Source organism: Ranitomeya imitator, chromosome 7 (genome assembly GCF_032444005.1).
Source record: "Ranitomeya imitator isolate aRanImi1 chromosome 7, aRanImi1.pri, whole genome shotgun sequence".
Taxonomy (NCBI): domain Eukaryota; kingdom Metazoa; phylum Chordata; class Amphibia; order Anura; family Dendrobatidae; genus Ranitomeya; species Ranitomeya imitator.
Genome location: NC_091288.1, coordinates 35,411,788 through 35,700,145, shown reverse-complemented (window position 1 = coordinate 35,700,145; position 288,358 = coordinate 35,411,788). Strand labels below are relative to the sequence as shown.

The 288,358-nt window shown below is 42.7% G+C and overlaps 1 protein-coding gene across 1 annotated transcript; it reads left to right on the top strand.

The window, feature by feature from the left end:
* Positions 1–96,508: 96,508 nt before the first annotated feature.
* FIGN (fidgetin, microtubule severing factor) lies at positions 96,509–281,921 on the top strand. Its single transcript, XM_069733058.1, has 3 exons — positions 96,509–97,118; positions 97,768–97,941; positions 278,805–281,921. Exons 2-3 carry the CDS (start codon positions 97,917–97,919, stop codon positions 281,030–281,032), a joined length of 2,253 nt encoding a protein of 750 aa, XP_069589159.1. The 5' UTR covers positions 96,509–97,118; positions 97,768–97,916; the 3' UTR covers positions 281,033–281,921.
* The last annotated feature ends 6,437 nt before the right edge of the window (positions 281,922–288,358 follow it).

Sequence of the window (288,358 nt, the reverse complement as noted above, 5' to 3'; positions counted from 1 at the left end):
GGAATCTCCAGTGCCTGCGGTCTGTTGGATCAGCCACTCTGGGCAAGAATCACTCCTCTCCATCTCTGAATGACAGTATCTGCTTCCTGTGACAACATCCGTTTTGCCAAATTGGCTTACCTGGAATCTGATTCCGCAGTTAATCTCATTCAACAGGCCGGTGTGTAGCGGTATAAAATCCTGGTCCATTTCTACAGGATCCATTGGTGGTTTCATCAGTGGATGGAAAACCTCTTTCTGAGACCATCTTTTTCGTTACCAAGCCAGCTCGTGCATCACCCCTACTCTGGAATTCTCTGCCACAACATATCAGACTCTTGTCTACCATCGAAACCTTCAAAAAGAACCTGAAGACCCACCTCTTCCGACAAGCCTACAACCTGCAGTAACCACCAATCGAACAAACCGCTGCACAACCAGCTCTACCCTCACCTACTGTATCCTCGCCCATCCATTGTAGATTGTGAGCCCTTGCGGGCAGGGTCCTCTCTCCTACTGTACCAGTCATGACTTGTATTGTTTAAGATTATTGTACTTGTTTTTATGATGTATACCCCTCCTCACATGTAAAGCGCCATGGAATAAATGGCGCTATAATAATAATAAATAATAATAGGTGCAAACAAGGAGCAGCTACCTGCATATACAATACACAAAAAAGTTGCACTCTATCATGTTAAAGCATGTCAATGTGAAATATATGAAATATGAAGAGCAATAAGGCTATTGAATACTAGGAAAAAATGAGACGCTTTGCACATAATTTGGCCAAATCATGCCTGCCCATCAACCAACATCAAGGTGGTCTGGTGATGTTTTCTGATCCTGTACACATGTAACATTCCATAAATTGTAAGATCACATGATACATGTCTATGTTAATAAAGTGTTGTGTTGTCTGACAAGTTACGGATTATTTTGCTTCTATTTATGTTAGGAGCAATTTATAGGGTTGTCCAAGTTTGTGATGCCAGTTTGCAGTTACTCTTTGTTACTGAAGACTTCTGAATTCTCACAGCGCACACTGCACGCTGTCAGTATTCTGTGGTGCCAGTGGTAAGAGTGAGAGGTCACGAAACCACAAATATGTGATTTACATATATGCAGCCACATGCTGACTAGACATGCGTGGCCTCATTCAATGAATATGAATTGAGCGAGGCCGGACATATCTAGTTGGAATGTGGCCAGGAGTTTGCAAATCGTATACTGCGCTCAAGTGACCGTCCACTCTTGTCACCATCGACATGCCAATCCTACCAGTATGTAATATACTCACTGCCAGGATTCAGCGCTGTATGCTATTTCCAGCAGTTATCACATGTCCACTTGGCTCATATGTGATTTTACTACTTACGGTCATGTGACATCGATCTTTTCTTCTTGCTTCTTTCTGTTTTTCACTGAACATTGAGAGAAATACGAAGAGCAGCTCATCAGCGCGTGACTGTAAGTAAGCAAATCCCATATGAATGAGCAGTCACATTACAACTACTCAAACCACATGAGGAAAGTGGGGATGGCCAAAATGATTTTTTGCCCTGAGTGCTGCAAAACCTAGATACACCTCTGTACTTGTCCATCACAACTGGATGTCAATTTGCTGTCCATGTTATTCTGTATACCTCCTAAAAATTCCAACTATATAAGCTAAAAAAAAATGTCCTCTTTATTCAGAACAAAACTAAACTATGCAATGTGATCACAAAGTAAAAAATCTCGAAAAAGTGACTTAAGTAGAGCGAAAGGCAGTTAATTCTGATGTACGACCTATTTCAGGTAAAGTCACTGCGGATGTTTTGAATATTTCTGCATCTCATTACCTCTTGTCATCTGTATTTCATCTACTCAAACATTCAATAAGTTCTTTACTTTTTATACAATTTTTCATTAGCACAGTTGTTTATGGGGACTTCACATTCAGACAACTGGGGCAGATCACCAGGGCATTTCTTTCAAAGAGAAACAATAAGTATTATATGTTTAATATGCTCACGACAGCGTTGAGCTTCAGATCACACCTATTTTGCCTTGATAGATGAGCTCCAGAGAATTTTTTTTAAATGCCCCAAGAAAACTACAGTTTGACCTAATCTTAATGAAGGACAGTTTTGCCCGTGGTATAATTTCATTTCTATGGAGATTTCTCCAAACCAGAATGCCCATCTGTCATCTTCATGGAGATAGTATCGTTTTGCAATAGATGTTGATAAATTTCCCACTCTTCAAGGATGGTGACTTGGTAAGTTGATGGGGATTTGTAAATCATGAGCCAAAAGAGCAAAACTGGTGATGCCTGAAAAAAGGGATTTTAAAGTAAACATAAAAATATTATTAAAAAGAATCTGTTACTATAAAAATGTCCATGAACGTAGCTGACACAGAATCCAAAAATATAATTATTATTTCTTCACAGTAAGCCAGCAAACAGTCCAAACTCTGCAATTTAATACATCTTTGGACACCTAAGCTCTCAGAAATAGCATAGTGGACTCATGCACAACATTAATAGAGATGAGAGAACCATTTAAGGTTTGGTTCGGCTATTTCTCAATGTTCGCTGAACAGTCGCCAAACATAACCGAACACCATTGGATTCAATTGGAGGTAAACCAAATGCATAGACAACACCTTTAGGGGGTCCAAAAGCTGTCAAAACAGCTAAAGCTAGAGGCAGACATCAATAAAAGTGGCATCAATAGACCCAGCAATTGCGCTATAAATAAAAAATTTTAAAATTTACATTGGTTCTCCTGTATTTTTGATAACCAGCCATGCTAAACTGACAGCTGTGGGCTGCAACCTTTAGTTATCAGCTTTAGCAAGGCTGGTTATCAAGAGTAGAGGGGTCCCCACTAGTGTTGAGCATCGGGTATCGGCCGATATTTGCGGTATCGGAATTCCGATACTGAATTCCGATACTTCCCGCGTATCGGATACCGGAATCGGAAGTTCCCAGAATTCAAATTGAACGCAGCAGCCAATGAGGAATGAATGAAAGTGTGGGCACATCCTGTTTAGCATGGTGGGCATGTAAGTACTGGCAAGGCTGGGATTGGCTGCTGAAATGATGTCACTCTGCACTATAAAAAAGCGCTGCCGCCATTTTGCGCTCACTCTGCTGTGATTTCAGTTAGGGACAGGACGCTGTGTTCTAACTGAGGGCCAGTTGAGCTTGCTAATTGCTTTATTTTCCTTTCCAAAGGCTAATTTAGCAAAACGCTGTGTGTTCTTCACTGTTCACCTTGCTCTTGCCTTGCAGCGCTGTTTTAACAGCGTTCTGCAAGGTCTCTGTGTGTGTGTGTGTGTGCAGCTTACTCTGTAGTCTGTGTGCAGCCATATACCCGGTTGTATTCAGCTCAGGGGGGGTTCACACTGCCTCACACAGTTGTTCTTTTTTGCTCTTAGTGCAGCCTGCTGCACATTTTTTCTCAAATTTCCTATTAGTGTTTTTCCACCAGTCTCCAGCTCTATTGTGGAAAAACACTACATAGGATAACCTAGAGGGGGGTTTTTGGGCCTTGCAGCGCCGTTTACGGCTGTCTGCACGGTCTCCGTGTGAGCCCAGCTCGCCCTGTAGTCTGTGTGCAGCCATAGCCGGTTGGATTCAGCTCAGGGTTCGTTACTGGCTCATACCTTGAGAAAAATTTTCCTTTTTTTCAAATAGTGCAGCCTGTTTAAAATTTGAAAAAAAAAATTCCTATTAGTGTCTTTCCACTCGTATCCAGCTAAATAGTGGAAAAACACTATATAGGATAACCTAGAGGAGGGTTTTTTGGCCTTGCAGCGCCGTTTACGGCTGTCTGCACGGTCTCCGTGTGAGCCCAGCTCGCCCTGTAGTCTGTGTGCAGCTATAGCCGGTTGGATTCAGCTCAGGGTTCGTTACTGGCTCATACCTTGCGAAAAATTTTCCTTTTTTTTCAAATAGTGCAGCCTGTTTAAAATTTGACAAAAAAAAATCCTATAAGTGTCTTTCCACTCGTATCCAGCTAAATAGTGGAAAAACACTATATAGGATAACCTAGAGGAGGGTTTTTTGGCCTTGCAGCGCCGTTTACGGCTGTCTGCACGGTCTCCGTGTGAGCCCAGCTCGCCCTGTAGTCTGTGTGCAGCCATAGCCGGTTGGATTCAGCTCAGGGTTCGTTACTGGCTCATACCTTGAGAAAAATTTTCCTTTTTTTGAAATAGTGCAGCCTGTTTAAAATTTGAAAAAAAAAAAATTCCTATTAGTGTCTTTCCACCAGTCTCCAGCTCAATTGTGGAAAAACACTACATAGGATAACCTAGAGGGTTTTTTTGGGGCCTTGCAGCGCCGTTTACGGCTGTCTGCACGGTCTCTGTGTGAGCGCAGCTCGCCCTGTAGTCTGTGTGCAGCCATAGCCGGTTGGATTCAGCTCAGGGTGCGTTACTGCCTCATACCTTGAAAAACAATTTCCTTTTTTTCAAATAGTGCAGCCAGTTTAAAATTTGAAAAAAAAAATTCCTATTAGTGTCTTTCCACTTGTATCCAGCTAAATAGTGGAAAAACACTATATAGGATAACCTAGAGGAGGGTTTTTTGGCCTTGCAGCGCCGTTTACGGCTGTCTGCACGGTCTCCGTGTGATTTAAACTAGCTCTGTAGCCCGATCTGCACCAAAAAAAAAGTTAAGTTCACCAAACACAACTTAACACTTGTGTAGGCCACATTTGAAAAATAATAAAGTTTAGTCCACAATTTACAACATTAGTGTTTCTTACACCTGTTAGGAGGAGCATTACAGGAATAAGCACACTAAGGCCTTAGTACTTTTCTGCTTATCTTTATCTGTCAACCAAGATGAAGAGGGCAGGGAGTAAGGCACGTGGGCGTGGGCGCGGAGCAGGGAGAGGAGCAGGGAGAGGACGTGGTGATTCTGTGCCTGCTGCGGGCGCCGGTGACTCGTCGTCACTCAGTTTCAGCAGGGAACAGTCCTTCATGCGCAGCTTTGTCGGAGAGCGCCGTGCACCGCTGCTGCGTGAAGACCAAATTGAAGCCGTTGTCGGGTGGATGGCAGCTAACGCCTCGGCATCGACTTCAGTTAGTGCCACATCCTCTCAGGCACAGAGCACTGGAGAGCAGCCATCTGTCTCTTCACCACCTGCCAAATTGGCCAGGCAGTCAGAGAGCCCAGGACAGGAGCCGTCTCTACTTCTGTTCTCTGAATCTCTTGGCTTGGAAACAGGGGGCCAGCCAAGCAGCATTGGAGAAATGGAAGAAGAGGCAGTGTGCAGTGATGCCCAACAGCTTTTTCTCTCTGACTCTGAAGAGGCAGGTGGGCCAGTGCCTCCGGTGACCACAGCGCAGTACGCATCTGATGATGAAACTCAGGTGCCGCTTTCTGATGCGTACTGTGCTGCCGAGACTACCCAGGAGGAGCAGTTGGTGGCAGAGGGTAGTGGAGATGATGAGGTCCTTGACCCATCGTGGCGTGAGCAACAGGAAGGTGGTGGGAGCAGCTCTGAGGAAGAGCTTCCCGTTACGGGCCAAAGAGGGAGAGGGAGGGGGAAGACTGCGGAGCCTGTAGCCTCCACTTTGGCACCCGTTAGGAGCCTGTCTCTTTCCAAAGCCAAAAAGGGCGCTCCCAAGACTTGCAGTGCCTGGTCCTTTTTTGACACAGTTGCAGATGACATTTGTTTTGTCAAATGCAAGCTGTGTCATCATAAAGTAAAAAGAGGGAAAAATGTCAGCAACCTCAATACCACAAATATGTGGAAACATGTGCGGACCAGGCACGCGGTGGAGTTACAGAAACACACTGAAGATGTAGGCCAACCAACAGCGGCAGCTACCACCTCTTCAGCTCGTGTTGCCTCTTCCTCCAGCTCACGCACAGCTGGTTTGGCTTCCTCCCAGAGACCTTGTGTAATTCCACCCACAGCACCACCTTCCCAGTCATCCTCACACTCCCAGTCTACTCTACAGCCATCGGTAGTACAGGCATGGGAGAAAAGGCGGGCATTCTCGGCCAACCACCCCCGAGCACAGGCTCTGAATGCAGGCATTGCCAAACTGTTGTCCCTGGAAATGCTCTCGTTCAGGCTGGTGGAGACTGACAGCTTCCGTGACTTGATGGCATTGGCAGTCCCACAGTACAAGGTGCCCAGCCGCTTTTACTTCAGCAGGCAGGCTGTCCCTGCCCTGCACAGGCATGTTGAGGCAAACATAAAACATGCGCTACTGAACGCCGTCAGTAGCAAGGTCCACCTCACCACCGATGCGTGGACCAGTCAGCATGGACAGGGGCGATATGTTTCCCTCACTGCCCATTGGGTTAATGTTGTTGAGCCAGGTACAGATCGTGCGAGTGGCGCAGGACGTGTCCTGCCCACTCCAAGGATTGCAGGAATCCAGTCTGTACGCATCGACTCCTCCTCTTACACCAGTTCCTCTGATTCCTCTCTGCAGGATCCGTCACAGTCCACCCCCACATGGACCCGTGAACGTTTACCTATGACCGACATGAGCACAGCCGTGGCCAAACGTCAGCAGGCCGTCTTGAAACTAGTTTCATTGGGGCATCGAAGCCACACAGCGCAGGAGCTCTGGAATGCCATAAAGCAGGAGAGCGATGTGTGGTTACTGCCAGCGAATCTCCAGCCAGGCATGGTAGTGTGTGACAATGGCAGCTTTGGCCCTTGGCAACCTCACTCACATCCCATGTCTGGCACATGTGCTCAATTTGGTTGTGCAGAGTTTTCTGAGGGACTATCCGGATCTTGATGCCCTGCTGCACAAGGTCCGCCTAGAGTGTGCTCACTTGCGGCGTTCCAGCTTGGCCAGATCCCGCATTGCTGCTCTGCAGCGCCGATTCCGCCTTCCGGAACACCGCATCATATGTGACCTACCTACCCGGTGGAATTCCACGTTACATATGTTGGAGCGGTTGTGTGAGCAGCAGCAAGCAGTTATGGAGTACCAGCTGCATCAGGCGCAAAGAAGTCGCAGTCAGCGCCGATCAGACTTCACAACCACAGAGTGGGCCACTATGAAGGACGTCTGCCAGGTTTTGCGTCCTTTTGATTATTCCACGCGGATGGCAAGTGCAGATGATGCACTAGTCAGCATGACTGTCCCCCTTATCTGCCTGCTTCAGCAAACTTTGCAAGGGTTAAGGGATGATGTGGTGGAAGAGGTGGAGGATGAGGAGTCACCTTTTCCATCAGCTTCTGGAGAGTCAGCGCCACGTGGTTCCTCACAAAGGGGTACGCAGGGGCCAATTTGTGAGGAGGATGAGGAGGAGTCAATGGAGGAGGAAGAGCTCCGTCCAGAGGAGGGAGCGACACAATTGTCCAGTGGTCAGTGTGTACAGCGAGGGTGGGGTGATGACGAGCGGGCAGAGATCATGTCTCAAGCAGGGGACAGCGTTTCTGGGCCAGTTGGCGCTCTGCAGCACATGGTGGATTTCATGCTGCAGTGCCTGAGAAACGACCGCCGCATCGACCACATTCTCAACATGCCTGATTATTGGGTGTTCACCCTCCTCGATCCTCGCTACCGGGACAACGTCCAAAACCTCATCCCTGCGTTGACCCGGGAGCGTAAATTGCGGGAGTACCACGACACACTGGTGAATTCCATCATCTTCTCCTGTCCAACTGAGAGGAGTGCTGCTAGTGCTTTACAAAGCAGCTTAGTGCGTCGAGGCAGTGGGGGAGGCTCTGCCCAAAGAGGGAGCAGAAGCAGTGCCTCTGCCCAAGGCAAGCCCAGTATGGCACAACTCTGGCACACTTTTGTGTGCCCGCCCCAAATGTCTACACCATCACCGGCGGCTCCAGTCAGCAGGAGGCAACGGTTCCGTCAGATGGTGACAGACTACATGGCTTGCCCTCTTACTGTACTCCCAGACGGCTCTTCCCCGTTCAAGTTTTGGGTCTCTAAGCTGGATACATGGCCAGAGCTAAGCCAGTATGCATTGGAGGTGCTGGCTTGCCCTGCGGCTAGTGTCTTATCGGAACGTGTCTTTAGTGCCGCAGGTGGTGTACTAACAGACCGTCGCATGCGACTATCCTCCGATAACGTTGACCGGCTTACTTTCCTGAAAATGAACCAGGCCTGGATCTCGCAGGAATTTGCCACTCCTCTGCCTGATTAAGTAATTGGGTGTCATCCAGGTCTCCTGCTGTGTTCATCTTTCTACCACCTGAACTGCTATTCCTGGGCTCCAACACCGCCAGTTGCGGCTCAGAAGTGCAGGCTGCACAGTAAAAACATACGACCCAGTGTTATTGGGTTTCAGTAACGTCAGCTGATCCCCAGCTGTGTAGCCGGCAATGTGTCCTGCGACCGCCACGCTGGCACAACAACCTAAATGTAAGGGAACCTGTCCCCCCCCCCCCGTCGTTTGTTACTGAAAGAGCCATCTTGTGCAGCAGTAATGCTGCACAAGGAAAAGGTAGCTTTTTTTTTTTAGCTCTTTGCACACGCAGAACTTAACACTTATAAAATGTGTTCACTGATACCGTTATACCGTCCCGGAGCTGGGACTTTCCTTCGTAATGTGACGCAGCACAGCCGTCATTCCTACCCCCTTGGTGCCATGCGCTGCCTCCTCAGCGTTGTTTTAAGCTGTCACGGAGCCTGCGCTGTTCTGTTATCCCTTGGGCATGCCCTATTTGCGCTGCCTGTCTTCTGACATAATTTGGTGTCAGGCTGGCTGCGCCTGTGCGGCCGCGGTGCCCGAGATCCCGCCTCGCAGTGTCTTCTGATTGAGTCACACTGCGGGCCTGGGATCCATGGGCATGCGCAGTGCATATCTTCCCCTCGGGCTCTCGCTCATTTCCCTCCGCCTTCTTTAGACTGTGCGCCGTCAGCTGATCCCTAGCATGCCACGGCCGTGACACCGCACAGTCTGAAGAAGAGGGAAGGAGGGGAGTGAGAGTCGAGGTTATGCACTGTGCATGCCCATGGTTCCAAGGCCCGCAGTGGGATTACGTTAGATGAGACTGCGAGGTGGGATCTGGAGCAGCATGGACGCACAGGCACTGACAGCCTGACACCAAATTATGTCAGAAGACAGGCAGCGCTAATTGGGCATGGCCAAGGGCTAACAGAACAGCGCAGGCTCCGTGACAGCTTAAAACAACGCTGAGGAGGCAGCGCACGGCATCAAGGGGATAGGAATGACAGCTGTGCTGTGTCCCATTACGAAGGAAATTCGCACCTCCGGAACGGTTTAACGGTATAAAGGGACACATTTTTAGTGTTTACTTCGGTGTTTGCAAGGAGCATAATTAAAAGAGCAACCTTTTCCTTTTGCATCCTTAGTGCTGCACAACATGGCTCTTTCAGCTACAAACGTCTTGGGGGGGGGGGTTAAAGGTTTCCTTTCAACTTGCTCCAATCAGGCTTCGGCCTACACTCTGTTCCTCTGCTCCTCCTGCTGTCCCTGGGCTCTAACACCGCCAGTTGGTGCCTGGAAGTGCTGTGTGCACAGTCAACAGTCGCTCCTCTGTTATTGGGGTTCAGTAACGTCAGCTGATCCCCAGCTGTGTGTGCGGCAATACCTCCAATCTGCTCCTCCTGCTGTCCCTGGGCTCTAACACCGCCAGTTCGTGCCTGGAAGTGCTGTGTGCACAGTCAACAGTCGCTCCTCTGTTATTGGGGTTCAGTAACGTCAGCTGATCCCCAGCTGTGTGTGCGGCAATACCTCCAATCTGCTCCTCCTGCTGTCCCTGGGCTCTAACACCGCCAGTTGGTGCCTGGAAGTGCTGTGTGCACAGTCAACAGTCGCTCCTCTGTTATTGGGGTTCAGTAACGTCAGCTGATCCCCAGCTGTGTATCCGGCAACGTGTCATGCGACCGCCACGCTGGCACAACTAAAATGTAAGGGGACCTGTCCCCCCCCCCCCCTAGGCGTTTGTTACTGAAAGAGCCACCATGTGCAGCACTAATACTGCACAAGGGAAAGGTCGCTCTTGAAATTATGCTCCTTGCAAACGCTGAACTACACACTCATGTAATGTGTCCCCTCACACCGTCCAACCGTCCCGGAGGTGGGACTTTCCTTTGTAATGTGACGCAGCACAGCCGTCATTGCTACCCCCTTGGCACCGTGCGCTGCCTCCTTAGCGTTGTTTGATTCCGTCATGGACCCTGCGCTGTTATGTTATCCCTTGGGCATGCACAGTTTGCGCTGCCCGTCCTCTGACATCATTTGTTGTCGTCCTGGCTGCGCCTGTGCGTCCACGCTGCCCGAAATCACACCTCGCAGTGTCGTCTAATGTGATCCCACAGTGGGCCTGGTATCCATGGCCATGCGCAGTGCATATACTAGCCTCTCACTCCCCTTCTTCACGCTTCTTCAGACTAGGCGGCGTCAGCTGATCCCTAATAGCATGCCACGGCCGTGACGCCGCACAGTCTGAAGAAGCAGGAAGGAGGTGAGTGAGAGGCGATGATATGCACTGCGCATGCCCATGGATCCCTGGCCCGCAGTGGGACTACATTAGATGACACTGCAAGGTTGGATCTCGGGCAGCTTGGACGCACAGGCACTGCCAGCCTGACACCTACATGATGTCAGAAGATGGGCACCGCTAACTGTGCATGGCCAAGGGATAACATTACAGCGCGGGCTCCGTGACAGAACCAAACAACGTTGAGGAGGTGGCGCCCGGCACCAAGGGGGTTGGAATGACGGCTGTGCTGTGTCACATTACAAAGGAAAGTCCCACTTCCGGGATGGTTTGACGGTGTGAGGGGACACATTATATGAGTGTGTACTTCAGCATTTGCAAGGAGCATAATTTTCGGAACAACCATTTTCCATGTGCAGTATTACTGCTGTACAAGATGGCTCTTTCAGCAACAAATGCCTGGGGGGGGGGTTAAAGGTTCCCTTTCAACTTGCTCCACTGCAGGCTTCGGCCTACACTCTGCTCCTCTTTGATTCCCTGGGTTTCAACACTGTCAGTTGCCACCTGGAAGTGTTGTCTACACAGAAAAAACACTAGGTGATGTGTCAGTGGGGTTCAGCACCGCCAGCTGTTCCCCTGCTGTGTAGTCGGCAACGTGTCCAGCACAAGCCACGCTGGCACAACAGAACAAAAGCTGCCACCAGTGCAGGCTTCGGCCTACACTCTGCTCCTCTCCTCCTCCTGCTGACCCTGGGCTCAAACACCGCTAGTTTTTGCCCGGAAGTGCTAGCTGCACAGAGAAAAACACCAGCCAATGTGTTAGTGGGGTTCAGCAACGCCAGCTGTTCCCCTGCTGTGTAGCCGGCAACGTGACCTGCAAACGCCATGCAGGCACAGGAACTGAAATTAAAAGGGAACCTGGCCCCACCCTCCAGGTGTTTCTATGTATAACAGCCACCTAGTACAGCAGTACTGCTGCATTTGTACAAGGTGGCTGACTTTTTCTCCTTGCCCACGTGGAACTCAACACGTACAAAATGTGTCTCATTGAGACCATTCCACTGTCCCTGAGGTGTGACTTTCCTTTGTAATGATACGCAGCACCCCCCTTGGTAGCGTTTCCGGTCTTTTGTCATCATGGTTAGCTGGCTGCGCCTGTGCATCCGCCCTGCTAGAAACAACGCCCCTCGTTGTCATATTTATTTTGTCAGCGAGGGTGTGGTTTATGGGCACGAGCAGTGCATATGTTCGCCTGTCTTAACTCATCTCCTTCCGCCTTCTTCAGACTGTGCGGCCTCCTGGCCGTGGTAGGCGATAAGGGATCAGCTGAGGCCGCCCAGTCTGGAGCAGGTGTAAGGACATGTGTAAGCGGCAAACCTATTTACTGCACAAGGCCACGAATCCCAGCCACGCAGTGTGATTTTTTGAAAACACACTGTGGGTCTGGGATTCATGTCCATCGCTAACCGCAACGGCCGACATGAAATGAGGTCAGAAGACAGGAAGCGCTCACAGCGCATGGCCAAGGGATCACAATAGCGCAGACTCCTGTACAGCAAATAACAACGCTCAGGAATCTGCGCCCAGTACCTAGGTGAAAATTTTGACACCTGTGCTGCGTCTCGTTAAAAAGACAAGTCACGCCTCCACAACTGTTTGACAGTATAATGGGCTAAATAGTGTACGTGTTTTAGTCAGCGTGTGCAAGGAGCAAAACAAATAGAGCAACCTTTTACTTGTGCATCATTAATGCTGTTCAAGGTGTGGCTCTTGTACCTTGCAACACCTGAGGGGGGGTTAAAGGTAACCTTTGAAATTGGTTCAACTAGGCTTCGGCCTACACTCTGCTCCTCTACTCCTCCTGCTGACCCTGGGCTCAAACACCGCTAGTTTTTGCCCGGAAATGCTAGCTGCACAGAGAAAAACACCAGCCAATGTGTTAGTGGGGTTCAGCAACGCCAGCTGTTCCCCTGCTGTGTAGTCGGCAACGTGTCCAGCACAAGCCACGCTGGCACAACAGAACAAAAGCTGCCACCAGTGCAGGCTTCAGCCTACACTTTGCTCCTCTCCTCCTCCTGCTGACCCTGGGCTCAAACAACGCCAGTTTCTGCCCGGACATGCTAGCTGCACAGAGAAAAACACCAGCCAATGTGTTAGTGGGGTTCAGCACCGCCAGCTGTTCCTCTGCTGTGTAGTCGGCATCGTGTCCAGCACAAGCCACGCTGGCACAACTGACCAAAAGCTGCCACCAGTGCAGGCTTCGGCCTACACTTTGCTCCTCCTCTCCTCCTCCTGCTGACCCTGGGCTCAAACAACGCCAGTTTCTGCCCGGACATGCTAGCTGCACAGAGAAAAACACCAGCCAATGTGTTAGTGGGGTTCAGCACCACCAGCTGTTCCCCTGCTGTGTAGCTGGCAACGTTTCCTGCAAACGCCACGCAGGAACATGAACTGAAATTGAAGGGAGCCTGCCCCCCACCCCCCCCAGGTGTTTCTATGTATAACAGCCACCTTGTACAGCAGTACTGCTGCATTTGTACAAGGTGGCTGACTTTTTCTCCTTGCACACGTGGAACTCAACAAGTACAAAATGTGTCTCATTACAGACCATTACAATGTCCCTGAGGTGTGACTTTCCTTTTTAATGACACGCAGCACCCCCATTGTTAGCGCTGCCCGTCTCCTGACATCATTGGTTGGCTGGCTGTGCCTGTGCGTCCCCCCTGCCCGACACAACGCCCCCCGTTGTCTCATATATTTTGACTGCGAGGGTGTGATTGATGGGCACAAGCAGTGCATATGTTCCCCTGTTTTCACTCCCCTCCTTCCGCCTTCTTCTGACTGTGCGGCCTCATGGCCGCGGCATGCGATAAGGGATCAGCTGAGGCCGCCCAGTCTGAAGCAGGTGTAAGGACATGTGTGAGCGGCGAACATATTTACTGCACAAGGCCACGAATCCCAGCACCGCAGTGTGACTTTAGGAAAAGCCACTGTGGGTCTGGGATTTATGGCCATCGTTAACCGCACCGGCCAACATGAAATGAGGTCATGAGACGGCCTGCACTAACAGGGTATTGCCAAGGGATAACACAAGAGCGCAGTTTCCTGTACTGCAAATAACAACGGTAAGGAATCTGCGCACAGCACCTAGGTGTAAATTTGTACACCTGTGCTGCGTCACCTTAAAAAGACTAGTAGTCACGCCTCCACTACTGTTTGACAGTATAATGGGCTAAATAGTGTACGTGTTTAATTCAGCGTGTGCAAGGAGCAAAATTAAATAGAGCAACCTTTGACTTGTGCATCATTAATGCTGTTCAAGGTGTGGCTCTTGTACCTTGCAACACCTGAGGGGGGGTTAAAGGTAACCTTTGAAATTGGTTCAACTAGGCTTCGGCCTACACTCTGCTCCTCTACTCCTCCTGCTGACCCTGGGCTCAAACACCGCTAGTTTTTGCCCGGAAATGCTAGCTGCACAGAGAAAAACACCAGCCAATGTGTTAGTGGGGTTCAGCACCGCCAGCTGTTCCCCCGCTGTGTAGCCGGCATCGTGTCCAGCACAAGCCACGCTGGCACAACCGACCAAAAGCTGCCACCAGTGCAGGCTTCGGCCTACACTTTGCTCCTCTCCTCCTCCTCCTGCTGACCCTGGGCTCAAACACCGCTAGTTTTTGCCCGGAACTGCTAGCTGCACAGAGAAAAACACCAGCCAATGTGTTAGTGGGGTTCAGCACCGCCAGCTGTTCCCCCGCTGTGTAGCCGGCATCGTGTCCAGCACAAGCCACGCTGGCACAACCGACCAAAAGCTGCCACCAGTGCAGGCTTCGGCCTACACTTTGCTCCTCTCCTCCTCCTCCTGCTGACCCTGGGCTCTAACACCGCTAGTTTTTGCCCGGACATGCAATCTGCACAGAGAAAAACACCAGTCAATGTGTCAGTGGGGTTCAGCAACGCCAGCTGTTCCCCTGCTGTGTAGCTTGCAACGTGACCTGCAAACGCCACGCAGGCACATGAACTGAAATTGAAGGGAGCCTGCCCCCCACCCACAGGTGTTTCTATGTATAACAGCCACCTTGTACAGCAGTACTGCTGCATTTGTACAAGGTGGCTGACTTTTTCTCCTTGCCCACGTGGAACTCAACACGTACAAAATGTGTCTCATTAGAGACCATTACAATGTCCCTGAGGTGTGACTTTCCTTTGTAATGACACGCAGCACCACCCTTGTTAGCGCTGCCCGTCTTTTTACATCATTGGTTAGCTGGCTGCGCCTGTGCATCTCCCCTGCTCGAAACAACGCCCCTCGGTGTCTTATTTTTTTGGACAGCGAGGGTGTGATTGATGGGCATGTGCAGTGCATATGTTTGCCTGTGTTCACTCATCTCCTTCCGCCTTCTTCAGACTGGGTGTCCTCATGGCCGCGGCAGGCGATAAGGGATCAGATGAGGCCGCCCAGTCTGAAGCAGGTGTAAGGACATGTGTGAGCGGCAAACATATTTAGTGCACCAGGGCACGAATCCCAGCACCGCAGTGTGATTTTTTAAAAACACACTGTGGGTCTGGGATTCATGTCCATTGCTAACCGCAACGGCCAACATGAAATGAGGTCAGAAGACAGGAAGCGCTCACAGCGCATGGCCAAAGGATCACAAGAGCGCAGACTCCTGTACAGCAACTAACAACGCTCAGGAAGCTGCGCCCATGCAAAAAGGTGTTGTTTTCGACACCTGTGCTGCTTTTCTTTAAAAAGACAAGTCACGCCTCCACTACTGTTTAACAGTATAATGGGCTAAATAGTCTACGTGTTGCATTCAGCTTGTGCAAGTAGAAAAATTAATAGAGCAACCTTTTACTTGTGCAGCATTAATGCTGCAGAAGGAGTGGCTCTTGTACTTTGTAACACCTGAGGGGGGGTTAAAGGTAACCTTTGAAATTGGTTCAACTAGGCTTCGGCCTACACTCTGCTCCTCTCCTCCTCCTGCTGACCCTGGGCTCTAACAACGCTAGTTTTTGCCCGGAAATGCTAGCTGCACAGAGAAAAACACCAGCCAATGTGTTAGTGGGGTTCAGCACCGCCAGCTGTTCCCCCGCTGTGTAGCCGGCATCGTGTCCAGCACAAGCCACGCTGGCACAACCGACCAAAAGCTGCCACCAGTGCAGGCTTCGGCCTACACTTTGCTCCTCTCCTCCTCCTCCTGCTGACCCTGGGCTCTAACACCGCTAGTTTTTGCCCGGACATGCAATCTGCACAGAGAAAAACACCAGTCAATGTGTCAGTGGGGTTCAGCAACGCCAGCTGTTCCCCTGCTGTGTAGCTTGCAACGTGACCTGCAAACGCCACGCAGGCACATGAACTGAAATTGAAGGGAGCCTGCCCCCACCCACAGGTGTTTCTATGTATAACAGCCACCTTGTACAGCAGTACTGCTGCATTTGTACAAGGTGGCTGACTTTTTCTCCTTGCCCACGTGGAACTCAACACGTACAAAATGTGTCTCATTAGAGACCATTACAATGTCCCTGAGGTGTGACTTTCCTTTGTAATGACACGCAGCACCACCCTTGTTAGCGCTGCCCGTCTTTTGACATCATTGGTTAGCTGGCTGTGCCTGTGCATCTCCCCTGCTCGAAACAACGCCCCACGGTGTCTTATTTTTTTGGACAGCGAGGGTGTGATTGATGGGCATGTGCAGTGGATATGTTTGCCTGTGTTCACTCATCTCCTTCCGCCTTCTTCAGACTGGGTGTCCTCATGGCCGCGGCAGGCGATAAGGGATCAGATGAGGCCGCCCAGTCTGAAGCAGGTGTAAGGACATGTGTGAGCGGCAAACATATTTAGTGCACCAGGGCACGAATCCCAGCACCGCAGTGTGATTTTTTAAAAACACACTGTGGGTCTGGGATTCATGTCCATCGCTAACCGCAACGGCCAACATGAAATGAGGTCATAAGACAGGAAGCGCTCACAGCGCATGGCCAAAGGATCACAAGAGCGCAGACTCCTGTACAGCAACTAACAACGCTCAGGAAGCTGCGCCCATGCAAAAAGGTGTTGTTTTCGACACCTGTGCTGCTTTTCTTTAAAAAGACAAGTCACGCCTCCACTACTGTTTAACAGTATAATGGGCTAAATAGTCTACGTGTTGCATTCAGCTTGTGCAAGTAGAAAAATTAATAGAGCAACCTTTTACTTGTGCAGCATTAATGCTGCAGAAGGAGTGGCTCTTGTACTTTGTAACACCTGAGGGGGGGTTAAAGGTAACCTTTGAAATTGGTTCAACTAGGCTTCGGCCTACACTCTGCTCCTCTCCTCCTCCTGCTGACCCTGGGCTCTAACAACGCTAGTTTTTGCCCGGAAATGCTAGCTGCACAGAGAAAAACACCAGCCAATGTGTTAGTGGGGTTCAGCACCGCCAGCTGTTCCCCCGCTGTGTAGCCGGCATCGTGTCCAGCACAAGCCACGCTGGCACAACCGACCAAAAGCTGCCACCAGTGCAGGCTTCGGCCTACACTTTGCTCCTCTCCTCCTCCTCCTGCTGACCTTGGGCTCAAACACCGCTAGTTTTTGCCCGGAAATGCTAGCTGCACAGAGAAAAACACCAGCCAATGTGTTAGTGGGGTTCAGCACCACCAGCTGTTCCCCTGCTGTGTAGCTTGCAACGTGACCTGCAAACGCCACACAGGCACATGAACTGAAATTGAAGGGAGCCTGGCCCCCACCCCCAGGTGTTTCTATGTATAACAGCCACCTTGTACAGCAGTACTGCTGCATTTGTACAAGGTGGCTGATGTTTTCTCCTTGCCCACGTGGAACTCAACACGTACAAAATGTGTCTCTTTGAGACCATTCCACTGTCCCTGAGGTGTGACTTTCCTTTCTAATGATACGCAGCACCCCCCTTGGTAGCGCTTCCCGTCTTCTGACATCATTGGTTGGCTACTTGCGCCTGTTCGTCCGCCCTGCCTGAATAAAATGCTCCTCGTTGTCTTAATTATTTTGACTGCGAGGGTGTGATTGATGGGCACGAGCAGTGCATATCTTCGCCTGTCTTAACTCATCTCCTTCCGCCTTCTTCAGACTGTGCAGCCTCATGGCCGCGGCATGCGAGAAGGGATCAGCAGAGGCCGCCCAGTCTGAAGCAGGTGTAAGGACGTGTGTGAGCGGCCAAAATATTTACTGCTCAAGGCCACGAATCCCAGCACCGCAGTGTGGCTTTATGAAAAGACACTGGGGGTCTGGGATTTATGGCCATCGTTAACCGCACGGGCCAACATGAAATGATGTCATAAGATGGGCAGCGCTAACAGGGCATTGCCAAGGGATAACACAAGAGCGCAGACTCCTGTACAGCAAATAACTACGCTCAGGAAGCTGCGCCAAGCACCAAGGCGTTATTTTGGACACCTGTGCTGCGTCTCATCAAAAAACCAAGTCACGCATCCACTACAGTTTGACTGTAGAATGGGGTAAATTGTGTATGTCTTTCATTCAGCGTGTGCAAGTAGACAAATTAATAGAGCAACCTTTCACTTGTGCAGCATTAATACTGCACAAGGTGTGTCTCTTGTACTTTGTAACACCTGAGGGGGGGGTTAAAGGTTTCCTTTGAAATTGGTTCAACTAGGCTTCGGCCTACACTCTGCTCCTCTCCTCCTGCTTCAACACGGGCTCTAACATCGCTTTTTTTTGCCCGCAAGTGCTAGCTGCACAGAGAAAAACACACGCCATTGTGTTAGTGGGGTTCAGCAACGCCAGCTGTTCCCCCAGTGTGTAGCCGGCAAAGTGTCCTGCAAACGCAACGCAGACACAAAGCTGCCTCCAGTGCAGGCTTCGGCCTACACTCATCTCCCCCTGCTTACCCTTTGCTCCAACACCGCTAGTTGGGGCTCTAGGAAGACAATCTTTAATAGGCAAGGCAACGCATCTGGGTTCCAGCACCGCCAGCTGGTTCTCGGCAGTGTTCTTGTCACAGGTACTCCCTCGTGCCAAGCCTGGTTTCAGCACCGTCAGCTGTTTCCGGGTTGTGTCAACTTCACTGAGACGCCTATGCTTGCCCCGTCGTGGTGCGGTCGAGTTAGCCAACTCCAGGGTGCCTCCAGTTTAGGAGCTTCCTATGTGGGCTGCGTGAACTGGTAGTCAAGGCTGGTTCTGTAGTGCCAGTAGGCCCAGCTCCCCCTGTAGGACTGTTGGGGTTCGGTAACTGCGGCTGCCTCGCGGCCTAGCTGTTCTCTCCTCTCCTGTGGGCCTTGGGGTCCACCACCTGGTTCCAGCACCGTCAGCTGGTTCTGGGCCGAGCCTTTGGCTTAGGTGCCTCCTCCTGGGTATCCGAGTTCCGCCAACGCCAGGCGGTCCTTGGTAGTGCTTTTAAGCGCGGGCACCTACAGCTTAGTAACCGGGTTCCAGCACCGTCAGCTAGTCCTCGGTCGTGCCATTGGCTCTTGCACACTGGGGCAACGCATCCGGGTTCCAGCACCGCCAGCTGGTTCTCGGCAGTGTTTTTGTCACAGGTACTCCCTCGTGCCAAACCTGGTTTCAGCACCGTCAGCTGTTTCCGGGTTGTGTCAAGCTCACTGAGACACCTATGCTTGCCTCGTCGTGGTGCGGTCGGGTTAGCCAACTCCAGGGTGCCTCCAGTTTAGGAGCTTCCTATGTGGGCTGCGTGAACTGGTAGTCAAGGCTGGTTCTGTAGTGCCAGTAGGCCCAGCTCCCCCTGTAGGACTGTTGGGGTTCGGTAACTGCGGCTGCCTCGCGGCCTAGCTGTTCTCTCCTCTCCTGTGGGCCTTGGGGTCCACCACCTGGTTCCAGCACCGTCAGCTGGTTCCGGGCCGAGCCTTTGGCTTAGGTGCCTCCTCCTGGGTATCCGAGTTCCGCCAACGCCAGGCGGTCCTTGGTAGTGCTTTTAAGCGCGGGCACCTACAGCTTAGTAACCGGGTTCCAGCACCGTCAGCTAGTCCTCGGTCGTGCCATTGGCTCTTGCACACTGGGGCAACGCATCCGGGTTCCAGCACCGCCAGCTGGTTCTCGGCAGTGTTTTTGTCACAGGTACTCCCTCGTGCCAAACCTGGTTTCAGCACCGTCAGCTGTTTCCGGGTTGTGTCAAGCTCACTGAGACACCTATGCTTGCCTCGTCGTGGTGCGGTCGGGTTAGCCAACTCCAGGGTGCCTCCAGTTTAGGAGCTTCCTATGTGGGCTGCGTGAACTGGTAGTCAAGGCTGGTTCTGTAGTGCCAGTAGGCCCAGCTCCCCCTGTAGGACTGTTGGGGTTCGGTAACTGCGGCTGCCTCGCGGCCTAGCTGTTCTCTCCTCTCCTGTGGGCCTTGGGGTCCACCACCTGGTTCCAGCACCGTCAGCTGGTTCCGGGCCGAGCCTTTGGCTTAGGTGCCTCCTCCTGGGTATCCGAGTTCCGCCAACGCCAGGCGGTCCTTGGTAGTGCTTTTAAGCGCGGGCACCTACAGCTTAGTAACCGGGTTCCAGCACCGTCAGCTAGTCCTCGGTCGTGCCATTGGCTCTTGCACACTGGGGCAACGCATCCGGGTTCCAGCACCGCCAGCTGGTTCTCGGCAGTGTTTTTGTCACAGGTACTCCCTCGTGCCAAACCTGGTTTCAGCACCGTCAGCTGTTTCCGGGTTGTGTCAAGCTCACTGAGACACCTATGCTTGCCTCGTCGTGGTGCGGTCGGGTTAGCCAACTCCAGGGTGCCTCCAGTTTAGGAGCTTCCTATGTGGGCTGCGTGAACTGGTAGTCAAGGCTGGTTCTGTAGTGCCAGTAGGCCCAGCTCCCCCTGTAGGACTGTTGGGGTTCGGTAACTGCGGCTGCCTCGCGGCCTAGCTGTTCTCTCCTCTCCTGTGGGCCTTGGGGTCCACCACCTGGTTCCAGCACCGTCAGCTGGTTCTGGGCCGAGCCTTTGGCTTAGGTGCCTCCTCCTGGGTATCCGAGTTCCGCCAACGCCAGGCGGTCCTTGGTAGTGCTTTTAAGCGCGGGCACCTACAGCTTAGTAACCGGGTTCCAGCACCGTCAGCTAGTCCTCGGTCGTGCCATTGGCTCTTGCACACTGGGGCAACGCATCCGGGTTCCAGCACCGCCAGCTGGTTCTCGGCAGTGTTTTTGTCACAGGTACTCCCTCGTGCCAAACCTGGTTTCAGCACCGTCAGCTGTTTCCGGGTTGTGTCAAGCTCACTGAGACACCTATGCTTGCCTCGTCGTGGTGCGGTCGGGTTAGCCAACTCCAGGGTGCCTCCAGTTTAGGAGCTTCCTATGTGGGCTGCGTGAACTGGTAGTCAAGGCTGGTTCTGTAGTGCCAGTAGGCCCAGCTCCCCCTGTAGGACTGTTGGGGTTCGGTAACTGCGGCTGCCTCGCGGCCTAGCTGTTCTCTCCTCTCCTGTGGGCCTTGGGGTCCACCACCTGGTTCCAGCACCGTCAGCTGGTTCCGGGCCGAGCCTTTGGCTTAGGTGCCTCCTCCTGGGTATCCGAGTTCCGCCAACGCCAGGCGGTCCTTGGTAGTGCTTTTAAGCGCGGGCACCTACAGCTTAGTAACCGGGTTCCAGCACCGTCAGCTAGTCCTCGGTCGTGCCATTGGCTCTTGCACACTGGGGCAACGCATCCGGGTTCCAGCACCGCCAGCTGGTTCTCGGCAGTGTTTTTGTCACAGGTACTCCCTCGTGCCAAACCTGGTTTCAGCACCGTCAGCTGTTTCCAGGTTGTGTCAAGCTCACTGAGACACCTATGCTTGCCTCGTCGTGGTGCGGTCGGGTTAGCCAACTCCAGGGTGCCTCCAGTTTAGGAGCTTCCTATGTGGGCTGCGTGAACTGGTAGTCAAGGCTGGTTCTGTAGTGCCAGTAGGCCCAGCTCCCCCTGTAGGACTTTTGGGGTTCGGTAACTGCGGCTGCCTCGCGGCCTAGCTGTTCTCTCCTCTCCTGTGGGCCTTGGGGTCCACCACCTGGTTCCAGCACCGTCAGCTGGTTCCGGGCCGAGCCTTTGGCTTAGGTGCCTCCTCCTGGGTATCCGAGTTCCGCCAACGCCAGGCGGTCCTTGGTAGTGCTTTTAAGCGCGGGCACCTACAGCTTAGTAACCGGGTTCCAGCACCGTCAGCTAGTCCTCGGTCGTGCCATTGGCTCTTGCACACTGGGGCAACGCATCCGGGTTCCAGCACCGCCAGCTGGTTCTCGGCAGTGTTCTTGTCACAGGTACTCCCTCGTGCCAAGCCTGGTTTCAGCACCGTCAGCTGTTTCCGGGTTGTGTCAACTTCACTGAGACGCCTATGCTTGCCCCGTCGTGGTGCGGTCGAGTTAGCCAACTCCAGGGTGCCTCCAGTTTAGGAGCTTCCTATGTGGGCTGCGTGAACTGGTAGTCAAGGCTGGTTCTGTAGTGCCAGTAGGCCCAGCTCCCCCTGTAGGACTGTTGGGGTTCGGTAACTGCGGCTGCCTCGCGGCCTAGCTGTTCTCTCCTCTCCTGTGGGCCTTCGGGTCCACCACCTGGTTCCAGCACCGTCAGCTGGTTCTCGGCAGTGTCTTTTGCTCTTGTACCTTCTGCTCCCCATCCTGGTTCCAGTACCGTCAGCTGGTTCCGGGCAGAGCCTTTGGCTTAGGTGCCTCCTTCTGGGTATCCAAGTTCCACCAACGTCAGGTGGTCCTTGGTAGTGCTTTCAGGCACGGGTACCTCCTGCTTAGTAACCGGGTTCCAGTAACGTCAGCTGGTCCTTGGTAGTTCCATTGGCTCTTGGACCTTCGGCTACCCATCCGGGTTCCAGTACCGTCAGCTGGTTCTCGGCAGTGTCTTTTGCTCTTGTACCTTCTGCTCCCCATCCTGGTTCCAGTAACGTCAGCTGGTTCCGGGCAGAGCCTTTGGCTTAGGTGCCTCCTTCTGGGTATCCGAGTTCCGCCAACGTCAGGCGGTCCTTGGTAGTGCTTTTTAGCACGGGTACCTCCTGCTTAGTAACCGGGTTCCAGTAACGTCAGCTGGTCCTCGGTAGTTCCATAGGCTCTTGAACCTTCGGGTAGCCATCCGAGTTCCAGTTCCATCAGCTGGTTCTTGGCATTTTCTCAGCCTTCTTGTACCTTCTGCTACATTTCCAAGTTGAAGACCCTAACGTCGACGACCCGGAAGACCACCCCGATGACGACGACCCGGAAGACCACCCCGATGACGACGACGGCGGAGACGACGACGGCGGAGACGACGACGGCTGAGACGACGACGGCGGAGATGACGACACTGGAGACGACGACCCTGGAGACGACAACATGGAAGACCGGGAAGCAGAAGAACAAGAGGCTGCAGAACAAAGAGCAGAAGAACATTAAGCATAAGACTTAATATCAGAGCAAAAGATATTATCTCAATTATATGCAGAAGAAGACTAAGCAGTGTATGGGGGTGAGTCCGTTCCTCCTCGTGGTGCCCCTGGATAAAGCCTGATGCTGCAGGCCAAACTGAACGCGGACAAATGTAACTTTTGTGACTGGCAGAACGGAAGGTGTAATCTTCCAACTTTTATAGATAACAACTACGGGAATGCCTGTCACAAATGAGAATATGATGAAGAAGTAGAATAGGAAGAATAATAACAGTGGAATAAAAAGAATATGTAGAATAGGAAGAATAATAATAGTTGAAGAAAATGAATATGAAGAATGTAATTAAAAAAAAAATATAGGTAGAAGATGAAGAAGAAGATGAATAAGGTGAAGAAGTTGATGTCAAAGATGCTGATGATGATGAAGATGAAAGTGTGGGAAAAGGAAAAAAAAGAAGGGGAAGGTCGTGGAATAGTGAAACATCAATATCTGACAAAATAAAAAAAATTTACATAGTCAATATCTTTTTCAATCCGAACGTCTTTAAAAAAAAAAAAAATCATGCTATTCTATTTGATTGGACTAATCCTCATTGCCTTTAATGTCTCCGCCACCTCCCCCATACATCCTACATTATTCTTATTAGTTGTTTTCCTTCATGTAGAATGAACCTACAAGGAAAGAAAGGGTTTATTTTAATTCCGATATTTTGGTCCCATTGACTTGCATTGGGATCGGGTATCGGTATCGGCGATATCCGATATTTTTTGAATATCGGCCGATCCAAACCGATACCGATACTTTCCGATATCGGAAGGTATCGCTCAACACTAGTCCCCACACTGTTTTTTTTTTAATTATTTAAATAATGAAAAGAAACCCCCATTTTTGACAACCAGCCAAGCTAAAGCTGGGAGCTGGTATTCTCAGGCTGGTAAAGGGCGATGGATATGGGTCCCCCCAGCCTGAAAAAAGGAACAGCCGCCTTAGAAAAGGTGCATCTATCAGATGCCCCAATTCTGGTGCTGTGCCTGGCTCTTCCCACTTGCCCTGTACCAGTGGCAAATGGAATTCATATTTGTGGGGTTGATGTCACCTGTGTATTGTCCGGTGACATCAAGCCCAGAGGTTAGTAATGGAGAGGCGTCTATAAGATGCCACAATTACTAACCCCATGGTGACATTGTATAAAAAGCACACACCCAGAATAAAGTCCTTTATTTGAAATAATGACACAGACTCCTTTATTGACTCTAAATTAAACCATATTCACATAATTGCTCAGTCAACTGAAGCCAATGTCCCCTGCAAATGAATTAAAAAAATAAACAACCATATTCCTCACTTGTCTAAAATGAAGAGATAATCCATAATGTCCCATCACGATACTGATGACTATGAGAGAAGTCAATATTGTGACTGCTCAACTAGGCAGCCAGCGACACACTGACAGGAGCGTGTAATCACTTCTACAGTGTGTAGCGCTGAGCTGCAGTGAGAAAGTTCACCATAGTTCATCAGCTGATGAGCCTGGGTGATCTCACCTATGGCACCTCAGCTACGTGAGAACATTCTTACGCATCGGTGCAGTAAGTGAGATCACTAGGACTCATCGGCTGATGAACTTTCTCACCTCAGCTCAGAACTACACACTGCAGGACTGATTAGACGCTCCTATCAGTGTGTCGCCGGCTGCTGAGTAGAGCAGTTGCATTAGCTGATGTGACTGCTCTACATGTGATCTGAATCATCGCAGGGCAGTAGGGATTATGGCGGATAGGTGAGGGATATGGTGATTTATTATATTTTCTTTTCCAGGTGACATGGGCATCGGGGATTAGGCGTTAAGGTGAGTATATGGGTTTTTTTATTTTGCATTTTTTTTACAGAAGACAAGGCTTCGGGGATTAGCTGTGAAGTGAGAATATACTGTTTTGTTATTTCAATATGTAATTTTTATTTTAACTTTTTTTTTTCTTTATTTTGAGTACAGGCGCCAGCTGATGACTACACTCATGTTATCAGCAACAGCAGGAGTAGGCTGATGGGAGTAGTAGTCTCTCTTTTTACCATGGGTCACAGCTGTGGGATCACGCTGACATCTGACAGTGTGACCTCGCTGAGCTCTGACTGACAGTAACGATCTTACAGATGGTAACTTTACCGCCGATCAGATCCGCCATGTGCACACAGCCTTAGTGAAAACTCAATCATTTACTGATTTTTGACCAAATTTTGCGGATTTTTAGAGAAATGCTCGGGAATCCAAATGTACAAGGTTTGTGCCAACTTTGAAATTGCAGAACATTTTCGTGGAAGCCTGAAGTGCTTAAAAAAGTGAAAAAAGATGGAACACATGCAAAGAAAGTCATTTTGACATTGCTGTGCATATGTTCACTCTTTGTGGGATTGTTTTAGCCCTTTTAGGTTGTTTCCAGGCAAGGTTCTGTTATAAGGGCGCTGCAGACTATACAGGCAGAAGGATATCATATTGATTGATTCAAAACATGCAGTCAAACTGCTGTTAAACAAACCAACTCAGACTATACAGCCAGACTATTGTCAAGTAGGTCACCTAAGACTATAGATTTCGACTGGTGATTGTGTAAGAGCTGCAGACTATACAATTAGGGCCCATGGAGATGACCGTAATAATTGGAAGAGTGCTCTCCATCATCATGCTATTCTATGGTGCAGTGCACATGTCTGAGGAAAAAATTGCAGCATGCCTGAGTTTGATCCAAAATTTAGACTGCACTTGGCCATGCAAGCCAATCAGTTTGTGGAAATGATTGGGCTGCACTTATATGTAGTGTTGAGCATTCTAATACCGCAAGTATCGGGTATCGGCCGATATTTGCGGTATCGGAATTCCGATACCGAGTGCCGATATTTTTGTGATATCGGGAATCAGTATCGGGATTAAGATTAATGTGTAAAATAAAGAATAAAAATAAAAAATATTGATATACTTACCCTCTGACGCGCCCTGGTCGTCACCGCTGCAACCTCCTTGCATTAGTTCCGAAGAATGAGCGCGTTAATGACCTTCGATGACGTCGCGGCTTGTGATTGGTCGCGTGAGCGGTCACATGACCGCTCAGCGACCAATCACAAGCCGTGACGTCATCGAAGGCCCTTTACGCGCTCATTCTTCGGAACGAAAGCAAGGCGGTTGCAGCGGTGACGACCAGGGCGCGTCAGAGGGTAAGTATATCAATATTTTTTTATTTTTATTCTTTATTTTACACATGAGTATGGATCCCAGGGCCTGAAGGAGAGTTTCCTCTCCTTCAGACCCTGGGAACCATAGAGGATACCTTCCGATATTTGTGTCCCATTGACTTGTATTGGTATCGGATATCGGTATCGGCGATATCCGATATTTTTCGGATATCGGCCGATACCATCCGATACCGATACTTTCAAATATCGGACGGTATCGCTCAACACTACTCATATGACATCGGAGTGCAGTCCGATTTCCATGGACTGGCAGAATGAAGAAGATGGAGAAATTTGTTTCTCCATCTTCTCCTCATCCATGAAAATAGGATCACACTATGCTCATACTCTGATCAGAATTTGATCAGAGTGTGATTTGTGTAATCGGTCCTATTCCCTCAGATGACAGAATACATGGTTGTCAGCATCTAGTCTTAGACTGCTGAAAATTTCACATAAAATATCATATTCTACACTTCTTTTAAAAAATAACATAAAAATCAAACCTAACTAGTAGATATAATCTCATAATTCTGTTAGAATCAGGAATTTTTATTGTTTCTGACAAGAAAACACAGGGATGTAAAAAATGAACTTTCTAAGTAAAGGGACTTCAGTCAACCAGGAAACGTAGTCAGTAGATAATGAGCGGCCTGGAATGTGGCCAAAATATGGAGGTTTGACATTCTTCCATCTGGTTTAACTAATACTTTTGATTCTGTTAGAAAAAAGAAAAGGCATCATCACAGATACAATAAGAGGGACATCATAATGGAAAAATGCTCCATGCTCTGCATCAGTGCCTTTCACAGAATATTTTTTATATATATATATTTTTGCACTCTATTATTGTAGAGATTATAGTCCCAGATGAGAAGCTGAAATTTCTCCAGAACTGACTAGAAGCAAACAATGACTGTTTGCACTTTCTTTATTAGCAGTAAAAACAAAGGAGAATACCTGGAGACAAGATTTCATTTTCAACAGGTTAACTATCTCGTATCTAGACGAATGGCTTCATTACTTTTTGTTGTATCTTTTGCTATTTTTCCACTGCATTTTTTTATGTTGTGTTTTCTTCAACATTCCCTCCCTCATCTCCTAATTGTGTATTAATAATTATTCTAGGTATCAAATGTGAATTTATGGATTTTTTAAAATGACGGCATTATCATGTATTCACATATTTTACATACAGTACAGTTTAGAAAATATATTAGAGTGGACGATATTTGTATTCTTAAGTTATTATATGTTTATGGAAAAAGAAAATAGCTGATAGGATTCTTAAAATATGTCAATTATATTTATGGCATGCACTTTTTTATCCAGCAGAAAAAAAAGCCAAAAGAATGTGCCAGAAAAAAAGTGATGTAAGGAAGAGGGAATTGTCTAACAAGTCTATTGAGATGAACCAAATGTGCCATTCTGATAAACAGTGCAATTTATTAAATCGCCCACACTCTACCCAGTATGTCATCCTTCTGCAAAAGGCTTTTCACTTTTTTAATCAAATTTACACTTTAGTTATTTCTGAGCACAGTATTTTTCGGATTATAAGATGCACTTTTTCCCAAAACAATTTTTTCCCGAGATCTCGGCTCCCGGAACCTCAATCTGCGATATGTCGCCTTGAGACGGCTATTTTTCCGAAGTCCACCACTTTGAAAACCATGGAAAGTGCGGGGACTCTGAGATTTCACAAAATGTCGTCGGAGCCCCAGCTTCATTGGACACCCCCTGCTACCAACCTGGGGCCCGCAGCATTGCCCCACTCCTGCCTCTGCCAACCCCACTTCTACCTGCATGGGGCCCGCAGCATTGCCCCACTCCTGCCTCCGCCAACCCCATTCCTACCTGCCTGGGGCCCGCAGCATTGCCCCACTCCTGCCTCCGCCAACCCCACTCCTTCCTGCCTGGGGCCCGCAGCACTGCCCCACTCCTGCCTCCGCCAACCCCACTCCTACCTGCCTGGGGCCCGCAGCATTGCCCCACTCCTGCCTCCGCCAACCCCATTCCTAACTGCCTGGGGCCCGCAGCATTGCCCCACTCCTGCCTCCGCCAACCCCACTCCTACTTGCATGGGGCCCGCAGCATTGCCCCACTCCTGCCTCCACCAAACCCCTCCTCCTACCTACCTGGGGCCCGCAGCATTTCCCCACTCCTGCCTCCACCAAACCCCTCCTCCTACCTACCTGGGGCCCGCAGCATTGCCCCACTCCTGCCCCCGCCAACCCCATTCCTACCTGCCTGGGGCCCGCAGCATTGCCCCACTCCTGCCTCCGCCAACCCCACTCCTACCTGCATGGGGCCCGCAGCATTGCCCCACTCCTGCCTCCACCAAACCCCTCCTCCTACCTACCTGGGGCCCGCAGCATTGCTCCACTCCTGCCTCCACCAAACCCCTCCTCCTACCAGCCTGGGGCCCATGTCATCGTCCCACTATTGCCTCTGCCAATTCCCCCTCCTTCCAGCCTGGGGCCTGCAGAATTCCCCCACTCCTGCCTCCGACAACCCCACTCCTACCTGCCTGGGGCCCGCAGCATTGCCCCACTCCTGCCTCCATTACCGCTGCCAGCTTCCTGCAGTAGGGACCCTGCGTCCTGAGACCCCGCTCCCCCTCCACTGCCCCCCCAGGTAAGCTACTATACAATCAAAATATAAAATGCACCACCATTTTATTAAAAAAAATCCTATTTTCCTCCCCATAATTTGGGGTGTGTCCTATAATCTGCAAAATACGGTAGGGATGGGGTTGTTTTTTCACAGAATTTTGGCATGTCAAATTTTCCTGTTCAGTTTGACTTGTGGTTTTCCTGATGAAGAAGTGAGTACACTTTGAAACACATTGAGAATAAAACGTCATGATTTACTCCACTATATCAAGTGTTTTGTGAAATCTTTATCTAGTGAGACGCCAGCAGCGAAGCTTATCCACTTCTCTACATCTCTTCAAATTTTCCTATTTGACAATTTAGTTGACCTTTTCAGACGAGGAAAATGTTGGGTGCAAGCACAATTCATGGCATTGCTCTCTGCTCCCTCCATTTGTACCGGCTGAGCTTTACAGAAGAAAAGGACAGGAACTGCAATGCCTCCTATTGTAAACAGGAATCCTAAAAGTCAATATCGACCTTTTAAAGGGTCTTGCATAAGAAGCTAAACCAGAAACTGAATTTACAGACATGCATTACAGGATGTTTTCCCGTCATCAGTGCAAAACCGAAAAACAGCTTTAGCTGAGTGAGAGGCCGCTAGCAAGGGTGTCTAAGGGGTAAAGAGCCTCCTTATGGAGAGTGCTAAGTTGCCATAGGAAGGCTATGAGATTCTCCACAAGGAGACTCTTTATTCCTTAGACACTGGCCAATGTTCTGCTGGAAACTTTGAGCCTTGGCATTCAAGTAAAGCAAACTTCGACATATATTAGTGTACAAGCCAAAAATACTCTTCATACCACCATTTTAATGGTAGCGGCATCTTTCATAATGGTAACACACCTTTGCATCCTGCAAAAACTGTTCAGAATGGTTTATGTGACCTTAAAAATACAAAAACATCAATTTGATTGATCATCTATAGAATGCAGTGGAGAAAATATTCCATGGAGGCCCCACCTCACTAATTACAGGACTTACATAATAGTAACATAGTAACATAGTTATTAAGGTTGAAGGAAGACTTTAAGTCCATCTAGTTCAACCCATAGCCTAACCTAACATGCCCTAACATGTTGATCCAGAGGAAGGCAAAAAAAAACCCATGTGGCAAAGAGTAAGCTCCACATTGGGGAAAAAAATTCCTTCCCGACTCCACATGCGGCAATCAGACTAGTTCCCTGGATCAACGCCCTATCAAGGAATCCATAATGAAAGAAAATGTCCTTTGAAAAAAAAAACTGTAAATATCTTTAATTATAAAACCTCATAAACATCACCATAATCATAATGACCTTGAGACTCATATTGTCAGGTCAGTTTTACTGTGCAATGAAAACGGTAACAGAAAAATAAAAAAAACAATGGTGGAATTGGGATTTTACCATTTCACCTCCCTTGGAATTTATTCCCATTTTTCAGGGCATATTTCAATATTGACGAAAAAATTAAAAAAGTTATGGCTCTTGGAACACAATGGAGAAAAAAACAAAATTGTATAAACTAAATAATGTCATCATCTATAAAGGGTTAAAGGTAGATATATACTCTGAGGTCCAGGTCACTGCTTTCTGATCGCAGACAGAAGCTGCATGAATTTCCTTACCCTCCGGGATCTCAGGCTTGGCTTATGATTTGCCAGACTCACGCCTCATCACCTGTGATCTGCACATCATAAATATGACATCATGCCAGGTCGGCACATCATACGCCATGCCAAGTTGACTCAGAAGCTCAGGAGTTCTAATTCATGGCCAGAGAGCTCCGACCTGGACCATGGTTCAGGGTTGAGCGAAGAGATCCACTCACCCATAGTTAAATTATCTGCTGATAACTTGCTGCCCGATAGGGAAGGACATCTTCAGAGGTCTTGTGGATTCCATGCATTGATGGTATTAGCTGTTCTGTGTGCACAATATTAGGAAGGTGATTTTATGAGTTGATCAATATATGGTATAGGACTGCGATTGGTAACAGTAAATGACAGTGTAACACTAGTGCTGCTTGTGTAAGTGTGAGTGGTAGCGCGAAAACATGGAGGGTAAATGTGCCAGGAAGTGAGATTACAAGCAAAAGTAATGTGCATTTAGGCCAATGCGATAGATGGATGATAAATAGATTTTACCAGATCAATGGACCATGTGTAACATATCACAATCAGTCGTGCCATATCTCAGATCTGTAATATCTGTACATTTTTCTTGTTGAATCAGCCCTTCCTTTTTTAGAGACTGACCTCTGCCTTTGTTCCCCTCCTATAATCAGCTCTGATTCTCCGTTCCAAGCAGATCTCTAGCAGTGTTCCCTAGCTTTGTGATTTTCCCATTTTCTTGATCTCAATGTCCCCAATACAATGCTTCAGGCATTCATTGAACACCCACTGTATCATTTCAAAGAAGTACAGTATATCACACAACCATAGTATACAGTAGGGAACTCTCAGGTGACCTTGTGTTTTCAAGATAACATATTATTGTCAAAACTGAGCCTTCATTGGCAAGGCCACATCTAGTAAATGATGAGTACAGATGGTCCTTAGTGTATCTGTGCAATGCACTGCAAAGAATTGTACAAATTTAATAGGTACATAAAGTTATTTACCATATAATACTGGTATACCACTAAAATTGTTCACAATTACTGATATCTAGTGTTGAGCGATACCTTCCGATATTTGAAAGTATCGGTATCGGATTGTATCGGCCGATATCCGAAAAATATCGGATATCGCCGGTACCGATATCCGATACCAATACAAGTCAATGGGACGCAAATATCGTAAGGTATCCTGTAATGGTTCCCAGGGTCTGAAGGAGAGGAAACTCTCCTTCAGGCCCTTGGATCCATATTCATGTAAAAAATAAAGAATAAAAAAATATCGATATACTCACCCCTCCGACGGCCCCTGGCTATAAGCGGTGTAGCCAGCAGCCTCTGTTCCTAAGAATGCAGGGTGAAGGACCTTCGATGACGTCGCGGCTTGTGATTGGTCGCGTGACCGCTCATGTGACCGCTTACGCGACCAATCACAAGCCACGACGTCATCGCAGGTCCTTCACTCGCTCATTCTTAGGAGGGGAGACTGCCAGTTACAGCGGTTTCAGGGGGGGTCCGAGAGTAAGTATATCAATATTTTTTATTTTTATTCTTTATTTTACACATGAATATGGATCCCGATACCAATTCCCGGTATCGCAAAAATATCGGAACTCGGTATCGGAATCCCGATACCGCAAATATCGCTATACTTGTGGTATCGGAATGCTCAACACTACTGATATCAGGACAGGATAAAACTAAAGTCAAGCGAACATGTTGGGAATCAGTCTTCATATCTGAATTTGCCATATTTGTGTCATATTGTTGCCCTATTCATGCCGAATTTATGTTTGATGATCGATTATGAACATATTTGGTAATTTATACTTCCACTGACTCCAATGACGTTCGGCGAATATTGCAAAAACAATATTCGCCACTGATCGCAATCAGAACCGAATTAGGAAAAATTTGCTCAACTCTAGTTAAAATAACAGTTCCCAGCAGGATAAGGAGAAGCCACATTGATATATAAGAAGAAACTGATGAGAAGGACCCTTGACATGAGTTATTATTATTATTTATTATTATAGCGCCATTTATTCCATGGCGTTTTACATGTGAGGAGGGGTATACATAATAAAAACAAGTACAATAATCTTAAACAATACAAGTCACAACTGGTACAGGAGGAGAGAGGACCCTGCCCGCGAAGGCTCACAATCTACAAGGGATGGGTGAGAATACAGTAGGTGAGGGTAGAGCTGGTCATGCAGCGGTTTGGTCGATCGGCGGTTATAGGCTAGCTTGCACCGTGCAAGCTTGCACCGTGTACCCTGAAAGTCACGTGACATTATTTTACATTGCTCCAGCAGTCAATCAGATTGGCTGCAACCTTTACTTTTCCAAGAGAGGGGACCCTGATGGAAAGAACCATTCCAGAATGAATTTTTTTTGGAGTGTTGCTACTAAACTAAGTTTCCTGTCCTTAGTCTTATACTTACCAGTTGCTATCTTCATCTGCTTCTGTTGTTCCGATCAGTCTCCAGCAGGTTGTGATCTGTCAAAGCAAACAATGGAATGATCCAGATGTCACAACACAATGTCAATCTATGAGAGTCAGAATAAGCCCCTCATAAGTTTACATTGAGATCTTATGACTGTTGCCTATGATTTCCGGTTAGTCACAAGATGGTGAGCGGGATCAGAGCAATGCCGGGAAGAGCTGAAGACAGCGACTGGTAAGTATAATGCTAGGGACATTAGTGGCACCAATCCGGCGCTGAAATAAAAGAAATGATGGAGTGGTGTTTTAAGGGCAGCTGCTGAGCAGTGAATGGCCAGAGGGGAACAGAGCTCCAAAATCTCAGGAACTACGACAAGTTATTATATACGACAGCAGTATCGATTACTATCAATCACCAGAGTTTTGTCACAGATATTTTTCTGTACTCGCACCACTCTCACCAATTATTATGACTCTGATCACTTACAAACTCACAAATTGTTAGTCTAGCTTTCTTATGCCCAGGTAATCACCGTAAAGAAGGTCTCAGAAATTGCTGTTCAGGAAAGATGGTGGACCACATAAAAATGTAAATAAAATAACAAAAATACAAGTAAAAAATAGATTTTTTTTCAAAATTCATTCATTACTTTATTTCTACCACTGGTTGTACATCACCAAGACAAAACCATAAACATAAAATCCCTAGCCTTGTCCAGGCACAAAGTAAGCAATACAGACCCTGGCTACTCAGACATGGCTGAGCTAGTCTCAGTTCAGTCACACAAAACAGCTATTGTCCATAAAAACCAGTGATACTTGCAGTTTGGTGCACACAGCCCGTGCAGTCCTTTTTCAGAGAGATTCTGACTTATCTCTCTCCAGCTCCAATACAACTCACTCTGCTCAGCTTCCCCCAGCTGACTGATTAGTGAACACATGGCCTGGTTCTAGTCATTGCTATCCAGGTGCACCTAATCAAAACCTGAGGATTAGACAGTGATTGACAGTGAGGGTGATCAATGAGTGGTGCAGGCTGCCACAAGAAGTGGTGAGTTCTCCTACAATGGAAGTCTTCAAACGGAGGCTGGACAGACACCTGTCTGAGATGGTTTAGTGAATTCTGCATTGAGCACGGGGTTGGACGCGATGACCCTGGAGGTCCCTTCCAACTCTAACATTCTATGATTCTATGATTTAACACTAGCCTACCTAGCCTTACTATCGGATCCATGAAAAAATTCAGAGTTCTGTCATTTAAACATATCCCAACTAATCCTGACAGATCTCTTGACTTATAATCGGTTGCATCAATCAGGTCTCGCAGAGATTTCTGTGTTTTGGCAACGAAATCCAAACATAACAGAACTCAGCGAGAACGTGGACAGAAGGTAATTTGTAATGAATGATAGTAAAGCCTCACGATTTCCATTGCTTTTAACCGTAGATATTTGCTTGCAGGGCAGAATAATTATATTTTACATTCCATGTGTCCTTGTATATTATATTTTTCTCCGGTAGAATATACTTTTCTATTTTATGGCCCTTTAAAAAGGATGAGTATTGCTTTCTAAATTGAATACTTGAAACACTCTAACGAAACCAACAAATAACCACCCTGTTTAGTGGGAACATATTTAATGCCAATAAGCAGGGACTCGAAGTCAGAATGTCATTATTATAGATTACATACAATGCATTGTATAATCTTTATTTTTATTTTTTTCTGAGGTGTTAAAGGGGACAGTAATTCCACCATTATTGCTTGGTTGTTGCTTTTAAGGCATTCACCGAGAAGTTTCAATAAATAACACATTTATAGTTTTTTGTTTTGTTATTTTTGCAAAATAAATTCCCTTTTCTGTGTATTAAAGACACATAACACTTTTTTTTAGACAATAGAACTGTATGGTGACTTGTTTGTTTTTTTTTAAACAGGTTGTACTTTTCTTTTTTACAATTTTGTGATGTGTAAAACTTTACACAAGCTGCACAGTGAGGTGCAGTGAAGTTTGGGGGCTGGCGGCACTATAGGAGGTGGCTATCCCTTCCTGGTCTGCCCTGCATGCTTTTGTCTTAAAGGGAATCTGTCACCAGGTTTTTACTACTCCATCTGAAGCATCTTATTCCTCAGCAGAGCTGGACATCCCGGCCTAATGTGATGGGGCCATTGGTTTCATCCATCAGTGACTTTGATAAGAAAATGCACCGAGGACCAGATAGGGAATGGTGAAGAGCAAAGAGGTCAAAGAGTTGAGCGGTAAGTTGACTTGTTGTTTTATTAACTTTTGATGGTTATTTAATAATAAGGGATATTCAACTCCTAGAGGCTAACTTTGCTGCAAATCAAATTTTGCAGGGGAAATTTCCACAATCTGGCAAATTAGAATTTTTCCAAATTCGCTCATTTCTTACCTACTTGCATTGCAACATATTCATCTGACATGATAAGATTGTAATGTATTGATTCTCCTTTTCAATACAGAATTTTGAAAAAAACATAAAATATATATAAATGATAGGACTATACATAATGTTGTGTTAGAATAAGTTGGTGATCAGTTCAAATCTGTGACAGATTTCTATAGTGTGGGTTTTAAGGTGATGTAATAGTGAAGAGCGAATATGCTCGTTGCTCGGGTTTTCCAGAGCGCGCTCGGGTGATCTCCGAGTATTTGTTAGTGTTCAGAGATTAAGTTTTCATCGCCTCAGCTGAATGATTTACAGCTACTAGCCAGGCTGAGTACATGTGGGGGTTGCCTGGTTGCTAGGGAATCCCCACATGTAATCAAGCTGGCTAATAGCTGTAAATCATTCAGCTGCCACGATGAAAACTATATCTCCGAACACTAACAAATACTCGGAGACCACCCGAGCGTGCTCGGGAAAACCCGAGCAACGAGTACACTCGCTCATCACTATTAAGTAATTAATTAAAGATTTGTGCAAAAACTGGTATCGTACATATCAGCCAATTATACTGTACATGTTACCTGTGATGGGCAGGTTAGACAATCAAACAATTATCGGATTGTCTCTTTAGTTGACAAAACAGTGAATTATTTTCATTCTCATTTTTTTTCACACTTTAAATTATGATTGACAATTTTGTAGGGTCCATTAGGCAGCATGGATAGGGTTAAGCGGAATATTTTAACGTCATAATATAGAAAGAAATAGACCCGCTCACCCATGCTGCAATATACGCAGTTTCTGAAAACAAATTTACCATGTACAACATAAAACCCACCAATTCAGGTCATAATAGACCAAAAGCAGTAAACGACGCCACTCCTCAAAATAATGAGCAAAACAATGAGAAAACACTGCAGGTTTTGGAGCTAAAATATATATATATATATATATATATATATATATATATATATATATACAGTTAGGGCCAGAAATATTTGGACAGTGACACAATTTTCGCGACTTGGGCTCTTCATGCCACCACATTGGATTTGAAATGAAACCTCTACAACAGAATTCAAGTGCAGCTTGTAACGTTTAATTTGAAGGGTTGAACAAAAATATCTGATAGAAAATGTAGGAATTGTACACATTTCTTTACAAACACTCCACATTTTAGGAGGTCAAAAGTAATTGGACAAATAAACATAACCCAAACAAAATATTTTAATTTTCAATATTTTGTTGCAAATCCTTTGGAGGCAATCACTGCCTTAAGTCTGGAACCCATGGACATCACCAAACGCTGGGTTTCCTCCTTCTTAATGCTTTGCCAGGCCTTTACAGCCGCAGCCTTCAGGTCTTGCTTGTTTGTGGGTCTCTCCGTCTTAAGTCTGGATTTGAGCAAGTGAAATGCATGCTCAATTGGGTTTAGATCTGGAGATTGACTTGGCCATTGCAGAATGTTCCACTTTTTGGCACTCATGAACTCCTGGGTAGCTTTGGCTGTATGCTTGGGGTCATTGTCCATCTGTACTATGAAGCGCCGTCCAATCAACTTTGCAGCATTTGGCTGAATCTGGGCTGAAAGTATATCCCGGTACACTTCAGAATTCATCCGGCTACTCTTGTCTGCTCTTATGTCATCAATAAACACAAGTGACCCAGTGCCATTGAAAGCCATGCATGCCCATGCCATCACGTTGCCTCCACCATGTTTTACAGAGGATGTGGTGTGCCTTGGATCATGTGCCGTTCCCTTTCTTCTCCAAACTTTTTTCTTCCCATCATTCTGGTACAGGTTGATCTTTGTCTCATCTGTCCATAGAATACTTTTCCAGAACTGAGCTGGCTTCTTGAGGTGTTTTTCTGCAGATTTAACTCTGGCCTGTCTATTTTTGGTATTGATGAATGGTTTGCATCTAGATGTGAACCCTTTGTATTTACTGTCATGGAGTCTTCTCTTTACTGTTGACTTAGAGACAGATACACCTACTTCACTGAGAGTGTTCTGGACTTCAGTTGATGTTGTGAATGGGTTCTTCTTCACCAAATTAAGTATGCGGCGATCATCCACCACTGTTGTCATCCGTGGACGCCCAGGCCTTTTTGAGTTCCCAAGCTCACCAGTCAATTCCTTTTTTCTCAGAATGTACCCAACTGTTGATTTTGCTACTCCAAGCATGTCTGCTATCTCTCTGATGGATTTTTTCTCTTTTTTCAGCCTCAGGATGTTCTGCTTCACCTCAATTGAGAGTTCCTTTGACCGCATGTTGTCTGCTCACAGCAACAGCTTCCAAATGCAAAACCACACACCTGGAATCCACCCCTGACCTTTTAACTACTTCATTGATTACAGGTTAACGAGGGAGACGCCTTCAGAGTTAATTGCAGCCCTTAGAGTCCATTGTCCAATTACTTTTGGTCCCTTGAAAAAGAGGACGCTATGCATTACAGAGCTATGATTCCTAAACCCTTTCTCCGATTTGGATGTGGAAACTATTATATTGCAGCTGGGAGTGTGCACTTTCAGCCCATATTATATATATAATTGTATTTCTGAACATGTTTTTGTAAACAGCTAAAATAACAAAACTTGTGTCACTGTCCAAATATTTCTGGCCCTAACTGTATATATATATATTTATTTGTATGTCAAAATAGAGGTTAAAACAAATATAAAGACAGACAGATAGGTAATGGGATAACAAGAGAAACTTATTGTATCAATAGAATGGATATATACAGAGAGGAGGGAATAAATGTAATGGACAATATGATCCTCATCCCCACAGTATAGTCCACAAACAGTCAAAAATAAATCAAAATGAATGTGCCCAGTTCTCATCATTGTGCTCATAGAAAAAATGGAAACTATCCCATAAAGAGTCCCCAATGCGCGTTTTGCTATTTAGTATCGTAGCTTTTTCAAGAGGAAATAGATGGTGTGAATATCATGCAGGATCTTTGGAACCCATGACCCCCGTCATATCACCGGCGGTTAACCAATGAGATCTAAGGAGTCAGCGCATGCGCGAATCGCCAAAGGCCATCCAAACACCCCACCCTTCAAGAAGTCAGTGCGAATGTCCAGGAGTGAGGACACGTAACCATGACTCTCGGAAATTTGCAGACCACAGCAAGATACCGGGAGATGGATGGAGACATGGTGTGTCAAAACGTGCAAGCGCATACTAATCGTATCAGTATGTGAATGACAGGTAATATGGACCATTAATTGCTATATAACAATCAGTTTGTAGGAGGCACAAAAACTTACCACTGCCCGGCCTGTCCATCAAGTATCACAGTAGAAATAAGGGGATCTAGCTTCAGTCTAATTTTAAGTCCTAGTCCTTTACTAGTCATCAAATAAAGTATTGCCATACAGTACAGGTGTGGCCAACCAACACATTTCGAATGCACGGTGCGTTCTTAGTTTTGGTATTACAGTATTTGCAGCCACTAACACATCAAGGCTGAATGTTCTTACTCTTGGTATTGTGAAAGACTAAGAACATTCTGTGTTCAAAACACGTTGGTTGATTACAACTGCATTGTACTGCAACATTTTAATGGATTTCTAACAAAGGACTAAAGATTTTAGGATTTAAAATTAGCCTGAAGCTGGACCCCCTTTTTACTATTATCGTAGAACATTTCAATTCACAGTATTTGTTGTCCCAGTTATCAGCTTTATATATCCGTCTGCATTTAGGTTTTTCTATAGTAAATCTCTTTATACTAATAATCCCATAGATAACGGTCCTTTACGCTGCATTTTCTATGCATATTCTTAAAGGTTATACTTATGTAGGAACACTTTTTTTTTCCAATGTACCAAGATTTTTATGGCCACAGACAATGTATAATTGAATACAACTTATTGAAATTCACATTGTTGGTTTCCTTACATTTTTTATTAGAACTTTCTATACTGACATGACATTGGAAGAAGCGATTCTTAGGTATAAAGAATTGTAGCTTTTGAATACTAAATAATAAGAATATATCTGACTAGTATAGATGGATAGCTTTGGATACAATCGCGAAATCATCAAATATAATAACGAAAGCTCCATTCTTGGCAACTAGTACTATTTCATAGCAATTGAAAAACCAAGGTTGTAATAGAATAAATGACGAAATTAGATATTAGCCAATTCTTTAATGATATTTTCATAATTTTTGTCATAATCAACAACTGAAGAAGGTTAGATTCACAGGGTGATTTTTTAAAAATAAACACGGGATCGACAGATCGTATTTACTGAACAGAATACAGAAAGGATTTAACAATGATCTGTTGCTTCTTACAAGCTAAACATCTTTTTTTTTAATGCCTGTATTGTTATGTTGCTTGTGAATCAATCATCTTCAAGGCTGTCTTCATATTGTATTATGTAATCGCATAAAGCTAAGTACGGTGTTGGCACGCTACAGGAGAAATAATTATCTTTTTTTTTTTTTGAGTATCCATTAGTAGCTATGTAGTAGACTTGACCCATCTACCAAAAAACAAGTGTCCCTAAATATTGAAAAGGCTTTGTTTATACTTTTTTCTTTAATAATCTGCTATTCTTTTAGATTTTATTAAATTAATATTTAAAGAACTTTTTAACTTATCAAGAATTATTTTTTACTGTATTATTTAAATAAAATTATTTTTATTTATTTATTAATATTTATGTGTATTTTTGTTATTGATCTTTTTATTATAACTTTGCATCTGATCTATAACTATTAGGGCTCATGCACATGGCCGCATTTTCGGTCTGAGAGTAAACCGACAAAACATCGGTTCGCACCCGGACTAATGTTATGCCGTGGGGCTGTGCACATGTCTGATTTTTACCTTGATTTGAGCCAGTCCCAGGAAAAAAAAATCGCTGCATGTCTTAGTTGGATCTAATATTCGGATCGCACTCAGGCAAGCAAATCAATGAGAGAGTAGGAAATATAGGACTGGACTCAGATGGCATCTGAGTACACTCAATTTCCATGGACTAACAGAGAATTTCTTTTTATGTTCTCTTCATCCGAGAGAATCAGGTCACATTATGATTGCATGCTGATTAATCTCTGATCAGAGTGTGATTAAAATAATTGGCCTGATTTTCCAAGATGAGAGAATATATGCTGGTTTGCACCTCGCCTTATTGTAAGATTTTTTTTGCTAATTCATTAAAGGGTTATTCTCATCTCCGCCTTTTCTATACAAGACAGGAATAATTCCTCCTAGGGCTTTTCCACCAGAGACAGCTGTTTTCATAACCCTAACAGCAGCTGTGGTGATGTTTGCATGTGTAGGAGAGTGTACAATGAAAACCGGTTTTTACGTACCGGTAATAGGATTTTACAGAGTCCACGACAGCACCCACAATGAGAGAGAGGGGATCCGCCCACCTTCCGGACAGGAACCTACAGGTTAAAAAGGGGCGGTCCCCCTCGCCCTCCAGTTTGTGTTCCAGAGTACAAGGGATACCGCCAATGAATCAGTACATGACAATATTATCTTAAACACTACTAAATGCCACCACCTCTATAGAGTGATCTCTAAGGCACACCTTCCAACAGAGTGCAAGAATAAGTAATTAAATACGGGGGGGAATGTATGGGTGCTGTCGTGGACTCTGTAAAATCCTATTACCGGTACGTAAAAACCGGTTTTCCTGTCGCCACGACAGCACCCACAACGAGAGACTTTCAAAGACTATTTAACTGGGAGGGACCACAGCACTAAGTACTGAACGGCCAAACTGTAAGCTGGAATTAGCAGATAGATCAAGGCGATAGTGCTTATAAAAGGTGGAAGGTGATGACCAAGTTGCTGCCTTACATATCATTTCAATGGGGACATCTGCCTTCTCCACCCAGGATGATGCCATAGCCCGAGTGGAGTGCGCCCTGATGCCTTCTGGTGGTGTTACTCCCCTGGCAGAGTAGGCAAGACATATCGCTTCTCTAATCCATCTAGCGATAGAGTTCTTTGTGACACCAGAACCCTTTTTCCGATTCTGGAAAGAAACAAACAGAGCCCTACTCTGCCTCCAGCTTTGTGTCCTATCCAAGTATTCTAATATCGCCCTCTTTACATCTAGGGTATGATATTTTTTCTCCTCTTCTGAACCTGGATTTTCATAGAAAGATGGTAAATAAATCTCCTGACTTCTATGAAATTTAGTTGCTACTTTTGGCAAGTATGCGGGATCAGGTTTTAAGACAATCTTATCCTGGAGAATTATTAGATAGGGAGGATCTACTGATAACGCATGTATATCACTGACCCTCCTGGCAGACGTTAATGCTAAAAGTAGAGCTGTTTTTAAGGTTACATTTTTCATCGAAATAGAGTCTAATTGCTCGAAAGGAGGTTCAGTCAATGCCTCAAGCACCAAATTTAAATCCCAAGGGGGTATTCTTACAATATGGATTGGGTTAGAACGCTGACATGCCTTAATAAATCTAGCAACCCATCTATTACCAGCTATATCACTGTTATACAGAGCCCCCAAGGCTGAAACATGAACTCTTAAAGTATTGACTGCTAAACCCAATTCCCAGCCCTTCTGAAGGAATTCTAAAATAGCTGAAATTGGAGCCTTATCTCCTAATGGTTGCTGATAAAACATAAGGAATTTTTTCCAAATTTTTGTGTAGATCTTTGTAGTGACCTCCTTCCTACTTTTCAATAAGGTGGTTATCAAAGCATTAGAGAACCCCCTCTCCTTCAGAAGCTCCCTCTCAAGTTCCAAGCCGTTAAGTGAAGAGTCTCCAAATTTGGATGATGAAATGGACCTTGAGAGAGGAGTTCCGGAACCACTGGCAACACCCAGGGATCGGTCACAGACATTGTCCTGAGGAGAGAGAACCAAGGCCTCCTGGGCCAGAAGGGGGCGATTAAGATCACTCTGGCTCTTTCCTCCCTGATCTTTCTGAGAACTATCGGAATCAGACACATTGGGGGAAAGGCATATGCCAGCTGGAAGTCCCAACGGACACGAAGGGAATCCACTATAAATGGTTGATCTGCTATGTGTAAAGATGCGAATCTTCTGACCTTCCTGTTCTTCCTCGTAGCAAATAGATCTATTATCGGCAACACCCACAGATTGACTATCTGATCGAATATCTGTTGGTCTAGGGACCACTCTCCCCGACGAAGGGAATGGCGACTGAGGTAGTCCGCCTCTATATTGAGTTCCCTTTTATATGAACTGCCGACAGGGATTGTAAGTGTTTCTCGGCCAGAGACAATATCTGTGCTGTAGTGGTCATTAGGGATCGAGACCTTGTCCCCCGCTGATGATTGATGTAGGCTACCAGTCATATTGTCTGTTTGTATCTGTACATGCATATTCCTCAGGGATGGTAGTAAGGAAAGAAGAGCCTGATTGACTGCAGCAAGCTCTCCTAGATTTGAGGAATTCTGGGACTCTTGAATCGACCATCGCCCTTGGGTTAGAATGTCTCCCATATGGGCTCCCCAACAGAACAGACTGGCATCTGTTGTAACTATATTGTCCGGAGTGATGGTCCAGAGAACTCCTTTTGACAAATGTGCTAGATTGAGCCACCATCTCAGATCGTGAAGAGTGGCGGGTGATAATTTGAACTTTCTGCTCAGAGCACCGTGAAGATCTTTTTCTGCTTGAAGAACTTCGTATTGAAGCATTCGGGTATGAGCCTGAGCCCATCTCACCGCCGATATACACGCAGTCAAAGATCCTAGTAGAGACATTGCGTCTCTTAAACTTAAGTTTGTAACTCTCCTTACTGCCGTGATCCTTTGAATGATCTTCTGCTTCTTCTCTTCTGGTAGGAAGGATGACTGATCTTCTGAGTCTAGAAGAACTCCTAGGAACATTTGACGTCTTGTGGGTTCCAGTTTTGACTTTTCCCAGTTGATTATCCATCCGAGCTCCTGTAAGGATGATATTATGGCATTTACCCTAGACGTACACTGAGCAATTGAATTTCCAACTATCAAAAAATCGTCTAGATAGGGCTACAAAAGGGTTTCCTTTTCCCTGATATGGGCCATTACTTCCGAAACAACCTTTGTAAAAACTCTAGGTGCCATGGACAGGCCAAAGGGCACTGCCAAAAATTGGAAATGTTTAATCTGATGGTTTACCCATACTGCCATCCTGAGGAATTGCTGGTGATTTCTGTAAACTGGAAGATGGTAGTACGCATCTTTTAGATCCAAGACCGACATGTAGCACCTAGGAAACAAAAGCTTAGTTGTTGATTTAATGGCGTGGTACTGAAGATATTTATTCAATTTACGTAAATTTATGATAGTCCTAAAGGACCCATCAGGTTTAGAGATTAAGAATAGCGGAGAATAAAAGCCCGTCTTCTCCTGATGTTTTGGTACTTCTTCAATAACTCGCTTTGTAAGCAATTGTTGAATCTCTAATTCTAAGGCCTGTTGTTGGGCCGGAGTGTCCAGTGATGTTATCACAAAATGATTTGGGGGAGTTCTCAAAAATTCTAATTTTAATCCTGACTCAACCACCCCCATTATCCAGGCACTAGAAGTAATCTTTTTCCATTTATCTGAGAAGAACTTTAGTCTTCCCCCTACTGGTAGATCTGTTTTATCTGTAATTACGCCTACACCTTGAGAAAGATGAAGGGTTCTTATAGTATCCACCTTTCTTCTTTTGATCCGATGTTTCCCAGTCGCGATTATATCCCTGCTGGTCTGACTGGAATCTTCAGAAGGGCATGCGTCTTCGGAAGGCGTTCCTAAAAGTGGGATTAAACGTTTTAGGAAATCCCTTCTTCCTATCTTCTGCCTTTGCAAGGATGTCATCCAGCACCGGGCCGAATAGGTACTCACCCCTACATGGAATGGAGCACAGTTTAGCTTTAGCCTGAGCATCCCCCTTCCAGGTCTTTAGCCATAGTGCCCGTCTGGCTGCATTCGAAAGACCCGCCGATCTTGCGGCCAATTTCAGAGAATCAATCGAGGCATCCGCTAGATAAGCTGCTCCTTCTCTGACCTGAGACAGGGAATTCAACAATTTATCCCTGGGTACCTTTGCTTTGAGCTGTTCCTCCAGCTGAGTCACCCAGACCATGATTGATCTAGCCGTACAGGTGCCTGCGATAGCGGGCTTAAAGGCTCCAGATGATGACTCCCATAGTTTTTTAAGGAGCATGTCAGCCTTTCTGTCTGAAGGATCCTTGAGGAGCCCTACATCTTCTAACAGAAGTGAGGCTGTTTTCGAAGTAGAGGCTACTGTTGCATCTATTTTCGGAACCTTCATCCACTGGGATAAAGTGTCATCCTCAAAGGGGTACCTTCTTTTTGCGGCTGAAGGTAAAAACCCCTTATCCAGCTTGTCCCACTCCCGTCTGACCAGACTCTCCTATCTGTCGGTGTTCAGCGTCTCCTGCCAAAGACATGTTGCCGCACACACACTCACCTGAGCGCTGCTTCCTTTCAAAAGTCCCGCGCTCCTCCTCCCGGTCTCCTCCGGAAGTTGTTACCTCTACTTCCGGGTCATAAGCGCCGACCTGCTCCTGCAGCGTCGCGCGCGTGTGAACGACCCAGTTCGGCGTGCCTTCCCCCGGGAACGCCACCGCTCCTTGCCAGACGAGGGGGGAAGCTGGACACAGGACTTCCCCCGATGCTGCTTCCGGGCCCCCGACTCTGCCGTTCTCTCCGGACACCACACAGAGGCTTGGCGGACCCGGGTAAGCGAACGAAACCTGTAGGCTCCCGCCGTCCGGACAGGAACCCAAACTGGAGGGCGAGGGGGACCGCCCCTTTTTAACCTGTAGGTTCCTGTCCGGAAGGTGGGCGGATCCCCTCTCTCTCGTTGTGGGTGCTGTCGTGGCGATAGGAAAAATTTGATTTCCCAGCGGTGTGCACCATTTGTGATTAAAGACTGCTAACTACTCTTCAGACAGAATCCTGCAGAGCAAGAAGAAAGAGGAACAGTTGCAGGAAGGAAGGATCTAGATGAAGCACCAGGTCAGGTGACCCTGATGAAGTAGTTCCTTGGTATAAGAAGCCAGCGCACCAAAACAGGAGCAGATTTGGTGCCAGGAAAGAGAGAGGCACAGATGTGCCCAGGAGAAGACGCTGCAGCTGAGAGAGAGTGCTGGATGCTTGCAGACAAGAACCAAACGACAATAAATAAGATCCAGAGTACCAACTACGCCGGTCAAAGTCTGAATCCCAGACCTGCACCGGACAAGATACCAAAACCTGATGACCTCAGTCAAGAACTGGAGCCCAGCCCTCTACTCCCCAAAAATGGGAGACAGCATTTGCTGGTCAAGCACCGAAGATCCATGGGGAAACTCCACTCGAGTGGGAGCCGAGCCATTACCACCAATACTGACGTACAGTACAATGGTCAGTCGAGAGTGGTGCAACAGGTGGGGATCATCTAAAGTGCAAGAGGCACAGAGAGCAATGATAGACTTCGTCAAACAGGTGGGGTGGGGATCATCTATAGTGCGAGAGGCACAGAGAGCAATGATAGACTTCGTCAAACAGGTGGAGTGGGGATCATCCGTAATGCGAGAGGCACAGAGAGCAATGATAGACGTCGTCAAACAGGTGGGGTGTGGATCATCCATAGTGCGAGAGGCACAGAGAACAATAATAGACTTCCTCAAACAGGTGGGGTGGGGATCATCCATAATGCGAGAGGCACAGAGAGCAATGATAGACGTCACCAAACAGGGGGGTGGGGATCATACATAGTGCGAGAGGCACAGAGAGCAATGATAGACGTCATCAAACAGGGGGGGTGGGGATCATCCATAGTGCGAGAGGCACAGAGAACAATGATAGACTTCGTCAAACAGGTGGGGTGGGGATCATCCATAGTGCGAGAGGCACAGAGAACAATGATAGACTTCGTCAAACAGGGGGGGTGGGGATCATCCATAGTGCGAGAGGCACAGAGAACAATGATAGACTTCGTCAAACAGGGGGGTGGGGATCATCCATAGTGCGAGAGGCACAGAGAGCAATGATAGATGTCATCAAACGGGGAGGTGGGGATCATCCATAGTGCGAGAGGCACAGAGAGCAATGATAGACTTTGTCAAACAGGCGGGGTGGGGATTATCTATAGTGCACGAGGCACAGAGAGCATTGATAGATTTTGTCAAAAGGACTTGCGGCCTAGCAGGAAGAACCGGAGACCCCCCTAGGGCCTGCTACATAAAAGGGATCATTACAGTGGTACCCTTAGGACCGTGGACATTGCTCTCATAACATATGGGATATATGTAATGTAGTGAAATTCCTCTGCAAGCGTTATAGTGCACTGATAACAAGGCTTGCCGATGGATTATTGTATACCCCCTTACCCCTGAATTACCCTTTGTTCAAATCATCCCTTTCCTATTTTCACACCCAGAGAATAAATAGATAAGTTGGTTACTTTCGCCTTGACCTTGTCAGCGTGTAGCATCCCAGTCACCTGCTTTAAACATGAATTCCAAAACAATGAACAGAAGCAATGAAAACCAGATAGGACAACAACCTGTGATTTTCACAACATGGAAATTACGCCAGTAACGTAGCTACTACTTTAATTGCCTATCTGCCATTATTTTCCATAAGTGTCATACAAACGCTATAGTTCAGATTCACTTAAGGTACCTTCACACTAAACGACGCTGCAGCGATCCAGACAACGATCCGGATCGCTGCAGCGTCGCTGTTTGGTCGCTGGAGAGCTGTCACACAGACCGCTCTCCAGCGACCAACGATGCCGGTAACCAGGGTAAACATCGGGCCGCGCTTAGTAACCCAATGTTTACCCTGGATACCATCCTAAAAGTAAAAAAATCAAACGCTTCATACTTACCTTCAGCTGTCTGTCCCGGCGCTCTGCTTCTCTGCTCTGGCTGTGAGCACAGCGGCCGGAAAGCAGAGCGGTGAAATCACCGCTGTGCTTTCCGGCCGCTGTGCTCACAGTGAGTGCAGGAAAGCACAGCGCCGGGGACAGACAGCCAAAGGTAAGTATGAAGCGTTTGTTTTTTTTACTTTTAGGATGGTATCCAGGGTAAACATTGGGTTACTAAGCGCGGCCCTGCGCTTAGTAACCCGATGTTTACCCTGGTTACCAGCGAAGACATCGCTGAATCGGTGTCACACACACCGATTCAGCGATGTCAGCGGGACGTCCAGCGACCAAAGAAAGTTCTGGCCCTCTAGCCCCGACCAACGACATCACAGCAGGATTCTGATCGCTGCTGTGTGTCAAACTAAACGATATCGCTAGCCAGGACGCTGCAACGTCACGGATCGCTAGCGATATCGTTTAGTGTGAAGGTACCTTTAGCTATTTTTGTTACCTGCCTTTAGTGGCCAGGACCTAAAAACAAATATTCCTTCTCAGCCATGAAATAAAGAGATGAAGATAACTCTTTAGTGATGAGCGAGTAGCATTGTTGCTCGAGTGATGTCCGAGAATTTGGACGTGCGCAGAGATTTAGTTTTTATCGCCTCAGCTGCATGATTTATGGCTTCTGGACAGCCTGAGAACATGTGGGAATTCCCTAACAAACAGGCATCCCTCACATGTATTCAGCCTGTCTAGCAGCCGAGACCCGAGCAACGAGTATACTCGCTCATCACTACCTATTATCAATAATTCATGTATTCATTATTTCCTTGCTTTATCGGTTGATTCGTTTTTAACAATGTATTTAAAGTGTAACTATCATTGTAATTTTTTATTTCAGAATTTAATATTACACATGAAATAAGCAACTTTGTAATATATCTCATCAGAGAAATCTGCCTCTTTCTTCTGCACGACTGATTAGTAATTTTCAAAATTCTCAATTCATTGGGAAAAATCTGTATACAGCAAAGACAGATTGTGACATTACTGAGAGAGGAGATGACAGTTGGTGCTGATAAGATTCTATGTAGAAGGGAGGAGCTAGAGGTAGAGCTCCGCCTCCATCTACATAGAATCTCATTTGCACCGTCTTCTCTTATATCAATAATGTAACAATCTGTTTTCAACGAAGTTAGATTTTACCTGTGAGTTGAGAATTTTGAAAATGAGCGATCAGTCCTGGCGGAGAAAAAAAAGCAGATTTATCTGATAAAACAAATTACAAAGTTTATTATTTTCATATGTACTATCGATTTAAGAAATATAAATTAAAATGATGGTTACTTATTATATTTCTCAAAAAATAGGTAAATAAATTAATTCTAGAAATCAAACTCTTACCAGTTTAGTGAATCTGAATAAATTAACCAAGCTCTAGCATATCAACCACATGCCCATAATATTATTAACCTCTTTCTGACTATGGAGGCTATTGAAGCATGGCAAAAGTTAAAAAAAGTTTAAAAAAATGTGAAAAAAATAAAAAAATATAAAAGTTTAAATCACCCCCCTATTTGCCCCATTCAAAGTAAAACAATAAAAAAAAAAATCAAACCTACACATATTTGGTATCGCCGCGTTCAGAATCGCCCGATCTATCAATGAAAAAACAGGATTAACCTGATTGCTAAAGGGGGTAGCAAGAAAAAAATTCGAAACACCAGAATTACGTTTTTTTTTGGTCGCCGCGACATTGCATTAAAATGCAATAACGGGCGTTCAAAAGAACGTATCTGCACCAAAGTGCTATCATTAAAAATACCAGCTCAGCACGCAAAAAATAAGCCCTCATCCGACCCCAGATCATGAAAAATGGAGACGCTACAGGTATCGGAAAATGGCGCAATTTTTTTTTTTTCAGCAAAGTTTGAATTTTTTTTCACCACTTAGATAAAAGAGAACCTAGACATGTTTGGTGTCTATGAACTCGTAATGACCTGGAGAATCGTAATGGCAGGTCAGTTTTAGCATTTAGTGAACCTTGTAATTTCACCGCACTTGGAATTTTTTTTCCCATTTTCTAGTGCATGACATGGTAAAATCAATGATGTCGTTCAAAAGTACAACTCGACCCGCAAAAAATAAGCCCTCACATGGCCATATTGATGGAAAAATAAAAAAGTTATGGCTCTGGGAAGGAGGGGAACGAAAAACGAACACGGAAAAATGGAAAATCCCAAGGTCATGAAGTGGTTAAAGGAAGAATTAAAATATCATTAATCAGAATTAATCAGTCCTATATAAATGCAAGTATTATACTAATTTTACTATAAAAGCAATTGGGCTTTAAACAACATCAATTCTGATTGATTTGAAGAATTATTGCTTAAAGCCATCATTGCTTCTGTCTGTAAAGCCACCTTCACTTGTCCGAATAACCTTTGGTTAGAACACAGTTTGAAAACAATTGCAAATAAATCCCTGTCTTGAAATTACTGGTCATGCAAGTCCCAAAGAGGTGTAATGTCATCTGAAAGCTTACTGTCAGAACTCTGAGCATACACCGATATATAAGGCCTTTTATTTAATGGTTTTATACATGCGTTTTTGTTGAGAGTGTTTTTTTTTTAATTTGTTGTCATTTTATCTCTGGCACTTTTACAATAACCCTTATTTTTTGAAAAGTTTAAAAAAAAACCCACAGTTCTCACTCCAGCACTAGGTGGCATTAATACTAGTGAACAATCTCTATGCACCAAATCTATGAAGAATAGAGTGAAACTTATTGACCGCTGCCAACCCGTTCTCATCCACCGCTTTCCAGTGTGAGTCCCCTAAGGTTAGTAGCCCACTCGTTATGCCCTAAGTCACTGGTCCTGGCTACTGATCTCCTGTAGAGTTGAGCGAATATGTTTGGATTCGGTCACCAATTATGAATTTGCCATATTCGTGCCATATTTGTACCATATTTGGGCCGAATTTATGTTTGATGATCGGTTCCGAACATATTCGTTCATTTCCACTCCCATTGACTCCAATGACGTTCGGCTGTGTTCGGCGAATGTTGCAAAAACAATATTCGGCGCTCATCAGAATTGAAACCGAATTTTGAAAATTTCACTCACATCTAGTCTCCTGCAGATACTTAACATGTGCTGAATTCTTCTTAGTTTGCCAAAATGCACCAAGGCACTTTCTTGTGAAGAGAAGGAGTAGATTTGCCACATCAAAATTACCGCACTGACTTGTTATACCTTTTTATTGGCATGGTGTGAATAGGTCCTTTTTTCTGCAATTTACAGAATGTAAAAAAAAAAATCATGCACATACAATGATGACATCCTACTTAGGGCTTGTGCAGATGAGCGTACTTTAGGTCCAAGGGCTGTAATAATAATATTTTTATTTATATAGCGCCAACATATTTCACAGCACTTTACAATTAAGCGGGGACATGTACAGACAATAAATTCAATACAAGTTAAGACAATATAAACAGTGACATTAGGGGTGAGGTCCCTGCTCGCAAGCTTACAATCTATCCGATAAAACAGCACACTTGGACCAATGTTGGTCTATTGGGAGCTGTGCACAAGTCTGATTTTTATTTTATTCGGACAGTATGGGTCTGAGGAAAAAAAAATTGCAGGATGGTCGAGTTTGATCCATGTTCGGATCGCACTCAGCCATGCAAGTCAATGAATGGGTGTATAATATCAGATTCCACTTGGATGACATCTAATTTCTGCGGCCTCATAGAATGGAACAGATATAGACATTTTTTCTCCATCTTCTACTCATCGGAGAGAATCAGATCACACTGTGATCACACGCTGATCAGAGTTCGATCAGTGTCATTTGCATAATAGCCCGATTCTCTCGCATGAGACAATCTATGGCCGTCTTCACCTGCCCTTAGACTGCTTTCTCTTAATTAAACACTCCAATGGTATATAGTATTATTCTAGTATGTTTTCTTAGTGGAACAGAGAGGTATTGGCTATGCATTTGTACAGGTCGATTCTTAATTAGGGATGGGCGAACCCGGTTCGGTCACACAGTTCCGAACACGGGTTTCCATGGGAAACCTGGGTCCAGTTTGGGTCCAGGGGGCCTGTTAAAGAAAGCATAAGTATAATAATAAAAATTATAAATATTATACTTACCTGTCCAGCGATGCATCCTCCCGTCCTGCTGTCTCCCGGTGGCATGTGCTTTTGGGGCCGCTCAGTACCTTCCGGCGATATTCGGTGATCCCGAACATTGGAGGATTCCCCCATCACTATTCTTAATAGTTTACTACAAATAAAAATTTTAATACATGGGATTAACACTGTATATAATCATATTAACAGCTATGTCATACTCCAAGCACAAAAAGAAGGAAACTACACAACTTGTAGATCAACTTGGCTGCGCTATCCTTCCAGTACTAATATAAACCAATAAAACTAATGATATTACCAAATGATGGCCATACCTTAATCACATGCCAGTTTTTCAGTGGCGCTCTGAGTATTATCATGTGTGAATACAGTAACATTACATCCAGTGTCTCTGAGTAATTCACTTTCATTTTGTTCTCCTTCCAGGTCATATCATCATGACGACTACTCCTAGCCATAACTCATCTCTGCAGAGTTTCCTGCTCAAATATCTTTGGATCTACTGTTTTCAAGGATAACTCTCGGATTCTGTTTACCCAGTACCAGTTTCCTACCACTTCACACTATTGGTCACCACTAGTGTTGAGCATTCCGATACCGCAAGTATCGGGTATCGGCCGATATTTGCGGTATCGGAATTCCGATACCAAATTCCGATACTTCCCGCGTATCGAATACCGGAATCGGAAGTTCCCAGAATTCAAACAGAACGCAGCAGCCAATGAGGAATGATTGGAAGTGTGGGCACATCCTGTTTAGCATGGTGGGCATGTAAGTACTGGCAAGGCTGTGATTGGCTGCTGAAATGATGTCACTCTGCACTATAAAAAATGCTGCCGCCATTTTGCGCTCACTCTGCTGTGATTTCAGTTAGGGACAGGACGCTGTGTTCTAACTGAGGGCCAGTTGAGCTAGCTAATTGCTTTATTTTCCTTTCCAAAGGCTAATTTAGCAAAACGCTGTGTGTTCTTCACTGTTCACTTTGCTCTTGCCTTGCAGCGCTGTTTTAACAGCGTTCTGCAAGGTCTCTGTGTGTGTGTGTGTGTGTGTGTGCAGCTCACTCTGTAGTCTGTGTGCAGCCATATACCCGGTTGTTTCAGCTCAGGGGGGGTTCACACTGCCTCACACAGTTGTCCTTTTTTGCTCATAGTGCAGCCTGCTGCACATTTTTTCTCAAATTTCCTATTAGTGTTTTTCCACCCGTCTCCAGCTAAATTGTGGAAAAACACTACATAGGATAACCTAGAGGGGGGTTTTTGGGCCTTGCAGCGCCGTTTACGGCTGTCTGCACGGTCTCCGTGTGAGCCCAGCTCGCCCTGTAGTCTGTGTGCAGCCATAGCCGGTTGGATTCAGCTCAGGGTTCGTTACTGGCTCATACCTTGAGAAAAATTTTCCTTTCTTTCAAATAGTGAAGCCTGTTTAAAAATTTAAAAAAAAATTCCCTATTAGTGTTTTTCCACCCGTCTCCAGCTAAATTGTGGAAAAACACTACATAGGATCACCTAGAGGGGGGTTTTTGGGCCTTGCAGCGCCGTTTACAGCTGTCTGCACGGTCTCCGTGTGAGCCCAGCTCGCCCTGTAGTCTGTGTACAGCCATAGCCGGTTGGATTCAGCTCAGGGTTCGTTACTGGCTCATACCTTGAGAAAAATTTTCCTTTTTTTCAAATAGTGCAGCCTGTTTAAAAATTTAAAAAAAAATTCCCTATTAGTGTTTTTCCACCCGTCTCCAGCTAAATAGTGGAAAAACACTACATAGGATAACCTAGAGGGGGTTTATTGGGCCTTGCAGCGCCGTTTACGGCTGTCTGCACGGTCTCTGTGTGAGCGCAGCTCGCCCTGTAGTCTGTGTGCAGCTATAGCCGGTTGGATTCAGCTCAGGGTGCGTTACTGCCTCATACCTTGAAAAACAATTTCCTTTTTTTCAAATAGTGCAGCCTGTTTAAAATTTAAAAAAAAAAATTCCTATTAGTGTCTTTCCACCCGTCTCCAGCTAAATAGTGGAAAAACACTACATAGGATAACCTAGAGGAGGGTTTTTTGGCCTTGCAGCGCCGTTTACGGCTGTCTGCACGGTCTCTGTGTGAGCGCAGCTCGCCCTGTAGTCTGTGTGCAGCTATAGCCGGTTGGATTCAGCTCAGGGTGCGTTACTGCCTCATACCTTGAAAAACAATTTCCTTTTTTTCAAATAGTGCAGCCTGTTTAAAATTTAAAAAAAAAAATTCCTATTAGTGTCTTTCCACCCGTCTCCAGCTAAATAGTGGAAAAACACTACATAGGATAACCTAGAGGAGGGTTTTTTGGCCTTGCAGCGCCGTTTACGGCTGTCTGCACGGTCTCCGTGTGATTTAAACTAGCTCTGTAGCCCGATCTGCACAAAAAAAAAAGTAAAGTTCACCAAACACAACTTAACACTTGTGTAGGCCACATTTGAAAAATAATAAAGTTTAGTCCACACTTTACAACATTAGTGTTTCTTACACCTGTTAGGAGGAGCATTTCAGGAATAAGCACGCTAAGGCCTTAGTACTTTTCTGCTTATCTTTATCTGTCAACCAAGATGAAGAGGGCAAGGAGTAAGGCACGTGGGCGTGGGCGCGGAGCAGGGAGAGGAGCAGGGAGAGGACGTGGTGATTCTGTGCCTGCTGCGGGCGCCGGTGACTCGTCGTCACTCAGTTTCAGCAGGGAACAGTCCTTCATGCGCAGCTTTGTCGGAGAGCGCCGTGCACCGCTGCTGCGTGAAGACCAAATTGAAGCCGTTGTCGGGTGGATGGCAGCTAACGCCTCGGCATCGACTTCAGTTAGTGCCACATCCTCTCAGGCACAGAGCACTGGAGAGCAGCCATCTGTCTCTTCACCACCTGCCAAATTGGCCAGGCAGTCAGAGAGCCCAGGACAGGAGCCGTCTCTACTTCTGTTCTCTGAATCTCTTGGCTTGGAAAAAGGGGGCCAGCCAAGCAGCATTGGAGAAATGGAAGAAGAGGCAGTGTGCAGTGATGCCCAACAGCTTTTTCTCTCTGACTCTGAAGAGGCAGGTGGGCCAGTGCCTCTGGTGACCACAGCGCAGTACGCATCTGATGATGAAACTCAGGTGCCGCTTTCTGATGCGTACTGTGCTGCCGAGACTACCCAGGAGGAGCAGTTGGTGGCAGAGGGTAGTGGAGATGATGAGGTCCTTGACCCATCGTGGCGTGAGGAACAGGAAGGTGGTGGGAGCAGCTCTGAGGAAGAGCTTCCCCTTACGGGCCAAAGAGGGAGAGGGAGGGGGAAGACTGCGGAGCCTGTAGCCTCCACTTTGGCACCCGTTAGGAGCCTGTCTCTTTCCAAAGCCAAAAAGGGCGCTCCCAAGACTTGCAGTGCCTGGTCCTTTTTTGACACAGTTGCAGATGACATTTGTTTTGTCAAATGCAAGCTGTGTCATCAGAAAGTAAAAAGAGGTAAAAGTGTCAGCAACCTCAATACCACAAATATGTGGAAACATGTGCGGACCAGGCACGCGGTGGAGTTACAGAAACACAGTGAAGACGTAGGCCAACCAACAGCGGCAGCTACCACCTCTTCATCTCGTGTTGCCTCTTCCTCCATTGTTGTCCAGAGACCTAGTGTAATTCCACCCACAGCACCACCTTCCCAGTCATCCTCACACTCCCAGTCTACTCTACAGCCATCGGTAGTACAGGCATGGGAGAAAAGGCGGGCATTCTCGGCCAACCACCCCCGAGCACAGGCTCTGAATGCAGGCATTGCCAAACTGTTGTCCCTGGAAATGCTCTCGTTCAGGCTGGTGGAGACTGACAGCTTCCGTGACTTGATGGCATTGGCAGTCCCACAGTACAAGGTGCCCAGCCGCTTTTACTTCAGTAGGCAGGCTGTCCCTGCCCTGCACAGGCATGTTGAGGCAAACATAAAACATGCGCTACTGAACGCCGTCAGTAGCAAGGTCCACCTCACCACCGATGCGAGGACCAGTCAGCATGGACAGGGGCGATATGTTTCCCTCACTGCCCATTGGGTTAATGTTGTTGAGCCAGGTACAGATCGTGCGAGTGGCGCAGGACGTGTCCTGCCCACTCCAAGGATTGCAGGAATCCAGTCTGTACGCATCGACTCCTCCTCTTACACCAGTTCCTCTGATTCCTCTCTGCAGGATCCGTCACAGTCCACCTCCACATGGACCCGTGAACGTTTACCTATGACCGACATGAGCACAGCCGTGGCCAAATGTCAGCAGGCCGTCTTGAAACTAGTTTCATTGGGGCATCGAAGCCACACAGCGCAGGAGCTCTGGAATGCCATCAAGCAGGAGAGCGATGTGTGGTTACTGCCAGCGAATCTCCAGCCAGGCATGTGCTCAATTTGGTTGTGCAGAGTTTTCTGAGGGACTATCCGGATCTTGATGCCCTGCTGCACAAGGTCCGCCTAGAGTGTGCTCACTTGCGGCGTTCCAGCTTGGCCAGATCCCGCATTGCTGCTCTGCAGCGCCGAATCCGCCTTCTGGAACACCGCATCATATGTGACCTACCTACCCGGTGGAATTCCACGTTACATATGTTGGAGCGGTTGTGTGAGCAGCAGCAAGCAGTTATGGAGTACCAGCTGCATCAGGCGCAAAGAAGTCGCAGTCAGCGCCGATCAGACTTCACAACCACAGAGTGGGCCACTATGAAGGACGTCTGCCAGGTTTTGCGTCCTTTTGATTATTCCACGCGGATGGCAAGTGCAGATGATGCACTAGTCAGCATGACTGTCCCCCTTATCTGCCTGCTTCAGCAAACTTTGCAAGGGTTAAGGGATGATGTTGTGGAAGAGGTGGAGGATGAGGAGTCACCTTTTCCATCAGCTTCTGGAGAGTCAGCGCCACGTGGTTCCTCACAAAGGGGTACGCAGGGGCCAATTTGTGAGGAGGATGAGGAGGAGTCAATGGAGGAGGAAGAGATCCGTCCAGAGGAGGGAGCGACACAATTGTCCAGTGGTCAGTGTGTACAGCGAGGGTGGGGTGATGACGAGCGGGCAGAGATCATGTCTCAAGCAGGGGACAGCGTTTCTGGGCCAGTTGGCACTCTGCAGCACATGGTGGATTTCATGCTGCAGTGCCTGAGAAACGACCGCCGCATCGACCACATTCTCAACATGCCTGATTATTGGGTGTTCACCCTCCTCGATCCTCGCTACCGGGACAACGTCCAAAACCTCATCCTGCGTTGACCCGGGAGCGTAAATTGCGGGAGTACCACGACACACTGGTGAATTCCATCATCTTCTCCTGTCCAACTGAGAGGAGTGCTGCTAGTGCTTTACAAAGCAGCTCAGTGCCTCGAGGCAGTGGGGGAGGCTCTGCCCAAAGAGGGAGCAGAAGCAGTGCCTCTGCCCAAGGCAAGCCCAGTATGGCACAACTCTGGCACACTTTTGTGTGCCCGCCCCAAATGTCTACACCATCACCGGCGGCTCCAGTCAGCAGGAGGCAACGGTTCCGTCAGATGGTGACAGACTACATGGCTTGCCCTCTTACTGTACTCCCAGACGGCTCTTCCCCGTTCAAGTTTTGGGTCTCTAAGCTGGATACATGGCCAGAGCTAAGCCAGTATGCATTGGAGGTGCTGGCTTGCCCTGCGGCTAGTGTCTTATCGGAACGTGTCTTTAGTGCCGCAGGTGGTGTACTAACAGACCGTCGCATGCGACTATCCTCCGATAACGTTGACCGGCTTACTTTCCTGAAAATGAACCAGGCCTGGATCTCGCAGGAATTTGCCACTCCTCTGCCTGATTAAGTAATTGGGTGTCATCCAGGTCTCCTGCTGTGTTCATCTTTCTACCACCTGAACTGCTATTCCTGGGCTCCAACACCGCCAGTTGCGGCTCAGAAGTGCAGGCTGCACAGTAAAAACATACAACCCAGTGTTATTGGGTTTCAGTAACGTCAGCTGATCCCCAGCTGTGTAGCCGGCAATGTGTCCTGCGACCGCCACGCTGGCACAACAACCTAAATGTAAGGGAACCTGCCCCCCCCCCGTCGTTTGTTACTGAAAGAGCCATCTTGTGCAGCAGTAATGCTGCACAAGGAAAAGGTAGCTCTTTTTTTTTAGCTCCTTGCACACGCAGAACTTAACACTTATAAAATGTGTTCACTGATACCGTTATACTGTCCCGGAGCTGGGACTTTCCTTCGCAATGTGACGCAGCACAGCCGTCATTCCTACCCCCTTGGTGCCATGCGCTGCCTCCTCAGCGTTGTTTTAAGCTGTCACGGAGCCTGCGCTGTTCTGTTATCCCTTGGGCATGCCCTATTTGCGCTGCCTGTCTTCTGACATAATTTGGTGTCAGGCTGGCTGCGCCTGTGCGGCCGCGCTGCCCGAGATCCCGCCTCGCTGTGTCTTCTGATTGAGTCACACTGCGGGCCTGGGATCCATGGGCATGCGCAGTGCATATCTTCCCCTCGGGCTCTCGCTCATTTCCCTCCGCCTTCTTTAGACTGTGCGCCGTCAGCTGATCCCTAATAGCATGCCACGGCCGTGACACCGCACAGTCTGAAGAAGAGGGAAGGAGGGGAGTGAGAGTCGAGGATATGCACTGTGCATGTCCATGGTACCAAGGCCCGCAGTGGGATTACGTTGGACGAGACTGCGAGGTGGGATCTGGAGCAGCGTGGACGCACAGGCAGTGACAGCCTGACACCAAATTATGTCAGAAGACAGGCAGCGCTAATTGGGCATGGCCAAGGGCTAACAGAACAGCGCAGGCTCCGTGACAGCTTAAAACAACGCTGAGGAGGCAGCGCACACTGTTATTGGGGTTCAGTAACGTCAGCTGATCCCCAGCTGTGTGTGCGGCAATACCTCCAATCTGCTCCTCCTGCTGTCCCTGGGCTCTAACACCGCCAGTTGGTGCCTGGAAGTGCTGTGTGCACAGTCAACAGTCGCTCCTCTGTTATTGGGGTTCAGTAACGTCAGCTGATCCCCAGCTGTGTGTGCGGCAATACCTCCAATCTGCTCCTCCTGCTGTCCCTGGGCTCTAACACCGCCAGTTGGTGCCTGGAAGTGCTGTGTGCACAGTCAACAGTCGCTCCTCTGTTATTGGGGTTCAGTAACGTCAGCTGATCCCCAGCTGTGTGTGCGGCAATACCTCCAATCTGCTCCTCCTGCTGTCCCTGGGCTCTAACACCGCCAGTTGGTGCCTGGAAGTGCTGTGTGCACAGTCAACAGTCGCTCCTCTGTTATTGGGGTTCAGTAACGTCAGCTGATCCCCAGCTGTGTGTGCGGCAATACCTCCAATCTGCTCCTCCTGCTGTCCCTGGGCTCTAACACCGCCAGTTGGTGCCTGGAAGTGCTGTGTGCACAGTCAACAGTCGCTCCTCTGTTATTGGGGTTCAGTAACGTCAGCTGATCCCCAGCTGTGTGTGCGGCAATACCTCCAATCTGCTCCTCCTGCTGTCCCTGGGCTCTAACACCGCCAGTTGGTGCCTGGAAGTGCTGTGTGCACAGTCAACAGTCGCTCCTCTGTTATTGGGGTTCAGTAACGTCAGCTGATCCCCAGCTGTGTGTGCGGCAATACCTCCAATCTGCTCCTCCTGCTGTCCCTGGGCTCTAACACCGCCAGTTGGTGCCTGGAAGTGCTGTGTGCACAGTCAACAGTCGCTCCTCTGTTATTGGGGTTCAGTAACGTCAGCTGATCCCCAGCTGTGTGTCCGGCAACGTGTCATGCGACCGCCACGCTGGCACAACTAAAATGTAAGGGGACCTGTCCCCCCCCCCCTAGGCGTTTGTTACTGAAAGAGCCACCATGTGCAGCACTAATACTGCAGAAGGGAAAGGTCGCTCTTGAAATTATGCTCCTTGCAAACGCTGAACTACACACTCATGTAATGTGTCCCCTCACACCGTCCAACCGTCCCGGAGGTGGGACTTTCCTTTGTAATGTGACGCAGCACAGCCGTCATTGCTACCCCCTTGGCACCGTGCGCTGCCTCCTTAGCGTTGTTTGATTCCGTCATGGACCCTGCGCTGTTATGTTATCCCTTGGCCATGCACAGTTTGCGCTGCCCGTCCTCTGACATCATTTGTTGTCGTCCTGGCTGCGCCTGTGCGTCCACGCTGCCCGAAATCACACCTCGCAGTGTCGTCTAATGTGATCCCACAGTGGGCCTGGTATCCATGGCCATGCGCAGTGCATATACTAGCCTCTCACTCCCCTTCTTCACGCTTCTTCAGACTAGGCGGCGTCAGCTGATCCCTAATAGCATGCCACGGCCGTGACGCCGCACAGTCTGAAGAAGCAGGAAGGAGGTGAGTGAGAGGCGATGATATGCACTGCGCATGCCCATGGATCCCTGGCCCGCAGTGGGACTACATTAGATGACACTGCAAGGTTGGATCTCGGGCAGCTTGGACGCACAAGCACTGCCAGCCTGACACCTACATGATGTCAGAAGACGGGCACCGCTAACTGTGCATGGCCAAGGGATAACATTACAGCGCGGGCTCCGTGACAGAACCAAACAATGTTGAGGAGGTGGCGCCCGGCACCAAGGGGGTTGGAATGACGGTTGTGCTGTGTCACATTACAAAGGAAAGTCCCACTTCCGGGATGGTTTGACGGTGTGAGGGGACACATTATATGAGTGTGTACTTCAGCGTTTGCAAGGAGCATAATTTTCGGAGCCACCATTTTCCATGTGCAGTATTACTGCTGTACAAGATGGCTCTTTCAGCAACAAATGCCTGGGGGGGGGGTTAAAGGTTCCCTTTCAACTTGCTCCACTGCAGGCTTCGGCCTACACTCTGCTCCTCTTTGATTCCCTGGGTTTCAACACTGTCAGTTGCCACCTGGAAGTGTTGTCTACACAGAAAAAACACTAGGTGATGTGTCAGTGGGGTTCAGCACCGCCAGCTGTTCCCCTGCTGTGTAGTCGGCAACGTGTCCAGCACAAGCCACGCTGGCACAACAGAACAAAAGCTGCCACCAGTGCAGGCTTCGGCCTACACTCTGCTCCTCTCCTCCTCCTGCTGACCCTGGGCTCAAACACCGCTAGTTTTTGCCCGGAAGTGCTAGCTGCACAGAGAAAAACACCAGCCAATGTGTTAGTGGGGTTCAGCACCGCCAGCTGTTCCCCTGCTGTGTAGCCGGCAACGTGACCTGCAAACGCCACGCAGGAACATGAACTAAAATTAAAGGGAACCTGGCCCCACCCCCCCAGGTGTTTCTATGTATAACAGCCACCTAGTACAGCAGTACTGCTGCATTTGTACAAGGTGGCTGACTTTTTCTCCTTGCCCACGTGGAACTCAACACGTACAAAATGTGTCTCATTGAGACCATTCCACTGTCCCTGAGGTGTGACTTTCCTTTCTAATGATACGCAGCACCCCCCTTGGTAGCGTTTCCCGTCTTTTGTCATCATGGTTAGCTGGCTGCGCCTGTGCATCCGCCCTGCTAGAAACAACGCCCCTCGTTGTCATATTTATTTTGTCAGCGAGGGTGTGGTTTATGGGCACGAGCAGTGCATATGTTCGCCTGTCTTAACTCATCTCCTTCCGCCTTCTTCAGACTGTGCGGCCTCCTGACCGTGGTAGGCGATAAGGGATCAGCTGAGGCCGCCCAGTCTGAAGCAGGTGTAAGGACATGTGTGAGCGGCAAACCTATTTACTGCACAAGGCCACGAATCCCAGCCACGCAGTGTGATTTTTTGAAAACACACTGTGGGTCTGGGATTCATGTCCATCGCTAACCGCAACGGCCGACATGAAATGAGGTCAGAAGACAGGAAGCGCTCACAGCGCATGACCAAGGGATCACAATAGCGCAGACTCCTGTACAGCAAATAACAACGCTCAGGAATCTGCGCCCAGTACCTAGGTGCAAATTTTGACACCTGTGCTGCGTCTCCTTAAAAAGACAAGTCACGCCTCCACAACTGTTTGACAGTATAATGGGCTAAATAGTGTACGTGTTTTATTCAGCGTGTGCAAGGAGCAAACTAAATAGAGCAACCTTTTACTTGTGCAGCATTAATGCTGCACAAGGTGTGGCTCTTGTACCTTGCAACACCTGAGGGGGGGTTAAAGGTAACCTTTGAAATTGGTTCAACTAGGCTTCGGCCTACACTCTGCTCCTCTCCTCCTCCTGCTGACCCTGGGCTCTAACACCGCCAGTTTTTGCCCGGACATGCGATCTGCACAGAGAAAAACACCAGTCAATGTGTCAGTGGGGTTCAGCAACGCCAGCTGTTCCCCTGCTGTGTCGCTTGCATCGTGTCCAGCACAAGCCACGCTGGCACAACCGACCAAAAGCTGCCACCAGTGCAGGCTTCGGCCTACACATTGCTCCTCTCCTCCTCCTGCTGACCCTGGGCTCTAACACCGCCAGTTTTTGCCCGGACATGCGAGCTGCACAGAGAAAAACACCAGTCAATGTGTCAGTGGGGTTCAGCAACGCCAGCTGTTCCCCTGCTGTGTAGCTTGCATCGTGTCCAGCACAAGCCACGCTGGCACAACCGACCAAAAGCTGCCACCAGTGCAGGCTTCGGCCTACACATTGCTCCTCTCCTCCTCCTGCTGACCGTGGGCTCTAACACCGCCAGTTTTTGCCTGGACATGCGAGCTGCACAGAGAAAAACACCAGTCAATGTGTCAGTGGGGTTCAGCAACGCCAGCTGTTCCCCTGCTGTGTAGCTTGCATCGTGTCCAGCACAAGCCACGCTGGCACAACCGACCAAAAGCTGCCACCAGTGCAGGCTTCGGCCTACACATTGCTCCTCTCCTCCTCCTGCTGACCCTGGGCTCTAACACCGCCAGTTTTTGCCCGGACATGCGAGCTGCACAGAGAAAAACACCAGTCAATGTGTCAGTGGGGTTCAGCAACGCCAGCTGTTCCCCTGCTGTGTAGCTTGCATCGTGTCCAGCACAAGCCACGCTGGCACAACCGACCAAAAGCTGCCACCAGTGCAGGCTTCGGCCTACACATTGCTCCTCTCCTCCTCCTGCTGACCGTGGGCTCTAACACCGCCAGTTTTTGCCTGGACATGCGAGCTGCACAGAGAAAAACACCAGTCAATGTGTCAGTGGGGTTCAGCAACGCCAGCTGTTCCCCTGCTGTGTAGCTTGCATCGTGTCCAGCACAAGCCACGCTGGCACAACCGACCAAAAGCTGCCACCAGTGCAGGCTTCGGCCTACACATTGCTCCTCTCCTCCTCCTGCTGACCCTGGGCTCTAACACCGCCAGTTTTTGCCCGGACATGCGAGCTGCACAGAGAAAAACACCAGTCAATGTGTCAGTGGGGTTCAGCAACGCCAGCTGTTCCCCTGCTGTGTAGCTTGCAACGTGACCTGCAAACGCCACGCAGGCACATGAACTGAAATTGAAGGGAGCCTGCCCTCCACCCCCAGGTGTTTCTATGTATAACAGCCACCTTGTACAGCAGTACTGCTGCATTTGTACAAGGTGGCTGACTTTTTCTCCTTGCCCACGTGGAACTCAACACGTACAAAATGTGTCTCATTGAGACCATTCCACTGTCCCTGAGGTGTGACTTTCCTTTCTAATGATACGCAGCACCACCCTTGTTAGCGCTGCCCGTCTTTTGACATCATTGGTTAGCTGGCTGCGCCTGTGCGTCTGCCCTGCTCGAAACAACGCCCCTCGGTGTCTTATTTTTTTGGACAGCGAGGGTGTGATTGATGGGCATGTGCAGTGCATATGTTTGCCTGTGTTCACTCATCTCCTTCCGCCTTCTTCAGACTGGGTGTCCTCATGGCCACGGCAGGCGATAAGGGATCAGATGAGGCCGCCCAGTCTGAAGCTGGTGTAAGGACATGTGTGAGTGTCAAACATATTTACTGCACAAGGCCACGAATCCCAGCCACGCAGTGTGATTTTTTGAAAACACACTGTGGGTCTGGGATTCATGTCCATCGCTAACCGCAACGGCCGACATGAAATGAGGTCAGAAGACAGGAAGCGCTCACAGCGCATGACCAAGGGATCACAATAGCGCAGACTCCTGTACAGCAAAAAACAACGCTCAGGAATCCGCGCCCAGCAGCTAGGTGTAAATTTGTACACCTGTGCTGCATCTCCTTAAAAAGACAAGTCACACCTCCACTACTGTTTGACAGTATAGTGGGCTAAATAGTGTACGTGTTTTATTCAGCGTGTGCAAGGAGCAAATTAAATAGAGCAACCCTTTACTTGTGCAGCATTAATGCTGCACAAGGTGTGGCTCTTGTACCTTGCAACACCTGAGGGGGGTTAAAGGTAACCTTTGAAATTGGTTCAACTAGGCTTCGGCCTACACTCTGCTCCTCTCCTGCTGACCCTGGGCTCAAACACCGCTAGTTTTTGCCCGAAACTGCTAGCTGCACAGAGAAAAACACCAGTCAATGTGTTAGTGGGGTTCAGCACCGCCAGCTGTTCCCCTGCTGTGTAGTCGGCATCGTGTCCAGCACAAGCCACGCTGGCACAACTGACCAAAAGCTGCCACCAGTGCAGGTTTCGGCCTACACTCTGCTCCTCTCCTCCTCCTGCTGACCCTGGGCTCAAACACCTCCAGTTTCTGCCCGGAAGTGCTAGCTGCACAGAGAAAAACACCAGCCAATGTGTTAGTGGGGTTCAGCACCGCCAGCTGTTCCCCTGCTGTGTAGCTTGCAACGTGACCTGCAAACGCCACGCAGGCACATGAACTGAAATTGAAGGGAGCCTGCCCTCCACCCCCAGGTGTTTCTATGTATAACAGCCACCTTGTACAGCAGTACTGCTGCATTTGTACAAGGTGACTGACTTTTTCTCCTTGCCCACGTGGAACTCAACACGTACAAAATGTGTCTCATTAGAGACCATTCCACTGTCCCTGAGGTGTGACTTTCCTTTCTAATGACACACAGCACCCCCATTGTTAGCGCTGCCCGTCTTCTGACATCATTGGTTGGCTGGCTGTGCCTGTGCGTCCGCCCTGCCCGACACAACGCCCCTCGTTGTCTCATATATTTTGACTGCGAGGGTGTGATTGATGGGCACGAGCAGTGCATATGTTCCCCTGTCTTCACTCCCCTCCTTCCACCTTCTTCTGACTGTGCGGCCTCATGGCCGCGGCATGCGATAAGGGATCAGCTGAGGCCGCCCAGTCTGAAGCAGGTGTAAGGACATGTGTGAGCGGCGAACATATTTACTGCACAAGGCCACGAATCCCAGCACCGCAGTGTGACTTTAGGAAAAGGCACTGTGGGTCTGGGATTTATGGCCATCGTTAACCGCACCGGCCAACATGAAATGAGGTCATGAGACGGCCTGCACTAACAGGGTATTGCCAAGGGATAACACAAGAGCGCAGTTTCCTGTACTGCAAATAACAACGGTAAGGAATCTGCGCCCAGCACCTAGGTGTAAATTTGTACACCTGTGCTGCGTCTCCTTAAAAAGACAAGTCACGCCTCCACTACTGTTTGACAGTATAATGGGCTAAATAGTGTATGTGTTTTATTCAGCGTGTGCAAGGAGCAAAATTAAGAGAGCAACCTTTGACTTGTGCATCATTAATGCAGTTCAAGGTGTGGCTCTTGTACCTTGCAACACCTGAGGGGGGGTTAAAGGTTACCTTTGAAATTGGTTCAACTAGGCTTCGGCCTACACTCTGCTCCTCTCCTCCTCCTGCTGACCCTGGGCTATAACACCGCCAGTTGTAGCCTGGAAGTGCTAGCTGCACAGAGAAAAACACCAGCCAATGTGTTAGTGGGGTTCAGCACCGCCAGCTGTTCCCCTGCTGTGTAGCCGGCATCGTGTCCAGCACAAGCCACGCTGGCACAACCGACCAAAAGCTGCCACCAGTGCAGGCTTCGGCCTACACTCTGCTCCTCTCCTCCTCCTGCTGACCCTGGGCTCAAACACCGCCAGTTTCTGCCCGGACATGCTAGCTGCACAGAGAAAAACACCCACCATTGTATCAGTGGGGTTCAGCACCGCCAGCTGTTCCCCCGCTGTGTAGCCGGCATCGTGTCCAGCACAAGCCACGCTGGCACAACTGACCAAAAGCTGCCACCAGTGCAGGCTTCGGCCTACACTCTGCTCCTCTCCTCCTCCTGCTGACCCTGGGCTCAAACACCTCCAGTTTCTGCCCGGAAGTGCTAGCTGCACAGAGAAAAACACCAGCCAATGTGTTAGTGGGGTTCAGCACCACCAGCTGTTCCCCTGCTGTGTAGCCGGCAACGTGACCTGCAAACGCCACGCAGGCACATGAACTGAAATTAAAGGGAACCTGGCCCCACCCCCCCAGGTGTTTCTATGTATAACAGCCACCTTGTACTGCAGTACTGCTGCATTTGTACAAGGTGGCTGACTTTTTCTCCTTGCCCACGTGGAACTCAACACGTACAAAATGTGTCTCATTAGAGACCATTCCACTGTCCCTGAGGTGTGACTTTCCTTTCTAATGATACGCAGCACCCCCCTTGGTAGCGCTGCCCGTCTTCTGACATCATTGGTTGGCTTGTTGCGCCTGTGCGTCCGCCCTGCCTGAAACAATGCTCCTCGTTGTCTTACTTATTTTGACTGCGAGGGTGTGATTGATGGGCACGAGCAGTGCATATCTTCGCCTGTCTTAACTCATCTCCTTCCGCCTTCTTCAGACTGTGCAGCCTCATGGCCGCGGCATGCGAGAAGGGATCAGCAGAGGCCGCCCAGTCTGAAGCAGGTGTAAGGACGTGTGTGAGCAGCCAAAATATTTACTGCTCAAGGCCACGAATCCCAGCACCGCAGTGTGACTTTATGAAAAGGCACTGTGGGTCTGGGATTTATGGCCATCGTTAACCGCACCGGCCAACATGAAATGAGGTCATAAGACGGGCAGCTCTAACAGGGCATTGCCAAGGGATAACACAAGAGTGCAGACTCCTGTACAGCAAATAACAACGCTCAGGAAGCTGCGCCAAGCACCAAGGCGTTATTTGGGACACCTGTGCTGCGTCTCCTTAAAAAGCCAAGTCACGCATCCACTACAGTTTGACTGTAGAATGGGCTAAATTGTGTACGTCTTTCATTCAGCGTGTGCAAGTAGACAAATTAATAGAGCAACCTTTCACTTGTGCAGCATTAATACTGCACAAGGTGTGTCTCTTGTACTTTGTAACACCTGAGGGGGGGTTAAAGGTTTCCTTTGAAATTGGTTCAACTAGGCTTCGGCCTACACTCTGCTCCTCTCCTCCTCCTCCTGTTTCACCACGGGCTCTAACATCGCAAGTTTTTGCCCGCAAGTGCTAGCTGCACAGAGAAAAACACCCGCCATTGTGTTAGTGGGGTTCAGCAACGCCAGCTGTTCCCACACTGTGTAGCCGGCAAAGTGTCCTGCAAACGCAACGCTGACACAAAGCTGCCTCCAGTGCAGGCTTCGGCCTACACTCTGCTCCCCCTGCTTACCCTTTGCTCCAGCACCGCTAGTTGGGGCTCTAGGAAGACAATCTTTAATAGGCAACGCATTTGGGTTCCAGCACCGCCAGCTGGTTCTCGGCAGTGTTTTTGTCACTGGTACTCCCTCGTGCCAAACCTGGTTCCAGCACCGTCAGCTGTTTCCGGGTAGTGTCAAGCTCACTGAGACGCCTATGCTTGCCCCGTCGTGGTGCGGTCGGGTTAGCCAACTCCAGGGTGCCTCCAGTTTAGGAGCTTCCTATGTGGGCTGCGTGAACTGGTAGTCAAGGCTGGTTCTGTAGTGCCAGTAGGCCCAGCTCCCCCTGTAGGACTGTTGGGGTTCGGTAACTGCGGCTGCCTCGCGGCCTAGCTGTTCTCTCCTCTCCTGTGGGCCTTGGGGTCCACCACCTGGTTCCAGCACCGTCAGCTGGTTCCGGGCCGAGCCTTTGGCTTAGGTGCCTCCTCCTGGGTATCCGAGTTCCGCCAACGTCAGGCGGTCCTTGGTAGTGCTTTTAAGCGCGGGCACCTACAGCTTAGTAACCGGGTTCCAGCACTGTCAGCTGGTCCTCGGTCGTGCCATTGGCTCTTGCACACTGGGGCAACGCATCTGGGTTCCAGCACCGCCAGCTGGTTCTCGGCAGTGTTTTTGTCACAGGTACTCCCTCGTGCCAAGCCTGGTTTCAGCACCGTCAGCTGTTTCCGGGTTGTGTCAAACTCGCTGAGACGCCTATGCTTGCCCCGTCGTGGTGCGGTCGGGTTAGCCAACTCCAGGGTGCCTCCAGTTTAGGAGCTTCCTATGTGGGCTGCGTGAACTGGTAGTCAAGGCTGGTTCTGTAGTGCCAGTAGGCCCAGCTCCCCCTGTAGGACTGTTGGGGTTCGGTAACTGCGGCTGCCTCGCGGCCTAGCTGTTCTCTCCTCTCCTGTGGGCCTTGGGGTCCACCACCTGGTTCCAGCACCGTCAGCTGGTTCCAGGCCGAGCCTTTGGCTTAGGTGCCTCCTCCTGGGTATCCGAGTTCCGCCAACGTCAGGCGGTCCTTGGTAATGCTTTTAAGCGCGGGCACCTACAGCTTAGTATCTGGGTTCCAGCACCGCCAGCTGGTCCTCGGTCGTGCCATTGGCTCTTGCACACTGGGGCAACGCATCTGGGTTCCAGCACCGCCAGCTGGTTCTCGGCAGTGTTCTTGACACAGGTACTCCCTCGTGCCAAGCCTGGTTTCAGCACCGTCAGCTGTTTCCGGGTTGTGTCAAGCTCACTGAGACGCCTATGCTTGCCCCGTCGTGGTGCGGTCGGGTTAGCCAACTCCAGGGTGCCTCCAGTTTAGGAGCTTCCTATGTGGGCTGCGTGAACTGGTAGTCAAGGCTGGTTCTGTAGTGCCAGTAGGCCCAGCTCCCCCTGTAAGACTGTTGGGGTTCGGTAACTGCGGCTGCCTCGCGGCCTAGCTGTTCTCTCCTCTCCTGTGGGCCTTGGGGTCCACCACCTGGTTCCAGCACCGTCAGCTGGTTCCGGGCCGAGCCTTTGGCTTAGGTGCCTCCTCCTGGGTATCCGAGTTCCGCCAACGTCAGGCGGTCCTTGGTAGTGCTTTTAAGCGCGGGCACCTACAGCTTAGTAACCGGGTTCCAGCACCGCCAGCTGGTCCTCGGTCGTGCCATTGGCTCTTGCACACTGGGGCAACGCATCTGGGTTCCAGCACCGCCAGCTGGTTCTCGGCAGTATTCTTGACACAGGTACTCCCTCGTGCCAAGCCTGGTTTCAGCACCGTCAGCTGTTTCCGGGTTGTGTCAAGCTCACTGAGACGCCTATGCTTGCCCCATCATGGTGCGGTCGGGTTAGCCAACTCCAGGGTGCCTCCAGTTTAGGAGCTTCCTATGTGGGCTGCGTGAACTGGTAGTCAAGGCTGGTTCTGTAGTGCCAGTAGGCCCAGCTCCCCCTGTAGGACTGTTGGGGTTCGGTAACTGCGGCTGCCTCGCGGCCTAGCTGTTCTCTCCTCTCCTGTGGGCCTTGGGGTCCACCACCTGGTTCCAGCACCGTCAGCTGGTTCCAGGCCGAGCCTTTGGCTTAGGTGCCTCCTCCTGGGTATCCGAGTTCCGCCAACGTCAGGCGGTCCTTGGTAGTGCTTTTAAGCGCGGGCACCTACAGCTTAGTAACCGGGTTCCAGCACCGCCAGCTGGTCCTCGGTCGTGCCATTGGCTCTTGCACACTGGGGCAACGCATCTGGGTTCCAGCACCGCCAGCTGGTTCTCGGCAGTGTTCTTGACACAGGTACTCCCTCGTGCCAAGCCTGGTTTCAGCACCGTCAGCTGTTTCCGGGTTGTGTCAAGCTCACTGAGACGCCTATGCTTGCCCCGTCGTGGTGCGGTCGGGTTAGCCAACTCCAGGGTGCCTCCAGTTTAGGAGCTTCCTATGTGGGCTGCGTGAATTGGTAGTCAAGGCTGGTTCTGTAGTGCCAGTAGGCCCAGCTCCCCCTGTAGGACTGTTGGGGTTCGGTAACTGCGGCTGCCTCGCGGCCTAGCTGTTCTCTCCTCTCCTGTGGGCCTTGGGGTCCACCACCTGGTTCCAGCACCGTCAGCTGGTTCCAGGCCGAGCCTTTGGCTTAGGTGCCTCCTCCTGGGTATCCGAGTTCCGCCAACGTCAGGCGGTCCTTGGTAGTGCTTTTAAGCGCGGGCACCTACAGCTTAGTAACCGGGTTCCAGCACCGCCAGCTGGTCCTCGGTCGTGCCATTGGCTCTTGCACACTGGGGCAACGCATCTGGGTTCCAGCACCGCCAGCTGGTTCTCGGCAGTGTTCTTGACACAGGTACTCCCTCGTGCCAAACCTGGTTTCAGCACCGTCAGCTGTTTCCGGGTTGTGTCAAGCTCACTGAGACGCCTATGCTTGCCCCGTCGTGGTGCGGTCGGGTTAGCCAACTCCAGGGTGCCTCCAGTTTAGGAGCTTCCTATGTGGGCTGCGTGAATTGGTAGTCAAGGCTGGTTCTGTAGTGCCAGTAGGCCCAGCTCCCCCTGTAGGACTGTTGGGGTTCGGTAACTGCGGCTGCCTCGCGGCCTAGCTTTTCTCTCCTCTCCTGTGGACCTTCAGGTCCACCACCTGGTTCCAGCACCGTCAGCTGGTTCTCGGCAGTGTCTTTTGCTCTTGTACCTTCTGCTCCCCATCCTGGTTCCAGTACCGTCAGCTGGTTCCGGGCAGAGCCTTTGGCTTAGGTGCCTCCTTCTGGCTATCCAAGTTCCACCAACGTCAGGTGGTCCTTGGTATTGCTTTCGGGCACGGGTACCTCCTGCTTAGTTACCGGGTTCCAGTAACGTCAGCTGGTCCTCGGTAGTTCCATTGGCTCTTGGACCTTCGGCTACCCATCCGGGTTCCAGTACCGTCAGCTGGTTCTCGGCAGTGTCTTTTGCCTATGTATCCATGTGTGCAGGCTCCATCATCAGCTCAACATAGTGTCTAATGTCTAATTGTAAGAATTATATTGTGTAACCTACTTAAAATTAGTTTTTTCGCAAATTAAAAATGTAAAATCAACTGACGTCAGAAAATGTAAACTGTAACATTTTGTTTTTACATAATTTACACGATTCTAGAAACTATTTAACATTTCCGTGCGAGGTCGTGGTGAATTAATTCTTGAGTGATACCCCTCGCTTTGTTAGAATTTCTAAGTGCAATTATTATTGATGCAAAGTTCTCAAACAGTTTTCAAGACACCATTTCTCCTTTTAAACTTGAAGATTAATGAACTACAAACCTGCCAACACAACTATATATACTAGGAAGGTGTGAGTCTGGGTGACAACACACTGCATGTGTTTAACAAGAAATATCTGTGGAACATGTAGATGTAAAAAGGTCACAACGTGATTTGGGATTTAAAGTTTAAATACTAGTCTAAAAAAAAATCCATTACAGATGACATGCATGTCTTTAATTAAGATTTGTGCATTCATATTATACCATATGGATAAAGTATTAGGACATCTATAGATTAAACCTACAGGAGCTTTGACATCCCATTCTAAAGTCGTAGACATTCACATGGAGCTGGTCCTCTCTTTGCAGTTATATCATCTTCCATTCTTTTCGGAAGATCTTCTACAAGGTTTTGCCCCTTCATCCAAAAGAGCATTTGTGATATCAGATACTGATGTTAGATTACAAGGCCTGACTCATCTATATTCTAGATCAGTGTTCCCCAAGTCCGGTCCTCAAGAGCCACCAACAGGTCATGTTTTCAGGATTTCCTTAGTATTGCACAGGTGATGGAATTATTAGATTGTGAGCCCCATCGGGGACAGTGATGGTAATGTGTGCAAAACTGTAAAGCGCTGCGGAATATGTTAGCGCTATATAAAAATAAAGATTATTATTATTATTGCCTGTGCAGGTGATGCAATTATTACCTGTGCAATACTAAGGAAATACTGAAAACATGACCTGTTGGTGGCTCTTGAGGACCGGACTTGGGGAACACTGTTCTAGATCATCCCAAAGGTGTCCAATAGGGGCTGGAGTCAAGGATCTGTGACGTCAGACAATTTCCTCCGCACCAATCTTATCCAACCAAGTCTTTATGTATCTTACTTTGTACACTTGGGGATTTTCCTAAAATGTTCATAGAAAATTGGAAACATTTAATTGTCAAAAAATTATTGGTTAGCCGAAGCATTTAGAAAAAACTTCACTAGAACTTAGAATAATAAACGGATTCCTGAAAACAAATGTAGCATTATCCCTTCTCCGCCAAAAAACTTTACAGCTGGCACAATACAGTCAGGTAGGTAACATTCTCCTGACAATCACCAACCCCAAATTCATCCATCCATCAGATGCCGGATAGAGAAGCAGGATTCATCACTCCACAGAACATGTCTACACTGCTCCAAAATCCAGTGGTGGCAGCTTTACACTACTTCATCTGACGCTTAACAATGTGCTTGGTGATGTAAGGCTTGCATGTATGCATGTAGCTGCCATGAAGTTTCCACTTTTCAATAATACCTCTCACAGCTAATGATGAAATATTTAGGAGTGGAGGTGAGCGGATCAGGCAAAATTTTAATTTGCATGTTCGGGTGCTATTCGTGAGAAATTTGATTTGTAGAGATGTTATTCTGTATGGATTTAATGTCCCTGATACTATGGGGTCTTTTCCTCAGGCTGGAGAGGTAAGCATTAAGGTGAGTATAAGGTGTTTTTTTTTAAACGTTTTAACCTTTTAATGACCCTTTACAGTAACAGCAAAAGGGTAAAACTCGGTCAAAGGAGTGCCGAAAGGAGACTCTGACACCAGAATGAGGTTAAGCCACAACGTGTTTCAACGGAAGTACCGTCTTCATCAGGTAAAAATGTCCACCTGAGTAGCGCAGACTCCTGTACAGCAAAAAACAACGCTCAGGAATCCGCGCCCAGCAGCTAGGTGTAAATTTGTACACCTGTGCTGCATCTCCTTAAAAAGACAAGTCACACCTCCACTACTGTTTGACAGTATAGTGGGCTAAATAGTGTACGTGTTTTATTCAGCGTGTGCAAGGAGCAAATTAAATAGAGCAACCCTTTACTTGTGCAGCATTAATGCTGCACAAGGTGTGGCTCTTGTACCTTGCAACACCTGAGGGGGGTTAAAGGTAACCTTTGAAATTGGTTCAACTAGGCTTCGGCCTACACTCTGCTCCTCTCCTGCTGACCCTGGGCTCAAACACCGCTAGTTTTTGCCCGAAACTGCTAGCTGCACAGAGAAAAACACCAGTCAATGTGTTAGTGGGGTTCAGCACCGCCAGCTGTTCCCCTGCTGTGTAGTCGGCATCGTGTCCAGCACAAGCCACGCTGGCACAACTGACCAAAAGCTGCCACCAGTGCAGGTTTCGGCCTACACTCTGCTCCTCTCCTCCTCCTGCTGACCCTGGGCTCAAACACCTCCAGTTTCTGCCCGGAAGTGCTAGCTGCACAGAGAAAAACACCAGCCAATGTGTTAGTGGGGTTCAGCACCGCCAGCTGTTCCCCTGCTGTGTAGCTTGCAACGTGACCTGCAAACGCCACGCAGGCACATGAACTGAAATTGAAGGGAGCCTGCCCTCCACCCCCAGGTGTTTCTATGTATAACAGCCACCTTGTACAGCAGTACTGCTGCATTTGTACAAGGTGACTGACTTTTTCTCCTTGCCCACGTGGAACTCAACACGTACAAAATGTGTCTCATTAGAGACCATTCCACTGTCCCTGAGGTGTGACTTTCCTTTCTAATGACACACAGCACCCCCATTGTTAGCGCTGCCCGTCTTCTGACATCATTGGTTGGCTGGCTGTGCCTGTGCGTCCGCCCTGCCCGACACAACGCCCCTCGTTGTCTCATATATTTTGACTGCGAGGGTGTGATTGATGGGCACGAGCAGTGCATATGTTCCCCTGTCTTCACTCCCCTCCTTCCACCTTCTTCTGACTGTGCGGCCTCATGGCCGCGGCATGCGATAAGGGATCAGCTGAGGCCGCCCAGTCTGAAGCAGGTGTAAGGACATGTGTGAGCGGCGAACATATTTACTGCACAAGGCCACGAATCCCAGCACCGCAGTGTGACTTTAGGAAAAGGCACTGTGGGTCTGGGATTTATGGCCATCGTTAACCGCACCGGCCAACATGAAATGAGGTCATGAGACGGCCTGCACTAACAGGGTATTGCCAAGGGATAACACAAGAGCGCAGTTTCCTGTACTGCAAATAACAACGGTAAGGAATCTGCGCCCAGCACCTAGGTGTAAATTTGTACACCTGTGCTGCGTCTCCTTAAAAAGACAAGTCACGCCTCCACTACTGTTTGACAGTATAATGGGCTAAATAGTGTATGTGTTTTATTCAGCGTGTGCAAGGAGCAAAATTAAGAGAGCAACCTTTGACTTGTGCATCATTAATGCAGTTCAAGGTGTGGCTCTTGTACCTTGCAACACCTGAGGGGGGGTTAAAGGTTACCTTTGAAATTGGTTCAACTAGGCTTCGGCCTACACTCTGCTCCTCTCCTCCTCCTGCTGACCCTGGGCTATAACACCGCCAGTTGTAGCCTGGAAGTGCTAGCTGCACAGAGAAAAACACCAGCCAATGTGTTAGTGGGGTTCAGCACCGCCAGCTGTTCCCCTGCTGTGTAGCCGGCATCGTGTCCAGCACAAGCCACGCTGGCACAACCGACCAAAAGCTGCCACCAGTGCAGGCTTCGGCCTACACTCTGCTCCTCTCCTCCTCCTGCTGACCCTGGGCTCAAACACCGCCAGTTTCTGCCCGGACATGCTAGCTGCACAGAGAAAAACACCCACCATTGTATCAGTGGGGTTCAGCACCGCCAGCTGTTCCCCCGCTGTGTAGCCGGCATCGTGTCCAGCACAAGCCACGCTGGCACAACTGACCAAAAGCTGCCACCAGTGCAGGCTTCGGCCTACACTCTGCTCCTCTCCTCCTCCTGCTGACCCTGGGCTCAAACACCTCCAGTTTCTGCCCGGAAGTGCTAGCTGCACAGAGAAAAACACCAGCCAATGTGTTAGTGGGGTTCAGCACCACCAGCTGTTCCCCTGCTGTGTAGCCGGCAACGTGACCTGCAAACGCCACGCAGGCACATGAACTGAAATTAAAGGGAACCTGGCCCCACCCCCCCAGGTGTTTCTATGTATAACAGCCACCTTGTACTGCAGTACTGCTGCATTTGTACAAGGTGGCTGACTTTTTCTCCTTGCCCACGTGGAACTCAACACGTACAAAATGTGTCTCATTAGAGACCATTCCACTGTCCCTGAGGTGTGACTTTCCTTTCTAATGATACGCAGCACCCCCCTTGGTAGCGCTGCCCGTCTTCTGACATCATTGGTTGGCTTGTTGCGCCTGTGCGTCCGCCCTGCCTGAAACAATGCTCCTCGTTGTCTTACTTATTTTGACTGCGAGGGTGTGATTGATGGGCACGAGCAGTGCATATCTTCGCCTGTCTTAACTCATCTCCTTCCGCCTTCTTCAGACTGTGCAGCCTCATGGCCGCGGCATGCGAGAAGGGATCAGCAGAGGCCGCCCAGTCTGAAGCAGGTGTAAGGACGTGTGTGAGCAGCCAAAATATTTACTGCTCAAGGCCACGAATCCCAGCACCGCAGTGTGACTTTATGAAAAGGCACTGTGGGTCTGGGATTTATGGCCATCGTTAACCGCACCGGCCAACATGAAATGAGGTCATAAGACGGGCAGCTCTAACAGGGCATTGCCAAGGGATAACACAAGAGTGCAGACTCCTGTACAGCAAATAACAACGCTCAGGAAGCTGCGCCAAGCACCAAGGCGTTATTTGGGACACCTGTGCTGCGTCTCCTTAAAAAGCCAAGTCACGCATCCACTACAGTTTGACTGTAGAATGGGCTAAATTGTGTACGTCTTTCATTCAGCGTGTGCAAGTAGACAAATTAATAGAGCAACCTTTCACTTGTGCAGCATTAATACTGCACAAGGTGTGTCTCTTGTACTTTGTAACACCTGAGGGGGGGTTAAAGGTTTCCTTTGAAATTGGTTCAACTAGGCTTCGGCCTACACTCTGCTCCTCTCCTCCTCCTCCTGTTTCACCACGGGCTCTAACATCGCAAGTTTTTGCCCGCAAGTGCTAGCTGCACAGAGAAAAACACCCGCCATTGTGTTAGTGGGGTTCAGCAACGCCAGCTGTTCCCACACTGTGTAGCCGGCAAAGTGTCCTGCAAACGCAACGCTGACACAAAGCTGCCTCCAGTGCAGGCTTCGGCCTACACTCTGCTCCCCCTGCTTACCCTTTGCTCCAGCACCGCTAGTTGGGGCTCTAGGAAGACAATCTTTAATAGGCAACGCATTTGGGTTCCAGCACCGCCAGCTGGTTCTCGGCAGTGTTTTTGTCACTGGTACTCCCTCGTGCCAAACCTGGTTCCAGCACCGTCAGCTGTTTCCGGGTAGTGTCAAGCTCACTGAGACGCCTATGCTTGCCCCGTCGTGGTGCGGTCGGGTTAGCCAACTCCAGGGTGCCTCCAGTTTAGGAGCTTCCTATGTGGGCTGCGTGAACTGGTAGTCAAGGCTGGTTCTGTAGTGCCAGTAGGCCCAGCTCCCCCTGTAGGACTGTTGGGGTTCGGTAACTGCGGCTGCCTCGCGGCCTAGCTGTTCTCTCCTCTCCTGTGGGCCTTGGGGTCCACCACCTGGTTCCAGCACCGTCAGCTGGTTCCGGGCCGAGCCTTTGGCTTAGGTGCCTCCTCCTGGGTATCCGAGTTCCGCCAACGTCAGGCGGTCCTTGGTAGTGCTTTTAAGCGCGGGCACCTACAGCTTAGTAACCGGGTTCCAGCACTGTCAGCTGGTCCTCGGTCGTGCCATTGGCTCTTGCACACTGGGGCAACGCATCTGGGTTCCAGCACCGCCAGCTGGTTCTCGGCAGTGTTTTTGTCACAGGTACTCCCTCGTGCCAAACCTGGTTTCAGCACCGTCAGCTGTTTCCGGGTTGTGTCAAACTCGCTGAGACGCCTATGCTTGCCCCGTCGTGGTGCGGTCGGGTTAGCCAACTCCAGGGTGCCTCCAGTTTAGGAGCTTCCTATGTGGGCTGCGTGAACTGGTAGTCAAGGCTGGTTCTGTAGTGCCAGTAGGCCCAGCTCCCCCTGTAGGACTGTTGGGGTTCGGTAACTGCGGCTGCCTCGCGGCCTAGCTGTTCTCTCCTCTCCTGTGGGCCTTGGGGTCCACCACCTGGTTCCAGCACCGTCAGCTGGTTCCAGGCCGAGCCTTTGGCTTAGGTGCCTCCTCCTGGGTATCCGAGTTCCGCCAACGTCAGGCGGTCCTTGGTAATGCTTTTAAGCGCGGGCACCTACAGCTTAGTATCTGGGTTCCAGCACCGCCAGCTGGTCCTCGGTCGTGCCATTGGCTCTTGCACACTGGGGCAACGCATCTGGGTTCCAGCACCGCCAGCTGGTTCTCGGCAGTGTTCTTGACACAGGTACTCCCTCGTGCCAAGCCTGGTTTCAGCACCGTCAGCTGTTTCCGGGTTGTGTCAAGCTCACTGAGACGCCTATGCTTGCCCCGTCGTGGTGCGGTCGGGTTAGCCAACTCCAGGGTGCCTCCAGTTTAGGAGCTTCCTATGTGGGCTGCGTGAACTGGTAGTCAAGGCTGGTTCTGTAGTGCCAGTAGGCCCAGCTCCCCCTGTAAGACTGTTGGGGTTCGGTAACTGCGGCTGCCTCGCGGCCTAGCTGTTCTCTCCTCTCCTGTGGGCCTTGGGGTCCACCACCTGGTTCCAGCACCGTCAGCTGGTTCCGGGCCGAGCCTTTGGCTTAGGTGCCTCCTCCTGGGTATCCGAGTTCCGCCAACGTCAGGCGGTCCTTGGTAGTGCTTTTAAGCGCGGGCACCTACAGCTTAGTAACCGGGTTCCAGCACCGCCAGCTGGTCCTCGGTCGTGCCATTGGCTCTTGCACACTGGGGCAACGCATCTGGGTTCCAGCACCGCCAGCTGGTTCTCGGCAGTATTCTTGACACAGGTACTCCCTCGTGCCAAGCCTGGTTTCAGCACCGTCAGCTGTTTCCGGGTTGTGTCAAGCTCACTGAGACGCCTATGCTTGCCCCATCATGGTGCGGTCGGGTTAGCCAACTCCAGGGTGCCTCCAGTTTAGGAGCTTCCTATGTGGGCTGCGTGAACTGGTAGTCAAGGCTGGTTCTGTAGTGCCAGTAGGCCCAGCTCCCCCTGTAGGACTGTTGGGGTTCGGTAACTGCGGCTGCCTCGCGGCCTAGCTGTTCTCTCCTCTCCTGTGGGCCTTGGGGTCCACCACCTGGTTCCAGCACCGTCAGCTGGTTCCAGGCCGAGCCTTTGGCTTAGGTGCCTCCTCCTGGGTATCCGAGTTCCGCCAACGTCAGGCGGTCCTTGGTAGTGCTTTTAAGCGCGGGCACCTACAGCTTAGTAACCGGGTTCCAGCACCGCCAGCTGGTCCTCGGTCGTGCCATTGGCTCTTGCACACTGGGGCAACGCATCTGGGTTCCAGCACCGCCAGCTGGTTCTCGGCAGTGTTCTTGACACAGGTACTCCCTCGTGCCAAGCCTGGTTTCAGCACCGTCAGCTGTTTCCGGGTTGTGTCAAGCTCACTGAGACGCCTATGCTTGCCCCGTCGTGGTGCGGTCGGGTTAGCCAACTCCAGGGTGCCTCCAGTTTAGGAGCTTCCTATGTGGGCTGCGTGAATTGGTAGTCAAGGCTGGTTCTGTAGTGCCAGTAGGCCCAGCTCCCCCTGTAGGACTGTTGGGGTTCGGTAACTGCGGCTGCCTCGCGGCCTAGCTGTTCTCTCCTCTCCTGTGGGCCTTGGGGTCCACCACCTGGTTCCAGCACCGTCAGCTGGTTCCAGGCCGAGCCTTTGGCTTAGGTGCCTCCTCCTGGGTATCCGAGTTCCGCCAACGTCAGGCGGTCCTTGGTAGTGCTTTTAAGCGCGGGCACCTACAGCTTAGTAACCGGGTTCCAGCACCGCCAGCTGGTCCTCGGTCGTGCCATTGGCTCTTGCACACTGGGGCAACGCATCTGGGTTCCAGCACCGCCAGCTGGTTCTCGGCAGTGTTCTTGACACAGGTACTCCCTCGTGCCAAACCTGGTTTCAGCACCGTCAGCTGTTTCCGGGTTGTGTCAAGCTCACTGAGACGCCTATGCTTGCCCCGTCGTGGTGCGGTCGGGTTAGCCAACTCCAGGGTGCCTCCAGTTTAGGAGCTTCCTATGTGGGCTGCGTGAATTGGTAGTCAAGGCTGGTTCTGTAGTGCCAGTAGGCCCAGCTCCCCCTGTAGGACTGTTGGGGTTCGGTAACTGCGGCTGCCTCGCGGCCTAGCTTTTCTCTCCTCTCCTGTGGACCTTCAGGTCCACCACCTGGTTCCAGCACCGTCAGCTGGTTCTCGGCAGTGTCTTTTGCTCTTGTACCTTCTGCTCCCCATCCTGGTTCCAGTACCGTCAGCTGGTTCCGGGCAGAGCCTTTGGCTTAGGTGCCTCCTTCTGGCTATCCAAGTTCCACCAACGTCAGGTGGTCCTTGGTATTGCTTTCGGGCACGGGTACCTCCTGCTTAGTTACCGGGTTCCAGTAACGTCAGCTGGTCCTCGGTAGTTCCATTGGCTCTTGGACCTTCGGCTACCCATCCGGGTTCCAGTACCGTCAGCTGGTTCTCGGCAGTGTCTTTTGCCTATGTATCCATGTGTGCAGGCTCCATCATCAGCTCAACATAGTGTCTAATGTCTAATTGTAAGAATTATATTGTGTAACCTACTTAAAATTAGTTTTTTCGCAAATTAAAAATGTAAAATCAACTGACGTCAGAAAATGTAAACTGTAACATTTTGTTTTTACATAATTTACACGATTCTAGAAACTATTTAACATTTCCGTGCGAGGTCGTGGTGAATTAATTCTTGAGTGATACCCCTCGCTTTGTTAGAATTTCTAAGTGCAATTATTATTGATGCAAAGTTCTCAAACAGTTTTCAAGACACCATTTCTCCTTTTAAACTTGAAGATTAATGAACTACAAACCTGCCAACACAACTATATATACTAGGAAGGTGTGAGTCTGGGTGACAACACACTGCATGTGTTTAACAAGAAATATCTGTGGAACATGTAGATGTAAAAAGGTCACAACGTGATTTGGGATTTAAAGTTTAAATACTAGTCTAAAAAAAAATCCATTACAGATGACATGCATGTCTTTAATTAAGATTTGTGCATTCATATTATACCATATGGATAAAGTATTAGGACATCTATAGATTAAACCTACAGGAGCTTTGACATCCCATTCTAAAGTCGTAGACATTCACATGGAGCTGGTCCTCTCTTTGCAGTTATATCATCTTCCATTCTTTTCGGAAGATCTTCTACAAGGTTTTGCCCCTTCATCCAAAAGAGCATTTGTGATATCAGATACTGATGTTAGATTACAAGGCCTGACTCATCTATATTCTAGATCAGTGTTCCCCAAGTCCGGTCCTCAAGAGCCACCAACAGGTCATGTTTTCAGGATTTCCTTAGTATTGCACAGGTGATGGAATTATTAGATTGTGAGCCCCATCGGGGACAGTGATGGTAATGTGTGCAAAACTGTAAAGCGCTGCGGAATATGTTAGCGCTATATAAAAATAAAGATTATTATTATTATTGCCTGTGCAGGTGATGCAATTATTACCTGTGCAATACTAAGGAAATACTGAAAACATGACCTGTTGGTGGCTCTTGAGGACCGGACTTGGGGAACACTGTTCTAGATCATCCCAAAGGTGTCCAATAGGGGCTGGAGTCAAGGATCTGTGACGTCAGACAATTTCCTCCGCACCAATCTTATCCAACCAAGTCTTTATGTATCTTACTTTGTACACTTGGGGATTTTCCTAAAATGTTCATAGAAAATTGGAAACATTTAATTGTCAAAAAATTATTGGTTAGCCGAAGCATTTAGAAAAAACTTCACTAGAACTTAGAATAATAAACGGATTCCTGAAAACAAATGTAGCATTATCCCTTCTCCGCCAAAAAACTTTACAGCTGGCACAATACAGTCAGGTAGGTAACATTCTCCTGACAATCACCAACCCCAAATTCATCCATCCATCAGATGCCGGATAGAGAAGCAGGATTCATCACTCCACAGAACATGTCTACACTGCTCCAAAATCCAGTGGTGGCAGCTTTACACTACTTCATCTGACGCTTAACAATGTGCTTGGTGATGTAAGGCTTGCATGTATGCATGTAGCTGCCATGAAGTTTCCACTTTTCAATAATACCTCTCACAGCTAATGATGAAATATTTAGGAGTGGAGGTGAGCGGATCAGGCAAAATTTTAATTTGCATGTTCGGGTGCTATTCGTGAGAAATTTGATTTGTAGAGATGTTATTCTGTATGGATTTAATGTCCCTGATACTATGGGGTCTTTTCCTCAGGCTGGAGAGGTAAGCATTAAGGTGAGTATAAGGTGTTTTTTTTTAAACGTTTTAACCTTTTAATGACCCTTTACAGTAACAGCAAAAGGGTAAAACTCGGTCAAAGGAGTGCCGAAAGGAGACTCTGACACCAGAATGAGGTTAAGCCACAACGTGTTTCAACGGAAGTACCGTCTTCATCAGGTAAAAATGTCCACCTGATGAACACGGTACTTCCGTTGAAACGCGTTGTGGCTTAACCCCATTCTGGTGTCAGAGTCTCCTTTCGGCACTCCTTTGACTGAGTTTTACCCTTTTCCTGTTTCTGTCCTCCTTCGGAGGTGTCCTGCTGGAGCTACGGATGGGACTGTGCACCCTTCCCTCACTGGGGCTACCCTTCTAGCGCTCCTAAAAAATCCGCCTGCTACTTACTTTTCTTTACAGTAACAGTCATTCAGCTAAATGAAGAGTAAGCACATTCACCCCCCCAAAAAAAAAAAAAATCTGCATTTTTGCAAATGCAGATTTAGTGAAATTAGAGTAAAATTCAATTTCACTAAACTTTATTAGCTCATCCTTATTTAGGAGGGAAGACATTAAATGAGCGAACTAGTTACAATAGTGTCATCCTATTACAGGATAATGCTTGAAGTGAGTGAGCTTTTTGGTAAAGCCAGACTGCATAGGGGACTCAATGAAAAGCCTGAATTCAATAATTAAGAGGGGTTTCCTAAAACTTTTCGACATATAGTATGTCTGTGTAATACAACACATTAAGGGATTATGGTCCCTGATAAATGTTTGATCCTAGTGAGGTAGAACTTGTCCAGCTCAGACCCAAAAGCTTACACAGAGCGCTTTGAGTTGAGTAACTTACCAGTTATTTTAGTCTTCCTTTGCTCCACTTACCACCTATAACAACTAGCAAATGCATTAAAATATCTAAACAATCTCCCATACATTTCTATTTCATGAGCAGTTTTATGTGTCTATTCTTTTCACTTGATACTGGTAATGGTTCTTTTCATATTTAAGGAACTGTGGTCCTATCTTCAACTTTGTGAATTTATGACAATGTTATTAAAGGGGTTTTCTACTACATGTACAACCCTTTTTAAGTATGGTGCCCTCCTTGTAAAATAAAATTAACAGATATTCACCTCCTGCACTGATGCCATTCCAGCAATGTCTGCATCGTTCTCCCGGGGCTCACGTGACATTGTTGTACCATATGAAACCTACAGACGATCAGCGTCCATTATTGGGCTGCTGTGCACTCACTTCTTTCATTTGTCCAACATTCATCACAGGGATGTGCCCAATCGTGGCCATGTGAGAGTGGTGAGGATGGCGGTCCCCTCTTATGACAGCCCCAGGTGGTTAAATGTATGACAATGTATTTTACATGTCTTTCATCATACTCAATTTTATTTAAAAATTATCTTTTTGTAGCTCCAGTTCCTGTTGGTAGGGTAGACAGGGTTAACTGTAAGGCCAGCCCAGGTTGGTGAGGAGGATTGGGGGTTAGTGACAGGAATAGGAAGCAGAGAATAGAATCTAGTCCAGACAGGGAAAGAAGTGAGGACGCTCTCTGGTCCAAGTAAAGTGTGTTTGCGTGTGTCAATGATGAAAGTAAGAAAAGTGAGCAATTGGAAGAACTCCATTTGTAGCAGCAGAACACCCCTAGCAAGCGACTTGGGGAAAAAAAGTTTTATCAATAACTAAGGGCCTCCAGGAATGGGACGTGTTAGCCAAGTCTTGAGAGCTGTGTGTCCGAGAAGAGACAAGTCAGTGAAGCTTGAGGATCATGCAGTAAAGACGTAGTGACAGGCGCTTCATTTATATGGTTCCTGAAAAAGTGGGCTGAAGATAGAAAACACAGGAATGTGCAGAAAAAGGGTCACTGCTAGCTAGGAAGATTGGAAGTCCCACTCCCTAACTCTGTTTGGGAAAAGTCTCACCATCTGTGCCGATGAAAAGGAAGGCTGGAGACATGTCACAGATATGTCGCTTAAAGAACAATGTCAACAATTCCTGTTTTCTGCCGTGTGCTTTTAGAAACGTTAGTGAAGACTAGGGTTGAGCGACTTTTACTTTTTTAGGGTCGAGTCAGGTTTCGCGAAACTCGACTATCTCTAAAGTCGAGTCGAGTGAAATCGGCCGATTATGGCGAAAAGTCGGGGATCGACCGAAACACGAAACCCAATGCAAAGTCAATGGGAATTTTTTTTTTCTCTCTCTCTCTCTCTCTCCCCTCCGTCCCTGAGCAGAAAAGCTGGTGTTACACATTTCAAATCGCTACAGCGCACAAGCGACAAGATGACGATAGGCGTCCACGCCCCTAAGACCTATGTCATCACTCTGCCCACGCTCCTTCATTGGCTGAAAAAATGGCGCCAAGCGCGTCATACGAAACGCGACTTTGGCGCGAAAGTCGCGTACCGCATGGCCGACCCCACACAGGGATCGGGTCGGGTTTCATGAAACCCGACTTTGCCAAAAGTCGGCGACTTTTGAAAATGAACGATCCGTTTCGCTCAACCCTAGTGAAGACCTGTTTTATGGACTGTTGTGGTTCTTTGATCGTGGGGTCGCATGGATTCACGGCCACAGAATCGGTGAAGTGTCCACGGTAACAACAGCATCACACACACATCGGAGTTGACCCGCATTTTTCTATAACGTGCTGTGGTGTGGAAACAAAGTCCCTCGCCCATAGCTACCATCCCGGTACAGCCGCTCATTGACTACAATGTCATGAAAGCCCCAGGAGACCCAGAACTGACAACCCTGGAACTTTGCCAGTGCAGGAGGCGAGTATTTTTTTTCTCAAGCGGGACTATTTCATTTAAAAAGGGATTGTCCAGGTAGTGAACCAATCCTCTAAGGACGGAGGCTAAAGGACATGAGGCTGCAACCATGTTGATACAGACGTAGCAGGGCAGACTTTTGTTGAAAAACAGCAATAAAACAGGGTGAAGTAAGAAATTCAGTTCTGCTACATGTTTGCAACTCTGTGCCGATACTCACTCATACTTTAGTCTTTCGGCTTCTTGATTACCTGCAGCTTTCAGCCCACCGTACATGTAGTAGATTAAGATGTGATTTTCAGTTGACAGTACATTTACAACACTGAAGCGTCTACAGTCAGCTTACGTTTGCAAGACTAAAGTAAAGTCAATTACATTGCGAGACCCCAGCAATATATATTGTAAATGTCATTTTGGGTAGTAATTAACCATTTTATATTAATTTATAACCACTTACAGTGTACGTCTCTTAGATAATGTGAATAAGACGATCAGTGATTTAGTACATCGGAAACATGAAAGGTTTCCTAAATGGTATTTGCAATTACTTTAAAGTGAATGATTTCTGTAAAACATCAATTTTATGATAAGATTACGGGGATATGTTTTAGATACATTGCAAGAACATGATCGCTTTATTTCAAATAAAACCAAAAAAAAAGTACAACAGCTGCTATCAAGCAAAACAGAAAACCCCATCAATTAAAGTCTACCTGTTAGGCAGGCTTAAATATGTTGACGTAATTATACAGCTGGAGCAAAAGCTTAATTACAGCGTGATTAATATGCACACCCTTCTATAGTTTAGGGATTTTTTATACTTTCATGGGATTTAATGGATATATTTGAAGTTTTGAGCACCTATCCAGCCAATGTAATGTAGTGAGGCAGATTTCAGACCTGAAAATGAAGAATCAGCTGTTCTAAGTTTATAAAAATAAAAATGAGGATTGCTTTTCAAATAAAGTCTGTTTTATATAGTCAATTAAATTTCCATGGATCAGTTAGAAATAGATAAGAATAGTTTGGCCTCCATTTTTTTAACGCACCTATTAAAGGGAACCTGTCACCTGAATTTGGCGGGACCGGTTTTGGGTCATATGGGCGGAGTTTTCGGGTGTTTGATTCACTCTTTCCTTACCCGCTGGCTGCATGCTGGCCGCAATATTGGATTGAAGTTCATTCTATTTCCTCCGTAGTACACGCCTGCATGCAGCCATCGGGTAAGGAAAGGGTGAATCAAACACCCGAAAACTCCGCCCATATGACCAAAAACCGGTCCTGCCAAATTCAGGTGACAGGTTCCCTTTAAATTCAATGGTAGACTCATCAAATTAAAAACAGATGACACAAATGTAGACTATGATTTGTCCACACGGTCTGCCTGTCATGCAAACTAGTTCATTGATTAACAGTGGTCCATTTGCAGTCTATTGTGCAAAAATAAGTTACTGCCACATTCCCAAAAATTCATTTTCTTGAAGGAGTCTTAAAAAGTTGGTGTCAATGGGTTTAGGGTGAGATAAGAAAAAAAGCAACAAAAAAAAACAAACAAAACTAGACTCCCTTCCTCGATCGGTGCTGCTTATTAGGGGTGCCATTTTTAAATTGGTATCATATTTGTTTTTTTTTTTCCAAAATATAGGTCCCCCAAAGTCACTTCAAAACCAAATAAGTCCCCAAAAAATAAGTTTGGTAAGTTAACTTGAAAACATGAAAAATTGCTGCTACATCTTTAAATCTGATAACATCCTAACAAAAACAAAAAACATTTTACAGATAGGGCTGACATGAGGAAAATGTTATTTATTAACTGTTTTGTGTGGTACGACTATCCGGATTAAAGGCATAATCAATGTTTGAAAATTGCTAATTTTTTGAAATTTGGCAAATGTCTGATATTTTTTTATAAATAAAAGAAAAACATATTAACCTAGATTTATCATTGTCATAAAATATAGTGTGTCACAAAAAAACAAACCTTAAAATCACTGGGATATTTATAAACATTTCAGAGTTAGTGGATTTGCCAAGTAAAGGGACACGTCAAATTTGAAAAATATGGCCTGGTGACTTAGGGGATAAGACTGATGAAAATGACCATGTTATGGCTCCATGCAACCTATAATTTGTACACGGTCAAGACACAACTCCCAAAGTCTTCTCGGGTACCATACCGCACCTCTATATGCAGTTGTGCTCAAAAGTTTACATACCCCGGTAGAATTTTTGCTTTTTTGGCCTTTTTTCCGAGAATGATAACACCAAAACTTTTTCTCCACTCATGGTTAGTGGTTGGGTGAAGCCATTTATTGTCAAACTACTGTGTTTTCCCTTTATAAATCATAATGACAACCCAGAACATCCAAATGACCCTGATCAAAAGTTCACATGCCCTGCTGATTTTGGCCCGATAACATGCACAGAAGTTGACACAAATGGGTTTGAATGGCTACTAAAGGTAACATCCTCACTTGTGACCTGTTTGCTTGTAATCGGTGTGTGTGAATAAAAGCTGAGTTTCTGGGATCCAGACAGACTCTTGCATCTTTCATCCAGCCACTGATGTTTCTGATTGTGATGGAATAGAAAAATTTGGCCTTTTTATGTATTTAAAAAGATTCAAAAATCGAATTCATTGCCTTCGGTTTGACAACAGAACTACCCAAACCCAACGTAAAAGATATGAACGGCTTGCTCCGATTCCCGATTTATTCCAAACATTTATTGAATACTGTAAGTTTAGCTATTGCCCTGGGGAAAACGTCACTATTGACAAGGTTCTCCCTGGTTTTTATGGCAGAGGTGCATTTCGTCATACAATCAAAGCCTAGCAAATACTGAATAAAAATTTTGTGCCCTTGTTGATGCCAGGAAGATCTACACATACAACCTTGAAACGTATGCATCAAAACAGCCAGAAGGTCCATGTCGTGTCAGGAACAAACCCAGTGTTGTTGCAAAAAAAAATGGTTGAGCCTTGATTTGGATCGGGTAACAATATAACAGCTAACCATTGGTTTTCAAACTGTGATCTGATCTGAAAATGCAGAATCTTTCATATGTAGGAACTGTAAGAAAAAATAAAAAAAAATTCCAACACAGTTTGTAAATGTGAAAGAAGAAAACAGTACTGCAGTATGTTTGCATTCAGCAATGGAAAGGTTTTGATTTCCTATGTACCGCGTGAAAAGAAAAATGTAATTTTTGTCTCAACGCATCATGATAATGATGCCATCGTTCCTGGGTCTGACGTACAAAAAAAATTGGAAAGAATTACATTTTATAATGCAACCAGAGGGGATGTTGATACAGCTGATCAGATGTGCTCAACTTTCAGTGTCAGCAGAAACTCCAGGCGCTGGCCAATGGTCATATTTTTCACTATGTTGAATTTGTGTGGTATAAATTCACAAGAGATTTATCTTGAAAACCAGCTTGTCTTTCGGGATATACATACCATAATTTCGAAGTTCATATGGCAGGCAAAGAAACCGAGAATCAAACAGAAAACAATGTTTATGCATAGAAAAAGGGGAGGATTATCCTTACCTAATTTTATAGCCTACTTTAAACCAGCCCAAATTGCTCAATTAACCAAAGTTTGTTCAGCTAATAATAAACCTAGATGGGTCTATCTAGAATGACATCTTTTAAAACCCTATTCATTACCAGGCCTATTATGGACCATGGAGAAACTCCCACGTGACATTTCTATCAGAGCGCCTTTTGCCGCTCACTCGTTAATTCTCTGGAGAAAAGAAAGATTCAAACATGAACTCCAGTCTAAATCTACCCCATTACAATATCTATTTAACAATCCAATGTTCTTGCCAGGTCTAGACCCCCGCCCTTACTCATGGTGGACACCGCGTCAAGCTCCGGATCCATTAAGCTCCCAGCCCACATAGGACTAGGGCAGTTATATTCCAGTTAATCCTATCGGATCTACCGAATTACGCTCACCAAGTGACACGGAATCACCCTTAAGTACGTAACTGATGAAGGTCACATTGGACCGAAACGTTTTCTGTACTTCGCAAATAAATTTCAAGTTGCATTGAAGTTGAGTGCCGGGTTCTCTATATTTATATCTCTGGTGGAGTCGTCTATTAAAGCACTTCATAGAACATATCTGGTCCCTACGAAACTCCGATATGTGTTTTAGAGGTTATAACATCCCAGGCGACATGAAGCATATCTGGTGAAGCTGCCCATTAGTCTCCGCTCTTTGGCAAGAAATAAAAACAATAGCTGAAAAAATGTTCAATAAAGTAATTCATCTCGACCCGATTGTTTTCTTGTTGGGATCTAAGCACCCCGGATTTTCTAAGAATTCACATAGACTGAGTCTACTGTGTATGGCAACTAATATACATATAGCATCTAAGTGGAAAACCACATCACTCTCTATATCCTTAGTCAGGGATAGAATGAATGCAATTATGCTATACGAGCGTATTCAAGCTACGAGGATTGATAATTGGAACGCATTTTTCCAGATATGGACTCCCTGACTGGACTTGGATCCTAACGTTTGCTTGACTCAAGCTCTCGCGCTATCACCATTAACTATTTCTCATATAGGAGGGGGACCTGGACGGACTTCCCCATTGATCAGTTTGATCTTTAGCTTCTATAACCAATCTCCCCTCTTGCATGCAATTTACTGAGATCTTTGTCTGCCTGTTTTCTCGCTTGCAAAACTCTGGAGGTGATATGTACCGGAGTAGATAAACGATTAGGGAATCTTTAAATTCAATATGTTGCCATGCTGTGGGATGGCAACACCCCCCCCCCCCCAGTGTTTTTTTCCCTCTTGTTATTGTCTTGTCTTTATATGTAAAATTTAGATCGCTTAATGAATCATTCATTGAATGTTTAAAATATGTAGTTCCCCCCTGCGTGGGAAAGTTTTTCTTAATCTGTTAAATGTTAAAAAACCGAATAAAACGTATTGAAACAAAAAAAAGAAAACCAGCTTGAACCACTCCGTAGAAGAGCCCATCTGAAAAAATTGGCCCATGGACTAGTGCTATGCAGAAGTATGAAAACTATCGGTATCCCCTCTAGCCTTCAAGTTCGGCTCAAAAGATTCCGCCGAGAAAATATTAGTGAAAATCCACCACCTCTACCACCACCCAAAAGAAGGAGATGCAGCACCTGCACCATGGAAAGTGGACACAGAAGGCTTTATAATAATGAATGTCACAAATGTCATAATGCAATCTGCCTGACACATGCAAAAATGATGTGCAATTCTTGCTCTTTGCCCTGCAAATGTTTTTTTCTGGTTAACCTTTAACATCTAGTTCTGAATGTGTCTAATACCATTTTAAGTACCTTAAAATTCAGCTGTTTCCCCTATATTTACTTTTTTAATAATAGTTTTGCATTGAAAACTAGGGGCTATTTGGTAGGAGTTGTTAAATATGTATACTTTTAGAGTTGTTACCTTTATTGTAAGTAAATGGGGGGGTTATTTTGCACCTGATTTTGTGTACTCTCTTTTATTTCATTCCTATGAAGGTCACTGATCACTTTTACATCACTGAAATTGAGAAAATTAGATATTATAGGTATTTTTCTAGCCTATGCTTGACAGGTGCATTGTACCTGAATTCGTTAGTGAAGGCATTGTTCCTGATGGAGGGTTAAGGCAATGATTTAGTCGGTGTACAGCATAATGTGCAATCTTTCCAAATATCAAATGTAGTGGAAGGTACACCACATTCACAATAAAATGTTCCCACTATACAATGCTGCCGACATATGGGCTTAAGAATAGGTATCTCAACAGCCCAAGGACTGATACCTAACAGTGAGGAGAGAATACCAGTGCAGCCCTAAAGCATAAATAGAGCCAAAGCAATTTTCATTAAATGTAGCAGAGTGGTGTCCACACAACCTAACATACGTTTCGCCACTGGCTTCTTCCAAGGGGAGTCAAGAAGAAGCCAGCGCCAAAAGAAGCCAGAGTGGAAACGCGCGTCGGGGTGCAGGGATACACGCTTATGCACATTATGTCTTGATCTCTCTATCCTGCTTCAATGCCCTTATCTCTTTTTTTGCTGGCTTTGTGTATCATTATCCCACATTGTAGCATTAATTAATTTTGATAGATATTCTGTTATAATTGTTTCATACGAGTCGGTGGCGTCTCCCTTGTGAGGCACTTTCCTTTTTTTAACATTTCTTGTGTATGTAACTGTTTTTAATCGTCATTAATAAAGTTATATATTTTATTACTCTGGATCTCTTCTTTTTTTCCTGGTGTTATTGGGTACAAGAATTTATTGATTTAACATTTGATTTGAAGGAAATATATTTGGCGCAAAACTAATATCCTGGACAGATTAGAGCAAACTGCCAAACTGGAAGTCCAGCAGATCTGTTCATCAGTAGGTTCGATAATGTCTCATGGGTCAGTTACAATCAATTGGTGGCATTATAATGAAAAAAATGTTTCTTTTGAATTTGCATACCTTATATCCCAGGTTACATTGCTGGCGCAAAACACTTTATGCCAGCTGGCCATCTCCACAAGGAGAAATAGTACCCAGTTTTTCAGAATTCCTGTTTCAATGTCATTTTCACATTTTGTTACATAAAAGAAAAATCTTTGGTCTGCCTCATGTGTAGCCACTTTTTTATTAACAGTATTTTTCATGTACTTTACACAGTTTGCCATTGTGATGTTTTATGAACTAAACAGCTGGAGGTGGTGACACCGGTGTAAAAGCACCAGTCTTGTTCTCCTTTGGTATAAGATTAATTCGACAAAGTTATCAAACCTTCTACGATTTAAATAAAAGCCGGGAGAGATTTGTCGTTTTCATAGGAGAACGTATCGTGATTTAAATATTTGATGCTTCTTGTTTAAAAAGATACATTGACCTGAACCCCCGCCTGGAGAGATCTCTTTTTGGAGTTTTTTTTTGGAACTTGGTTACTGTTTCTGTCACATAAAAGCACAACAGACAGTTGTTACCATTTAATATAATTTACTCAGTTCAGACAGAAGCCGATTCAAACAGAGAGAAGCATAGACAGGAACATTGTTACCTCTGCTGGCTAATTAGTAATAGCACAGACAGGCATTGTATTCCTTTCATCAAGAGCTAAACTGTAATGTTATTGACAAAATTTTGAAGAAAATGATGCAAAAGAATGAAAATGAAAGAAGAGAAGCGTAACTGAAGCGACTCTTCTTAAGATGGACTCGCGTCATTCATGTATCCAGCTTGGCAAAAACAGGATCAGATCCAACAGGGAGAAAAGATAAAACGTTTTCTTTTAATGCGAGTCCATACACAGTAAGAATTGTTACGCTAGGTTCACATTGCGTTAGTGGCAGTCCGCTAACGGAATCCGTTACACAACGCCACTAATGCAATGTAACGGATCTGTTAGCGCTGCCATTGACGGCAATGTAACTAACGCATTCGCTAACGTATGCCATTTTTGGCATACGTTAGCGATGTCCCGTTAGTTTAGGATGGACCTCGAACGCTGTCTGCAGCGTTCGAGGTCCGTTTCTCGCTAGCGCAGATCGGGCGTCTGGCATAGCGGGATCGCTAAACGCAATCCCTTTTGGAACATTGCATCAGCGCAGTCCGTTAGCGTATGCGCTAAACGGATTGCATTAACGCAATGTGAACCTAGCCTTACAGATTTTCAGTCCAGGCTCCACACTGGAAAAAGTACAGGGTGGGCCATTTATATGGATACATATAAAAAGAAGAAAGTATGACGGCACCAGGATAGGTGGTTTTTGATGGCCTTCAAGTGAGCAATTTACTGCAACAATCAAAGCCTCTCATGGCAATCGGACCAACGGTGGAATGCAATCGCTCTGTGGTGCTCTACCAAAAAGTAATTCGTATTGAACATCTAAAGAAAAAAGAAAAGGTGGCACTCACCAAGCGATGTATTAAAAATCCTTTATTCTTCCATATATCGGAGTAAGGACATGCCTTTCGAGCTGCAGGTAAAACGAGAGGGTGCGGGGAGTGAACCGGACGACGGCCGTTTCGCGCACGATGTGCTTCAACGGGTCCAGGTACCGGCCGTCATCCGGTTCACTCCCCGCACCCTCTCTTTTACCTGCAGCCCGAAAGGCATGTCCTTACTCCGATATATAGAAGAATAAAGAATTTTTAATACATTGCTTGGTGAGTGCCACCTTTTCTTTTTTCTTTGGATGTTCATTTATATGGATACACCTGGGTTGGCCACGTATATGGTTACACCTAAATAAAATGGAACTGGTGATATCAACTTTCTGTTTGTGGCACATTAGTATAAGGGAGGGGGAAAACTTTTCAAGATGGGTGGTGACCATGGCGGCCATTTTGAAGTCAGCCATTTTGGATGCAACTTTACAAATGGCCCACCCAGGTGTATCCATATAAATGGCCCACCCTGTACAATAAATTACCATACAATATAAGAGGATGGGGGGGTCTTCAAAACCATATCCACATTTTGCACAAAATTTTCTGCACTATGTAAAGAAAGCAAGCTGCGGATCTGAGAATGTGCAAGTCCACGCTACACAAATATGCTACATCACTGCAACAACCGGGATTTTTACTATAAAATGCAGTGGATTCTCGAAACAAAAACAATTTAAAAAAATAGCAGATAGAATAAAGTAGTAGGGAAAATGCCCAAGTAGCAGATTTGCAGGAGAGAATTTGCATTTTTTTCCCCCCCAAATGTGTGGATTTCAGCCTTGTATTACAAGTTGGGGAGTCCTCTTTGAGACTCTGAAGAAAGAATTGACACGATTTCAGATTTTCTTGGCAGGTCAATGAACACATAGAAAAAAAAAAATTGGCAATTTGCAAATGAGATTGTTAAAAATCTCATTTACAAACCTAGTGCTGCATTATGCTGCAGATTTTCCTACTCCAGACCAACAGCCACGCGATTGCTTGGTGTATGGAGAGACCAGGGGCTTCTGTGTCCTAGAAGGCCCAGTCAGCTCTGTAATGCAACCGGTTTCCATTGAACTGGTGATAATTTACCAGTCCCAGTAAAAGGAAAGATCAGGAAAAAAAATGTTTTTAATGATGACATGCCCACCCCTCCAAAGGCCTTTCATGACCTCATTGGGGCGAAATATGGGGGAAAAATGAATTAAAAAACCCGAAAAAAAGCAGCCACTGTCAATTCAAACTGATGTTACTAGCCCGTCCTCATAGGTACAAAAAAAAAAGTCTGATCTATAAAAATACAACAAGAGCCGGAGAAACAACACGCCGAGCGGCACTATCCTCGATGGCTTAAAACATCTGACAGGCTGTGTCAACAGATCCGACAAATAGAAGCACAACTCCAACGAATCCTGACTTCGGGTGCTCCTCAGAAAAAACAGTGTTCAATACGATCCAATACAAGAAATGAGGGCACTCACCAGTCTTCACCGTGATTCGTACTTTATTAATAGATACAACTTGTTAAAAATCCATGGCCGGAGTTGAATGAGCCGTAGCTCGTGTGAGCAGGGGGGGTCAGGACGACGATCGTTTCGCGCTGTGCTTGCGCTTCAACAGGTCCTGTTGAAGCGCAAGCACAGCGCGAAACGATCGTCGTCCTGACCCCCCTGCTCACACGAGCTACGGCTCATTCAACTCCGGCCATGGATTTTTAACAAGTTGTATCTATTAATAAAGTACGAATCACGGTGAAGACTGGTGAGTGCCGTGATCTATAAAAATAATTGCTATGGAAAAGTGAGCACATTTTAAAAATGTATTTTAGTGGCCCTTCGTGGTCACAAGAAAAACACAGACGTATACGGTACTTCCATTACCACCAAAATTGCCAGATATAAGCTAAAAATAAAAAGTAGAAAATTAGCATAAAAATAACACCACAAACCACCCCTCCCCCAAACAAAATTGACTTAATATATGAAATAGGAATATTTGTGCAGTTCCTTAAACTGGATGTAGAAAAAAAGTGTGCCCAATCAGGAATGGGGGGGAGGGGTGGTCTAGTCTTGTATTGGTTAAACACAGGTCTGGTAATGTGCTCCTCAGTAGCCATTCTAAGAACAGGAAAAATGTGCAGCCTGTGAGGAAGGAGAGGAACCTGAAGTACTTATATATTATAGTCACACATATTTTCTAAAATAAAAATGAAGTGGACATCTTTAAAGAGGTTTTCTGGAACATTTTTTTTTTTTACTATGGGCCTAAAAACTAATAGGCAGATAGTTGCTACTTGCCCCTGTTCTGCCAGGCGTCAGCTGAGAGCGACCACACGCTGCTCTTACCAGCAATTCTGTTGTTCAAATCAACAGATCAGCTCTTTCTCTTCCAGGCTGCTCTGTTGATGGAACTTGACTACAGATGTCACGCTGATCGACAGAGAGCTCCCCACAGTTATGATTCCACTTGGAAGCCGCCATTAGGTTATAGGTAAAATTTGAAAAATAACTGTGATGTGCCTAAAAAAAAACAAAAACAAAATCAGACAAGATGCTTCAGGGAGACAGAACAACAAGTGTCCTGTTTTCGAGTTTGTATTGATTCTCCCATTATCGATCCGTCTTGTATACCTGTCCTCTCTGACCTCGGCTTTGTAGTCTGATCCTGCACTGCCTGCCCCAACCTCGGACAGTCTGACTACGCCTCTGTCTCACCCTCCTGCACCTTCTACCTGCACCTCTGACTCCTCAGTCAGCTGCTGCATTCCCAGGGATTGCCCTGGGTTGGTGCCTGGTGTCTACCAGTAATCCAGTTTATCCTCACCATCAGAGGCCCTAGTGAAGACCTGGTAGACAGTCATGCTCTCCAGGGTAAGGCTAGGTTCACATTGCGTTAATGGGTTAACGCTAACGGACAGCGTTGCACGGCGAAATTGTTGCAATTAACGCCATGCAACGGGTCCGTTGGCGCACCCATTGACAGCAATGTGATTTCTCTTTGTAGTGCATCGCTAGCGCATGCCATTTTCGGCACGCGCTAGCGATTGCCGTTCTTTTGTGACGGACCTCGGACGCTGCGTGCAGCGTCTGAGGTGCGTCCGAGGTCCGTTCCTCGCTAGCGCAGATCGGGGATCTGCACTAGCGGGGATGACAAACGTGACCTCTCCAAAGACATTGTGTTGGCGCAATCCGCTAGCACTATGCGCTTAACGGATTGCCCTAACGCAATGTGAACCTAGCCTTAGCCTGGCCCGTGTTCCACACCCACCAGTGATACATTTATGATAGAAAGGTCGATTCTATTGACAGATGATCTTTAATGTGCAACATCAGCAATGAATTCCTGCTTCTAGTGAAACATCAAAAGTGTTGTGGTGGCACACCAGAAAATGCTGTGTTTTCTACATTATGCTCATCAGTGAGGACCAAACCACTAATGATCACACATCTTAAGGTATTCCAGAAAAAAAGAATAATAAGGTCTATGACAACTTTAGACCAGATTCACAGAGCTGTATCAAAACTCAGGGCAGTAAAATCAACATATTGCGGTTGTGATTGGTTCCGTGTGCTCATCTCTATGGTTGATGAGCACACGGGCTGCCTGCTATTGACATGCACGGGCACGCAGATTAGTCAGTGTGCTGCCCATCGACCACAATAAATATATGCTAGGTTTACAAGCCCTATAAAAGTACTACATGATCGCAAAGTTTTGTTTTTACGTGGATTTTAAGCAAATCCACTTCAATATCCTCTTCAAACATTTGACCATGCTTTCTGTTAATCTCAATGGGTAATTGACAGTGCTGTTCATACTGCAAGTTTGCTACATGCTTTTTTAAAACTGGTTTTGGAAACCTCATCAAATAAAAAATAAGGAGCGACACATGTCCCTTCTCTGATGCAAATTCATTGCGGAATCTGCTTCAAATTTGAAGCTGTAAAGTCCAAAGCCTGGGTGGGGGGAAAGAGTGCAGAAAAACTCGTCAAAAATATGTAATATAATATTTCAAAAACTGCGCCAGAAAGTCTTGTTAAAATCCACAATGGCTCTTTTCGAAACGCGTCAAACTAGTCCACCTCAATAAAATGATGTGTCAAGGTAGCCTAAAGGTGTATTCCTCCTACCCTCTCACAAAGTGATGGTATATTATCACTTCATGATTGGTGGTCCTATGACCTCCAGGACCCCTACAAAATCCTGAGGATAAAGATCCAGCAGCTCCGATTTAGCCCTGTGGACCCTTCACTTTTTTTCAGCACTGCAGCCCCCAGGCCTGCAGGGAACTAGAAGCAGCTCCATGTATTTGATTTGAGCTATGCAACAGTTTCCTGCACAGTACCTATATAGAAGCATTGATGTGCGGAAGAAAAACGGAGAAGGTGCCACAGCCCAAAATTCGAAGGGATCCCATAAGTTATCGTTCCAATAATCATAAGGTAATTACATGTCTGAGCAATATATCATCATCATAATGAGATGGAAACACCCTTGGACTAACCCAAATGTTAACTCAATGATCCACCCTTATATACCTCAATGACTGATAGGAGGTATTCCTCAGCTTCCACAATCACCTTATGTGTATTTCTAGTGAATGGAGCATTAGAAAAACAAATTAAAAAAAACACAATTTGGTGAAAAAGTATTAGGGCATATTTTAGATTTTGAAACCACAGTTTGCCACTTTGTCTTAAATGGGGAAAAAACAACAACAAAGAAACCTGCATATTATAAAAAGCAAACAAAAATACTTTTTTTTAATCTTTAGAATACAACTATCATAAATCTGTCATAAACCACGACTTACCCAACAGTGAAACATAGTCGTCAATGTAATTAAATAGTAAAAAAAAAGTATTTGTGCACATATATATATATATATATATATATATATACACATATTGTTTTACTTTTAACAAAGGGGAAAAGAAAAATTGGCAACATGCGCTGATGTCTCCCTGATATGTTTCAATGAAGTCCCAAAACTGTTTAATACCTATCTTTTTCTCTTCCGGAAGGTTGTCTTGTGTTAAGAGTACTAATATATATAGTATATATGTATATATCCGCACACACTTCTGTCCTTCTCAGAAATGTTCAAACTATGATGGAAAAAAAAAATAGAACTATAAAACTAAACAAGTGAAACTTAAGCAATTCCTACATCTCCCTATGTCCATTTCCTATCTATACACACTCAATTCTACTTTGCTTTATAAGGATTTCTTAAATCCAGCTAAAAATAGGCAGCATTCATTTTCCACGTGCCGCAAAGAGCTTCTGCAGCAGCTGTGTTTTTTAGCTCTGTCCTACAAAAACAATAGAAGTGTTAAGTTTAATAATATGTGCAGCATCCAGTATCATTCCTGCCACTCTCTCCCGCCCCAGACAAAAGAGCAGGGAAGCTGCCCCTGCTTCACACATGTACTGCAGTAAATCACTGGCAAGTACCCCATGCAAAGCCTCTGCTAGAAAATCCCAGTGTGTGAGTGCATAGCCATCAATCAGGCCTTCTGTAAACACCCCCTTCTGCATGGTGCAGGCTGGCTGCCTCCTGTATCCCTGCTGCTGCCTCCTGTATCCCTGCTGCTGCTGGGGATCACAAGGAGAAAGCTTCATCTCCTTCTCTCCTTGCACAATGCAAAGCCTGAGCTAAATTCATGGAGGCTTGTTGTCTAAGCATTTGGTCAGTGAGCCTTGCACAGAGGAGGAAGTGCTGAGGAGACAGAGAGAGGGGCAGGGACAAGGGGAGTGACCACTGCACATCCATCAGAAGCCAGCCTGATGCTTCCACCAGTCCAACCCCCACATACAAGGAAAACAAGATTGCAACCCTGGTGGTGAGGGGGTTTATGCTAGAAACACAAATTAAAAACTTCAAGGCTTTTTTCTATTTTTTTTTTCCTCCCCTCTTTAAATCTGCATTGATTGTTTCCTTTGGAGACTGCAAATAACAATCCCTATTGCTAGAGCAGAGGGACTGTCCTCCTCTGTTGCAGCATGTGCAGAACTCTCTGCTGCTGCTTCTTTCCCCCATTCATCAGCTCATGCAGCAGATCAATGCTCCAGTAACCCATCTGCTGCCAGTGCTCCACATGCAGGTAAGTGTTGGCTCCTTCCTATCCTCCTCATTGTGGGGCTGCTGCTGCAGTGTTTTCTTTCTGCAGCCAGTTCAGTTACACTGTATAGAACGAGTTTGTAAATATTTACACTAATCAGGAAATGTCTTGGAACCTTTGTATCTTTTTTTTTTTTTTTTTGCTCAGTGTCTGTCTTCAGGTTCTTTCTCTGGCTGCAGAAAAGGAGTCATTCATGGACACAGGGCTAGTTAGGTTGCAATGGCTACTAAATTATAAATATGGCTTTAGAAAGTTGGGTGTGGCAAGAGTTTAAGAGTGCAACTTTAGTGGGTCACAACTGGGTTTGGGGGGGTCATTGCAAAGAAAGTTTAGAAGTGTAACAGTGGTGGGCTGTGTTAGCAGGAATTCAGCTTTATTGGAGGGGGGAGCTAGGCAGCATGGTGGGTATAGTGTTATCTGGGGGGGAGGTTGGATACTTAATTTAATAAAGTCATGTTATTCCTGTTGGCTTGAATGAGAGTGAATGTTCCAGTTTTGTATCTCCTCTGCTTTTTGTTACACTTCTCCCTTTTTTTTTTCTTTTGTGATGTGAGATCTCTTGATGTTGATCTGTGTTTTTTTTCTTTTCTTTTTTTTTCTTTTCTTTCCACCCTTAATTATATGCATGTAGGTTAAATGAATACCTGACGAAAGGGCCCACGTTTCAAGGCAGTGACATTTGATAGCTGAGAGGAAAAAAAGTGGCTTTAATGAAAATCAACCTTTGGAATTCCTGCTCGTGAAAAATCCCATTCCGCCTCTTTTGCTGGCACTAAAGACATGATCAGCAGCAGCAGTGTATATGGTATGTCAGTTTTGGAATTTACTTCACATGTGTGTAATATAATAATGACAGCTTAATAGCATTTGGGGGGGGGGGGGAGAAGTTGAACTGTTTGCACTTCATGTATGCAAATACTCAGAGATTCCAAAAAGAACTTCTCTTAAATTTTTCCATTTTGCCCTTTTTTATTTTTTTTTAGTATAATTATTTTTGACACTCCGCTATTATCAAAGATCTCATCATAATAAGCAAGTTTTCTCAGTTCTAGGGTCATAGCCTGAACTTGCAGTTGAAAAGTTCATTTTTTTTTTCTTTAATTATTATTTTGTCTGTAATAATAGAGGTATGGTATGTTGTTAACTTTTTTTTTTTTTTACTTTTTTTTTTTTTGCCCTTGATTCATTTGTTTCATTATAACCATTTCAATATAATTGGCAAAATCCTGTTTACAACTCCAAAATAGCTGGTGATCGATTTGCTTAATGATCTGGTTGCCAAAGGTTATCATTATTTTTTTTAATGTTTTTCTTTTTGATGTTTTTTTTTATTATTATTTAGTTTCTAATTGTGTGAGCAAAACATCTTCTGACTTTTTTTTTTTTTTTAACCTTTTCTCATTCCTTATCCACCACCTTACTTTACTAAAGGTCAGTGGAGGTGCAGGAGGAAGGATTTCAGGAGATTTTGTCTTTTTTTTTTTTTTTTTAAATATTTCTGTATCATGTTAAAAATTAGCTTGTTACAGCTGCAGGATAAATTCCTAGATATTAAGAGATTATCACTGAAGATGTTGTGCAGGCCATAATAACGTAATAAAGCATTGTACAATAGTATTATAAAGTGGGGATAAATGATGATAATAAAAAAAAAAAATTTGACATATTAAATTTTTTATATTTTTATCTATTTCGGTAACTCGTAGAAGGACTGAATGCACACTTCTTTAAATGATTGGATTTTATTTTGCATTTGTGGTGCTTGTTGACATGAAAAGATCAATAAGTAGACTGTTTATTTTGCATGCACATAATCTGCACTGGGAAATGTTCTGTAGAGAGCAGAACCCTTTTTTTTTTTTCTTTTTTTTTCTCTCCTTCCCCGAGCTGTTGAAGCGAATTTGATTGCCAGATGGGAGATTTCCCTGTGTGATCTTAAAGCTGTAATATATATTCTGAACAGATTGGACTTCTTTTGGTGATGAGAGGGATATTACATTTAGAAATTTGAAATAAGCAATAGTAGAGAGTGCTAAGGTCTGCAAAGTGGGCATTATTTTAGACCTCAACTTATGTGGAAGATATGATTTTTTTTTTAAAATAAATAAAAAAAAAAAAAATATATATATATATATAATATATATATATCGTTTTTAAGTTTGTTTTTTTTTCAAAATATACATCTGTACATTATGTAGCAGTGCAAATATTTTTAAGAGATAAGAGTGACATTGATACAGTGCAGTAATAAATATTTATAATTTGTATTGGATTATTGGGGGGAGAAGAATTAAGTTTCCCAGAGTTAAATATTGCCTTGAGAATGCAGGGTAGTTGTGGTATTTTGTTTTGGGCCTGAAAAGCTGGGAATTAGGGACTGACTCACACTCCTGTCTTCTCTGCTGTTGCAAATTAAAAGTGTGTTTTGGTCAGGAAATGAAAGCTACAGTGTGTCTTTTGAACAAGTCGTTTATCAAGAACAACATCTATCATGCTGCGACTTGTCACACTGATCCTCTAAAACTTGGCTTCTATGTGGACACTGCTTTGATGTTTTTTTTTTAATCCCCAAATTTATAAAACAAGTTGAGAAAACAAAAATAAGAACTCGCTGAGATGTGTTTTTTTTTTTTTTTTTTTTTCTTTTTTTAAAGCAAAAAAGACAAACAAAAAACACTTAATTATTTCTTTTATCACATGGACATCACATTCCGAGCCAAGAATGTTCTGTTTTAGTACAATTGTATCCATGTGATGCCAGTCTGTGTGTGTATGTTACATGTTTGTTTACATTGGTGACATTGCATCTTGTTTGGTGATTTATGTCAGGCTTTAGCTTAAGACTTGGAGTCTGTGTTCTGTTTTTTTTTTTTTTTTTTTTTTCTTTTTTAATAATTCTTAGTTCTGAAAGAACTTGTGAATTACCCAATAGCCTTAATTATTATTTTTTAATATCCCCACCCCTTTTACACGCTCGAGTTTATTATCATAAAAAAACCCTGCAAAGTTATGACTTAAACATCTTTTATTATCCTGACTATTTACATTGAGATAACAATGTTTGCTGTGAAATAGGTGACTTACCAGTCATTTATTAAAAAAAAGGCGAGCATGCACACACATTAAAATCGCATTTGGCACCGTTTGTCAGTGTAATTGTTGCCTGCACCTATAACTCTTTGCTACTTTTTATTAGGTCGAGAAAGCTAAATTGAGATATCTGTAGTTTATATAATCTAAAAAAAGAAAATAACCTTCTCTTTTATCATTGCTACTTTTTGGCCTACTTCATTGATAACCCTTCCGATTGTAGCCATGGGAATTGCAAATGGGAATCTCGACTTGATTGATTACTCTCCATTTCCTCTTTTACTTCTTGCAATTATGTAGCTATATGTCGTACGACTATTCTATATTCCCTTTTTTTTTAATGAAGTAGGTTGTTGCTAAATGCTTTTAGGATGGTTCACGTTCACTTGCGAAACTTAGGTTTAAGTCTAGTATTATGTGACGTATACCGTTATATGAACGACCCCTCCCCCACCCACCCTACACTTTAACCTCTTAATTAGACTTATAATTGTTCCTAATTGCTTAGAGCCAAGCAGAGTTTTGTTTCCCATTGGTAACAATCCGAAGTCTGATATTTAGTTGAATTCTTTGTGTCCTTCCAAACCAAGTGGTACATTGTATCATTTAGGCTAAAACTCAACCTCGACTTTTGCATTCTTCAGCTTCTTGTTTAAATTAGTCTTTCTTTACTTAGGTGTCAGTAATTTTCTCCAGTCCAACCCTGTTGTCGTTTTGTTCTTTTTTTTTTTTTGGTGTGTTGGGGGTGGGGGGGGGGGTGATTGAGAAATTTTCATTTTTTTTTTTTCTCTTTTAACCCCCCCTCTCCTTTCCATTTGGAACTGTTGTGACTGTTGAACTCGTTTTGACCAGAGACCTTACCGGAGACCTGCATGTGTTTGTATTTTAAATTTAGTGGAAGGGAAAAATCTGGACTGTCAGATTCAATTAGCGGCAAGTATTCATGCAGAGCTGGAGAAAATGATTGATCTTGCCGCATTCCTAATCAACGATTAATCAACCAATCAACAGAGTTGTATGAAATAGAAAAAAAAAAAGTGAAGTCCTTAAGACTAAGTAAGCAAATAAGAAAAGGCTTGTCGCCATCGCCAAAAAACAACCTGGGTTCCAAAGTTAGTTTTAGCCCAGCATGAGAGGGGTTAACAAACCAAACTTTGTAGTCCCTTCCCTGCGTTCCGGTTACGTTTTGAGAGGGTTAATCTATACTTCTTGTCGGAGTGCTGATTGAGTCCTTTGGATTATATCATGATATATTGATTTTTGGGGATAAAGCGAGCTCTCTGGCTGCGAGACCCTGGAGAGGCATTACAGTCCAGTATGCTTCTGATTAGCACAACTTAAATAATTGATTCATCTGTAGATTCTTCTCACGGAGTCACTGATGGCAAAACGCGAGGAAATGGATCTGCGCAAGGAGAATTTCTATAGTCCATAGACAGATAAATTGTTGTATAGAAAATCATTTCCTACAGAGGGGGAGAAAAGAGGAGTTTTACTAAACCCAGAAGCTCAATTCATTGTCAGATATGTAACAATGGGGTGGACTGAACGATCAGAAGATGTTCTCTGCGTCGTAGATTAAAGATGGAGCTGGAAATGTCACAACAGCAATATAACTGGACAGACGTGTGTGTGTGTGTGTGTGTGTGTGTGTATATATATATATATATATACAGGACCCATCGTTAACCCTTTTCTTTAGAATGTTGCCTTACAGGCCGGGGACATGTGGGTGCAAATGGTAGATTTGGTAGATTGTGACTTCCCGCTCACTTCATAATGGTAACTCCACGTGTTTGCACATTGCACAGTGATGCAGTTCATCTTCTGCTTGCCACTCATGAGACGAAGCCTGGAGATATCTATAGGGGCTAATCAATGCTCAACATGTACTATTAATATTAGGATGAAGTTTTATGTCTTTTTGTGGCTTTCCTACAGCTCTGGGATAACTAATAGTACAACGTATCCAAGATGTCTGTATCTGTTCGATATTGTACAGGATTTGTTCAATATAGCAAGAAATAATCCAAATATGTAATTATTAGTAACAGTTAGTGAGCAGGCAGATGGTAGGACCGGGAATCCTGTGCTGAGGGCTAGATTACTATATCATGTCGCATCAGAGTTGTATTGTGACACTTTTATTTTAAGAGCAGAACTCCATATTAGACATGGTGAGAAAAAAAAAAATAGATATATTAATTACACACTTATCAACGCAGACAGGGCCGCCAGTTGGGAATATGTCAGGTAATTACAACTATGTTTCTGTGGTTTTACATAGGACTGCATGTAGCTTTATCTTAACATCTTCTGGGAAATCCGGATATGCTACCTTTAATCTACCTATCCTCGCACGTGTGTATATATATATATATATATATATATATATATATATATATATATATATATTCATTCAGAATGGTGTGTATGTATGTCTATATTATATAAATATTGCATATACACAGATGTGTACATAGACAGCTAGACGTTGATCAATAGATACTGTAACTCTCAGATCTATAGATGGACTATAAAGATATATATATATATATATATATACACATACAATTTTCTATAATACTGCATATACACGTGGGCAGCTAAAAGTTGATAGATACAGCAACAATTAGATCTATATACACGGTTATTATAAAGATAGACGTGTGTTATATTATATATATACACACACACACACACACACACACACACACACACACACACACACACACACACACACACACACACACACACACACATTCAGTCTATCTTTATAATATCCGTCTATAGATCTAATTATTGCAGTATCGATCAACTTTTAGCTGTCTGTATATGCAATGTATTATATGTACATATACACGCATACAATTTTCTATCTTTATTATACTGTCCATCTATAGATCTGATAGTTATAGTATCTATTGATCAACTTCTAGCTGTCTATCTATACATCAGTGTATATGCGCTAGATAGATACATATATGTGTATATATATATATATATATATATATATATATATATATATATATATATATATATATATATATATATATATATATTTTTTTTTTATTTCTCTCTCCTGTAACATTTTGCATTGTTTCCCTCCATTAAACGTCCCGTTTGCTCCGTCCCCATAATACCCGGGTCCACGTTATAATGTCGCTCCGGATTTCCTACCCCCTTTAAACATTGGGTGACTTTTAGATGTAATCTTCCGTGCAGTTATTTTCTGTGGAGCCATAGAGTATGTCAGGCCTGTGTATTTTTTTTTTTTGTGCTTTCTTTATATATGAAATGCTTGTCTTAATAAAGCATGAGTCTAATTTCCTGCAATTAGGAAACGCTAATACGAAAATGTGTTGTAATTACTTCAGCATGAAAATGCTGCCTGTTGCCAGGAACTCTGCATTCACGTCTCCAGCAGCAGCAGCGGCGGCGGCGATGGTGGATATTAACTTCGTTCACAGCGAGACACAAACTGCTGTTAATTCTTTGTTTTTGTTTTGCCTGAACAAAAGGGGATTTTTTTTTTTTTTGACACCGCTTCCCTCTATGAAAGAATCATTCTAAAGCTTGGGATTTGTCACATAATGGGACTAGGATGGCTGAAAAATCTTCCACGCCAGCATGTTTTTTTTGCTCCAATCCTTGGGGGTTTAACCCTTTCACTATCACCGAGTAATCTAATATTTGTCACTTAGACTTTGCTAGTAGCAAAAAAAAAAAAAAAAGTTTAACGTGGTGCTCATACTTTTTACTTAAGTTGCCTTAATACATAAAGGTGCAGCAGAGCAGAGTTTGTGATAAAAATAACGTGTTTTACGTAGGACTGCTGCGATCGTGAAGCGGCGAGTAGAAATGGAAAGTGCGTGGTTGTGTAAATTGAGATCTCGGAGATGTTATGATAATTAGCAATATTGCAATATTTTTGTGCCCTTAGCTCTCTGGCACCTAAAAGGTTAACAATCTATGGACGATAGGGGGGTCTCGCTAAGTGCGATGAAAGTGGGTGCCTATGTCTTGTTATAGGTAATTTGGTGCGACCCATGGCGATATTACACCGGATTACCACTACTTTTACATAGGACTGCATAAAGTGATAACGCTCCTCTGTTCTGTAGGGTTAAGCGAGAACATCGACTCCGCTGCACCAAAACCGAATAGGTGTTCTACTAATGAGTTGTATTGCAGGGAGACAATATTTGGGCGCCCGTAGGCCCTTACCCTTCGCTGGCACCTGAAAGGTTAACAAGCTTTTTTATTTATTTATTTTTTTTAATAGAAAAGGGCATCTCCCTTCTTCATTCAGCTCCCAGTCTGCAACGAAACCGGGTCTGTAAATATTTCATAAGGAAAATAGTTTCGCCCAATACCTGTTTGTAGCAAAGAGGTTAAATTATGTCACCTGCGGAGGATCTTAAATGACTTCACTTAACCCCATCCAGGCGAGCTGGAGATGATTTCCCTAATAAAATATTCCCTCCCTCCCATGCGCTGCACGATGGCGGCGTGACACCGAATTGTCTGTTATATCACCAATTTAATAATCCTTTTATTTATTTTGTCCCCCCTCTCTAGGTTATAAAATCTAATAATGTTTATGGGAACAGTTGTTTTCCTCTATTACGAGTGCGCCGCTAACGCTACAAATAATTGTGTTGCTCATCAATGCTTCTTCGGCCATTTTTTTTTTTTTTTTTTTCTGCCTCTTTTCCGAATCTCTGAGCACTTGTCCTTGATTCTTGGTGCTCATTAGATTATTTTTAGGCTGTGTATTCTTCAGGTGCTTTTTAATTCCTGTAACAGTAGCGGTTTCATGTCGCAGAAAATCCTCTTCGCTGAAATCTGGTAATTAAGGGATTTGTCTTTTTATAAATACATACAATGTGTATCGTTTTATAGTTGAGGGCATTTTTAATTGAAATTGGTGATTATTTTCTTTAAAAAAGAAGACAAAAATTCAGTGCCACTTGTTGCTTTTTATTCTCCAAACATATTATTTTTTATTATTGTTATGATATGAATAAACCAAATGTTTAGCTCATAATATTTGTATTTATGTGTAATGTGCTTTGTATTTTTCTGCATATTGTTATACATTTCTTTAAATCGTATCTTTGTTTGCTTTTTTTTCATACACGTTTTTTTTTTATATTGACCTTTTTTTTATAATATTTTTTGATACAGCACCATTGCACATGAGCCGGTGTACCGTGGTTCATTACAGCGTCAAATGACTGGGCGTTCAGAAATGATCTCGCGTGGGCTAAGTGTATACGTATTTGCTGTGACAAAGTTTGGCGAATTTCATTAATTTCCTCAGGCAACTTGAAAATGTTTGTTTTGACTGCTGTACCCATCCACGGCACAAAATCTTTGATCTACTTTCTTTCCATTTATATATTGTGGACCTTTTTTTTTTTTTCTTTTTTTTTTTTTTTTAAAAAGTTTGTGAGTACTTGATACTCCCGAAAAGGAGGTAACATTTGTAGACCGTTTCTAAGCATTTTCCATCACGAGTCTTGCAGACAGTATTAAATTTGTTAAAAAAAAAAAAAACGAATCCTTCGTATATGCTAATAAATAATAATAATAATAATCTTTATAGCGCTAACATATTCCGCAGCGCTTTACAGTTTTGCACACATTATCATCGCTGTCCCCGTTGGGGTTCACAATCTAAATTCCCTATCAGTATGTCTTTGGAATGTGGGAGGAAACCAGAGAACCTGGAGGAAACCCATGCAAACACGGCTACAACCATAAAATGCTGTTGCAGAGTAGGTCGAGTGGATGATGATGATGGTGATCTCTCATTGACTGTTATGATGGGCGCTCTTTTCCAGAGGTAACAGAGCTACATTGGTCGTATAACTTTCTTGTCATTGAATTCGCTAAGTAAAGAGATTGTTGTAGGTGTAGTTGTAAAACCAGGGATGACGCCTCATGATAGCCATACCGTTAGAGGAATTGCTTTTTATTCTTTCTATAAACTCTTGGCATACGTACAAATATATTTTAGTTTTGGCTCTCGAAAGGTTTGTTAGTAAGGTTTTCCAATTGTTTGATATTCATGGCGTGAAAGCTGTTCTTCTCAGTTACTTAAACGCTTTCTGGTCTTGGCAGTAATTATGGTAATAATGGAACTAGATGCCCGTTGACTAAAGATGCCTCATTCGTAAAGACATGGACTTACTTTTTGTAAGACCTTAATATTCTATCGTCCATGGTGTCCAAATCCAATCCACTGCCTTTTATGTCTTTTGTTGCCTTCGATATTTAAAATTAATTGAGTTCTAACATGAGGAGTTGTAGCAGAGCGGAATTTTGATAATTTGCTTTGGCCCATTGTGGCTTCTTGGTCCAAATTGTCTTTTACGCAGACGCACCTGCTGCGTTATCATAGCTTATTCAATCATAGTGATGCCCCAAATAGTTAATGACAAGTTCAGCCCGACTGCATCTGTATTTTTTAAAAGCCTTTCAGACTATTTCTTTATCTCCCGAGTTTTTTAGGATGATTATGAGACGCTGTAATTCTTCTCTACTTAGAAATAATAACTGACTGTTGGTGTGAGTGGCAACACGGCCTTGGTACCAAGAGGGTTAAGTATCCCGCTGTTGGTTGAGAAGACTCTATTTGTAGACTTCACCAGGGAGATTTGCCATTTCCACGGACTTAACAGGCTATTGGTATCACAATGTGATGCCTGAGATACATTTAAATCAAGCAGCTGTTTCAAGTTGCAGCAGAAATCTGCAGTGGAAAGTCCAACAAGAATATATCTGAATGCTCTTGTAGGCTCACCATTTATTTTCAAAAGCTATTTTTGACATCACTCAAGGATGGCTCAGCTATGAACAGTCAAATCAAAAGAGCTCAAAGAAATAAAAAAAAAAATTCAGGGAGAAAGAAAAAGTAACTAGATTCTTTTATTCCTTCGGAAACCCAGATGCTTACAAGATTGTTTCAGTGAACAGAAAGAATTGAGCCTATATTTAATCTTCTGTTGCTGTGTGTCAGAATGTCGGAAAAAGCCTTCATAACAGAATGTTTGTACCATATCTCTCATGGTAATTTCATCCAATGCAGTGTTTTGGGGTTTTTTTTGGTTCTTTTCTTACGCAGTCACTTTTTTTTCTGGAGACATCAGAGTTAACGAAGAATGGATGAAAAAACGGTCTGTAGGCCTAATTTGAGTTTGAAAATGTTTTTGAAGGTTTGGCATATCTAGATAAGCCAACGTAACAGGGAGATATAGTGGATAGCTTCTCCTCAAACTTTGACTTCCTGCCATACGTAACATTAATTCTGTAAAACCCTAATGACTTTAAGGTTCTTGGTAACAGGCTTGGTTTTTACTTTCAATCCCAAAGTCTTTAAAAACCTTGTGTTTGAAAATGTATTGAGGATCGTGTGGTAGGTGTCTACCGGGAATGTTTTGGAGAAGTCAACTAAGATCTTAAACTACTGTAAGGATCATATGTAGTGGTGAGCTAACGTGCTCAGATAATATGTTATCCGAGTGTGTGCTGGGGTGTTATCACAGTATCTTGGGCGTGCTCGAATAAGATGTTCAAGTCTCTGCGGCCGCATGTTTTGTGGCTATTAGACAGCCGCAACACATACGAGGATTATCTAACAAACAGGCAATCCCCACATGTGTTGCATCTAACAGCAGCGACTCATGCAGCCTTGGGGACTCGAACATGTTATTCAAGCTCACCCAAAATACTCGGATAACACGTTATTTGAGCAAATTTGCTCATCACTAATCATATGCCATTACTGTGGTCCTATGCCAATTTGAAAGTGTGTTGATGGTCAGTGACATACTTGATAATTTGTCTTCAAACCATGAACATCATTGACTTTTGGGTTTGTTCTCCTTTGGGAAATAGTTTTATTTTTTTGACCTCCTTTCAATATTTGAAGTCCATTCTTATTGGAAAGATGTTTCTCTTCAGCTCATTTAAAGCCAGGTGTTGGTGGAGGATGATGGTCTCTAGCTCAATTGACATTCCATGTTGTAAATTACCACACCATGGAAAGAGTTGTGGAATGTCAAATATATTACTTCGAGTTTTGAGTCAAGAAAAGAATGCTAAGTCGACGAACAGTCTCTCTCTTTTTTTTTTTTTTTTTCCCCCTTCCATACCTTTCTTCTTTCTAATTGATCAAAAAGTGTTGATTCTTAAGGCTTTTCTATTTAAATACATACTCGCATACGGCTAAAACGATCAACAGGTGGTTTAAATGCCACAAGGCAAGTTTTAGAAGAGTTCTCTTTCTCTCGTGGAATCATCTTTCGCTACAATGAGGCAATTAACAGTGAAATGTCTCAGTGGGAAAATTCCAGCTTGAGGCTACATTGTTGATGGGAACATTTTGGCTACTTTTAAATTTCTTAAGCATAATTCCCACTATTGTCTTTTATTTTTCTTATATGTTATACTGTTTAAATTGGTACGGGTGTTGAATTGCCTATCGGGATAAGAGTAGAGAGCCAATGCTGAGCCTTTGAATGGAAATTTTGCCAGTATTTTTCATACTATCTAAATGTGCAAATTTTAGGAATGCTCATTCTTTACGTTCGAGTAAATAATCCCTTAATTTTTCCCTTTTAAATACAACTATTTGTCCTATAATTTAGAATGTGTAGAATCTTCATGACAACTGATATGCTTTGAAGTATTTGTACAATCTCAATCTTATCTCTGGTGATGATAACGCTGCTTGTAATCTGGTGCATGGTCAGACATTGGCCATCAAAGGAAGATCATGTGAAATGTTTGACTAACGTTGGCGGTGTCATTTGTTTAAAGACATTAAGTGGAAAGAACAATAATTAGCAGTTAGCATTTTAAATGAAGTGTAGATGCCTGTGTGTTTTAAGAGACAGCCAGGGACCAGCTATGTGACACTTGCTTCTGGAGCCCTCTTGACACCGAGATGCATGTGGCTTTTTGAGGCACCTGACAGAATAAGACAGATGGTTTGCCGGCCATCCTTGATAGGATATGAATATAAATAAGTCTCTTCAGAGATTATAATCGGGGTTGATTGTAGAGCTGATCTGGCCCATTACCCAAGCACTCATCAGGCCCTTGTGAAAAATGGTGATGTGTTGATCACTATGACAGTTGTTTATACTGTATTTGTAGCAGTTTTTCTCAAGCTGGCATCGAATACAGCACTCCACATAGATGATAGATGCATGAACTGACTTTATTGTGGTTTTTACAGCACTGTTCTAAGAAGTTTTGAATAAAAGTTTCTAGCTTTGTCATATGTCGCCTAATTTATTATATATATATATGTGCAATGATACAACAAGTAGAAGTATTTCGCGTTTAACACAATTGCTGGCCTGGTTGTGACCCAAATGCACAATAGGAGCCATACCGCAAGAAGAATGAGAGAGGGTGAGAGTGATGGTTATGCTCACCGGGAGGTTATGTATGGACACACAACCAATAAGAGCCGTAGAATCCACGGCTGCAGCCCCGTGGCTGGAAGAGAAATACTTCTCTTACGCTTGCAGAAATGAAGATTCCTCGATGGTATAAAATTTAAGGTCTTTATTTAACCCAAGCATTTCGACACCAGACTAGCACCTTTTTTCCAAAGCGTCAGTCCAGCGCCGAAATGTGTTGGTTTAATAAAAAGCTTCATTTTATACCATTAAATATTTTTCATTTCCGTGGACGCAACCCAGGTACCGTGAGCTCTCCACTAAAATTTTAACCTTTAAAGTTTTATGGTATAGCGCGATGAAATTATTTCTTGCTTTAGAGTAAATATTAGTCTATACTATTTCATATCATTGATTGGGAGGTCCTAGCACTGAGGCCCTATCGGATTCGTAAAATGAACTGGTTTAGTAGCTCTTAAAGGGGTGTTACCAGTTATACCTTCTCCCTATGATAGTTAATTATCTACTCATCACTGGATGTCTGATCATTGGTGTGCTTGACTTTCACTCCAATTTTGTAGTAATGTGAGGAAATGCAAACACAAAAGGGAGAAAGGAGGGTGAAAAAAAACCTGATGTTTTTCACCTAGGGGATAGTGTGGTAGCCCCTGAACGCATATTCCAAATAAAAGCACTTTCATCAAAACATCTCTTGGCAAGAGACCTTCTTCCATTCACCCACTCTATTTTACAAGTGCTTTTATTATTTTTGCTGTGACTTTCACTTCAATCATTGTCTATGGTATTGCCGGAGAAAACTGAGTATAACAATCCGGCAATCCCGTAGAGAATGAATGGAGCAGAGGTTGAGTATGCATACTTCTGCTCCCTGCAGAGTTTACTCTGTGCAAGTCGTTCTCTAGATCCATACCCCATTCTCAGAATTGCCACAGGTCCTGATGGCCTACCCTTGCGAGATCAGTAATTTATCCCCATTGCAATAGTTATGGGTTGAACTTTCAATCGTGGGACTTCTACTCTAATCGTTATAGTTTACGACCTTACAGAATTTCTCCAGGTTAAATAATTATAGACGTCAGTGGGAAACTAGGCAAAAAAGAGCATAACATCTCCTGGTTTTGGGGATAAGGCCAGGGTTACTCTTGCGAGTTCAATGCGAGAAACTCATGTGAGTCTCTGGCATCACGTCCCTGTACTGCCGGCGGCAGATTTTGTGTTTGCATGTATATTGGTCTCTACAGAGTGCTGCTGCGTTCCTCCTTTTTGCAAGTTATGTAGTCATTGCAGCAGGCACCTGTTCACATTATATGGTGGTGCTGGTCAGGTTTTTTGTTCTATGCACTCATTTCATTGATGTCCATCATTTGCATTGCACCCCCAGTTACCCGAAGCAGATCTTAAAGAACTTGTTCACTACTTCTCATAAGCCCACTCTTGGACCCAATAAAGTAGTGAAGCTTATACTCCGCTCCCATGCTGGCGCCATTCAAGTGGTGTCAGCACTCGTTCTTCCAAGCCTTCCATGCAGTTGTTGTGATACGTGACACCGGCTAATTGGGCACATGTCACAACCCTGCATGGGAGCCCAAGGAAAGCGAGTGCCAACACCACGGGAACCGCGCCGGCACGGGAGGGGAGTATAAAATTTATGGTGGTCAAACATTTTATCAAGAAGGGGTTGTCCTAGTAGTGGACAACCCCTTTGAATGTTTTTTTTTTTTTTTCCCCTCCGAAAATGCAGAAATGACATCAATAATCCAAAATCCATAAAGCATTTTCTGTAAAATAAATTCTTGATCATTCAAACAACATTTTTTAGATATCTGGCTATACGCATGCCAAAAGATGTTTTTTTTTTTTTTTTTCATTCATTTATTAATTCATTCATAGATATAAAACAACTTTTATTAAGGTTATTTGATACGAGGATTTGAAGAAAACTGTTCTGATTTACTGTTGTGGTCAACTACGCTCTGGTCGCCAAGACCTGTACGCTTTCCAATTACGCCAGGCTTTTTAGCATCACTTTTCTCTGTATAGTTAATATGGTTCATTAATGATTAAATGGTCTGCAAGTGATTTCAGGAAGTAAAGCAGCAGGAAATCACTTTGTTTAATATATGTTATGTAGCGTCTTCTTTATTTCTGCATGCTTGTAGAGAAATTCCACATTAGTTATGCTTATGAGGAATATTTATTGAATTTGGGAGTCCACTTATTACTTTTATAAGCACTTGGTAGAATACAGAAAATTTTGCAAATGCTGCTAAATCTATCAGCCAGATAAATATTGTAGAGTGAATGTTTCCTGGCATCGTTCACCGGCTCAGTTGCCTGTGTGAAATATCCACCTTTTGGTAGTTGTAGGTACCTTTTTTATTTCTTATTAAAGTATTCTCCTATATCTAGAATAAACAATACATTTTTAATATAAGAACTGGTAGACTGATTATTATTATTTTTTTAAATATGTAAGGTTTGTGCACCAGTAATAAATCTTTTTAAGGGGGTTATTCTAGGAATACAAATCGATGGCCTATTTCACCAGGTTATTATTGGGTAGTCGGTGGAGTCTGATCCCCAAAACTTCCATCAGTAAAACAATTCCTCAAGTACTATAGCTCACTTAGTAGTCCTCCTGATGGGTTGAATTTGACCAACTCTATCAATGCATTGATGGGTCATCATTATAAGTATAGATCATCGGTGTATGCCTTGTAAACTCTATCATTTTTTATTCTACTGCAATAAAATCCTACCAATCGTTTTGACTAGAGACAAGTGGATTGATTCACTGAGGATCCAGTTCAAGTTGAAGTTCCTGCAATTTGCGGTTTCACAAGAATGAAAACATTTTAAGATTCGACTTGTGGTTTGCAAAAGAAAAAGGTCTCACTGGACCATTTCTCACACTGCTAAAGCATCAAGAGTGCGGACTAATGTCACTTGGTGTTCTCACATGAGCCTCCCCATAATACCCTAAAGCTATGACATCTTATGGATCATCATACCTTGTACAGTGGTGGTCAGTACGGGGCCATCACAGATCAGTGGTTCCTAGTGAAGCATAGATTGTATGGCAGGGTAATTTTCCATCTCCAAACTCTCTGGGAAGTCCCTCTCTCCTGTAGAGTGTAAGCTCTTATGGTCTTTTCCTCTACCCTTCTCTCTTTCTTTCCCCTTCTCTCTCTTTCCCCCTATAAAATGTAAGCTCTTATGGTCAGCAAGGTTCGCGCTCTCTCGCTCTCTCTCTCGCTCTCTCTCTCGCTCTCTCTCTCGCTCTCTCTCGCTCTCTCTCGCTCTCTCTCGCTCTCTCGCTCTCTCTCGCTCTCTCGCTCTCTCGCTCTCTCGCTCTCTCGCTCTCGCTCTCTCTCGCTCTCTCTCGCTCTCTCTCGCTCTCTCTCGCTCTCTCGCGCTCTCTCTCGCTCTCTCTCTCGCGCTCTCTCTCTCGCGCTCTCTCTCTCGCGCTCTCTCTCTCTCGCTCTCTCTCTCTCTCTCGCGCTCTCTCTCGCTCTCTCTCGCTCTCTCTCGCTCTCTCTCGCTCTCTCTCGCGCTCTCTCGCGCTCTCTCGCTCTCTCTCGCTCTCTCGCCCTCTCTCGCTCTCTCGCTCTCTCGCTCTCTTTGTATTTTTGACCAATCTAAAGCTTCCCAGTGTTAAGATTCACACATCTAATAGTTCAATATAAATTTTTGTTGAAATCAGCAAATTTGAATTTCAAAAGATCTGCTCATCCCTGGTTTTGACCCTTCGAAGTTACTCCTTCAATGGAAGTCTTCAAACAGAGGCTGGACAGACATCTGTCTCAGATAGTTTAGTGAATCCTGCATTGAGCAGGGGGGTTGGACACGATGACCCTGGAGGTCCCTTCCAACTCTGACATTCTATGATTCTACTGATAGAGCTGTGTAGAGGATATAAAGTGCAATGTTAACATATGTGAGATGATAGTCATGCAAGTTCAAATCATTATTTTATTGCCTCCAGTGCCACAATGGCAAGAGTACAGCAGGCTGCCCCTTCGTGTGCAGCATCCAAGAGGCTACCCCCCTCATGTGCAGTGTCCAGGAGGCTGCCCCATTATATGGGTTGGCAAGAAATCGGTGCAGAGAGCCCTGGACATTACACATGAGGGATTCAGAGAACTTGTAATTGTTGCCAACTGTGCATTACAATATGCAAAGATGTGTAGGGCTCGGACTGTAAGTAATAAGGGAGGCTTGAAACAATTGGATATATGCATTCAATATAAGAAAAATAGCTAAAGAACATGTTGTCTTAGGCTGGTTTCACACTTGCCTAGGGCAGAGCTGCGGAGGGCTGCGTACGTCCGTTAAGCTCCGCCCACTGCTGCACCTCTTCCATTCAGCTCCTCCTACGTCAGCATGCGCCCTGCGTACCTATCTTTCACATTGGGTATGCAGGCCATGTAAATGTATGCCGATGCCTTCGCATGTGTCGTTATGATGCTGTGCTGACCGCAACAAAATGCAACATGTTGCGTTCGGCGCAGTGTCAAAACGGCGCATGCGGAGGCATCCCCATACATTCGCATGGCCTGCGTACCCAATGTTAAAGATGGATACGCAGGGCAATGCAGCACACAATGAGTAGTAGGCGGAGTGTAGGCGTGGTTTCAGGGAGGAAGTACGCTACCATCCGCAGCCCTCTTGTATGCTAGTGTGAAACCAGCCTTAGTCACCTATGGTGAGCAATTAGATTGTTGTGACTAAAAGAACATGGCTGCTTTACCTCCAGAAACAATGCACACAGTCCATGAGCTTTGTGTGGTATTGCAGTATATTGCCATCTAAGTGAATAGGGCCACAATGCAGTGCTACTTCTGGCCTACTTTTATGAATGACACTCTTTTTACTAACCCACTTCCCACTGCCTTTTTAAGTTCTCAGAGATTCCAGAAAACCTTCCATACAAAATCCAGAATTCTACCAGCAGCCATTTGCCTAAACCTTACACTAATGGTTGTATTTGCTTTTACATATATTGTGGTTTGTGCTACTATAGAAAATGTATTTTGTGATTTTAAAAAAACAAGCAGTTACTCGGCGGTTTCATTTACAAAAAAAAAAAGCTGACATTTTGTTTAGAAATCTCAGATGAAATTGTAGTGCGCTATTTTTTGCTGCCTTCTAAGAGGTGTTTATCTCTAGAGATGTGGCTGAGTGTAAATTGATATGAGTTGTGGTATCTGTTTTTATTACATTGTTTGTACAACATCTCTTATTGCTTATGGCTACAAAGAGGACGGAAAACAAAACATAAAAATCAGGATGTTCTACTCGTATGCTTTTTATTTCATGAATGAAATTCTTGGAAGAGCAATATTAATTTTTGCAACACCTTCAACAATAGTGATACATAGGTGTAGCTATAGTTGCTGCAGAGATGGTAGCGCACCAAGGTCCACGTGTCTCATGAAGGTCTAAATCGTCCTCTGCTCATTAGTACTGGAGCACGGCAGATACATGAAGGCCGAGGGGCTTTATTTTACAGTCCAGCAATAGAATCTATATCCAAATTTGTAACTTCCTAATTTTCTGTGAAATGTAAATAGATCTTTATTTTTTTATGCTGAAATATTTATTACCTTATGGACATATTTTTCAAACTCCTCCAAATCCCTCCGCCCCTCCCCGACGCACTATCACCCCCTTTTGGAGTATCGGAATGTTGATGTCCCATAACAGACAACACCTTTCAACATGCTTTTTACAGAGTAATCAACTGAATGCCCCAGGTCCTGCACCCAGCATCCCCTTTAAGGGGTTTTCATTACTTTAACATTAATAGTCTATCCTATAGGAAAGGCCATCAATTTCGGTGGGGGTGCAACACCCAGCACGCCAGCTGAACAGCTGTTCCTGGTGGAGACCAGAACTGCTTAGTTGAGGAGCTGCACAGCACAGCTCCATTGACTGTACGGTGGCCGCGGTCGGGTACTGCACATCCACCCCCCCATTGATTTGTATAGGCAATGCAGCTCCGTAACTGAGTAATGCGGCTGCCGCTAACACAGGGAACAGCTGATCAACCTGGGTGCCGGGTGCCGCACCACCACTGATCAGACATTGGTAATCTATCCTAATGATAGGCCATCAATGTTTAACGTCCCATTGGAAACCACTCATTATCGAGTGGCTGCTAAAGGGGAAATGTAGAATGACATTGGTCTAGTTTGTAATGTGGTAATATAATGTGCGTGAACTATTGCATTAATGTAGTATTACAGTTCTGACCCTTCGATCTGCCAGAAATGAAGCCACTTGTTCTAGTTCATTGTGGGGTCCCAATCAGGAGAACTGTAAGGTTATATGGATAGCGGTTATCTTCACTAATCAGCCCCTTTGGAAAAACTTAGCGCACCTTATGTTCTTGCCCCTAGATTAAAACATTGTTTTCCAAAGTAAAGTCCTGTTGTTCAAATATGATTACAAATGATTCATTTAAAGCGCATCACAATGAAGTCCTACAGCTGTAAATATTGGAGAATGCCTGATGTCTTTCACTGAAATTTTATTTTCTAGAACGTTAAATTTCTTTTAATCGTTTAAAACCTTTTCATTTTAATTTGTATTAGTTTTTAAGGTAAAGACGTTTCGGCATCTTCACAACTTTAGAACAAACAATAAGCAAAAATCAAGTCCTTAGCTAAAATGTGTGTCCCAATTATGACATGTAAGTGAGACCAATCACACTGTGAGGGGCCTTGGCATCCCTGACCTTTCAGAATGGTTTCTAAATTATCGCCCTAAGCATCTCACATTAAGGGCAAAGCCTCCAGCAACAAAACCTTGTGAGAGTTTTTGCTTGCTACACAACTGTCCTCTATGTTTGGCAACAATTATTTATGTGACGTGGGCATATATTCATAGTGTATAAAAATGTAAAATATTTTTGTGCAATAATTTCTGATTTGCTTCTTAATGTAGTTGCAACAACATAAAAAATATTTTAAACAATAAAAATGTTTTAAAATAGGATACAGATGTAGCTTTTTTTTTTTTTTTTTTTTTTTTTAAGCGTCTAAAAAAAAAAATGCCTTCATGTTGACTTGCGGTATTTACTGTCAACGCTAGAGTGGAATGACTCTCTGCTAATATTTCAACCAGTCAGATTTCTTGACTTCACTTGACTTCTAAAAGAAAAAAAAATCAATTTAAAGACTGTCAATTTTCCGATGGATCCCGAAACAAATCCTGATACCAATTATTAAGTCGCTCAAGTCTACGACAGGATTCTGCTGGTTTTTTTTTTTTTATGTATATAATAAAAATAAAACCCAAAAATAACATTGTGGACTTAGCTTATTTTGTTAGACAAAAACTCAGCTGGAAAGGAAAATGATGCCATTGTGAAATACTCTTGTAAATCCACCTTGCCGAGGATCCAATGTGCGATAAGCGATCGGATGTGGTGTTATTTGTCAATTCCTTTTCGAGGGAATCGTACCTCTTCATCAGGACAAACCACAATGCGTTCCCACCTCCTTGTTTTCCCTCCATCTTTACCTCCCTTCTTTCATTGACAGCTCTGGCTTGATACAGCCAGAAAAAGATGGAAATAGATGGAAAACAAGTAGGTGGGAAGTTGTACTTAAATGTTTTGTCACTCCTAGGAACACTGGACGCCTGTAATTGGTTTGAACAGTTATTCTGAACTTACGCACTACTTTTGAGACAGCCTCTGCTTGCAATGAATTGCCAGGCCATTGTATGGGTCTTTCTATCACAGTTATTTGTAAATAGTTTGAAAAGTGATCAGACTTTTAAGAAAATGGGAAATCGCAGCTTATTACAGGGAGATGCTAATTCATATGGTTAGACAATCCTGTAATATTAGAGTTCTTATAAAAAGAGATTTTATGTTGATTTGAAGTTTTAGGTTCAATAGAACTTTGGCGGTTTTTCCGTTTTGGCTGGGCATGTTCTTAATATTGTCCATGTTTGCTACCGTTTGAGTCATTATCTGTAGGATAAGGAAGCTGCCGATTGAGCTCAGTATAGGCCTATAGATTTATGTGCATGCAAGATTATGGCTCAAACTACAAAGAAAATTGTAAAACCTGTAGAATACATTTCAACATGGGTAAACATATTATATTGCCAAACACCCTTTTAGAATCCGAGTTGTGACCTCTAGATTGGCTTCTAACTGTTTGGTTTACGCCAGCTACAGCACTAGTGATGAGCGAATATACTTGGTACTCAAGATTTCCCGAGCACGCTCGGGGGGTCCTCCGAGTATTTTTTAGTGCTCGGAGATTTAGTTTTCAGCACCGCAGCTGAATGATTTACATCTGTTAGCCAGCATTATTACATGTGGGGGTTGCCTGGTTGTTAGGGAATCCCCACATGTACTTATGCTGGCTAACAGATGTAAATCATTCAGCTGTGAGTACTTTCAAATACTCGGAGGACCCCCGAGCGTGCTCGGGAAATCTCGAGTAACGAGTATATTTGCTCATCACTATATAGCACCTCTACATGATGCGTAACAAGGCATTAAAGGAGATATCCATGACTTTACAAAAATACAAAACCATGTTGTACGTAAGCACTAACTGGCAGTTAATCGCAGCTTACCTACCTGTCTGTTGTGCATGGCGCCGTTCTTCACTTGCACAGAGCGTTCACATACCGCTCCTGCCGGGGATTAATAAGCCACATCTACAGAGCGGAGGCTTCTTTTCTGGTCCGCTCTGAAGACAGGACTTGCTAGGCCATTCTAAATGACAGCCGGAAGTCCCACCCCGTCGCGTCAGGAGAGGGAACTTAATCCATGGCAAGGGGGCTATTTGACCACTCCATGCCAGGGAAGAACGGCACCTGGCACAACAGGCAGGTGATCTGCAATTACCTGCCTGTTAATGCTTAGGCAAATTTTTTTAATTTTTTTTTTTTGTAAAATCCCAGATATACCCTTTTAAATGACGCCTAATAAAAACAAGTTGGTGCTCGGTGTCCTCAATAGCTTATATAATATGCCTTCTGGTCTAGCTTTTTTTGCAATGCAGTGCTGATTGTGCACCCTGGAGGTGGATCCCTAATTTTTACAAAAGTTGCCTATTTTGGCCCAATAATAAGATGATGGCTATGGTAGACATTACCTCCTCCCCTTGAAATTCCATATGTTTTTATGCAAATATTAAAGACTGAACAAATATTGGTTGCATGCAAACATTTTCTGCTACTGTCATGCGGTCACAATAAAAAAAATCAGTCTTTCTACATCACAGGTGGGTTATCAGATGGATGGACAATAGTCTAAGTATGTGAATTGTGGTGATAGGTTTAACATAATTTCTGTATTGCTTGCTTACAGAGCAAAGTCTGGGTACAGGCAGTGTAAGTGCTGACTTAGAAAGGATTGATGCCTCTATAAACCTCTGGCTTATAAAAGCAATTTTTCTGCTAAACAGAAAACAACGATAAGCTGTGCTAGTGTAGGTGAACTGGTTTCTGGAAAAAGATTGGGATACAGCACCAGCCTTAGGCTTGGAGTGTTAGAATGCATTAAAGAAATAGAAGTCTCTTTTCCCATAAGGACGGAATAAAGAATTGTACTGTTCTATTTTACTGGGATTTTCACCAATTTTGAAAGAACCTTTTGCCCATAATAATGCTTAGCAGAAAAAAAAGGACGAAATAAAAATGAGAGGGCAAAATGAAGTCAAATTTTCAGATAAATGGCAAGAATTGTGACCGCTTTAACAATTGGATATAGAATGGTTTTAGTTTCAGAATTTCACATCAGGATCTAATTAGCCACCACCAAGAGTGGAAGAGCGTAGCTCAAAGCTGTTTATTGTGGCTGAAATATTTATTTTTATTTCACAGAGTGTGTAAGTGTTTGTATATTTTGTCAGATTTTGGGGGGAAAAAAACGTTGTTGGAACCAAACTGAAGTGTAAATGTTATAATATTAGTACAAGTTGATTGAGCTTTCATAGTCACTTGTAGACGTCAAATGTAGTTTTTTCTTTTAGCTAAAGTAGTGGAACGCTTGCAAATAAATTCCTTTTTTTTGTTATAACATTTATAGGATAGAACAAGTATAGTGTGTGTGTGTGTGTGTATATAGTATACCTACTCGATATGTGTGTATGTTTATATTGTACATATAAGGTGTGTATGTATAATAAAGATATACTGTAAATATATATCTGTATGTTTAAATTTTACATGTTGAATATATGCCCACATACTCATATATTACTATAAAAACAAAATTACATATAACATCTATTTATATGTATATAGGCATGTGTTCATCTAAAATCATGTATAAAAAATAGATGATTTATAATGTGTGTGCAAAATTCTCTGTAGGTTAAGTGTTTTTGAATATCCATATTGAATCAGGAGCCCCATATAATGCCCCATACAGTTCATGATGGGCCCCATAAGATGCTCCATGCAAAATATGCCCCATATAATGCTGCACAAATGTTGATTATGACCCCATAAGATGCTCCATACAGACATTTGCCCAATACAATGCTGCACAAATGCTGATTATGGCCCCATAAGATGCTCCATACAGATGTTTGCCCCTTACAATGCTGCACAAATGCTGATTATGGCCCCATAACATAAAATGCTCCATACAGACATTTGCCCCATACAATGCTGCACAAATGGTGATTATGGCCCCATAAGATGCTCCATACAGACATTTGCCCCATATAATGCTGCACATGGCCCCATAAGAAGCTCCATAGACACATTTGCCCCATATAATGCTCCACAAATGCTGATTAAGGCCCCATAAAATGCTCCATAGACTATTATGCCCATTTGCTGTAGCTGCGATTTAAAAAAAAAAAATCACATACTCGTCGCTCAGGCCCCCAGCACTTGCTATATTCACCTTTCCGTGTTCTACCGCCGAGCGCCGCTGTGTCTTCCGCGCCCTCTGCACTGAACTTCAGGCAGAGGGCGGCGCGCACACTAATCGCATCATCGCGCCCTCTGACCTGAGCATCACTGCAGAGGATGCAGAAGACAGAGCGGCATCGGGTGTGGAATGCGGAAAGGTGAATATAGCGCAATGCCCTTGTTATACTCAACTGCTCCTGGCACGGTCCCTGATTCTCCGGGCGCCGGCAGCTTCTTCCTGTATTGAGCGGTCACATGGTACCTCTCATTACAATAATGAATATGCGGCTCCACCCCTATCGGAGTGGAGTCAGGTCCATATTTATTACTGTAATGAGCGGTACCATGTGACCGCTCAATACAGGAAGAAGCTGTCAGCGCCGGAGAACCAGGGATGTGCAGGGACCGCGCCAGGAGTAGGTGAGTATGATTAGACAACTGCCGCTCCCCCTCCCCTGCCGACCCCTGGGAATGACTCTAGTATAAGGCGAGAGCTGCAATTTCAGCCTAAAAAAATGGGCAGAAATTCTCAGCTTATACTCGAGTATATACGGTATGTAATTTTTAAAAATTATATGTAGTGTATCATTTTTGTTTTTTTTGTTTTATACGTTTGTCACTGATGTGGTTCCTTATGATGGATACATAATGGACCATTAAATGTGTACTGGTCAATTTACTAATGCAGTATTGCTACTTAATATCTAATTATGCAAATTGTCTCTTCAGAGAGGAAGAGAGCTAGAACTCTAGTTCCACCTATTGGAAGGTAGCAATCCTTTTGTTTCTTTATCATCCAGGTTTTGCGGTCCTATATTACCACAGAAAAGACCGAACTGTGTGATCGGTGTCTTAAGGCCCCTTCACATTTAGCGACGCTGCAGCGATACCGACAACGATCCGGATCGCTGCAGCGTCGCTGTTTGGTCGCTGGAGAGCTGTCACACAGACCGCTCTCCAGCGACCAACGATGTCGGTAACCAGGGTAAACATCGGGTAACTAAACGCAGGGCCGCGCTTAGTAACCCGATGTTTACCCTGGTTACCATCCTAAAAGTAAAAAAAACAAACACTAGATACTTACCTACCGCTGTCTGTCCTCCAGCGCTGCGCTCTGCTTCTCTGCTCTCCTCCTGTACTGTCTGGGAGCCGGAAAGCAGAGCGGTGACGTCACCGCTCTGCTTTCCGGCTCACAGACAGTACAGGAGGAGTGCAGAGCACAGCGCTGGAGGACAGACAGCGGTAGGTAAGTATCTAGTGTTTGTTTTTTTTTACTTTTAGCATGGTAACCAGGGTAAACATCGGGTTACTAAGCGCGGCCCTGCGCTTAGTTACCCGATGTTTACCCTGGTTACCAGTTAAGACATCGCTGGATCAGTGTCACACACGCCGATCCAGCGATGTCAGCAGGGAGTCCAGCGACGAAATAAAGTTCTGGACTTTATTCAGCGACCAACGATCTCCCAGCAGGGGCCTGATCGTTGGTCGCTGTCACACATAACGATTTCATTAACGATATCGTTGCTACGTCACAAATAGCAACGATATCGTTAACAATATCGTTATGTGTGAAGGTACCTTTAGTCATCTGTGAAATCTTCCTCAATTTGAACACTTTGCCCAGTGACTTATTTGTTGATTTGCATATAGCTATTCTCGTATTAACTTCCGTTGTCCTTGCTGCATCTTGTGTGATAGTTGATCCAAGTAGGTTGAAGTTCTTTGCAACTTCCAGTTCGTTGGTGTCCATCTCAAATGTGTCCCTGTGTTCCAGTCGTACCTGGCAGGAGTCAATATCTTTATCGTCTTTGTGTTGAGTAGCAGTCTCATGTTTAAGCTTTGGATCTTTCCTACTGCTTACTCAGGTGATAACAGTTGATAAGAGCGGTTGAGAACATGTATACCAGCTGTGTTCAGCTGATCTTTATGCCAACGTTCTGCGATGGGGGTATGCTTATGAGATAACCCCTTTAATAAAACAATGTAATCTATAAAGCTTGTCTGCAATAGCATTCAGTAAAGTTGCTGGATGACTCTTCTTGGGTTTCTGTGCCTGCTTGGTTTTACTTCTCGGATATTTGAACCTTGAGTCATAATCTCTTAGGATATTGATGATTCCTAACTTAGTTTGCAAACTTTTTTTTTTTTTGTCCATGAGATATTTTCCACCAAACTAAAAATAATGTCTGAATAAGTTAAGCTGACTTTTGTGGTGATCAAAGTCAATTAGTGGAGAACAACATCTCTCGAGCTTATGGAGAGCTTGAAATTAAACCAAAGGGTTCAATTGTAATAGCAAGTACTGCGTCTCCTTTGTTCCCATATGTGGTGGACTTGGATAAAAACTTATAAAAAGGAGCATTGTTTTTAGATCTTGCAAAAACCTTTTGAGAACGATATATCAGTGGATGGAACTAGTGTATCCTATAGGTAAAAGTACCACATTCTATTTGTATATTGCCACTCATAAGTAAGTGTGTATGTATACACACACCACACACACACACACACACACACAAACCCTTTGTGTGGGAGCCATATATTTAGACCCATATATGAGATTACATCCTATTATTTTTTTGCCATGTTCATTTCCATGATGGTCTAATCTTGTTTTGGCATTAAGTTCAAGGCTTTTGTATGGTAGGTCATTTAAATATTGTGTTAGATTAAGCTATACTGTTTTTTTTTTTTTTACCTGACATCTTCCACTTAGTAAGCCAATGGTTAGGATGGTTGTCCAAATTCTTTAAATGGGTTATCCACTTAAAAAAGTTAAGGGGAACCTGTCACCTGGTTTGGCCGATATAAGATACGGCCACTGCCTTTCAGGGCTGATATACAGCATTCTAAAATCCTGTAGATAAGCCCCCAATCCAACCTGAAAGATAAGAAAAATTAAGTTTTATTATACTCACCTGGGGGGGGGGGGGCAGTTCGGTCCGATGTGTGTTGCAGGTCCGGGTCCGGCACCTCCCATCTTATGATCGCCACCCTCCTGCTTGCCTCATGGCTCCCCGTCACTGCGCTCCTGCGCAGGCGTACTTTTTCTGCCCTGTTGAGGACAGAGCAAAGTACTGCAGTGCACAGGCCTCTCTGACCTTTCCCGTTGCCTGTGCACTGCAGTACTTTCCTCTACCCTCAACAGGGCAGATAAGTAGACCTGCGCAGGAGCGTGATGCTGGGGAGACATGAAGCAAGCTGGAAAGCGGCGATCAGAAGAAGATGAGAGGTCCCAGACCTGCGACACACATCGGACCCGACTACATCCCCCGGGTGAGTATAATAAAACATATTTTTCTTATCTTTCAGGTCGGATCGGGTGCTTATCTACAGCATTACAGAATGCTGTAGATAAGCCCTGAAAGGCGGTGGCCATATGTTATATTGGCCAAACCTGGTGACAGGTTCACTTTAATACGTATCCACACGATGGGGGTGTGACTGCTAGGACCTTCACCCACTGGCAGAACGGGGAACTTTAATCCCTTTTACAAAGGAGAGTGACAGGCCAAGCTTGGCATGTCAGAGTGAGGAGACTTCTAAGCCATGCTTGTTCCTCTGAGGAATTAAATATGCAAATTTTCTCTTCAGAGAGGAAGTGGACTAGAACTCTAGTGCTTATAAGTCTCCTCACTCTGATGTGCCAAGCTTGGATTGTCACTCTCCACAAGGAGAAGCATTACCCCTTTATCTCCAGTCCAGAGTCTCTCACCTACCCAAATCAGATTTCATACTTTGCACTGATGAGGCGCAATACTCCGAAACACTGTCTGCAAATTGAGGTTCTGGTTTGACTTTCATCCTAAGGGTACCATCACACTGAAACTATGCTGCAGCGATACGACAACGATGTCGATCGCTGCAGCGTCGCTGTTTAGTCGCTGGAGAGCTGTCACACAGACAGCTCTCCAGCGACCAACGATCCCGAAGTCCCCTGGTATCCAGGGTAAACATCGGGTTACTAAGCGCAGGGCCGCGCTTAGTAACCCGATGTTTACCCTGGTTACCCTGGTTACCAACGTGAAAAAAACAAACATTACATACTTACATTCCGTGTCTGTCCTCCGGCGCTGTGCTTTCCTCTGCACTGTCAGCGCTGGTCAGCCGTAAAGCAGAGCGGTGACGTCACCGCTGTGCTTTCTGGCTGGCCGGCGCTGACACAGGATGCAGGAGGAGTGCAGAGAAGCAGAGCGCCGGGGACAGACAGCTGAAGGTAAGTATGTAATGTTTGTTTTTTTTATGTTTACGCTGGTAACCAGGGTAAACATCGGGTTACTAAGCGCGGCCCTGCGCTTAGTAACCCGATGTTTACCCTGCTTACCAGTGAAGACATCGCTAAATCAGCGTCACACACGCTGATTCAGCGATGTCAGCGGGAGATCCAGCGACGAAATAAAGTTTCAGACGATCTGCTACGATATACGATTCTCAGCGGGGTCCCTGATCGCAGTAGCGTGTCAGACACAGCAAGATCGTAACGATATCGCTGGAACGTCACGGATCGTGCCCTCCTAGCGATCAAAGTGCCACTGTGTGATGGTACCCTAAGTCACATTGCAATGCTCGTTAAGAATCAATATTGACTTTTAATAGGTGGAGCTAGAGATCTAGTCCTCTGCCTCTCTGAAGAGACAATTTGCCTATCTGGGATTAAAATGAACCATTTTGCTGATCGGTGAGGATCCTTATGGTTGATAAAGGAAACAACCTCTTAAAATTATGTCGAAATTTCAGAAAACTTGAATATTTAGCAGAATATCTGTATTTTTAACAGCATGTAAATAAAAATATGGAAATAAACAAACACAATATAAAACAATTGGAGTATACACTAATAAAATTCTTTCTTGCATTCTAGTTTTTAGCACAACCTACATGTCAAACACACTGAAAACGAGCATTTTTTTTCTGTCAAATTGCAGTAAACAAAGGGAAGTTTTAATTATCTCAGCTCCATTTCCTCTGGAAAGCCAGCATTCCTTAGCAGAAGAATCTCCTATTGTGAGCCAAAGCTTGGGAGGTGGAGGGGGGTGAAGCCAATAAGATGCTGTGGTCATCATTTTAGAACACAAAATGCAAGAAATGGTAATGTGTTTTAGTATTACGAAAACTGTTGGGTAAAATATATTTAAACATTTTTGGAGATGGTTTACATTTGTTAAAATGAACAATAGAAATGTAAAACAAATTGCTAGTAATTAAGGAAAGCTTTGCTCATTGCAGCACCATTGTACTACCGGTTTCTACATTTAGCTGTTACATGTATGTACTTCAATTTAAAATTAATAAAAATGTTAAAAAGCACTCAAGCATCCAGACTGTATTAGAAAGAAGAAGGAATAAAAAGGAAAATGTTGTTGTTTATAGAACATGTCATTAAAATAGCAAGAACTTGTAAATTTTGCCTATATTATTGTTTTAATTAATTGTATTTTTAATTTTTTGAGGAAGAAAACCGTATCGGTGAAGGTTTCTTTTTTTATTTTAAAATCGTTGATGATGGAATTATCTAGAAATAGAAGTGTGACTGTGGAACAAAACTTTGTTTGCTAACTTTTGAGATGATAAAAAAAATAAATACTTTTGCTCTTCTATAGTTTATATTTTAAGGGTTTTTTTTTTTTGTTTTTTTTTTAATAAATTGACAATATTTTAAGTCCAAACTAGTATTTAGGGGCAGCATGGTGGCTCAGTGGATATAACTTTTGCGTTGCAGTGCTTGAGTCCTGGGTTCAAATCCTACCAAGGAGAACATCTGCAAGGACTTTGTATGTTCTCCCTGTGGTTGCGTGGGTTTCCTCTGGGTTCTCCGGCTTTCTTCTATGCTCCAAAAGACATACCGAAAGGGAATTTAATTTGTGTGCCACAATGGAAACAGTGCCGATAATGTCTGTAAAGCGCAGTGGAAATAATGGAGCTATTTAAGTAAGTAAAATAAATAAATTTAGGCTCATGACCACTAGCTCAAAACCTGTGCAGTAGAGCATGAGCTTGATGCTGCCTTGTTTCTACATTTCATGCTCAAGACTTTGAGGAGGCTTGAATTATGAAATTAGTTATACATATTATGAAATAGAATGTTTACCCTGCAGAGGCATACCTCAACAATACAGAAGTGCCCTTCGTCACCTTTCTTCTTGGTTCCACATAACGTTTGAGAGATGTTTGTGATTTGCAGCTTCTAGATTTCAGGAATAGAAGTTCAGGACCGTGGGCTGGCAGCCACATTGGTAGTCCATGACTGTCAGACCAGAACCCTGCAAAACCATCTCTTTGCATGCCAAGTTTTTTTTAGAAGTCTTGCTGGGCCTACTAATCAGAGGAAGTATCAGGGATGACTGTCGCTAGGAAGAGGTTCCCATGGCTCTTGTCCTATGTTCACAGACTATTGATATGGCAGCTAGACCAGTGTCCTGCTAATTAATTTGGTCAACGCTGGTGGCTAGCTAGTGGTTGTGATGGAATTTTCAGTCTTTTGAGGGATTTGCTTGCATGCTAAGATAATGTATTACATTTATTTTGTGAGAAATGGGAATCCTTTATGAAATTCATGGAATTTGTGACTGGACACATCTTTACATTAGTGATTTAAATAAGGAGAAACTGTGATATTTCCAGTTTGAATGTATTGCAGGTCATATACTGGATTACACGTCCTAATAGGGTTTCCCAAGGCGAATAGCCCCAGCAAGAAGTGCTAATAAACTAAACTCCCTCCCAACTGTCAAAAAATTATGAACAGCCATTTAAGGAATCTATATCTATACAATTAAGAACATGTCAAAGGCGGACGAGGCGTTGATTTCCATAGCTGAAGATGATTTCCTTGCTGAAGTTGTAGATCCCTCACCCTTGGAATGGATGTTATTTGTACATAAACATATTTAGAGTATTTTGTAAGCAATGTAAATGTATACTATGAATGAACCTGGGGACCTTCAGAAACAGGAAATTTACGAAAATAGGAGCTCTATTCCTTTGGGAGAAGCAGTATAGCACATTTGAATGGACTCATTTAGACTTGTGTTGTACACACCAGTCCTAAAGAAAGGCTTGTTGGAGTATAATGTGCCAAACTTGGCACATGTTCACAGTGGCGTGCACCTCACCAAAACTACTGCTAAAGTCAGGATGTGTCAGGAACTGGGGTGTCATTTCTGGTGTAAGAAATACTGCCGCTCTCGATGAATTTGATAGGAGAGCATAGTCACTCCTCTTCTTCTTTCCAGTTTCACCCATTTTGACAAAGCTGCTTCGTACTTCCAAAAACTCATTGGTAAATCCTTCCTCATTGTATAATGATGTGTATACAAAGCTAAAATATGCTTTCATACTGCCATAACTGCACAATGGCAAGAGCAGTAGGGGTTTAAATTATACTGTAGTCTACTTTGTAAGATTAGTAAGTAAGATTATGTATTTAATGAGGTTTTCCCATCTGGAAATTTTAAAATATGCTTTAATGTTTAAGGCTACGTTCACATTAGCGTTTTGCGTGTTTGCGTCGGGCGACGCAGCGGCGACGCATGCATCATGCGCCCCTATATTTAACATGGGGGACGCATGGACATGCGTTGTGCTGCGTTGTGCGATGCATGCGTTTTTTTGCCGCAAGCGTTGGGCGCAGAAAACGCAACAAGTTGCATTTTTCTTGCGTCCAAATTTCGGCAAAAAGACGCATGCGTCGCAAAACGCAGCGTTTTTGCGTGCGTTTTTATTTGCGTTGTGCGTTGCGTCGCCGACACAGCGGTGCACAACGCAAATGTGAACGTAGCCTAACTGGTTGAGTTCCCACCTCGGACAGAAGTGCATTTAGAGAGAATCGGGATTGTCAAATCTCTAGTCGCTCTGTTTATCTCCCTTGGCACAGTGGCAGCCCCATAGGTTGACCCATCAGCTATCAGTCATTTATAATATGTTCTGTGGATATGCTATAGATGTAAAGTAGATGTTAAGAAAGAACTATCCCTTTAAAAACAGTGTTTTAATAAAGCTGTGGGACTCAACACCTAGTCCCACTATTTCTTACTGACAATTCTATATGGCTATTTTAAAGGAACCTGTCACCTCAAATTGACGGGATATGTAAATGAGTTTTTACCGGTCCGATGGGTGGCCTTTCATCTTCATTTCTCCACCCTGTCCGGCCCTGTTGTCCGCAATATGTTAGTGAATTAGAGTACGTGTGTGCCATAGTTGGCACGTGCGCAATGCAGTCTTCGGTCGCGCACGCGCAGTATGCTTTGCCCAACTGCGGGCAAAGCCAAAAAGCATTACTGCGCATGCGCCCGCGCACTATGTCCCGCAACACAGCACAATACGTCTGGGACATAGTGCGGGACTAACGTATTGCGGACAACAGGGACAGACGGGGTGAGAAATGAAGATGAAACGCCGCCCATTGGACAGGTAAAAACTCATTTAAACATTCCGCCAATTTGAGGTGACAGATTCCCTTTAAGTTGTATATTTTGACTTTTGGCTGCTTTCTTGGTGTTGTTTACCGATGTTTACCCTGGTTACCATCCTAAAAGTAAAAAAACAAACACTACATACTTACCTACAGCCATCTGTCCTCCAGCGCTGTGCTCTGCTCTCCTCCTGCTCTGGCTGTGAGCGTCGGTCAGCCGGAAAGCAGAGCGGTGACGTCACCGCTCTGCTTTCTGGCTGCCCGGCGCTCACAGCCAGACCAGAGAAGCAGAGCGCCGAGGACAGACAGCGGTAGGTAAGTATGTAGCGTTTGTTTTTTTACTTTTTAGGATGGTAACCAGGGTAAACATCGGGTTACTAAGCGCGGCCCTGCGCTTAGTTACCCGATGTTTACCCTGGTTACCGGGGACCTCGGGATCGTTGGTCGCTGGAGAGCTGTCTGTGTGACAGCTCTCCAGCGACCAAACAGCGACGCTGCAGCGATCCGGATCGTTGTCGGTATCGCTGCAGCGTCGCTATGTGTGACGGTACCTTAACATTCACCACGATCACTGACTGTATGCACTCCTGCTAAATGTCACTTTGTTTAATATTACCACTGCTGAAATACCAGCTGGGCCAGTTGACACTTTTGTACTTCTAATTTGTAGCCTTGTGAATAAATTAAGGTATTTGCTGATGACTGACAAGAGAAATTCAAATGGAAGCTGTGTTAGAATAATGGTTTATTTCTGTAACCTCGTAGACAACAGCACCCTATTTGTGTCTATATTGCGAGGAAAAACATTTGCAAATTAGATTCACTCTCTGCTAATAATGTTAAACTGGACAGCAGTACTAGAAACATATGTAATCTGCATTTAATTTGATAGATACTGAAGGGATTGCGGGATGGCTTTTGATGTCAGCTTGTAACAATTGCATAGTCTCGGGTTGACAGGTTCAAATAATCACAACTTAAAGAATATAGTCTTAAATCTCTAACTGATCTCCCCAGCTTTTATAGAGCAGTATTATTCAATCATCTGGGTCTCGCTGTGCGTGTTTCTTCATTCTGCATTTTGGTGCATCATTCTGTACAACCTTACATAGTAAAAACACTTTTTATATCATTTAGCATTTAGAATTTTCATCTAAACCTCACCATTTAATTAATTTAAAGGGTTTGTCTTGCAGAGCGGGTCATTGTGGATGTCATAAAGGGGGTCCCCACCCAGGAGCTTCAGTGCTCTCCCCCTCAATTAAAGAAAGCAATAGAATGCCTGTGGCCGCAGTATAAAGTTGGTTACTCTTGGCTGAAGCAGGACAGCTGAAGACAGCGCATAGAGTGCACCACAGCTAAATTTAGAACTAGGTGCCCCCCCCAAAAAAAAATCACCCTAGCTTTAGCAACCGTAGCTCTTTGCTGAAGTAGAGAGTAGATAATGATGGGTCACACAACACTCTTTTTTGTTTTAGGATCTTACTGAGGTCACAGTGGGCTTGCTGCATTGACAGTGCTGAAACTGGTAGAAGCAGTGTTTTTTTTTATTTTTTTATTTTTTAAGAAAAATACTTTTATTTCCTATCTACAACAATCCCTTTAAAGAACAGTTTGCATAATATACATTCTTTTAATTTTGTATACCAAGCTCACAATAAAGAGTATGCATATTTGATGTAGAGTTGTTGCTGCACCCATAGCTGTGCCTTGTACTTTTTTTTTAAATATATGTTTACACTCATTAAATTTCACACACAGTTTTTGAGTGTTACTAAAGGTTTATCAAGTGATTTCACTTATCCGAAGAAAAACATTCTGACCAGTTACTTGCTATTTTAGTTGGCAGCCAGTGTCTGTAATCGTTCAAAAAAATGTTTAATTTAAAATGTTCTTAAACTTTTATAGTATTGCTTTGTTAACTATGTTTTCTCCCTACACTTGACATTGTAAGTAATTTTACATGTTTTGCAGGTTAGGTTTCCCTTTCCGAATAGTCAGGTACAAATAAATATCATTTGTCCACATAGAAAGAAACTGATTAAAAAAAAAATGTGAGAATAAGCCAAAATTCAATTTCTCAGTATACTTAATAATTGTGAAAGATTTGTATTATTATTTCCAAATAAGTAATTTCTATAGATTAAACTGCATATTTTCAGAAATATAACTAAAGAGTATATTAACATAAATCGCTGGTTTCCTCTGTAGAACGCCATACCCTCATTTTGGTTGTAGAAACAGAAATGCTACAATCTGCAGTGGTTCAGTTTCCAATATCTAGACTGCAGGTAAACACTCTGACTAAAAAGTAATTGGCTCCACCTAGCACTCATTATTAAACATGAGCGAATATCATTGACTCCCTCCTTATTCAGTAAGCTATAGCGCTTAACGAAGAAGCTGCAGTGGGAACCCGGATACCTGGAGCACTCCTGATAATCAGGTGTCCGGTGCCGCAGCTGCATGTGTTGCGGCTGTGCGATGGTCACAACACATGCATCGAGAACCTGTATCGAGAATTGCCTGCTCCCATTTCTCAGCTATGCTACTGCTCAAAAATATGATTTATAAAATCCATGTGTCATACACTTCTTATCCAAATTTTCCACATTTTAGGTTTGTGCACAATGATGTCTTTGTCAAGCAGGTCCGCTCGGAAACCCATCTAAAGAAAGGTGTCTAGAAAAAAAGCTAAAAAAAGAATAGCTATATGCATTTCTATGTAAAAATGAATTGTTGTATGGACATTCAATCTTATAAGCATCTTCTAACCACTTCAGGTTTCTAAAAAATGCCAATGAGTGGACCATTCTTCAGGTATTTTTGGCTTTGAAAACGCTCTATACTTTGCAATACAAGTCAATGAGAAGGTTCTCAAGATGCCCAAAAAGCACCCAGTTTTCAGCATTGAGCCACTGCTTTTCTTGAAAAACTGCTAGCGGTTCCTTTATTGCTAAATGGAGTTAAAAATAGTCTAAAAAAAAAAAAGCTAGTAAGAAGACTACAAAAATCTGGAAAAAATAATTTAAAAAAATTACCATCTGTCAAAAATGTCAATAAAATGCTCAGAAGATGACCAAAAAGAACCAATTAAAAAAAGAAAAAGCTTTCGGAAAATAAACAAACAAAAATAGTAGTTTTGCTCTTACACCTACATTTCACTACACATACCTCTTGGAAAGTATATTCCACCTCATCTAAATGAATGCCGTGTGCCTGAGGAATTGATCCAAAAATATATATTTCTGAATGAGAATGGAAGTGGTCCGTATGAAATCCCTCCATTTAATAGCATTTTGCAAATGGCAGTAATCAGAGATTTAGCGCTCTACCTACCTACTTTCGATGATGTTGTAGGTCTACATACATGACTTTATATTTAGTGATGCAATGTTTTTGTTTTTTTAGACGTATTGACGCCATAAATACCGAGTCCATTTTTTATGTTCTTCAGCTTTATTTTTTTTCTTTATACTGACATTGAATTGGACCTACGAAACAAAAAACACCCAACATAAGTTTTTATTTTCGAATTTTTACATTGGAAACTATGCTCTTTAGATTAAATTAAATTTAAAAGCATTTTGCTCCACCGACTTTCATCAAATAACTAGACAAAAGGAATTGTGCCTCTCAGTGAGTGACATTTCGAGATAGGGCGCTAACTCAGCCGAACTGTATCTCATTAAAGGGTAATTAAATAGTCATTTTGCAGTCGGTAATCTTATGATCTCTTTACCATATTGCTGTAAATTGGCATTATAACTTCCATTTGCTATAGTCCCCTCAATGTCAGGGGGTACTACCAGCCCATTACAGAAGGTGACAAGCTTTGTTTTACAAAAACAAATGCTATTTATGCAACCCTTTTCAATGTGTAGGTGTTTATTTTTTTTCTATGTTTTACACTTGTGCATTTTATATTATAAAGTGATAAGTCAATAGAATAACAGATTTTTTTTTTTACTCTGTTTATTCTCTCTTTTAGATGAACCTGCTTTTTTTTTAAACTGTGAGCGCACGTAAGCTTTCTTTTTTTTTTTTTGTATTACAGACTTCTCCTTCTCAATGGCTCCTTCCAAAGCCGGTTTTAATAGAAATCGCAAGTTATAAATCATATAAGCAATTATGAAGACATTGTGGGAGTAGGGCCCGGTTTGGGCTGTAGCCCCAGATGTTTCTAGGCTTCAGTAATGGCCCTGCCCAGATATTTACAGCTTAATTTCTGTGTAAGTGCACTTGTCTATAAATGGGCCACACTTTTTTTTTTTTTTTATATATAGTATCCACTTCATAGTCCTGTACGAATGGCTTAATCTACAAAAGCAAAAAAAAAAAGCTGTGAATAAAGACAATAATTGAATACTGCAAGCAAAAAATAAATTCTGATATTGGAGGGTTTTTTTTTTTATTAAAGGCGTGCGTGATATTTTTGTTGCCTGTGTCTGATTGGATTTGATAATCATGCAATGAAATCATGCAAGAAATAAAAAATAATGGATATATATATATATATATATATATATATATATATATATATATATATATATATATATATATTGTACACACATACAACTGACCCTCGATGGCTAATTTTAAAAATAAATCACTAGAGGAAAAAATACAAACAGCCTGAGAATAGTGTAGGTTTTGCAATCATCACAGGTCCAGTGGGAGAGCAACTCATCCAGTCTTATCAGGGCTATATACTAAACAATAAATGAACTCTTTGCTTTAACTGAGTAAAAAAAAAAAATACACGTGAGAATAATGCTTTACCCATAGAAATATTTAATTTATAGCTTTACTTTTATTTTTATTTTGTTATAATACATATATATTTTTTTATTTTCTTTTTAGTTTATTTATTGCAACAAAAAAAAAAGTAATTGTTGCCACTTCAAATTTATTTTTCTTCACCGGACGACTTCAACGATTTTATTTTTCCTTTCTTCATCCATAGAAAAGTCACAGGAAATGAAAGTAGCAAAACAGTAGCAACAGGATATGCCTCCGTAAAGAAATAATTCCTCTTCCAAAAAAAAAAAAAAAAAAAGTGAATACTTCCTACAAGCCAAAAAAAAAAAGTTACAAAATATATTGTGATTTTTAATTTTACATGATTGTTGATTTATTTTATTAAACCTCTTTTTTTGGGGGGGGGGGCGATTTGTGACAAAGTTTTCTAGAAATATGAAACGTGTTCAGTCCGGAGGACCCATAGAGTTTATAAATTCTCTGGTGGCCGGTGGAATTTTTTTTCATCGGGAAGGTTTCCTATAAAAAATGATCTATTTTTAGAAATAATATTGTTTAGTGGGTTGAAAAGCGTCGTAATAAAATTTAGACCCGCGCTCTTCTAAAGTTACTACTTAGACGGCGCCCTTGGGAGGGTAAGATGGCTGCATGGGCAGATGAAGCAGACGGTTGCACCGATAGACCCATTTGTCAGCTCAGCTATAGATATAATGTATTCCTATAGCCGTAATCCTGACACTGTTACATCCAAATCAAATCAACATGAGGTTGTCATCTTTAAGCAAATATGTTAAGTGTTGTCTTTTGTGCTCTGGATATGAAAGAAAGGGGCCCAAGGGAGACCACATCATGCAAATGGAACAAATCCCATTTCTTCTGAGCGGCGCGTCCCCCCTTCATGGCAGCTGACTGTGTTATCTTTGTGTTTTCTCTCAGTGCTGACAATTCTTTCAGTGATCTAAGTTAGGGCACATTAGGAAGTGGAAGCAGCTGTCTGCGCTATACTGAGAGACGTGTTTGCTGTACTGCAAAGATGAAGGACCGCGAATCCTTGACACACTCTCCCCCTCCCCCCACTTTTACTCCAACACCATCAACATTCAGACGCACACATCGTCTGCTTGGACAGTTTTTTGTTCTGACTGACAGCATCTGGCACAGGCAAATTTAAAAAAAAAAAAAAAATACATTTATACCCTGCCTGGAACTTTAACCGTCTTTCCTTTTTATTAATCCTTGGACTTATTTAAGGGATCATTTACATTTCAATGGAAATGGGATTCCAAATAATTGTCAAAAAGCGTAATGTAACCACATATCTAGCCTTAAAGTGATACTGATAGCATAGTAGCAAATTGCCATTTTTTTGTGAGTGATTGGCGATTTGCAGTAAAACATTACGCAGACTGTTATATTCAGGGTCACATATGATTCATATATCTTGCATCATAATTATCAATTTTGTTCCATTTTTTTCTTCTATATGAAAGGAATATATGTGTGTGTGTGTGTATATATATATAGAGAGAGAGTGTGTTTGTACATGTTTGTGTGTATGTGTGATATATATCTTGTACGCATACACGCAAATACATATATTTATCTTATAGACACATTACATATGTATGATATCTTTTATGTGTGTGTGAGATAGATATATACCCACACACACATTAAACATACAAATATACACACGTATATATATATATATATATATATATATATATATATATATATATATATATATATATATATACATATACATATATATATATATACATACATACATACAGTGGGGCAAAAAAGTATTTAGTCAGTCAGCAATAGTGCAAGTTCCACCACTTAAAAAGATGAGAGGCGTCTGTAATTTACATCATAGGTAGACCTCAACTATGGGAGACAAACTGAGAAAAAAAAATCCAGAAAATCACATTGTCTGTTTTTTTATCATTTTTTTTGCATTTTATGGTGGAAAATAAGTATTTGGTCAGAAACAAACAATCACGATTTCTGGCTCTCACAGACCTGTAACTTCTTCTTTAAGAGTCTCCTCTTTCCTCCACTCATTACCTGTAGTAATGGCACCTGTTTAAACTTGTTATCAGTATAAAAAGACACCTGTGCACACCGTCAAACAGTCTGACTCCAAACTCCACTATGGTGAAGACCAAAGAGCTGTCAAAGGACACCAGAAACAAAATTGTAGCCCTGCACCAGGCTGGGAAGACTGAATCTGCAATAGCCAACCAGCTTGGAGTGAAGAAATCAACAGTGGGAGCAATAATTAGAAAATGGAAGACATACAAGACCACTGATAATCTCCCTCGATCTGGGGCTCCACGCAAAATCCCACCCCGTGGGGTCAGAATGATCACAAGAACGGTGAGCAAAAATCCCAGAACCACGCGGGGGGACCTAGTGAATGAACTGCAGAGAGCTGGGACCAATGTAACAAGGCCTACCATAAGTAACACACTACGCCACCATGGACTCAGATCCTGCAGTGCCAGACGTGTCCCACTGCTTAAGCCAGTACATGTCCGGGCCCGTCTGAAGTTTGCTAGAGAGCATTTGGATGATCCAGAGGAGTTTTGGGAGAATGTCCTATGGTCTGATGAAACCAAACTGGAACTGTTTGGTAGAAACACAACTTGTCGTGTTTGGAGGAAAAAGAATACTCAGTTGCATCCATCAAACACCATACCTACTGTAAAGCATGGTGGTGGAAACATCATGCTTTGGGGCTGTTTCTCTGCAAAGGGGCCAGGACGACTGATCCGGGTACATGAAAGAATGAATGGGGCCATGTATCGTGAGATTTTGAGTGCAAACCTCCTTCCATCAGCAAGGGCATTGAAGATGAAACGTGGCTGGGTCTTTCAACATGACAATGATCCAAAGCACACCACCAGGGCAACGAAGGAGTGGCTTCGTAAGAAACATTTCAAGGTCCTGGAGTGGCCTAGCCAGTCTCCAGATCTCAACCCTATAGAAAACCTTTGGAGGGAGTTGAAAGTCCGTGTTGCCAAGCGAAAAGTCAAAAACATCACTGCTCTAGAGGAGATCTGCAGGGAGGAATGGGCCAACATACCAACAACAGTGTGTGGCAACCTTGTGAAGACTTACAGAAAATGTTTGACCTCTGTCATTGCCAACAAAGGATATATTACAAAGTATTGAGATGAAATTTTGTTTCTGACCAAATTCTTATTTTCCACCATAATATGCAAATAAAATGTTAAAAAAACAGACAATGTGATTTTCTGGATTTTTTTTTCTCAGTTTGTCTCCCATAGTTGAGGTCTACCTATGATGTAAATTACAGACGCCTCTCATCTTTTTAAGTGGTGGAACTTGCACTATTACTGACTGACTAAATACTTTTTTGCCCCACTGTGTATATATATATATATATAGATATAGATATAGATATAGATATAGATATAGATATAGATATAGATTCAAGATTCAAAGAAGCTTTATTGGCAGGACCAAATACACATCAGTTTTGCCAAAGCAAGTGTATAGAGGCAATAGGGGTAGGAGCTGTGGGGGGAGGTGGATGGGGCAGATCCAGGGTGGGGGCTATAGTCCATGGCATAGGGGAGGTGGATGGGGCAGGTCCATTGTGGGGGCTATAGTCCATGGCATAGGGGAGGTGGATGGGGCAGATCCATTATATATATATACACACACACAGTACAGACCAAAGTTTGGACACACCTTCTCATTTAAAGATTTTTCTGTATTTTCATGACTATGAAAATTGTACATTCACACTGAAGGCATCAAAACTATGAATTAACACATGTGGAATTATATACTTAGCAAAAAAGTGTGAAGCAACTAGTCTTATATTCTAGGTTCTTCAAAGTAGCCACCTTTTGCTTTGATGACTGCTTTGCACACTCTTGGCATTCTCTTGATGAGCTTCAAGAGGTAGTCACCGGGAATGGTCTTCCAACAATCTTGAAGGAGTTCCCAGAGATGCTTAGCACTTGTTGGCTCTTTTGCCTTCACCCTGAGGTCCAGCTCACCCCAAACCATGTCGATTGGGTTCAGGTCTAGTGACTGTGGAGGCCAGGTCATCTGGCGTAGCACCCCATCACTCTCCTTCTTGGTCAAATAGCCCTTTCACACCCTGGGGGTGTGTTTGGGGTCATTGTCCTGTTGAAAAATAAATGATGGTCCAACTGAACGCAAACCGGATGGAATAGCATGCCGCTGCAAGATGCTGTGGTAGCCATGCTGGTTCAGTATGCTTTCAATTTTTAATAAATCCCCAACAGTGTCACCAGCAAAGCACCCCCACACCATCACACCTCCTCCATGCTTCACGGTGGGAACCAGGCATGTAGAGTCCATCCGTTCACCTTTTCTGCGTTGCACAAAGACACAGTGGTTGGAACCGAAGCTCTCAAATTTGGACTCATCAGACCAAAGCACAGATTTCCACTGGTCTAATGTCCATTTCTTGTGTTCTTTAGCCCAAACAAGTCTCTTCTGCTTGTTGCCTGTCGTTGGCAGTGGTTTCCTAGCAGCTATTTTACCATGATGGCCAGCTGCACAAAGTCTCCTCTTAACAGTTGTTGTAGAGATGTGTCTGCTGCTAGAACTCTGTGTGGCATTGACCTGGTCTCTATTCTGAGCTGCTGTTAAGCTGAGATTTCTGAGGCTGGTGACTCGGATAAACTTATCCTCAGAAGCAGAGGTGACTCTTGGTCTTCCTTTCCTGGGGCATTCCTCATGTGAGCCAGTTTCTTTGTAGCACTTGATGGTTTTTGCCACTGCACTTGGGGACACTTTCAAAGTTTGCCCAATTTTTCGTACTGACTGACATTCATTTCTTAAAGTAATGTTGGCCACTCATTTTTCTTTCCTTAGCTGCTTTTTTCTTGCCATAATACACATTCTAACAGTCTGTAGGACTATATATATATATATATATATATATATATATATATATATATATATATATAATTTATTTTCACATACACAAATATATACATAGACACGTGTGTGTATTAGTAACGTGTATGTATGTGTGTATGTGGGTACCTATTTCACACACCTACTTCAAGCACATAAGATATCATGTAATGTGTCTGTAAAATATTGTGTGTGTATATGTGTGTATATATATATGTGTGTATATATATATATATATATATATATATATATATATATATATATATATATATATATATATATATATATATATATATATATCTCTCTCTCAAAGCATTTTATTTAATCAGTTATTCAATTATTATTTTTTAATAAAAAAAGGATGACATTTTTTTTTTATTCCCAAAAAGGTTATTTTGGCAAGCCATTGAGTACTAAAGAATAAGCACAATAAAGAGAAAACCATAGTCCTTTAATCAATACACTGCTTCACTTCTGCATTCAATGACTTTTATATAGCAAGGTATGTTTTATCCCACTCTCCCATAAACCTTTTGGATAGTCACTTGGGTATCCATAAGTCAGGTTATTTAGACAGACAAGCTTGTCTGGCATTTATGTAAAAATAATAAGAGGGTTGGCTCAAGCCGTCAGACTATGGACTATGAGACCTAGAAATAATTATTTCTGTAGATGTCTCCAGTTCTCTCTGTTACCAGGAAATCAAGCACTGACTGTTATCAGCATTCTCATCATGTGATATTATTTTCAGCAGAAATAACATGGTATCATATCTGTAACAAAACAGAGAGGCATCAACAGGAAAAGTTATCCACCATATGTAATAAAGTGTATTGATTTACTTGCCCAGAATCGAACATATAATTTAGATGTTAAATGTTTTCTGTACAAGTCACCTTCTCAGGTAATTGATTATGGGAGTTCTCTCAGTTACTCCTGTAATTACCTGCCATTACTTGGAGGGTAGTGTGGAATTTTGGTGGTGCTGAAAAAGTGAAACATTTTGTAGGGACTGGACATGAGCAAATTTTATTCGAGTGGAATTGAGTTCTCAATTTTACAAAACATCTGGATTCTCCAGAATACAGACTTTTTTTCATTTTGCAGTTCGCATGAATTTAGCAAATTGGTGGTCACCTGTGGCTGTTAATTTGCTGAACCATAGAGCACCAGGCAAACTGTTAAAATAAATAATAAAAAGATAAAATTAATACACACTTCACCAGTCAACTGCCCTGCCCTTTTTGCAGCTGGCCGATCAGTCCTTGGTGCTTCTTATTTTCCCATTTGCATATTTTCTTCAATCCATGGCACAACTCAACTTGCAAATTGACTAAGTCTCGGACATCACGGCGCTGTGACTCGCATTACCTGAGTGGTGATTGGTGCCCATGTCCAGTCTGAGTCATCGCAGATCTTCTCATCTCTAGTAGTAACCACTGAATGTCCTGGCCTATCTCTCCATTCCTATGAATGCCAATGGTTCTCCAGAGCTGAAAGTTACATTTTTATATGGGTTCTTAATGATTATTAGGTGACCACCCACTATCATTTCCAGATCAAGTAGAGAGAGTTGGGTGGGGGATACTGAAACATTCATTAGATGGTGGTCTCTCATTCTAGTGATGATCCCAGTGGTCAGAACGTCAATAATCTCTGAATCCAACCGAGCCACATTATGGCTCAATTTTGTACAAAATACTAATAGGACTTCTGTTTAACTGCTTATTGTGGTTTATATACAGTTTTTTTTTCCGTGTGAGTTTGTCAGAAAGAAAAAAAGTTGGTATGCTCCATCGGACTTTATATGCAACAACCTATTCTCTCCAAGAAACATTGCTGTTTTGTATTGCAGTACTGAAGGTGTCATATAGACTGAATGGAGTGGTCTTTGCCATGGGCCCTGTGCCTTATCCTGTAAATAGATGGTATGAATAGAATAAACTCTCTTAGATGTCTAGTCCTGACACTATATTTTATAAATGTGTAATTCGGTGCATACTTTGACAATCTTGTTAGTAACAAGTCAATCACTGACCCTTTAAGGAGCCGAGCAAACAAGACAAGTGATAAATGACCAGTAAGAAATGCCTATTCTGACAGCTGTTTGGGGTGCTTGCAACTTATCAATGTAGAGGAGAATCAGTCTGGCTCAGTACAACGCCCTTGAGGCAGTGTTGGGGTTGGGATTGATTCTCCTCAATGAGACCATTTGAGTAGGGAGTCGCATGAGTTGAAGAGGCTTTTTATTTGTGCTATATTTTTAAGGGAAGTAGTTGGGAAGTGCTTGTTATTGTTAAAGAAGATTCTTCAGGTAAGGGTACCGTCACTACGACGGCACGATCCTTGACGCTCCAGCATCGTAACAATATCGCTCCAGCGTCGTAGACTGCTGTCACACTTTGCAATGTACGACGCTGGAGCGATAATTTCATGACGTATGTGCGATGTAGAAGCCGTTGGTTACTATGCGCACATCGTATACAATATCGTGCACACCTTTGTTACACCATGCGATCATGCCGCCACAGCGGGACACTAGATGACGAAAGAAAGTTTCAAACGATCTGCTACGACGTACGATTCTCAGCGGGGTCCCTGATCGCAGGAGCGTGTCAGACACAGCGAGATCGTAACTATATCGCTGGAACATCACGAATCGTGCCGTCGTAGCGATCAAAATGCCACTGTGTGACGGTACCCTAAAAAGATTTCTAGAGACTTGGATCAGTGAAAAAAAAAAACACCTAATACTTGCTTACCATTACCCGTCTGGATTCAGCCCAGGTCTACTCTGAAACAAGACTAAACATGACCAATCCACTGTCAGCAGGACTGCTGTGGTCTGTGATTGGCTGCAGAGATGTCAGGTGACTCGATTAGATTGTCATTGGTAGTTTTCTGATGACTCATTGACCACTGCAGTAGACCTTCTGATAGTGGAATGGTGACTTCTTTTTATCCGATTCATCTTTTTTGAGTTTTCGAAAAGTTGCTTTTTTTGCCATTAATGTTCTTCGGTCTCTGCCTGGAGTGATTTTATGCATGCCTGTAATTTTGACTCCATTTGTGCACCATATTGTGAAATGTGACTTTTTGCACTAAGGAGCCATAAAGAAGTGTAAAGACAAAAATAAAGACTTCTTACAACTGCACAAAATTCATGAACCCCTTGCTGTATATTGAAGAATTTGGTGCAAAAAAAAAAAAAAAAAGGCAATAAATACGGCAAGACAAAAAAGTTACTGGAAGAAAAACAAACAAATGTAAATGATGAATCCAAGTCTTCAACATTTTGGAATTATCTGAAGAAAAATTTATAATTTCTATAAACTATATGTAACTTTTTTTGTATATATGTAGGTTTTGTAATTTAATAGTTCCAACAGTAAGAAATTTTAAAAACTAAAATATCCCTTTTATCATATTTGTAATTTATTCGATAAATATCCAGCGTAGGTTGGAGAGGGTTTGAACCTACAATTCCCTAGTGTAGAAGCCAAGGTTTATCAGTAATGCATTTAATCTGGACTTGTGTGCAATCCAGGAGCATCCATAGATCTGCTGCAATAATTACCATACCCCAAGTGGCAAGGAAAAAGACATTTGCCTAAAAACCTGATGTCTTCATTACACAGTTTACATTTTAATTAGAAACCTGAATATTACTGGTTCACTCAGACAATTATACTTAAAAGGATTTCTTTGGGATTCAGTAAATTTTAAAGTGAAGCCAGACATCTGTTTTGCATAGTGAAAAAGACATGCGGGAGCAGCTTACGAAAAGCAAGAGCTCAAGAAGGACAAGACGCTCTTCTCTGGTTATTCTATACATCTTACTAATAAAATTTGACACACAAACTCCGGATTGTAGTACCACTTGTAAACAATAGGCGGAGAAAAGAGGCAATTTTTAAAAAATACCTTTTATTAGGTATTTGTGCACTTTCAAGAGCTGGATTTGTATTTGGCGTATTGTGAATTTTTTTTTTTTTTGCTGTATAAGCGTCAGGAACAAGGATAGTTTGGTGCAAAATGAATTAGAGAGGTTTTCTTGCGGATTCTCCGAGGAAATTCAACTTGCACCAAAGTTGTTCTCTAGACACCTGAGCATAGTAAATGTATGTTGTTAAAGGGAATCTGCACCAGGTTTGGCCGATAAGAGATACGGCCATCACCTTTCAGGGCCGGCATACAGCATTCTATAATGCTATACATCTGCCCCCAACCCGACCTGCAAGAGAAGAAAAATAGCTTTTATTATACTTATTTGCAGGGCGGTCCGGTCCGATGGACATCGCTGGTCTTGGTCCGGTGCCTCCCTTCTTCTTTCAATGCCACCCTCCTGCTTGCTTCGTGTGAATGACGCATCTCCGGGTTCCGGGAAAGGTCAAAGATCCCCGACACATGCGCACTGCAGTACTTTGCTCTGCCCTCGGCAGGACCGAGAAGTACACCTTCGAAGGAGCGCTGTGACAAGGAGACTGTGTGGATGACGAAGGGATGCGTCCATGTCATCCACACAAAGCAAGTATGAGGACGAGGATCGTAAGAAGATGGGAGGAGCTGGACCAAGACCAGCAACTTCCATCGGACCGGACCGCCCCGCTGTATATCAGCACTGAAAGGTGGTGGTCGTATCTCTTATCGGCCCAAGCTGGTGACAGGTTCACTTCATAAAAAAAAATTATACTCCTCTTACCGATCACTTCTCTTGCCCTTTTGCCACTTGTCTGATCTTTAGCACATCTCTTTATCACCACTGCAGAGCACTGAATCTCTGGGCCTCTTCTAAAGGTACTGTCACACTAAGCGACGCTGCAGCGATACCGACAACGATCCGGATCGCTGCAGCGTCGCTCTGCTCTGGCTGTGAGCACAGCGGCCGGAAAGCAGAGCGGTGACGTCACCGCTCTGCTTTCCGGCTGCCCGGCGCTCACAGCCAGAGCAGAGAAGCACAGCGCCGGAGACAGACAGCAGTAGGTAAGTATGTAGTGGTTGTTTTTTTTACTTTAACGATGGTAACCAGGGTAAACATCGGGTTACTAAGCGCGGCCCTGCGCTTAGTAACCCAATGTTTACCCTGGTTACCAGCGAAGACATCGCTGAATCTGCGTCACACACGCCGATTCAGCAATGTCAGCGGGAGTCCAGCGACCAAAGAAAGTCCTGGCCTTTGTGCCCCGACCAACGATATCACAGCAGGGGCCTGATCGCTGCTGCGTGTCACACTGGACGATATCGCTAGCCAGGAAGCTGCAACGTCACAGATCGCTAGCGATATCGTCCAGTGTGACGGGGCCTTTACTATTACGGGACTTCTGACCCTGATGAGACCACAATGACACCACAATATCCGCTGTGACCTCGTGTGGAAATGTCCCGGCTTACCATGAAGAGACCCAGGTGATTCAGTGTTTGGCATTGTTAATAAGATGTGCTGAGACCCAGACAGGTGACTATAAGGAGCGGCTGGGCAGGAGAGATGAGTGATAAGGTGAGTATAAGGGTTTTATTTATTTTTTTAACCTTTTCATGATCCTTTTTCAGTCTAGCAAAATGGTGACAGTGGCCACCATTTTGCTAATTCTGCACAGGAGCAAAGTACAAAAAAAAATTGCATTTTGGAGAATATGAACATTCTCTGACATGAATCTTGCCAAAATTGGTATGTAAAAAGGGAGAAAGTATATGTTAAAAATGTATATCTAGTTTTGAGGTGTCTGGACCCAGAGCTACAGAAGAGCAGCCGTGTGGAAATCAAATATCATACATTATGTAGTCTATTGATAAATGCTGGTCTATAGTTTACCTTTGGAAGGCAGCCTTATAGCATCTTGTAAAATATTCTCTAGCCTGTTTTATAGGATTGAGGAAATTTTATTTCCCTGGGGCTTGCTTGCTTCAGCTTTATCTTTTTGTTTTCCATTGCTATTCTTTTCTTTACTGCTTGCAGCAAAAGCAGTTATACTAGAGAAATATCTTTTAGGGAACTGCAAATTTATGCAATTTCCTAATACATTACTCGCTGAGATTCTAAAAGTCTATTGTTATATCTCTCATTTATTTATGGGGAATTACGCATTTTTTCATGGTTTGAAAAGGAAACTGTGAATTCTCCTGATATATCTGTTTTGGTAAATACTTGCATTGTGCCTGAAATTACAAATTTTGATCATATTTTTCATGCAAATCTACATTGTGCCATTATTCTTTTATTCCTCCTGGGAGTCGCAAATAAGAGGTGTGTCACTACATGGTCTGAAACCAGCCAATCACGGTGAGGCGGTGTATGGACCCCCTTCAACTGGTAATGCCCAGTTGTCCATTCATTCAGTAGGCGAGACAAAGGTAAGGGCGTGCATTTCTCATTTAGATAAAAATTCTGTAACAATTTTGTCACAACTCCATGAATATTTACTCTGAAGCTGGCTGGATTCCCTCAGCTGAAGAGCAGCACTTACATGAAGTGCAGCGATGTGCGGTAATCATGCCAGAGAGAAGTAAACATTAAAAGATCCTTTGGGTTCTCAAGAATTGAGGGATTTTTAATAAAGAGAAACATTTGCATACTTGCTTCTTTTGGCAAGCAGTTTACAATTTCACCCATTTAAGATGATGAGACTACCACTTCAAGGACAACATTATTTCCAACACCACTTTACATTCTTAGAAAATCTCTGGATTGTTGCTTATAGGGCTACCTGTAAATAGCACTTACAATAGGCTGGAACATACAAGTGACTGATCCATGAATTGAATACACTGTTATTGGCAGCGTACATCTGACGGAGGGTACTTGAGGTGGTTATTGTGTAGCGGTACTAGTGAAGTGTGGGGAGCGAGGGATGTACTTGTGTTCAATTCTCAAATGTAGGGGGGGTACAGAGTAGTCTGTCTACTCATAATTTTTTCTGAACAATGTTTTGACTGCCAAAACTTTTTGTTGACATAAACCATGCCCTTTTTATAAACCACACCGCGATGTCACACCCTCAACGTAATGCATATAATTACAAACCCCCTCCCCTGTTGTGAATTCTGTTATCGAACTCCCTCTTGTGGTCATGAATGGTACTTCGGCGAGTTCTGTCCATGGACTCCCTCTGGTGGCTGTGAGTGGAGTTGCTGGTTCTGAGGTTCCTTCCACAGGTGACCTAGGTTATTCTTAGGCTGGCTTCTCTATTTAACTCCACTCAGATCGTTACTCCATGCCAGCTGTCAATGTTCCTGTACTGGTTCAGTTCGCTCTTGGATCTTTCTGGTGACCTGTCTCTTCCTGCAAGAAGCTAAGTCCCTGATTGTTATTTTCTGTTCATTGTTTTCTTGTCCAGCTTGCTTTCATGATTTTGCTTTGCTAGCTGGAAGCTCTGGGATGCAGAGTGGCACCTCCGCACCGTGAGTCGGTGCGGGGGTCTTTTTGCACACTCTGCGTGGTCTTTTGTAGTTTTTTGTGCTGACCGCAAAGATACCTTTCCTATCCTCTGTCTGTTTAGTTAGTCTGGCTTCCCTTTGCTAAAACCTGTTTCATTTCTGTGTTTGTGACTTTCATCTTAACTCACAGTTAATATTTGTGGGGGGCTGCCTTTTCCTTTGGGGAAATTTCTCTGAGGCAAGGTAGGCTTTATTTTCTATCTCTAGGGCTAGCTAGTTCTTAGGCTGTGTCGAGGCGTCTAGGCCATGTCAGGTACGCTCCACGGCTATTTCTAGTGTGTGTGATAGGATTAGGGGTTGCGGTCAGCAGAGTTCCCACTTCCCAGAGCTTGTCCTGTATCGGTTTAACCATCAGGTCATTTTGGGTGCTCCTAACCACCAGGTCCATAACACCCCCTCCCCCCCCAAAAAAAAAAACAAAAAACAAACAAAACGGAATTGGGTAGGTTATTCAATGCTAGTGTATACAGTGTTAGGGTGATCCATTCACTTTGAGGTATGCTGTGAAGTTGTGTGTAGACATTGTCACTGCAGCTGATGTAACATTAGAATAGTGACTGCAGCTCTGGAGGTGACTTGAGAATAAGACATGATGTGCAGCAGAATAGTGATTGCAGCTCTGAGTCTGACTGGAGTAGAAGACATAATGTAAAAACAGAAGCATGACTACAGTTCTAGATGTGACTAGAGTACGACTTGGCTGGCAAGACATTGTGCCAAGGTGGGTAGTCAAAAGAAATGCGAGGAGGTAAGGAGTTTTGCATACCTCCTATCCAACAATTACAGAGCACGTACCTGGCCATTGGACCGTTATCATGCAAATCAATTCTCCCCTCTTTTAAGTTGACCATAATACAATATGTGCTATTTATAGAAGTTATTATTAATAATGGATATTAGGCGTCATCTTTTGAAGACAACATTTATCTTCTCGGAGCAGAAGTACGGTGATCTTCCTGGTCAGAAACTAGTTAGAGGGCCAATAAGAGTCACTCCTTTTTTCTCACACTAAGTATTCTATTATTTATCTTTATTGATGATATAATTACTTTACCATCAGGCTGTGGCTGATATATTTATGTATTTACACATTTTTTTGACACCCAAAAACTTATTTTGGCAAAATTGAAACTAAGTTCCAGTAAAGCCAGTTTAACTCCTGAATAATGCTGAGCGAGTATACTCGTTGCTCTGGTTTCCCTGAGCATGCTCGGGTGGTCTCCGAGTATTTGTGACTCATCGGAGATTTAGTTTTTGTTGACGCGGCTGCATGATTTACAGCTGCTACCCAGCCTGAGTACATATGGGGGTTGCCTGCTTGCTAGAGAATCCCCACATGTAATCAAGCTGTCTAGTAGCTGCAAATCATGCAGCAGCGGCAAAGAAAACTAAATTTCTGATCACTTTCAAATACTCGGAGACAACCTGAGCAACGAGTATACTTGCTTATCACTACTCCTGAACTGAATATGACCGGGGATGCTCAGACCTCCTGTGGGTCTCCAGAGCCAAACTTAATAGTGTTATATATGCACATGAGGCTGATGAAGTCAGATCATTTGACCCCTGGCCGATCTGTACATTGCAGTCCATACTCAGCCTCTGAATATAGGAAGTGAGAAATTGGCTTAAATAGGTTGTCCACTACTTTTACATTAATGGCCTATTCTTAGGATAGATAGGTCATCAATGACTGATCGGGTGGGTTCCAACACCCAACAGCCCTGCCGATTAACTGTTATCAGTGTCAGTGGCCACTGGCTGGAAGTGTGCACTTGCCGAGCTGCACCATCTGCTTGTAGTGGCTGTCACAGGGTACTACACATTTGCCTCCTATTCAAATCAATAGGAGGCGGATGTGTAGTCCCCTGCAGCAACCACTACAAGCAGACGGAGCAGTTCGGCAAGTGAGTACTTCTGGCTGGCAGCCGCTGACACAGATAAGATGATCAGCTGGGGTGCCGTGTGTCAGATCCTGGCCAATCCTAAGGATTGGCCTTTAATATAAAAGTTGCGGACAACCTCTTTAATGTTTATTTTCCAAGTAGCTAAATAGTTAGTTGTAGTCCATGATTTGTAGTAAAGCCAGGCATCTGAAGGAAAAGTAGCTGCGATACCTATCAGGCAGAGAAAGGCAATGCCAATTAAGCTATTTGATTCTGACAATGATTAAATAAAGCATAGTATATAGGCTTTAATTGATGTGCATAATCGGCTTACTAATGCCTTGTAGATGACCTGTCTTGTATTAACTACATTGCACTGCTGTAAATGAATAAAATGTTATTTTTAGTACGGCGTCGATAAACCTTCCATGTTTGCATTTCCTTGCCTTCTGTTGGATTTATTCCTTCATTTATGTGGATCATTTACAGATCTATTTATTAATTGTACGTTGATGCTGCTCTATGGACAAGAGAAAAAAGGGCTCTGAGATGCTCAGTATGTACCTGTCAGCGTGACTGGCCTGTAACTACTCCCAGTAGAGATGGCTCAATGGCAGCAGAGGTGCCAGTCAGTGACCACTCCTGAGTCAGCAGCATGTCGACTGCTTGAACTGCGCGACAGTCACTCATTCAGCCTCTGCCTCCCGAGGGGCAACCGTCCTCCACTTCACTGTGACCCATCTGTCTACTGCGCTCAAGATCTTGAAATGCACCACATTGGTGTGCAAATTCAAATCCCAATTCCTACAAGCAGAACTCAGATTCAGGATAATGAGTTGGAGATACAAAGGGTCAATGCACTTTTGATCTACTGTGCGAACCTATAACACAGATTGGCATGTGCATTAATTTCCATAGTTTCGTTTTTTTTTTAATATTTGACTCTGAACATTATAAAAAAAAAATCTAATTTATTATGATGACCTTTTTAAAAAGCAAAATTCACAAGTGTTTTACTAAAATGTGTATTTTTAACTACTATCGTCTAAGTGTATTAGTTAACATGAGGCGCATCTACTTATTTCTATATTTTACCTTTACGGTGTGTGTGTGTGTGTGTGTGTGTGTGTGTGTGTGTGTGTGTATGTTATACAATTAGAAAAAATATATATATTTTTTTATTTTTTTTTTATATACTTTTACTTTTTATTAATATGCAGAATTTAGAAAACCTAGTCAACGTTAGTGTTGTAGTCCAGAATGATAAGCTACATTTTTGCTGGTGCTTACTGTAACTAGTTCCACTTAGTGGGCATCATTTGTTTTTTTTTGTATTTTATTTTATCCAAGCTTCTAAAATACATGCTGGGAGAGTAGGTATTTCTACTACTGTGAAAGAGACGGTTCATGAGGACTGGGCTCCAGCACCAATGAAAAAATGTTAAAATAACTTTGTGTGCAATTTTAAAAACCTGTTGAAAGAAATAAAAAAGATTAAGGCTCCATAAGCTTACGCGTTTCGGGTTAGCAACCCTTATTCATATGATGGTAATCAGAAACGTGTCAAGCTTATGGATCCTTAATCTTTTTTTATCTTTTCCTCACAATATTTTTAATTGTACAGTAAAAGTTATGTTGTAGCATTTTTTTCATTGTGGCTGGCGCCCACTCTCAGCTGGACTTTTCCATTTCTAAAGCTAGGTTCACATTGCGTTAAAGCAGCCCGTTCAACACATGCGTTAAACGGTCTGCGATAACGCAAGTGCCGACATGCTAGCACAGATAGAGCTAGCAGGTGCTCTATCTGTGCTAGTGGTGACTGACCCGGAAACGCTGCAGCCCACGTCCGAGGGTCCGTCATTCAATGACGGCACATTGTTAGCACACGCCCATTTTGGGCTTGCGCTAGCGATGCGCCCAAAATAGTGCTTAATAGCAGCATTAACGGACTGCGTTATGCCGCGATGTCATGCAGCCCGTCTAACGGACTGCTTAAACGTAATGTGAACCCAGCCTTACCTTGATACCAGCTTGGTGTATTTCTAAACTCCTTGCACCACACCCTGGCCAAACCAGGGCTTCGAGGGTTCTTATGTGAATGCAAGAGGTTTTCACACTAAATTGTCCTCACTGGAAGGTGAGCTGATCACCATTTACAGTGATGGACTACACACTAGGAATGTGAATCACTAGAGCAGGCAGTGAGCAAATTTGAAATGTGAGATCAGGAACATTTATAAATGAGATTAGCTAATTGCATTACCTAATTGGAATAGTTGCAGGATACAGTTCTCCCCTTGCTGCTATTTTATAGGTTATATGTATAGATTTATAGTGAAATGTAATGTTCTATATATTAACATTTTGTTAGCATCACCTAAAATTTCACCTATGTGATTTACAAGTTTCTTCCTACCGTTTCAAAGTTTCTCTCTTAGTGCATATCCAGCCATGCAGACTCGGTAATAAAAATGTATAGTGGTCAGTAGCCAATTTAGAGTTAGCCAATTATTATATTTATGTTGCCCAGTCGACAATTTGGCACTGGTCGCAATTGTAGCCAGTCGTCATTTTCTACTCTGAAATGCCGCAGAGAAAACTTAAGTTTAAAAACTTGTCTGCGACCATAGAGGGAGACCTCACTACTCCAAGGACAGCCTCTTCCCACCTCCCCCTACCACCCTCCAGTTGATTGTCTGTCTGGTCTCCCATATTTGCACATAAAGGGAAACCTGTCGGCAAACTAGAGCAGGCTGATCTAAGCGGAGATACGTGTGCGCCTCCTCGTTGCTGCGTCGCTGGATTCAGCTGGTTGCTAGACGCATGGGTAACATGGTGCTAGCGTTGCGGTTGTCCTGGCAACACTTCTGCTCGGCCCCGTGCGCTGCGTGAGGTGGGCGTGTGGCGCGCTCTGTTCTTGATTGGTTCCCGACATGGTCACGTGTGGGTGGCTGATCTGAGCAGTGATGCGCCTGCGCTCCCCGAATGCTGCAGTTGGTGGCTAGAGGCATCCGGGCTATGACGTAGGGGTTCATTGATTTTGTTATAGGTCCTCCAATTGGCTGTGAAGATACTTCCGGATAAGGGAGTCCTATGATTGGCGTCGTTATGTCTCATGACGCATATGGAAGCCTGGAATCGATTGGCAGCGTTGTGTTTACAGCTCCATGTGGATGAGAGATGATTGGAGGATACAGCCATGATGACCTCGTCACCGGAACTGGACAGCTGGAGTCTTTACGATTTATGTTGCATTTATATAGAACAGTGGGGAATATTGACCTGATTTATATATGTTCAATACTAGTGCTGGGAGATTTTTAATAGGTATATGTTTGATGTCTGTTTTAATTTTGTAATGTGTTAATTATGTGGTGGTGGGCGGCTTGTCAGTGATTGGTGCCCTGTGTGGCACATATGCTATTTATAGCCGGACCTATGCACTGCAGGGTATGCTCGACAAAGACCCTCAGGGTCGAAACGTTGCTGTTTGCTGTTTTATGGCTTGAATAAATTTGCTTATTTGGACTACACCTGGATGGAGCAATGTTAGAGATTGTCCACATCTTTAACTTTGATGGTTGCGAATGTCTGATCTGTGGGAGATGTGACACCCAGTATCTTAGCCGATCCACTGTTCTCGGCGTTGCTAGCTGCCAGAACTTCTCAGTTGCTGACATGCTCCATCTACTGATAGTGGTCACAACCCCGGGTACTGCACATCAGCTTTCTATTGATTGACTAGATGGCGGATTTGCAGTACCCGGCTGCGGGCTCTATCAGCAGATGGAGCAGCTCAGTTACTACGCAGTTCCAGCAGCTGTTGGCACCGAGAACAACTGATTGGCAGGAATGCCAGGTGTCGCACCCTCACTGATGAGACGTTGATGACTTTTCATAAAGATAGGTCTTCAGTAGTGATGAGCGAGTATACTCATTGCACGGGTTTTCCCAAGCAAAGGGCGGTTTTATGCCCTGGTTCTCCACCCTCCTTGCTTGTCCTTCAGCATCCCTTGACACCCTATAGGGGCCTAGCCTTGCACAGGGTATATATCCTCTTATCTTACCATCTTAGTATGATATATAACTTTTTGTACTCTTATGCCGGACCTGTATCCCTAGGATCAACTGGGGGTTATCCTTGTGCCTGTACTTCTTGTATGGGTACATTGGACCAGATATTCTTTGCTCATATGTAAGTTCAGGCCTGCATATTGCATTATCTTTGCCTTTAGGACTGCATAGTGTATCTACTTTCAGTGTATTATACTGGTGTTGAACACGTTATTGTATGTGGGGGTGGTTTTTGAACCAGGGTTATAGACCCCATTATGGGTCTTTGTACTTACCATGTTTATGGTTGTTTTATGTGTTTTTAAAGTTTTCTTGCAGTGTTTTGTGCTTTGGGTCTTTAATAAAACTTATTATATTTGTATGATCTAGAATGTGGTGATCCCCACTTTGTACATGCCTCCTTTTTCTCTGTTTTTCTATATATATGTACTTGTGGCATGTGATGGGAGATCCCTTGTAGTGGTGCCCGCCAGTCTTCATTTTTTACGGGTTTTCCCAAGCACTCAGGTGACCTCCGAGTATTTTAGTGTTCGGAGATTTCGTTTTCATCACCTTAGCTGAATGATTTACAGCTACTACCCAGCCTGAGTACATGTGGGGGTTGCCTGGTTGCTAGGGAATTCCCACATGTAATCAAACTGTCTAACAGTCGCAAATCATCCAGCTGAGGCAATGAAAACTAAATCTCCGAGCAGTGATAAATACTCGGAGACCACCCGAGCATGCTCGGGAAAACCCGAGCAACGGGTACAATCGCTCATCACTAGTCTTCAGTTTTAAAGTAGTGGACAACCTCTTTAACTACACACTTAAATCACACAATTATTCACCCTTGTAACAAAAGGGGAAAAAGTTATGCAGTTGTCTGCCTCAAAGAATTGTATGACTAGATACATTGGGAAAGCTTAAGCTTTGAGAAGTTATTTAGTCTCTATAGGTTTTCAATTTCAACTTTATATCAAGAATATTTCCGTTCAGTGAAACCAACTGAGATCTTGGCAAGGATTTGAAATGCAAATGATCTGATTCATCAATTAATTTTCTGGTGTCAAACTAGGTTGCAAAATTTAGGCGCAATTTGAAATTTTTTCATCGACCAACTCTGCCTACTTTGTTTGAAAGTATGTGACACTTTGTGAGAAGAAAGCAATGGGAGTGCGTGCAACAAATCCCAATAACCCATTTCTAAATGTACCACCACTTTGAGACCAAACGTTTAGTTTTATCACAGGTAGATTTCCCTTTTGGGAGATCATATTTCTATATATAAACATATTTAGAGTTAAATCATTGAATGTCTTTTGCAGCCGATGAGGAGACTTCAATATGTACCTGTGCTATGGGCTGAACTTTTGCAATAGATGTGAATGTTCTGTATCCAAAATTGTGGAAATAGAATCTACAGACAAGGTTTATGTTTGGTTATTAATTTACAGTTCCTGATCAATAATGGCTTAATGATTACACATTGCCTGTCACTGTGTCTGTTTACTGTGATTGCAGAGATATCCTTCATGGACACTGATCAGTGATAATGATAAAAGCAACTGGTTGCGTATTTGGGATCTTTAAAAGTGAAAATGTTTCTTATTCTGAATGCAAAAATCCATAACTTGAAATCTTATGAAATTTGATGTCTTATTTACATCTTTCTTAAGACCAGCGCCGTTGTGAGTATGCAGAGGGACTATGTATCTGGTTTTAGTCACATCTGCATCATGGTGTTCATCATAAATGGAAACCACTAGAGATGAGAGAATTGATTCGAAACAAATCAAATTTGTTTTGCATTTCCCAAAATTTGGAGATTCTACCAAATTCAAATTTTTCAGAGTTCACCCGAATTCTGAAAAATGGCGGCCAGCCGGCTTCCATTTGTTGATTTTATACTCTTCTAGACTTTTACCTGACCTTGATGCCCCAGCTTCTTGCCAGTCCACTGTTAAATTCCTAAGGCATTCTCTTGTCTATGGCACAGATTTCCACTTAGTAATGATGAGCGAATATACTCGTTGCTCGGGTTTTCCCCAGCACGCTCAAGTGACCTCCAAGTATTTGTTAGTGTTCGAAGATTTAGTTTTCATCGCTGCAGCTGAATGATTTACAGCTACTAGCCAGGCTGAGTACATGTGGAGGTTGCCTGGTTTCTAGCGAATCCCCACATGTAATCAAGCTGGCTAGTAGCTGTAAATCATTCAGCTGAGGCGAAGAAAACTAAATCTCCGAACACTAACAAATACTCAGAGGTCACCCGAGCGTGCTGGGGAAAACCCGAGCAATGAGTATATTCGCTCACCACTTAGTTGATGCTTTTGGCACTGGCTAGGCCCCAATGCACATTCTGATGTCATGATTTCATAATGTACATTGCCCCACATGATGACATCATGTCATGTGTGGAGACCTCGCTAGTGCCAGAAGCATTGTCACAGAGTGAGGAGGAAACCAGCACTGGAGCAAAGTGGAACAGGCGACTTGGGGAGGCTGCTGCAGCAAGAACAGTTCAGCGGCTAGGAATGAATGATCTTTTTTTTTTTTCTTTACCCTTTGCACAGCTAATCAACTTATTATACTTTAGGAATAGGAGGTCACTGAGCAAAATAAACTTTTTTTAATTTTTTTACTGTCAATCGGCTAATTTGTCTTGCATTTAATATAATCAGAGGGAATGTAATTTCTCCATCAAATTTGAGTCAATTTTGGCACAGTGATGGACATCATTGGTGGCTGGTGGACTCCATTGACTTGTAATTGGGGTTTGTCCAGTTCTGTGAGGTATCTATTGCTTTTATGCCGTCATGAGCATAGGCTTACTGTTAATGTCATTCTGAATATAGAAATATACAGTGGGGGAAATAAGTATTTGATCCCTTGCTGATTTTGTAAGTGTGCCCACTGACAAAGACATGAACAGTCTATAATATTAAGGGTAGGTTAATTTTAACATTGAGAGAATATCAAAAATAAAATCGAGAAAATCATATTGTATAAATTATATAAATGTATTTGCATATTGCAGTGTGAAATAAGGGATCAAATACTTTTTTTTCCCTACTGTATATGTACATAATAATTTTTTTGATAGGAAACCAAAAGTCCAAAAAAATACCATGAAACAACAAGGTGACGATTGACAGTTATTTTTGGTGTCAGACTTGGACAGTAAGGGATATCATGCTACAAGCCACTTTTGACTGTGTTAAGGAGTTCAAAAAGGTCATGTGTAGTATGTGACATCTAACAGAAATAGGACAGGGATGAAGATTAACAAAAGAAGGCATATTCCCAGCTGCTACTGTATCTGCATAGGGTTTGCCTCAACCACATATAGATAGTAAAGTGCCTTAAGTTTAGCATCAGTGGAATCTGATCCTGGATACTCTTTGAGATTATCAAATCAATATAGAATATTTTAAACTGCTTGTATAAAAATATTAAAATGCTTATTCAAAACTGGTTGATGCATCCTTTTCTGGTCTTGTGCTTAATGCAAGTGTTGGATTTCTGGATGAACAGATGCCGGATTTAAGAAAGTTTGTTTCATATTGTATGCAAATTGCCTCTTCAGAGAAAAAGAGGACTTAAACTCTACAGCGCCACCTGTTGGAAGTAGCGAACCTACAAGTCACAATCAACCCTTTAACGAGTCGTGCAATATGACTTAGGATAAAAGCCAAATCAGTATCTCAATTCGCAGACACGGTGTTTCGGGCTGTTGGCCCTCGTCAGTGCGAAGTATGAGAACTAATTTGGCTAGGTGAGAGGCTCTGGACTGGGGTCTAAGGGGTATCGTTTCTGCTTATGGAGAGTGACATACCATCTCTGGATTGTCAAGGTAAGGAGAGCTTATTCACCGTGTAATGCTCCTCTGGGAAATTTAATATGCAAATTGCCTCTTCAGAGAAAAAGAGGACTTAAATCTTTGGAAAGACTATCACTCTGAGAAACCTAGCTGGATTTAGTTACCCTACTTTCAGTGTGTACTCGCTGCTTCTTTTGAGAGGACCACCCTTCTAGCAGTCCATTTTCACTGCTTTATTAGTGATTATCTGATGAAGTGTACAGATGTGGCAGAGTTTACCTTGACTCGGATAACACAGCGCTGGGATATCGTGGGACAAAAAAGCGTAATTTGACAATCAGTCACCTTGACACCAGTCAATGACTTGTGCAATGTTATGATATCCTTTAAACCACCACTCCAGCAGGTTTTTTTTTTTCAGCTCTGGAGCGGTGCTTTAAACATAAGCCCCCTTCCCCTGGTCATATTCTCACCCTCTAGTTTCTTCAGTTTTTTTTGGTGCCGCTCTGATTTCCCCATTCCATCTTGTGACAAAAGCTTCTGGTTGGCGAAAAGTTATAATACTACATCACATGCTCTCAATAAGGCCGGAGTCTCGCAGGTTAAAACCAAGCTCTGGCACCGGCACTCCAGAGCGGAGCGTGCAGCCACTCAGCAATACATGGAGCTGCACGCTCCGCTCTGGAGTGCCGGTGCCAGAGCTTGGTTTTAACCTGCGAGACTCGGCCGTATCTCGCTGTGTGTGATCCTGGCCTAAGTCTGAGAGCCAGAATGAGGCTCTTGTAGACTTGTATTGAAAAGTGACCTCTGTGCAGCTCCATGAAACACTGGAGCTGCGAGCAGGTCACGGTTTGCTGGATCGACGCTGGAAATAGATGAAGGTGGCGACAGGTGAGTATCAGACAGGGGGCAGGGGACTTGCATTTATAGCACTACTCCAACAGTGCTATAAAAAAAAATGCTGAAGTGGTGCTTTAAAGTGAGTAAGGGTACCGTCACACATTGGCATTTTGATCGCTACGACGGCACGATTCGTGACGTTCCAGCGATATACTTATTTTCCACTTCGTTGCTGTCACACACTATAGTTGTGCTTTTTTGGGTTTCTCTTCCTAATATGTATTGCTTATGTATGAGCTGCGACATTCTCTCACTATCCATATTCGCCACAATCCTGCTGCTAGGTTTACTGCTTCTGCTTTTATACTGGCTATGATGGTACCTACTGATTAACTGTGTTACACCATGTGATGTGGTTGCTACAAGGTAGTATGGGGAAGCCCATTTCGACGTGCCTGCGCTAATGTGATCTGTCTCTAGCTGATGTATTCTTCTGCAATGTGCAAAATGGCGCTACCCAAATAATTTGAATCCACAAACTCTTCAATTTTCATCAGATTGATTCACTCATATTCAAAAAAAAAAAAATACCCAATGGAGAGAGCTGAAATGTACTTGTATGGGTGATTTAAAGGATCCTTTTCACTAACTGGATGTCCTGAATGTTTTTGGTGAGAAAACGTGTTCCCTTATTATTATTATTATTATTATTATTTATTTATTTATTTTATTTAATTTATTTATATAGCGCCATTAATTCCATGGTGCTGTACATGAGAAATGTGTTACATACAGGGTTATAGATATCATTTACAGTAAACAAATTTACAGTGACAGACGGGTACAGAGGGGAGAGGACCCTGTCCTTGCGGACTTACATTCTATGGGATAGTGGGGAAGAGGCAGAAGGTAGAGGCGAGGCGGCGGCTCTGGCGATGGCGAGGTGGCAGGATGGTTATTGCAGGCTGTAGGCTTTCTTGAAGAGATGGGTTTTCAGGTTCCGTCTGAAGGAGCTGAGGGTGTTGGAAAGTCGGACGTATTGAGGCGTGGAATTCCAGAGGACGGGGGATATTCGGGAGAAATCTTGGAGGCGGTTGTGTGAGGAACGAATAAGTGTGGAGGAGAGTAGGAGGTCTTGGGAGGATCGGAGATTACGTGAGGGAAGATATTGGGAGATTAGTTCAGAGATATAGGGAGGGGACAGGTTGTGGATGGCTTTGTAGATCAGTGTTAGTAGTTTGAACTGGATTCGTTGGGGAATTGGGAGCCAGTGGAGGGATTTGCAAAGGGGAGAAGCAGGGGAGTAATGAGGAGAGAGGTGGATTAGCCGGGCAGCAGAGTTGAGGATAGACTGAAGTGGTGCAAGAGAGTTAGTGGGGAGGCCACAGAGGAGGGTGTTGCAGTACCCTTACCCATGGAAGAGCAAATGCACACTAAGGCAGTGCTGCTATTTATTTGGAATATATAATATACGCAATGTTTCCCCTTTCCAATCAAATTTTCACAAGAATCTCCAGCATGTATGCATACCATAAATGATTAGAGAATATCCGTGCGTTTTACAATATTCGATTTGAAGGGGAATTTGATTCGGACTTTCAAATTGTTACGCTACACCCATGTGAGTGTCCATGTAATTGCACAAAAACTGGATTCAGGATGGTGTTTACTTGCAAAATGGACTGCTGATGGACCTGTAAAGGAGGAATGTGTGTGCCCGAGCTCACTATTTGGTTAGAAATTCAGCTTGTTGGCTGTGACAGCGAGATAGAGAAATCAGTCACGTTATGGTATGTTCGAGCAAAAATATACTGTGCTTTGTCCATGGCGTTAATGTGCAATTAACTCAGGCTGTACTATAACCTTGATAATGTTCCTCTTTCTCCATCCAGACGGCACACTTTTTTTTTCCCTTTGTAATAACGTACGATATAGCAAAACCCTTGAAGCAAAACAAAGCAATCGTTTCATTTTATCACCTCAGCGAAAACTATCAGGTGGTCATCTTGCCCTCATCGTCGACTAAGAATTATCCACGTTGCTCTGCTTAAAATCCTCCATTTGCGATCATCCAGCTTTCAGAAAACTAAGATTTAAAATGTGAAATGCAGAATGATGAATCTCCTAAAACAATCTCCACTTTTTGCTATTCTTTTTAAATTTTTTTTATTTGTTTCACTTTTTTATATGAATATATTTATGTTTTAACAATTTTATATATATTTTCTCTTTTTTGGATTTCCGACTCTAGACATTACCATATTTAATCTGCTTATTCATTTATGTTGGGTCTAATTACAAATCTCCCGTCAGTAATCCTTTGTGGGGAAATTAGTAAAAAAAAAAAATTATGGTCTCAGACTTAAGAAATTAAATATGGTTATTAAATTGGGTGCTTGCTTTTATTTATTTATTTTTCTCTCTTGATGCTGCTGTTGGATGTTATACTTATCCCAGCGTCAGGCATTTATCATTACACACAGACAGACAAAATGTAATTTGTACCTGTCTTAATGAAAAATGTTAAATATGCCCCTTATCGCTCCAGCCTTTCAGCTACAGTTTATTTAGACTTGTCTCTACATCACCTTCTAATATATGGAAAGACAAAGCCACATCCTCTGATAATTCCACAATGGTATCTTCTGGGAAAGGTAGTCTTAAGCTTCGGTAATTGTAAATCCTTTTTATCATTAGATTTTGTGTTTTTATGATTTTAAGATGGAAATTGTGAATGTTGTTTTACTTCAAAGTTTTAAATTAGACTAGGTTATTGGTTAGAAATATTAATGCTAATTAAAAATTATTGTGAATATTGGCTTACAAATATGATAATACTCTGGCCCTTATTCATCAAAGCTATTAACGTAAGAATGGTGTAGTAAATTATACTGAAAAGTGGCAAAACTGTAGTACCTTTCATTCTACAGGCCAACATTTTATTTTTCGGAGCCATAAAGGGTCATGGAAAGGTTATTTATTGTTTATTTAAATCCTTTTTACTGTACCCCTCACCTCTCTGGTCCCTTCGCTCCTCATCATCACCTGCCGCTCCTCGTTGCATCTTCTCATACCCACTTCAAGCACTGAAATCCATCTCACACTTCTGGCTCTGATGAGGCCCAAGATGGTTCTGCACATGGTAGCTGAAGATCACGGAGCACGTTGTGCCCTTATATTGTGACCTTTCATTCACACTCCCAAAACCCTGCCATGCACTGCTTACAAGCATAAAGCAGCTGCTGGCACCGAAACAAGACACTGCGTGGGAGCGCAGAAAGGTAAGTGTAATTTTTTTTTTAATGTTTTTATCAAGGGGACAAGGATACAAGGATGGGAATGTGGCTAATCATACCAGGATAAAGATGGGGCCATGCATATCAGGATGCTATTAAAGAGAAATGTAATATTCATTGCTCTCCATGCCCAGGGGCGTGGAATGCAGTGAATATTCAATTCTCTTTAGCAGCGGGCACAGGCTTTAGCCGCAGCCGCTGGCTCCTGCCTCTTGTGACCCTCTGCTCCACCGCTGCAGCTTTCCCACCTCCCCACCACAGCCAGAGCCGGTACCTCCAAACTATAATACGTACCCCCCATTTTCCTCCACATTTTTGGAGGAAAAAAGTTTGTCTTATAGTCCGAAAAATACGGTATTTGCCATTTTCCTCAGACCATTTCTGAACAATTTTGCAGTATGGCAGGGCTCATTATCCTGTTAAAATTGGGCTATGCTTTTAGGTAATTCAGGTTGTCTTCTTGGTAGTCGCTGGTTTCGAGTTATGAGGGTAGTGTCAGGGCTGTTAAGAATCTATGCTCTGTACACAGTGAATGTGCTATAATTCCTTTCTCAGCTTTCTTAACAGACTTCTTGCCTTTCCTGTCCTATACCCATAGGACAGAATGTTGGTTAAAGGGTGATGAGTGTGATTGGAGGCAAGTGGTTGCAGGGAGAATATAACTTCATATTCTCCCTGCAATCGCATTTCCATATAGTCATCTCCATATTTTTAAAATGCATTTACCTGTAAATTACCTCTACGTCGGCAGATCAATGCCATTTTGCTGACAGGTTCCATTTTAATTTCCATTCTGTTTCATGTTGTCTAAATTACATATGTAGATAAAAGCTTTACAACCATGTAAACAAAGTCTAAATTGTGCATGCAAGGTTTTAGTAGAATTTAATTTAGTGTGTTCTGTTGTCTGTGAGACATTTTTTTGGCACTGAGAAATGTTTGTAAATTTGAAAGCCATATCTATGTATATTTTTTACGATAATTTTGTGAAGGATTATATCATGTAAACTAGGCTCAGAAGAGTATGTAATACAGATAAATGGGACAATTTCGGCTAATTTACATGATTTTATTGATAAAAAATTTATAGCGAAAGATTGGACTAAATGATTGTCTTGATTCATATTCATATATGTTGTTTTGTATTTTGTATACAGCCACTGTAGCATTAGTCATTTGACCTGTACCTAATGGCTGAGAGTTTGGATTCTTTAAAGATGGTAGTCTACCAATGACTTCAACCTAAGTTACAAGATTAATAATTGAAGTACTTCTCTGCAATTTCTTAAACGCTATTGGTGAAGTAAGCTGCTCATACACTTTAGATAACGTTTGGATGAATAACTATTCCAAAAATTTCCAACAGTCCCTTCCACATGCACACTTGGCTCAGCAAAACGTTCATGTTTTCTTAACGAAGAGAAAACTGTAATGCTAACTTCTCATGGAAACCAAAAATGGAGCATGTTGAAATCCAACATGCCTGATTCTTTTTCCAGTCGGAATCAATTGTCGATGGAGCATCTGGTGACCTCCATACAAATTAGATAGATAATCAGTCCAAAAACCGTGCGTTCGGACATTTTTCCAACCCTAACTTGAAACTTTTATCAATGTCTGAATTCCTTTGGATTGTCATATTAAATGTATCAATAATAATTAATGACCACACAAGACAAAATACATAGATCACTGGATTTCAACCATTACGTTGATATAATTTTTACCTTGTGTAGAAAATTTTTATTTTTAAAATGTATTCAGGATTATTTTATGATTACTGTATAAGAGTACATGTTATAATCCCTGATTTATTTATTTTTTAAGTTGCCCCATGAACAGCATTCATTACAAATGTCATGTATCATTGTGAGGGTCTAATAAGTAAGGGGCCACAACTCAACACGTGAATGGGGGTCCAGGTTTCCGCTCATGAATGGAGTAAGTGTAGAATGTGAAAGTGTGCATGCCTGACCACCTCTTCCAATGACCACAAATGATGTCTGCCATGCATGTGCATGACCACTCCATTCATACTGGACATTGGGCTCCCATTCTTGGTATTGGAGGTGACCTTACCAGTCAGGTGCAAAAATCATCAATATACAGTATCATCTATGCTGTTAAATAATATTACATGGCAGTGAGTCTGTGGCCATAAATCTGATTGAATCAGTATTGAATTGGAGATACTCAGATGTACAGTACTAGCCCAAAGTCAGCTCTGTATGGCTCCATATTCTAGGTCCATACAACACACATCCGTAGTAAAGCGAGGGTCTTGGTTATTTGTTGGGTCATCCTGTAGAGTTGCCTTTCAGGATGGACTTGTTATTTAGACTACTTGTGACTTTGTGTATTTTTAATACACTTAAAATTAACCATTCATGTATTCATTGTAGTTTAAGAAACTACCGCGTAGAACATATGAGGAAATAATTCCTTGTTTGAAGGTACATGCCAACCAGATTTCACTGGATAATTGATAATTGTTAGTTCAGTGGCAATCCATTTTAATTGGCAATTGCCATCAATTCCACAGTCTTCGAACAGATCACTAGTTTGGTCAACGACTCCTCCATTCAGCTCCTTCTATCAGTCTTATGTCTGGGAGAAAACAAAAATGTAGTGTCTTCCATTCTAGGAATTCCAAGCACTTAAACCTACGCTGATCTGGCATTCATCACATCTAACGGATAGGTAATAAATGGTGATGAGCAAACGTGCTCAGGTGTTATCCAAGCATGCTCATATGCTAACCAAGTGTCTACGGTGTGCTCGAATAATGTGTTCGAGTCCCTGCGGCTGCGTGTCTCGCGGCTATTAGCCACAAAACATGCAGGGATTGCCTATTTGTTAGGCAATCCCTGCATGTGTTGCAGCTGTCAAACAGTTGCGAGACATGCAGCCGCAGGGACTTGAATATATTTTTCAAGCACACCGAAGACACTTGACTAGCACAGGGGCATGCTTGGATAACACCTTATCTGAGCACATTTGCTTATTACTAATAATAAACGCCTGTGACCTATCGTTGATCTACAAGATGTGAACAGCACGTTGGCTCAGTGGTTAATGCAGTTGATTTACAGTGCTAGGGTCCTGGGTTCAAATCCCACCAAGGACAACTGCAAAGGAGATTGTATGTTCTCCCCATGTTTGCATCCCTTTCCGCCGGGTTCTCCTTTTTCATCACATAGTTAAAAAAACATACTGATGGGGAATTTAGATTGTGAGCCCCAATGGGGACAGCAATGGTAATGTCTGTAAAGCAAAGCGTAATAAATAACAGAATAGGTAATAACTATTAGATGGGTGGGAGTCCCCAGTCAACAGAATGGAGTACAGAATCCAATACAAAAAAAAAATTAAAATTGCTTGTTAAAAATGGAACTTCATAGAACTATATAGGGAACCAGAACAGAGACTTTTCAATACTGAAACTACTGACAGGCATAGATAACTGCTTACAGGATGACGGGAGTTGTTGGTCAACAGCTTTGAACCATTTCCTGTCCTTTCGTACAAAGCCGGAACAATAACCAGGCAGTGATTACACGGCGTACAAATCTAGCATTATGGTATAGGAGAGAGTGTAACGCTCCATTTTTTACAGTATCATTCTTGTTCCGTTATTCATTCTGCTTCTTGTAGAAGCTTTTCTTTGTTCATGTTCCCAGGGAAATGAGGAAAGCGCATTAATAGCTGAAGTCTTTTTTGCCGGCCTCGCAATGTTATTACTGTGATCCCTTCCAGACATAAACACTTTTTTTTTTTTTGGTTAAAACAAAATTCACATTTATAATAGAAATTATAAAAGGATTGTCTTTTTTTTTTTTTTTTCTTTCCTTTTTTTTAAGATAATGAGTTCTCTTCAGGAACTGCAGGTGACATGAAACACAAATGAGCTCTAAGTGGAAGGATTTAAAGTCCCGCTAAAGCATTTAATTTCTTGAGGATGGAAGTTCAGTTCAAGGTTATACTGTTATTGTGCTACTAGCATCTACTTCTCTTATTCCTACGTGGCTGCTGGCTACCCGGCACAAAAGACCGTCATTTTTATCTAATATGGAGGGTAGTATTAATCGTGGCAGCATTTTCCTGAATATAGCTTTTCATCAAATTCATGGTTTCACTGTTCTTGACAATAATAGGGTGTTTAATTACTCAATAAGAACACTTCATAGATTGCATTTTTCTTCATTGCTGTACAAATGGTATTGATTTTTTTTTTTTTCCCTTTCGATACAACATGAAGCTAAACAAAACACAATTAGGATTCACTTGCTCGATCTCGAAAGTACATCTTTTAAAGGAACCGGGACCTTGAAGATGAATTGAGGCCCTGATTTCAGATTTTTAAGGACATAATCATTTATGACTGTTTAACAAAAAAAAAGCTTTCAAGGCAAGCAAACTTCTCTTGTAGCCTTCTCTAGGTATTCAGCATTATCTAAAGGTTCTCGCCTGTAAGAGCTTTGTAAAGAAAAAAAAAAAGTGAAGGAATGTTTCTTGTTTACAAGCAAGAATAGATCTATTGTCTACGTAACACCTTGGAATAAAATGGGTTGGCTTCTTCCTTAGGTATAATAATTCCAAATGTGCGCTAAACAATAAAATTGGCAACTTGGCATATAAATCATTTTTAGAAATTGTGCATGGTTTCCACTACTTGTGAAGCCAACCCTTGGTTAGCACATTCCTCTGGATGCTCCATCCTGAAAATGGACACAGACGGGGGAACACATCACAAAAAAGTTCTTTTTTTTTTTTTAACGCAGAGGCGTAGCTAGAGCTTTTGCCGCCCGGGGCTGTTCCCGAGTTTGGCGCCCCCCCCCCCCAGCTCAATACACACAAAGGTTACCAAAAATGGTTTTCCTGTTTTGTAGAACTTAAACTGGGCCTAATGGTGTCACCCCCACATGCCACACCTGTGACTTAATACCACCACACCATGACCAGGCCACATAGTGACCGAATAATACTACATACAAGGGACAAATACCACCGCACCATTTCCAGACCACATATTACCACCACATAGTGACTGAATACTACAATACTGATCAGTAATAAAAAAAAAAACCACAATACTATCACCATAAGTGCCAGTATTCACAGGAGATCTGTACTTAGTATGCAGTGTCTGTGTAGAGGTAATACAGAGATCACTGGTGACATTATACACAGGACCTCTATATAGTATACAGTGTATAGTGTCAGTGTATAGGTAACACTGACTCACCAGTGACGTCTCTAGGTGAAGTCCTTCATCTTTTATCCAGCACAGACCGCCATCATTCCTTCCAGCCAGGACTCGTTTCTGCAGGAAATAACACAGTTATCTCGAGCTCCGCTTGCAGAACACATTACTTAATTTTTCACAACTTCTACATTACACCACATGAAGAAAAAAAGGTGATCTAGTGTCACTCTGCACAGTAACAGGACCGCCCCCCCATTTAAAACAGTATACTCAAAAAATAAAATAAATACATCACTGCAGTAATAATATCCCTTAATTATCCCCTATGGTAATAATATTCCCCACCCTGGCCCCGTTTATCTCATTCCTGGCTCCAGCCATATGTTGTCGTATCCTGCCCTCATGAGTATCCATTCTACCCCATATGATCTCCCCATCCTGCCCCACCAGCCTCCATCGTATCCGTCCTGCCCCATGATCCAATCCTGCCCCGTGTCTCCAATCATGCCCCGTATCTACATTCTGCCCATGCCTCAAGTCCTGCCCCCAGTGTGTCCAGCATATTACCCCCATGTTGTCCAGCAATCTGCCCCAGTGTGTCCAGCATATTACCCCCATGTCCAGCAATCTGCCCCAGTGTGTCCAGCATATTACCCCCAGTGTGTCCAGCAATCTGCCCCAGTATGTCCAGCATATTACCCCCAGTGTGTCCAGCAATCTGCCCTCAGTGTGTCCAGCAATCTGCCCCAGTGTCCAGCCTTTCCCCAGTGTGTCCAGCAGTCTGCCCCAGTGTGTCCAGCATATTACCCCCAGTGTCCAGCATTGCCCCAGTGTGTCCAGTATATTACCCCCAGTGTGTCCAGCAATCTGCCCCAGTGTCCAGCATTGCCCCAGTGTGTCCAGAAGTCTGCCCCAGGGTCTCCAGCATTGCCTCAATGTGTCCAGAAATCTGCCCCAGGGTCTCCAGTATTGCCCCAGTGTGTCCAGCAATCTGCCCCAGGGTCTCCAGTATTGCCCCAGTGTGTCCAGCATTCTGCCCCATAGTCTCCTGTACTGCCCCAGTGTGTCCAGCATTCTGCCCCATGGTCTCCAGTATTGCCCCAGTGTGTCCAGCAATCTGCCCCATGGTCTCCTGTATTGCCCCAGTGTGTCCAGCATTCTGCCCCATGGTCTCCAGTATTGCCCCGGTGTGTCCAGCAATCTGCCCCATGGTCTCCAGTATTGCCCCAGGGTCTCCAGCATTGCCTCAATGTGTCCTGAGATCTGCCCCATGGTCTCCAGTATTGCCCCAGTGTGTCCAGCATTCTGCCCCTAGGTCTCCAGTATTGCCCCAGTGTGTCCAGCATTCTGCCCCATGGTCTCCAGTATTGCCCCAGTGTGTCCAGCAATCTGCCCCATAGTCTCCTGTATTGCCCCAGTGTGTCCAGCAATCTGCCCCCTGGTCTCCTGTATTGCCCCAGTGTGTCCAGCAATCTGCCCCATAGTCTCCTGTACTGCCCCAGTGTGTCCAGCATTCTGCCCCATGGTCTCCAGTATTGCCCCAGTGTGTCCAGCATTCTGCCCCATGGTCTCCAGTATTGCCCCAGTGTGTCCAGCATTCTGCCCCTAGGTCTCCAGTATTGCCCCAGTGTGTCCAGCATTCTGCCCCATGGTCTCCAGTATTGCCCCAGTGTGTCCAGCAATCTGCCCCATAGTCTCCTGTATTGCCCCAGTGTGTCCAGCAATCTGCCCCATGGTCTCCTGTATTGCCCCAGTGTGTCCAGCAATCTGCCCCATGGTCTCCTGTATTGCCCCAGTGTGTCCAGCAATCTGCCCCATAGTCTCCTGTATTGCCCCAGTGTGTCCAGCAATCTGCCCCATGGTCTCCTGTATTGCCCCAGTGTGTCCAGCATTCTGCCCCATGGTCTCCAGCATTGCCCCAGCCCCAGACAGTCAGAAATAAAGAAAAAAAAAAAAAAGTAAAATCCTCACCTCTCCCGTTCCCAGCGCAGGTCCGGTGCAGTCAGCGTCTCTCCGGCTCTGCGACGCTCAGGACAGAGAGGCAGAGCGGCGCGCACAGTAGTGACGTCATCGCGCCCTCTGCTCTGAGACGTCGCAGAGTCAGAGGACGCTGCAGCTGCCGGCGCCGCAGGAACCAGGAGAGGTGAGTATAGAGCGGGGGGCGGGGGCGGGGGCGGGACCCGGGGGTGGGGGGAGCTGGCCCTGGTCGTGGCGGCGGACGGCGCCGCCCGAAGATTTAAAGGGGCGTCTTTTTTTTTTTTTTTTATCTTCTTCTGCAGCGCCGGCCGCCCCCAGCATTGTGCCGCCCGGGGCGGACCGCCCCCCCCGCACCCCCCTTCCTACGCCACTGTTTTAACGCCCTATAAACTAGAGCATATACATTACATTTTTATGTGCAGGTTCGGGACAGTAAGGAGACTAACAAAACCCAACACAAAAACAAAATGAGTACAAACCCTATAGTAAGTGTTTTTCGTAATATTACAGTACTCAAAGAGAATCTGTCAGCAGGATTTTGCCCTATAAACTAAAAGCATGGTAACAATGGCACAATGTTGCTGATTAATATTATACCCGATGAGAAGAGATCTGCTCAGTGGCTGCTGAATACTCGCCTTATGAAGTTTTCAGAAATTACGTTTTGTGAGCTTTGGGGCGGGAGGACGTGGGGGACAGGGTAACATAGTAACATAGTAACATAGTTAGTAAAGCCGAAAAAAGACATTTGTCCATCCAGTTCAGCCTATATTCCATCATAATAAATCCCCAGATCTACGTCCTTCTACAGAACCTAATAATTGTATGATACAATATTGTTCTGCTCCAGGAAGACATCCAGGCCTCTCTTGAACCCCTCGACTGAGTTCGCCATCACCACCTCCTCAGGCAAGCAATTCCAGATTCTCACTGCCCTAACAGTAAAGAATCCTCTTCTATGTTGGTGGAAAAACCTTCTCTCCTCCAGACGCAAAGAATGCCCCCTTGTGCCGTCACCTTCCTTGGTATAAACATCCTCAGCGAGATATTTGTATTGTCCCCTTATATACTTCTACATGGTTATTAGATCGCCCCTCAGTCGTCTTTTTTCTAGACTAAATAATCCTAATTTCGCTAACCTATCTGGGTATTGTAGTTCTCCCATCCCCTTTATTAATTTTGTTGCCCTCCTTTGTACTCTCTCTAGTTCCATTATATCCTTCCTGAGCACCGGTGCCCAAAACTGGACACAGTACTCCATGTGCGGTCTAACTAGGGATTTGTACAGAGGCAGTATAATGCTCTCATCATGTGTATCCAGACCTCTTTTAATGCACCCCATGATCCTGTTTGCCTTGGCAGCTGCTGCCTGGCACTGGCTGCTCCAGGTAAGTTTATCATTAACTAGGATCCCCAAGTCCTTCTCCCTGTCAGATTTACCCAGTGGTTTCCCATTCAGTGTGTAATGGTGATATTGATTCCCTCTTCCCATGTGTATAACCTTACATTTATCATTGTTAAACCTCATCTGCCACCTTTCAGCCCAAGTTTCCAACTTATCCAGATCCATCTGTAGCAGAATACTATCTGCTCTTGTATTAACTGCTTTACATAGTTTTGTATCATCTGCAAATATCGATATTTTACTGTGTAAACCTTCTACCAGATCATTAATGAATATGTTGAAGAGAACAGGTCCCAATACTGACCCCTGCGGTACCCCACTGGTCACAGCGACCCAGTTAGAGACTATACCATTTATAACCACCCTCTGCTTTCTATCACTAAGCCAGTTACTAACCCATTTACACACAATTTCCCCCAGACCAAGCATTCTCATTTTGTGTACCAACCTCTTGTGCGGCACGGTATCAAACGCTTTGGAAAAATCGAGATATACCACGTCCAATGACTCACCGTGGTCCAGCCTATAGCTTACCTCTTCATAAAAACTGATTAGATTGGTTTGACAGGAGCGATTTCTCATAAACCCATGCTGATATGGAGTTAAACAGTTATTCTCATTGAGATAATCCAGAATAACATCCCTCAGAAACCCTTCAAATATTTTACCAACAATAGAGGTTAGACTTACTGGCCTATAATTTCCAGGTTCACTTTTAGAGCCCTTTTTGAATATTGGCACCACATTTGCTATGCGCCAGTCCTGCGGAACAGACCCTGTCGCTATAGAGTCCCTAAAAATAAGAAATAATGGTTTATCTATTACATTACTTAGTTCTCTTAGTACTCGTGGGTGTATGCCATCCGGACCTGGAGATTTATCTATTTTAATCTTATTTAGCCGGTTTCGCACCTCTTCTTGGGTTAGATTGGTGACCCTTAATATAGGGTTTTCATTGTTTCTTGGGATTTCACCTAGCATTTCATTTTCCACTGTGTATACCGTGGAGAAGAAGGTGTTTAATATGTTAGCTTTTTCCTCGTCATCTACAACCATTCTTTCCTCACTATTTTTTAAGGGGTCTTCTTCTCCACACTCCCACCCCACCCACTAGCCTCCTCTGTTTCTTGTGCATATCACTGATTATTTAGTGGCCTGCCTCTTTGTTTTTTGGTGTTTTTCTTTTTTTTTTAAATTCTGCACCTCCCACACAATGATGTGTGCAGTGCGAGCTGACATCCTGGGGACAGGGCTTCAATAAAATGGCGGCAGAGGTGGCTCATGTGTAGATCGAGGTTTCCGCTCAGTTCATTTTCTGAAAACTTCATAAGGTGAGTATTTGGCAGCCATTGAGTGTATCCCTTCACATCAAGTCTCATATTAGTCAACATCACAGTGCCATTATAGGTATGCCTTTTAGTTTATAGGGCTAAATCCAGCTTCTCTTTAACTCTATTTTGATCAAAAAAGAATGAAAGCCATCCGACCGTGGCAATGTATTTCCAATTGGAATGGTCCTATCTTCTAATATTAAAACTTCATCTTGTGTCAACCGGCCTCAAATAGGTAGGGCAGAGCAGGACAGGGGCTTGACTGTTCATACACCTGCTCATGGCAAGCTCAAAAAGGGGGAGCCACGCCCTTGTTTGTTCAAAGTACAAGAAAGTACAGCAAAACCAAAGAAATGAGCTGGACCACAAGTTGGTATGCGTGCAATGTATAGGAGCACATTCAAACTGTGGCCATTTAACAGACAAAACGCAAAACCAAGGCAAAATGAATATATACCCTATAGTAGGTAAATAGTAATAGTACATGCAAATAACATGGGGAATTTGGTTAACACTGTTTTGATGAACAAAGGGTAAAAGCCATCCCATTGCAACAAGATGTACAGGTATATGCACAGCGGATTTCAGATGAGGTTGCGAGCAGATGCCTCTTGTCACATGTCTCTCCATCTCCGGCCAGCTTATAACTGGAGAGGCACACTGTCAGAGGGAAAATGATAAGTAAACCAGGAGGTGTAAGTTTACAGGTGGTGAATACAGCACATTTCTAAAACTAATTTATTAGTAAGTTGCCTACTCTACTGTTTAACACAGTTGGAAACTTAGTGGTTTACTCGCAGTGGCCAACTGAGTTAACGGGTTATGACCATCTCAGGTTTTCATGGCAAAGATTCAAGCTTTGACCACTATTTTGTGGAGCTACCGAAAAGAGCGTCTGAGCTACGCCCTTTCCATGTCTCACATTGAAGTGAATGAGCGTTGTAAGAACAGCATAGCTTAACTGTTAAAATATCTAACTATACATTTCAGCTAACAATATAGATTATTATTTTCGCGTGAGCATTATTGAGGCAAATAGTTCAGGATCATATATAATCTATATGCTGGATTGGTAACAAATGCTCTAATGTTGGGGGGTCTGATATCTAGGACCTCAAGTGACCACCAAGATATTAGCAGTTGGTTCTAATCAATGGCAAATCTAGTGATTACATCCATTTCAATAGAGTGGCGGTCTAGCTCCTCTCGTTGTTGATGGTTTGTTGTTGGGGGAATGGGGTTGAAATATTCTGGCAGTCGGTGGAGGTTTGACCACTTGAATGGCTGTTGCTCCTGAAGAGAATATGACTTTTAGAACAACTCCTAAATGTGGCAGCGTGCCAGATAGTATTTTTTATCACCGGTAGTCTGCTGAATCCAATGGAACCAGTTGTTATGGCTGTGTAAAGCTGCAGGCATGTGTAAAATTGTGTATAGAGAATGTAGAATTGCAAAATTCCCATTGTAATTCATGACGGAATAGGTTCCTCCAGAGTGAGAGCCAGTCTCGGCTCCTCCTCCTAATAGTCCATTCTGAACATGGCCAAGGGATGTCCCTGTCTTTTGTTAATTATTAGATGGGGGAAAAACAACATTGAGTAAATAGTATCCTCATGTGTATTGATTTGAGCAAATAGGTGAAAGTCTGCAGGAATTAAATCTGTAACATGTCACAAATGAATCAAGGCGTTGAGTAACGTTGTGTAGATGTGTGACGTGAAAGGTTGTCTGCAGAGATTAGATAAAAATCTGCCGTTTATCATAAAACATTCTAATCCTTGCCCATGGATGTTTTTGGTATTTAAGGCAAGCGTCTCAAATTGTCATAATACTCCAAATCTACAAAAAGACTGGATATTGATTCTCAGACAACCTTAATATGAACTTTGGTATCCTCAAGTGTAGAAAGGGAAACTTAAGTAACCATTTTATCTTGTGTGTGTTCCTTTATTGTACAGTGCAATAGTTGTATCAGGAGATATATGACTTATTTGCATTGAATAAATAGGCCCAGAAAAATTAAGACTGGCATTGTTCGTGCCAGTCTTGATGAGGTAGTGACGGTGTATTGAAGTCAGACTCTCTTCTTTCGTTGAGACGTATGCCTCTTAATGAATCAGAAGTATCAGACAAGTGGTGCTCGCCTCTGTTTGCTCCTCACCATAAATCCTACTGCAGTCCCTGCTGAAGTAAGATTTGTGGCATAACAAAGGCTGCTGCACATCATAAATTTGACGAGCAGCTATTGCCACATCCCCGTCCCACCCCAGTTTCACCCACTTTGTCGGAGCTGAGCGAAAAGAGCATGAAGATGCCAAAAGTCTCAAATTTAGCACATCCTCAAGTTGTGCTAAAATGTTGCAGGTTTTCCAAGACTTTACTCCAGAATACTGGCAGAAAAGCTTTGATGTAACACAACTATAATTCCCAATGCCAGAAATGCAATTACAGAACGTCAGGAACTAGAGATTATCTACTGTTTTACACCTTATAGCAAAGGTATATGAACTTTAATGGCAACTCATGCATTTGATTATGGACACTCAAGAAAGGGGACATGTTGTAGATCGATCTCCTCCCCATTTTAATGTTCGTTTGAATTATTAGTATGATGATGAGATGTCCATAGGTGCTGAAATATTCACAAAGCAGGAAGTGGACTTGTCATGAAAATGGGATTGGTGCACCTACCCATACATCTAGTCCTAAATGGTTAGGAGTGTGGTGGTGCTTAAAAGCATCTGAAAGGAGCTTTATTTTTATTTTTACTATGGAATCTCATGTACATGTTCCATTCCATAGCTTTTAAGTTTAAAGGGGTGAACTGGAATACAAACGGTCATCCCAAATCTCTATATTTTTAATGTCATATTCTAATCTATCTTAGAACACACCTTATTTAAGAATTCCCTATCCTTCCTTAACTGCACTAACTGCCTTTTTTTTTCCTTTTTGATGACGATTTGTTTGAAAATCCCAGTGGGGTGCTCAAATGGAGTGCTATCAGGGGACAAAGACTGTGGTCACTAATGTCACTTGCGGGGGTCAGTGCTGGTATTTGTCTTGCTTACAACTCACACTGACAGTGCACTTTGTTGCTGGATCATTACAACTGATTTGAGGTGGTGAGAGAGCGCACTGTCATTGTGCACATCACATAGTGACAGAGTAGGGACTAGCCTAGCCACTGAAACAAAGGTCACTAATTACTCATAATTTCAGGAAATGGGCAGGACCCCTGCTTCACGAATGACGCTTCATTTGAGTATCCCAGCATGCACTGGCATTCAAACAAAGCTTTATTAAAAAGGATTTAAAAAAAAAAGCTAGTGTAGTGATGGGAGGATAGGGAATTTGAAATTAACCCCTTCCCGACCTGTGACACAGCGCATGCGTCATGAAAGTCGGTGCCAATCCGACCTGTGACGCATATGCTGTGTCACAGAATGATCGCGTCCCTGCAGATCGGGTGAAAGGGTTAACTCCCATTTCACCCGATCTGCAGGGACAGGGGGAGTGGTAGTTTAGCCCAGGGGGGGTGGCTTCACCCCCCCGTGGCTACGATCGCTCTGATTGGCTGTTGAAAGTGAAACTGCCAATCAGAGCGATTTGTAATATTTCACCTAAAAAAACTGGTGAAATATTACAATCCAGCCATGGCCAATGCTGCAATATCATCGGCCATGGCTGGAAATACTAATGTGCACCCACCCCACCGATCTCCCCATACCAGCCCTCCGATCTGTGCAACGCTCCCCTCCGTCCTGTGCTCCGCTCCCCCGTCCTCCTGTCCGCTCCCCCGTGCTCCAATCACACCCCCCGTGCTCCAATGAAAACCCCCCCGTGCTCCGATCCCCCCCGCACAGCGATCCCCCCCCCGTGCTCCGATCCACCCCCCTGCACAGCGATCCCCCACCCCGTGCTCCAATCCACCCGCACGCACACCGATCCTCATCCATGCTCCGACGCCCCCCCGTGCTCCGACGCCCCCCGTGCTCCGATGCCCCCCGTGCCCTGATCTCCCCCCCCTTATACTTACCGAGCCTGCCGGTGTCCGTCTTCTTTCCCGGGTGCCGCCATCTTCCAAAATGGCGGGCGCATGTGCAGTGCGCCCGCCGAATCTGCCGGCCGGCAGATTCGTTCCAGAGTGAATTTTGATCACGGAGATAGATTATATCTCAGTGATCAAAATAAAAAAAATAGTAAATGACCCCCCCCCTTTGTCACCCCCATAGGTAGGGACAATAAAAAAAATAAATACATTTTTTTTTTCTGCTAAGGTTGGGGTAAGAACTAGGGTTAGGGTTAGGGGTAGGGGTAGGGGTAGGGTTAGGGGTAGGGTTAGGGTTCGGGATGTGCACACGTATTCTGGTCCTCTGTGGATTTTTCCGCAGAGGATTTGATAAATCCGCAGTGCTAAACCGCTGTGGATTTATGGTGGTTTTTCTGCGCATTTCACTGCGGTTTTACAACTGCGATTTTCTATTGGAGCAGTTGTAAAACCGCTGCGGAATCCGCAGAAAGAAGCGACATGCTGCGAAATGTAAACCGCTGCGTTTCCGTGCAGTTTTTCCGCAGCATGTGCACAGCGATTTTTGTTTCCCATAGGTTTACATTGAACTGTAAACTCATGGGAAACTGCTGCGGATCCGCAGCGTTTTCCGCAGCATGTGCACATACCTTTAGAATTAGGCTATGTGCACACGGTGCGGATTTGGCTGCAGATTCGCAGCAGTGTTCCATCAGGTTTACAGTACCATGTAAACATATGGAAAACCAAATCCGCTGTGCCCATGGTGCGGAAAATACCGCGCGGAAACGCTGCGTTGTATTTTCCGCAGCATGTCAATTCTTTGTGCGGATTCCGCAGCGTTTTACACCTGTTCCTCAATAGGAATCCACAGGTGAAATCCGCACAAAAAACACTGGAAATCCGCGGTAAATCCGCTGGTAAAACGCAGTGCCTTTTACCCGCGGATTTTTCAAAAATGGTGCTGAAAAATCTCATACGAATTCGCAACGTTGGCACATAGCCTTAGGGTTAGGGGTGTGTTGGGGTTAGGGTTGTGGTTAGGGGTGTGTTGGGGTTAGGGTTGTGATTAGGGTTATGGCTACAGTTGGGATTAGAGTTAGGGGTGTGTTGGGGTTAGTGTTGGAGTTAGAATTGAGGGGTTTCCACTGTTTAGGCACATCAGGGGGTCTCCAAACGCAACATAGCGCCACCATTGATTCCAGCCAATCTTGTATTCAAAAAGCCAAATGGTGCTCCCTCACTTCCGAGCCCCGACGTGTGCCCAAACAGTGGTTTACCCCCACATATGGGGTATCTGCGTACTCAGGACAAACTGGACAACAACATTTGTGGTCCAATTTCTCCTATTACCATTGGCAAAATAGGAAATTCCAGGCTAAAAAATCATTTTTGAGAAAAGAAAAATTATTTTTTATTTTCATGGCTCTGCATTATAAACTTCTGTGAAGCACCTGGGGGTTTAAAGTGCTCAGTAAGCATCTAGATAAGTTCCTTGGGGGGTCTAGTTTCCAAAATGGGGTCACTTGTGGGGGAGCTCCATTGCATAGGCACACAGGGGCGCTCCAAATGCGACATGGTGTCCGCTAACAATTGGAGCTAATTTTCCATTCAAAAAGTCAAAAGGCGCGCCTTCCCTGCCGAGCCCTGCCTTGTGCCCAAACAGTGGTTTACCCCCACATATGAGGTATCGGCGTACTCGGGAGAAATTGCTCAACAAATTTTAGGATCCATTTTATCCTATTGCCCATGTGAAAATGAAAAAATTGAGGCGAAAAGAAATTTTTTGTGAAAAAAAAGTACTTTTTCATTTTTACGGATCAATTTGTGAAGCACCTGAGGGTTTAAAGTGCTCACTAGGCATCTATATAAGTTCCTTGGGGGGTCCAGTTTCCAAAATGGGGTCACTTGTGGGGGAGCTCCAATGTTTAAGCACACAGGGTCTCTCCAAACGCGACATGGTGTCCGCTAACGATGGAGATAATTTTTCATTCAAAAAGTCAAATGGCGCTCCTTCCCTTCCGAGCCTTACCATGTGCCCAAACAGTGGTTTACCCCCACATGTGAGGTATCGGTGTACTCAGGAGAAATTGAAAAACAAATTTTAGAATCCATTTTATCCTGTTGTCCATGTGAAAATGAAAAAATTGAGGCTAAAATAATTTTTTTGTGAAAAAAAAGTACTTTTTCATTTTTACGGATCAATTTGTGAAGCACCTGGGGGTTTAAAGTGCTCACTATGCATCTAGATAAGTTCCTTGGGGCGTCTAGTTTCCAAAATGGGGTCACTTGTGGGGGAGCTCCAATTTTTAGGCACACGGGGGCTCTTCAAACGTGACATGGTGTCCGCTAAAGAGTGGAGCCAATTTTTCATTCAAAAAGTCAAATGGCGCTCCTTCCCTTCCAAGCCCTGCCGTGCGCCCAAACAGTGGTTTACCCCCACATATGAGGTATCAGCGTACTCAGGACAAATTGGACAACAACTTTCGTGGTTCAGTTTCTCCTTTTACCATTCGGAAAATAAAAAAATTGTTGCTGAAAGATCATTTTTGTGACTAAAAAGTTAAATGTTCATTTTTTCCTTTCATGTTGCTTCTGCTGCTGTGAAGCACCTGAAGGGTTAATAAACTTCTGGAATGTGGTTTTGTGCACCTTGAGGGGTGCAGTTTTTAGAATGGTGTCACTTTTGGGTATTTTCAGCCATATAGACCCCTCAAACTGACTTCAAATGTGAGGTGGTCCCTAAAAAAAATGGTGTTGTAAAAATGAGAAATCGCTGGTCAAATTTTAACCCTTATAACTTCCTAGCAAAAAAAAATTTTGTTTCCAAAATTGTGCTGATGTAAAGTAGACGTGTGGGAAATGTTATTTATTAACTATTTTGTGTCACATAACTCTCTGGTTTAACAGAATAAAAATTAAAAATGTGAAAATTGCGAAATTTTCAAAATTTTCGCCAAATTTCTGTTTTTATCACAAATAAACACAGAATTTATTGACCTAAATTTACCACTAACATGAAGCCCAATATGTCACGAAAAAACAATCTCAGAACCGCTAGGATCCGTTGAAGCGTTCCCGAGTTATTACCTCATAAAGGGACACTGGTCAGAATTGCAAAAAACGGCAAGGTCTTTAAGGTCAAAATAGGCTGGGTCATGAAGGGGTTAAAGTATATTAGAAAATATATTAGATTATGGCATTAATTGGGCATTTAGCATGAAAATTAATTCATTTTCACCAATATTTCCATTTTTAATTCCCTCTCAGTAGATTGCTTAATGGTATGTACAACAGGGTCAAAACGCTGATCATTCTGCACCCCTCTATTTCACAAAGTTTACACCAATTTCCTTTTACTTCACCACTTTACATCCAGTGGCCACCAGCGCTGATTATGTTACTAGGGATTGAACCCTCACTGATCTGATATTGATGAACTTTCCACTTATGGGTCATCATACCATCAGCACAGACGACCTCTTTTAAAGTACTATCCTTGCATGCAATTATTAGAGAATGTAATTTACTCTTATGGTGTAATATAGTTGATTTACTTTGAAAAATGCATGAAAAATCCGTCATTTATAGGGAATACAATACATGAATAGCTGCAATCTGTATCTCAAGACATTACATCAAGGATAAAACCAAGCAGAGCTTTTTTTCCCCCTTAACTTACGGACACTGCTGATCGACCATCACATACAATAACTATTTCTCTTGTTCACTGCTTATTTATTTTTACTTTTAGTGTACCATTGGGTAACATTTTTCAAATCACACATCGACTCTGTTGAAAAGCTCGTGAAATGGTGATTGCAGCGTAACGAAGAGTAATAACCATAGATCTAGTGCTTTCTCGGGAAAGAGACTATCCCACTCCTTATGTACTACTAAAATATATAGTTATTTCTGTAAATCTAAATGACCTAATCATTGAGAACAGGGCTTATTAACCTCAGTATTTTACATGTCTACCTTGTTCGCTTCAGTAATTATTTTTAAAATTGTTAGTTACTATTATCTATGAAATTATTAAACGGAATATTTGTGTGTGTGTGTATGTATGTGTATATATATATATATATATATATATATATATATATATATATATATATATATATATATATGTATATATTATCTTTTCGGTTGCTTATATCGCGATAGTAAAGTCTGAAATATTGTACAGCTGCCTAAAATACTCATTTGGCAGAAAGCTATCTCTTAAGCCCCCATACACATGAACACTCGACTTTATGCATATGTGTTTCCAAAAGGGAGAAGGGAAGAAGCTGTTTACAGATATCGCTTAAGACTAGGGCTACATGGTAAATTATGTCTTATGACATCAATTCTCTATACAATGGCGTAGCTACTTTAGAGTTCTGATTTTGCTGTAAATAATAAAGCGGTCAAGTTGCAGACTAGTCCCACCCTAGGTACATGTCGCATGCGACTTTCATTGAAGCATATGGCAAATGTGATGCACGCAACTTGCGACTGGCCAGAAAATTCCACAAATTTGGAAATATTTCCATGTCAATTCCATATCAAAGTATGATTCTGGTCTCAACTGAACACTTTAGGAAGTCATTACATTGCAATGTGTCTCTGAAATTTCAGTGTAACATGATTTATGTTGCCATGTAGCCATAGCCTAGTTACAATAGATCTGGTATTTTCAAATAAGACATGACTACGTTTTCTTTTTCCAAGACCTGACAGTCTCTCTAGTTGTATTTCTATGCTGGTGTCCTATTGTTAGTATTTGGCTGAAGAAAGGCCGCTTGCCGCCTGAAACGTTGTACTCTAGTTTGATTAGGTACTTTGGACAATAAAGAAACAACAATTGCTCTGGTGTCATGGCAATAAATAATTTGTGATAGTAGAGGAGATGGTTTCCCTACTCTAAGAAAATCTTATGTGCATGACCGCTTTTAGCTGGGACTCACAATCTTAAATCTCTAAGTATATGTGTTGGGAGGGCCTAAAGGAATCGAATGCCAGCTTGAGCAGAACATGTAAACTTCATGCAGCTATTGTCATTGGTTGGATTCAAATCTAAGACCAAAATGCTTCAAGGATGTAGCGATAACCAATGATTCACTGCATTGTTTTGAGTTATTTGGACCAATGACATGTACGGTGATGGGGTTGATCCCTATGTTGGTGGATGAATTTAACGAGATTTGAATATATTGGTTTTCATGTTCTGTATCTATGTAGGCCAACTAAAAATATGATTGCTTTCAAAGGCCAAAGTTTCAGAAACTTATTGTCAAGAGTTTCCTCGAATGATTTTGTGATGGCATACTATAGATTCAGTTTCCCAGTATATACAGAGATTACCTGTACAGAAGTATCAGCCACAACTAGGTTCTAGTACATGAAGCCCAATATACCCTAGAATTAAACATCTAATCAATCTGAATGGTTGCTGTAGAGCACTGCCACTCTAGATAAATCAGTTTTCCACTTTCACAGAGGGGGTGCTCAAATTATTCTATAATATATGCAAATGATTGCATAGTTTTAAATTAAAATGACAAACACAGGTCATACTCTCTCACCCTTGTCGGGGTCTAGCGGCCGACGCTCCGCCACTGTTCCATTCAGTTTTTTTTGCTGCAATGGTGATGTCACAACTATAGAGCACATCACTGCTTCAGCCAATCGCTGAGCTCTGAGGCCTGTCTACATAATGAGAGCTGCTTCGTGATTGGCTACAGTGGTGATGTGTGTTATACTGATGATATCACCACTGCAGCCAATACACACAGACTGGAGCGGTGGAGAGTCGAGACAGGAAATGGAACGTATGAGTACTCTCTGTGTTTTGTAGTTTTTCAAATAAGCAATATTTGGGCACCACTTTTGTAAAAGTGGGAAAACTCTTTTTTTTAATGACCAGGAACAGCAATGTACTGTACTTTGTGTCCGTCCCATAAAGATTCAATGGAGCCACAGCTCCCACGCATAGAAACTACTGAACTCAAACACGAAACATGGAACGCCAATTCTGAGGATCAGCTGATCTCTCGGCTGCCACCCTCACTGATCTGGTAGTTATCACCTGTAGAATTGCTAGTTGGGCAGCACGGTGGCTCAGTGGTTAGCACTGATGATTTGCTGTGCTGGGGTCCTGGTTTCAAATCCCACCAAAGACAACATCTGCAAGGAGTTTGTATGTTCTCCCTGTCTTTCCTCCAGATTCTCTTGTTTCCTTGCACACTCCAAAGACCTAGTGATAGGGAGTGTAGATTGTGAGCCCGAATGGGGACAGTCCTGTGGAATTTGATGGTGCTATATAAGTGAGCATAATAATAGTTCATAATTTATTACTTGAATACCACGTTTTATACGTGGAAGGCTCTTTTTGCATCCCATTCAAATCCCAAATAAAAAAAAATTGAATGCATCGTCAACAATAATGGCTGCAATTGTAGCCATTGATTTAATGAAAACCACCTTCAGTCACATATATTCTAAAATATAATCTATTGCGCATAACTTCAGGCTTAAATGCAACCTTCAATGTCAATCATGAACGCATCCGCTTGTGAAGTCCAAATTACAAATTAGAAAATCAGAGATAGCTGCAGACATATCCCACAAGAAACACTGCACGATAAGAAGAATAATATCGGCATGGCCTGGCCTACTTATTGTGAAGTGCATTTGCTGTCATTTGCATATTATCATTTAAGTATACTCATCTTCTTAGGAGGCTTTAGGATCCTAATTTTCTTTATCACACTTTTTAAGACGTAAAAGTATTATTTAGTCTACAGATACAGTTCTTGAATAAATGACTCCCATAATTAAGAACCACAATATAGCATTAAATTATACATTTACAGTTATTTTTGAGGATGTCAATAACAGGATTTCAGTAGGAGCAATTATAAAATAGAATGATAATTTTTTTTTCTGAAAAATTGGGTTTTGTAATTTGTTATAATTCAGATTCTATAGTTCTGTTCACATTAACCTCAAGGCTTCTGTAGATAATGGGGCCATGATGACTAGGATAGATCTTTTCGTAAAGGTGTTGTCCAGTCAGATTACATAATTACCTTTCCTTGAGAGATGTCGGCAATATCTGATTGGTGGGGATCCAATATCCGGCACCCCCCCCCAGCGATCAGCTGTTCCAGTTTCCGGTGGCGGCTGAATGAAGACACGTTGAGCGGAGCTGCAAGGCACAGCTCCCTTCAGTGTGTGGTGGTCATGCTCATTACACATTGAATACTAGTGGCTGCTGCACATTAAAAGTTAATTGTAAAAAAGTTAATTGGTCTAGTGGGCTCAGATAATTCATGAAAGAGAAAGACTATTTTTTTTCTGTTTGTTTGTTTGTTTTTGTTAAAATTCTGGCAAATTTGGCTTAAAAAAAAGTCCCTAATTGTCTAAATTAACTACTAAAACTTTAAAGGGGTGGTCCAAAATATATGTTAATTTTAATACTCAATCCCTATCTATTTAGTGCCATAATCTAAACCTTTTTTCTAATATACTTTAATTACAAATTCCTTATCCTTCCCGAACTACATTTTTTTTTCTACAAGTTTTGTTTTGATGACTCTTCATTTGAGAATCCCAGTGCATGGTGGGGTACTCAAACAAAACAATATTTTGGGGGCAGAAGCTGCGGTCACCGCCACAGCCCCTGCCCTCTACCTAAAACGAAACGTCATTATGACCTTCATTTCAGGGGCTGGGCTAGTTTCTGTGCAAAATGCGCAAAGATGGCGTGGTCTCTCATCGGCTCAGATCAGTAGTAATGAGCCGGTAGGAGGACGCGCTGTATGTGTGTGTGTGTGTGTGTGTATTGTATGAGTACCTAAAGTGCAGTGACCAGCTCCACTGCCAAAAGTAATGTCACTTGGGGGATGGCGCTGGTCTCTGCACGCCTGGTATTTGTCTTACAACTAGTGTTGAGCGATACCGTCCGATACTTGAAAGTATCGGTATCGGATAGTATCGGCCGATACCCGAAAAATATCGGATATAGCCGATACCGATATCCGATACCAATACAAGTCAATGGGACATCAAGTATCGGAATGTATCCTCATGGATCCCAGGGTCTGAAGGAGAGGAAACTCTCCTTCAGGCCCTGGGATCCATATTAAAGTGTAAAATAAAGAATTAAAATAAAAAATATTGTTATATTCACCTCTCCGGCGGCCCCTGGACATCAGCGGGAGGATCCGGCGTCCGGCACGGCTTCTTTCTTCAAAATGCGCGCCTTAAGGACCTGTGGAATGACGTCCCGGCTTCTGATTGGTCGCGTGCCGCCCATGTGACCGCCACGCGACCAATCAGAAGCCGCGACGTCATTCCTCAGGTCCTAAAAGGCGCTTATTCTAGGACTTTAGCTGAGGAATGACGTCGCGGCTTCTGATTGGTCGCGTGGCGGTCACATGGGCGGCACGCGACCAATCAGAAGCCGGGACGTCATACCACAGGTCCTGAAGGCGCGCATTTTGAAGAAAGAAGCCGTGCCGGACGCCGGATCCTCCCGCTGATGTCCAGGGGCCGCCGGAGAGGTGAATATAACAATATTTTTTATTTTAATTCTTTATTTTACACTTCCGATACCGATACCCGATATCACAAAAATATCGGATCTCGGTATCGGAATTCCGATACCGCAAGTATCGGCCGATACCCGATACTTGCGGTATCGGAATGCTCAACACTACTTACAACACAAACTAACAGTGCGCTCTGTTGTCGGACCGTTACTATGGATCTGAGCCGGCGGCAGAGCGCACTGTCTTTGTTCACATCCTGTAAGACTATCCCAGCGCCAAAAACAAAGGTGACTGATGACTCTTTGTTTCAGGGAGGCAGCAGGGGCTGTGGCAGTATCCATAGTTTCTCAGCCTCTGCCCCTGATGACGCTTTGAGTATCCTAGCATGACTGAGAATCTCAAACGAAGCGTCGTCAAAAAGGTTCTAAACAAAATATTTAAAAAATGCAGTTAGGTAGTGTAATTAAGGAAGGATAGCGAAATTTTAGTTCAAGTATATTAAATTATGGCATTAAATGGATAGGGATTTAAGATGAAAATTAAGTTGTATTCCGGACCACCCTTTTAATTTTCCAAAAGCATCTAACAAATATTTTCATATAAAATTAATATATTGTCTTGTAAGCTAAATTTCTCGGCAGCTAATTGTGCAAGCTAAGCAATGCAATTATGATTTGCTTGGAATTTTCCCGATCTTACTATGAACAATGGGATTTCATAGGTAGTTATATTGTGGATGTCTGTGCATCATCTGTAGCTAAGAATGGAAAAAGTCAAGGACTTCATGCATTAAAATAAATCACTTAGACTGTAAAACACTGTAAGGGGGTTTTATTCATGAATATGGTGCTTGACAGCTCTCAAGTCTGTGTCCCTGTATGAAAGGCTTTAGAGAGTGCCAGGGATCTTTTTAATAAAGGTAATTATACAGGAAACTTGTCTCTCCTAATATAAAAAATGGAAATATTGTAGCCGAAATTGTCGATTTTTGTGAAGATCACTGTATTTGTTTATAAATCAGGAGACAAAGGAAAACAAAATTTTTCTAGACATATCCTCTACAGATATGTCCTTTACAAGAAATGAGCAAATCTTCTAAAATTTGTTTTGGGCAGATTCGTTCAATTCTGCTGAAAGATTCCATTTGGCCCAAATCTAAAATGTTCTGAAAATACATTTATTATTCTCTGAGGTCTTTCCAGACCCCAAAACATAATAAATGGAGGGGAGAGAATAGGGCAGATAGGTTAAAAATAATAAGCATTATATACTTAAGTCCTCTTCTGTCCTTAAAGGGAACCGGCCAGCAGTTTTGTCCGATATAGGATGTGGCCATCACTTTTCTGGGCTTATACACTTAATTCTATAACGTCTTGTATAAGCCCCCCAACCCGATCTGGAAGAACTGATAAATAAGTTTTATTATACTCACCTGCAGGGCGGTCCGGTACGAGGGGTGTTGCTAGTCTTGGTCCGGTGCCTCCCATCTTCTTGTGATCGCCGCCCTCCTGCTTGCTTCATGTGCTTCATGTGGATGACGTGACAATGCATCATTCGCACAGGCTCCCCGGCATCACGCCCCTGTGCAGGCGTACTTTGCTCTGCCCTGTTGAAGATGTGTGCAGGGTCATAAAGCAAGCAGGAGAGCAGCGATCATAAGAAGATGGGAGGTGCCAGACCAAGGCCAGCGACACCCATTGGACCTTGCCTCCCCACAGGTGAGTACAATAAAACTTATTTTTCAGTTCTTCCAGGTCGGGATGGGGGCAGATATACAGCATTATAAAGTGCTGTATATAAGCCCTGAAAGGTGACGGCCGTATTTTATATCTGCCAAAACTGCTGACAGGTTCCCTTTAATCTAACTTAGGTTTGTGATACTAAGGACCAGTCTTCAGATATTCGGGAGCTCCCATCCAGTGCTGAGACTTATGAATGGCCTAACAAGTTGCATGGCAAGTGTCGTATTTAATGACTAAATTACGTTCCCCAAAAGAAGATCATAAAATGGCATCAAACACTTCATCATTGTGCTTGTTAATTATGTATCGAATACCAATTAGCTCATCTCAAGTCCTTGAAGAATGGAAACTCTTTACTAATATTGTCTTAAATTGACAAACTTTAGAATTAGATTAAAGTAGATGTTAAAATTAAAACATAACTTTTAATGTATAACCAAATAAAGGAATATATTAAACTGTCACCCAAAAAGTGACCCTTCGTTACCCCATATCCCCATATCCCACCGCTACACGGGAATGGGAAGAGAGTGGCCAAGTGCCAGAACAGGCGCATCTTCCAGATGTGCCTTTTCTGGGGTGGCTGGGGGCAGATGTTTTTAGCCAGGGGGGGGGGCAATAACCGTGGACCCTCTCCAGGCTATTAATATCTGCCCTCAGTCACTTGCTTTACCACTCTGGTGGAGAAAATTGCGCGGGAGCCCACGCCAATTTTTTCCGCGAAGTAACCCTTAAATTTAATAGAGCGCCGAAATTTTGCACATACACACTACTGACATTAGTAGTGTGTAATATGCAAAAAAAAAAAAGGGGGATATGACATGGTTTACTGTATGTAAACCATGTCTCATATCATGTCGGGTTTAGGCAGGAGAAATGAAAAGCCGGCAATTTAATTACCGGCTTTTCAACATTATTGCGCTGAAGTGTGTGTGTTAATACATATATACACACACACACACTATATACATATACACACACACTTCAGCGCAATAATGTTGAAAAGCCGGTAATTAAATTGCCGGCTTTTCATTTCTCCTGCCTAAACCCGACATGATATGAGACATGGTTTACATACAGTAAACCATCTCATATCACCATTTTTTTTTTGCATATTACACACTACTAATGTTAGTACTGTGTATGTGCAAAATATACTTCAGCGCGATAATGTTGAAAAACCGGTAATTAAATTGCTAATATATAACCCGACTTTGGAGTACAGATCGCCGACCCGTTCCCAGAGTGGGGTCGGGTTTCAGGAAACCCGACTTTGCTAATAGTCAGCGACATTTGAAAAGTGCCGATCTGTTTCGCTCAACCCTACCACTTACTATTGAGGGTACAGTTGGCTTCCGTTTTAGTGGACATAAATTTTAACAAAGAAAAATAATAGAGCAAAGCGTTGTCTAAACCTTAGCGCCCAAAACCCCTTTTGTAGCGTTCTATTCCTTCCTTTGTATTGTTAGTTATGGTTATCTGAAAGAACAATTTTGAAGCAGAATAAAAGTTTGATGAATGTGTAAATGATAACGACGTACTTGGATCTGTCATTTTCTGGCCTTCTGTGTTATGCCAGTAAGATTATGGATATTTAATATTTAATAGTCATTATGGAATAACATAAAAACTGACACCGGCTAGTCTCTTTTGTTCTCTATTTTAATGTCAGTGTTTGCAATGAATAAAGAAGTACGAATGCTTGTTGTAGTAAAAAAAGAAAATTATTGCGATAATTATAGTTTTGCTTATATAATCCAGAAAAGTAGCCATCACCATCCATAAAATACTTTCAGTTAAAATTTCTGTAAGAAAAGAAAAATAGCTGAGGGATTAACAGGTTGCTTGAAGACATCAGCCGTTTCACACTATAGCAAGCGCTTTAGTCCCATAGGGAGCCCTTGATATAGCGCGAAACGGCCAATGTTTTTGCGCAACCAGCTAATCCCACAGTTGTTTATTTTTAGCATAAACTTAAAGTAAAGTATTTTATGGGTGGTGAGGGCCACTTTTCAGGATTATATGGACTTTTTGTCTTTGCATTTACAAGAAGAGCACCAGTGGATCGATTGGCCAGAGGGCGAGTCCTGAAGTTTTAAAATATTACTGTTTTGACCGTGCCAAGCTTTTCTTTTCTACTCCGTACAAATGATACACTTGCTTGTTGACTGTGCTTGAGTTTTTGCATCTGAGAGTCAAAGATGTTTCTTATTTTTTTCTAAAGAGTGTTTCCAAAAAATCATTGTATTCTACCCAGTGACCTGTATGGCTAGTTTGAAAGCCTTAATCTTTATGGTTCTATTTTTTTTTTCTTTAAACCATTAACCTTTTTTTTATCTGATGTTTATGGTCATCTTTGGTGTTTGCTCACACTGGTGTATGATACGGCCTAGGGCTATCCACTGTTTTATCGGAAAGCAATCGGCCCAATGTTCTACTATGTGGCAGTGCAAATCAGCGATTATTTTTTCATTGCGATTCGGCATGAGAAAATCCTAGCAGCATGCTTCGAGACTCTAACGCGCATCTATATAAGCCTATGGGTGCTTGTGAAACACCCGACTGCACTCAGATGACATCTAAGTGCAGTCCGATGTACGCTCATACAGGGTATAGAAATTAATTCGTACAGGGTGTAGAAATTAATTTCTCCATGTTATCCACACCCGTGGTGCGATTCTCTCATGAGAGAGAATTGGATCACACTCGGATCAAGCTCTGACCGAGTTAGAGCCTTCTGTCATTAGCGTAATCTGACCGATTTCTCTTGGATAAGAGAATATATGCCAGTGTGAGCGTATCCTCACAAGGAGCCTGTCGGGAGAAAATGACTGATCAAACCAAGCACAGGTACCAGTTGCATGTTTGGTGTGGCCAAAAGGTTTAGTGCACTTCTCTGCCCCTATCTTCTTTGACAACTTTGGTTTTACAGCAGCCCGAGGAGGGTGGAGAGAGAGATGGAAAACACATAGGCATGGCCAAACAGTTCCCGCCTAGGATGCTCCAAATACCTGTGCTTGGTTTGAACAGTCATTTTCTGCTGACAAATTCCTTTTAAGGGAGTTCAACAACAATAAAACCCAACCAATGGTGTAAAATAAAAAATATTATGTTTCACCATATTAATTTAATATGGGAAGGAAAATTAGGAGCGGAAATATGTTTTCTTTTGCTTTCAAGAATACTGGGAATAATTCCTGGAATAAATTTGTAGATTCATTTCAGTAAATACGTTTCGAATCATATATCATCTAGAAATGTTTTTTTTTGTCTTATTATTTCTCACACCAATAAATCTTGAGGAAGTCGCTGAATAATCCAGACATTTTCTGGAATAATTGTTTACCGCCTGTAAGTGTCCTGGCTGTTATTATTATTATCCCTGTTCTTTTTTGCACGAAGGCTCGGATTGACTGTTGACAATATTTTTTATAATTGGAGATGCAGTAAACACATCTATAATTGTTAACATTTCACATAGTGAGCAGTCGTACACCTTATTAGCAGCTCAGCAGTGCAAAAGGCGACCACAATTGTTTCCGCTGTACAGTACTTCAGAACTATTGACCTGTTTTGACTGCAAGGTTTCGGAGTGTGTTAATTGTGCTATTTGTAAACGCTTATGGCAAGTGTCTGGGTCTTTTATGGCTTTTTACATAAAAACAAAGATCAGTTGCAGATTGGTTGTTGTAAACTCAAAAGATCTATCGATTCTTAATGGTTTCCATAGCTCGATCACCGTTAACTGGACGCGATCTTGGGATAAGCGTTTCAGCAAAATTGGACTATATCATTGACATATTGGGATAAAATCTCAGGCTTTTAGGTATTTAACACTTTTATTTTCGTGATTTGTTATTTTCGTGATTTGTCATTTAACCTTTTTTTGTATTTTGCAGTTAAGTTCCCCAACAAAATCCTTTCGCAACACAACATGTAGAGTTAATATATTTCTTGGCTGTTTATATAGCAGCAAACTGTTCTGTAGAGCTGTGCATTTTCGCTAATCTGTTCCCAGTATGGTCTACTTTATAATGTCCTTCTTTTAGGATCTCTTTTGCACCCACTATAGGAGGCCATACACATTCAATGGCGGTCAGTTGAATTCTCATTAAGAAAACCGTGCTCCTTCCGACCTTCCAACACACATCAGTTTGGTCTAGCATCTTAGAGTTTTGAATGGAAGGAGTGGAGTAAGTAAAAGGGATTGGGCCTGCTGAAATTTAACATTCCTGATATTTTTTTGTGAACATCCATTTCATATTAGATAAAAGGCTTTTTCTGTGGAAATTTGACATTTGACCAACTTCAGTCTAACATGCATGTCCGTTTTAGATTAATGAGCTAATGGGTATGAATGACAACTGTAGTATCTGTGCAACTTACCATTGGACTTATAGTTTAGATAATTAAAATTAAATGCGTTATCCGGTACTTTGGTTTTTTTTTTTTCATGAGGCTAAGAAATTAACTGCAGGTAAATGACAACTACCTGCTTGTTCTGTCTGGCAAAGATCTCTGCCGGCTCAGGCGATGACTCTCCTGCTTCCTTTGACCTCATGTCATTGGAGCAGCATTTTCTCTTCCAATCTGGTCTGCCGATGACTGCTGATGTCATGCTTATTGACTGCCAGCTCCTAGCAGTTAGGCAGCAGGGAGCTGTTTGTCAATCAGCATGACATCCTCAGTGATGCCCCGTTGACAGAGCAGAAGAGATGCTGCTGCTCCCTCAATGTGACCTCTCCAGAAGCAGGAGAATCATTGGCTGCCATGACTGCTTTGAGGCGGCAGAGATCGTTGCTTGGCAATCAGTAGCGTAGCTACCGGGGGCAGAGGGTGCAGTCGCCCCGGGCCCTGTGCTCAGAGGGGCCCACCTGGAGCTACGCTACTGTAACTGTATCGGCGCGCACATGGATACAGTTACATTCTGTGGCAGAGCAGGGAGAATCGATCTCTCTGCTCTGCCGCCGGCCTGTCATTGCAGGGTCAGCTATACCGGCAATTAGCTGTTACAGCTGACTGCAATGATGAGGGAAGGAGCGCTGCGCTCCTGCCCCATCATCCTCCTCTCAGCGTCTGTCGTCGGCAACGCTGACAGGGGTTGTGATGAGTCACTGCCTGGCGCCGAGACGAGCGGGAGCTCAGAGCAGCGCAGGAACTAGGAAGAAGAGAGGTGAGTATTTATTTTTTAAGGGGTGCTGCCTTATAGTACAGAATCTGCCAATGAGGGTCTGCCTATGGGGGGTCTGTCTAACACTACATGGTCTGCCTATGGGGGGTCTGCCTAATACTACAGGGTCTGCATATGAGAGGGGGTCTGCCTAATACTACAGGGTCTGCCTATAGGGGGTCTGCCTATGGGGGTCTGCCTAATACTACAGGGTCTGCCTATGGGGGGTCTGCCTAATACTTCAGGTTCTGCCTATGGGGGGTCTGCCTTATACTACAGGGTCTGCCTATGGGGGGTCTGCCTAATACTACAGGGTCTGCCTATGGGGGTCTGCCTAATACTACAGGGTCTGCTTAGGGGGTCTGCTTATACTACAGGGTCTTCCTATGGGGGTCTGCCTTATACTACAGGGTCTTCCTATGGGGGGTCTGCCTAATACTACAGGGTCTGCCTATGGGGGTCTGCCTAATACTACAGGGTCTGCTTAGGGGGTCTGCTTATACTACAGGGTCTTCCTATGGGGGTCTGCCTTATACTACAGGGTCTTCCTATGGGGGGTCTGCCTAATGCTACAGGGTCTGCCTATGGGGGTCTGCCTAATACTACAGGGTCTGCTTATGGGGGGTCTGCCTTATACTACAGGGTCTTCCTATGGGGGTCTGCCTAATACTACAGGGTCTGCTTAGGGGGTCTGCCTTATACTACAGGGTCTTCCTATGGGGGTCTGCCTTATACTACAGGGTCTTCCTATGGGGGGTCTGCCTAATGCTACAGGGTCTGCCTATGGGGGTCTGCCTAATACTACAGGGTCTGCTTATGGGGGGTCTGCCTTATACTACAGGGTCTGCCTAAGGTCTGTTGGCAATGCAGGCAGGTAATTAGCAATCATCTGCCGGTAAGTTCTTATCCCCATATGAAAGAATAAGCGAAGTCCCCGGATAACCCCTTTTAATAGGTAGTAGTTCACACTGTAGGTTATTAATGCGTGGCAGCAGGTCTGTTGCAGTTCATGCCTGAGTTTGATGGCTCAATGGTTGGCAAAATTGTATTGCAATGTTCAAGTCCTGGGTCCAAATCTGATCATGGCTGATATCATCCTGCAGTTTACATGTTCTCTTGAGTATTTGTGTGGGTTATGTCTTACAGGCCTAAAACATACTATGTTTTAAAGGTTTAATTCACTGCTTTAAGGTTAACCTTAATAGACCGAGATTAACCCATACTTGCACAGCACTTTGCAGACATTATCGGCACTGTCCCCATTGAGGCTGACCATCTTCATCCCCTATCAGTATGTCTTTGGAGTGTGGGAGGAAACCCACGCAAACATGGGGAGACCATACAAACTTGTTGCAGATGTATCCTTGGTGGGATTTTAACCCAGGACACCGGAGCTGAAAAGCAACATCACAAACCACTGATCCACCATGCTGTTATCTATTGAAACAACAAGATCCATAGCACTTGATTTTGCGGTCTGGCAACATTAACATCCAGCGGGGGCAACACGTAACTGCTGCCAAGATACTCTAGTAGCATGTTATGAGAGCATGTTCGCTCATCAATAGTAGCCACGTAATGTCCTCCCCAGATTTTGATGCAAGGATTCTGGTGGGGAAAACAGTCCAGTGTGTCGATGAACAGAGCCTGTCCAGTAGGGGAGTTTTTTAATAAATTATATATACATCATTTTTTTCCCATCTTTCCCTCTTTAGGGTATGTGTCCACGTTCAGGGTTTGGTCAGGACTTTATGCAGGTGAAATCCTGACCAAATCTGCACCTGAGGTCACTGGCAGGTCACTTGCGTTGTCCTTGCGTTTTTTCTGCAATGTAAGGACATGCTGCGTTCTTAAAAGACGCGCCTCATGTGTGTTTTCGCGGGTATGCCGCATGCGTCTTTTAATGCATAGTGGAGACTGGATTTCATGAAATCCCCTCCACTATGCTGTAACATCTGGACGCTGCGGCTTAACACAGCGTAAAAAACGCAGCGTTTCCTGAACTTGGAAACATACCCTTAAAGACACTGCCAACTACCTAAAATCATCCTGATCCAATCTGAATATAGGCACCATTGACACAAAAAAAAGTTTTTCCTTACCCTGTAAATTTCTATCTTTGGTTGAATACAAAATGATATTCTCTATTTTAGTTTACATTTTCGCAGTGTTGGGGTTTGATGCTGTAATTCCAAAAAGGCCACTTTCAGCTAATTGCATATACTTTGGCTGCTATATAATATATTAATTAGGCGAGTCTCAAAAGTCTTTACGTGCTAATTTGTTAAAAGGAAAAAAAAAATGCTGTTACTGCTGGAAAAAAACCATAACATAGCATGTGTCCTTTCCCGTTCACTTCTTTTAGAATCTGCAAGGTCTGGTATATGTCACGTTTTCGACAGAAAATCTACTTTCCAGTGAAACATACATAGAGCCTTTGGCTAAAACCACTAAATTCACGGGTAATATGCATTGAATCACATATTGGAAAGTGTCCTAGATCTCGTCTTGCATCTCTTGTTTGTATTATTATCTTTGCAGTGCAATAAAAGAACATATGGTTTATATAACATTTGCAAATGACCTATTTTTTATGAAACTTTTTTGCCTTATTTTAAATTATTTATTTATTTTTATTTTTTTTTCTTACACTTTAGTTCTACTTTGCAATGTAAATAGCCATTTTTTTTTTATTATAGAACGCTATAATGGTGGATTACATGACCATGAATACTGTATTAGGAATCGGGACATGGAGCTAAAAATCATATAGAAAAGTCATATGTCTGTGTATTTAGAATATCTGTTTATTTTACCAAAATCATATAGTTGCAGAATATCAGGTGGGCTCTAAACCCTTCACGACCTGTGATGTATACATTCGTCAAAGGTCGCGTCCGTTCCTTTGATGCTGGCTCCGGCGCTGAGCCTGCATCTTTTCAGGAACATGACTGCTGGTTTGATCAGCTGACATGTGCCCCTAATAGCCGCAGGTGGAATCGAGATCCACCCGTGGCTGTTAAAATGTTAAATGCCACTGTCAATCTCTGACAGCGGCTTTTTACTTGCACAAAATGGATGGGCGTCACAAACCCCGTCCATCGGTACCCCTGTCACATGATCATGGGGCACCAATGGGTGGGAATGACTGCCGGGGGTCAGCAGAAGACCACTGTGCTTTGTGCTTGTCACTGCCGATCTACTATGAACGCCGGCATGTGGCCGGCGTTCATAGACAGTAATGATTTCTTCTACACGTAGCAGGGCTTTTCTCGACGTGCAAAAAATAAGTCGGTGCCCGAACCCAAAAAATAGAGATCCTACGGGTCTCTGAAAATGGCGCCATTATTTTTCTTTCAAATTTTGTATTTTTTTTTTACCACTTAAATAAAAAAGAACCTATATATGTTTGGTATCTATGAACTCAAAATGACCTAGATAATCCTAATGACAGGTCCATATTAGCATTTAGTGAACTCGGTAAATAAACAAAAATTGTGTAATTGCTCTATTTTTTGCAATTTCACCACACTTGGAATTTTTTTCCCATTTTCCAGTACACTATATAGTAAAAGCAATGGTGTCGTTCAAAAGTACTACTTGTCCCGCAAAAAAAAACTAGCCCTCACCTGGCCATATTAATGGAAAAATAAAAAAAAAAAGTTTTGGCTCTGGGAAGAAAAGGAGCAAAAAACAAAAATGGAAAAAACAGAAAATCCTAAGGTCATTGAAGGTGTTAAAACATTTAACTTAAAAGGGCTTCTGGTACTACGATATTCATGCATGGAGAGCCTGTGCGTAGTGTTGAGCGATACCGTCCGATACTTGAAAGTATCGGTATCGGATAGTATCGGCCGATACCTGAAAAATATCGGATATCGCCGATACCGATATCCGATACCAATACAAGTCAATGGGACATCAAGTATAGGAAGGTATTCTCATGGTTCCCAGGGTCTGAAGGAGAGGAAACTCTCCTTCAGGCCCTGGGATCCATAGGGATGTGTAAAATAAAGAATTAAAATAAAAAATATTGATATATTTACCTCTCCGGCGGCCCCTGAACTCAGCGCGGGTAACCGGCAGGCTTCTTTGTTCAAAATCAGCGCTTTTAGGACCTGAGAATCACGTCCTGGCTTCTGATTGGTCGCGGGCCGCCCATGTGACCGCCACGCGACCAATCACAAGCCGTGACGTCATTCGCAGGTCCTTAACGCGCTCATTTTTTAAAAATGAGCGCGGTAATGACTTTCAAAGACATAGCGGCTTGTGATTGGTCGCGGCCACGCGACCAATCACAAGCCGCTACGTCTTTGAAAGCCATTAACGCGCTCATTTTTAAAAATGAGCGCGTTAATAGCTTGCGGTGACGTCGTGGCTTGTGATTGGTCGCGTGGCCGCGACCAATCACAAGCCGCTACGTCTTTGAAAGCCATTAACGCGCTCATTTTTAAAAAATGAGCGCGTTAAGGACCTGCGAATGACGTCGCGGCTTGTGATTGGTCGCGTGGCGGTCACATGGGCGGCCCGCGACCAATCAGAAGCCGGGACGTGATTCTCAGGTCCTAAAAGTGCTGATTTTGAACAACGAAGCCTGCCGGTTACCCGTGCTGAGTCCAGGGGCCGCCGGAGAGGTAAATATATCAATATTTTTTATTTTAATTCTTTATTTTACACATCTCTATGTATCCGATACCGATACCCGATACCACAAAAGTATCGGATCTCGGTATCGGAATTCCGATCCCGCAAGTATCGGCCGGTACCCGATACTTGCGGTATCGGAATGCTCAACACTACCTGTGCGTTGTCAGATGCAAAACACACAGCTGCAGGGCCGAACTGCTGATTATCTGGAGCGCTCCAGGTATCCGGGTTCCTTCTGCAGCTTCTTCGGTAAGCGCTATAGCTTTACGAATAAGGAGGGAGCCAATGATGTTCGCTTATCTCTACTCCTGATCATTTATACCTACAAGGCAGTTGGCCCATACAAGAAGACCTAGTGGTCATGAATGATGCAAACATGGTGCTTTATGAAACTGACTTAAGGCAAATTAATTGCAGATCTCTGCAGCAACTGCTAAACAACGTACAGAGCCGTGCTGTTCCACTCACTAAATCACTTCCAGAGCAGACATAAACTAATCTGTGATAGTGCCAAGTGTTGGACCCCCATAGATCACTTATTGTTAGCCTATACCATGTATAAGTCATTAATATGTAACCCCCTAAACTTTGCCTGCCTGCAGTGTGTCCTTACATCTACCATCTATGCCAGTGGTCCCCAACTCCAGGCCTCGAGGGCCGCCAACAGTGCAGGTTTTCAGGAATTCCTTAGTATTGCATCGGTGGTAATGTGATCATCTGCACAGGTGATGATTCCAACCCCTGTGCAATACTAAGGAAATCCTGAAAACCTGCACTGTTGGCGGCCCTCGAGGCCTGGAGTTGGGGACCACTGATATATGCTCTTCTTCCAGTTTCTTTTTTGGTTCTCCTACAAAAGTAGCCAAGCATGGTCTGGGCATATGCCATAAATCTCCCATATGGGAAGGACCCAGACCACCGATGACCAAACTATCATGGAATATTTCATAGAATGTTAGAGATGAAAGGGGCCTCCATGGTCATCGTGTCCATCCCCCTGTTAAATGCAGGATTCACTAAACCATCTGAGACAGATGTCTGTCCAGCCTTCCATTGAAGGAGAACTCGCCACCTCTCGGGGCAGCCTGTTCCAGAGATCATCATGTCACCTTTTATTAAATGTTGCTAACACTTTAAGAAGAGCACTTTTTTCCTTAGGGTCTTGTATTGCTTTTTTAGCCTGTTTGTATTTCCCTATGATAGTATGACACTTTCATTTATTTTCCTGAGGATGGCTGACATTTTTGGCTCTTATTTTCTCTATTTCCATGCCTCTGGTTATCCGGGCCTGTTGTCTTGGTTTACCAGTGATTACAATAGTCCTTACTCCTTGTCATTCTTTATCTAGAAGCCTCCTGTCATATTCAGGTTCCAACACCGTCTTTGACTTTCCATGTAGACAGATTCCACTGTTAGAGAAAGCTACAGAACATTTCAAGGGAGGCTGACAAACCTTATTTATTTATTTTTTTCAGACTGATTTATCTGTCAGATGGCAAATACATATTTAAATGATTTTACAGCGTCTGGATGATTGACATCTTTAAACAAAGCTTATCATCCGTACATTGAGAAACAGAACTTTGGTGACTCTCCTTGTTAACGGGGCTCTTTGTCTGTCATTCAGGCTTCTTCTCTCAGCTTGTCACAATTAAACACAAGCACCATCAACGTTGTGGGCAAGCTTCTCTGTCAAAAACGCCGAAATCGGAAAGTCTAAGTGAGTTATTGTTGTTCTTGTAAGAAGAAGGCATATCAAACTAAATAGTCTTGCAGAGCTGACTGATACATGGATAGTGCACAGATGTGGAATATTGCAGAACCTTATAGCAGTCTCTGCATTTATGCATACAAATACAGAAGTAGAAATATCATTACAATCTTTCTGGGACTTTCAAGAGTCCATTAAAAACAATAAATAAAGGTCAGTCCATCCCCTGTTATTTCGGCTTCCCATTGTGTCCTATCCCCGGTATTGTGGCCCTATAGCGGTACTGTGACAGATTAACTGTATATGACTATAGTTCTCCTGTTATATTAGATAACTGTAGCATTATATATAGAATAGTCATTTGTGTAGGATTTCCATATTGGGTTATTAGTTTGCTTAATAGGAGCTGAATAAATTGTTCTCATGATTATTTATTTTATTTATGATCCTTTTCTTATATAGCACTATCATACTCTGCAGCACTTTACAGATATTATCTTCCCTGTCGCCATTGGGACTCACAATCTAAATTCCCTACCAGTGCATCTTTGGGGTCTGGAAAATCGGACGCAAACACGAGGAAGACATAAAAAAATTCCTTGCAGATGTTGTTCTTGGTGGGATTTAAACCCAGGACCCCAGCACTGCAAAGCCACGGTGCTAACCACTGAGCCACCGTACTGCCCTAGATTTCAGTAAGTACCTTTAGTAGAGGCTGCAGAAGGCGTGAAAAAGGAAATTGGTGAACATTTACGGCCCGATTCCAAAAAACGAATTTTTTTGGGGTGGGAAGGGGTACTCACTGGCATCCCTCCTGCAGTCAGTCCATATTCAGACTCCTTGTGCTTTAGAAGTTTAAGGGGAAACATGATTAATTTGTGCAAGTAAATGAAAAGTCGATAGTTACAAAAAATATAGTCAAAAGCTGTTTCAGGTGAAACCCTCTGAAAAGATAAAGGGACACTCAACCCATTTGGAGAATGGTAAATGTAATCTCAACAGTAGCACTGTTGGTTTGCAGCCCTGAGGTCCTGGGTTCAAATCTCGTCAAGGACAACATCTGAGTTTCTATATTTTCCCCGTGTTTTGTGTGGGTTTCATCTGGGTTCTCTGGTTTCCTCCCACATTCCAGAACATACTGATAGGGCACCTAGATTATGAACCTCAATGGGGACAGCAGTAATAAAACGTGGACGAGGTACGGCCACAGGACAAGGAGGACCGCAACAATGAGCAGACACGCACAAAGATTAGATGATATGAATATTTGTAAACTTGTTTATAAAACAAAGGAAGGATGGTAGGTAAGCAATGTATATGTAACCAATACAATGACAGCAGTTACTCTCAATAACACCAACTAAGACTATACACAGGTACACTTAAACAGAATTAACAGTTATATGTGAGCAAAATACAACGCGATTAACCCTTTCTGTGCATAAATCAATAAAATGACCGTGTTGTGCCAGTACTTTAGTAATCACTCGGAGCAGTTTTCGAAGCGTCTCTTACAGAACTGGACTTCTATAAGACTATTTACATATGTGCATATATGTTCAGCTGTAAGGTGGTACCGGTACATCCTGAAACTGAAGTGAAAGGGTCCTTGCTTGGCTGAGTCTTGAATAATCAGAAATGCCGTGAAGCTCTTAAAGAATGTCGATCTATCCAATGCAGAGCTTCCCTAAGTCCTTGGAAATAATGTCCCACGTGGCCTAGCCTAAGATGCTGTGTACTTGATTGTCCTCGCCAAGTTGGCTCATGTCAAGCTGAGCAACGCATCCCAGAGTCCTCAACAACAGATCCAGAGCAGCACCCCCCTATCCAGACTTTCTCCAAGGACCCGCAGCTTCACTTCTACCTGGACTTTCCTTCTACTCCTCCCAACTGCCCACCCACCACCAAAAACCCCTACACTCTAACTCCGGCCTCTCGAAGCTGCCTTCTACTGGTCAGATCATATATTACATGAAAAATCTCCAGTAAACTGTGATTAACCCTTACAATGATGACAATTGTAAAGCACTGCAGAAAACAATGGGGCTAGATAAGGAAGCTACAGAAGCATAATAATAATGAGACAAGCCTTCTTTCCCATGAGAACTATTAATATGAAATAGTCTACCTTGGGTATTGAGCACAATGGGATCCATCAATGTTTTAAAAAAGGCTTATTTTTATTTTTTTAATGCTTATGAAAATGTGAAAGTTTTATCTTCTGAATTTTGATCAAGTAGATTGATAACAAGAATCCGGAGGGAAAGAAATTATTTTGGTATTTTGGTCCGGACTGGATCATGCGTTGTGGTTATACCTGTGCCTCTTCCCTTTGTCTCTTCTTATCCTTTGGTTGAACCAGATGAACATTTTTTCTTTTCTTAACCATATTCACTATGTAACCTATCCACAGTGTTCGGCTGCTTCCATTAGCCCCTAGACTTTGAATAGAGTGGCAATATGCATACTCAACCACTGCACTATTCAAACTCGTTCTCGCAGACGCTATGGACTGGGAGGATCAGGACCCCTGCTTTAGTAATCATGGGGGACCAAGCAGTGTTTTCCCAAGCAATCATGTATTCATAACTTACTTCTTAAGATATAGAATACTGATGTCCTCTCTTTAGCTTTGGTAATTAATATCAGATTGTGAACCCATCTGCAGGTACTTCAACCCATCTGATAAGTCCAGTGATCACTGAGGCCTCCTTGTTGTGTATCAGACATAGCTCCATATATATGGTAACAACTGCAGCCAATGTCGCAGAGCTCCACTGGAGGGGAATTGGACTGAGCTGCAATGCCTGGCACAGTAGTAACCAAATGCCTTAGAGTAATCCCAGAAAATCTTCTGAAGTCAAATGGAAAATCCGCTAGGAAGTAGATCGGATTAAAGGACTTATCCGGAACTATATAATTTTTTTAATACAGGCTTAAGAACAAACAAGCCGGAAGTTTGTAACTACCTGCCTGTTGTGCCCGGCGCTGATCTCTGTTGGCACAGAGAGGTCGAAGACCACTGCTTCTGATGATTCAGCAGCTGCTCCTGATGTTATGTCGACAAAGCAGCAGCTTCTCATCCACTTTCCTCTGTTGACGGGATGTGACTGCCGACATCATACTGATTCACAGCTGGCTTCCCACTGCCTAACTATGGGGAGCCAAATGTCAATCAGCATTACTTTGGCAGTCACGCCCCATCGAAAGAGCACTCCAAAAGAAGAGCTGCTCTGTTGACATGAAGCAACTGAATCGCCAGCAGGAGCGATCGGTGACTGCTCTGAGATGGCACGTTTGTTGATGAATCTGGCACTTATCTGCACATTTTATTTCCTTTTACATCATTGCTTGGTTGGCTTACTACGAGACAAGGTTTTTGAACCAAAAATTTTAAATTTTAATCCTTATTTCAAACCACTCACCCGTATCAAGATAGACGCAAACAGAGCACGTAAAAAAAATGGGTCTAAGACTAGATGTGCCAAATGCTCCAAAACTCAAGATGCCCTGAGCATACATTATGGAGAGTAGGCATCAGCCAGTCATCTAATTTTCTAGTAAACAAAAGAATACATTTTATAAGGAAATAATGCAAAAAAGAAGTGGAAATGATTCCAAGTTGAAATAAGAAGTAATCTAATTATTCTATAACATTTTACCCAGTACACATGGGAAGCATATTGTATTAAAGCACGCCTGGATATATATTTTGAACTTCCTATTAAAGCAGTTTTAGGGCTTTTCTATGGAAATGTAAAGTAGGCTATTTTCAGTTACTGTTCAGTTCTATATTCCCATAGGGTTATGTTTGCACAAGATCGTTTGTGATCTGCAACCAACTTGGAATAAAAACTGTATTTTCCTTGGAGCAAGTAATTTATATCTTGTAAATGATTTAGCAGAATGCTCTATGCCTAAGTCTGGGTACCAAGCTAAATTCTTCCATATGAGATTTTACAAAGCTGTATTGCTTCTCCTAATATAAGGCAAGTTCAGTAGTAAATGCAGGTAAAGTCATCGTAGATGGCAAGTCTCATAAAAACTATGCGGAGTATGATTTCTTAATTAATTTAACTAGCTCTGGTGTAAACGGCTTATACTGTATACTATAGAGACAATGTCTTCCACTGCTAAGGGGTTCTCAAAGATAGAGAGCTCATATTGGTTTGTCCCATTATTTGCATTTTCAAAGAACTTTTGACATCAGAAAGATGTTAAAAGTTTTGATTATTGGGGTCCAGGTGCTGAGACCCAATAGATAGTGAAGATGAAGTGGCAAAAGCATTCACCCAGGCATTTATCTTACTGGAAACTGGCTTACTAGAAAGTCTTAAAGTCAGTCTATAGCCTCAAAGTTGAGCAGCCCTTGGCGGAGAGCTTTTGATCCTTCGAATTAGAGATCATGGGAGTTTCAGCACTCGGAGCCCACCACTCAAAAGCATAATTTTTCCAAAAGTGCAATTTTTCTTTTAGTGTCGAGATCCTGTCTAAAATGCTCTTTTAGTGTTAGTGCACATCGAGTTATTTGAGGAGCTTTATGGAGCAGTTCCGCTCTCACAAAAGCCTGAAAAATAGCTAAAAGAAAATGCTTAAAATACTCCATCTTTTTATGTTTGCATTGTAAAACCACTTCTATGTTCTTATGTTCGGGCTTCTTAGCTTTTTTTTCCCCTCACTTCAGGTTTTGAAAAATGGCTGGTGGGGAAAAAAGTGCATGTCACTCTTTTGAAGGAGCTTCTGAGAAATCTGCTACGAATTTAAACACTGTCCAATCAAAAGGATGCCCCAAAAACTGCTTCAGGTTGAAAAAAAACACTTCAAAAGCCTAAAACAGCTCCGTAAAGAAAGAACATTTCTTGGTGTTTTCCACTAGTCTTCTCATAGTTTATGATGTCTCAAAAAAATCAGAGCACACTGTGAGGAGAAGATGGAGAACCAAATTTCTCCATTTTCTCCATTCTGTCAGTGTGTGGAAATTGAACTGCACTGAGATGTCATCATGTGCCCGGCACCCCTTGACTAACATTTGTTCAAGTGTGTTCCAATATTTTATCGGATCCCACTCAGTCCGATAATATGATGGTCTGAGCAAGCTCTTAGAGTAGATGATTTTGAGCAAGTAAAGAAGCAATTGGCTCAAAAATGTAATCTAAGTGGCCAAACTCAGCACCATGATAGAGGGGGCGTAGTTGATCTTTACTTTAAAATTCCTCACTTTTATCTATATCCTTGCAGATAAATATATTTCTTTGTGAAGCCCGAAATTATGATATCTTCATATGTTGTGTGACATCTAAGAAAATCTTTTTAAATAGCTATACCATAGTTTTTAATTCTCCATACATATTATACTTAAATTCCAAACATTTTGGATTTAATAACCCTGCTGTTGTCTTCGGTCTGGGGAGACCGATTTTGAACTTTGGTATTTTTTGGGGTGTTCAAGATGCGGTTCTGAAACTTGTGGTTGATTGACTTAAATGAGGATGGGTCGGTCGGCCACGGGTTTCAGAGCCGCATCTTGAATATTTTAAAGAATATTGAAGTTCAAGGTCGGTCGTTTTTGACCGAAGACAACAGCAGGGTTAAGGATATTGATAAATGTCACCTACTCTTCCTAAACTGTAGAAATATTCCCCATCCTCACCCATAAAACACCTGTTAAGTAAAAAAAATGTAAAGTTCTGTTTACAAATGTGCACTTATTACAGACGTTTCATTCATCTGCAAGTAGTATTTAGCACACTTATTTTGTGACATGCCTTTAAAACTTTGAGTTAACCTCTATAGAAAGAAAAAAAAACATTATTTTCTTTGCCGCAATGTCCTTGTATGCTCGTTTTTCAGGATTCCGTTTTTTTTTTTTTTATTAAAACTTGAAATAAATAGACTTTTACGCTACAATATATTGGACTGTGGGGCTAATGGAAAAAATATTTAAATTTTTACAGCATTTCCATTTTTTCTTGCTCCTTTTTCCCCCCTCTCCAACAGGTTAATTGGTCATTTTTGGTAGCTGTTTATAAACTAAACAAGAAAACGTTTTGACTTGCAACCAGTATATAAAGTCTAAAAATGTTCTTTTTAATATCTGTAACTGTAAGAGCAAAAAAAAAATATGTAAAAGTGCCATTCAAAGTATTTTTTAAAGGTGTAAAAATATTTTCTAAAGTAAGGGCGTAGACAAATTAATCAGTTCACAATTTTTAAAAAAAATTATTCTTTCTATAGTGGAAACATTCTAATTCTGGTATTAAATTATTAAAGAATAAACAAGAAGATCCAATTTGATCATGAGGATATAGCTATGATCTCTGCTTCCTGAAACATGGTTTTCCATCACAATTTCATCTAGCTGCCATGACTTTTCTTGTGAATCATCAAGTATCATATGCCATGAAGTTGAAGACATAAATTGCAGAAGTTTAGTGAAGAAAGCAATTACATTGGGGAATGTGGAGGGGATGAACACATGTTGTTGTGAGTTGTCGATTCCAAAAGTAATGACTGTGAAGATACTCAGCAACTTTTTTTTTTTTTTGAGAAAGAAGGAAGGGGGATGAGGGTATTCATGCTTAAAGGCTAAAACCTAGCAAGACAAAAATGAATAATATCATACAGTCAAGGTTGGGACAAGGAGCCTGCAGAAGAGGCAAGTGCCTCAGGCAGAGCGCAGAATGTGGCCAAAGATCCAACTCTGAGTATAATAAATTCTTTATCTGATTTAATAAGTCAATAGTATAATATTGTCTGCAGAATATCATTGCTACGTGATGAACTTACACAACAAAAAAAGTCGTATTCCTGACCTTCTTGTGCCATTTTAAACCAAGCAAACTTACAGAAAGGTGAGTGTACTGACCATAAAGTGATTTCTTATAGGTGCTATAAAGTTGTCTCATCTTTGGATATTAGCATTTTGAGTTTTGGACTGCAGGAGCATGTATTTTGTCTTTTAGTTAAAAAAGTAAAACAGTAATACAATATTGTTTCAATAATCTAAGTGATTTCATAACATAGGCGCTATTTCATAAAGCATTGTACAGGGCTACAGTTTTAGCTTTTAAAAGTCGCAGTTTTTTTGCATGCCTAACCCTATCTTTAACCCTAACCCTATCTTTAACCCTAACCCTAGCCCTCCTTACACAAAAATGTAAAAAAAAACAAAAAACATTTGGGTGTTTTTACTTTATAATGCACCAAACTCAATAGAAGGTGAATTATTCTTAGCGCCAAGTCTGGATATCAAGGTTAAGAAAGAAAGAAAAGCGCAATAGGGTCTTATCTGATTAAAATAGATTAACCCCTTAATGACCGCCAATACGTCTTTTAACTGACCTGAGATATAAGAGAATAGCCTCCCCATACAGATGACAATCCAGCATTTGTTGGTTGTGCACTATAGCTGACAACTTGCTGTATCAGCCACGATCGGTATTTGCACCTTCTAAATCTGTTTAACCCCTTAGATGCTGCTGTCAATAGTGACTACATCATTATAAATGGTTAACAGAGTGTGGGGGCTTCTTCTTTATCCCAATTGGTGCCCTCAGATCATGATTTTGTTGTCCTGATGTTTGCCATGGCAATTCATGACCAAATAGCGGCCTTAGAGTCTGACGGCTATAGTAATCTGTTTAGAAGTTAGCAACATTTAGGTGGCAAAAATACACATTTTCATTTCTGTCATGCCACTTTGCATTAATTCCTGTAAAGCACCTGAAGGGTTAATAAACTACCTGACAGCAGTTTTCAATATGTTTAGGGGTGCTGTTTTTAAAATGGTATCACGTTTGGGGGTTTCCCAATATATGGGACCCCTAAAGTCACTTCAAACATGGATAAGTCCCTAAAAAAATAAATGTGGTAAATTTCTTTGAAAAAATGAAAAATTGCTGCTACATTTTTAAACCTCCTAAAATGCTAACAAAATAAAATAACATTTTACAAATGGTGCTGATGTAAAGCAGACATGTGGGAAATGTTATTTATTAATGGTTTGCTGTTGTATGACTATCTGGATTAAAGGGATAATCATTCAAATTTAGAAAATTGCTAATTTTTTAACATTTTTCTCAAATTTTTTATATTTTTTATAAATAAACACAAAAAATGTTGAACTAAATTTACCATTATCATAAAGTATAATGTGTCACGAAAAAACAATCTCAAAATCACTGGGATTTGTTGAAGCGTTGCAGAGTTATTACCACATAAAGTGACACTGGTCAGATTTCAAAAATTTGGCTCGGTCACTAAGGGGTTAAATAATTTAAAAGTTATGCTAACCTGATAATATTGTGTTCACACAACATTTAGATGAGCATGTAATCCCAGCTGCAGCAGGTCCACCTGTCCAAAGACTGAGAAGTAATATGTGGAAAGAAATAAGTGGAAAATTCTGCCCTGTTGGTAGATGGTAACAGATCCAGATCTACTCTAGGGTAATATGTTTTTGTATTTTTAATTTTGCTTATGCTTTTAAAGTACCAAACTTCATGTTTATTTGTCCTGAGGAAGAAATATGGTTCTTTGAAACGCATAGACAAAATATAAAAATGCATATTATCTTACTATGGACTTGGATTTGTTACAATCTACCAGCAGTGCTGGATTTTCCACATTTTTCCTTCTACATCTCTGGATATCAAGATTGGCATACAAAATCTCTAATTTTGGGTTACTAGTAGTGTTGAGCGATACCGTCCGATACTTGAAAGTATCGGTATTGGATAGTATCGGCCGATACCCGAAAAGTATCGGATATCGCCGATACCGATATCCGATACCAATACAAGTCAATGGGACACCAAGTATCGGAAGGTATTCTGATGGTTCCCAGGGTCTGAAGGAGAGGAAACTCTCCTTCAGGCCCTGGGATACATATTAATGTGTAAAATAAAGAATTAAAATAAAAAATATTGATATGCTCACCTCTCCGGCGGCCCCTGGACATCACGCGGCTAACCGGCAGGCTTCTTTGTTTAAAATGCGCGCGTTTAGGACCTGAGGAATGACGTCGCGGCTTCTGATTGGTCGCGTGCCGCCCATGTGATCGCGACGCGACCAATCAGAAGCCGCAACGTCATTCCTCAGGTCCTAAATTCCTAGAATGAGGAGTTTAGGACCTGAGGAATGACGTCGCGGCTTCTGATTGGTCGCGTCGCGGTCACATGATCGGCACGCGACCAATCAGAAGCCGCGACGTCATTCCTCAGGTCCTAAACGCGCTCATTCTAGGAATTTAGGACCTGAGGAATGACGTTGCGGCTTCTGATTGGTCGCGTCGCGGTCACATGGGCGGCACGCGACCAATCAGAAGCCGGACGTCATTCCTCAGGTCCTAAACGCGCGCATTTTAAACAAAGAAGCCTGCCGGTTAGCCGCGTGATGTCCAGGGGCCGCCGGAGAGGTGAATGTATCAATATTTTTTATTTTAATTCTTTATTTTACACCTCACTATGGATCCGATACCGATACCCGATACCACAAAAGTATCGGATCTCGGTATCGGAATTCCGATACCGCAAGTATCGGCCGATACCCGATACTTGCGGTATCGGAATGCTCAACACTAGTTACTAGATTAACCTTATATCTTATTTAAAATATATTGCGTGTTGTTGTTTCTAACATGAAGGACACAACAAGTAGAAAATCTGCCATTATTGTGTTTCCTATTGATGGCCCACAGGTCAAACTCTTCCAGGGCTTTAACATTGATGGACTATCCTTAACTAGGTTATCAATTTCTGATCGGTGGAGGTGCGACAGCCGACATCACAGCCAGTCAGCTGTTCCTGGTGTTGGCAGTGTCTGTAACTGCTCAGTTACTGAGCTACACAGCATACCAAGTCAATGAACTAGTGGCCGCAGCCAGGTACTGCACATTTGCCCACTATTGTTTTCAATAGGATGTGGATGTGCAGCACTCTACTTTGACCTCTATACGGTTGACAGAGCTGTGCAGCTCTGTAACTGAGCAGTTGCGGCCTCCGCCAACACCAAGAACAGCTGATCTAGGGGTTACCAGTGTGACGCACCCCACTGATCAGACATAAGGATAGGCCATCAATGTTAATGTCCCATACAACCTGTTTAAAACATCTTTTTTAGTTTTGATTTTTTTTTCTTTTAGGGTTTATTCTGTAAATGTAATGATTGAGTAGAGTTTTTTTAACAATATAGTACACAATGTATATTTCAGATTTTTTTTTTTTTAAGAATAACAAATACGGTTTAAAACGTGTGTTTACATAGGGTTGACTCAGTTTGAACCAGGGCCTGACCAATACGATTTAATTTCTTTTCGCCATAAAACTATATTAGCATTCATTGGATAGCCATAATTTTCTGTAATGTATGTGTCTAGATCTGTACGGTTTACTTGCATGTTTATTTCATCATTAATCTTGGGTAGTATTAGGACTGTATCCTTGAGTCTTTTTTTTCTCGCTCATAATCCATCTCTAGCATTCCATCTGCTTTTTTTCCTTGACTTTGGAATCCTTTTCTAGGAGGAAAAAAGAGTTTTCATTATCTAGGAAATCAATTTCCTCACTGCAGCTAATGGGATTTTTCTTAAAATGGTTTTAACTCTCTTAGGTGTAAAGCTTCTGTCCCTCCTGCTTCATTGTCTGATCTTGTTACTTTCACATTTTGACACATAATGTAGCAAGACTATTCCTGCCCAGTTAATTCTGATCAAACAGCCTGTATTGTGAAAAAAATGTGAAGACAAAACATACACAACGATAAAGACATTTCCCATAAAGTACAAAATTACCACAAGTTTACCCCTTCATCTGGGTTGAAAAATAAACTTGGATCTGATTGGTGATCATCTTCATATTTTAATTTAAAGTTCCGGACTATAAATTATATTTTTTGTACACTTTAAGTACTAGAAAAATGTGCTGCTTGTTAAATATTTAGATTTTTCAAAGAATAGGCCTTTTGCTTTTCTTTTCGACTCGATTAATAGGGTTGTCATACCAGAGACAATGCTTTGTAAAATGTGACCCTGGGAACAATTCGCTTATACCTCCTGGTATCAATCCCAGCTAATTGTGCCGGAAGAGATGTGGCCAGCCAGGCACTTTCCCTTCTGGTGACTTCTGTAATGGAAATGTAGCTATTCTAAGAAAGTGTCAGGGATACTTGTGCATAGCAGTTCTGGCTCATCGTAGGGGGTCCTGCACAGAGGATCTGTCCATGCTTTCTGTGTACCATAGCAGCGTGTATAAACAGCGTTTGTCTCCATGAAATAATCCCTATTGTCCCACCCTTCCAAAAAAAGGGAGTGTGTTTGAATTTGCAACTTTTTATTCACCCAATTATAGGTGCGGATACAGGCAGGAGTTGCCTTCTATTGGCCAATCATATTAGATTTTTTTTCAATTTTTTTAATGGCCTGCCGCTAAATCTGGAGCTATGGTGACGTGATGGATGAACGCTCTGTAGGAAGATCGATCTCGTGCAAGCCTAGATAGGTCTACCAGTATCTTCTCCACAGTTATCTTGATAGTATCAAGCCGTCGGGTTGCTGGTCTTCCTCTTCGCCTTCACTTGCTCAGTAACCTGCAGACAGTGTCAGGTCAGCACCGTTATACTGATTAAAATAATACCTGGGTTGATGAAATCCATCTTGTGGTTGCTGTTTAATCTTTATTTGTAGTTTTCAGTTATTGATATGCTCGCGCCCCGGTGCGGCCTGTGGGGGGACTTCATGTGGTGCTCGGCTTGCATATGCATCTTTATGGGCTTATGGCTGGATCCTTCACTGACCTGCCCCCTATCTGTGCTGTAGCATGATATAGTGGCTAATATGCATATATTCACTTATATGCAAATTGCCTCTTCTGAGAAAAAGAGGACTTAACTCTATAGCGCCACCTGTTGGAAGTAGCGATCCTACAAGTCACAATCAACTCTTTAACGAGTCGTGCAATATGACTTAGGATAAAAGCCAAATCAGTATCTCATTTCGCAGACACGGTGTTTCGGGCTGTTGGCCCTCGTCAGTGCGAAGCATGAGAACTGATTTGGCTAGGTGAGAGGCTCTGGACTGGGGTCTAAGGGGTATCGTTTCTCCTTATGGAGAGTGACATACCATCTCTGGCTTGTCAAGGTAAGGAGGCTTATTCGCCATGCAATGCTCCTTAGTCATATAGTATTGTGAGGAGAAAAAAAATGATCTTAATCAAAATGCTGCCGGCGGTGCCTGTGGAGTAGCATCTATCGCGTTCTGCCGTTTAAGCAGTGATTTCACACTTTTCATTGTTTTACACATGTCCGGTTAGGTCCTGCAAGGAATGCACACTGGATACGGCCATGAGTGTGTGTTGTGGGAGTCTGTCCCTTCTGATCAACAATTGCAGTTTCAATTTGTTTTCAGAGAAAGTAGCATGATCGCTCTCATGGAGGAGGGTAGTAGATCAGCTCAGCCCTATTGCTTTGAAAAAAACAACAACTCAAGAACATACATTTTCAGGGGACTTATTTGGATTTAGGGTGGATGTATCCTTCAACATAATTTTTTTTTAATCCAATTTATTCTTATGTTGTCTTATTTTTTTTCAAAATTTAAAATCTCGATTAATTACTCCAATTTAAATAAATACAATACTTTTGACCTCAAATGGCATGTTCTTCCGAGCAGCCATTAAAATGAGGTTCTCAACAATAAGAGCCTTCACAATCAGCTTGGTGTGGGAATCCGTGCAAAGCATGGTAGAGTATTATAGTCTTGATTCTCAATAAGCTTCCTAGAGGGACACCTAGCTATGAAAATCTGCTGGTGGCATTAGTTCTTTTTATTTTTATTTTGTTTTTATTTTTTATCTATTTTACTGGAAATATGTATTCTGAACCAATTTTTTTTTTGTCCTGGTTGCTGATTTATCTAGAAGGGTTAAACTCCCTAATATCATTTGCTTGGGTTGAGATTGCAATGCATTAGATATTCTGGCAGCAAAGTAAGTTATTGTTAAGTTTTGAAAATGAATTTTTTTTTTCCAATATAATTTCTTATACTAACCAGACATTTATGTTGATTTTTAGATTGATATTCACAATTTAAAGAACACTATTAAAGGAAATGAAAGGGTCTCCCTCGGTTCACACTAATAATTCCTGCTTCACTGCACAGTTGATTGGATATCACCTTGATAGGATCTGTATTACTAGATTTCAGAGTTGTGCCTGATGCCTCCCTCCATATCACAATTAATTGATGCAACCATAGTAGCTGTGTTAGTCCTAGATGTGAGCCAGCAAAAACATGACTACTTAAGTGTATATCTATACTGTGGATTCCAGTTATTATTTTACATTATGTTTGGTTCTGTCTATAGTCTTTGTTCTTTGTTTTTATCTTGGTGATCAGAATTTGTCATATACTCTATAGGAACATTTTCTATTTTTTCATTGTTGTAGATTATACTATTGATATGTGAATTTATTCGGATAGAAATACTGATTTAAAGCTTGAATAATCTTAGAAAGGATCAGTTTTCAGACAGAATCCATTGGTGTTGTAATATTCTTTAATTGTTTTTTGTTTTTAAAAAGGAACTTGCACTGAAATTGGTGCATGGGGTCTGATTTATTATTTAATTTGCTCTCCTTTTTATCTACCGTAGTTTTTGGTGTTTTTTTGTGTCTTTTTTTAACGTAGTTATACTAATCATTTATTCTCTTGTATTTATTGGTGTGCTTAATAGTTTTGGATGGTTTGCGTTCTTTTTTTCTACTAATATTAGAAAAGCACCCAAATAATTCACTATATTTGATCATTTGGAGTACTCAAATTTGCTTAGGTGTGACCCTCTATTTTTTTTCCTATTTTTCTTTGCAAATCTTTCTTTTAATTTGAGGGTTTTTTTTTAAGTCCCATTAGTTTTCATTAGTTTTTTGTTGTGTTTTTAAATGATTTCATCATTGACAAAGTCACAACATTTTGGGGAAATGTACTCCAGTCCCAACCTGGAATTATTTTTATGTACAGCAGGATTTTTTCTAATATTTGCCTCATGTTGTGAAATGTGCATATTTTTTTAAATCAGTAAAAAAGTTGTTAAAAGCAAACATCAAGACAATTTTTAAATTTATGCAAAATTAAAGAATCTTTTGTGCCAAGAAGAACTAGACACAAAAAGGCAATTACCGTATTTTCCGCTTTGGGAGACGCACTTTATTTCCCCCAAATTTGGGGGGAAATGGGGGTGCGTCTTACAAAGCGGATATACCACTTACAGGCTGGGATGAGGGGGTGTCCGCCGCCGCTGTGGCTCGCCGCCACCGCTGCCTGCCACCGCTGCCGCCCGCCACCGCTGTCACCTCGCCCGCCACCGCTGCTGCCCCGGGTGATGCTGGAGGCTCCGATGCTGCGGGGGGCTCTGGCGACATTTTGTGAAAGACCAGAGCCCCCCGGCACTTCTTCCATGCGTTCCTGTATGACTGACTCCAGGAAAATGGCCGCCGGAATCTCGAGAGATGAGATTTCAGCGCTGAGATCTCATCTCTCGAGATTCCGGCGGCCATTTTCCCGGAGTCAGTCATACAGGAACGCATGGAAGAAGTGCCAGGGGGCTCTGATCTTTCACAAAATGTCGCCAGAGCCCCCTGCAGCACCGGAGACAGCCCTGCAGCATCGGAGCCCCCCTGCAGACCCCCTCATCCCAGCCTGCAGCACAGGAGCCCCCTGCAGACCCCCTCATCCCAGCCTGCAGCACACGAGCCTCCTGCAGCATCGGAGCTCCCCTGCAGACCCCGTCATCCCAGCCTGCAGCACAGGAGCCACCTGCAGCACAGAAGCCCCCCTGCAGACCCCCTCATCCCAGCCTGCAGCAATGCTCCACTCCTGCCTCCAGCAACGACCCTGGGACCCTGATCCACCGCAGCCACAACCCCTGGTAAGTAATAAGACGCATGGATTATAAGACGCCCCACCAATTTATTAAAAAAAGTTTTTTCCTATTTTTGTCCTCAAAATTTGGGGTGCGTCTTATAATCCGGAGCGTCTTACAAAGTGAAAAATACGGTAATTCCAGAAGACAAAAATGAAGATTAATTAGAAAAAAAAAATTAAATGATAAATCAGGGCTCAACTCTTGTTACATTAAACTTGAAGGATGATAAATACTATGTATTCTTATATTAGCAGGTGCAGATGATCATATTTTTGATTCTAGTTAGATCTGACTGAGGCTCAGAGGAAATAAATTGCTGCTTGATCGAGTTGAATTCGATATTCGGATCTCACTTGGCCAAGCAAATCATTGAGCCTTTGGAAACCATTGGACTGCACTCTGTAGAAATCAGACTGCACTCAAATGTCATAAGGCTGATAGATTGGAGAGATGGAGAAACAAAGGTCTCCATTTTCTTATCTGAGAGAATAAGATCAGATCCTGACAACACTCTGATCAGAGCGTGATTAGCATAATCTGCCCGACTCTCTCAGATGAGGGAATACGCGGTCGTCTTTACCTAGCCTAGTTGAAATAATGTTCCCATTATGGTGTATTCCACATCTCCATATAAGTTTTTTTTGGCGCCTCTTCCATTGAAAGTAATTACAAAGTTTGTCCACTACTAGGACAACCCCTTCTTGATCAAAATGTTTGGCTCCAATAAAATGATAAAGCCTATACTCTCCTCCTGTTCCAGTGCCAGCACTTGGGGTCCCAGGTCTCCCCTGCTGTTGTGACACGTGATGCCGACATCCAATCAGTGCTGGTGTCACTGTTCCTGTATCACTGTCCAGGCTACAGCTGATCTCCGACTTCCTCTCCTGCTCAATTCGACAGGAAGTGGGGACAAAGATGCCAATACTAGATGGACTCTGGCATCAAGTGACACAACAGCACGGGAGCTTCGTGAGACAGAGTATCGATACCGCGGCAATGGCGCTGGGACGTGTGTGAGTATAAACTTTATTTTATTGGTGCCAAGTGAGGTATATGAGAAGAAGCTGTCCAAGTAGTGGTCAACATCTTAAAAGTTGAATATTCATACATTTTCCTTGGATAAGCAACTAAATTAGCAGCCTAAATATTATAAAACATGTTGCCAATTTAAAGCTGTGATTTTCATTTTCTGGAAAGTTAAAACTTCATCACTTTGCCGTTTAACATGTAAAGCTGGGTGGACATATACAGTGGGGAAAATAAGTATTTGATCCCTTCCTGATTTTGTACGTTTGCCCACTGACAAAGACATAAACAGTCTATAATTAGTAGAGGTAGGTTAATTTTAACAATGAGAGATAGAATATCAAAAATAAAATCCGGAAGATCACATTTGTATATATTATATAAATTTGTTTTCATTTTGCAGTGAGAAATAAGTATTTGATCCCTCTGGCAAACAAGACTTAATACCTGGTGGCAAAACCCTTGTTGGCAAGTACAGCAGTCAGACGTTTTTTGTAGTTGATGAGGAATTTTGGTCCACTCCTCTTTGCAGATCATCTCTAAATCATTAAGATTTTGAGGCTGTCGCTTGGCAACTCAGAGCTTCAACTCCCTCCATAACTTTTCTATGGAATTAAGGTCTGGAGACTGTTCATGTCTTTGTCAGTGGGCAAACTTACAAAATCAGCAAGGTTTCAAATACGTATTTTCCCCACTGTAGCTACATAATAGAATTGTTTGCTGTGAAAAAACATGACTGGTTTTCAAAGAGTGCTTATAACTGAACTTCTCCAAGTATTTTTTTTTTGAGTACTTTGATCTAAACCCTGTGTCAAAACATTAAGGCTAGGTTGACATGTTGTATATTTTGTGCAAATTTTACTTGCAGATTTCTTAACTAAAATCTTTAGTACTTCTGCCCGCTTATTCTTGTACTTTTTTTGCTTGTGTTTTTTTGTTGTTGTAGAAACGCACCAAAATATTGTAAAAAATAAAAAAACAAACAGGCCTGGATTGGATTTTGAGTAGCGGATTTAGAGTCCTCATTGAAATAAATGAGTGCAATCTACACACAAATATGTTTCCGAAACAAAAATTGACATACTGTGGTTTTAGTAAATGCAACAAAAGCCAATTTTCAACCAGTTTCAAGCCCCCCAAAATCCAGTATGTATATAGGAAAAAGTGAAATCTCATCCTGTTTCCTGGTACTGTAAAATTCTAGGGATTCTTTTCTATGGAAAAATGGCACTAAATGCACACGTGAACCTAACCCGAGTTCTTTTTTTGAGAGTTTGAGGCTAAAGGTACTGTCACATTAAGTGATGCTGCAGCGATACCGACAACGATGCCGATCGCTGCAGCGTCGCTGTGTGGTCACTGGAGAGCTGTCACACAGACAGCTCTCCAGCGACCAACGATGCCGAGGTCCCAGGGTAACCAGGGTAAACATCGGGTTACTAAGCGCAGGGCCGCGCTTAGTAACCCGATATTTACCCTGGTTACCTAAAAAAAACAAACACTACATACAGTACTTACATTCCGGTGTCTGTCGCGTCCCTCGCAGTCAGCTTCCCGCACTGACTGTGAGCGCCGGCTGGCCGTAAAGCAGAGCACAGCGGTGAGGTCACCGCTGTGCTTTATGGCCGGCGCTCACAGTCAGTGCGGGAAGCTGATTGCGAGGGACGCGACAGACACCGGAATGTAAGTATGTAGTGTTTGTTTTTTAGGTAACCAGGGTAAATATCGGGTTACTAAGCGCGGCCCTGTGCTTAGTAACCCGATGTTTACCCTGGTTACAAGTGAAGACATCGCTGAATCGGCGTCACACACGCCGATTCAGCGATGTCAGCGGGTGATCCAGCGATGAAATAAAGTTCTGGCCTTCTAGCTCCGACCAACGATGTCACAGCAGGATCCTGATCGCTGCTGCATGTCAAACACAAAGATATTGCTATCCAGGATGCTGCAACGTCACGGATCGCCATCGTTATCGTTCTAAAGTTGCTCAGTGTGAAGGTACCTTTAGAGTTCTTGAGGAATCAAGTGTAATTTTACCAATGTTTCTAATCACACATAAAGCATAGCAGACCAAAAAAGTATTAAAAACTCATGCATTGTATTCAGACAAATTGCTATTCCAAGTATCTGCTGAGTGATCCTCTACCAGCGACGTATCTTGGCTTCTCCATTTAAAATCTTCCTAAAACCTCTCTTCAGCAGTCAACGGACTTTGCTTTTAGTCTTCAATGTCTTGTGATATTTTTTTCTGTGTGAATCACAGTGTGTACTTGTCCTGGTACAGAGTAGATCGATGGCACTTGCTTTGAATATTGAAAAGATGAGGGTTTGCATGATATTACATTATTAATGCCTGTTCCAAAATTAAGAAGAAGTACCGTGAATTTCCTGTGCATCTGCTGCATGGAGCATGGGCAGTGGTTAAGAGTAGAGATGAGCGAATATGTTTGGAAAACTATGGCCGAATCCGAGTTTGCCATATTGGCACCCTATTCGTGCTGAATGTATGTTTGACGATCGTTTCCGAGCATATTGGCTCATCTCTACTCCCATTCAATCCAATGGCGTTTTTACGGTGTTCAGCGAATATTGCAAATACGGCCATCGTAATCTGAACCGAATATTGAAAAATTCACTCATCTCTAGTTAAGAGACTAAAAGTGCCATGACCCTAGAGACAGAAAGTGATGTTAATCCACTGCAGAAAGGAGTTTGAAAAGCAGTTTATAGAGGAGGAGCTTTGGATTTTCTTCTACAGAGAAAATTCCTAAGTAAGAAAATGTTGTTTTTTTTACTTATAAGTGAGAATATAAGTATCAAACTTTATTCCCCATGAGCTATCCAAGGTGTTTTTGCAGTTCAGTGTGGTAAAACTGATGATATACTGCACCCTTAGGCTATGTGCACACGTTGCGGATTTGCCTGCGGATACGCAGTGGATTGGCCACTGCGGATTCGCAGCAGTTTCCCATCAGGTGTACAGTACCATGTAAACCTAAGGAAAACCAAATCCGCTGTGCCCATGGTGCGGAAAATACAGCGCGGAAACGCTGCGTTGTATTTTCCGCAGCATGTCAATTCTTTGTGTGGAGCTTTTTACACCTGCTCCTCAATAGGAATCCGCAGGTGTAAAACAATAAAAAAGACAATAAGATCCGTCTCTGTCACCCCCCGACCTGTATTTGAGCAGTGATACAATTGTAGCTAGCTCTATGGGTTCACAATGATTGGTCAAATGCCATCGATGTAGACCATTAACTTTTCAAGGTAGATGAATAAAACTAGACTTGAAAAGACACATTGTACACATTAACTCCCCTAACACCTACAGGTGTTACCATTTTTTTTCTGAAATGTCTTCTCTATAGTTAGACAAAATGGTTTTGTAGATTTTTACACTTTGTGACAAGTCAGAACATGGTACATGGAGCAAGCTAAAGCAATATTTCCTTCAGAGAGAGTTGTAAAACCGAGGAACTTTTTGACATTCCTTTACTTTTGCGACACGATTTTCCCCTCTGAGACACAGGTGGTAAATATAAAATATGGCTCTATAAATACGCGCTTGAACACTCTAGGCTGAGCATAAACTATTTTAGCAGAGAATCATAAAATTAATTGACAGGCGTAACTTGAATGCTTGCAATTAGGAAATACAGAAGTAGCGGTAAAGACTCTATTAGCATGCCATGTATTTGAGTTTATAGATGTGAGTGTAAATTGATTATATTCAATATGGTGCACAATTGTAAATTAACAGGTTTTAATTAGTCTTGAATTGGTGTCAAGCCAATTATTTGCTTTCTAAACAGCTCCATCTGCTCTTTGTTATTCTGTTGTTTTTGGGTTTGTTCCAGGTCGTTCAATAATAAATATTGCATGGCTTTCAAGATCCATTGCAATTCATTTCTACTTTCTGTAAGCATCTTGTAAGCCTTACGTGTAACGTCAAATGCATTTTAAGAACCTTGACCTAATTTTTGTTTTTAATTTATTTCAATGTATAAAATAGTTGACTTAGGGTATGTTTCCACGTTCAGGAAACGCTGCGTTTTTGATGCAGCGTTGAGCCGCAGGGTCAAAAGCGCAGCGTCCAGATGTTACAGCATAGTGGAGGGGATTTAATGAAATCCCGTCTCCACTATGCAGTAAAAGACGCATGCGGCATACCCGCGAAAACGCGTCTTTTAAGAACGCAGCATGTCCTTACATTGCAGAAAAAACGCAAGGACAACCCAGGTGACCTGCCAGTGACCTCAGGTGCAGATTTGTTCAGGATTTTACCTGCATAAAATCCTGATCAAATCCTGATGCAATCCTGAACGTGGACACGTACCCTTAGACATTGTCAATGCTTTTACTATACATCCATCTTTGAAGAACAGGTTGGAGATAAGTTGTCAAAGTAAATCCGTATCCAGAATGTTTTTGTTTTCAGATCAAATTTGTGGACTATAAATTTATTGTCAAAACTGTACTACTTCCTTCCAAATTATGTCACCACACCTGTCCGTAGATTGTTTTGCATTGTAAATGATCCTGTTAAAAATGTGAATAAGGTTCCTGTGTGTGCAGGTATGATGCTTTTGAATAGGATGAAGATGGCAATGGTGCTTTTACAATGCAAGTCATTTAATGGATGGGTGTAGTCTCCGCTGAGATAGGAGCCCTGGGCAAATGCCCAGTCTTCACCTCCCCCAACACAGACCCTACTAATAGTATGCACCTGACCAATAGTCTGTAAGCCAGAATGGTGTACTTCATGAATCTGTGTGACTGGCACCTTGTCCGTGTGCCTATATATAGTATTAACTAACCTCTTCCCCACCTCCACCAATGGCTGATAGATGCATGAGTGGCTGTTCATCAGTATTTTGCACCTGTGTTGCCTCCACTGTCTATCACTTTAGCCTGTCAACACCTGCATCCCCCCATAGATGATACTTGTGTGACTGGGTGCTAATCAGTATTTTGCACCTGGGCTTCCTTTTCTCAATGGAGGCTGTCTTCATTGTGCATTACATTGGTATTGTGACTCACAATTGGTAAGCATCATCTTTCTTTGAGCAGGTACACACAACTGTTTTTTCTCTCTGCATCCAAGAAAAACGTTCCAGTTACTTTAATCAGACTCTGATCAGAGTTTTATCAGAGTGGGATGAGTTTTTCTTGGAGGTGAAGAGAAGAAATATAAGTTTCACCACCTTCTCCATTGAGTCAGTCCGTGAAAATTGGGCAAACCCATTAACTTTCATTGCCGATTTTGATCAAAATCGGATATATCACTGTTTTTTGTTTTTTTTTCTCTCCTTGTAGACCACTTGGTCCAAGGGAAAAAATTAGATATGTGAATGGCGCCATAGAATAATATAGGTTCAAGTGCTATCCGACAAAACCACGGATAGCACTCTTCCTAAATAAACGCTTGTTTCAACATCCCCTTTGTGATGTGTTCTAATAAAAGAAAATAAAAAGTCCCCAGTTTTTAGGGAATTTACATTAATAGACCAATGACGACGTTGGTACTAGGTTTTTGTATAAATTTTATAAATTTCTAGAGCAGTGTTTCTCAACTCCATTCCTCAAGACGCACCAAAAGGTCATGGTTTCAGGATTTCGTTAGTATTACTAGTGATGAGCGAATATACTCGTTACTCGAGATTTCTCGAGCACGCTCGGGGGTCCTCCGAGTATTTTTTAGTGCTCGGAGATTTAGATTTTAGCGCCGCAGCTGAATGATTTACATCTGTTAGCCAGCATAAGTACATGTGGGGGTTGCCTGGTTGCTAGGGAATCCCCACATGTACTTATGCTGGCTAACAGATGTAAATCATTCAGCTGTGGCAAGAAAAACGAAATCCCCAAGCACTAAAAAATGCTCGGAGGACACCCGAGCGTGCTCGGGAAATCACGAGTAACGAGTATATTCGCTCATCACTATGCATTACACAAGTTGTTGGAATTAATGCTTGAGCAGGCAATGAAATTGTCACCTGTGCAATACTAAGGATATCCTGAAAAATTCACCTGTTAGTGGGTCTTGAAGACTGGAGTTGAGAAACACTGCCCTAGAAGCAGGCCCAGGATAAAGAGTTAGTGAAAATCTGGCATGCAATTTTTTTTTTTTTTTTAAACTCCTTTTATTTTTACAGTTTTACCTATTAACATCCTACCCTTCTCTTTCAATATAATTTTCTCTATGCATGATACGAAAATGAAGTTTTCTTTTTTTTAACTTTCAATTATTAGTTTATTAAATTTGTTGAAAAACTGTCCACAGAAGCGACACCTTTTATACATTTGACATTATCAGTTTAATTAATGTAAAAAAAAAAAAAAAAAAAAAAAAAAAGTATTTGATTAACACAAAGCACTTTATAGCTGTTGGGTGGAATCGCTGCCCTCTTTCTACCCCTGCCAGATATGACTTTTATTCTCCGCTCTGCCTGTCTCTTAAATGTAATATTTGGTAAGTGCAGAATGCACAAAATGGCATTTAAAAAAAAATATATATATGTGTTCTTCCTTTGGAGACAGTCTCCTTAGATCTTGAAACCTCAGTCCGTGTTTTTTTTTTTTTTTTTTTTTGCTTCCACGCTCTTCTCCATGTGTCAGTCCAAGCACAGAAAATATATTCAATTTCCATGAGGCCGTGGAGACTATCTTCATGTGATCTTTATTGAAAACAATTATATAATTTGATCCCATGTGGGGATTTTTTTTTTTTTCCCCCGGCACAATCCACTTAACATGCTTGTGTGGACATAAGTCTTCATTTTGGCATGTATCAACGTTTCAGATGACTAAACCTACAATTCAGCCCGTCTCGCCACTTATAATATCCTCTTCGTGAAAGTCACCAGCAGACATGGGCTGCCATTAAATCTTAAATGCCTGCAGTCAACAGCTTGAATGGCCTTCCCCCCCCTCCGTTTGGTAGCTTTTGTCAGAGCGATACAGTGACTGAATTTAAATTGCAAAGATCCAAACTTGCCAGTGTGAGGTTTGAAGCTTTTATATGTAGGAATATATTTGAAGAAGACTGGAAAGTCGAAAAGGAACGGTTTGCAAATTCATGCCAAAGGAGAAGATGCTGAGGACAATTATCCTTCTCGTGTCTTTTTTATTTTCTAACTTCTGTCGACTTGCAAATATATATGTGCATCGTTTTAATAAGCAAACTTGCTGTACATACGAAAACATTGAAAATGACCATTGATCTGCAGACAAATAGTGGAAAAAAAAAGCATCTATAAATGACACGGTTTTTATGGCTTCAGTATTTTACCCATTTCTAAGACCGTTTTATAAATATTTATGATTCGTATTGGCGAAAGGAACATCCCAGGAGTCGGCATAACGCATCCTAAAGCATCTAAAAAAAAAAATACTTAAGTATTCAGTATAGGCGGATAATTGGCTGTCAGCAGTCGCAAGAAAGTTGCTGGTTTGTTAGGAATGTTAGGTGCACATAGAGTGGCAGATCTACTGAGAAAAATCTTCTAGAAATCGCACAAAAAAAAAACCCTAGGACACATGTGGACTGCCTGATTAATTATATTCTAGATACATTTTATGCTTCGTTAGAGAGTGTTTTAAAATTTCATCATGCATCAGGATTTCATGAAAGATTAGCACAACAATTAGGTCTAAATTCCAGGGTTATTCCTATCTTCGTGGAAGAGTGGATTTGCAAAGTTCTTGAAAAATAATCAATTTTTTCAATTAAAAAAAAAAAAAAATGCCGAACGTTCTCAAAAACTGTCAATATTTATTTTATTGTTTATGGATTATTGCCTAGGAAACCGGAAACTGCTGAAGTTGTAGCAGCAATGGATGAAAAGTTGCAGTGCTTAAAGGATCTACATTACTGAGCTTGTAAGCGCTGCACTGAAGCTGGCTATGATGCCGGGAGCATGCCCGTTGTTGCTGTTTCCTGGCAGCCTCCGTGCTGCTGCACTTCTCCTCTGCAGCAGAGGTACATTTGCATTATGCAGAAGCATCAGAGAGTGCTTGGTTTTACGCACAGCGGTGGTATAATTCTACTGTACCGAAGTGTCAATCAAGCGGTAGCACACCACCACCCTGAAAACAGGAAGGTGGAAGATCCGAGAACAGTGGGACAAATCCTATAAGTCAGTGTCTAGCGACATACACCAAATCTATCACACCCAATACACCACCGTGATGCATGAGCGAGGTGAAGGTTGTAAGCCTTTGAATTTCAAGAGTTTAATTATAGAGAATATTACATGTGAAGGGGTAAAGAAAAACGCTTACCAACTGGGATGGTTTTTATACTTTAAGTGTAGCTAAACTCAATAAATTCATAACAGTTTTATATATTGTAGCCCCTTTAAACATCATGTAGATAACTATAGGTCTACATCCGGAGACCCCCACTGATTGCACAAAACTCTGTGCAAAAAGGCTTATTTACAAGAAAGGTTGAGCTTCTTGCATGAATGCACGCTCAGCGGTGTTTTCACCCATAGACTTTTTAAGAGCGTTCCTGGACAATGTTTTAATTGGTGGGGTTCCCATATTTGCTCCTTTTCACCATCCACTAATCTACACGGTGATATAGGAGCTATTGCATTTAAAAAAATAATACCATTTAACTTACATTAAAAAAAAAACACTTAACAATTTTAGGCAATAAATCGTAAACAAGTAGGGCGAATTAAAGTGGATTTATTTAAAAATTTGCATATGAATAGGGGATGTTCGAAATGTACAGCAATAAGCATCACTTACCCTTTTATTAACCCTCATCTCCATACTTTTTATGGAAAATTTTCATGTTCCTACATTAGTCTTGTGTTGGTCATTTACTTTTAATGGTCCTGTACAATGGGATCGTGAAGTCAACAAGATGGTAAGATGGTCCGAAGGTGTAAATCTCCGGACCATAGAAGGCTTCTGAATTTCCACCGCATCCTCATTGGGTGTACTTTATTGGTAATTAAATTTTCATGTTGTGAGTGATCCTCAACATAAACCTCACAGTAAAATGCTATTTTTTATGTATATTTCTCGTCTAAAGACTTTTCTTGGAATCCTTGTCTTCTATGATGTGCAATTGAACATTTCTCTCATTACTCAGCTTCTTTACGCTTAATGCAGAAAGTGTTTTATGCAATATTTCAAAGTGCCCCTGGAAACCATTCAAGTGTTGACAATAATTGCTGTAATTTTCTATTTCTTTTTAATGTCTAAATGCTAGGAGCAAATGAGATTGCTAAATTATTAGACATTAAAGTTCTATTTCTTAGGAGTAAATCATTTGCTTGCGATTAGACATGAGCGGACCAGAACTGTAAAGTTCGAGATTCGTGCTAGACAACTAGAGTCCAGGGCTGAACTCTGAAAACTCCCAGAAGTCCATTTTAGTGTTCAGATTGCGGGAGAAGAGAGAGAGAGACTCTGTGAGGGGTGCTCTTCTTCCTTTCGCAGCCCCCTAGCCCTTACTATGTCCATTTTATAGCCTTTTAACAGCACCAAAGTTTGGGTCACATTGAATGGAATGGGGTTCGGGTACTTAAACTGAACTTTGTGCTAAAGTTTGATCGAACCAGACGATTCCCAACATCCACTGGTCCGCTCATCCCTACATATGACTTAGTTTTAACAACTTAATGCTCAAGAACACATAGCGCACTGGACCAGACCAGGACTAAAAAATGTGATCGTGCGTCCACTCCCTAAAATATTAATTTTACATTTATAAATATCAGTTTTTGTTTCATGTGGGTTATCTTATCTGGATAGACTCTCTATAACGGTAGTCTCCACTTGTCGCTCGTCCGCTTGTCAAAGTATGTTAGGAGTGAAGAGGAGAATTTTTGTAATTGTTGGAGAGGTATAGTATGGAGACAATAGCTCTCATGTTAGATATCAACAGCATATACAGAACACAAGTCGTAAAGGTGTTTTACTATATGTTCCTATTTCTGTGATCCGGGATACAAGGCGACATTCCTCATGCACCAACCAACCATTCTGCAGGATCCAAAACTCGTATTCATGGTACAAAAATGGCACAATTTTTATAGTCTTAGGTCATATACTCATGACAGAACTTGCAGCTCTGGCAAAAATTAAAGGGAACCTGTCACCTGAATTTGGCGGGACCGGTTTTCGGTCATACGGGCGGAGTTTTCAGGTGTTTGATTCACCCTTTCCTTACCCGCCGGCAGCATGCTGGCCACAATATTGGATTGAAGTAAATTATCTGTCCTCCGTAGTACACGCCTGCGCAAGGCAATCCAGAGAATGAACTTCAATCCAATATTGCGGCCAGCATGCTGCCAGCGGGTAAGGAAAGGGTGAATCAAACACCTGAAAACTCCGCCCATATGACCAAAAACCGGTCCCGCCAAATTCAGGTGACGGGTTCCCTTTAAGAGACCACCACATCCAAACCCCATCATGGGCAGCCCAATCTCCAGACCTGAACCCCACTGAAAACCTCTGGAATGTAATCAAGAGGATGATGGATAGTCACAAGCCATCAAACAAAGAAGAACCGCTTACATTTTTGTGCCCGGAGCAGTGTGAAATACTGGTGGAAAGCTGCCAAGACGCATGAAAGCTGTGATTAAAAATCATGGTTATTCCACAAAATATTGATTTCTGAATTCTTCCCGAGTTTAAACACATTAGTATTGTTGTTTCTAAATGATTAAGAACTTGTTTTCTTTGCATTATTTGAGGTCTGAATGCACTGGGTTGCTTTTTCAATATTGACCATTTTTCTTGGTCAGAAAAAAAATACAAAATGTATTGCTTGGAAATTCAGAGACATGTCAGAAGTTTATAGAATAAAAGCATTTTACATTTTACTCAACAATATACCTATAAAGAGAAAAATTAGACAAACTGAACATTTTGCAGTGGTCTCTTAATTTTTGCCAGAGCTGTATGACAAAATTCTGAGAGTCTAACTTTGAGTTACCACGTGGCAGGATCAGGATCTTTTAGCAAATATACGATGCTAAGGATTCTCTTAATTTCTCATTTTCAGACTCGTCAGTAAATCGTATTGGTTAGAATGTGGTTGTGCAAAATTTCCTCAGTGCCATGATCTATGGAACATAAATAACGTTTGGAACTCCTGTGGTCATGACTTTAAAAAACTCACAGCTCTCTGCCTTCCCCACCATTTTTTTAGATGACTCAATAGCATGTCCAAATACAAGGATATACAACTTAAAGGGTACCTGTCATCAGGTTTTTGACACCTAATCTAAGAGCAGCATACAGTTGAGATAGCGACACTGATTCCATTGATGTATCACTTACTGGGCTGCTTGCGGTAATTTTGATAATTTCCTGCTGCTAAAACTGTAGTGATAACATTAGAGGACTAGTAAATCTGCCGCTAGGTAGTCCTTCATATTCATGAGCTTTTTATAAACCCACCCCCACCACTGATTGGCAACTTTCTGCCTATGCACAGTGTACTCAGAAAGCTGCCAATAGGGTGTGGGTGGGGTTATACACAGCTCCTTATTCATAGAACTGGTAGATCTGCAACAGATAAAACAGGGATTTTATCAAAATCATAGAAAGCAGCCCAGTAAGTGACACATCACTGGAATCAGGATCTCTGCCCTTATAGCCTGCTGCTCTCAGATGAGGTAGCAAAAAACCCTTGACAGATTCCCTTTAAGAGAGTTGAAATGTCTGGACCTACTTGATACCATGTTGTGAAAGGACCATGTGGGTAATGGAGTGACCAATGGGCAATGGTGTCAAGAACATAAGATGTATCCAGGGAATGAATCTATTAAGGTTCTGGCAATGTTCCGAAGTACATTCAGCATTGCAGAACAGACGAATACACCACTGACATCTTCTGATATTTCTTTCATCTACTATTCAATCCCCCATGCACTTTCTGTTGCGAAAACCTGCGCAGATTTGAGTCCGTAGTCTAGAAAAAAAATAATCTGCAATTAGAATCAGCCTCTTATTCTAGCTAATTCCACATAGTTGGTCCTCATTAAATGGCAATGGGCTAATAATCATAAAAAAGCTATGAAAAATGTGACAGAAATGAGAATCTGCCGTAGATACTCTTTTAAAATACACATCAGATTTGCCAAAGAGAAATCTCAACTGTGAACAGATCTTAACGGAGCCCTCCTCCTCTTCCCATGAAAGTTTCTACCCTTTTAATATATTGCAGTCATCATATTATACAGCACTGTGTACTTACAATTGCTCCCTTTGCCTTTCTACCCAGATAATTCTTCCTGTCTCTACATAGAGCAGAGAAAAAGAAGTCTTTTTCCTGCATGACTCATTCCCTTCTTCAGTGCCTGACCCAGCTACCCCTCCTCCCTCCTTCCCCCTACTAGGGACTTTTGCAGTGACTTATGACTCACAGAGGAAAAATTGACCTCCTGTTTCTACATAGAGCTTAGAGGGATTCAGCTAGTCAGTTTATAATCACGTGATGTCATAGACCTAATGAAAAAGAGAAGAATTAGTTGGGTAGAAAGGCAAAATAAGCAATTGTAAGTGTACATTGCTATATCATATGATTGCAATATATTAGGATAAAAACATTGATGGGAGTGCTTTTTAACCCATTTCCGACATGTGGCATAATAGTACGCGCACGTTGGACTCCCCCTGTTTAGTGCGGGCTCCAGCACTAAGCCTGCACCTTTCTTGGCATGCAAAAGTTGATGGGCAGCATGGTGGTGCAGTGGTTAGCACTGCAGCCTTGCAGCACTGGAGTCTTGGGTTCAAACCCCACCAAGGACAACATCTGCAAAGAGTTTGCATGTTCTCTCCGTGTTTGCGTGGGTTTCCACTGGGGACTCCGGTTTCCTCCCACATTCCAAAGACCTACAGATAGGGAATTTAGAATGTGAGCCCGTCAGGGACAGCGATGATAATGTGTGCAACCTGTAAAGCGCTGCGGAATATGTTAGCGCAAAAAAAAAAAAATCTATACAGCTGACATGTGCCCACAACAGCTGCGGGTGGAGTTACGGCCGTTAACTAGTTAAATGCCACTGTCAATCTGTGACAGCGGCATTTAACTCGCGCTTACAGGAAGCATGTCACTAATCCCGCCCATCGGTAACACCATCACATGATCGCGGGTCACTAATGGGTCGGCGTGATATTGCCAGATTGTTATGAGTGCCGCCGGTGAGCATTTCTGCTACACACAGGTGATCAAAGTATTGCAGCTTCTAATCTCCCATGGAAACTATTGAAGCATTCAAAAAGTAAAAAAATAATTTTTAAAAATTTAAATTTTTTTTTTTTTTAAATCTAAAAGTTCAAATCACCCTCCTTCACCCCATTCAAAATAAAATAAGAAAATAAAATATATACATATTTGGTATCGCCACATTCAGAATCGCCTGATCTATCAATATAAAAAAAGAACCCAATCACTTAACTGTGTAATGAGAACAAAATTAAAAACGCCAGCATTACGTTTTTTTGATCGCCTCTACATTGCAATAATTGGGGATCAAAGGATCGTATCTACACCAAAATGGTATCAATAAAACTCCGCTCAGCCCTCAACCAGCCCCAGATCATGAAAAATGGAGACGCTACAGGTTTCGGAAAATGTCGTTGGCCTTTTTTTTTTTTTTTTTCTAACAAATGTTGGGGTGTTTTTTTTTTTTCAACACTTAAATAAAAAAGAACCTAGACATGTTTGGTGTCTGTGAACTTGAAATGACCTGAAGAATCATAATGGCAGGTCCGTTTTAGCATTTAGCGACCTTGATAAAAAAAAAACCTGTTGAACTGTACTTTTTATTTTTTTTTTGCAATTTCACTACGTTTGGATTTTTTTCCCCATTTTACAGTACACTATGTTAAAACCAATGGTGCTGTTCAAAATTAGAACTTGTCCCACAAAAAAAAGCCCTCACATGGCCATATTAACCGGAAAATAAAGGAGTTATGGCTCCGGGAAGAAGGGGGGCAAAAAACAGAAAATCAAAAACTGAAATACCTCTGGTCGTTAAAGGTTTAATTTTTCCACCCAAGGTTGATGTTTCAGTGTTGGAGAATTTACTATGAAAGGTGTCTGTTGAACTTTCTCTTTTCTGTTCCCATCACATGTGGGCTTGTCTGCGTTATTCTGCTTACCTGATCCCTAAGAGGCCATTGAGGTGGGTTTATTCTTTTTGGTCTCCATATGCTAAAAAGAGATTGACAGAAAAAGTTATCTAACGCCCTATAATAAGTGTTCGGTGTATTATAAAACATCATCCGAGAACAGATTCTAACCTATTAATCACAGCAGGAATTCTTCTAACACAGAGCGCTAGAGCCTTCTCTCCAATAGTATATCATTGAAAGTACAGTGAGCGACACTTTAATCATTCCTGGAGTATGCCATGTAACTGATCTCGAAAATACCCAGTTCTCACCAGAGATTTATATTAGAAAAACATGTCGACTATTACCGTCTTTCTCCTAAAACATTACATATATTAAAAAGGCAGTCAAGCTCAACAAGCCGTTTTTAAGTGAACCATTTAGGGTATTTTTTTTTTGTCTTCGCCATGTAGACCTTTTAAGAAAATGTCATATCTGCTTTTGCCTAATGTAAAATATCCCATCAAACCTACTTTAGTGTAACTTGCTTCTTAAATATCAATGTATTCTCTCCAACTTTGTATGGTCAAAAGTCACTACTGAATGAAAATCTTTTTTCCACAATTGTACGACTAATTTTTTTAGCACTTTGGAAATGTAGTTTTAATTGCTTTTAATCCAGACTTTATTAATCTTTCTGTATGTAAAAATGTCACTAAAATATTTGATAAAACCGATCTATAATATAATGAGAAATATTATTTTGTTATATTTGGATGCTGAAAAAAAAAAAAAAAAATATATATATATATATATATATATATATATATATATATTCACATGTTGGCAATTGGGCAAGGTGGGGTGTAGACTATTTAAAAAAAAAATAATAAAAATATTTAAAAAAAAAAAATATATATATATATATATATATATATATATATATATATTCACATGTTGGCAATTGGGCAAGGTGGGGTGTAGACTATTTATTTAAAAAAAAAAAAAAAGAACAGCTGCATGAGTAACGAAGGCAGACGCCGAAACGCGCGTCGGGGCAGGGCACATCCTAGGGACTTCACCATCCTCAGCAGGTAAATACCAGGTGGCTTGTTTTTTTCCCCTTTTTATCTGGGCCCATTTCATTGTACATGGGCTATATCACGCTGACATTACTTTGATCACTGTTTACATTTGTTTTTGGACATTTTCTTATACTATTTGAATTTCTCGCCACCCCACTAAATATGCACCTGCACTTTTTCTAGCCATACACCTTTTGGTATTCTTGCTCAGTTTATTACGTACATTATGGTTTCTATTATTTATTTCACTGATTCTATGGTATTTTTACATAGATAGATATACAAATGTTGAACTTTCCTGAGTTATATTAATTATCTGTTTGCCATTATTGTTCTTATTTTGTATGTCCCTGGTATAGTGCCTATTCTTGGTATCTGTTTCCACCCTACCATATTTTAATACATTTTGTAATGTATATCTCTTTATTGGACTTCTTTTCGGTTTTTACTTTGTGCTTTTAGCTGCATGAGTAATGTAGAAACCGGTGTTCCCCAACTCCGGTCCTCAAGAGCCACCAACAGGTCATGTTTTCAGGATTTCCTTAGAATTGCCCAGGTGATGGAAATCCTGAAAACATGACCCGTTGGTGGCTCTTGAGGACCGGAGTTGAGAAACACTGAGGTCTTAGACCATACTTTAAAATCTAATATATAAAGCTGATTGGGTGTATGTGTGTGTGTATGTGTGTATGTGTTTGTGTATGTCCGGGATTGGCATCTGCACCGTCGCAGCTACAGCCACAAAATTTTGCACAGTCACACGTCTGGAACCCGAGAGTGTCATAGGCTATGTTGTGAGGCGAAATTTTAACCCCGCGCTTTCCAATTCACCAAACAATTTTGCCCCTATCTACATAATGGGGAAAAAAGTGAAAGGAAAAGTGTTGGAGGCGTCACAGCTACAGCAACAAAATTTTGCACAGTCACACGTCTGGACCCTGAGAGCGTCATAGGCTATGTTGTGAGGTGAAATTTTAACCCCGCCCATTCCAATTCACCAAACAATTATGCCCCTATCTACATAATGGGGAAAAAGTGAAAGGAAAAGTGTTGGAGGCATCGCAGCTACAGACACAAAATTTTGCACAGTCACACGTCTGGACCCCGAGAGAGTCATAGGCTATGTTGTGAGGTGAAATTTTAACCCCGCGCTTTCCAATTCACCAAACAATTTTGCCCCTATCTACATAATGGGGAAAAGTGAAAGGAAAAGTGTTGGAGGCAAATTGACAGCTGCCAGATGTGAACAAGGGGGACTTAAAGAGTGAGAGCGAGGTGGGGCCCCGATATGGGATACTCACCACACACGGGGATATGAACACACACACAAAATGTGCCACACACTACCACGTGCTTGAACACATATTACCCTCAGCACACATTTCACCACATACACCAACCTCGCCACATAAAAGTCGAAACACAAAAGTTGCTGCTCAGAACTCGCCACCCGCAAAACTCGCCACATGCAAAAACTAGGCTCATGCAAAACTCGCCACAAGTGCAAAACTCACCTCATGGAAAACTCGCCACACGCAAAACTTGCACACGCGGAAAAATTGCCACATGCTCAAAATTTGCAACACATGCAAAAGTTGCCTCACACAAAACTTGCACATACTCAAAAGGCACCACACATAAAACTCGCCATGCACAAAACTCGCCATGCGCAAAACTCGCCATGTGCAAAACTTGCTGCACACAACTTGCTACACTAACCTGTCACATGCAACTCGACACACAAAAAGTTGCTACACGCATATCGGCACACAAAACTCATCTCACAAAAGTCGCTACATGCATGTCGCCACACGCAACTCAACACACACAACTTGACAAACGAAACTCGCTCTAAAACACACACAAGTCTGGTATTATCCTTCAAAAATAAAAATCTGATTAATAAGCAGACAAACTACAAGAGCAACAAATGTACCATATAGGAAATACGGCAGCTGTCAGTCACATGACCTGTCTATTATGTGTATGTGTGAGCTAATATATACTGCCAGGGGGAGGGCTTCCTGTTGGCTGGGGATTTATCAGGCTGCCAATTTAGCTTACAAATACTGAGGTAAAAATACTGAGCAAATAAAGTGTGAACAAGGTCTAATACAGGAGGAGATGACACACAGGTATATACTATATACAGGAGAGATGACACACAGATATATACTATATACAGGAGCAGATGACCTACAGGTATATACTATATACAGGAGGAGATGACATACAGGTATATGCTATATATAGAAGATGACATGCAGGTATATACTATATACAGGAGGAGATGACACACAGATATATACTATATACAGGGGAGATGACATACAGGTATATACTATATATATAAGGAGATGACATTCAGGTATATACTATATATAGGGGAGATGACACACAGCAGGTATATACTATATACAGGAGATGACATACAGATGTATACTATATATAAGGGAGATGACAAACATGTATATACTGAGGTGATGAGGTGAAAATGAGAGGTGTGAGGTGAAAATGAAAAGGTGTGAGTGCAAAATGAGAGGAGTGAGGAAAAATAGTGGAGTGATCAGAAAATGACAGATGTGATGTTGAAATGACAAGTGTTAGGGGGGAATGAGAGGAGTGAGGGAGAAAATGAGAGATGTGAGGGGGAAAATGAAAGATGTGATTGGGAAAATGAGAGGCGTGATGGGAAAATAAGAGAAGTGAGGTGCTATAACTAAAAACAGATATTTACTATTCCCAGGCAACGCCGGGCTCTTCAGCTAGTAGTATATATAGGTAGTTTTCTGCGCTGCTGAAGAACTTCAACCAATGAAACCAGGACTCACAGGATGAAGGATATATACGGTTTTATTATCTGCGTGTTCTGAAGTTCTCCATCTTCTTTTACAAGATACAACTACAGACTGTCGTTGCATTCTGTTATGATGCAAAGGTAAATTTGAGGACTTCCCCCATGTATGCGCTTACATTCTGTATGCGAGTAATACATTTTATTGTGATATGACTGCTGGATGATGAAATTACACAATTGTATCCTTATGATTGATTTATGAGAAACCCGAATTTCAAGCAGGTGGATGTGATTGCTTCACATTATCTTACCTCAATATTTCCTGATTCCAGATAAGTAATTTTTATGTTAAAAGGCGGATGCGGTTGCACTTTTAATATTTTGTCTACCTCGGGAAAAGTTCATTTGATTTACAGGCGGCTACTGCAAAATGGAATATTTATTGAAAGTTTTTCCACAATCCTCTTTTTATAATAGAACCTTAAATTGTAATGGGAGATGGGTGATATTTATGTATCTGAAAATGTCATATTTTATTTTATATCTTCTGTTTAAAATATTTTTCAGCTAATTTTGCCATTTTGTAACATATAGGGAATTGGTTTAAATCTAAAAAATTAGATTTTAGAATTTTAAATATAAATATAAAAATATATGTATAATTATCTGAGAGCAATGTATTTTATATATTTTCGTATTGTATCTACTTATGTTCTGGTGCCATAATCTAATCTATTTAATAATATACTTAAATAAAAAAAAACCCTATCCTTCCCTATCTACAATAACTGTTTCTTTTCTTTTTTTACAACTTTTTGATGCTTCATTTAAAAATCCCAGTGCATGTTGGAATGCTCAAACGAAACATCATCATAATGCAGAGGCTGGGGTCACTGCTGCAACCCCTGCCCCCTCTCTCGAACAAAGTCATAGGTAACCTTCATTTCAGGGACTGGGATTTACCCTGTTCTGTCACTGTGCCATGTGCACAGTGACAGTGCGCTCTTTTGCTGGCTCAGATCAGTAGTAATGAGCCTGCAACAGAGCGCACTGTCAATGCACATTGTAAGATTACCTGGCTTGCAGATACCAGCCTTGCCACCCCAAGTGATATCACTTGCATGGGTAGCGCTGGTCTCTACACTCCAGGTATTCGTCTTATAACATGCACTGAAATGTAGGCATGCTTTTAAACATGAAAGTAGTGGTATGACTGAATAGACTTTTTGTAAATCATATTTTTGTAAATATAAGCTTGCGCTAGAAAGAACTAGTCAGGGATTGTTGAAACACCTCCCACTGCTCTTACAGCCTGATTTAGATGTGTCTTCTACTCTAGATTTCTTCACACTCACACGTCAAATTTCTACTAAAAAATAGTATACATTTTTTGGTGACAAGTAGAGTTGAGCGACCTTGACCTTTTTAGAGTCGAGCCGGGTTTTGCGAAACCCGACTATGTCCAAAGTCGGGTCGAGTGAAATCGGCCGATTATGACGTAAAGTCGGGATCGACCGAAACACGAAACCCAATGCAAGTCAATGGGGCAGCATAGTCGGCAGTGAGTGGGGGCCAGGAAAACACCTAGAGTGGCCATTTTAATGTCAAAACCATCCATTCTTCTTAATGAAGCTTGTCAAGCGTAATTTACCTTATAATAATTGGAAGGCATTTGAAATTGGGGGTCATTTGGCTAAAGTTGTGGGGGGTAGGGCTGGTTCAAGTAATTAGTGGGCCCAGGAAATCTGGACCACGTCACGGCAGTGGAGCAGGGAGAGGTAAGTATTTCAACTTTGCAAGTGCTGTGAACCTGAGCAAGCAGGGGGGGCCCACTCGTTGGCATTGGCACTGGCACAGGGCCCCTCAAAGTACAGCGGTGTGTTTGCACGGCGGGGGCGCCTCCCACCGGCAGCAACACTTTTGCGTACTATGAGAGGCCCTGTGCCAGTGACGTCGCCAACTAGTATTCCTCCCCCCACCTGATGAAGGAACCTGCACTTTCATCTGCACCTTCCTCTTTGTCCCCGTGTAAGGTGGTATGGTATGCGGGAAGAGCAACCTGACTTTCAGCAGGGTCACAATGTTGTTGTGTAGCGTGCACGGGGAATGTTGCGTTATGGGTCAATGTACCAGCAGACTCATCTATCACTGGCTGGGCAATGGGCACGATGAAGTGGAAACACAGATATAGGCCCAAAGAAGAAAGTGGGCTAAATGCAGTTCAAAATTGGTAACACAGGAATAACCAGGGGGCATTGCAGTGGAGGACAACTGGAATGAGAGGCTGACACAGAGAGTAGGGCCAAATCAGTAAGTAGTCGAAATGCAGTTCAAAATTGGCAACCGTAGTAAACAGGCGGCACAGCTTTGTTCAGTGGAGGAGAACAGCAAGGAGTGGCAGACACCGATAGTAGGCCCCAAACCAACTAGTACGCCAAATGCAGTTGTTCCATTTAACCACAATTTAATGAGAGCCTGAAGATAGAAGCTCAGGAAAGGCAACCTGGGGAACACCTTGGAGTGTAACACACCATCTCTCTCCACCCCATACCCATTTTGTATGGCCTAATGCAGTGTACTTTTCTACAACTACTAAACGAGAGTCGGAAGACCGAAGCAATGGCAAGGAAACCTGGGGAACACCTTAGAGTGTAACACACCCTCTCTCTACACCCCATACCCAATTTGAAGGCCTAATGCAGTGTAGTTTCCAAGAACTACTAAACGAGAGCCGGAAGATCGAAGCTCAGGAAAGGCAACCTGGGGAACACCTTGGAGTGTAACACACCCTCTCGCTACACCCCATACCCAATTTGAAGGCCTAATGCAGCGTAGTTTCCAACAACTACTAAACGAGAGCCGGAAGATCGAAGCTCAGGAAAGGCAACCTGGGGAACACCTTGGAGTGTAACAAACCCTCTCTCTACACCCCATACCCAATTTGTAGGCCTAATGCAGCGTAGTTTCCGACAACTACTAAACGAGAGCATGAAGATCGAAGCTCAGGAAAGGCAACCTGGGGAACACCTTGGAGTGTAACACACCCTCTCTCTACACCCCATACCCAATTTGTAGGCCTAATGCAGCGTAGTTTCCGACAACTACTAAACGAGAGCCGGAATATCGAAGCTCAGGAAAGGCAACCTGGGGAACACCTTGGAGTGTAACACACCCTCTCTCTACGCCCCATACCCAATTTGTAGGCCTAATGCAGCGTAGTTTCCGACAACTACTAAACGAGAGCCGGAATATCGAAGCTCAGGAAAGGCAACCTGGGGAACACCTTGGAGTGTAACACACCCTCTCTCTACACCCCATACCCAATTTGAAGGCCTAATGCAGTGTAGTTTCCAAGAACTACTAAACGAGAGCCGGAAGATCGAAGCTCAGGAAAGGCAACCTGGGGAACACCTTGGAGTGTAACACACCCTCTCGCTACACCCCATACCCAATTTGAAGGCCTAATGCAGCGTAGTTTCCAACAACTACTAAACGAGAGCCGGAAGATCGAAGCTCAGGAAAGGCAACCTGGGGAACACCTTGGAGTGGAACACACCATCTCTCTACACCCCATACCCAATTTGAAGGCCTAATGCAGAGTAGTTTCCAAGAACTACTAAACGAGAGCCGGAAGATCGAAGCTCAGGAAAGGCAACCTGGGGAACACCTTGGAGTGTAACACAACGTCTCTCTACACGACGGAAGGGCTGATTCTTAGGAAGGAAGGCTGTTGGAAATAAGCATTGCGCGTCCGAGGGTGATTATATTCTTATTAGGTATATACTCACCCTCGGACGCGCCCTGCTTCTTTATTTGGAATGAATGTTTATTTGCAATGTGGTGTTGACTTTCTCTATTATTTTGGTAATTAATGATTTTATTATTTTCATTATTTTGCATCTTCTCGGCAATAATATAAAGAAGACGCGACAGGACAACACTCGGTGGATGCCATATGTGTGTTTTCAATTTAAAAAAACTTTCAGTTAACTACTTGCAGGAGAAAGTAATTGTAGCTGGTGGCCATTTTTAGTACTGTACCAGATTAGAGTTGTGTGTTTGTTTTTAATGTTAAAATGTCTGCATTTGATATCTCACCAGTATTTTCTTTTTTATAAGCAAAATACTTATTTTTATATTTTCTGATGTTGGTTCCAGGGGTACACGGCCAGCAGTGCCCTGGTCAGTGTAGTAGTAGTTGAAAGAATGGACCGCAGACAGGCATCGAAGGCCTAAAATAATAACACATGGCTGTAGGCAATTTTAAATTGGTTCCAGGGGTACACGGACAGCAGTGGTGTGGTCAGTGGAGGCCTAGTGGAAGGAGTGACCGCAGACAGGCATCGAAGGCCTAAAATAATAACACATGGCTGTAGGCAATTTTAAATTGGTTCCAGGGGTACACGGGCAGCAGTGACCTGGTCAGTGTAGTAGTAGTTGAAAGAATGGACCGCAGACAGGCATCGAAGGCCTAAAATAAAAAAATTGGGCTGGCTGTAGGCAATTTTAAATTGGTTCCAGGGGTACACGGGCAGCAGTGGTGTGGTCAGTGGAAGTCTAGTGGAAGGAGTGACCGCAGACAGGCTTCCAAGGCCTAACATAACAAACTTGGGCTGGCTGTAGGCACTTTTAAATTGGTTCCAGGGGTACACGGGCAGCAGTGGTCTGGTCAGTGGAAGTCTAGTGGAAGGAGTGACCGCAGACAGGCTTCCAAGGCCTAACATAACAAACTTGGGCTGGCTGTAGGCACTTTTAAATTGGTTCCAGGGGTACACGGGCAGCAGTGGTCTGGTCAGTGGAAGTCTAGTGGAAGGAGTGACCGCAGACAGGCTTCGAAGGCCTAACATAACAAAATTGGGCTGGCTGTAGGCACTTTAAATTGGTTCCAGGGGTACATGGGCAGCAGTGTATGGTCAGTGGAAGTCTAGTGGAAGGAGTGACGGCAGACAGTCTTCGAAGGCCTAACATAACAAAATTGGGCTGACTGTAGGCACTTTTAAATTGGTTCCAGGGTAACACGGCCAGCAGTGGCCTGGTCAGTGTAGTAGTTGTAGAAAGAAGGGACCGCAGACAGGCTTCGAAGGCCTAACATAACAAAAATGTCAAAACAATGGTATTGTCAGTGCCAGGCATTGAAGGATGTCAGCGGCTAGACTACACATTGGTGAAGCTGTGAGAGATAATTTTGCTAGTGGTAGAGCACTGTTTGAGCTGGGGGGGGGAACTGTCTTGTGGCCGGCGGTACAGGCACAGGGCCCCTCATATTACAACGGTGTGTCTGACGTTGGGTGCGCACCACCACCGCCAGAGACACTTTATTGTACTATGAGGGACCCAGTGGCAGTGCCGTCGACCAAAAGCGGCCACACCCACCTCTTCAGACAAACAGCACTCTCAAGGGTCCAAGCGCAAAGTGGCGATAGCACGGCCCCGTGTGGGGAGTTTGGCCATTTCGTGAGGTGGAAACATGTCGTATGCTGGACAATCAGGTGAAGAAAATTACGAGATTGGAAAAGTCATTCAGAATAGTCCACAGGCAAGACCTTTTCATAGGAAAGCTAGGTGTCAGCCGGGCAGGGTGGGGCAAAAGATTTTGAAATCCAGTTGTGGTTCATTTTAATGAAGGTTAGATCATCTACATTTTGGGTAGCCAGACGAGTCCTTTTTTCTGTTAGTATTGAACCTGCAGCACTGAATACTCTTTCTGATAGGACACTAGCTGCCGGGCAAGCAAGCTCCTGCAATGCATATTCTGCCAATTCTGGCCAGGTGTCTAATTTGGATGCCCAGTAATCAAATGGGAATGACGGTTGAGGGAGAACGTCGATAAGGGATGAAAAATAGTTTGTAACCATACTGGACAAATGTTGTCTCCTGTCACTTTGAATTGATGCTGCAGTACCTGTCCTGTCTGCGGTCATAGAAAAATCACTCCACAACCTGGTCAGAAAACCCCTCTGTCCAACGCCACTTCTGATTTCTGCCCCTCTAACACCTCTGGTCTGCTGGCCCCTGGAGCTCGTGTGAGAACGATCACGGGCGCTGTGTGCAGGGAATGCCAGAAGCAAACGGTCAACAAGAGTTGATTGTTTTGTTGCTAATATTAGTTCCAAGTTCTCATGTGGCATAATATTTTGCAATTTGCCTTTATAGCGAGGATCAAGGAGGCAGGCCAACCAGTAATCGTCATCGTTCATCATTTTTGTAATGCGTGTGTCCCTTTTGAGGATACGCAAGGCATAATCCGCCATGTGGGCCAAAGTTCCCGTTGTCAAATCTGCGGTTGTGCTTGGTTGAGGGGCAGTTGCAGGCAAATCTACGTCACTTGTGTCCCTCAAAAAACCAGAACCCGGCCTTGCCACGCCACCAATTTCCCGTGCCCCCGGGAAAGCTTCCTCATTAAAAATATACTCATCCCCATCATCCTCCTCATCCTCCACCTCCTCTTCGCCCGGTACCTCGTCATGTACACTGCCCTGACCAGACAATCGCTGACTGTCATCAAGGCTTTCCTCTTCCTCTGGTGCAGACGCCTGATCCTTTATGTGCGTCAAACTTTGCATCAGCAGACGCATTAGGGGGATGCTCATGCTTATTATGGCGTTGTCTGCACTAACCAGCCGTGTGCATTCCTCAAAACACTGAAGGACTTGACACATGTCTTGAATCTTCGACCACTGCACACCTGACAACTCCATGTCTGCCATCCTACTGCCTGCCCGTGTATGTGTATCCTCCCACAAAAACATAACAGCCCGCCTCTGTTCGCACAGTCTCTGAAGCATGTGCAGTGTTGAGTTCCACCTTGTTGCAACGTCTATGATTAGGCGATGCTGGGGAAGGTTCAAAGAACGCTGATAGGTCTGCATACGGCTGGAGTGTACAGGCGAACGGCGGATATGTGCGCAAAGTCCACGCACTTTGAGGAGCAGGTCGGATAACCCCGGATAACTTTTCAGGAAGCACTGCACCACCAGGTTTAAGGTGTGAGCCAGGCAAGGAATGTGTTTCAGTTGGGAAAGGGAGATGGCAGCCATGAAATTCCTTCCGTTATCACTCACTACCTTGCCTGCCTCAAGATCTACAGTGCCCAGCCACGACTGCGTTTCTTGCTGCAAGAACTCGGACAGAACTTCCGCGGTGTGTCTATTGTCGCCCAAACACTTCATAGCCAATACAGCCTGCTGACGTATGCCAGTAGCTGCCCCATAATGGGAGACCTGGTGTGCAACAGTGGCAGGTGCGGATGGAGTGTTTGTGCGACTGCGGTCTGTGGACGAGCTCTTGCTTCTGCAGGAGGACGAGGAGGAGGAGGAGGAGGGGGTGCGAACGGCTACAGACAACTGTTTACTAGACCGTGGGCTAGGCAGAACTGTCCCAAACTTGCTGTCCCCTGTGGACCCTGAATCCACCACATTTACCCAGTGTGCCGTGATGGACACGTAACGTCCCTGGCCATGCCTACTGGTCCATGCATCTGTTGTCAGGTGCACCTTTGTGCTCACAGATTGCCTGAGTGCATGGACGATGCGCTCTTTAACATGCTGGTGGAGGGCTGGGATGGCTTTTCTGGAAAAAAAGTGTCGACTGGGTAGCTCGTAGCGTGGTACAGCGTAGTCCATCAGGTCTTTGAAAGCTTCGCTTTCAACTAACCGGTAGGGCATCATCTCTAACGAGATTAGTCTAGCTATGTGGGCGTTCAAACCCTGTGTACGCGGATGCGAGGCTAAGTATTTCCTTTTTCTAACCATAGTCTCATGTAGGGTGAGCTGGACTGGAGAGCTGGAGATCGTGGAACTAGCGGGGGTGCCGGTGGACATGGCAGACTGAGAGACGGTGGGAGATGGTATTGTTGCCGCCGGTGCCCTAGATGCAGTGTTTCCTACTACGAAACTGGTGATTCCCTGACCCTGACTGCTTTGGCCTGGCAAAGATACCTGCACAGATACAGCAGGTGGTGCGCTAAATGGTGGTCCTACACTGCCGGAAGGGATGTTGCGTTGATGACTAGCTTCATTGGCCGAGGGTGCAACAACCTTAAGGGACGTTTGGTAGTTAGTCCAAGCTTTCAAATGCATGGTGGTTAAATGTCTATGCATGCAACTAGTATTGAGACTTTTCAGATTCTGACCTCTGCTTAAGGAAGTAGAACATTTTTGACAGATGACTTTGCGCTGATCAATTGGATGTTGTTTAAAAAAATGCCAGACTGCACTCTTTCTAGCATCGGATACCTTTTCAGGCATTGCAGACTGAGCTTTAACCGGATGGCCACGCTGTCCTCCACCAGGTTTTGGCTTTGCCACGCGTTTTGGGCAAGATACGGGCCCGGCAGATGGAACCTGTGGCGATGTTGATGCCTGCTGCGGCCCCTCCTCCTCCTCTGCTTCAGAACTGCTGCCGCCTGCACCCTGTTCCCCCAATGGCTGCCAATCGGGGTCAAGAACTGGGTCATCTAATAACTCTTCTTGTACCTCCTGCGCAACTTCGCCTGTGTCACCGTGTCGTTCGGTGGTATAGCGTTCGTGATGGGGCAACATAGTCTCATCAGGGTCTGATTCTTGATCAGCACCCTGCGAGGGCAATGTTGTGGTCTGAGTCAAAGGACCAGCATAGTAGTCTGGCTGTGGCTGTGCGTCAGTGCACTCCATGTCAGATTCAATTTGTAATGGGCATGGACTGTTAACTGCTTCACTTTCTAAGCCAGGGACGGTATGTGTAAAGAGCTCCATGGAGTAACCCGTTGTGTCGCCTGCTGCATTCTTCTCTGTTGTTGTTTTTGCTGAAGAGGACAAGGAAGTGACTTGTCCCTGACCGTGAACATCCACTAACGACGCGCTGCTTTTACTTTTACCAGTTTCACGAGATGAGGCAAAAGAGCTAGAGGCTGAGTCAGCAAGATAAGCCAAAACTTGCTCTTGCTGCTCCGGCTTTAAAAGCGGTTTTCCTAATCCCAGAAAAGGGAGCGTTCGAGGCCTTGTGTAGCCGGACGACGAACCTGGCTCCACAGCTCCAGACTTAGGTGCAATATTTTTTCCCCCACGACCACCTGATGCTCCACCACTACCACTACCCTCATTACCAGCTGACAATGAACGCCCCCGGCCACGACCTCTTCCACTAGACTTCCTCATTGTTTTAAAAACGTAACCAAACTAACGTTATTTGTTGCAGTCACACAACTTACACGGTGAGCTATAACTTCAGTATGATTTAGCTACCCCTTTACAGGTTGGTGAGACCACAGCGAAAATCAGGCCCAATGTTACACACTCTTTTTTTGGTGGCTGCAAATTAGAGAGATGCCCCACACGCAGGACTGTCACTGAAGCACAAATGTTAATATTAATGTCACACTATTATTTTTTTTTTATTTTTATTTTTTTCAGGAACACTTTAGAAACCCCCCAAAAAAAAAAAAATAGATTTTTGCAGGGAGAATTTAGAAAACAAATGTAACAAACTATATGCTTTCTATGGGCCACTGAGTGAGAGATGACGCACACAGGAATCAGGAGTGGCACACAAGCCCAGAGGCCAATATTTTTCTACCAATGATTGATGGAGTTATTTTCTCTGGTAGATTTTGGAACCCAAATCAAGGAAAAAAAATGTAGGCTTTCTATGGACCACAATTGGAGAGAGAGAGAGAGAGAGATGGCACACCCAGGAGTCAAGACTGGCACACAAGCAGAAAGGCCAATATTAATCTCCCACTGTTTTTTTTTTTTTTTTTTTTTTTTTTTTTTTCAGGGAGACTTTAGAAAAAAAAATAATAAAAAAAATATGATTTTATCAGGAAGAATTTAGAAACCAAATAAAATAAAATGATTTTTTCAGGGAGAATTTATAAAACAAATAAAAACAAAAATAGGCGTTCTATGGCCCACTGACTGAGAGATGACGCACACAGGAGTCAGGAGTGGCACACAAACCCAGAGGCCAATATTTTTCTACCAATGATTGATGTAGTTATTTTCTCTGGTAGATTTTAGAACCCAAATCAAGGAAAAAAAATATAGGCTTTCTATGGACCACAATTGGAGAGAGAGAGAGAGAGAGAGAGAGAGAGAGAGAGAGATGGCACACCCAGGAGTCAAGACTGGCACACAAGCAGAAAGGCCAATATTAATCTCCCACTGTTTTTTTTGGTTGTTTTTTTTTTTTTTTTTTTCAGGGAGACTTTAGAAAAAAAAATAATAAAAAAAATATGATTTTATCAGGAAGAATTTAGAAACCAAATAAAATAAAATGATTTTTTCAGGGAGAATTTATAAAACAAATAAAACCAAAAATAGGCGTTCTATGGCCCACTGACTGAGAGATGACGCACCCAGGAGTCAAGACTGGCACACAAGCAGAAAGGCCAATATTAATCTCCCACTGTTTTTTTTGGTTGTTTTTTTTTTTTTTTTTTCAGGGAGACTTTAGAAAAAAAAATAATAAAAAAAATATGATTTTATCAGGAAGAATTTAGAAACCAAATAAAATAAAATGATTTTTTCAGGGAGAATTTATAAAACAAATAAAACCAAAAATAGGCGTTCTATGGCCCACTGACTGAGAGATGACGCACCCAGGAGTCAAGACTGGCACACAAGCAGAAAGGCCAATATTAATCTCCCACTGTTTTTTTTTTTTTTTTTCAGGGAGACTTTAGAAAAAAAAATAATAAAAAAAATATGATTTTATCAGGAAGAATTTAGAAACCAAATAAAATAAAATGATTTTTTCAGGGAGAATTTATAAAACAAATAAAAACAAAAATAGGCGTTCTATGGCCCACTGACTGAGAGATGACGCACACAGGAGTCAGGAGTGGCACACAAACCCAGAGGCCAATATTTTTCTACCAATGATTGATGTAGTTATTTTCTCTGGTAGATTTTAGAACCCAAATCAAGGAAAAAAAATATAGGCTTTCTATGGACCACAATTGGAGAGAGAGAGAGAGAGAGAGAGAGAGAGAGAGAGAGAGAGAGATGGCACACCCAGGAGTCAAGACTGGCACACAAGCAGAAAGGCCAATATTAATCTCCCACTGTTTTTTTTGGTTGTTTTTTTTTTTTTTTTTTTCAGGGAGACTTTAGAAAAAAAAATAATAAAAAAAATATGATTTTATCAGGAAGAATTTAGAAACCAAATAAAATAAAATGATTTTTTCAGGGAGAATTTATAAAACAAATAAAACCAAAAATAGGCGTTCTATGGCCCACTGACTGAGAGATGACGCACCCAGGAGTCAAGACTGGCACACAAGCAGAAAGGCCAATATTAATCTCCCACTGTTTTTTTTTTTTTTTTTTCAGGGAGACTTTAGAAAAAAAAATAATAAAAAAAATATGATTTTATCAGGAAGAATTTAGAAACCAAATAAAATAAAATGATTTTTTCAGGGAGAATTTAGAAAACAAATAAAACCAAAAATAGGCGTTCTATGGCCCACTGACTGAGAGATGACGCACACAGGAGTCAGGAGTGGCACACAAACCCAGAGGCCAATATTTTTCTACCAATGATTGATGTAGTTATTTTCTCTGGTAGATTTTAGAACCCAAATCAAGGAAAAAAAATATAGGCTTTCTATGGACCACAATTGGAGAGAGAGAGAGAGAGAGAGAGAGAGATGGCACACCCAGGAGTCAAGACTGGCACACAAGCAGAAAGGCCAATATTAATCTCCCACTGTTTTTTTGGTTGTTTTTTTTTTTTTTTTTTCAGGGAGACTTTAGAAATAAAAATAATAAAAAAAATATGATTTTATCAGGAAGAATTTAGAAACCAAATAAAATAAAATGATTTTTTCAGGGAGAATTTAGAAAACAAATAAAACCAAAAATATGCGTTCTATGGCCCACTGACTGAGAGAGAGAGAGAGATGGCACGCTCACAACTGGCACACAAGCCCAGAGGCCAATATTAATCTCCCTTTTTTCAGGGAGAATTTCTAAAACCCAAAAAAAAAATAAAATAGGCTTTCTATGGCCCACTATTTGTGAGAGAGATGGGACGCTCAGGACTGGCACAGATGGCACGCTCAGGACTGGCACAGAAGCCCAGAGGCCAATATTAATCTCCCTTTTTTTCTGGGAGAATTTATAAAACCAAAAAAATATTTAAATAGGCTTTCTATGGCCCACTATTTGTGAGAGAGATGGCACGCTCAGGACTGGCACAGATGGCACGCTCACAACTGGCACACAAGCCCAGAGGCCAATATTAATCTCCCTTTTTTCAGGGAAAATTGATAAAACAAAAAAAAAATTAAATAGGCTTTCTATGGCCCACTATTTGTGAGAGAGATGGCACGCTCAGGGCTGGCTGGCACAGATGGCACGCTCAGGACTGGCACACAAGCCCAGAGGCCAATATTAATCTCCCTTTTTTTCTGGGAGAATTTATAAAACCAAAAAAATATTTAAATAGGCTTTCTATGGCCCACTATTTGTGAGAGAGATGGCACGCTCAGGACTGGCACAGATGGCACGCTCACAACTGGCACACAAGCCCAGAGGCCAATATTAATCTCCCTTTTTTCAGGGAAAATTGATAAAACAAAAAAAAAAATTAAATAGGCTTTCTATGGCCCACTATTTGTGAGAGAGATGGCACGCTCAGGGCTGGCTGGCACAGATGGCACGCTCAGGACTGGCACACAAGCCCAGAGGCCAATATTAATCTCCCTTTTTTTCTGGGAGAATTTATAAAACCAAAAAAATATTTAAATAGGCTTTCTATGGCCCACTATTTGTGAGAGAGATGGCACGCTCAGGACTGGCACAGATGGCACGCTCACAACTGGCACACAAGCCCAGAGGCCAATATTAATCTCCCTTTTTTCAGGGAAAATTTATAAAACAAAAAAAAAAATTAAATAGGCTTTCTATGGCCCACTATTTGTGAGAGAGATGGCACGCTCAGGGCTGGCACAGATGGCACGCTCAGGACTGGCACACAAGCCCAGAGGCCAATATTAATCTCCCTTTTTTTCAGGGAGAATTTATAAAACCAAAAAAAAAAATAAATAGGCTTTCTATGGCCCACTATTTGTGAGAGAGATGGCACACTCAGGACTGGCACACAAGCCCAAAGGCCAATATTAATCTCCCACTGTATTTTTATCAGGGAGAATTTATACACCCCACAAAAAAAAATACAGAAAAATGAAAAGGCTTTCTATGGCCCACTATGTGAGAGAGATGGCACACACAGGGATGGCACTCTAGCAGAAATGCCAAATTGCCAATCTTAATCTCCCACCAAAAAAAAAACAAAAAAAAAAACAGGGAATGTCCTACAATTACTATCTCCCTGCCTGCAGTAATCTCAGCCAGGTATGGCAGGCAGCTACTATCTCCCTGCCTGCAGTAATCTCAGCCAGGTATGGCAGGCAGCAATAAGGAGTGGACTGATGCACAAATGAAATAAAAAGTGTGGACAAACAAAAAAGATAGCTGTGCAGAAAGGAAGGAACAAGAGGATTTGTGCTTTGAAAAAAGCAGTTGGTTTGCACAGCGGCGTACACACAGCAATGCAGCTATCAGGGAGCCTTCTAGGGCAGCCCAATGAGCTACAGCGCTGAGGGGAAAAAAAAAAAAAAAAAAACTTCCACTGTCCCTGCACACCGAGGGTGGTGTTGGACAGTGCAAATCGCTGCAGCACAAGCGGTTTTGTGGTTAATGGACCCTGCCTAACGCTATCCCTGCTTCTGACAAAGCGGCAGCAACCTCTCCCTAAGCTCAGATCAGCAGCAGTAAGATGGCGGTCGGCGGGAACGCCTCTTTATAGCCCCTGTGACGTCGCAGACAGCAAGCCAATCACTGCAATGCCCTTCTCTAAGATGGTGGGGACCAGGACCTATGTCATCACGCTGCCCACACTCTGCATTTACCTTCATTGGCTGAGAAATGGCGCTTTTCGCGTCATTGAAACGCGACTTTGGCGCGAAAGTCGCGTACCGCATGGCCGACCCCGCACAGGGGTCGGATCGGGTTTCATGAAACCCCGACTTAGCCAAAAGTCGGCGACTTTTGAAAATGTTCGACCCGTTTCGCTCAACCCTAGTGACAAGCACCTATACAGCTATATCATTACAAACATATGTAATAATATGCTGTCAGGTTCCTTTTAAGAGTATTAGTAATATTCTATTAAGAGGATAGTTAAAGATTTAAAAGAAAATAAAAATCTTTCTATCCTTCAAAAACATAGTCTTGTCCATGATTTCTATATACTTTTGCAGCTAAATAACAATATATTGAAAATTTACCTGGAATAACAGACACTGGCAACGGAGAAAAATTGTGCTGTTTCTCAGGGATAGGGATAGGAGGAAGGTGTACAAAAATGAAACCCATCCCTTTTTTTTAATCTCCATAATTGTCGGAAGAATAGATGTAGAGAAAAAATTTTTTTTCAACCAAGTGTTATTTGATGTCTCATAATGTAATCTAAAAGATTATCACTTCCCTTCATTAATATAAAAAAGTAAAACACAAAAATGTCATTGTATTTCTGAGAGAATCTATGAATTTCTTGCAGCCATAACATTTTTGGGTTTTTTTTTTTTGGTGGTCATTTTTATACCATATCTTTCTCATGTTGTCATTCCCAACGGGAAAAAAAAATGTCAATAGTCTTAAACGAGAGAAAAAAAATAAGTCTTCATTGTCCCTGCTGTCTCTTTAATGAGATAATGGTGCTCCGTAATGGGAGACTGTGCTTTGTATGCTGCTAATAGAGGCCTTTACTTATGAAGGCTATTCTCTCTCCGCAGGGAGTAAGCTGCCTCGTGAGGCCAACTTCAGCAGGCAGCAAATAGCACTGATCTGCTACCTTGCTCATACTTTCCATAAAGCCAATCATAGGCATGCTGGCTGGGATACACAGTATCCTCTTTTTCTGTTCTTGGAGCAATCTGTAGGCCTTCTTACTTTATCTTTGATCTCTTTCTTACTTACTAGAGCTGTAGAAAGTGCAATAAGGAAGAGCAAGTGCAGGGCTAAAAGGAGGAAAGACGAGAAAGGAAGAAAAAAAAATTGGATATTAAAGAAAATCTTCTCCACTTAGATCGCAGCTTTAATAATGATATAAGATATACAAATATTTGCCGAATATCCATTTCTTCGTTCAAGAAAAATATATGCAAGTGCGTGTGTTTATATCATAAAAAATATACATATAAAGAAAACACAGTAGCACACATTAAAAACATTTGAAGCTAGACTATACTACTCAAAAGGATGTAATTAAAAAAAAAAAAGGTTTTTGGTGCATAAATTTGCCAATTCATGTGTGCCCAACAACCACGGCAAGGTGACCTCCCTCTGGTGGGTCCCTGTTCTACTGTACATGCCACTCTCCGGCTGTCAACCTACAGTTAAATAAATAAAACTTTCTCTCCCGGGTTATAAGCCTATAATTTATGGGCAGGTAGAACTGATTATGGCCACCAGCAGGTTAGTGGGAAGAGTGCAGGATCAGGCGGGAGGCACCCAACATTCAATAGTTAAATATGCAGAAAAACCCGACCAGCACCTCCTAAGTGTGAACAAGTGCAATCTGCGATGACTGCATTATGTAGAAAAAGAAAACCCAAAAAAATGATGGTTCTTAGTGCATAAATTGGCCAATTCATGTGTGCCCATCAACCACGGCAAGGTGACCTCCCTCTGTTGGGTCCCTGTTCTTTTTCTATATAATGCAGGCATCGCAGCTTGCACATGTTTACACTTAGGAGGTGCTGGTCAGGTGTATGTGTATATATATCACATACACATGACCAAAATCACAGGATGGATAAGCCCATTATGATCTGCAAACCATGAAAAAAAATGGAAACAAAATTTTCAAAATGATCTCGATATCTTCAGTACGGAGTATGAGCACCACAGAAATCCCCATGCACTTACAAGCCTTGGCTGCTTTCAATGAGAATACAAAAATGGAGGTACATAATCAAGGACTGGGACTGATTAATAATAGTATAGACTATGAACATTCTCCCTGTTTTCGCGTGGGCTTCCTCCAGGTTCTCCGGTTTCCTCCTACACGCCAAAGAACTACAGATAAGGAATTTAGATTGTGAGCCCCATCGGGGACAGTGATGATAATGTATGTAAAGCGTTGTGTAATAAGATAGTGTTATATAATAATGTTATATAATAATAATGGACACCATGAGTAAGGACACCATTGTCCGAAACGCGTAAGGCATTACATGTTGTGATCTCTTTGTCTCTTAACCCATGTATTTTCATGTAATTTACATAAACATTGGATTTTTTTTTAAGTTCCAATGGTGGATTGCTTACCTCCATTTTTTGTTTTCTCCGTCCACTCATGGATATCGTCCTCAAAGATCTGTGCACCGAACAAACTCTGATTCTGTTATCCCTTATAATATATTCGTGACTCTATGGCTTTTTTAGCTTTTTTTATGTATTTACTATCAATGAGGTCAGCAATGGTCGTCTGATTTTAATATTGTACCATGAACGTGGGCATGCAGATCATCAAGATCCGCTGCTGGCAGCTCCCTTTGCAATTGCCCACCAATGATGTTCCAGATGTGCACAAATGGAGACAAGTCTGGAGGCGCTGCTGACCATGGTAGCACGTTTCGCCCATACAGGCTGCTGAAAGTAGCACAAGCAACATGTGAACCTTTCCTTCTAGGTCTTGCAATGAGTATATATAGATGCTGCTGTTGCTATGATATGCCTGAATGGAAAGATTGCAGGGATTTTCCATGATTTAAAAGGAAATAATAAACCAGCACCACTCCTGTCTTAAGGTTTTGTCATTACAGAAAAGTATTTTCTTTTTTCTCTATACTGGATATTTTTAGAAAACTGTACTGGCTGATCAACTAGAGACGAGATAAAGGAATATAAAAAGTTGCTTGATTTTCATACACAGTTGACTAAAAATTCTCTAAGGGCATCTGTAAAAGGTAAAATTGTAATTATTATGCTTTATTTCCCATTATGTGTCACATATATATTTCACAATGATGTACTGAAGATATTCGTTCTGTTCCTGATCCCAGTGGGGCTCACAATTAAATCTAATTGATCTAAATAATGATGTTTCACTATTTAAATGAAGGGAATTAAATGAGATGTGAAAAAATATAAAAGGTTTTCTTACTTCTAGAAATGGCACCACTTTTGCCCAATGCTAGTTTTCGGGTAATTTGAGCGGTATTAACCCTTTCAGACCGCTGTTACTGTACGTAGCTGACTCAGGAGCTGAGCCCGCTTCACATAAGACTAGCGCCAGCCGTGTTTTACCCACTTCGCTGTTTACCCGCTTAAATGCTGCCGTTAACCTCAAAATCAAGTCAATGAGGTGGGACTGCAAAATAATGTAGTAAAAAAAAAGAAATATAAACATTTTGAATATTCCCCCATTTTATCAGACTCAAAATAACTAAGTTTGATCAAAAAATAAAAGTATGTAACTCGTACCATAATACCACTTGGATTTTTTTTTTGCCTTGTAATGCAGTGTACAGTAAAATGAATGGTACCATTTTTAACCACAACCTTGCCATATGAGGGCTTGTTTTTTTTTTTGTGGGCCATGTACATGAAAAAATAAAAAAAGTTATATCTCATTTGAAGAAGAGGAGGAAAAATGAATGTGTCAAATGAGAAAAATCACCTGTTAATAAAGGGGTTCAAATGAACAGGGATGATATTTTCTGATTTTATTGACTTGTTGCCCGGCCCTACAGGACTTCAAGGCCAACTCCTCTACAGGATTTCAAGGCCAACTCCTTCCCACTGAAAGTGAAAACAATATATATATATATATATATATATATATATATATATATATATATATATATATATTGCAGGGCATTACAGGACTCTAATCTTTATCAGAAGAATCACTTTCAAATTTGTAAACCATTAAGCTAGTGTCTGGTCTTGGACTTCAAGGTCAAAAAAAAAAAAAGATTATGTAGGTAAAGTGGAAACCTCTATAAAATCTAATTTCTAATCAAAATTCCCAATCTTGACTCATCTGATCTATTTTCTATCATCCAATTTAAATTACAATACTTGTGGATTTTCACAGAACTTAACGCTGTTTTGCTCTCTTGACCCTAACCACTCGTAGACAGTCAAACCCTTAGCCCTGACCTAATCTTTGTGCTAATCTACATCTGCAATTCTACTTGTATTTCTCCAATACTTGAGATACTTTCACAATTCACACCTATGCTTAAAAATCAAGCCTTAACTTGTTCTATTGCCTTCTTCCATTCTCTAATGTTCATTTTAACCTATAACTTTGTATGACGTCTTTTCTACTTATCCCTTTGGCTTTCTTATTTCAATAACCTTTCTGTTCGAATTTTGCCTTCTCTTGAATCAAGTTCATTCCATCTTTCCATTTTTTTTTTTATAATATTTGTTAATTTTTTTCTTTGTCTTTTTTTTTTTTTTCCTCGAAATGACTTGCTTAAACCGTAGACTGTGCCTATATACCGTATGTGTCTATAGCTCAAGCCATACACAAGTGAATGATCTGCAATTCTAGACACAGCCGAAGTAGAAGAGCGTCATTGTGTCAATCATCTTTTTGTTTTACTTTTTTAACCCTCTCCTAAAAATAGTCAGGAGTGGATCATAAAATGTTACCAAATGTAAAATCGGTAAACTAGCATGCATTATTATTGACATTGCTCCGTATAAAGCAAATGTGAATTTTCACATATATTATCTCTTATGTTTATGTAATGATTGCAATTTAAGTCCAAAAGGCGGTTCTTCATCATCCTTTTAGATCCTTTATGTTGTGTATATTTGCTTATATTTCTGAAAGCCTATAAATTAGCTTCAGTATATTAATAGGTAATACTTAATGCAAAATGCCTTCGTTCTTTTTGTTTTGATCTTCTGTAATTTAAACTATTCTCTGGTAAGTGCACTAATTTGACTCCTAACATGGTTACAGCAATCTCATGTTTCATGTGTGTCTTAATGTCTGCAGAATGATTAATTTAATTGAAATGATTGAGATGTAATTTACTGACGAGGGATTTTCTACCGTTGTATATAAAAACATCTGAGAGGTGGAACTTGGCTACTCGGCATGTGTGACCACATCACTGAATACCCAAGCTGGATGCTTTGAGAGATAATTAAAGTGGACACTACAACAAGTCTGTAATGGCCGTGTCAAAGACAAAAAATGAATATTTGTAAAATACATCCAATTGTGTTGGTAGAATTTGTGATTCAAAAGAAAAAAACATTATGGCTTAAAAATTTCAAGGCAACTCTTGCCATTTGGCCTTCATAATAAAGCTGCTTGGGAAAGGCTCCATAGAGAGCTGAAACGTAGCTGGTGTGGGTGAAAAAATATTCTTACACTTTTTTGTTTTTCACCAAATTGGATGTGCTGCCTTATTTTATTTTTTTCTCATACTTGTCAGTAGAAGACATAGAACCAGAATCGTTAGATAAGTTTTGTAACCAACTAGGCTGTGCTGATATTTTTTGGAACTGTTATAATATTTTTAGTATTTATGACCTGGGATGAAAACAAAATGCGCAAATGCCCCTCAGTAAGTAAATTGTAATAGTGCAAATAAATAACATAGGGTACTTAATTGACACTGTTTCGACCAAAAAGTGTAAAAGCCATCCCACCGCAACAAGGTGTACCAAATCAGGATGGTCCTATCTTTAGTATTAAACCCTGTTATGTGTCAACCGGCTTCAATTGATGGAGGCAGAGTAGGACCCAGGTCTGACTGTTTTACACCTACTTGTGTAAAGCAATTGAGACTAAATGCACCACAAAGGTGGAGCCACGCTCCTGAATGTATTAAAGTACAAAAAAACTAGGGCAAGACCAAAAAAAATGAGCTGCAACACATGGTGATGCAAGTTCAGTGTGTAGGTGGAAAAATATTTAGAATTGAGAGTCCTCAGTGGTTGATACCTTTTAATGGCTAACTGAAAAGATGGTAACAAATTGCAAGCTTTCGAGACTACACAGGTCTCTTCATCAGGATCCTGTGTAGTCTCGAAAGCTTGCAATTTGTTACTATATTTTCAGTTAGCCATTAAAAGGTATCAACCACTGAGGACTCTATTCTAAATATTTTTCTATCTACTGGCTAACACGGTACCAAGATATATATCTTTAGTGTGTAGGTGCACATTCACACTGTGGCTGTTAACAAACAAAAAAAGCGGGAAAAGCCATCCATCCACGACCAGGTTTATTGAATCAGGATGGTCTTTTCTCCAAGTACCTTATGTTTATTTCCATATACTATTTATTTACTTACTGCAGGTTATTTGCTCAGTTTATTCTTTTTTTTTTTTGTCCTAGGTTATGTTTGTTAATGGCCACAGTTTGAATATGCACCTACACATTGCATTTACATCACACCATGTGTTCCTGCTCATACAAATGTGTGTATGCATAAAATGTATGTGTTTAGTATATATAGAATTTGTGTGTCTACTAAATGTGTTTAGGATATATAAAATTTCTACATGTGTGTTCTATTATAAATACTTTATATTCAAATTTACATTTCTATGTATAATTATTTGTTGTAATTGTAGACGTATAGTACGAGTGAATAGAAACTTGCCTCCTTTGTCCTTGAATGAAGCGAATAAGCTTTTCGAGGAAAACGATTTTGTGCATCGTTAGTTTACTCTCTCTAATTCAAACATGCTCTTGTCTTTTGAGTCAGTCTGTTTGTGCAACTTACCTCTTTATGGCCTCTTCTTTGCCGATTTTCTAAGACTTGATTATGACACTACTAAATGTGAAAATCAATTCAGCACCAGTAACACTTTTCAAATTACATTCACACTGCGGATTGACTGTTAAGGGCTCATTACTGTTATTTTTCTAGAGAGTGGTTTATTAAACACAGTTACCTAATAAGCATCTTCGGTGGTGCAAATTGCTGAAAACAGTAATGAGTCTGATTAGACTTCATTTCAATTACAACAACTTGTCAAGCAAGAGGAAAACGAAGAAGAAAAAAAAAAACACCCTCCTAGATGCGAGTGAATTTGGCCACCTTGTGTTTTCAGCTCGGAGAGTGAATAAAGGAGGGAAAGGGCCATCTTTGTGCTTCTGTCTTGGTGCTATAATGAGTACAACATTAAACTGGTCCTAGGCTAATTTATGTGCTGGTAAATGGCATGGAAAGGCTGAATTCTGTGTCATTATTATTTAATTTTTGGTGGTGAATTTCCTTGTGTGTTTTGAGATCAAGTTAAATATCTGAATATATTTTTACAGACATCAATATATATCTGTCACGCATTACTCGCCTCTAGGCTACGCTCCCGCAATGAGTTTTTGGTGAGTTTTTTTTTTTTTTCAAGCTGCATATTAATAAAAAAAAAAAAAAAAAACACGCAAGTAACCTATTTTACTTAAGTGCAGAAAATTTGCAACATCAAAAGCTCATCGTGGGAACATAGTCTAGGTTGTGTTTTTGCGGCTTTCTTTTTGCAAAGTTTAAGCTTTTTACAAAAAGCTGGTTTTGCTGCTATTTTGCTTAGTTTTTGGTGCGTTTTTATTCCTGCGTTTTTGTCAAGGTACATTTGTCTCTTGTGCATCTCACAAAGTATAGTGCATAAAAAAATAATCTGATTTAACTTCATAAGGTTTTTGCACCAATAAATCAGCAAAACCTGATGCCTGCATTTTTTTTGCGGTCAGGAAAATAAACCAAGGTGTTTGCATGAGATTTCTGAAATCTCATTGAGTTTGCTGGTACTGTGAAACACAGCTGAAATAACGTGTGAACAGCCTTAGAGTCCAAATACATGGTGTTGGTTTAGGTACACATCCATTTTGGCAGCATGCTAATCGGCACAATATCATGTGCCTCTTTGGTAAGACATTGAACCTCAAGGTGAAGAACAGAAGCCAGCTCTAAGGTGCCCATGCATTTTTGCTCCTTTAGCCGACTCATCTTTCTGAAGACTATCCATACACATGAACGTTCAACTCGCATACTCTCTAGTGAAAGAGCAAGAGTCTCATATAGTGGTTTATCTATCTGGAGATCAAGAGAATCCCTACCTCCCAAGATATATGTTGGGGCAGATTCATGAAATATATATATTTATTTATTTACCCAGTTCAGCCAACTTTAATTGTACTTGTGTTTTGGGGCCTTAAGAATCGTCACCCCATTTATGGTGCAATTATGGATATGTGATGGGTTGTGTAAATGGCGTTCTCCGGAAAATATCCCAAGTTGCCTTCTAATTGACTCAATGGCTTAACCTGTGTGTGACTTTGTATAAAATGTGCGACTCATGCTAATTATAGTATGGGCTTGTAATGTTTGGCCCATCCATACAGCATGGATCTGTATTATGGCCATGTTCATGATATCTTAGTCTCTGGAATTATGGACCTTGACATTTGGGAAAAGGTGACAAGTGGTAAGAGTAAAGCAAAATTATACTTAAAGACTAAGACTTAAAGGGGTTATTCAGGGATATATACATACACTAGATGGTGGCCCGATTCTAACGCATCAGGTATTCTAGAATATGTATGTCCACGTAGTATATTGCACAGGCACGTAGTATATTGCCCAGCCACCTAGTATATTGCCCAGCCACGTAGTATATTGCCCAGCCACGTAGTATATTGCGCAGTCACGTAGTATATTGCCCAGTCACGTAGTATATTGCCCAGTCACGTAGTATATTGCCCAGCCACGTAGTATATTGCCCAGTCATGCACAGAACCACGTAGTATACAGCACAGAGCCACGTAGTATACAGCACAGAGCCACGTAGTATGCAGCACAGAGCCACATAGTATGCAGCACAGAGCCACGTAGTATGCAGCACAGAGCCACGTAGTATACAGCACAGAGCCACATAGTATACAGCACAGAGCCACGTAGTATACAGCACAGAGCCACGTAGTATACAGCACAGAGCCACGTAGTATACAGCACAGAGCCACGTAATATGCACCATATCCCTGTTAAAAAAAAGGATTAAAATAAAAAATAGTCACATACTCCCCTCCTGGAGCCTCTGGATCGAAGTGGCCGGTTACCGATGCTTGGCGCGCGGTACGGTCCCAAGAGTGCCTTGCGGTCTCGCGCGATGATGACGTAGCGATCTCGCGAGACCGTACGTCATCATCTCGCGAGACCGCAATGCATGCAGCGGTCACCGGGACGTCACGTGGAGCGGAAAAGGCTGGTTCCTGATCCGGGGGGGGGGGCCACCGGAGGGTGAGTATGTAACTATTTTTTATTTTTTTATTATTTTTAACATTAGATATTTTTACTATTCATGCTGCATCGGCAGCATGAATAGTAAAAAGGTGGTCACACAGGGTTAATAGCAGCGTTAACCGAGTACGTTACACCACGTACCCTGTGTGAGCGCTGACCGGAGGGGAGTATGCGGACGCCGGGCACTGACTGCGGGGAGGAAGGAGCGGCCATTTTTTTCCGGACTGTGGCCGTCGCTGATTGGTTGCGGCAGCTATGACAGGCAGCTGCCGAGACCAATCAGCGAATGAATAACCATGACAGAAGGACAGACAGACGGAAGTGACCTTTAGACAATTATATAGTATGTGTGTATATATGTGTATATATATATGTGTGTGTGTGTATGTATATATATATATATATATATATATATATATATATATATATATATATATATATATATAATTTATATTTTATTTTGGGCTTCAGAACTATGAACTTAATTACATGCCAGTTGTTCCCGGCACCAATCTCTGCCGACACATATAATTCACAGGACACTCTTACCGGCGATTCAGTGGCTTTCCCTGATCTCGACGGAGCAGCGGCTTCTTTTTCACTCCAGTTGATGGGGCTTGACTGCCCACATGCTGATTGTGGTCCAGCTCCCCACTCCCTAGCTAAAAATATAATAGTCCTGGATAACGCTTTTTAAATATTAAATGGTAGAAAACAATTTAGATTTTGGGATTTGAGGCTTGCAACATTTAATCGGATAAGGACAGCGAGATCAAGGCAAATTGGGCACCCGAGTTGAAAAATTGGCTCATTTTAGGCAGGAAGCAGAAGTCATGCATTACCAAGGCAGGACTATATAATCTCGACAAATCCTTGTTCGATTAGATTCTTTTTTTTCACCATAAATTAGACCATAAAATAATTCATCATTACACGTTTGCTTCTTGCAGACACTTTCCTATGCTCTAGACTTTGTCAGTTAATATGTAATGGATATTACACTCAATTCAGGTGCAAAAAGTAGGCTATTTAACATCGCTAAATGTCTAACCCCCATTAAATTATTCTCAGGCTTTGCATCTCATGGTGGAAAAAAAAAGCCTCTTCATGTGAAATGCTTTATGGTGATTAAGCTGTCATTTTTCATCAGTTGGTTACTTTACTAACATTTTAATGCTTTTGCGAGTTTCACGGACATCAGAGTAGTCGGTGTTTTGTGCCATGTTCAGCATATGCCTTCCGATAAGACTATTTGACATTGAACTAGATACAAGAATTTCTGAATTGGTGTAAGGTAATAAAATAAGTGTGACATAAAAGACATGGTGAGAGAATGCACAACAATATGTGCTAAGTAGCAGCAATGTGTCCTCCGGAGACCAAAGTGAGGAGTAGCAGAATAAGCATGACCTTTTTATACCATGTCTGTATAGATGATTGACTTTGTCACGATTATTAAGGAAAAATATACCACATAAGTAAAAATATTAACACATCAAAATGGCCAAAGCAAGCCAACAAAATCTCAAAATATGAAATAAAAACTTTAATTAAAAATAATCCTACTAATATGTTGGCGAAAATTTTGATGTCCGTACACAACATATTTAAGTAACATAGAAAATACTATTTGCATCTGAAGACCTCTTCAATTCCCCACCTCTTGTATAATGCAAAGGGAAGCTAGGCAGGATAGATCCTCTTTTCTTTAACTTCCCACCAGCATAACTGTCAGGCTTTCAATCATAATGATAAATGGGACATGGTCCCTGTTGGCTGTAAAGGTGTAGCTCCGAGAAGATCAAATTTCCAAGATGGTGTCACCACATTGAAGCAAAGTATCTTACAAAAAAAAGCTGCTAGTTGAAGGGAAGGTTAAAAAACAAAACTTCATTGAGGTTTTTTTTATGGAACAAAACTTCCTTGAGTTTTTTTTTTATGGGTTTCTGCCTTAGGAAGTCAGAAGTTGGGTAACCTTGTTACTCGAGTGAGAAACGTGGGTGCATTTGTAAAAGATTTGGCTGTGTTGAGTAAGAATTCAAGACCTTCTTAAAACCTTTCATTACTTGTCCTTTATTTTAGAGTAAATTATATACGATTATTAGATCAGTATTCCCCTTTGAGGCATTTGTGACATACATACAAAATAAAGCACAATTGGTGGAATAAGTGCTTTTTTTAATTCTCATAGACTTTGAGAGAGACCTGTCAATTTACTGCTCTACTGATCTCAATAAAAAATAGCTGCTCTTATTTGTTACCCCCAAGCATTCTGGCATATTGTATGGATATTCTACAAATAATGTGAATACATACCCCTATATCTCTATATGTATGTCAAGCGTACAATAGATACAAACTGCTTTAATTGTCAGGTGTAATTTTTTTTACCATTGGGTCACAACACGCTTTAAAAGCGTTGTCCGATCTAAATTGAAAGGTCCGCAATCATTTTTGTGACTGCAGACTTTTTTGAATTCCCTCAGTGCATGTGCTGTGAAGATTCGCTGGTTTCTGAGCCAGAAACATTTTCTACTCCCAGGTAGAACCCATCTAGTGGGCACATCCTTGCTTCATACAAGCATATGGAATGAGGGTGCGGAATTCTAGTGTGAGCGACGGTGAGGTTGTGCCCACTAAATTGCTTTTGCCCTGGAGTATATATATATGGGGCCATAACTGCATGGAGCATTATATGGGACATCTATGGGACCATAATGAACTTCATGGAGCATTATATGGGGCATCTATGGGGCCAAAAAGAACTGCATGGAGCATTATATGGGGCGTCTATGGGGCCATAATGAACTGCATGGAGCATTATATGGGGCATCTATGGGCCATAGCTGCATGGAGCATTATATGGGGAATCTATGGGGCCATAACTGCATGGGGCATCTATGGGGCCATAATGAACTGTATGGAGCATTATATGGGACATCTATGGGGCCATAACTGCATGGAGCATTATATGGAGCATCTACGGGGCCATAACTGCATGGAGCATTATATCGGGCATCTGTGGGGCCATAACTGCATGGAGCACTATATGGGGCATCTATGGGGCCATAACTGCATGGAGCATTATACTATGTGACTGGGCAAAATACTATGTGACTGGGCAATATACTACGTGACGGGGCAATATACTACGTGGACATGCATACTTTAGAATACCCGATGCATTAGAATCAGGCCACCAACTAGTGTGTATGTATGTGTGTGTATATATATATAATATATATATATATATATATATATATATATATATACAGTATATATATATATATATCGAATATATATACTGTAATTTGCATATGTCACCTCTGTTCTTGGCTCAGAAATTGGCAAATTCTTGCAGTGCATGCTCTGAGGGGAGGGGTGGTGTTATGATAAGGCAATTCAGTACCACAATGGACATAGAGGTCAGAGCACATACAGTGACCTGACAATAACCCAAAAACATAGAACGAGCTCTGAGACGTGGGAACTCTGCTGACCGCAATCCCTAATCCTCTCCAACCACACTAGAGGCAGCCGTGGATTGCGCCTAACGCTCCCTATGCAACTCGGCACAGCCTGAGAAACTAGCTAGCCTGAAGATAGAAAATAAGCCTACCTTGCCTCAGAGAAATACCCCAAAGGAAAAGGCAGCCCCCACATATAATGACTGTGAGTTAAGATGAAAAGACAAACGTAGAGATGAAATAGATTTAGCAAAGTGAGGCCCGACTTTCTGAACAGAGCGAGGATAGGAAAGGTAACTTTGCGGTCAACACAAAACTCTACAAAAACCACGCAAAGGGGGCAAAAAGACCCTCTGTACCGAACTAACGGCACGGAGGTACACCCTCTGCGTCCCAGAGCTTCCAGCAAGCAGGAAAAAACAAATAGACAAGCTGGACAGAAAAAAACAGCAAACAAAATAGCAAAGCGGAACTTAGCTATGCAGAGCAGCAGGCCACAGGAACGATCCAGGAGGAAACAGGTCCAATACTAGAACATTGACTGGAGGCCAGGATCAAAACACTAGGTGGAGTTAAATAGAGCAGCACCTAACGACTTCACCACATTACCTGAGGAAGGAAACTCAGAAGCCGCAGTACCACTTTCCTCCACCAACGGAAGCTCACAGAGAGAATCAGCCGAAGTACCACTTGTGACCACAGGAGGGAGCTCTGTCACAGAATTCACAACAGGGTGGATTCAAAAGTCTGCAGTTGCACAGAGTGACTGCAGACTTTTCATTTTAGACTAAACAACCCCTTTAAGATCTCATTGAAAAAAAAAACGCTATTAGCAGAGCAGTGACAACCCACTAAATTGTCTCTTGTTACCACCAGCAATTGGCTGTTATGAGTAGGCAAGTTCAAAACAGCCGCACAATGCAGTATTGAATAGGGTAGATGGGCAGTGCCAAACTTACTGGATAACTGTCACACCCCATTACCATATTGGCACTCCCCTATGGTTGTCCAACAACTAGCATGACAGCACCACGTGAGCCGTTACGCTTTCTCAATTTTTCTTTTTCCTTATATCAGTGAAGCCAGAGGCGTAACAAATGCGGTCTCAGAAAGTGCCACCGCAACCAGGCGCATGTGAGGGATGGGATCGCCAATGCCAGTGCCTAATTCAGCTGCATGTGCATTCGAGGATGCATATTCAATTGAAATGTATTGCAGAACTGCAATACACGCCGCCAGACTATCTGAAGCCAGCAACTGACATTGACATGCCTATCACGGTTGACACATGGCAGTGAAGCCATGCCAGGCATGCCAAAGTCAGCTGCTGGCTCCTGCATCGGCTATAGAGGAGGGCACCAAATGTCATGGAAGTGGAGGAAAGTAAGATGAATTTTTTGTTTGTATAAATGTGTTATTAATGGAATGTTGAAAATTATAAATGGAAAGTGATCTGCAATGGAGGACATTATTACTGGAAGGAGCTCAGTATGGAACATTATTACTGAAAGGGACACAAGGTGCGGGACATTACACCAAAAAGGGGCCCAGAATGGGGGTATTATTATTGTGGGGGCAAACACTTATCTCTTTATAGGATCTAGAAGGCAATAGGCGCTCATTCATCTGACCAACATTCTGGTGGAGGCCCAGGCCCACATAATTTTGCTCTGGGGCCCATTGGACTCTAGTTACGCCACTGGGTATTGATTATTAGCACTCGCACTTCTGCTTTACTCTTCACACAACCTGTCTTACAGGATGGGGCTCTGCTGAGTATCCCCATTTTAGAACACCCAGTCCCAAATTTTACTTGGAGCCTAGGTACATAGTTTAGATATTATAACTAATGCTCAGTAGAGGTTACATTTTTCCCTGTCTTGTAATCCTTGTTTGGCATTTCACTTGTACTTGTGAAAGTTATGACTCAATGCCTTAATACTATTTACAGTTTAAAATGTTGCGCCTTTGTCACTACTTTTTACCTTTTGGAAGCTAATAAAGTTGTGGTCAGTGGATTTCTTAGTCGCTCATGCAAGGAGTCGTGCAGGCAGTGCTCCATTAAATAGGTCTTGTAATTCCTGCTAGAGAAAATCTAATGTGCATGCTCCATAGAGCATTTCTTGTAAGACTCCTTGTACCAATTGGATCTCTGCTTGGAGAATCAACGGTCTCCAAAAATCACCACAGCTGGATTTGGTATATATGTATACAGTATTTTCGTTTTAGAAATTGCATAATTGCTGGCATGGTCATGCATCAATGACAGTCCTGGTTCCTTTTGCTTTTCATCAGAGAAAAGGTGAAATTTCATTCAGCATTTATGATGAAGCGGTATCTCAGATGTTAAGTTACATTTGCTTTGTTTAAACATCTGAAACCTGGCATGCAAATTAAAACGTGTGTTGTAATTAAGAATTTTCCTGGTAAAAGTAGGAGGGTACATCTTGTTTTGAAAGACTCTTGAATGTTAGCTAGTATGTTCCCCTGAGGGAGCCATCTTTGAATAGCGATACGCGTGAGTTTATTTCTTCTCTATTCTTATATTAGGATGTATATCCAATGTGATCTTTCTTATTATCTCTAGCTCTAAATTGGAGTAACTAATTGTTAGTACGATAAGAGATTCGCTTTGTTCACGATTTACTATGAACTGACTTAATTTTTACTGCTTTGGTCACTTATTTTGTCAGTTCTAATAAGCAATGTGTGTTGGGAGGTCCTTTGTGGTCTTGACAAGGAGTCTCCTGTCCTTTGGCAGTTTTAATGTGTGTGTACATATGTGTGTGTGTGTGTGTATGTGTATGTATATATATAATATGTGTATGTGTGTATAATATATATATCTATATATATAATGTGTGCATGTATGTGTATGTATATATATATATATATATATGTATGTATATATATATATTCTATTTATGCGTATGTGTGTATATGTATATATATACCGTTCAGGCATTAAAGCCCGTTTTTCTTTAATTTTTGTGCTTTTATATATATATATATATATATATATATATATATATATATATATAATATAGACATAGACTTTCCTTATTTTTTATCATACATTGTAGCAGCAACTATAATAATTGAATATTTAGAGATGTTACAGATCTGTCCTTAATTACATTTCCTCTTCATTTGACATATTTCAAGATGAGTGGCACTAAATAACCAGCTTTGAATAAAAACATTATTTTATGATACTCCAGAGGGAGATATATAGCTATATGTGTTTATACACTCCTTAACATCAAAATTAAACCGCCAAGAAGGAAAAATTGTGCAATTATGAAAATCGCAGAAATGTTAATGCTCTGCAAATGATGAAAAAAATTGGAAATAACATTTTCATAACCTCTTGATTTATTCAGTATAAAGTAGGAGTCCTACATGCACAAATGAACACAATAACATTATTTGACTATCAGTAAGGTTATTAATGGTTGTCTGGGGAATGTTCTGCCACACTGAATGCACTTGAGAAAATCATAAAGATCCACTGCTGGCACCTCCCTTTGCAATTGCCTATCAATGATGTTTCAGATGTAATCAATAGGAGACAAGTCTGGCCATGGTAGCACATTTAGGCCATGCAGGCGGCTCACATTAAGTACAAGCAACTTGCAACCTGTTATCATGCTAAAATGGCACCTGGGATATTTTAATTTTTCCTCTTGAAGGCCTATTCATGACATTGTCTCCAAACCAATGTCTGGCTATCATTGCATCCAAGATATAAGCAGACCTCATTGCTGAAGCAATGGATAGACCTCCATTTCAGTCTCCATTGCCATTTTGTTCTGCACCATTATAGTCTTTGAGAATGGTGGTGTGAGGTCAAGTGATCAATACGTGCCATTCTTAGAATCTGACAGGACCATGTGGACAATGCCACCAAGAAGCTTTCATGAGAGAACATCACACTGGTCTTACTCTCACAATTATCTTGTAGGATGGCATACCATATGGTAGCTGGATCCCCCTAGTGTTCCTTCCAGGTATACTAACGGCTTAGATTGATTTGGTCATGGAGCCAGTGAAACAACCATTTCTCTGAATTCTCCAAGGAACCCATTTTCAACATGGCAACTCCAAGCTGCATGTTGCTGGTGCTACTGTGAGCAGCTTGTGTGATGCAATTGGTTGGCAAATGCAATGGGAGCTGCCAGCAGCAGATCTTGATGATTTGCCCAATTGCATTCAGAATGGCAGAACGTTCCTCTGGCAACCATACTGAATAAATCAAGATGTTTTGAAAATGTTAACATTTTTTTTTAATCATTTTCCATATCTTTAAAAGGGATGCTCCTTTTCAAAAATGTCACCCTCACATAGTTTTTTACTAAATAAAACAAACATCACTGTAATCAATTTCCTCAAGTCGAATGTCAATTTTCTGCCACCTCTCCAGGTATGTCGCATTGGCTATGGCACTGACATCACGTCAACAGCCAAAGCGTTAATTGGTGAGCATACCGAGTCTGATCGGGGTATTCCGCCTACACGGGAATGACTGCTCAGAGTCACTGAACACACTTGGCTGACTGTCAAGGTGACGTCAATGCCGCATCCAACGCCACATACCGGGAGCAGTGACAGAGACAGACCAGTGGCCCCAAAGAAGGGGAGTACAGAACAATTTTGTTTTTGTTTTTTTAAAACCAAATACCGTATATACTCGAGTATAAGCCGAGATTTTCAGCCCAAATTTTTGGGCTGAAAGTGCCCCTCTCGGCTTATACTCAAGTCAAGGTGGGTGGCAGGGTCGGCGGGTGAGGGGGTGAGGGCGCTGAGGCATACTTACCTAGTCCTGGCGATCCTGGCGCTCCCCCTGCCGTCCCACGGTCTTCTGTGCTGCAGCGTCTTCCCCTCTTCAGCGGTCACGTGGGACCGCTCATTAAAAAAATGAATAGGCGGCTCCACCTCCCATAGGGGTGGAGCCGCGTATTCATTTTTCTAATCAGCGGTGCCGGTGACCGCTGATAGAGAAAGAAGCTGCGGCACCGAAGACCAGGCAGAGGGAGCATCAGGATCGCTGGGACCAGGTAAGTATGTAATATTCACCTGTCCGCGTTCCAGCCGCCGGGCGTCGCTCCATCTTCCCGGCGCCTCCATCTTCCCGGCGTCTCCATCTTCCCGGCGTCTGCGCTCTAACTGTTCAGGTCAGAGGGCGCGATGACGCATATAGTGTGCACGGCGCCCTCTGCCTGATCAGTCAGAGCAGAGACGCCAGGAAGATGGAGGCGCCGGGACCGGACGCTGGGAGCTGCAAGCAAGAGAGGTGAGTATGTGGTTTTTTTTTTTATTGCAGCAGCAGCAGCGGCACAGATTTATGTGGAGCATCTATGGGACAAAATGAACGGTGCAGAGCACCGTATATGGCACATCTATGGGGCACAGTGAACGGTGCAGAGCACTGTATATGGGGCACAGATATGGGACAATAATGAACGGTGCAGAGCACTGTATATGGGGCACAGCTATGGGGCACAATGAACGGTGCAGAGCACTGTATATGGGGCACAGCTATGGGGCACAGCTATGGGGCACAATGAACGGTGCAGAGCACTGTATATGGGGCACAGCTATGGGGCACAATGAACGGTGCAGAGCACTGTATATGGGGCACAGCTATGGGGCACAATGAACGGTGCAGAGCATTGTATATGGGGCACAGATATGGGGCACAATGAACGGTGCAGAGCACTGTATGGGGCACAGCTATGGGACAAAATGAACGGTGCAGAGCATTGTATATGGGGCACAGATATGGGGCAATAATGAACGGTGCCGAGCACAGTATGGGGCACAGCTATGGGGCACAATGAACGGTGCCGAGCACAGTATGGGGCACAGCTATGGGACAAAATGAACGGTGCCGAGCACAGTATGGGGCACAGCTATGGGACAATAATGAACGGTGCAGAGCATTGTATATGGGGCACAGATATGGGGCAATAATGAACGGTGCCGAGCACAGTATGGGGCACAGCTATGGGACAAAATGAACGGTGCAGAGCACTATACGGGGCACAGCTATGGGGAAATATGAATAGTGCAGAGCACTATATGGGGCACAGCTATGGGACAAAATGAACGGTGCAGAGCACTATATGGGGCACAGCTATGGGGAAATATGAACGGTGCAGAGCACTATATGGCACAGCTATGGGGAAATAATGATCTATTTTTATTTTTGAAATTCACCGGTAAATGCTGCATTTCCACCCTAGGCTTATACTCGAGTCAATAAGTTTTCCCAGTTTTTTGTGGCAAAATTAGGGGGGTCGGCTTATACTCGGGCCGGCTTATACTCGAGTATATACGGTACATCAAGGGATTATCAAGGGATAGACTTCTATCAATCCTGTGATTTCCATAGCTCCACAACTCTCCCTTTTTGGTTTGTGGTCGTGATTTGGATAACAGCATGTCAAGGGTTTTGTTAGCATGCCATAAATTGGGTGAACACATCTTTGCGTGTATCAAAGTTAATTTTGAAATATTATTTGTATGTAAGAGGAATGTCGTATTTTAATGCAACGATATTCACTTCTATATCAACCAACAGATGTCTCCTAGTTCCCTGGTATAATGGACCAAGTCCTATAAACCAATTTCTCTAGCATTGCATTGAAGACAAAGGCTCATGATGGCTGTATTACATATAAGAATATGTCTGTGTGGTAGCGTTCATCAAAATCCAAGCGATTTTCCGGAGACAAGCTTTCTAATCCCTTAGCAATGGAGAAGTGAAGAATAAATCTGCCCTACTGTACTGGGAAGGTCTTCTTTTTAACAGAGTTCCACACGTGGTGCTGGAAGGTAGTTTATCTTCATATAGAGTATTGTGTGAGAGAATGCAACATTCAGCCAACACAAATGAATTTTATATGTAGTTTCTTCCACAGCCATCAGATGGGGACTAAATTATACAGAGGTCTTGGGAGTGAAGGACACAGAATTAATGCTCTATGTCACCCTGTCCTATCAACAGATTTTTTATTTATTTTTTATTGTAAGATACTTTTTATTGGTACATTAATCATGTATTCTTTAACCATCCATAGCATTCGCTATTCTTCTGCCAAATAACAAATTTTGCCAATTTACAGACAAAAAAGGTATAAAAGATACGGTTGTTTTTCCCAACTAGAAATAGAACTGATCACCAAATCCTTGTCCTTTAAATTCTGTCTTGTAGTCTTTTTACTTGTGAAGTTAAACGCTTAGAAAAGTCATTTAAGAGCAGGGATGCCTTGTTCATTCAAGACTAAGGCCCGCAGTTATTAGACCTATAAATTTGTTTTTTGACCCCGGTTAGCTCAGTCTATTGGGTCAAAATTGAGTACAGCTTCTTTCAAATGTACTCAAATTGATCTTTTCCTTGATGGAATACTAAAACTGACGCTATATCTGTGAATGCTTGTGTTTGGGGTTTGCATTGAGGCTGTAGAGGAGAAGGATAAGGAGTTTGCAGTAATTTAGTGATAATGTAGTATGTATTATATGTTATAGTGATGCCTATAAATATATAAGGTGACTGTGTGTTTATAGATAATCATTACTGAATAGCATAAGGATTCAATCCGATTTATCCTAAATCTGGCAATTCCCGACACGAGATAAATATTGCCTTTAGCTTTCTTGCATAAATTGCCCGTAGCAGTTTTTTTTCCTTATTCACTACATCTAGTATTTTTAGTACTGAGCTTCAGTTCAAGATTTTGATTTGCCAGATGTCCTATAGAAAATATCAATTTTTTCTTAGCCGCTTTTATACACACAAGCATAAATATTGCGTGATATTCTAAAACATACAATTTTTTATCAGTTTAGAACAATGCGGTTTTATCCATAGTATATTAGTTTTAAAAAAAAATAATAAAATAGTCGGTTTTGCAACTTTCATTAAAAGTTGAACACCAATTTGACACGTTTTTTGACCGTGTGAAAGTCCAAAAATTAATTCTATTCTTGCAGTAAGCAGGCAGCATTTTCCTGTCTTTTTCAAATTTTGAAAGTATTCTGTGGGAATAAGGCTGGGTCCACATTGCATTGGTGCAGTCCGTTCAACGCATGTGATAAATGGACTGCGCAATGCTAGTGCCTTTTCTAAGATCGCGTTATGCGATCGCGCAGATGCTCCATCTGCGCTATTGATGACAGAACTGGAAACGCTGCAGACCGCGTCCGAGGGTCCATCACAGAATGACGGCACATCACTAACGCATGCCAATTATGAGATGCGTTAGCGATGCGCTACATAATTGCAGTCAATGGGTGTGCTAACACATCGTTACATAGTGTTAGTGCCACTATGTAACGGATGCCGTCTGTGCATTGCCATTAACGCAATGTGAACCCAGCCTAAGAAAATATAACATAGCAAAATGTCATATTTTCCTAAATTAGCTTTTATCAAATTACTGGCCGCCATTGTGTTACAGTGACAGAAACCTGTCCTAGATTGGCAGTAGTGAGTATGTGCAATAGGTAGCTCTGCTGCTGTTACCGGGAGATGAACGATTTCACACACTGTGAACCTCTCTCCAGGTCACAGCAGCTGATCAACACTTAGAAAGACAGGATGACACAGTGTGAGCAGCCTCTTCTTACCTCAGCACCCCTGGTATGTCCAGTATTAGATCAGATAGACAGGGTGGACAGCAGTGTGAGCAGCCTCTTCTTACCTCAGCACCCCTGGTATATCTAGTATTAGATCAGATAGACAAGGGGGGGGGAAAGCAGTGTGAGCAGCCTTTTGTTACCTCAGCACCCCCGGTATCTCCAGTATTAGATCAGATATACAGGGTGGGTGGACAGCAGTGTGAGCAGCCTCTTCTTACCTCAGCACCCCCGGTAACTCCAGTATTAGATCAGATATACAGGGTGGGTGGACAGCAGTGTGAGCAGCCTCTTCTTACCTCAGCACCCCCGGTAACTCCAGTATTAGATCAGATATACAGGGTGGGTGGACAGCAGTGTGAGCAGCCTCTTCTTACCTCAGCACCCCCGGTAACTCCAGTATTAGATCAGATATACAGGGTTTGGTGGACAGCAGTGTGAGCAGCCTCTTCTTACCTCAGCACCCCTGGTATCTCTAGTATTAAATCAGTTAGACAGGATGAAAAGCAGTGTGAGCAGCCTCTTCTTCCCATATCACCTAGGTATCTCCAGTATTAGATAAGATAAACAGGGTGGACAGCAGTGTGAGCAGCCTCTTCTTACCTCAGCACTTTGGTATCTCCAGTATTAGATAAGATAAACAGGGTGGACAGCAGTGTGAGCAGCCTCTTCTTACCTCAGCACTTTGGTATCTCCAGTATTAGATAAGATAAACAGGGTGGACAGCAGTGTGAGCAGCCTCTTCTTACCTCAGCACTTTGGTATCTCCAGTATTGGATCAGATAGACAGGGTGGACAGCAGTGTGAGCAGCCTCTTCTTACCCCAGCACCTTGGTATCTCCAGTATTAGATCATGTGGACAGGGTGGACAGACTCTTCTTACCTCTGCACCACTGTTATTGCCAGTATTAGATCATATAGACAGTGTGGACAACAGTGTGAGCAGCCTCTTCTATAGAGTAAGCTATTTAATTATTTAATTGGAAAGCACAATCTAAAAAGAGCAGAAATACGAAATTACCTTTCAAACTTTACAAAACCTTTTGTGTTCAGATTCAGGTCATTTACAATTTTTAGAAAATTAATAAGTGATTGTCAGCGTTACCTTGTCTGTGCTTCCTGGGATCTCTGACTGTCTTCACTTTTCAGTTCTGGAGTCTGAATGCTAAGAAATGCCAATAACTGGCTAAAGTAGGTCTTTATTGTGGTCATTCATTGGCTAAGCGAGTTTTTCCTAGCCTTTTCTGAATATCCAGATGGAATCAAGAAGTATTGACCAGCGGTTGGGGCCCCGTAATTGTTAGTCTTTTGTTTTTTTAACCACTTAATGCCTTTTGCCAAAATAGTTTCTCCTGGAGGATGAAAACCAGAACTATGTAGCCGTAAGCTTTATAAATCTGCAGTGTGTAGACCATGGAGTGGCAGGTTTTGTTTAGTTCCAATAATTTACTTGCATCAGGAAATTTGCCGTTACTTGAAAGGCTAGGTAAATATAGTTGACTATATGTTGTTCATATCTGTTGACTTGCTATTTATTTCCTGGATCTGCTTATAGCAGGATTACTTGCTTTTTGTTTTCCTCTTGAGCCTCGGCTGGAGCGGCAGCTTGGTGATGTTGGCACATATGACTTGACAGCAGAGGCCCTGTGGGGCCTTGTTTAAAGATTGCCGAGTGAAGCAGCATGCAAGATGGGCTGAGACTGGCTAACGGTTATACTCTGCAAATTGATTGTTGCAGTTTCGCTGTTGAGATCAAATTTTTTTTTCAGTCATGCTGTGGTTCCTCTACCAGGCGAACGTCTTAAGTTTAAGAATGGCCAAATCACATAGAATAATGGGATAAAATAAAGCGCTAGTCAATGTTTACACAAATGGTGGTTACATTTAATTAAGAGTCACATTGCCATAGATATAAATACATTCATAAATGTATATACAAAAATGTGTGTGTATATGTGTGTGTACATAGTATTCAATGCACATATTCTATACACACATATATGTGTACAGTATATACAGTGGGGCAAAAAAGTATTTAGTCAGTCAGCAATAGTGCAAGTTCCACCACTTAAAAAGATGAGAGGCGTCTGTAATTTACATCATAGGTAGACCTCAACTATGGGAGACAAACTGAGAAAAAAAAATCCAGAAAATCACATTGTCTGTTTTTTTAACATTTTATTTGCATATTATGGTGGAAAATAAGTATTTGGTCAGAAACAAAATTTCATCTCAATACTTTGTAATATATCCTTTGTTGGCAATGACAGAGGTCAAACGTTTTCTGTAAGTCTTCACAAGGTTGCCACACACTGTTGTTGGTATGTTGGCCCATTCCTCCAAGCAGATCTCCTCTAGAGCAGTGATGTTTTTGGCTTTTCGCTTGGCAACACGGACTTTCAACTCCCTCCAAAGGTTTTCTATAGGGTTGAGATCTGGAGACTGGCTAGGCCACTCCAGGACCTTGAAATGCTTCTTACGAAGCCACTCCTTCGTTGCCCTGGCGGTGTGCTTTGGATCATTGTCATGTTGAAAGACCCAGCCACGTTTCATCTTCAATGCCCTTGCTGATGGAAGGAGGTTTGCACTCAAAATCTCACGATACATGGCACCATTCATTCTTTCATGTACCCGGATCAGTCGTCCTGGCCCCTTTGCAGAGAAACAGCCCCAAAGCATGATGTTTCCACCACCATGCTTTACAGTAGGTATGGTGTTTGATGGATGCAACTCAGTATTCTTTTTCCTCCAAACACGACAAGTTGTGTTTCTACCAAACAGTTCCAGTTTGGTTTCATCAGACCATAGGACATTCTCCAAAAACTCCTCTGGATCATCCAAATGCTCTCTAGCAAACTTCAGATGGGCCCGGACATGTACTGGCTTAAGCAGTGGGACACATCTGGCACTGCAGGATCTGAGTCCATGGTGGCGTAGTGTGTTACTTATGGTAGGCCTTGTTACATTGGTCCCAGCTCTCTGCAGTTCATTCACTAGGTCCCCCCGCGTGGTTCTGGGATTTTTGCTCACCGTTCTTGTGATCATTCTGTTCCCACGGGGTGGGATTTTGCGTGGAACCCCAGATCGAGGGAGATTATCAGTGGTCTTGTATGTCTTCCATTTTCTAATTATTGCTCCCACTGTTGATTTCTTCACTCCAAGCTGGTTGGCTATTGCAGATTCAGTCTTCCCAGCCTGGTGCAGGGCTACAATTTTGTTTCTGGTGTCCTTTGACAGCTCTTTGGTCTTCACCATAGTGGAGTTTGGAGTCAGACTGTTTGAGGGTGTGCACAGGTGTCTTTTTATACTGATAACAAGTTTAAACAGGTGCCATTACTACAGGTAATGAGTGGAGGAAAGAGGAGACTCTTAAAGAAGAAGTTACAGGTCTGTGAGAGCCAGAAATCTTGATTGTTTGTTTCTGACCAAATACTTATTTTCCACAATAATATGCAAATAAAATGTTAATAAAACAGACAATGTGATTTTCTGGATTTTTTTTCTCAGTTTGTCTCCCATAGTTGAGGTCTACCTATGATGTAAATTACAGACGCCTCTCATCTTTTTAAGTGGTGGAACTTGCACTATTGCTGACTGACTAAATACTTTTTTGCCCCACTGTATACATACTGTAGGGATTCCACACTTTGGCAGCACATGAGATAGACACATGCAGCAGGCTCTCCATCAAATAAGATGTATTTGCATTTATAAATCTTCTACGAAAACAAATGGACTTTCTCCAGCAAAACAATAAAATAAATCATAAACTGGTACAGTTCTCTGGATCAGTCATGCGCTCACCTGTGTAGAGCAAAGTACTGTCAGATGGTTCCTCACAGCAAACTGTTTCAGTATCTCCCAGGTCTTTCCCTCCTTCAAAACACAGCCTGAATGAGGCAGCTGGACTGCCTTAATAAGCCATCCAAGGCCTGGAACTGGAGGTATGGGAATGACCAGTCCCACCCAGCTCTAGTTGTCATTCTAAAATCTGGACCCCAAATCACAACCCATTAATAACCTCTCATCACTATCTGTGCTGGAGCCTGCTTCATCGGGTCCTACATCACCGAGGCTAGCCACCTTGGTGACACATACCTCCCATTCAGGACTTGTCCGCCTGCAACCTTACAACACATACATACAATACTGTACATACATACATATATAACTACATACACAAACACATATATATATATATATATATATATATATATACATATATACATACATACATACAGTACACAACAAGGCATGGGGAGCTAAAGTTTTAGTGGAGCTACGACTCCTTGTAAAAATGGTCTCCAACCTGCAACTTCTTGTGTTCCAAAGTTGCGAATAACAGCTCACTCCAAGAGGGCTTGCAGTGAAGGCATGTTTGAGAGTTCTAGTTTATTGATAGCTGGAAAGATGTCGGTTGCCTTGTAAAATATCACATGGTTATTCTCGGATTAATCCCATCTTGTTTAGCTAGCAACTCCCTAAAACTACTTTTGTTAAAACATATAATATTTAGACATAAGTAAATTGATAAAATGAAAACTGAAATTCTGTCAACTTCAAAAGTGCTGTCAAATTTGATTAATTTGTAAGTCTATTCGCACAAATAGCCAAAACAATTGACCACGTCCATTCTGTTTGCCCCATGGAACCTACATGGTTTGCACATATGTACAGTATTCCCCTGGCAGAATTTCTTTTTAGGGTGATTTTAAAGGGGTTGTCCGTTCTAAAATAAGTCTGCAGTCACTCTGTGTGACTGCAGACTTATTAATCCCCCAGCACACTGGGATCGGAGGGTATGTATGAGTTATACACACCTCACTCGCCATACTCTTGTAGCAGCAGCATTTTTTTTTTTAATGGAATAAAATTCTGAAATCAGTCAGACACTGCATGCTTGTTTGTCACAAACAAGTGTACTGAGCTCTTGGCATTTTAATTACAATCTTTTTGTGACAAGAGAATAACTAATTTTTTTTAAAAACACAGTATTCTCCAACTTCAAGATAATCCAAAAATTATCTAACATCGAGATATTTATCCTTGCAACATGCATTCATTTCCTGTAGACAGTCAATGTGAATACTTTTCTGCCCAATGATGACAGAAGTATTCTAGGAGTGATACTTTTATTGGCTAACCAGAAAATAATATGTTTGCAAGCTTTCAGAGCACAGTGGCTCCTTCTTCAGGCAAGATTACAAATGTAGACAGTCAAAGATTCATTTTACATCCATGCACGCAATACTAATAGTGTCCTATTGCAGGTGCTGGATTTATGGTTGTGTGCTTTCCTAGCATTTTTTATTTTGTCATTTTTGGATAGGGGCTGGAATGTTGTTTAACAATAAAATGAAAGGAAAACTGTAGACACTTAACTGTTTCCACACCTATTTTAAGCCAATTTGACAAAATGGGCAATTGTACAATGCCATACTTATGCTGTGGCCTGACTTCACGTTTTGCTTTCTGTACGTGTACCTGCCTAGCATTTCTTGTTAGTCCATTTTGGCAAGAGTTCAATAATTGGGGTTGAAAATATTCACAAAAGTTGATTATATTATTTTACAAAATTTTAAGGAAAAAGAAAAAGTTGCAATAGATGGGATAAAAAAAAAATACAAAGAAACCCCCAAAGCACAGAATGTGGAAGCCACTAGCAGCAGAAGCACCACCATTGTCACCACTGGCACCAGCTTAGGCTTCTTTCACATTTCCGTCTTCCTCCACATGTCGAAATATGTCGGTTTGTGAAAAAACAGGATCCTGCAAATTTGTATCCAGGATCCTGCTTTTTCCCATTGACTTGTATTAGCGACGTATGGGCACACGTTATGTCCGTCGTGCACTGGATCCTGTGCATTTTGGCGGACCGTTGTCTGCTAAAAACGTTCAAGGGAAACGTTTTTCTGTATGATGCATCCTGTGTTTCCTACTGCGCATGCCCGGCAGGAAATCTCTCTCTCCTCCCCAGAATTTTAGACTTTAGCATTCCAGACAGTGGACTGTTGAAACACTGCATCCGCTGCCACTATTTCCCAAACCTCTGTCGGTACGTCGCGCCAACGCTTTGTGACGGCTGACTACCGACGGAAATGTGACAGAAGCCTTACAGGTCGCAATTGGCCTACTTTGTATATTCATGGGCAGGAAGTTATGGAATATATAGCATGTCATTCGGCTCACAGCAGGATGATGTTATCTCTTACAGTGACACTATCAGTTTGAGTCAATGTTCTGCACAGAATGTCTGTATGGACCAATACTCACATAAAGAGATTTCATCAGATAGCTTACATCGACTGCAGGAGACACTTATGATTCCAGAAGAAGGTTTATTTTGAAGCTAAGTTGTTGCAATTATACACAATTGAAGTAGATAAAAAGATGATTCTGAACCAGAGCTGTATAGATATGATGCTAGCAAGATGGATGACAAATACTGACTGGCGAGGGAATACTGACATGAGAGCTGTGGAGACAGACAGGGAGAGAGACAAGACAAGCCTCTAAAAGGCAAACCTAATTGCATAGGTAATAGTGATGAGCGAGTATACTCGTTGCTTGGGTTTGCCCGAGCACGCTCGGGTGATCTCCGAGTATTTGTGAGTGCTCGGAGATTTAGTTTGTCGTGCAGCTGCATAATTTACGGCTGTTAGACAGCTTGAATACATATAGGGATTCCCCAGCAACCAGGCAACCCCCACATGTATTCAGGCTGGCTAGCAGCCGTAAATCATGCAGCTGCATAAATATAAACTAAATTTCCGAGCACGCTGAAATACTCTGAGGAAACCTGAGCATGCTTGGAAAAACACGAGCAACAAGTATACTTGCTCATCACTAATAGGTAATGGTAATGCAGTATGTTTGTTTTTAAGTCAGTTGAAAACTTTTATATGGAAAGAGTTCTTGTGACTACCTCTGTGAGCAACTGACTGAGCCAATCTACCACACCTGATAATTATTTTTCATATTCAAAAGCAAAAACATTAAAAACATGAAGTGTCACTGGAAACTGTTTGCATCTGTGTTGGTAAACTGTATTATGGTGAAAGATCTGGTTTACGGGCTTAATATCAGAAACATTTCAAACTGGTTGAATATTAGACTGATAAAACTCAGAGCATTTTCTAAATCCTGTGCTGAAAATGATCTGGAAAATATAAATGGATTTCATATGGAATGACATGGAGATGTCAAGTAGCCGGTCAACTGTATATAAATCAATTTCCTGCAAACGATCAATTATTCAGATTATGTAATTGGGTGCCGAGGTTTATCAAACTTGGTTTATGACTGCTATACAACATCAGATATCATGTTTATCCTACACCAGCTGTGCGCCGTTTTTACATTTTATGTATGGTACCAAAACATGTCTGCTTCCAAGGGAAATGTATAAGCTTTTTTTTTTCTTTGACTCGTAAAACCCCAAGTACTGATATAAGTACATTTTTTTTCAATTTTTTTTAGTTTTCTGAGCATTTTGTGTACACTATTATATGGGCAGTCTTCCACGATAAGCTTTACGCCAGCTACAAAGTCAATAGTATAAAGAAGAATCTTTGACTTTCCTAGGAATGTGTTGTGAGCATGTTCTGTGATCTATGCAGTGGCCATTGTGCAGAGAGGTGGAGGAGGCGAGTAGGGACTTTACTCGTAATCTGTGGAGGATCATTGTTAGCGTTATAGAGGAGTTATCTTGCATTGCAATCTTGCCTGTGATTATGAGATTAACACTGATACTGAACAGTGATCTCTAAAGAGTTAGCCTACTATTAAAGGGGCTGGCTGCTGCTTTATCTTTTTATTGATGATCTCTTAGGATAGGCCATCAAAATCTTAACGATGGGGGTACGACACTTGGCATCCTTGCCAATCAGCTGCTATGGCAATGCCCGCTGGATGTTCTTGGAGGCTGATGCACCTCCGCTACGCTATAATTTCTGAAGTAGCAGCAGCTGAGTACTGCAGATCTACACCCTTTTCATTTGAATGGGGGGTGCATCTGGAGGGCTCAGCTGACACCACTGCACTTGAATAGGGGGAAGATCTGCAGAACCCAACTGCTGCCATTATAGTTTTGATAGTGCTGCTGTGTTTTGGCAAAAGCTCTTTAACTTATGACAAATGATCGGCAGGGGTGTTGGGTGTCCTATCCTCCACCAATTTTTTTTATTTTTTTTTTATTGATGACCCATCCTTAGTGAAGTATCAGATGACTGCACTGGACCAGCATTGTAACAGAACGTGCATGGACATACATGCTCCTGACTGCCAGTCCGAGCATTGCATTGTGATCATGGTTCAAGTTATATGGCCGCGTGATTCTTCCTTTAGGATAGGCCATTAATATTGATAGTGGCCCACCTATTTAAGTTCAGTGGATATAGTGAAAACTGCAAGATATCAAAAAAAAAATATATACTGGGCAATATCAAAAAATGGGGAGAAAAAGTTGCCAACAAATATATATTAAAAGTTGAGCATAAAATCTTGATCACAACAGTAGGTAATCTTCTGATGTCACATTCCTTCAAAGCACATGTTCTATTTGAATTCCAAATCTTCAAATTCACACGTGTTTCTACTTTTGATATATTGATGTCATGGGTTCTAAACTAATGTTACATTATAGATTTAAAGGGGCCGACTGGCAAAGAACATAGATTAGAAGGGGAGGTTCCATGTTCATTATACACTGGGAGTGGTTACTAAAAGTAATTTTCTCCTTTTGAAACCTCACAGCCCAATAGAAATGATGTAATATAGAATTTCCTTAAAACTGAGAATTTGCTGCCACATTCCTCCCAAGTTTGCAGCTGAATGTGGAGGTCTAAGCAGCGATGCACCACGTCATCAGTTCACTTTTAGTAGACTCATTCCAGTAAATTGTCTAAGGCCAACTATTTAATTTATAGGGAACTTCCACCTTCACCTTCCATTAGATCTACATTTAAAAGAACATAGCAGCTTTACAAATTCTCTTGATTAAAAAGCCTCCTACTGTTCTGTGTTTGCAGTTTCTATGCAGACCTATGTGTTTCCGTGGTAACAGACTACAAATAAACATTGAGTATTCTGATTCTGCAGACTGGCTTCCTTGTTGGTTAAATTGAATGTGTCAAAGAGTTCCCGAATACAAGATGTACACCAATGTGATCTTTGAAATGTCTCTAGTGGTTGAAGTTAGAAGAAAAGGTTTCTTTGCAAAATCTTGACATTTTGGTCAGTAGAGAATATTTTTAATTTTGTGTATGGTTAATAATGAATGCATATAATTTTATATATTAAATTCCCACATAAGGTATTAAAGGATAAGGTATTAAAGGAAACCTCTACTCACCGGGTTTTCTCAATGTAAAGTATGGCCAGCACCTTTCAGGCCTCTTACAGCATTCTATTGTGCGGTATGTATGCCCCCAATTCCCTAAGCAAGGCACAAAAAAGAGTTGTTATAATATCTACAGACAAAGAGGTCCGGTCTGATGGGCGTCTCTTGCCTTGATCTGATGCCTCCACTCTTCCTACGATTACCGTCCTCCTTCCGTGCTTCATGTGGATGATGCGCACAGTACGTCATCCACACGCACACATTACGTCATCTGCACACGTGCACTCTGTCATCCACACGCGCACACTACATCATCTGCACACTATGTCTTCCACTCGCGCGCACTACATCATCCACACGCGCACACTACGTCATCCACACGTGCACACTACGTCATCTGCACACTACGTCTTCCACACGCACACAGTACATCACCCCACACGTGCACACTACGTCATCTGCACACTACGTCTTCCACACGCACACAGTACATCATCCACATGCGCACACTACGTCATCTGCACACTACGTCATCCACACACGCACACTACGTCATCCATGTGCGCACACTACGTCATCCACACACACACACTAAGTCATCCATGTGCGCACACTACGTCATCCATGTGCGCACACTACGTCATCCACACACACACACTAAGTCATCCATGTGCGCACACTACGTCATCCATGTGCGCACACTACGTCATCCACGCGCGCACACTACGTCATCCACGCGCACACACTACGTCATCCACGCGAGCACGCTACGTCACCCACACAGTCCACCTTCGCATTTCTGCATAGGCACACTTCTTTCTACCCTGCCGAGGGCAGAGCAAGGCACTGTAGTGCGCATGCACCAGCTTTACCTAGCATCGTCGTTTTTCAGCCTTTTCTAGCGCATGTGCACTACAGTACTTTGCGCTGCCTTCGGCAGATCAGAAAACAGTGTGCCTGCGGACAAGTAAAATCAGGGACCGTGGGGATGATGTATGAAATGTCATCCACATGAAGGAGGGCAGTATCGGATCAAGACCAGAGACATCCATTGGATCTTGCTCTCTGTGAGTATAATAAAAGGTCTTTTTTGTGTCTTGCATAAGGAATTGGGGACATACACCATTCTAGAATGGCTGAAAGATGCTGGCCGCAGCATGGCATAGAAAAGGAGGAGCCGAGCAGATTGATATAGGTTTGTGGGAAAAGATTCCACATAACTTTTATTGTCTTTGTTATGCTTAGGAGTCAAGTGGGCAGTCCTAATCATTGAGTCACTGTTTGTACAGTCATATGGTAGAGGCTGTCCATTACTACTAAAAACCATCCGCTTGACTCATAGTCCAAGAGTTAGAGTGATTTAAATGAATATATTACAAGTTATACAAAAAAAAATTTTTTTTTCATCTTACCCTTGGTATAATCCAATGTGATATGCAAAACTCAGGGGGCAGTGTACAGATGAGGTTGGCAATAAGTAGGTATCCATTCAGTAGTAGAACGTTATCCAGCAACACATCCAAGAGGGAAAAAATATATATATTTTTTATTAAATCGGGTTAAAAAAATGCAAGGAAATTTCCCATTGGGCCTAGCTTATGCATTTTGAACAACATTGTGTCCTTGTTAGCATGCTGTGAGTAAGAACACATTGCTGTTCGAAACGCATAGAAAATGTTTCCCTCTTGGACGTGTTGCTGGATTACAAGTTATATTGTAACTTTTTTCTAAAAAATATATATCAAATTGTTCATCTCCTTGGGATCAAGTCTTCTGCCCGTAGATCCTAACTGATCATCTCACTTGAAAAGGTTAGTCAATTAAGATTAATAATCATCCTGCTCTTTGAGACGTTTCTTATACGAACTAATATTGAAACACTGGGAATGACCTAGATCCTATAGAAATGGCGCAGTAGTATTATTCCATTATCCAGCTTAATAGTGAAAAATCTAAACAAGTGGAGATGGCAGAAGTCATGGCCGCTTCTGACTAACAAGGGAACAAAAAATGGACAAAAGCTTCCAGGGACAAAGCTTGAAAACCAAGGACTCTCTTCGGATATGGGAAACATACTATTTATTTCCAGTTATTAACCCTATATCCTGTGTATGCAACATGCTATAAAATTCATAATTTCAAAACTAATATTTTAATGCACGTACATAAGTTTCTTTTACCTTCCATGATCCCTCGGCCTCGGTTATTATTATTAAATTCACATTGTGTGCTGTTCTTGGGGTTGTGTGACCCATTCCAATAAATGAGAGATCTGATGCCGAGATCCCCACTTACAGTATATTAAGAAAGCAAGTGATCCGCTAATAGCCACATGTTTATCACATGGAGCCACCATGGTCCTTTATAACAAGAGTTCTGTCTTGTATTATATGTTTTGCTTGCATGTAGTATTACTTGCCACGATATCCACATTCATGTCTTGCCATGTAATAGCACATAGACATGGGAGGTTTACACAGCAGAATTTGCCTCATTTTGCAATGTATTGCTTTGGCTCATAGAGGGGAACTGCGGAAAGATAGTTTTTCAGCTTTGTATACAATTTAATAGCAGAAGAACCTTCTGTATAACCTTGAGATTGGGGCCACTTGTAAGACAATGTACCTCTATGGGAGCACTATTATTGTGCTGTGCAACACGGAGTTTTTAAAGGATTTCTGTCATGATAAAATTGCAAAGCGCATCTTTGCAATTTACTATTTATTAAAAAGCTTCTCCGTTCTCAAGAACAGAGGGATTTTTAAATCCTAAGGTTTACTTCCCAAGGGGAACGGGCCACCACTGCAGTCTATCAGATATAGTCAAACATACGCAGTGCTTGCAAGCTCTTTCCAACTGAGCTGTTAAGTGCTGCTCTAAAGCTAGCCATATTGCCAGAGTATTTTGAAGGCTCTCGATCTGTCCAGTTTCAATTCTACTGGGGTCTTCCAATAGTGCAGACGCCTAGCTGCCTGTGCTTGTAGAATTGGGTCTCACTCACACATCCGTGTTTAAACACTTCATAAAAACAAATGATACCGGTGTCATCCGTGTGCCTGTTTTTACCATCAGTGTGTCATCCATATCTGTTTTTACCATCTGTGTGTCATCTGTGTCCATTTTTACCTTCTGTGTGTCCATTTTTACCTTCTGTGAGTCCATTTTTTCCATCAGTGTCATCCATGTGTCTCGTTTTTACCATCAGTGTGTCATCCAGGTGTCCATTTTTTTGCATCAGTGTCATCCGGGTGTCCATTTTTACCATCAGTGTGTCATCCGGGTGTCCATTTTTACCATCAGTGTGTCATCCAGGTGTCCATTTTTTTGCCTCAGTGTGTCATCCGGGTGTCCATTTTTACCATCAGTGTGTCATCCGGGTGTCCATTTTTTAACATCAATGTGTCATCTGTGTGTCCGTTTTTCACCATCAGTGTGTCAGCGTTGTCAGTTTTTACCATTAGTGTGTCAGCGTTGTCAGTTTTTACCATTAGTGTGTCAGCGTTGTCAGTTTTTACCATTAGTGTGTCAGCGTTGTCAGTTTTTACCATTAGTGTGTCAGCGTTGTCAGTTTTTACCATCAGTCTGTCATCGTTGTGTCCGTTTTTACCATCAGTGTCCATTGTTACATTTACAATATATTAAGATGGGTCCAATATGTAATACAAGGGATCCAATATTTTTGCATATAAGTGTGCATATAACAAGCTCTCCTAAGTAGGATGTGTAGCAAATGCTGTGCCCGAATGATAAATTGATTTCAGCTACTGCATATAAAGGGTAAAACTGGAAAAAAAAAGTTTTAGGGGTTGGTCATCAGTGTCTTAATTTCTCACGCCCTGGAGACTTGCAGCAGAAATAGATAGGCAGACAAGCTATGGTTGTTTTTTTGTTTTTTTTCTTTTGGGGTTCAACAGCAGAGCTAAGAAGGAGAAAGCAGTTGTAATTCATACCGAGTTGTAGGTTTTTTGTGATGAAAGCGATGGACCGCTGCCTGGGAGATTGCTTTGCTGCACTCCACAAAGCAGATTTGAAACTGTCGTGGACCACTTTAGATGAGAGTTGGATTATGGAGTGACCTGCAATGTCTGTGTCATATTGTTCAGCACAGGGTGCATTATGCTGTGCTAACTAGGTGTTCAGCTCCAAATAAGAGCGGCATCCTAGATGTGATCTGTCAGCTGTGTCTCATATTTTTAGATTGAGGGAAAAAAAAGAGAAATCTGAAACTGATATTGTACAGACAGAATTGCTTCATACGTAGCATGTTGAGTGTTTCTGGAAAACTGTATGTGCGTCTACAAAACATCCATCAGAATGGGCTGTACATAAGAATATCTGCTTGTCTCATTTACTAATACGCACATGATATACCACATCTTTATTTTATTATTGTATTGATTTTTTTTTCCTTCTTATTTATATAGGCTTGAAGATGCAGTGGACGCCAGAGCATGCTCAATGGCCAGAACAGCACTTCGATATATCGTCCACCACGAGGTCACCGGCTCACAAAGTGGAAGCATACCGTGGTCATTTGCAACGCACATACCAGTATGCCTGGGCCAATGATGATATATCTGCTTTAACTGCATCAAATCTACTTAAAAAGTATGCTGAGAAATATTCTGGAATTTTGGAAGGATCTATGGAAAGACCCCTTCTCAGCAATTACTCTGAAGCTCAGTCTGGCCTTGTAAATAGTCGAAAAAATGATGGTGAGCCTTGGCAGAGTTCTTTGAATTCAGACAATGTCTATCCTATGAACTGTGTCTCCGATGTAATTGCAGCAAGCAAAGCTGGAGTAGGAGCCACTCTACCTCCATCAGATGTCTCTGCCAGCATAGGCAGTTCTCCTGGGGTGGGCAGCAACTTGACAGAACCAAGTTATTCCAGTAGTACATGTGGAAGTCACTCAGTTGCTAGTCTACATTCAGGGCTACCATCTCAGGAATATGGAACCGCATATAATGGCTCCTACCTGCATTCAAGTTATAGTAGTCAATCTGCATCTGCACTGCCATCACCTCATCCATCCCCACTTCATAGCTCTGGACTCCTACAGCCTCCTCCACCACCTCCACCCCCACCAGCACTAGTACCAGGTTACAATGGGGCCTCCAATCTTTCAAGCTACAACTACCCACCTGCTGGCTATCCTCCACAGTCAGGCGTTGGGTCAGGGTACAGTCCTGGAAGCGCCCCTCCTCCTTCTGCTTACCTTCCTTCTGGTATTCCTGCTCCTACTCCTCTTCCACCAACAACTGTTCCAGGCTATAGTTATCAAACACATGGGTTAACCCCAATAACTCCAAGCTCCGCTAGTTCCCTGAAAAGAAAAGCTTTCTATATGACAAGCCAAGGAGACTTAGATTCTAGTTATGGGAACTATAGTTATGGCCAACAAAGAAACTCACATAGCCCTATGTACAGAATGCCTGACACCGCTATATCCAACTCAAATAGAGGAAATGGCTATGAACGAAGTTCTGAATCTTCATCCTTGGCCTTCAAACCCACTAAGCAGTTAGCTCCTACTGATCAGCAAAGAAAATTTAGCAGTCAGTCAACAAGAGCTCTCACACCACCGTCCTACAGCACTGGAAAGAATTCCCGATCAGGTGAGGTTTTTGGAAAATACAACTCATCTGCAATCAATGAACACAGTGAAGAGCATAGACAGCTACTACCACATACTCTTCAAGGCCCTGGACTTCATACAGCTACCTCATCCAACCACTCTGTGGACGAACAGCTGAAAAACACTGATACTCACCTCATTGACCTTGTAACTAATGAGATTATCAACCAGGGACATCCAGTTGACTGGGATGAAATTGCTGGCCTTGATTTGGTAAAGGCATTTATAAAGGAAGAAGTGTTATGGCCGGTGATTCGATCTGATGCATTCAGTGGACTTACAGCTTTGCCTCGGAGCATACTTTTATTTGGACCTAGAGGAACAGGCAAAACATTATTGGGCCGATGTATAGCTAGTCAGCTAGGTGCAACGTTCTTCAAAATTACTGGCTCCAATCTTGTTACAAAGTGGTTAAATGAAGGAGAAAAAATTGTCCATGCATCGTTTCTTGTGGCAAGGTGTCGGCAACCTTCTGTGATTTTTGTAAGTGACATAGACATGCTACTTTCCTCCCAAGTAGGTGAAGAACATAATCCGATAAGCCGAATGAGAACAGAGTTTCTTATGCAGTTAGATTCCGTTCTTTCTTCTGCTGAGGACCAAATAGTTGTAATTTGTGCCACAAGTAAACCGGAAGAAATAGATGAATCTCTAAGGAGATATTTCATGAAGAGACTTCTTATCCCACTTCCAGACAGCACAGCCAGACATCAAATAATAATACAATTCCTCTCACAGCACAATTACTGTCTTAATGACAAGGAAGTTGCACTCCTAGTCCAGCGCACAGAAGGTTTTTCTGGACTAGATGTGGCTCGCTTGTGTCAGGAAGCTGTGGTTGGCCCTCTCCACGCCATACCACCCTCCGAGCTCTCCGCCATTATGCCGAGCCAGCTGAGGCCCGTAACGTACCAAGACTTTGAAAATGTATTCTGCAAGATTCAGCCTAGCATATCACAGAAAGAACTTGATACGTATATTGAATGGAACAAAATGTTTGGGTGCAACCAGTGATAAACATTGCAGTGACTGCTGGCATGCAAACTTATGTGTCCAGGGGGTAATAGTCCCTTTTGGTAGTGGCCTAAATGTCAAAGGTACCAAGGCAGCCACAATAAACTTGCATCTTCTGAGTGATGGTAGACTTTAATGTGCATTTAACAGCCAATGTTCTGAATTGAATGGTGTGACAGTGAGCATATTTTAATGCTTAGTTCTAATTATGGAAAACCACACTCGAAAAGAAGCAGGGTGGACATAGGTTGACATTCGAAGGACATGAATCCCGTGTATTGATTCCATTCTGCTGTTCTTGAGATTTAGTTGCTGTCAAGTGCCTCAAGTGGTGCTTTATTTTTTTTTTGTTTGCCTCACAATTACATTGGTGGCATGTGCTAATATAAAGAGCTTTAACTTCAAACATTAATGGACTATAGATGAACAGATAAGTTGAAAGACAGCCAGACAGATTTTCTTGCCATGTTTATGAGCAACAGTATTCCTCAATCCTCCTGTCTGTTCTGCAGAAGGGATAAAGAAAATTAATCTGGAACTTTTTAATTTCTGTAGTTTTTATTTTTTAATGTTCTGTCTGCAAAAATGACAAACAAACAAAAACCTCAGGAAAGTTGATTTGTACAGTACCTCAAAGGAATGTGTTGAAAGCACTATTTACTGCTGAGAGAGATGGATGGCGTCATTGTTGCTTTATCTTACAAATGTGTGTTTACCTCAAAAAAATTGGAAAGTGGCATGGAAAATTACTTTGAATGTATTTGGTTGATATTCTACAAAAAATGGCTCATGTCTTGCCATATTAATTTGTAATTTTTCCCTCTGTAAATGACACATTATTCAGAATGACCATTTACGATATTAAATCAAAGGCTTTTTTTAATAAGTTCAGATGGTGCAAGTATTCTTTATATATATATAAATATATGTGTACAGAGACACAAAAGTATGACCATAATGAATTCAGCATCAGCCCAACAACATTTTAGTAAATTAAACTGTTTTATTAATATTAAATCTCTATATAATTGACTTGTAACCATTGACACTTACGATAGCTTTTCCATTCACCCACTGTAGTATAATTTTGTAGCTAACGCTTTGGTCAAGAAAACCAAAAAAAGGTTGTATTTAGTTTTAAAAAAAAGTCACTTCTGGTGACTGGTAAGGATATATATTCATTTCAGGCCTGGCATACATGATGACATATGGTTGTGAAGAAACTACTGTGACGTTATCACAATGATTCCCTATAGTAAATAAAAATAATAAAGTAGAAAATTAGATTTTTTTCTTTAGAAAGCCATACATTGCCATGTAACCTGAGCCTTAAAGAAGCACTCCCATCCGTTTTTATCATCTTAGTATATTGCAATCATCATTTTATATGGCACTGTGTACTTACAATTGCTCATTTTGCCATTTTACCCAGTTAATTCTTCTCTTTTCTCTGCTCTATGTAGAAAAAGGAATTTCTTGTTCCTGCATTTATCATTCCCCTCTTCAACTCCTGACCCAGCTGCTATGTGCCACTGCTAGGGAGTTTTCCAGTAACTCGACTCGTACAGGGAAAATTGACCTCCTGTTTCTACATAGAGCTTAGAAGGATTCAGCTGATCAGTTTTTAATTATGTGATGTTACATAGTTACGTAGGTTGAATAAAGTCCTAAGTCCATCAAAGTTCAATCTTTCTCCACCAACTGTACATTGTTATGGACCTAATGGAAAAAGGGAATAATTAGCTGGGTAGAAGATAAAATTGAGAAACTGTAAGTACACAGTGCTATGTAAAATGATGATTGCAAGGGTCAAAATATAGATGGGAGTGTTATGAAGAATATCCAATTTTTACCTATTGAAGTTACCTTCCATCTCAACAATAAACCTCACCTATACGTTTGTTACAGATAGTCATCATACCTGGTGCTCTGCATTATGGTGCCATCATTTGTCAGATTGGTGCCCCATTTTCCAAAATAGTCACCATATTGGTATGGGGAGTCCAAGAAAATTTGGAAACATGTCCCTCATGCCTTACTTCTGCCAAAGAATTGGCTACCACTGATTTTGTCTGTGATGTGTCCATCCTATCATTGGTAATTGTCTATCACAATGCATAGGAACGGCTGACTTTTCAAAACTCTCTCCATATGTCACTTGGGTGGCCATTGTGGAGAAGAAGAAATTGGGGGCTGTTGGCAGAGGCAACAGCAGCATAACTGAGAACACCAGATATGACCACTATTAGATATGATCAAAACTATTTGCAGGTCCCTAGTCCAGCCGATATGTTGGTAAACTTTGGTGACTGACCAGAGATCTGAAGACCTCTTCCTACCTGCCAGAGTCCCCAGCATCTCTTCTGATTTGTACACTTACAGCAATCTGAAGACACGCCAGGGATGCCACAAGTAGGAGGTGGTTCACAGGGCTATTGGCAGTCCATCAATATCGTCAATGGATCAGGGGTCCTTCACATCAGAGGTCCTTCTAGTGACATGCGGAATGTCCAATGACATTTGAGGTTAGAGGTGAAGGGTCCCTTAAAATCCACTGATGATTCAGTGGCCCCCATAGAATATAGGGCCAGTAATTGGCTACAGCATTTACATCGATGTATATGGTTGATGCTGCAACATAAAAATTGGCAAGAATCACCAGAAACTCTGAATCAATGGAAGATTTAGCAAACGAGTAATGATTTTATTCTCCCAACCCCTGTTGACATATTTAACAAAAAGAAACATTCTAAAGATTCAAAATGTTTGCATCTATACTATTCTTAATTACCAGGGCTTACGGCTGGTACACAGAAATAGTTTCAGCCTTCCAAAGTCAAGTTCATATATGGGCTGAAAACATTTAGTATTAGCAATACAACCAAAATACATGCAAAAGTGAGAAGTATTTATAAAGTTGTTATATATATCTCTCTACTCTGGGGTTCTTGTAGCTGTGTTTGGTCGAAATAACCTTCATTTCTACATTTTGTGCTACACTTTTGGTCTACCAGTCAGATAACCCAAGTAGACTTTAAATAAACCACATGCCCTTCCATTTTAGAAGAACTATTTTGTTGACTCTCGTTTCCAAACTGGAAAATTTAAGCTTTATTGAATAACTTTAATTTTACAAATATTTAACATTAGTTTATTTGTTTTTGATGCTCAATATGTGAAATTATTCCATATTTTATGGTGGCCGCTACAGGCTCCAAAGAGTTTATTCTCCCTTCTTTTTTTTTCCCCCTCTTCCGTACAGGTTTTTTCTTATCTATGTTCACTTTGTATTCTTAACAGGTGTCTAATACTTGTGACATTTCTTATATTTTTATCCTCTAACTTGTACTGTCACCCAATGTGGTTTGTTTATATTTTTCAGTTTTGTTATTTTTGACATATAATGACAGCTAATTGATGCTGGGTGATGTATTTGATGGAGGAGTAGTGTACAGATTATAGCTGTCTCACGCCTGCCAACTCGTGAACAGGACAGCTCGGCTTTTTTGAATGTATTGTTTTGTTTACTTTATATGGAGACAGTGGTGAAGCTGTTCCAAGGCACTGGCAATTGATGTACATTTTAGACATTAAATAAATGCACTGAACGTCGTACAGAGAAATTTCATTACATTTTGCTTCTTTTTTTTTGTTTACTCTCCGATACAAATTTCCTTTTTTTTTATTCTTTTCTTAGGAAAATTTGATGTTTAAAATAAAAAAAATGAGCTGAAAAAAATAAAATTGCACTTCCAAAGACAAAAAGACGCATTGAGAATCAAACCTATTTTCCAAAAATAAATGGGTGCCAATAATTAAAAAATAAATAAATTGTAATTTGCATGTTTTTTTTTTTTTTTTCATTTTATATTTAGAATTGTCTTTCAGGAACAAGTACGGTATATTATTAGTACGTTATCTTGTTGTGGAAAAAAAAAGTTTAAGAATTTTCTTTGTGGTTCAAAGTAACTATTAAATTCATTGTGTTATATTTTAATAAAAAATTATTAAATCTTAAAATAAATATTTTCTTTTCACTTAGATTTATATTTAGCCTTATAACACTTTGCAATAAGCCAAAAAAAAATTTTTTTATTTGCTTTACAAATTTAATTTCAATGAAAAAAAAAAAAAAAAGTATGGTGAAATGTATATAATATTTAAATTAAAGTGTCAGCCTTCTCTTACTTTGGCACCCACCTGTAAATTGATTACAATTGTTATATTTTCTCCTATAGGTACTGCTCCTCAACCATGACATTGTTGGATAATTGTGTGGTCATCTATAGAAATAATTTTTAAATATATTTCAAGATACAGCTCCTTTTATAAGAGGCTTAAAAAAATAACTTTCTTTGCTGGATGGCCGTTAAATTTTACACATGAAGATTCATTAAACCTATTTTACGGAGTCTCTCATTTACAGCATTTGAGAAGAGACTTGGGGAGAACTGAAAATCAGTTATGACACATATTATATTACTAATTTAAAGGGAACCTAACCGCAGATATATACTGCCAAATCAGAGAAAAACATACTTTAAAAACCACATTTCAGAAAAAACAATTACTTTAAAAGGCTCCAGGGACCAAGCCGTATGGAAGACTAGCCGGAAAGACCGGTCCCACACAGGTTCTGCCCACCCATTGCCAGTGACTGACAGTTCTCTCCCTATACATGCATGTAGAGCAGAGGTCCCCAACCTTTTTCACCTTGAGAGCCACATCCAGCTATGAAAGAGGGTCGCGAGCCACAACCAGCTCCTTCCTCACTCACAGTAGTGACACCGAAAAGCTCCATTACTGGTATAATGACAACCAAAGTTTTTTCACTGAAATGACACCAAGGTAGTATGCCAAGCTCCACGGTTTCTTTCTCGCCTCCATTCAGATCTCCTCTTCTGTACAGGGCTAGACACAAAAGTCACCATTTAGATATCTGCTTTTAATATTTATTTACAACTGGTGCTAATGCACCAAGCTGGCAAGCAGCCGCGAGCCCCACATCACAGGCTCGCGAGCCCCATATGGCTCCCGAGCTACAGGTTGGGGACCCCTGATGTAGAGCAAGACCAGTCTCAAATGTTGCCGCGCTTTAGAGTCAAACATGCAAGGCTGAAATCATATAGCCAGTGCCTGATACATGCTGTCCGAGATTCGGGCAGAGAGTGTCATCTGACAGGTTCCCTTTTAGTCTTGTTGGTAATAGAATTGGGACAACTTCTTGTTCAATGTTGATGAAAACTATTTACAGTTTTTCTAAAATCTTAAGAGACAATTAGCATAATTATATTAATTGTGAACTTAACTGAAAAAGTCTGACGAAACCTCTATTGTAAAGTAGGAAGGTTTTCCTGTACCAAAATCCAAGCTTTGAACAGAAATTAAGCCATGAAAAATGCAGGAATAGTGTCAGTGCAAAATTACCCTATAAAACTTGTAATGCTAAATATCACGTAATTATTTGAAATAAAAAATTGAGTTATTAGATACAAGTAAAAAGATGCGCATGATTTTGGTCCGGTGCCCAATTTGGTACTCTGTGACAGCTGGACCAAGATCCTGCCGACATTACTTGGAAACCCATAAATATCCACATCCTGTGGACCTCTCGTGTTTATAAAGCCTTTACAATATTATGATGTCACTTGAGAACTTGTAACTATGGTCTACCTGACATCATAATGATACAGGGGCGTCGTAAATGCCAGAGGTGCCAAAGATGTTGTAATTTAAAGGGCAGCCAAGGAAGCTTGCAGGAACTTTTCCAGCTGTCACGGAGCACCTACATGGATGTAAGACCAGCGTCATGCAAATCTTTTTGCTAATCTCTAGACAATACCAATTATTTTCTACCGTAGCGCTTTGATGGTATAAAAAAGTATTTTTTTTATGGCACCTACATACAAATGGTGTGGAGTTTCTACACAAATGTTCAAAAGTAACTGGTAGATTATCAACATAGGAACATCACTGTGCAAAATATGTTTTGGCAAATCTTGTTCACAACCAATAATAACCACCTATATAAGAACACAAATGCTTCATAAACCACGTGTAATCACTGTCAAACTGGAGTTCAACCACAGCAAGTTACCTTCCTCAATCTATGCAGAAATTATGTGTAATCACATCTAGTTGCATGAATATTTTTAAATAAACCAATATGAATAGATAAAAATGGCAAGTCATTGGCTCCAAAGTTACCTCTAAATAGGCCTGTCTTTTCCTGAACCGTTGGGATCTTTTTCTGGACCCACTGTAGTAGCGTGGAGGAAATGTTGCCATTACATTTACCGTTGTTCAGGACAAAGGTATCAAATAATGATATCTGTTTTTCAGATATTCATATTCTACAACATTTTTGTTCTAACGACCAAGTTACTTTCCTACAATGAAAATGGGAACCGATTGCTTTATCTTGCAATAAGGAATAAATTGCAAACTAAGCCTATGAAGAGGATATGCACAGCAGATTTAATCAGCAATCATACCAGTAAAAGGCCAGCATCCAAAGCAGTAAAATGAATAGATACGTAGCGTAATTTTTAAAAACTACTGCCAACACACAACTGAGGACAAAATAGTATAAATGTTATGAATTTCAGGCGACTTTGGAACTTGGTTATGACACATCTTGCAATACTTTTAAAGCACACCAGGAACATATAGAAGTTCTTATAAAGTTGATATCAAGGGCAGAGGAACATCAACAGGTTAAAATTGTGGTTGTTCTGCTGTCCATCTCTGGAGCGCTCCAGAAAACACACGTGGGCACTTTAATATAGCAATTAGACAGTAAAGCATGACAACCAGATGAGCAGAATTGTCTAAGTATATTTTTAAAACCTATAGAGAAAAATAGCAAGAATTCTAAAACTAAGTCAAGAAATCAGAACAAATATTATTTTGGGGGGATAGCTCCATTTTTGTTCATTGGTATAGAGAGGGGTTTTCAAGACTAAGTAAATTTTTTCATATGTATCCAGTAGATCACCTTTGTTTCATTTGAACTGAATTTATAGCTGGGGCTACAAGTTCAGTTCAAACATCAGGTCCTGGTGTTACAGTATGTCTTGGCAGACTCAAACTGGTTCTTTGGAGCATCAAAGAATACGCCATTGGGAGCTCCTTCAGGCAAGCGCGATGACATCACTAGATCGTGCCTGCCACCCTGAGCTACAGAACAGATGCTAAAGACCCTGGTCTGGAGTCCACTTCTGATCTCCATTGCAGCCAGACTGGGGTTGCACCTACATCATCTGAAAACACTGTCAGCCCCTATCATGGTAAGAGGAGACATGGCTGAGTAAGTATTTTAAATTA

Bases quoted from the DNA above. Each gene is read 5' to 3' on its own strand.
- FIGN (XM_069733058.1), top strand. From the start codon at position 97,917: ATGATCAGCAGCAGCAGTGTATATG. The intron at 97,942-278,804 runs GTATGTCAGTTT...TTATTTATATAG, and splicing joins CAGCAGCAGCAGTGTATATG to GCTTGAAGATGCAGTGGACG.